This window comes from Zootoca vivipara, chromosome 14 (genome assembly GCF_965207765.1).
Source record: "Zootoca vivipara chromosome 14, rZooViv2.hap1.1, whole genome shotgun sequence".
Lineage (NCBI taxonomy): Eukaryota > Metazoa > Chordata > Lepidosauria > Squamata > Lacertidae > Zootoca > Zootoca vivipara.
In genome coordinates this window covers 42,125,427-42,372,208 of record NC_142597.1, presented here as the reverse complement: position 1 = coordinate 42,372,208, position 246,782 = coordinate 42,125,427, and the positions used below count along the sequence as shown (strand labels likewise).

Below are 246,782 nucleotides of genomic sequence, written 5' to 3'. Positions count from 1 at the left end.
TGACACCCCACTGGGAACGTATTGGGGGATCGGGGAAGACCAATCAGGGCTTCCTTTATGGGTCCATGAAAGAAGGGCTAATTCCCACCGGAGGTCATTCAATGGAACACTGGAGTGGAAGGAAGGAGCTTTGGTGGAGGAGGTAAAGACTTCCACCAACTTGTCCACCGATATTATTCTGGGGACTCATTTGTCAAAAAGGAAGCGGGCAAAAATTTTAAACGGGCACTACGTTGATGTTTTCACCCTTTTATCGCCTACTAGAATTATGGGAAATGGTGAAAAAAAGTGGAATTACGGCAGGGGTAGGTATAGGACTCCCCGTGCCGAGCGGACTTTTGAAAATTGGTTGGATGGTTACCTGGTCTTTGCGGGGGTGGTGTCTGCCGCTTACCCCCGGAGAGGAATGCATTTATTTGCATACTGGTCTCACGTGCGGAGGGCCTATGTGTTAGCAGGGGATTCTGCAGCTATAACATACGACGAACATTTCCGGAGAAATGCTGCTTTTACACCAACAACACGTTGGGACCAAAGGGATGAGTACCTCTGGAGGGAGCATGTGGTTCCTTATGTGAAGAAGAAACATCAGGAACCAGTGAAATCTGGTAGATTCGAAACAAGGAAGGGCCCACACCACAGGGTATGTTGGGACTATAACAAGGGCACATGCCAGAGGCCTAATTGTAAGTACAGGCATGAGTGCGAGAAGTGCTTGGGTTTCCATCCAGCAACCTCCTGTTTCAAAGGTATACAGTCCTTTCGGGGTGGCAGGGGGAATTCCCAACAGGGACCCAGAAATGCCCCTGGCCCCTCCCAGGGAGCAGCTGCGAATAGGTACTAAGCAGCCTTGCCAGCAGCTATCTCCTTCTGCAAGGCTGCTTATTCTATTGATCCTTGCACAGATTTTCTAGTCCAGAGAGCACTCAAGGGCTGGCACAGGCTACAGCCTCCCACCAGCGATAATAGGAGGCCCATAACATTTGAGTGATTATACCAAATTCATAAGCAGCTAAGGAATATTTGTTGGTCCAAATACGAGACACGACTATTTTCTGCGGCCTATTCTATAGCCTATTTTGGGGCACTCGGGGTCGGCGAGGTAGTATGTGAAGATCATCCCGACGCTGCCCAAGGTATCATGTTAAGCGATGTAACGTTGACCAGTTCTCACTTGCTCGTGCATATTCGCCACTCAGAAACAACAAAAGGGGGAGGGAGCCAATCTTCGCCTTCTGGCGACCGGGCAAAGGGGGCCCTGCCCGGTAAAAGACACTAGGCGATTACTTTATCTAAGGCCAGCTGGCCCGGGTCCACTACTAATTCACCAGGACGGCTCCCGTCTCACGCACCACCAGTTCACATGTGTGATGCACAAGGCTATCTCCTTCAGAATTGGCACCGCCACTACTGCCGAAAGGTTGTCTGCCGAAAGGATTAAAGACTTGGGGAGGTGGAAGTCTTAATGCCTACAAGGGGTACGTTCGGGCCTCTCAGTAATCGACCTGCGATCCTCGATCCTCCTGACCTTACGTTGTCTTTCATTTACTTTCAGATAACCAGTTATTGCATGTGTGTATATGCGCCCACCCGCCCTTTAAGTCTTATCTTTTGACCTTGCTATGGACCTCGGTTGGTCGCCGTTGAGGGGCCTGGTAGGAATTTTTTCCACTTGGCGAATTGGCACCAGCCATTTGGTTTTTCGCCTACCTCGTAGCAATTTGTCACAACCCTTGGTTTGGCGGTTAGGCATTGGATTATTTCTTGAGAAGTGAGGAGGGGAGGTAGAGGTAGCGCCATCATCTGCCCTGCAAATTGAAGGGTAATTCTGTTAAAGGATTCCGGGTGCGTGGCCCTGTCCGAAGCCTAAGGAGGTTAGGATAAGGTGACCCCAGGGGGAGTTCCTAGTCGATGTGCATCACTGGGCTCCTTGGCTGGTGGTTAACCCTTCCCGGACTCCCAGCACACGGGCTGGGGTCGGATATAGCCGGTTAGGGTCCAATGCCTAAGCCAATACCACTCAACATCTGTAACCAATAAAGTTTTGGCCTTTTCTGCCCATTAACCTTATTCAAAGTGTCACGTGTCAATTATTTCCACGGGGAGGGAGGGAGGGACATTGCCATGCAATCACAGCTCTGGGAAGAGAACCGGGTCTCCTCTAACAACAATCAGCACCCTTAAGCAGCTACATTTCCCATGATTCTTTTATTTTGGGGGGGGGAGGGAGAGGGAAGCCATGGCTGTTAAAAGTGGCATGATAGTGCTTTAAATATATAGTGAAGATGGGTCATTTGTTTCAGCTGAGATAAAGCCTGGCGTTTCTTGCAACTGCTTTGCTGCCCCAACGGAAAATGTACACAGCCAGGCTGTTCCATGCGGAGCCTGGAACCCTTTTCAAAAATAATACAATATAGGAGTGTGCACGCCTATGTATGTTTGAACAGCATTCCATGCTTCCTTTGGAAAGTTAGACTGATGTTTTCTTTTCCACTGGGTGATGGGATTGGGGGGGGGGTCTTTCCCCATCATGGAGCTATTTTTATTCAGCCTTTGTAAGTAAAACAGCAAATGCTTACAGCCAGGGAAGAAAGAGTCTTGGATTTATGGGCCTGCAAAGGGAGGTTTGAAGAGGACGGTTTTCCTTTTTTAAAAACTCATTCGCTGGGGCAGTAGCCAGCACAGACAGAGAACCATAGACCGATGAGTTAAGCGCTGATAGAGCCAGATTTTTGCTGGATCAGAGTCTCAGATGGAATGCTGGCAGGAAACTTAGCAGAATGAGATACACTGTGTGTGTGTGTGTGTGTGTGTGAGAGAGAGAGAGAGAGAGAGAGAGAGAGAGAGAGAGAGAGAGAAATACCATGCAAATCTGCTTCAATGCAGTGATAAGTTTGACCTGTTGAATTTCTGCCATCCAGGCAGCTACTCAAGCCACAGAGCCCCTACCCTAGAGGGAACTACAACAACATGTTTATTGAGCATAAATGCTAGAACTTGTGGCCATGCAGTGAAGCTGAATGCTGGACAGTTCAGGGCAGTCAAAAGGAAGTGCTTCTCCACACACACAGCACATCGCTAAAACTTTGGAACTCCCTCCCACAAGAAAAGTGATGCTCGCCAACTTGGACAACTTTAAGAGAGGATTAGTCAAATCGGTGGAGGGTAGGGCAATCAATGCCCTATGTTCTCACTGCCTCTGAATGCCAGTTGCTGGGAACTGCAAATGTGGAGAGTCGCTGTTGCACTCGAGTCTTGCTTCCCATTGGGGCACCTGGTTGGCCACTGAGAGAACAGGATGCTGGCCTAGATGGGTCCCCCTCTAGCCTCACCCAGCAGCCAGGCTCCCATGTTCCTAAGAACATTTGCCCTGCTTCATTTGCACAGAGTTTCCAGGAAGATATGACGCTGGCTGTTTATTGAGCATGTCTTTTGATTTGTTTGTGGGACATTATGCAAGGGTGTGTCAAGCCGTGGTGACGTTCCCCCACTTCCCGGGACATTTTCCTGGCACTTTTCTCACTGCAGAGAGTGTCTGATTTGTGTGTGTGTGTGTGTGCAGAGGCGTGTTGGTTGTGCCAGGGTGCCAAAAGGCGCTTTAATTGTGCAAACCTGAATTTCTGCCATTGTGTGATCAACTCCCTAGACGCGGAGTAGCAGGAACATAGGAGCTCCCTGACTTTCAAAGCCTCTTGGCCTATTTCCCGGGGGGGGGGGAGAGCAGACGGACAGACGAGAGAGTATCATTCCAGCTCTACATCCGTACTGAGATATTTCAAAGGAGGTGTGTAAAAATAAATCTCAGCAGCTGGCTAGCAGAGGAGATGTTTTGTGCCGCTTACAGCTGTGCTGTGTTGGGTGAGGAGGCGAAATTACAGTTTGACACACCTTCTGCAACAATTCCTTCTGCTCCAACAACTTCAGACTGTGTGTCTGAAAGCAGACAGGGCCCCTCTCCAGTTGTGCTCCAAAACATCAGGCCGCATTCACGCAATATGTTTAAAGCACTACGATTAAGCAGTCGGGGCTTCCCCTCACAAAAAATTATGGGTGGTTTAATTCATTAAGGATGCTGAGGGACTGCTAGGAGACCTCCATTTTCCAGGGACAGTCCTGGATTTACAGAAGCCATCCCAGTTTCTCATTTGATCCCAGAATGTCCCTCTTTTCCTTAAAGGTAAAGGGATCCCTGACTATTAGGTCCAGTCGTGGCTGACTCTGGGGTTGCGGCGCTCATCTCGCATTATTGGCCAAGGGAGACATTTACCTTCCCGCTGTAGTGGTACCTATTTATCTACTTGCACTTTGACGTGCTTTTGAACTGCTAGGTTGGCAGGAGCTGGGACCGAGCAACAGGAGCTCACCCTGTTGCAGGGATTCGAATCACTGACCTGATCAGCAAGCCCTAGGCTCAGTGGTTTAACCCACAGCACCACCTGTGTCCCACCCTCTTTTCCTTAGGACGTCCCTATTTCCACCGGAGGGTATAGAGTTCTATGACCCCTGAACTAAGGAGATAAGTAATTCAACATCTGAAAGCATCCCTGTATAGTGAATTTTTTTTATTAAAGAAAATGTTTAATGTTTTGTGTTATATGTTGGAAGCTACCTGGGGTGGCTGTGGCAACCCAGTCAGATGGGTGGGGTATAAATATTGTTATGGACTTCCCTATTTTCATCGGAGAAATGTTGTAGGGGGGGGGCGGGAACCAATGGCTAAGGCTCCCACAGTGCCAAATTATGTGCTGTTGCGAATTCAAATCCTGACCTGCTCCTCCCCTACTTCAAACTTCCAACGCCTTCTCTCTCCCCTGCCCTGAGAGCATTCTGAGCGCTTTGGGGGTCATATCCCGCCTCTGTGAGAAATATATATAATGACATCAGTGTTCAAAATCCTGGCTTGAAGGTCTGGAGCCTTTACGATGCTTCGGGGAGCAATAGTACTTTCACTCAAGTTGCATAAAGTTCGTGGAGCTCGCCTCCCCCCCCCAATGCCGAGCTGAAAGGCACTCAGTTCAGGCGGAACAGAAGAAGCCCACACAGATGGAATGATCTAGGGGGCGAGAGGGGGAACCAAAGCGGTTTGGCCGAGAGCATGGAAATGGATAATATGCTACAGAAAAGGCCTCTGGTTTCCAGGTAGGGATGTAGCTGGGGTGGCCAAGTGGCAAGGACTTGCCCCCCCCTACATTTCCCCAGGGTGCTTCATGAGCCTCCCCTGAATGTTCAGCTTTATATTTTTAAAGTATTCTAAACACTTCAGTAAGATGTCTACGTCTCATTTCTCTGGCTATACACACCCACACATCGATTGCACACATCTTCCACCAAAGGATTGTGGGAACTGTAGCTTGCTCCTCAAAGAGCTACAATTCCCAGCACCCCTAACACACTACAATTTTCGGGGAAGCCATGTGTTTTAAATGTACTTGTGCATCATAGTTTCCATTTGATCTATTGTGTCTTAAAAATCTGCCTGGAACTTTTCCACCAGTGTGACCTAGTGGCTATTAGAACGTCAGGCTAGGACTTGGGAGGCCTGGGTTCGAATCCCTGCTCAGGCATGAGACGAACTGGGTGACCCAGTTCTCTCTCTCTCTCTCTCTCTCTCTCTCTCTGCCTAACCTACCTCTCAGGGTTGTTGTGAGGCTGAAACAGGAAGGAGAGAACTTTATCAAATTTTATTAAAATCTTCCACAGTTTCCTTGAGTATGCTAATATCTCCCCCTTTTGGTTTGTTAGTGGCCCTTTCGGTTTTTGTCCCAGTCAGCACCCACCACCTGAGTTCGCTATGAGTGCATGAGAGAGACGATCAGCAACGCCGTGATTATTTGCCGCATTTCTATCGCACCTTTCCTTCAAGGACCTCAAAACAGATATTAGCATACTCAAGGAAACTGGAAGAAGATTTTGGAATGAAAAAAATGTGGGGGGTGGGACACTAGATGCTTAAGAATACACACAGATTGCATTAGGAGGGAAATAGCAAAGAAATAGCAAGTTGGGATAAAGGATGGAATGGAATATCGAGAGGCCGAGCAAGGTTGACTGGCTGGCATTCTGAACAGGAACAAGTATGTGTGTGTTTGGTTGTCAATTTCCCCCTTATCTCTTTGTCCATTATCTTAATAGCACATGTAGTCGCATAGCCTGAACATAAGCTAGCAGGCATCCGATCAGCCTCACGACATTTCTTCTGCTGTTTAAATTACGCAACTGGATATGTTGCTGCTGCTCTTGAGAGGCAACCCAACACCTTTTCTCCTCGATAACTCATAATTTCTTCAACGAACTTGCCCTTTCTTCTCCAAGCTTAATCTGGTGTGTCAATTTCGACGGTGCTACGATCGTCCAGACACTTTGTTTGACCATGAGCCGCATTTCGGTGAGCTTCACTGATTCCATTTGGGATCCACTTTTAAAGAAAAGTACACACAGGAAGTGCGCTATGAAAGTCTAGCCGTGGCTTTTAGCCCTGGCTTCCCCCAAAGAATTCTGGGAGCTGTAGTTGGTTAAGGGTACGGAGAGCTGTTACCAGGCACCCTATTCCCCTCCCAGAACTACAACCCCCAGTGCTCTCCAGGAAGAGGGATAGATTGCAAAACCACTCTGGAAATTGTAGCTGTGTGAGGGAACAGGGGTCTCTTACCAAGAGTCTCAGCACCCTTGACAAACTACAGCTCCCATAATTCTTTGGGGAAGCCATGGCTGTTTAAAGTGATATGATAGAGAGATAATAAGTCCACTAAATCCAGAGACTAAAATTACCTAACTGTTGGTGGTGCCAGCTTTTAGATAGAGCTGGGCCCTATATGGGGGGCTGGAAGGATTCCAGGCCCCAAACCTACTTCTGGAGAACACAGCTGGTTCTTGAGCAGGGGTCAGCAAACTTTTTCAGCAGGGGGCCGGTCCACTGTCCCTCAGGCCTTGTGGGGGCCGGACTATATTTTGGAAAAAAAATGGACGAATTCCTATGCCCCACAAATAACCCAGAGATGCATTTTAAATAAAAGTACACATTTTACTCTTGTAAAAACACCAGGCAGGCCCCACAAATAACCCAGAGATGCATTTAAAATAAAAGGACACATTCTACTTATGTAAAAACATGCTGATTCCCGGACCATCCGCGGGCCAATTTAGAAGGTGATTGGGCCGCATCCGGCCCCTGGGCCTTAGTTTGGGGACCCCTGTTCTTGAGAATACAAGAGTGAGCCATCCACAGTTGGTGCTTCAAGCCAAACATCACCCCATCTCTTCACACACACACCCCCTCTCCAGCCTCTTCTGTTTTCTTAAGGAACTGCTAAAATAATGTATTGATAAAAACAGCTGAACTTTGCTCCTCAGCTGAGTAAATATTAAGTTAGGAAGGAGGAAATTCGGTCCTGTCTAGTTTCTTTTGCGAGGAGCTGAGAGGTAAACAAAATATAAATTTCCTTTCAGGTAAAAAATAATATTGACTTACCTCTCTGGTCCCTCTTGGCCCTGAAAGCATCTCAAACAGTATTTGGCTTTGACTGGGCAGAAGTGGATTTTTAGGAAGGCAACTTTTTATTTGTTTTTTGCAAGGAACTATCTAGCAGAAGAAGACCACAGAAAGTCTTGGACTAACACATTTTATTCATTTATTGCATTTATATCCCACCTTTTTTCCTCCTAGGGGCTCAAGGTAGCATACATAGTTTTCCTTATTGAATCCCCACAACAACCCTGTGAGGTAGGTTAGGCTGAAAGGCGGAGACTGGCCCAAGGTCGCCCACTGAGCTTCATGGCCGAGTGGGGATTTGAACCCTGGCATTGCACATTTGGAAAAAGAGTGGATTTTGAAACTTTCAGTTTATGGATTGTTTCACAAAGTGTGAATCTGGTAGGCTCGCCTATAAAGGCAAAGGGAATCAAATTCATTCCTTGTTGGCATCTGTCTGTCATGGGACACAATGGAGGAGTGAAGCCTTTGGGGGGTGAAGTCAAGCCATTGGAGAGTTACAGTGCCTGCTGTGGCTTTAGAGACTGATGTGGACGAGGCATGTTTTGTTGCAGCCGGGGCAGAGGAAGGTGTCCGGTTGTACTGATGCAGATGCGCCATGGCGTTTCTTCTCTCTGCGCTCCTAGAGGTCATTCCTCCTCTGGTCACTGCTATGGATACACAACCTGACTGTCTGTCTGCAGGCACCGCACCGCGGTTGTCTTCAAGGGAATTCCACAGGGCAGGGTTGACGTTGCCAGCCTTCGTGTCAAGTTTGCAGACATCTTTGTATAGAATCATTGAATTACAGAGTTGGCAGGGACCCAACAGGCCTGGCGCCTGAAGCCAGCTCCCCATAGAGCACGTCCTTGGGGATCCTGTCATCTTCCATCTACCAAGCCAGCGTAGATGTCCTTGGGACCGGGACTGCAGGCATGCTGGGAATGTGGGTTAACACAACAATCTTAGCAAGGCAGGAAGTAGCTCTCAGCCTTGCTCAGAGATGCTGAGGAAGGAGACCTTTTTCATGCAAGGCAGATGTTCTATCACTGAGCTACAGCCCTTAAAAACAAAGCAGGATTCTAGTCCTCATGGGTTCTCCATGCCCATGATGGCATCGGTCTGTCTCAGAAGAAGTGGAGGACTGTGTCTTTTGGGTGGAGAGCTGGTTGAATAGGAACTCAGGAAGCTGCCTTATTTGGAGGCAAAAAAATTGTGGATTTAGCTTAGTATTGTCTACACTGACAGACAGCAGCTCTCCAGGGCTTTACGCAGGGAGATTCCCCCCACCCTACCTTCAGGCACAAGGGACTGCACCTATGACCTTTTTGCATAAAAACTATGTGTTGCACCACTAGGCTACGTAGCCCATGCAAAACATGTTTTAAAAACAAAAATCCAGCCTCTTGCCCCGTAGGTCTGAACAAAGTGAGCTATAAGCAACTTCTCCCCCCATCTCCACTTCCAGATTTAGATTCCAGGCTGCCTCTATGAAAAATGAAACTAAAGCTGATTCCTCGGCAGCCGGTGTCTGCCCTGGGAATTGAGCAGAGTTTATTTAAGGCCTTCTGGAAAAAGAAAAGAAAAAGGAAAAAAAAAACCTTAAGGCTGCCTGCACACGACTGCAATCGAGTAAATGTTTTTGCAATAATTCTCCCGGGGAACTGAAAACTCACCCTCCTGACTCAAGTTATGGAAATAGCAACATGGAAAAAGTAGCTATGGAAATAGTAATAGCATACAGACATTCATTTTGTGCCTATGTTTATGCGCAGTGCTGTGGGTGACATCCAAGGAAGTCATACATTCAGGGAGGGAACAATGGTCCAATTCAATGTATGGTAGGCGTCCGTTTTATGGTGCATTCATGGTGATTTGTGCTCATTGCATAGTGGAAAGCTCAGTTGGTTAGAGCGTGGCGCTGATAACGCCAAGATTGCAGGTTCGATTCCTGTATGGGGCAGCAGCATATTCCTGCATTGCAGGGGGATGGGCTGGATGATCTTCAGGGTCCCTCCAACTCTATGGTGGATATTTATAAGGGGGAAATCCTATGGCAAGATCTGCCAGGGCGAGCAGCTTAGGATTCGGTGGGTTTCCAGCTCAGCTGGCCTTAAGCCCCCAACCTCGGTTCTGTCAAAGATCTGTTGTTGTCATAACTTTATTTATATATTTATTGAGTTTGTATATCGCCTTTCCCCCCCACCAAGGAGCTTGAGGTGGTGTATATACTTCTCCCCCTCCTCATTTAATACTCACAACAGCCCTGTGAGGTACATTAGGCTCTGAGCTGAGGCTGATCTAGGTACCCCCAAAACGGGGATTTCCGGGGGCACGGGTACCAACTTGGATAAAATATGGGGAGGGGGCTTACACATAATTGATCACATGAAACAGTGCATGTACACCATTTGAAGGAGAATGTCCATCAACTTTGGGGGTCCTGGCCCCCTCAAATATTTTATTGGTGGGCCAAAGCCCCCTTGTTCCTAGGAGTTGGCTCCTATGTCTGGGACCAGAAGCATCTGGAGGCTGAGAAGAAGGAGGGTGTTCTGGAAAGAAAATGAATTGATGTTGATTTATATAGATGTATGTTAGCTGAATGTATGAAGCTGAGGCTACAGTACTTTGGCCACCTCATGAGAAGAGAAGACTCCCTGGAAAAGACCCCGATGTTGGGAAAGATGGAGGGCACAAGGAGAAGGGGACGACAGAGGGCGAGATGGCTGGACAGTGTTCTTGAAGCTACAAACGTGAGTTTGACCAAACTGCGGGAGGCAGTGCAAGACAGGAGTGCCTGGCGTGCTCTGGTCCATGGGGTCACGAAGAGTCGGACACCACTAAATGACTAAACAACAACAAATGTTAGCTGTACGCCAGCTCCCTCGGCCAGTAAAGCGAGATGAATGCCGCAGCCCCAGAGTCGTCCGTGACTGGACCTAATGGTCAGGGATCCCTTTACCTTTACCTAACTTTGTATTAATGTAACATTTTAATATGTAACTGTGTGTTGTCGGAATGTTTTGTTTTAAGCTGGCACTATGAACTTGCTTTGAGCTGCTTTTATAGCATCACTTGTGATATGTTTGTTGAGGACCGACATGTTTTATTGCTGTTGCTTATTTCATTTATGAATCATTTCCTATCAAGCATATCAAAGTGATTTCACAGTACTATATTGGATGCAAACTGCTATTAGCAGTAGATAGATAGATAGATGATAGATAGATAGATAGATAGATAGATAGAGTGGTATATAAATAAGTTAACTTTGACAGTGATAATATATTTGCTAATTCAACCATGGCCAATAAATGACCTTTAGACAATCCCTTCTGCAAAACATCTCCAGCCAATTCTGCCTCTTCCAGCACTGAATCTTGCAAGAGCTCAGTCATCATTCTCCCTTGGCTGCCTTCAGACCAATAAATGAAACAATGGATGAAGCGCTATATTTAAAAAAGGAAAAGAGGGGCGGGAAACCACTTAAAAGAAACAAAATCAATTTAAGGCAACCCCTCTCATGGATTCATAAATACATTTTTAAATATGATTCCCCGCTTTTTGGAAGATCAAAGAGGATGGGAAATGGAATATTTCACAGCTGGTAAGATCAAAGGAGGAAATATTTTGCTTACTTAATGTAATTATACCACAATACCGTAGGAGTCAAATATTTGTGTGCCTACTGATGACCTGCTTTCATCCTGCTTAGGATAGGGGCCTTCATATACAACCTACCTCAGCCAAGTAAAATGAGGGGGTGCAGGAAATCCCCTCAAAAACGGAGGCTCTCTTGGCAAGATAAAAATAAAAACTTCATTCATGAATCACTTCCTATGAAGCATATCAACCTGATTTCACAACAGAATTAAAAACACACGGAACAATTGCATGCACCACAATTCCCATGAAACCATTTTAACTATTTATAGGATTACTGGTAATGAAGGCAGTTAAACAATTGCACACCTAATTTTATTTATCTAATTTATACACTGCTCTTCCTCGCCACAGGGAGCCCAGGGCGGCAAAGAGATATATGATGCAAAAAAACAAAAACAAAGCAAAAACATTCTAAAACAGATTTTAACAGCCTCAAAGCAATTACAATGAAAAACGACTGAAACCAGTTAAAAAGATTATTCCACTCAGTGATCATGGGGTTGCCAGGAATAGTGTCCTTCGGCCACCAAATGTTTGCCAGCAATGTTTTAAAATTCCTCCTGAAAATTAATAATGATGCAGACAGGCACACCTCACTAGGTAGGGCATTCCACAGCTGCGGAGCCACCACTAGAAAGGCCCTGGCGTGAGTCAGCACAACCGGGGCAACCACCAACAAGACCTCTCAACTGCTGATTGTCAAGTCCCAGAGGCGCCAGCTTCTCCAGACGATTGAGGGGGGTCTGATGTGACGTCCTGATGTCATGCATGCAACGTCGCGAGGAGCTGGGGGGCAGAGCCAAATGCCCTCTGAACAATGAGGGATCCTGGCCCCTTAAAAAAAACCACATGAGGGATGGGGCAGCAAAGTGCCTTGGCTTCCAGGAGCCTATGTCCAAAGTGGTTAGCACTGGGGAAGGCGCACTTTGGAAAACTATTTCAAATCCAATACAGATACTAAATGGGATTTGTTGTTGTTTTTATCTCCACTTTGAATATTTGTTGGAAGAGGAAAGTCCAACAGGTGATGGCAGGTAGTGAATTCTATAAAGTAATAATATAACAGTCCTAGTAAAGGTAAAGGGACCCCTGACCATTAGGTCATCTCGCATTGTTGGCCGAGGGAGCCTGCGTACAGCTTCCAGGTCATGTGGCCAGCATGACAAAACCAGAGCAGCACACGGAAATGCCATCTACCTTCCCGCCAGGTTTAGCTACTTGCACTTTGTGCTTTCGTACTGCTAGGTTGGCAGGAGCAGGAACCGAGCAACGGGAGCTCACCCCATCGCAGGGATTTGAACCGCCGACCTTCCGATCGGCAAGCCCTAGGCTCTATGGTTTAACCCACAGCGCCACCCGCATCCCAGAACAGTCCTAGTAAAAACAGTCAAATGATTCCAGTGGAAAGCCATCAAACCAGTCGCCATAGCCTCTGCTACTCCTTCTCTCTACAGAGCAGGTGTGGGGTAGCTTTAACCCTCCAGATATTGCTGAACTGCAACTCCCATGCTCTGCTTTTGGTCACACTTGCAACATCCTGGAGACCAAAGGATCCCAACCAACACATACTATAGGCAGGTAGTGAGTGAGGTGTAGTTCAGTGGCAGATCGCGTGTTTTGGGTGCAGAAGGCCTCATGCTACAGTGTCAGGGTTGGACCGGGGAGATCTGGGTTCCAATCCCCCACTCAGCTATGCAGCTCTCACTAGGCCAGTGATGGCCAAACGTAGCCCTCCAGCTGTTTTGGGACTACAGTTCCCATCATCCCTGACCACTGGTCCTGTTAGCTAGGGATGGTGGGAGTTGTAGTCCCCAAACAGCTGGAGGGCCAGGTTTGGCCATCATTGCACTAGGTGTTTGTGAGCCAGATGTTCTCTCTCAGCCTAGCCTACCTCACAGGGTCATTGTGAGAAGATGGGAGGAGGGGAAGAAGTCACATCAGCACCATACATTTAAAGCAAACCCCCCTCCCCTGAATTATGGGAACTAGTTTGTTAGGAGTACATTGTAAGTACACTAGGGGGAAACTACAATTCCCATGAATTTTGTGGGGGCAGGGGAGCAAGGTAGTTTAAACGTGCGGATGTGACCTGAGTCATGTCTGCTACCTTGAGCTCCTAGGGTGAGATATAAATAAAATAAAATGGATATATTTGGCCTCTTAACAGCAGCTGGCTTGGGAACAAATAACAAGCAAACCTCTCCGTTCCCTTCTCTCTCCCGACTTTTGATTTAAATGCTTTTAACAGGGTTTTCTAAAGCAGGAACAAAAAGCAAAGGTTAATATTTAATTAGGTGGCTTTTTGATACATATATATATCCTGCCTGCTTTCTTTGCCTGAGAGAAAACCTGACAAGGAGGTTGTTCTAAAAGCAGATCAGAGAGAGAGAGAGATGTTTATACATCCCGGCGTGTCGAGTTAGGGAGGCTTCACCTTTTTGTAGTTGTTGTGACAGATGAACAAAGAGAGAGTGTTGTAAGTGTGTCAATCCTTCACACACAGCCTGTCAGAAAAGGGGCATCGCTCACTGACAGAACATCTGCTCTGGGTTCAATTACCTGGTAGGCCTGGCAAAGGCCCGGTGAAGGTCAGAGACTCTCAGGACCAGGGGCCAGATTTACATCTTTGTCCGGCCCTTGGGACTTTCTCCTTGCCATAGCCTTCCTCTCCCCAAATCACACCCCTCACCTGTCCTGCTCAGTACCCTACATGTTGGAACATAGCATTAAACTCTTGCTTCCCAGGGTGCAGGATTGACAGGGTGTGTGAAGGCAGCCCAGTATGGGGACATTTTAAATGCTTGATGTTTTACTGTGGTTTTATCCATTGTTGGAAGCGGTCCAAAGTGGCTGGGGCAACTCAGGAAGATGGACAGCATATTATTATTATTATTATTATTATTATTATTATTATTATTATTATTATTATTCCTGCTGCACAAAGGTGACATTTACTTCTGTTGCCCTGGCATGTTTGGCCCTGGAAGGGAATGTGACCCCCCCCTCCGGCTACAAAAGGTCTCCCTTCCTAGGCAGGGTTCCCAGACCTGCAGGTGATCTCTGAAATCTTGCCTGGCCCCCTCCTGGTGGCAGGTATGGGCCTGAGTCTGCAGCCAGGTGAGAGTGCCTTGAATAATAAAAATTAAAAAAATTAAGACTGTATATGCTGCTGGCAAGCTTTAGCCCAGCAGGAGCTAGCTGGAAATTACAGCACAAGACATTCTGCAGGGTCTGTCCTCCTGTGCTCTCCTCTCCCAATTAACCTCCGTCTCCAGGGCTCAGCCATCCCCACGGCATCACCAGAGGCAGCCCCTAGGTCTCAGCTTTGGACGCTGAAATCGCAGGCTGTGGAGTCTGGCAACACTATCCCCAAATGTAGACAACACTAAGTTGCATGGGCTGAGAATCTGACTCGGATCAAGGCAACCTCCCATGGACCATATTAGGGGAGGGGCTGTAGTTCATTGGTAGAGCACCCACTTTACATGCAGAAGGTCCCCAGCATCTCATAAGTGGGGCTGGAGAAGATTTCCTCTCCCCGAAACCCTGAAGAGTCACTGCCAGTCAGCGTAGAAGACTATACTGAGCTAGGTGAGCCAATAGCCTGACTGCTGTAAGGCAACTTCTTGTGTTTCTATTAAAACCAGCCCTTAATTCAAAGCTAGCATCTTGCTTTGCTTGTAGGGGAAGGGCCATTGCTCAGCAGCAGAGCACCTGGTTTGCATGCAGATGTCCCAGGCTCAATCCCTGGTATTCCCAGGTAGGGCTGCAATGGGCCGTCTGAAACACAGGGCAGTCTCTGCCGGTCAGTGTAGACAGTGTTGAGTTAGTGTAAGAAGTCAGCTTCTGAAGTATTCTAATTCTATGTTTGCTGCTGACACAGGACCTCGGAGGACTTGCCCCTCGCAAATTCAGGGTGTGCCTTCAGGAGAAGCAAGAGTTTAGTAGGTGTTGTAGGACATACAGCTCCAGGTCTCGGCCTCCCGCCCCCTTGCTCCCTTTTGAAACAAGCCCTCTGTCCAGATGCTGTGGGGTTGCCGACCAGGATTTCATGAGTTTGAAAGCAAAGACAGGAACAGCTGTGAATGGAAGATGGGAATGACTTCGAGCCAACTTCTCAGACGGGTTCCCCACTCTCCTGGGCCCCAGCGCGGTATTTTGATTAAACGCTTAATGTGCACGGTAATTAAGAAAATCCATTAGAGTTAAGGAAAGTCATTTGGAAATTGTTAATTGAACTTGTTGGTTGGGAGGGTTTGGATCTGCCGGCGAGCAAAACGAGAACGACTGTGTCAGCTGCTTCTAAATTGTGGTTAGTTGGTTTTTTTTGTTCTTAGCAGATCCTTGATCAGAGAGTTGGAAGGGGCACCTCAGAGGCCATCCATCTAGTGCAACCCGCTGCTTGATGCAGGAAGAGGGGTGGCCAGTGGGTAGAGCTGCCCATGAGAGCACCTGGCCTCCTGTCAGCCATGTTCCTATGCTTACTGGGAGGTGGAGAGGTGGGGCGCAGTGCTGGCATTGGCGCAGTGCAGACAGTGATGGGAGCGTCACTGCGCTGGCATCCTCACTGCCTCACCCCTCCCTCTCTTGGAGAGAACATAGAATGGCCGGCTGGGTCAGTATCCTGTTCTCACAGCGGCCAGCCAGATGCCCCAATAGGAAAGCCCTCAAGCACAACAACTCTCCCCACTTGTGATTTCCAGCAATTGGGATTCGGAGGCATTTACTGCCTATGACAGTGGAGGGAGAACACAGTCACTGTGGTTGGTAGCCTGGTCCTCTGTGAATGTGTCTAATCCTCTTTTAAAGCCATTAAAAGTTGGTGTCTACTGCTGCCTCTTGTAGGAGCGCATTTTGTTGTTTAACCATGTGCTGTCAGGAATGTCCAGAGGGAGCAATCAACTATTTAAGTACACTTAAAGTTAGGGGAAAGACATGTCCATCAGTCCTACATCTCTCAGCTACCTCGATGAGGCAGTTACCGCAACAGAGCCCCTAAACTCGGCTTATGTATCTCCCCCACCCGAGCTGCATGCAAGCAGACGAAGACTACGCCTGTGTGTAACCTGCTTCTGCTCCTCCCTCTTCGGTCCTCTTCTGGTCCTGCGAGACAGTGGAGCAGGAGAGGTGGGGGCAGGAGAAGAAGGAGGAGGAGGTGTGGAAGCCCTTGACACTACCAGCCTGACCCATCTCTCTCCCTCTTCCTGCCCCTGTTCTTCCCTCTCCAATCCTGTACCTTCTCCTGACTCTCATCTCCCAGCTATTACAAGCTTCCCCAGACTACAAGTCAGTCTCCAACCCTCTTTCTTCTGGTGCCCCCTCATCTGTATCCAGACAGTCCCTGACCTCTGCATAGCTAGCTGTAAACCTGGAGCAGCCAACATGGCTCCCTCCAGATGACATGGACTACAACTTCCATTGGCTATGATGGCTGGAGCTGATGGGAATTGTAGTCCAAAACATCTAGAAGGCATTGTGTTAGAAATCCCTGCTGTAAGCAGAGGGCCAAAAACACCATGAAATGAACAGCAGATTCCTTTGCATGACTTCCCATCCCGTTCTCATGAACTCATTTATAAGAATGGCAGCCGAAATGACCAAGGAACCGTTCATGTAGGTCAGCCTAAAATACAACCCATTGTTTACTCTAAAGTAAGTGCTCTTTGAGTAAATGAGATCATAACATTTGACTTCTTTATAATATATATTATTTGCTTTCTGAGTCTGAGCAACGATGCCTAGTGGCATGTTTTCTGTTCCTCGACAGAAACTGAGCTTTCCCCATTTTTATTCAAAATACCCAGGGATGATGCAGAATGAGTCACAGGAGGACAGAAGGCCACCCAGTTTGTTCTGATTTGTAAGAGTGAGGTACCGAAGAGAGGCAATTGCTCATTTCACCACTTCGAATCTCCTCCATCTCTTTGACTAGCCCACATATTATCGAACGCCGGAATGATTCATGAGCACATCGCACACGCCTTGCAAACATGTTTGTGAACCTCCTGTTACTTCCACCTATTTCTCTTTGACGTTAAAGTTGGAAGGCAAACACAACCGACAGCAAAAAGTCTTATAGCACCTTAAAGACTAAGACCCCCATCCGTACTGTATGTTTAAAGCAGTATGATAACACTTTTACTGCTACAGTTTCTCCCAAAGGATCCTGGGAGCTGTTCCTTGTTAGCGGCTGAGAGCGGTTAGAATATCCCTATTCCCTTCCCTGAGCTACAATTCTCAGTGGGGTTAACAATCAATACTTCTTTCCAGGGAACTCTGGGAAATGTAGTTCTGGGAGGGGAACAGGGGCCTCTCTTCTAACAACTCCCAGCAAACCCAGACTCTCAGCTCCCCAGAATCTTTGAAGGAATCCCAGTGCATTAAATGTTTGGTGCTGATGCAGCCTAATACATTTATCACGGGAAAATTTAGTAAACTAACGAGCCTGCTTCATCAGATGCATTAAGTCTCTCGGATACCGCAGCCTAGTGGTTAGAGCACACATATGCAAAACACCCCAGGCTCGACCCCCAACATCTCCAAGCAGGGCTGGGATACAAGCCTGTCTGAAACCTTGGAGAGCCACTGGAAGTCAATGTTAAACAGGAATAGTCAAGGCGGTGGACTCATCCTGCTGCTCCAACTCCCATCATTAGGCCATCAGGCAGCTCACCTAAAATCAGTATTACAGAAAATGCCTGCATTCACCTTTCAGAGCTGCAATTATTATTATTATTTCAGGTGCCAGCCAGCATGAGTTTTCTGGGCTTCGATCCCTGGTGTGTGTGGTTTTTTTTAGCAAGATAAAAGCCCCACATAGCCATGCTGAATGGCAGCCTTGATGCAAAGAATAGTTTATTTTCATGTGATAATTAAACTCCCACAGCAGATGCTCCCGTTCAGGCTTCAGGTTATTTCTCCAGTGTGTTTGTGCCACCTTAAAATATGCATGATTTGATGAATCTGGGCATTAAACAATTTCATCTAATTAATGAGAGAATCAGACGTGCAGCTGTTTCCAAGTGCAAAAGGAACCAGGTGCAAACTGCGAAGGGGAAGGTTGCTGGGTTGCAATGTGGACTCAGCTTTTTCCTGCATCTGCCCGCACCTCTCTCCCTTCTGCTAAAACTGCAGAAATCTAGTGGGAAGTTCTGGTGATTTGATACAGATGATTAAACACACACCCCCATACACATGTCACAGAGGTGGAGTTTGAAACCCAAGAGCCTGCTGGAACTGGCCAATGGCCCATCTAGTCCAGCAACCTGTTCTCACAGGGACCAACCAGTTGTTGCAGAATCCATTTGCCAAAAAGTCTCTGGAAGGGCCCTAGTTGTCAAATGCCATGCAGACATTGACACTAGGGTTTTTTTCCTACCTGCCTGGGCCTGTAACCACAGCAAGCACCCAGAGATTTTAGCAGGCTACACTACTGCAGATCCTGATGTTGTGCAGCCTTGAGATGAGTTTACCAATTCAGTGAGGACTAGAGACCTGGATCTTCTTGCTAAAACCCAGTCCTATGATCTCAGGCAGAGATGTTATGTATTCCCAACTGCCCACATTTACTAAGGACCCTGGGTTAGAATACACACACACACACACACACACACAGTGTGAGAGCCAGTGTGGTGCAATGGTTAATGTGTTGGTCTAGGACCTGGGAGACCAGGGTTCAAATCCCCTCTCAGCTACAAAGCTCGCTGGGTGACCTTGGGCCAGTCACTGCATCTCAGCCAAACCTACCTTGCAGGGTTGTTGTGAGGATAAAATGGGAAGGAGGAAAACCATGTTTGACACTCTGAGTTCCTTAGTGAAAAATGTGAGTGTGTGTGGCTTATGTTATTCTGCAAAAGACCCCATATGCTGACAGAGCTTTGAACAACCCCTTCTTTTCCCTGCCACCGAAGCCACTGCATTTCCTGGCATGCCATCCTCTGATTCCTAAACTGGTTTGACAGCTCAGATTGTGCTGATGTTAACAGACCCTCTGTCAACTTCATGCTTCCCTGCTCGGGGCTCTCTGTGTTGTGTATTGAGTCAAAGGATTTTATATCTGTATTATTATTGTCTGTATTTGCATTAGGATAAAGTAACTGCCTTTTGGTTCCAGAGGGTACAGCTACTATTGGTTCATTTAAGCTGCTGTATTTGGATCCTCTGTCTTATTGGTTTCCTCCAAAAGGCAGCACTGTGATTGCTTGATATTGTTCCCTCCAAAATGTATCCCTTCCTAGCTAGTCCCCTGTTCCTATAAATGTAGCTTTCCTCTCCTCAGTCTTCAGTCTTGTTCACTTTAATAAAGAGCTGTTACTAGAGAACTGTCTCCAGCATGTTTTGTCAAGAGAGCTGAAATCACAAACCCCACGTCACAACAACTGGCGACGAGGATGGGATCCGGAATGCTGAGGAGCGGTTAAACACAACCCTGCCTCAGAGTCCGGATTGCAGCTGAGAACAAGACTCACTGGCCAGCTGAGAAGACGACCCTGCCCGCTAGGACAATGGAGAGTCCAAGGGTATTGGAGCCCTTCCAGCCATCAGAGCCCCACACCTGGGAAGACTACGTCGAACGCTTCGAGTTCTTTGCAGTGGCTCAAGGGATCACCGATGCCAGCAAAAGAAGGGCCACATTCCTGAGCTACTGTGGGCCCGAGACCTTCAAGCTGGCCAAGGCATTACTTGCTCCAGCGAAGCTGAGTGAGACATCTCTCAAAGATATTCTTGCCTGCCTAACAAGCCACTTGGCGCCTACTGAGACCAAGATGGCCCGGCGGATGGAGTTCCATAAGAGGCAGCAGCATGCTGGGGAGTCTGTATCCACATTTCTGGCTGAACTCCGGAAGCTCGCTCAGCACTGCGGCTTCCAAAATCTGGAAGAGACTCTCCTGGATCGGTTTATTGGTGGTCTGAGCAGCAAGAAAGCCAGAAGACGCATCGTGGCTAAAGAAGAGGTTACCCTTGCTTCAGCCTTGAAAGAGGCCACCGCCACGGAGAATTATGAAAGAGAGGAGCTTGATGCCAGTCGCAAGGCCACTAAGCCACAGATAGAAGTTGCGCATGCCATGGACGAGCTAGAGGCTACTCCGAGCCAGAGCCCAGTCCGTGGGGTCGAGTCGGTGCGTCAGGCCTGCACAGTGCACAGAGATTGCCGAGGCAGTTGCCCAGGTTGTGGCGGAAACCATGAAAGGAAGAGTTGTCGTTTCAGGGATGCTATCTGCCGGACGTGCGGAAAGACGGGTCACATCGCCAGGGTCTGTAGATCGGCGGCGTCGGGAGCGACAGGAGCACCTAGACTGGAGCATCGCAGACCGCCCACAGCAACTCGTTTTCTAAAGGACTGCCACTACGTAACGGAGATCAACGGGAGGGCCGTGCAGTTTCCAGCGCAAGGCAAGGCACACGTCAAGGTGAAGATTGAGGGTCAGCAGTGCGACATGGAGGTGGACTCCGGATCCGCATTCACCATCGTGTCGGACCAGACCGCGAAGACATTCTTCCCCAGGGGTAAGTTGCCCCCTCTGGAGCCCTTTCCGGCAACCTTGCAGTCGTACTCAGCAGGCCGCATCCATGTTATGGGAATGTGTGCCGTGAGAGTACAGTTCCGGGACAAACAGGCTGTACTCAAACTGGTGATTGTGAAGGGCAGTCGCCCCAGTCTCCTGGGCACTGACTGGTTCCCTGCCCTGGGACTGAGTATCTCAGGGCTTAATTCAATCCAAACCTGCCCTGAGATGAGTGAGGTATTATGCAAGGAATTTGCTGGTCTCTTTAATGGAAAACTGGGTTGTTATAAAGGGCCCCCAGTTGACTTCGAGTTGGACCCCGGGGTGGCTCCAATCCGACTCAAACCAAGGCGAGTGCCATTTGCACTGCAACCCAAGATCGAGGCAGAGCTGGATAAATTGGTCAAGCAGGGAGTTCTCTCACCCGTGGACTCTGCTAAGTGGGAGACTCCAATCGTCACGCCCCTTAAAGCAAATGGGGAAGTCAGGATATGTGCAGATTACAAATGTACTATCAATAAGGCACTCAGGGGAAACTCATACCCCATTCCAGTCGTATCACATCTGTTGGCTAAACTGGCTGGGGGCAAGGTGTTCGCCAAAATTGACCTGGCACAAGCTTACCAACAGCTGCCAGTAACCCCACAATCAGCGGAAGCACAGACTATTGTCACACATAAAGGGGCGTTCAGAGTTAACAGATTACAGTTCGGAGTTTGTGTGGCCCCAGGGATTTTTCAAGGGCTCATGGAACGCCTGTTAAGAGGTCTGCCGGGGGTCTTGCCATTTTTTGATGATGTTTTGATTGCTGGAAAAGACCCACAGGAACTGGTTGCGCGTGTCCGTGCAGTGTTGCTCAAGTTCAAGGAGGTGGGGTTGCAACTGAAAAAAGAAAAATGCAGTTTTGGGGTGCCAACTGTGGATTTCTTGGGGTTTAAAATTGATGCATCAGGCATCCACCCCACAGATGCTAAGATTAAGGCCATCATCGAGGCACCACGACCACAGAACAAGACGGAGTTGCAGTCATTCCTGGGACGATAATCCCAGCACCACTGAGAAACAGGGTTCTTGAGACGCTTCACATGGGACACCCGGGAATGGTCAGGATGAAGTCGCTAGCCCGATGTTATGTGTGGTGGCCTGGAATGGACCAGAACATAGAACAATGGGTACGAACATGCAAGGCATGCCAAGAGGTGCGGCCAGAAGTGGCCAGAGCACCAGTCCACTGGTGGGAGCAGTCCAGGACTCCCTGGAGCCGGCTGCACATAGATTTTGCTGGGCCATTCCAAGGGAAGGTCTTTTTGGTTATCGTTGATGCATATTCCAAATGGTTAGAAGTGGCGATGGTCCCTAGCATGGCATCAGCTGCCGTAATCAAGGTGTTGAGGCAGCTGTTTGCTACCCACGGGTTACCTGAGACCATTGTATCAGATAATGGGGCAGCTTTTGTATCCCAAGAATTCAGGGCATTCTTGGCTGATAACTTTATAAGAGGGGTCACATCCGCGCCCTTTCACCCATCCTCCAATGGGCAGGCTGAGCGCATGGTAAGAACAGCCAAAGAATCCATTGCGCGCTTAATGGAGGGTAACTGGTCGGCTCGCATTGCGCGAATGTTATTTTTGCAGCATGCGACGCCGTGTACTGCGACGGGCAAGTCGCCAGCCGAGCTGCTCTTAGGTAGAAGACTGGTAACGGTGCTGGATTATGTCCACCCAGATAAAATGCCAAACCGTAATTCAAGAGCAACCCCCCAGGCTGAGACTGACACAACAAGGTATCTCGCCCCTGAAGATCTGGTCTGGGTGAGGAACTATTCACGAGGTCCGCGGTGGGTGGCCGGTGTGATCACCCGGGCTAGTGGACCTGTGTCCTATTATGTGACCTTGGAAAATGGGCAAGTTTGGAAGAGACATATAGATCAGCTGAGGCGCCGGGCGCTCAGCAGGGAGGAGTCAGATAATTCATCCCTGGCTAATGACGCACAGCTGCAAGACCAGAGTGAAAATGGTCCAGAGGTACAGTCACCAGGGGCTTCAGCAAATGAACCAGGGTCTGCTAGTCCTCATGATGACGAGGTACAGGTCGGGGACCCTGAGATGTCTGGGACTCCATCTGTTCCTGATGAAACCCCTATAGCAGCCCCTCCACCACAGGTAACACCCAATCCAGAACCTGCAACACCTGTTGTCAGGAGATCAGGTAGAAGTTGTAGGACCCCACAGTACCTGAGGGATTACGTCTGCTGTGCTCACTAGGGGGGGAGGGGTGTTGTGTATTGAGTCAAAGGATTTTATATCTGTATTATTATTGTCTGTATTTGCATTAGGATAAAGTAACTGCCTTTTGGTTCCAGAGGGTACAGCTACTATTGGTTCATTTAAGCTGCTGTATTTGGATCCTCTGTCTTATTGGTTTCCTCCAAAAGGCAGCACTGTGATTGCTTGATATTGTTCCCTCCAAAATGTATCCCTTCCTAGCTAGTCCCCTGTCCCTATAAATGTAGCTTTCCTCTCCTCAGTCTTCAGTCTTGTTCACTTTAATAAAGAGCTGTTACTAGAGAACTGTCTCCAGCATGTTTTGTCAAGAGAGCTGAAATCACAAACCCCACGTCACAACACTCTGTATTTTATTGAGACAGAAAACATCCCTCTCCTTTAGGCCTTCTCAAAATAGCAGCAGCAGTCTAGGGAGGCAATGATTTGTTAAGCAAAGTGCTCTCTTTTTCTTTCTTTTTGCAGGGCGGGGTGTTATGTTGTTTTTGTTCTCTCCGAGTTGAGTTGAAAGCCACCCCTCCTTCAATCTAGTCCTCCAAGGTATGACCCACTGATCTCCTGTGCCTTTAAGATCAGCTTGATAAACATAAATCTGCAGGTGGAGGGTAAACGAGGAGCTGCTACTGCTAACATCTGCATGCCAAGGGCGCCTCCAGAATGTCTGCACTCTGCAGGAGTGATTAAGCCGCAGACCTGAATGTCAGCTTTGCCTGCTTAAAGTGCATTAAGGCCTAGGGTGCCCTTAGACACCCACCTTGGCACACTCCAAGGCCTGCTGCCCCTACTAGTTTTTTTATTTTAAATTGTCATACAACCATAGAATTGTACAATTGGAAGGAATCACGAGGGTCATCTAGTCCAACCCCCTGTAATGCAGGAATCTTTTGCCCAACCCGGGTTTTGAACCCATGACCCTGAGATTAAGAGTCCCACGCTTCACCAACTGAGCTATCCCATCAATATCTGAGCTTCGCCCGTTTTCCTCCTGTGTGATGGGCAAACAATACTTTCTTAAATTTCCCAAATATGCCCCTGGGCCCAAAAAGGTTGGAATTCCCTGATCTAATCCAATGTTTTTGCTCAACGCAGGATAGAAAGTAAGTACAGTCTCCTTGATAGGTGGCTCTCCAGCTTCTAGGAACATTGGAAGCTGCCTTAAACTGAGTCACACCATTGGTCCATCTAACTCAGTATTCTCTACACTGATTGGCAGCAACAGCTCTGCAGGGTTTAAAGCAGGGTTCTCTCCCAGCGGCTGGGGATTAAACCTGGGACCTTCTGCATGCAAAGCAGGTGCTCTATTGCTGAGCTATGGCTGTTCCCCTAAGAATAAAGCAAGATTCCAGTCCTCATGGTTTGGATTTAAATGAGAACAGAAGATGCACTTTCTTCTTTCGTTCTAACAGACCTGCAGCCTGCCCAGTCCTGACCTAAAGGTGTGAGATCTGTTAGGGGCAGGGATGGCTGGCGGGGAGGGGCCTCACTGCGCACCTGAGGATCTCCGGGGGGGGGCGCACTGCTTAACAGCGTGCATAGTTAAACTACGGAACTCATCCCCACAGGAGGTAATGATGGCTACCAAGTTAGCAGGCTTTAAAAGAGGATTAGACAAATTCGTGGAGTTGCTGGGAATTGCAATTGGGGAGAGTGCTGTTTTGGGCTTCCCATTGGGGTACCTGGTGGGCTATTGTGGGGAGAGGACGCTGTGCTAATTGGGTCACCGGCCTAATCCAGCGGCAGGTCTCTTGGGATGCTCTGTCCTGTCCCGTCCCCGCTCTGTGTTTCCTATTGTTAGTCTGCCACCTTCAGGTAATCCCTGGAATCGCTGAACAGCAATAACTGCAAGGCAATCTCCTACCAGCAGATGCTGGGATTGATCCCAGGACCTTCTACATACAAAAGGCTGCACACTTCATCTCCCTTAGAAATAAAAGAGGGTTCCAGTCTTCATAGGATCATAGTATTGTACAGTTGGAAGGGACCACGAGGGTCGTCTAGTGCAACCCCCTTCAATGCAGGAATCTTTTGCCCAACGGTGGGGCACGAACCCACGACCCTGAAATTGAGAGTCTCATGCGGTTCTGCATTAAAAGCTGATTTAAACAGGAACACAGGAAGCTACTTTAAACCGAGTTACATCATCATTACATCCATCTAGCTCAATATTGTCTACACTAGCTGGCAGCACCTCTCTCCAGGGAGCCCCAGATTAAGGCAGTTTGGAGACCTTGGGAGGACCAAATTTAATCGCATCATGATAAGTAAGACCTCGTTCTCATCTTTACCTATTCAACGGTAGTAGAACCTCGCTGAAATGTTAGCATTGATGAAAATATTGTTGATAAATTTATAAGTTTTAGCAAGTTTACAGAAGTAAACAGAACATTCAGAAGAGAATAATAGCTATGTAAAATAGTCTGTTTTCTAAAAAAAAATAATTTGGCAAGAGATTATGAGGCCCTGGGATGCAGCCCACTCGGCCCGTATGTAAATCCGGCACAGTCTCCAGACTGGGGGCATCCCCACCCCAGCCTGATTCAAAGCAGATCCTAGTAAGGGCCGAATATAGTCAAAATCCCAATATCATTCTTGCAAAGCGTCCCCCTCGCCCCCCCCCAAAAGGTGCAATTGCCGAGCACGCAAGAAGCCGCGGCATCGCTAACGTCCCGGCAGCAAGATTCAAGAAGATGAAGCGGTGGGCGTGGCTTGTGCAGGGAGGACGGCAACGTCATAGGCGCGCGCCGCTTCCCTGTTGCTTTTGAGTTGGGAGAGGAAAAACAAGGAGGTGGAAGAGTCGCCTCCAGCCGGGCCACGTGGTTTTCTACCTGCAGAGCAGAAGGTGTGTGTGTGCTCAGGGAGGGAGAAAGGTGTGGGGGTGGTGGCTCTTGTTTCTCTCCCTCCCCTCAATGAAATGGGAAGGGGCACTGGAGATGTTCTATATTTAGGAGCAACCTTTTGTGATTTAAAACTGTTGTCAATTATTGTGTAATCCGCCCTGGGACCTTAAAGTGAAGGGCGGGTTATTGCAATTATTAAAAGTCCCAGGTTCAATATCTGCCCCCTTTTTTAAAAAACGGATCAGGTCGGACGTGACTGGGACAGACTTCTCGATCTGAGACTCTTAAGGCAGCCGCTGCCAGTCAGAACAGGCGTGAGGCAGCTGCAGCGCTCCAGATGTTGCTGGACTCCAGCTCCCATCAGCCTAAGCCAGCATGGTCAGTGGCCGAGGGGAAAAGGAATTGTAGCCCAGTAAGTTCTGGAGGGTTGTCAGTTCCTCATTGCCTCCTGGTGAACTATTTGTGTCAGGCCACTTCCTGCTAGAGGTTGTGTGTAGGGCTGCCTCCCTCTTTTCTTTTTTACTGAGCTGATTCTGAGCTTGTTGACAAACACATCTAACAGGTGCCACTTCCCCACTCAGCATGCTTTAGCTCTGGGGGAAAGGTGGGATATAAATGTAATAAACAAACAAACAAACAAACAAACAGCTCTCAGTACTCCTGTGCTCAGTGGGACTTACTCCCAAATAAGTCTATTTAGAATTATGGCCTTCAGGTGACATCTGGAACTGCATCGTTGATCATGACGTGTTTATATCTCTCCTTTTAGCCCTGTTGTGTTGTACAGATGAAACGAAAATCCAAATTGCACCAAGGAGAAAGGAGAGATGATCTGGGCTTTGCCTCTCTGCCAATCTGCAGATACAGGAAGAAATTAGTTGAGGCCGTTCGAGATAACTCATTTATTGTAGTGACGGGCGAAACAGGCAGTGGTAAAACCACCCAGCTTCCAAAATACTTATTTGAAGAAGGTAACCATATATTTTTTTCTATATGGTAAAAGCAGTGACTATATTTATTTTCCTTTAACAACCCCAAATAAAATCATGAATTGCTGCTTTTTCCTTTTAAAAGGGTTGTCAATCCAGTCAGTCTCTTTCCTTTTCCTGTGCAACTTCACAAGTCCTGCTCCCTTTCGTAGGTTTCGCCAAGCATGGGGCGATTGGTGTGACACAACCGCGGCGAGTGGCTGCCACGTCTGTGGCTCAGAGGGTGGCGGAGGAGATGGACTGCCCTTTAGGGAGCATTGTGGGATATCAGGTTCGCTTTGATGAATGTGTTTCAGAGGTACGAGTTGGAATCAGCCTTATCAAACTTTATCTTGTATCCCTCGCCGCCTCTGAGTCAAAGGGGGAGGGGAGCTCAAGACAGAGGGATCAGGAAGCTGTTGTGAAGCTGTTGCAGCGCCTGTTCCCTCCTTCAGATTCTGAGCTCCAAGTGTGTCCCTCTGCACCCAGTCTTGTCCTTGGAGGGCTCCCTGTGTCTGGCTCTTCTTCAGGCCTCCTGTGTCTTCCACCTCCCAGTTTTCTCCCTCTTCTGATCTTTCTTCTGTGTCCCACCACCACTCCTCTGGGTCTGAGCCTTCTTCCTCTGTGGGTTCGCTAGGGGGTCCCTTAGCTGGAGCCTCCCACCATGCTTTGGCATCCAGCCAGGCCCTGACAACCGTGTACATTTGTTGCTCTGCCCCTTTTGCCTCTGACCCCGCCCTCCACTGGCATGCGGCGCCCCCAGAAGGGATGCCGCCCTTGGGCTGAGAAAGGTTCTCCACATGTGCTCTAACCAAATGCCTGATCTTGAAACCGCACAGGATACTTCCATCCGATACATGACAGACGGCTGCTTCTTACGGCAGATACTGGCAGATCCACATCTCACCAAATACAGCATTGTCATTCTTGACGAAGCTCATGAGCGGAGTCTGAGCACGGTGGGTAACGAAGCCAGAATGGGCTTATAAAGAGATGCTCACTTGGTCGACTAGAAATGGCCTTCAGGAGACTAGGCAGGGGAAGCAAGTGTACAGGTGAAACTCGGAAAATATCATCGAAAAGTGCATTTATTTCAGTAATGCAACTTTTTATTTTTTATTTTTCTTTTAATTTTTACAAATGCTTTCTTTTGGAAATTCCACAGTAATAAAACAAATAGTTACAATAATACAAAAATAAACAAAAATAAACATCGCTATTACATTTCATGAATTACATTTCATTTATAATTGACCCGCCTAACGACAAATAATTACAATTACAACAAATAAAGGCTTGACATATCTTGCTTTGCATGTCATGCATCTATCTCATATATTGGTTTCACCTTTTAAGTTGCATTACTGAAATAAATGCACTTTTCGACGATATTCTTAATATTCCGAGTTTCACCTGTACAGTTTGGGACACTGTGTACAGTTCTGGATGCCTCACCTCCAAAAAAAGGACATTGTAGAGTTGGGAAAGGGTCAGAAAATGGCACCCAAAATGATCCAAGGGAGGGAGAAACTCCCCTGGGGAGAAAGCTGAAAGTGTTTGGGGCTTTTTAGGTTGGGGAAAAGGCGAGCATGATAGGCGTTTGTAAAATTATGCATGGAGTTTGGCTAGAGAAACGTTTTTCTCCCCAACAGTAGAAGACATCCACTGCAGATGAAAGATTCAGGATAGAGGAAATAAATGGCTTCTTCACATAGTGGCCAGTTAAACTATGGAACTTGCTTCTCTGGGAGACAGTGAGGTCCACCAACTTGTACGGTTTTAAAAGACGACTCAACAAATTCACAGGGGCAAAAGCTATCGGTGGCTACTTGCCACAATAGCTACGTTCTGCCTCTACAGCTGGAGGCAGTAATGCTTCCAAATGCCACTTACTGGAGCCCACAGGAGGGGAGAGAGTGCTGTTGTGCTCGGATCCTGCTTGAGGGTTGCCTGTGGGCAACTGGTTCGCCACTGTGAGAACAGGATGCTGGACTAGATGGGCCACTGGAGGGAAGACCCTCTTATTTCATCCCTGGGAATTTAATGATGACTAGATGCTTGGCTTCCTTCCCGTTTCCAGGATATCCTGTTTGGCCTGCTGAAGCAAATATTTCAAGGGAAGAAGCCGCCGGAGAGAAAAAGGCCCTTGAAAGTGGTGGTGATGTCGGCCACTCTGGACACGGACAAGTTCTCTGAATTCTTTAATCACTGCCCGGTGGTGGACATTCCTGGAAGGAACTATCCAGTGGAGGAGAGGTTCTGTGGCCTCGTGGGCCCGAGGGATGCTGACGGCTCTGCGTATGTTACAGAGGTACTTGCTGGTAGCACTGGGGAGGGCTGTGGCTCAGCTGTAAGCAGCGCCGGCCTCGCTTGCAGAAAGGTCCCAAGTTCAACCCCCAGCATCTCCAGGTAGGGGCCGGGAACGTCCTGCTGTCTGAAATCCTGTAGGGCCGCTGGCAGGCAGTGTAGACAACCTTGAGCAAAATGGAGCAGTTTTCTGTCTTGGTACGGCTGTTTCCTCTGTTCAGTTCTGTAAACTTTAAAGTGAGAAAAACACCTTTCCAACGCCTTAACACTCTCTGGCGGCTCCCACCTAGCCTGTTAATCTTTTCTGGAAGTGGATTAAAATCACATCTAATCATTGTTTCTTCATTCTGGACTTCCAGCCACGGTGGTGTCGAGAAAGGTCGTTCTTGGCTGAGCTCCGCAGGCCCTTTTAATGGTTTAACTGGGGTTTGTTTGTTTTTCTTTCTATGTGATAGTGGTGGTGCTGGTTCAGCAGCTATCTAATTTGGGGGGGGGGGAGGGCCCTTTTTAGTGTTGTTTTATTCTCTGGGGATCCAAGAATTGTAAATCAGTTTCAAAGGGAACTCAACAGCCGTTCTCAGTGTTTACCTATACAGATTTTAATCTTTATTCTAAGGGTTTTTAAAACCTTTTTTTAACCTTTTAACTGTTTTATCACTGCATTATGGTCCTCCACAGGGTCACCAAGGAAAATGGCTAGACCTACAAAGGCTTATCGCCATTTCCTGCACTGACTTGGTATATCTAAAAAACTATGATACCGCTTTAAAGAGTCATGGCTTCTCCTAAAGAATTCTGGGAGCTGTAGTTTGCTAAGGGTGCTGAGAGTTGTTAGGAGGCTCTTTAAGCCCCCCCACAGAGCTACAATTCCCAGAGTTCTCTGTGAAGAGGGATTGGTTGTTAAACCACCCTGGGAACTTTAATAAATAATGATAATAAATAAAATTGTAGCTCTGTGCTGGGAATAAGGGCTTCCTAACAACTCTCAGCATCCTTAACAAATTACAGCTCCCAAAATTATTTGGGGAAAGCTATAGGGCTTGCTGATCAGAAGGTTGGCGGTTCGAATCCCCGCGACGGGGTGAGCTCCAGTTGCTCGGTCCCAGCTCCTGCCAACCTAGCAGTTCGAAAGCACGTCAAAGTGCAAGTAGATAAATAGGTACCACTCCGGCGGGAAGGTAAACGGCGTTTCCGTGTGCTGCTCTGGTTCGCCAGAAGCGGCTTTGTCATGCTGGCCGCATGACCTGTAAGCTGTACGCCGGATCCCTCGGCCAATAAAGTGAGATGAGTGCCGCAACCCCAGAGTCATCCGCAAATGGACCTAACGGTCAGGGGTCCCTTTACCTTTACCTTTATGACTCTTTTAAAGTGATACTATAGAGCTGTAGATGTGTGAATGTGGCCTTGGTGAATGCAGGATACACCCCAGGACTTCTGAAGCGTCAATGAATGCATTATTTCTCCTTCTCTTCTAAGTTATGATGGGGTGGGGCTGAAAAATAGAACTTGGGGGTGGGGCTATGCAGATCAAGGGGTGTGGCTTACACGGTTAGGAACAGGTTCTGCATTCTCAGCAGCTCCTGTCGGGTCTGTGGGCTCCCCCAGGATGCTGGAGAGCATTTCTGAGCCTGTGAAGGAAGCGTGGGTTGCCCACAACCCCAAGCCTCAGGTGGTTTTTACAGCATGTGTGTGTGAAGGGAAACGGCTTCCAACGCTTTGCATGAAAAGGGGGATCTATTTTCAGCTGGTCCTAATCTTATTAATGTTGCTTGTTTCAGACTGTAAAAGTCACCTTGGATATCCACTTGAGCGGCTCAGCCGGAGACATCCTGGTTTTTCTAACAGGTGAGCATTTCCCATGCAGAATAACCACTTTTGATGGTGAAATTACGATATTAATAAAATAGCAGACTCCTTGCTCTCGTCAGATGATGAGTGCGTTAGATTCTCTTGAGTGACCTGGGTTTACCACTCTGCAGCAGAGTATTATAATTTTATTATTTATATTATTGTGTTGTAGCCGACTAAGTTTTTCTCCGAGTAGACTCATGGAAGCAGGTTTTCTTCCACTAGTCAATCAATTTCAATGGGTCTCCTCTTGAGATTGATTAGTGTGGAATACAGTCCATTATTTATTAATATGCACAGCTTAATGCAAAAAAGACTAAAAATAAGCAGCTTGCAACATACAAAAACAAACCCCATTACACAGGCATTCAGATATAAAAATCCACATTTAAAATCCACAATGAAATTATCCTGTTAAAAACAACACAGCAATTAAAACAGGTGACTCCAGGTTGGGGGAATCAAGGGAGTGTCTGCTTAAGCAAGTGCATCTTCATAAGACGGCGGGATGCCAATGCAGATGGAGCCCCTTGCATTTCACTGGTGAGTGTATTCCTTAACACTGGCGCTATCAGGGGGAAAGCCCGCCTCTGCACCACCGCAAGCCAGTAATAATCAGGCTGTGACACAACTCACTGGTTCCATTTTTGTTTGTGGACAAGTGTATACGGCTTCTTGTGAGGCTGGGTGACTGCTTTAATAAGCTGATTGATTGACTTGACAGTCTTGTCATCTGGGACTGCAGGACGTAGCTGATTTGTAGATGTAGTTCAAGGTTTTCATGAAATCCGTTAACTGCTGATCTATATGCCCCACCCCAAATAAGAAACAATAGCCAGGGATTGTTTTCATGCTGCAATTGGGGTGTGCAGAGAAAAGTTCAGTGTGTAGTACCAGATGCAGAGTTCTGCTTTGTGAGAATCTCTGCTTTCATGTTTTTTTAATAAATAAGTTGCTAGTCCTTATCACTTGAAAGCTAGGCCTGGAATAAGACTTCCAGTAGCTGTAAAAGGCAAGTACAGTTCCATAACTTCTTTCTCTTCCCTATGTTTGAAGTAGGGAGGGAGAGAAAGAGAATGTAAGTTACTCCTTTAGTAAAATGTGAAGCTTTTATTGCCCTAATGCAAAACTTTTGCTTTGTTTGCTCCAAATGCAGAGCACAATCTGGCCAAAGCTAGACAATTTAAAAAAACAAACAAACAAACAGGCTTGCAGTTTTGGAGCCTTCCCTCTGCCCCCCCCCAAGACCTCCTTGTTTCTCTTTTTGTTTTTAGGCCAGTCCGAGATTGAGAAAACCTGCGAGTTGCTTTTCCAAAAGGCAGAGTCTATCGATTACCAATTCGATGTAAGGGATGGCTCTGTTGAAGGCTTGCTCATACTGCCATTATATGGCTCCATGCCAACAGGTGAGTCTGAGTTCTGCTTTGTGAGAATCTCAACTTTCATTACAAACCGCCCAGCCAACCAACCAACCAAGTTGCTAGTCCTTAGGACTTGGAGCTGTCCAGGCAGTGCCTTGCTGAAACTCAGGTTGAGTGGGCAAAATGGCAAATCCCCTGGCCCAGCCTCATTTCTCCTCCCCATGACCCCATTTGAAGAACTAATGACATACGTCTGTTTCAAGGTCTCTACAACTCTTCCCCCCCCCCCCGGCAGATCAACAAAGGAGAATATTCTTCCCTCCTCCTCCAGGAATCAGAAAGTGTGTGGTGGCCACAAATATTGCTGCAACTTCTCTGACAATTGATGGAATCAGGTTAGCTGTTCAGGGTATTTTTTGACCAGAAGAATGAGGCAGAGGCCTGAGAACAGAGCGACGGGTGACTCGGATATGTATGGCAGGCCAAAATTAATACCGCCCCCCTTACGAGCTTCACCATTTTATTCACATAACAACCCTGTGAGGTAGGTTATGCTGAGAGACCATAATAATAATAATAATAATAATAATAATAATAATAATAATTTGTTATTTGTACCCCGCCCACCCGGCTGGGTTTCCCCAGCCACTCTGGGCGGCTACCAACAAAGATCAAAATACATTAAAATGTCACACATTAAAAACTTCCCTAAACAGGGCTGGCCCAAGTTCTCTCAGTGAAGTTCATGGCTAAGTGGGGATTCAGACCCCCTAGCCCAGCACTCTTAACAACTATACCACACTGGCTGCCATATTTTACGCAAGCATGGATTATAAATTTGCAAGTAAATAAATAAAGAGAGTTCCCAGGGAAGAGGGATTGATGGTTAAACCACTCTGGGAATGGTAGCTCGGTGATGGGGTCTCCTAACATCTCTCAGCACCCTTTACAAACTACAGCTCCCAGGGTTCTTTGGGGGAAGAAGCCATGGCAGTTTACAGTGGCAGAGTACCGCTTTAGATGTATATGGTACAGATGGGTCCCTACCGCACAGAATTAAGAGTCGCTTCTGTTTCTCCACTCACCTCTTGACTCCACCCACTAGTGACATGTGGCTCCACCCCCCCAAAAGCATGCCCACGAGGGAATGTGGTCTTCAGGCTGCAAAAGGTTCCCCACTGCTGGTTTAAGGGGCCAATGTGAAGTTAGGCCTGCTGTGATGGTTGAATGCATGAATCACATTTGAGCTTTTCTTTAAGGTACGTGGTGGACAGCGGGTTTGTGAAGCAGTTAAACCACAACCCGAGAGTGGGCTTGGATACGTTGGAGGTTGTCCCCATATCCAAGTAAGTTTGTCGTCCCCACCCCCACCCCCATTTTAGAGGAAATAGCCTTTCTTATAAAACCTGTCATTTCTCCACAGGCTGCTACAACTAATAATCATTTATTTATTATATTCTGCTCTTCAGCCCAAAAGGAAGGCTCCTAGAGCCATCGTTTTTTTACAATCTAAAAAGTCACAACACAAAATGAAAATGGGTTGGGAGGGCAGAGGAAATAAGCAAATTCAGGTTCAGGTTTTTGGTTGGTAGTAACTATTGCACGGGACCCAGGTGGCGCTGTGGGTTAAACCACAGAGCCTAGGGCTTGCTGATCAGAAGGTCGGTGGTTCGAATCCCTGTGACGGGGTGAGCTCCCGTTGCTCGGTCCCAGCTCCTGCCAACCTAGCAGTTCGAAAGCACATCAAAGTGCAAGTAGATAAATAGGTACCACTCCGGCGGGAAGGTAAACGGCGTTTCTGTGTGCTGCTCTGGTTCGCCAGAAGTGGCTTTGTCATGCTAGCCACATGACCTGGAAGCTGTACGCTGGCTCCCTCGGCCAATAATGCGAGATGAGCGCGCAACCCCAGAGTCGGTCACGACTGGACCTAATGGTCAGGGGTCCCTTTACCTTTACCTTTTAAACTATTATTAGCCTTCCTATTATTATATATTTGTATCTATTATATATTTTGGAAAGTTGTGGTTCTGCTAACTATGCATTAAGACACACCTCTTAAGGTACCATGATCCAAATTTTCATGCAGCGGTAAAACTGCCAGCACGTTTGCAAAGCTAAGCAGGGGGTGCGGTGGTTTCAAATTGGATGGGGAGCCGCATGTTGAGATTCCTGCATTGCAGGGGGTTAGACCAAAGGACCCTCAGGGCTCCTTCCAACTCTACAATTCTGTGATGTTTCCTGAAATCATGCAGTTGGTTTTTGTCTTCATTCGGGTACCATTTTGAATCACGATGGCAGACTAAACCTTTCGAAACCGAGCTGGTCTTAACCACAGATTTTACAACTGCCTCAGTTTTTCAAAATGAGTTTCTTAGACTTCTCGAGCAATGCTGGACACATGGCTGCTAGTTAGTAATATAGCACCACCCCTACAACTCTGTTCATTTGACCTGCATTCCATTTGATCCTGGCTTTGTAGAATTTCGGAAGGGATCTCAGAGGTCATGCAATCCAACCCTCTGGTCAGTGGCAGGAATCTTGCAACTGCTGTGCCCCTGTCAGACACCCGCCCACCCTTTGCTTAAAACCCTCGGCCAAGGAGGGGACCCTGTTGTTTTCAGCAGGGGGCCAGGTCCACTGTCCCTCAGACCTTGTGGGGGGCCGGACTATATTTTTTTGGGGGAAATGAACAAATTCCTATGCCCCACAAATAACCCAGAGATGCATTTTAAATAAAATGACACATTCTACTCATGTAAAAACACACTGATTCCTGGACCGTCCGCGGGCCAGGTTTAAAAGGATCCGGCCCCCGGGCCTTAGTTTGCCTACCCATGTTTTACATGGAAAGGGAACCCTGTTGTTTTCTCCCTTTCCAAATTCTGTTCTTTAAAGTAGTGATGTACGTTATCTGCAGTTAAAACAACAATTTTTTGTTGCTTCCAAGAGGGCCCCCTCTGCTGAGCTTCACGCTTGAGAGGGCCTGTGGGGAAGGAGGCTGTCTTTCACGTATTTGAAGCCTAAGTTGTTTAGTTAGCTGCCAATATATTGATAATCATTGGTTAATGATCCTCTTTTCAGGAGTGAAGCATTGCAGCGAGCTGGCCGAGCCGGACGGACATCTTCTGGGAAGTGCTACCGGGTGTACAGCAAGGAATTCTGGGAGCAGTGTATGCCCGACCACATGGTTCCAGAGATCAGGCGAACCAGCTTGACGTCTGTCGTCCTGACCTTGAAGTGCCTTGCTATCCATGATGTCATCAGGTAGCCCATCCATGCCCAACAAGCTGAATGGGGAGTCGCGGGGGTGGGGGAAAGGAAAGAGGGTTGGCGATCTTGTTGTTTCACTTCTTTTTAAGGAATCCCACAACCTTTGGTGACTCGATTCCCCCCCGCCCCATTTTCTGTTTAGGTTTCCTTATTTGGATCGCCCAGAAGAGAGACGTATTCTGGAAGCTCTCAAGGAGCTTTATCAATGCAGTGCTATTGACCGGTAAGTTTAAGCACCTATGTACATACATTTGTTTCCCCTGTAATTTGCTTAAATTATGTTTTGTTGTTGTTGTTTAGTCATTTAGTCATGTCCGACTCTTCGTGACCCCATGGACCATAACACGCCAGGCACTCCTGTCTTGCACTGCCTCCCGCAGTTTGGTCAAACTCATGTTCGTAGCTATTATGTTTACCTGCCAAAAAACAACAACAACAACAACAACCTCGCACCCACCTTACAAATCAGGGAAAAAAACAAGTGATTGCCGGTTTTCACTCTCCATTGACACATGGGACTTTACTGGAACATCTAATATTACAGCCATCAGCCGATATTTTCCTCTTCTTTCTGAAAAACTGCTAAGCTCTGTATTCCCTGTGTTGCTTGAAATTAAACATCAATAAAAAATATTTATCTGTTGGGAGCCGCCCAGAGTGACTGAGGAAACCCAGGAGATGAGTGGGGTATAAATAAATAATAATTGTTATTATTTACAGTATTATTAAAACAATGGCAGATTAAAACAGAGCATATTTTGTACAGGGGCCACCTGGATGGTGCAATAGCACCCATGATGTTTTCCTCTGCCACCCAGGAAGCCTTCGGGCACCCTCACCCTGCTCATGTGTCCCTTTAGTTGTGGGGTGGTGAGTGTGATTACTTTTTTCCTCTTTTGAATAGTTCATAGAGCTGAAGGAGGACGTTGGAAGAGTGACTCTCTTTCCCACACCCTTTTCCAGCTCCAATGCACTTTTCACAGCTGAATCTGACCTTTTGCTGAATCTGACTGTTACCCAGATCTCTTGGTGCAGTGAATGGTGTGTGTTGGGATGCGGGTGGGCTGATCTGGAGAAGTTGGATGAGAAATGACCTGAGGGAGTGGTGCACTTGCTCAAAAATACAAATGTGCTCTCAGGCCTGAAAAGGTAGGAGGCCCCGATATATGGGTCTGCTTCCAGACTTAAAAGTTATTTCTGCTACTAATTTCTTCCGCTCCCAAGAATATGGTGGGAGGGGGTTGCAACTCAGTAGTAGAGTACAGTGGTGCCTCGCTGGACGAATTTAATTCGTTCCACGGGTCTTTTCTTATAACAAAAAATTAGTCTAGCGAATCCCATAGGAATGCATTGAATTTTTTTTTTGCCCATAGGAACGCATTAATTGAATTTCAATGCATTCCTATGGGAAACCGCGATTCGCTAGACGAATTTTTCGTAAAACGAATTCGTCTAGCGAGGCAACCTCCACTAGAAAAAAACTTTCGTTAAGCGGAAATTTCGTTAAGCAGGGCATTCGTTAAGCGAGACACCACTGTAAATAAATAAAATTACATTTGGGGCAGAAGTGGGCGGAGCCTTGACTTCTCTGATGTCATTTTGCTACTTTATGCATTGGGTCACGTGACGCCTCTGGTGTCACTTTGTGGCATGGGATCACATGCCTAGGGCTTAATGTTTGGCTAACAGAAGGATAACCAGATTTCCAGATTAACCCTCATTCCTTATTCCCCGCCACCCATCTTCTCTCTCTCCACAAAATTTAGGAGAGGCTACGTGACCCAACTGGGCGAGTTCATGGTACGGTTCCCCCTTCCTCCGAACCTGACTTGTGCTGTCATAAAGGCTGCCTCTCTGGGTTGCGAAGACTTGATGCTTCCAATCGCAGCCATGCTGTCAGTGGAAAAAGTGTTCATTCGACCAGGTAGGACGGGAGAAGGGGTGGCCGCTGTTGGCAGCTGTGGAGCCAGAGAACACCCATTTCCCCCCCTGAAGACTGTCCTTTTAGGGTAGGATCATTCCTTTCGGAGGCCTTAGCCGAGGTTGTTGTACTCTGGATCGTGATGATGAGGATAAGCTTGTGCATCTAGGTGACCCACATTATTTTGCATCAAGAGAGGGAGCTGGGCATGTTTAGCCTGGAGAAGAGAAGGTTAAGGGGTGATATGATAGCCATGTTCAAATATATAAAAGGATGTCATATAGAAGAGGGTGAAAGGTTGTTTTCTGCTGCTCCAGAGAAGTGGACACAGAGCAATGGATTCAAGCTACAAAAAAAAAGATTCCACCTAAACATTAGGAAGAACTTCCTGACAGTAAGAGCTGTTCGACAGTGGAACTTGCTGCCAAGGAGTGTGGTGGAGTCTCCTTCTTTGGAGGTCTTTAAGCGGAGGCTTGACAGCCATCTGTCAGGAATGCTTTCATGGTGTTTCCTGCTTGGCAGGGAGTTGGACTGGATGGCCCTTGTGGTCTCTTCCAACTCTATGATTCTATGATTCCAAGAAAACGTGACTTCTATCTAGCCCTGCAAATTAAAACTTTAAAAAGGCACCTTCCTAATAGTGAACTTGTGTGTTGAGTGCCAACAGCAGTTGAGAACAAGAGGGTTTCTGAAGAGAACATATTGCACCCGTCCTGAAAGGCCTACATTGGCTCCCAGTACGTTTCCAAACACAATTCAAAGTGTTGGTGCTGAGCTCTAAAGCCCTAAATGGCCTCGGCCCAGTATACCTGAAGGAGCGTCTCCACCCCTGTCACTCAGCCCGGACACTGAGGTCCAGCTCCAAGGAGGGCCTTCTGGTGGTTCCCTCACTGCAAGAAGTGAAGCTACAGGGAACCAGGCAGAGGGCCTTCTCGGTGGTGGTGCCTGCCCTGTGGGATTCCCTCCCACCAGATGTCAAGGAAATAAACAACTATCTGACATTTAGAAGAAGGCAGCCCTGTTTACGGAAGTTTTTAATGTTTGATTGCATTATTATTATTATTATTATTATTATTATTATTATTATTATTATTATTATTTTGTTGGGAGCAGCCCAGAGTGGCTGGGGAAACCCAGCCAGATGGGCGGGGTATAATTAATCAATTATTAAATAGGAGGGGGGTATTGGTGGTGCTCAGGGAAATTCTTGGGATTTTGGAAGTCCAAAAGGCTGTTATAAAAACAAAAGACAAGGAGCCCCCACCCCCACCCCCCCAAATCCTAGCCCAATCTGAGCATGTTTGGTAGGCAGGGAATGTTAAGTATCAGATGGAGAAAGGAAACAGAAAAGGGGTGTGTCTGTGTGTGTGAGAGAGAGGGAAGGTCCTGCTTGAGTCAACAACACCTGATGGCTCAAGGTGGCACCCGTGTTTCCCTCCTCATTTAGTCCTCACAACAACCCTGCGAGGTAGGTTAGACTGAGAAGCACTGAGGGAAATGGCTGTTTTCTGTGCCAAGGCAGCGGCCTGCAATGGCTGTGGAAACAAAACAAAACAAAAAAAAGGCAAAGGGCTGGGGTGGGGAGTGATGCTTGAATAGGAATGATTGTTGTCAGAGGACAAAGGTCCTTTGATGGTCCTCCCCACATTCGGTGGTGGTGCTGGGTAATCTCTGTAACACATTAACTTTGGGTTTCTTTGGCTCAGCAGTAAAAGGCAGTGCATGCTAGCGGTGCCTTTGAAAGGGAGCTGCTGCGGATGGGGGGGGCTACTTAATCATTTATCAGTGCCCACTTTAAAAAACCAAACTTGAAAACCTGCCCTGTGCCTTCAAAGCTAAGCACCTTTCCCTAGCCACAAGCTGGCCTGTAGCAACCGAACAGTGACTGGGAAATCACTCTGCCTATGCCCAGAGGCACTGTTTCCCCCACTGCTAATTCTTGTGACTGCAGCTAAGCTTTTGTCTAAGACCTTTTCCGGATGTCTAATAATAATAATAATAATAATAATAATAATAATAATAATAATAATAATATAAAAAAAACCACTTCCTGGGTTACTCAACCATTGTTTCCTGTTGCACCTGACCCCCAGGAAATGATGATAGAAACCTGAAAGTACCCAAAAAGCATTAGATTGCACTTGAAAATTTGGAATAAAAGGAATTGATGCCCAACTTCATCCAATTTCAAGTTCTCAAAGCTTTATTGGCATATAAACAAGATTACAATAAGGTTCTGCACAATGAAATCGTAACACTCACGAATCCTCATTGCGTGCTGAAGAAACCTGGCTACTATCTCCATCTTATTCCCATCCTGGATAAGCATAAGAAAGACTACCTTACATTCGTCACCATATTTCCTTAGGCGATCCTGAAGCTCAGAAAGAAGCTGACCTCCGACACCAAGAGCTGTCTTTGCAAGCGGGAGGATGCAACGACTTTGCGACTCTCCTGAATGTCTTCGAACAGTGCAAAGCAAGGTACCCAAAATGGGGGTTGGCTGCAAAATGGGCAGAATTTAAGATTGGTAGGAAGCAGGGATGTTTAACCCCATTTTCCAGGTCACCTTCTCCAAGCTGGTGCCTTCCAGGTGTTGTCAGACTACAACTCCCATCAGCCCGTCAGTGCAACTATTGGGTACAGGACAATGGGCGTTGTAGTACAGCAATAACTGGAAGAATTTTCCTCTTGTGCTTCAGTGCCAGAATAGCAGGTGGCCAGAGGGTTGTAAGTAGGGTTGAGTTAAAGGTTTTTTTGGGGTAGATTTTAGGGGTGTGGGGCCTTTGCCCAACCTGGGGGGGGCACATTCCCTTCTGGGCAACATTGCAGGGGCCAGACGTCAGCAGTGGGCAGGGCCAGAAGGAAAAGAGGGTGCAGGAACACATGTTAATTTCATCGCACCTGTTACTACATCTTCTATCCAGGAAAACATATTGGCATCTCCAGGTAGGGAAGAGACCCCTGCCTGAAACCCCTGCCAGTCAGTGTAGACAGTACTGAGCTAGATAAACTTTGTATAAGGTGGCTTCCTTTCTTATTAAACCAGCCTTTAATTCAGAACCTTGAGGACTGGAATCTTGCTTTGCAGAAAGCAGCTTCCCATGTTCCATTTAAAACAGCAGCTTTTGTTGACCTTGCTTATTTCCCTCTTGATCTGGCTTAGCAAGTCCCCTTCTGTTTGGTGCCGGGATAACTGGGTGCACTGGAGAGCTCTGAAGCTGGCGTTCAGTGTGGAAGCGCAGCTCCGGGAGATCACCAGCAAGCTGAAGCAGGTGGGCCTACCTTCGGCAGTGGGGGGTATTGGGATTGGGGGGGGTGTCACGCAGGGGTCCTTGGGAGGTTTCCCCAAGGAGCTGTGCATAGTTAGCGCTGTGGAACTCACTCCCACAAGAAGCAGCAATGCCCCCCAACTTGGATGGCTTTAAGAGGGTTAGACAAATTCATGGAGGCTCTCAGCGGCTGCGGTCAGATCCTGCTGGTATCTGGTTGTGCACAGTGAGAAGAGTGTGTTGGACCAGATGGGCGTTTGGCCTGATCCTGCATGAGAGCCAGTGTGGTGTAGTGGTTAAGAGCGGTAGACTCGTAATCTGGTGAACCGGGTTCGCTTCCCTGCTCCTCCACATGCAGCTGCTGGGTGATCTTGGGCTAGTCACACTTCTTTGAAGTCTCTCAGCCTCACTCACTTCACAGAGTGTTTGTTGTGGGGGAGGAAGGGAAAGGAGAATGTTAGCTGCTTTGAGACTCCTTAGGGTAGTGATAAAGCGGGATATCAAATCCAAACTCCTCTTCTTCTGCTTCCTCTTCCTCTTCTTCTTCTTCCGTTCTTAAAGCTCATGCTTGGCACCCTTCCCTGTCATAATAAACTCCTGATTGTATTTGGTTTTGCCTGCTAAAACAGTCATTCCAAAACGCAAATTTAGTGTTTCACACACCAGAGATTTCACAGCCGTTGTTTAGGTTCCCCACTCCTGACTTTTAAGAGCTGCTAATGCAAGCATCATTGAACTTGGACCTTTTAAATTTTTTACTATGTCTTGTACTCTTTACTTATTGTCAAAATTGGCCCATGGAGGGTGGACTGAGGAATCTGGCTGCCACTAGCTTGCAGTTACCTGGTTTCGGTATACCAAGCCCTGCACAGCTTGAGTCAGGATACCTGCAAGATTGTCTTGTCCCCTTATATGCCCAGTCGATGACTGCACTCTGCAGGTGAGGGCCTCCTGAAAATACCATCTCATCAGGAGATTCACTCTGCACAAAATATGAAGCAGGCCTTTGGGGTTTTGGAGTTTCCTCCCCTTTAAATATTAGACAGACACCATCTCTGTTACAGGTAGGTAGCCGTGTTGGTCTGACGCAGTCAAAATAAAAATAAAAAATCCTTCCAGTAGCACCTTAGAGACCAACTAAGTTTGTCATAGGTATGAGCTTTCGTGTGCATGCACACTTCTTCAGATATCTCTGTTGTCTCTTTGGTGCGAGCCGAAGACTTTCCTCTTCCAACACAGCTTTTGATCAGAGATCTTTCCCAGTCTGCATGTGCCTTGGAATTGTTTGGGGGATGTTTTAAAGGTGGCTTAGCATTCTAATAGAGGATTGACCTGGAACAAGCGTAGCAAACATGGCACCCTCCAGCTGCTGATGGACTACAGCTCCCATGATGCCTGGCGGTTGGCCAGACTGGCTGGGGCTGATGGGAGTTGGAGGACTCATGTTGGCTCACTGTGGAGTAGAAAGACCTTCCATCGGATTGAGTAAGGCAGTTTTTGGTTCTCTCTCTCTCTCTCTCTGGGTTTCCTTTTAACAAACAATGTATTTTTATCTATGGATTCTCTCTCTCTCTCTCTCTCTCTCTCTCTCTCTCTCTCTCTCTCTCTAGCTGACAGACTTTCCAAGAGAGCATTTTGACGGCTCCAGGAATGAGATCCTGAGAAGATGTCTCTGTGCAGGTTATTTTGCCAATATTGCCAGGAGGTAAGGAGTTCAACAATCCACCTACTTATTATGGTCAATTACCAATATCCAGAAATCAATTATGTACAATTACAGAAAATAATAGCAAGCAGAACTATAGCCATAAAATTACTGATAACTATATAGTACTATATAGGTTGCCAGGCATGGAAAACAATATTTTAAGTTTGCTGAAATTGGTCCCTGTTGAATTTTGCACGCAGCTGCGCAATGTTTTGCTCTCCCTGGGTACGTTCTTATCCGAAAGGAGCAAAAAAGTAGAAAATGCACATGATCATCCCGGGAATTTCTGTAAAAGAGGGTTTCAGTAAAAATCTTACCTATATCATGATAAAAAGAACGACACACAAGGACACGAGTTAACATTTCTGCCTCTCTAGATTCACAAGGACATTTACCGTACATTAATGGGGAAAAGGAGTGGCGCTGTGGTCTAAACCAGTGCTCCCCAACCTTTTTATCGCCGCGGACCAGTCGACGTTTGATAATTTTACCGCGGCCTGCTGAGGGGGGGGGCGTTGATTGTTTATATTTTATTTAGATTGTTTTGATTTAATAATTTTAATTTAATTGTATTTAAATGTTCCTTGGGCGGCCCGGTACCAATTGATCCACGGACCGGGACCGGTCCGTGGCCCGGGGGTTGAAGACCACTGGTCTAAACCACTGAGCCTCTTGGGCTTGCCGATCAGAAGGTCGGCGTTTTGAATCTGTGTGATGGGGTGAGCTCCTGTTTTGTCCCAGCTCCTGAAGTTCGAAAGCATACCAGCATAAGTAGATAAATAGGTGTCGCTGCGGCGGGAAGGTAAATGGCATTTCTGTGTGTTCTGGCACTCGTCACAGTGATCCCTGTGCCAGAAGTGGTTCTTTCATGCTGGCCACACGACCCAGAAAAGCTGTCTGTGGCTCCCTCGGCCTGAAAGTGGAGATGAGCGCTGCACCTCATAGTCAAATTTGACTGGACTTTAACCGTACAGGGGTCCTTTACTTTTACCTTTACCTTTTGTTAATGACAGGGAATTTCTTGGGGAACCTCCCCTCCAGAACTGCTGATGGAAGGACATTTAAACATACCAGAGTAAAGGCTCTGTGATGTTTTTGGGTGGAGACAGTGTAAAAGGGAGTTCACTGGTTTACAGGGCTGCAGTGCTCTGTCAATAAGCATGTTATTGGAGGTTAAGACTATAAGCTCATAGAACCGTCGAATTATAGAGTTGGAAGGGACCCTGAGGATCATCCAGTCCAGCCCCCTGCAAAAATGCAGGAATATACAGCTGTCCCATATGGGGATCGAACTGGCCACCTTGGCATGATCAGGACCACGCTCTAACCAGCTGAGCATTGCAGGGGGTTGGATTAGATGATCCTCAGGGTCCCTTCCAACTCTGTGATTCATTTTGTAATGTAAATAAAACTGATAGGACAGTTATAACAGCAGATGAAAATCAAAAGGGGGGTGGAAGCAAAGCTATATAAAACATGTAGAATGAGTACAGTTGTGCAGGGGTTAAAATGACAAAAGTCACAAGTCAACTATCGGCGTTTTCGGATTATCAAATAGTCGAGGAAACATGGTCGTCCCTTTCAGTGTGTGGTGCGGTACGGGCTGGTTTTTTCCCCTGAAAGGGTGTTGCTTATCTGCGTCAACCTCTTCTTGCGTTTTTGCTCCTAGATCCATAGGCAAGTCATTCTGTACCATGGACGGCCATGGGAGCACCGTCTACATTCACCCTTCGTCCGCCGTAAGATCCCTCTCTCTGTTAATAATTGTTGGGGAGGGGGGGGGGAATTGAACGGTTGAACCTTTCTTTAGATAAAGAAGAAAGCCCAGCCAAGCAGATTCTCTGCATTCCTGGCTTTATTTGATGGTACAGGTAAATAGTCTTTTTAAGAGAGAGGTCTCGGGTTCAATCCCCAATTGCATCCCTGGGTAGGGCTGGGAATGTTTTCCTACATGGAGAGCTACTGCCAGTCAGGGGAGACAATACTGAACCAGGTAGACCAGTGCTCTGACTCGGCACGAAGCAACTTACACCTTATTTAGCTTTTCACTGAGTCAGACCTGACCGCCAGCAAACTCTCCAGGATTTTAGACAAGGGGTCTCTTGCCCACCTGGCTTGGGGGCACCAGAGATTGAACCTGGGACCTTCTGCAGGCAAAGCAGGAGTTCTACCACTGAGCTATGGCAGTGTCGTTCGTCATACAGGCAGGGGCCTTGTGGCTGGACGCACAGGGGATACTTGACAGCTAGGTGGATATAACAAGGATTTCCCTTAAGACAGGAAGTTGGGAAGCTGCCAGTGCAGTACATGCTTAACTCTGCAGTTTGTACCGTAGCGTACCTTTCTTTAAGAACATGAGATGAGCCTGCAGGATCAGGCCAGTGGCCCATCTGTGCCAGCATCCTGTTCTCACAGTGGCCAACCAGATGCCTCTGGGAAGGCCACAGGCAGGATCCAAGCAAAAGAGCAACTCTCCCCTCCTGCGCTTTTCAGCAGCTGGCATTCAGAAACCTTACCAACTCCAACCATGGAGCGGAGCAGAGCCATTGTGGTTAGTAGACATTGATAGCCTTGTCCTCGATGAATTTGTACAATCCTCTTCTAAAGCCATCCAAATCGGTGCTATCTCTGCCCTTCTGCCGGAGCAACACTGAGCTTCAGGAGGAAGAGGAAGGTGTCCAGAAGGTGCCCTGTGAACTGGTTGCAAAGCAGACAGAGCCAGTGTGGTGCAGTGGTTAAGAGCGGTAGACTCATAATCTGGGGAACCGGGTTCGCGTCTCTGCTCCTCCACATGCAGCTGCTGGGTGACCTTGGGCTAGTCACACTTCTCTGAAGTCTCTAAGCCTCACTCACTTTACAGAGTGTTTGTTGTCCCCCACAAAGGGAAAGGAGAATGTTAGCTGCATTGAGACTCCTTCAGGTACTGATAAAGTGGGATATCAAATTCAAACTCCTCCTCTTCTTCAATAATAATAATAATAATAATAATAATAATAATAATATAATTTTTTATTTATACCCCGTCCATCTGGTTGGGTTTCCCCAGCCACTCTGGGTGGCTTCCAAAAAAATATTAAAATACAGTAGTCCATCAAATATTAAAAGCTTCCCTAAACAGGGCTGCCTTCAGATGTCTTCCAAAAGTCTGGTAGTAGTTGTTCTCTTTGACATCTGATGGGAGGGCATTCTACAGGGCAGGTGCCACTACCGAGAAGGCCCTCTGCCTGGTTCCCTGCAACTTGGTTTCTTGCAGTGAGGGAACCTCCAGAAGGCTCTCGGCGCTGGATCTCAGTGTCCGGGTAGAACAGTGGGGGTGGAGATTCCTTCAGCTATGCGAAGAACTACTTCCTTTTGCCTTCCTGAAACTTCAGGCATTCAGATGTTTGGGTTCTGTTATTTTGAGAGAGAGAGAAAGGCTTCCTTCAGAACTTGCTGCATTCCAGCTCCCAGCAGCCCCAGCCAGCTGCGTCTAGGATCAGGAATGATGGGCAATGTAGCTCAGGAATAACTGGAGGTCACTGTGGAGGCAGAGCAGAGCCATCATAGCTAGTGGCCATTGATAGCCGTCTCCTTCCTGAAAGGAAGCTCCTCTTGTACGAAGCATTTCTGATAACTTGCAAAGCACACGTCTCCCACAGCTCCGTGATCAGGAAGCCCAGCTGGAATGGATCCTCTTCCATGATGTCCTCGTGACCTCCAAGGTTTACGTCAGGATGGTGTGTCCGGTCCGCTACGAGTGGGTTCAGGACCTGCTGCCCCGGCTGCACAAGATCGACGCTTACGAGCTGAGCAGCATGGCCCGGGAGGAGGTGACGGAGGAGGAGATGGCCAAATGGAGGAACAAGGAGGACCTCAAGAAGCAGAATGGTAAGCTCGAACAAGGCCTCCTCTGTGGTGGCCCCAGGTGGTAGAGTGGAATGGCATCCTCTCCAAAGTTGCCTCTTGTGCAATCGGTATCAGAGTATCTGGCTTGCAAGCAAAAGGCATGAGGTGGGGCCAGGAAGAGGATTGAAACTGTAGAGAGCAACTGCTAGTCGGTGTAGATCAGCTGGAGGGACCAGGGGTCTGACTCTGTATAAGTTCGCTTCTTGTTTTCCTGTGCCTCTCGATGATTGGTTACAATGCACCCCTTTAGCTAGATGTTTGGTTGAGTGGCTCTTCTCTCCCCCGTTGCAATGATGCTCTGTGCTGCTGTTTTGTTTAAAGCTTATTGGCTACTTCATGTATTTATTAGATAGATATCCCTTCCTTCATTCCTTCCAAAGGAGCCCAGGGCTGGCATTTTGGATATTGAAACTGGACTGGATAAACAATCTTTTATCTGCTGTGCCTGTAGTTTGTTGCATGGTTCACAGTAACCAAAGCTGGAGAGAAAGTTGTCCCCAGGGACATTTTTAGTTGGTAGTTTTATTTTATGATTTTAATTTGGGAAGGGCTGAAGTGCATGGACAGAGCATCTGCCCAAAAGGGAACGTGACCCTCGGGCTGAGAAATGTACTCCATCCCTGTTAGTTTTGCCTTGGCCTGATGATTATCAGCTTGTAGTAACAGAGAGGCATTCCCTGCCCCCCACTGGTGTTGTGGAGTGCCCTCCCTGCTGGAATATGAGTGACCCTATCATTATTGGCATTCCGCCGGATCCTCAAAACGCACCTGTTTAAGTGAGCTGGTGATTTTGTTGTTTTAATTGTTACTTTTTTGAACATACACAGTGAAAAGAATCACTTTGTAAATTTAGGATGTTTTAATGTTATTGTGCAGTTTAATTATGGATTGATTTTATACACAGAAGCCATATTGGCACATAATCAGTATATAAATTTATAAATGATAGTAGTAGTAGTAATAATAATAGAAATCCTGCATTTTGCAATATTGATTTCTAGTGTGTGGTTTCCCCCTTTCTCCTTTAGAAAAAGCGACAGACAAGTCTGCAAAGAAAATGGAGAAGAGGAATGATAACCAATCCATAAGTGATGCTCGGGCCCGGTTCTTAGAAAGGAAGCAGCAGAGAATGCAGGAATTAAATGCCTCTTCCAAGGAAACGAGCTAACCTAGAAACTGTGGCTTACTTGCACCAGCAGCACTCCTCCATCCCTGCCACCCACAATGTACACTTGTTTTACCTGAATTTGCACAGCTAGAGCTGGGGGAATGGAGACGGCGGGAAGGTAGGACCCAGGGGAGCCCAAGCTGTCACCTGATACCTTGAGTGGGTGGAGCTACATCACTGTGTATATAAGGACCGGCTGCAAAGGGACAGCTCTAGTTAGAGAGTCCCAGCGGGTTGCCTTGGTGGCTGAGAGGATGCCATGTCTGCTTGTAGCTCAGAAACGCTTGCAAATGCCTGCAAGCATGCTGTGGTGGTTGCCGTGTCATGGGCGAGGCCCCTCTGAAGGTGTTGAGGCCAAATCAGTTACCTTTTAAGGAGGCAACTAAACTACAAACGACAACAAGCCCCGGACTTCTTTTGTCTCTCTTACACCACACACAAACCTTCCTCTCTCATACAGAGACTTCCACACTTCCCTCTCTCATCTGCCCTCCTCCTCTTCGCCTCTTTTGCAAGGACTTCCCCCCTGCAAAAGCCAATTTACAGTTTTCCATGTCAAAATTGATCAAACTGTTGGCATTGTTCTGCGATCAGAAGAGAAGGCCACTTGACAAAACCCTGGCGGGGAGCCACCTTTTAAAAATGAGTGCATTGAAAATATTTATGGTTCTTACCTATGCTGCTTCTAAGCACTGTTCATCTGTTGGTATTTGGCTTGGAAAGTTGCCTATGACATTGCAACCTTTTTCTAAAAATGCACACTCACATTGGGTGAACTGTTCAAGCAAGAAGTTATAAAGCTTTTATTAAGCCCTTTAAAGAATATATTCATTGCAATATTGTATATACTGGGGTGTGTGTGTGTGTGTGTGTGTGTGTGTGTGTGTGTGTGTATTCTTGGTTGTAAAATATCCACCCCCTTTTGTTGAGTAAGAAACGTATTTTGTACCTTTTTTTATAAAGATTTGACAGCTTAAATTGAGCTCTTTGAGTGTATGTGTGTGTGCAATGAATCTTCAGAGTTGATATCAATCTTGGATGGATCTGCTATTCCTCTTCAAGTTGAGTTAAAGATACTGGTCCCCATTGTCTTCCCTTTTTCTGCAGGGTTACCTATAGCAAGGGTGTGTGTTTGTGAGCCCACCATTGTGGTTAGTCTGTGCCATTCCTTTGTGTGGCCTTTTTAAGAACATAAGGAGAGCCTCTGCTGGATGAGCCCAGCATCCTTGGGGAAGAGCCGCAGCAAAATGACGGGCTGTATTCCTCGCTGCACAATCTTCCAAGGGCCAGATGCCAGGGTTCTGCAGGGCCAGAAGCAAAAGTGGGTGGAGCAACAAATACAGACTTTTGTGTACAATAGCAGGCCAGTTTCTTCAACCCTCCAGGCAAGGAAGAGCCATTGTCACTGTTCAGACATATTCTAGCTAGCCAAGAACACTCAAGGAGGATGAAAAGCAGGGACTGGTCAGGAGTGTGGCTTGGGGAGAGGCCCAAGGGCCAGAAAGAGAGATGTGGAGGACCACATTTGGCCCCCAGGTCCATGGTTCTTCATCCCTGCTGCTCTGTACCATATACTATGCACTAGGCTCCTGCAGGGGGTGGGGTGTATGTGCACTGCATTGAATAAGAGGGGTTTGCAGAAATCAAATGTGACCCCCTTTGTGCATGCAGAGCAGCTTCGATTAGCCCAAAGCTACCATTGGACCCAATCCTAACAAACACACCTGTTATTTGATGGAGGAGACTCTGGTTCGTAAAGCTTCTGCCTGAATAAATTTATTTTTAAAAAATTCAGGCTGTAATGTTATTTCTTTACTTAATTTGTACCTGCTGCCTAGCTTTGGCATGTTCTCATTGGGTGGGAAACATCAGATGGGGGAGCCGTGAACCAAAGCGCTCCACACTGCAGCAGTTTGTTACAGTACAGGTCCACACTTGTAATGCTTAAACATTTGCAGCTTTGTAGTCATGGTTCAATGTATCTATTTAATTAAAGGGACCCCTGACCACTAGGTCCAGTCGTGACCGACTCTGGGGTTGCGCGCTCATCTCGCATTATTGGCCGAGGGAGCCGGCGTATAGCTTCCAGGTCATGTGGCCAGCATGACAAAGCCGCTTCTGGCAAACCAGAGCAGCACATGGAAACGCCGTTTACCTTCCCGCTGTAGCGGTTCCTATTTATCTACTTGCATTTTGACGTGCTTTCGAACTGCTAGGTTGGCAGGAGCTGGGACCAAGCAACGGGAGCTCACCCCATCACAGAGATTCGAACTGCCGACCTTCTGATCAGCAAGCCCTAGGCTTAGTGGTTTAACCACAGCGCCACCTGGGTCCCTATTTAATTACCTATTTAATCACACACACACCCCCCAAAAAAATCCTGGTAAGTTCTTTGAAGGGGTTCATACAGTTCAGGAGATCTATGCTGGCTTTGTGTGTGGGGGGGACAGCGCAATTCCACCTCCCAGTTAATCTATTTTCATCCACAGTTTTCTATTTTTACAATGCATGCCATTGGATTAAAGTAGATAATGCTATCATGGAAGTCTTTTAAGAAATGGCTCCCCTCTCACACTGCTTGTTTAGGAGCTATGCCTTGGAAGATAACAGGAAGCCTCAAAAACATCCCAAAAACATTTTGGGTGGGCAAAACCTTGGGGATTGCAATAGTCATTTCCTGATTGCCTGATTGTTAAGGAGTATCATCTCTTCCAGCTAATTGGGTGGCTGACATTTACAAAATGGGCCAAATCTTAGGGATGGGAGAAATTTGTTTGCTTTACATTGTAACACCTACCCAACTGATTCCATTCCCTTAACCAAACACTTGTTGCTATTCATTTTTCCCCAAATCATACATATATTAGGGGGAAAGTGCACCCTCAAATGCTTCGTGTTAGTGAAGAAAAACCCCAAAATGCATTATATTAGGGAAAATTCATTGCAAAATAATGTAGGTTTTTTCCTGCAAGTTTAAAAAGAATACAGCCCAAAATCGGATAGCAATTGGGTGAATTCACAGTTGGAAAAAATTGAAAATCAGAGAGAGAGTAAAATTGGTAGAACTACAAGGTGCAGGTAGGTCAGAGCTTGTATAGGATGCATTTACAAAAAGGTCAATTTGCATTTGTTGCTCCACCCAGTAGTGCCATGTGGCCCCCACAAAAAATGTGGCCCTTGGGCTGAACATTCTCCCTTTGTTTCATACATGGTATATTTACTTATATTGTTCATTTTTTAAGATTTAATTTTCATTTACATTTTTTCAATGTAGACTGCCCAGAGACACTTATTCTGATAACAGCTGATAATTAATTTTATTAAGTATTTATTTGCACAGCCTCAAGTCTCTTTCTCCCCTCTCTATGCATTAAGCTGTGGAACAAGGTTACCAGTCCAAGGTCATCTCACTCTGCGTGCCAAGGCCGGGATTCGAACCGGCAGAAAACCGTAAGCAGGTCTTTTCCGCGCAGGCGCCGTAACCACCTACGCCATGGAGAGTTCTGAGCATCCCCTCTCACCAGGGACTATTTTAATACCCGAGAAAGAGAACGCGGAGGGGAACAAGGTGAACTTCCTCCTCTGCCTAGAAAGTCCACCAAGAGAGAGAGAGAAGCACCTTCCTCCCCCCCATCATGTGATCACGGGGCAAGAATCCCAGGTGGTACCGGTAATGACTATGGGGCGCGAGAACGGAAGTGACGTCACCCCTCCGCCCAGGTCGCATGATGTGGCAAAAAAAGGGGGGGGAGACGTAGCGCCGAAGTAGGCGGAGCTCAGGAGAGCGAGAGGGAGGGGGCGAACGCTTGGCTCGAGAAAGACAGATCGAGAGAGAGAGAGGAAGAAAAAAGTCCCTTCCGGTTTCGCGTATCCTTCCGCGCTTCTCATTGATTCCTTTGCGTGGGCGGCGTTCTGATCCTTCCGCCGCTGTGCTAATTGGCGGCAGGTGAGGAGGAGGATAAGGCGGAGGGAGCCGCCGCCGCCGCCGAAGACTGTTCCTGCGCCGCCCGGTCGTTGCTCTCCCTTCCCTTGAGGAGGAAAGTGGTGTGTCCTTCCGCCGAGCGAGCGGCGGCTGTTTCCGGATCGTGAGCGGCGGCCTCCCACCGTCTTCTCCCTCTCTGCTTCCCCCGCCATTGAGAGCCGCCCTTTCCCCCTTCCCGGGTCCTTGGCTCGCCTCTCCGTCGGCTGCTTCTTTTCCTCCCCTCCCCCTCCTCCTCCTCCCGGGTTTCTTTTTTCTGTTTCCCTGTGGAAAGACTAGGTCCCCCGCCCAAACGCCGGGCTGGAGCCCCAAAACCCCAACAACGCTTCGGGCGCCATGGCTCAAATCCTGCCCATCCGCTTCCAGGAGCACCTGCAGGTGAGTCTTAAGAAACCCTCGGCGGGGTGCGGAAGGGGGTCGTGTCTGTGGGGAATGGCTGACGGTCAGGAAGGCCTGGGGTTGGAAGCGGGGCCGAGAGGAAGAGAGAGGAGGGGGCTCTCTGTGTGTGACAGATTTAGGCCTTGGGGGACAGAGGAGGAGGGGGGCAGGGGAAAGGGGGCAGCAGGAGGAATGGGGACGAAGGGAGGGGCGTCCTGGGTTAGGAGCTGGAGCTGGGGCAGGTGGAAAAGGGGTCAGGTGGAGGACTTGGGGAAAGGGAGGGAGCTCCTGGGTTTGAGGAGAAGGGCGGGGGAGAAGAGAGGTTTGTGCGTTTGATTATTTAATTTCTATACAGCTTAACATGTTAAAGACTCCTCTTAAGTAGTGCGCAGAAACTGGAAGCAACAGGCAACTTGAACAAAATATTACAAAAATGCACAGTTGCATTTTTTAAAAAATGTTAAATTAGTTCAAAGTTAACTGATATGTGTAAAACAGCATGCTTCCAAATATCAGTTGAGAGCGAGAGCGAGAGCGCTGCTGGGAGGTGAGTGTGAGGGAATTTAGGATTAAAGGACGTTTCTGGAAGGGGTGGCGAGATAATTTTATATGTAATTCAGCATATATATATGCATATGGGGCAGGCGTCTGTGATAGTGGAAGGGGGGTGAAGCTAGGGTTAAAGGGGGTTCCTTGGAGCCACGGGGAGGGGGGAGGCAAGAGTCGTTTGTGTGTTTGTATGATATGAATGAAGGTTGGTCTTTGGTATAAGGGTAGGGAGAGGTAGCTGAGGAAATAGGTCAAAAGGAAGTACATTGAAGGCATTTGGGGTGGGTGTAAAGCAGGAGTTGTATTGGCAAGGTGTACTTATGTATGAAGGAGGGAGGGGACAACTGTGTGATAGCTGAGAGGGAGGACTGGTAGGAGGAGGCAGGAGAAGCTATTGGTTAAACTGGGTTCCCTGAAGTAATGGCTGGGTGGAAGGGCAGAGGCCAGAGCTGCCTGATTGTATGGGATAAATATGATGGGGGGAGTCATCTGTGATGGTTGAGAGAGGGCTGGTAGAAGTAGGCAGGGGAAACTATGGTTAAAGGGGTTCCTTGGGGGAGAGGAGGCATGTGTGTACATAATACATGTATGAAGGAAGGTTTTAACTCTTTCCTCTCTAGAGTACCCATCTCTGTGTTAGCTGAGATGAGTGGAATCCCCTGACTGAGATTAACAGGGGTTATTTGAAGAATTTAAGGGAAAGCCAGTGAGGTGGGTGGGTGTTACACTGAAGGTCAGGCTCATCAGTGGGGGAAATTGTGTGTGAAAGGGCTGCTGGAAGTGGGGAGGGGCTGAGATTAAAGGGGGGCATTTGGAAGAGTGGAGGGAATATGTGTGAGTTTGTGTAATGTATGCACACATGTGTGTTTTAGGGTCTTAGGCAGGCATCCCCAAACTTTGCCCCTCCAGGTGTTTTGGACTACAATTCCCATCTTCCCCGACCACTGGTCCTATTAGCTAGGGATCATGGGAGTTGTAGGCCAAAACATCTGGAGGGCTGCAGTTTGGGGATGCCTGGTCTTAGGTCTTGGGTGCTCTGAGGCTAGGAAGCCACCTGGCAGGCATAGTAAAGCTGCTGGGAGTGGGGAGATGAGAAGACAGGTGATGGGGATTAAAGGGGAGCATTAGAGGAGGGGTGGAAGCAAGAGGGATGTGTGCCTAATTTTGCACAGGGAAGGAAGGTCATGGGGTTAGCTGGAAGTGTGTGTAGGAAGCAATTTGTGTGGTAGTACCGGTATTGTCCTGTAAAGAGGGGATGCTGTGTGAGGCAGTGGTAAAATGGCTCTGATTAAAAGGATGGGGTGCTCCAGAGAAGGTTAGGGGGAAACAAGTGTCAATATGTAGAGAGTAAGGAAAAGAGGAGGCGGTTCTGTGACCTTCCAGGAGGAGGAGGAGGAGGAGGGAATGATGCTATCTGTATGACAGTGTAGAGAGGGAAGTGTTGGGAGTGATTCCTTTGGGAGAGGAGGAAAGCAAGTTCTGCTGAATGAATCAAGGGAGTGAGTGAGGAGTTGAGGTGGTGAATGAAACTGAGATGGGGGCAGGAGCTTTAGGGGAGCTGGGAGGCAGGATGGGGGCCTGAGGCATTTAGGTGGAGAACTGAAAGTGACTGGGAGTTTAGAGGCTTGCAGGTAGGGAGGAGAGAAGGTGGTCCTCAGATAATGTAGTAGGAGAGAGGTGGCTGGGGCTGTTTGGGCAGCATTTGGAGGAATTGTGGGGTGGGACAAAACCTTTTGGAGTAACAGGTGTTTCTGTATGGCATGGCAGGAAGGAAGATGATCCTGGAGTAACTTTGAAAGGGAGGGGAGGCCTGACTGTGAGTGGGATTATAAAGCCATTCTAGGTAATGTGGAGGAGATGGGGCTCCAGAGTAGCAACAGTAAGGTTTAAAATAAATAATGGAGGAGAGAAGAAATAAAGGCGATTGGGATTAAAGTATTTGTGTATGGAGAGGGGCAGTCCTGTTTGGAGACTAAGAGGGTGGGGTGGGTGAAATTTAGGGAGGTTCTTCAAAGTGGCTGGCATTAATGTTTGGGCATATACGGTAGTGTGGGTGGAAGTAGCCCTGGACTAATTTGAAGGGGTAGATCTGTGTGAGAGGGAGGTGGCTGTTCCTCCATGTGATGGATATGGCAGGGTTAGGGAAAAGCCAAGAGGAATTATTCTGATGCTTAATTGGGTGTGGTATATTTGCCTTAATGTAGTTTAACTTGTTAGGCTAATGCAGGGGCTTGATGGGAGCAAGAACCTGACCTGTAGTTAGTGGTCAGGGAGTCGATTGGTTTCTGGTTAATGATTTGTGTGACTGCTGAGTGCAGAGTTTTTCTGGAAGAATTATGTGACTAGAACCAGGCAGAAGATGATGTGAGTGATTGATGATGTAGATTTCATGGGAGAGAGATTTGTATAGCGGGTTAAGATTTGGTAATGTTGCAAATAACTCTGCAGGGGAAGCCCAAAAGGTATGTTGGGTATGCATGGACAGTTGAAGTGAGAGTGAGCCGATAATTCAACTGGCACATGTTTCTTATGTTTTTCAAGCTCTATCCAGTGTTTCCCTTAGGGATCATGTCCCAGCTGATGATGAGAAACTGTAAGGAGTTTGAAACAGGAGGTAGCGAGAAGAAATTATGTGATGTTCTAGGGAGGTCAAATAGCATCAGTGCTAGGGCAGCTGGGTTTGGTTGACTTCAGGGGCTGGGCGTTAAGTTAGGCTGAACTTAATAAAAAAGTATTTGGAACTAAAGGAATTCTGTGGTATAATGTGATGTGTAATCCAAGGTCAGAGGTCATAGTGGGACCAGGTGCGCAATATCCAGTCACTTTGAGGTGTGCATAAAAGGTAGAGACTAATGTTGGTGCTGTGCAGCTTGTGGCAGGTAAATAGAAGTGCAGGAGTAGAATCCAGGTGATTGGAGCTGGATCAAAGTCAGATGCATTTGAGGATTCCTTCTCTTTGTGATGAAGGTTGAGAAAGGCAATACTCGTCTTCCTGTGGGTGGAGCTGGAGGTTGTAGTAGTGACTGTGCAGGTACCTGCCTACAAAGTGCACCCCAATCACTCTAGGGAATGGCCCTTTGAGTTCCTGAAGTGGAAGGAACAAACACACTGCTACTCTTGAATCATAGCTTAACTGTTGAAATAGCATTCCCTGTTAGGGGAAAGGTTATCTATCACAGCAACATTTCCCAGCTTTACTCAAGGAATCTGCTGCCTTCAGTGTCTGTAGAGAAGTTGGGTGTGTGTGAGCAAGTAAGAGTTGCATTCCCTTGATGTGTAGATGCTGTCGTCCTAGGTGTGCAAAGATGGCTCAGTGATGGTGAATTTTCTCCTGTACCTTGATTGTTCACTTCCCTCCAAGCAGGCACTTCAAGTTGCTTGTGCTCAATGATCTTAAAATCAGAACTTCCTGTATTTACATTATTGCTTCATTGAGCTGCTTTCCCTCTGCCCCTTCTTGCCCGCCATTCAGATGTCAGCCTGACCTAAGATCTGACACATGCAAACTTTGCATTGTAAAGGGGGAGCTTAGCTAAGTAGTTTCTACTGCAATTCCTACTGTTGCCACTTCACAAGAATAATATAATCCTTATTGTGTGGGTGGCACTGGATCGCTGCCTCCAGTAGTGCCTACTGGGAAGTTTGTGTGAGAGGGAGGGAGGTGTTTCTGCCATGCTTTGTTCCTTGTTTGCCTGCAAATACTTTGATTGAGCAAAATGGGGTGGGGGGATCACCTTAGAAAAAAAAGAAAAAAAGGAAAGAAAATTGACAGGTGCTACTCATAGTACAGCGGTACCTTGGTTCTTAAACTTAATCCGTTCTGGAAGTCTGTTCCAAAACAAAAGCGTTCCTAAACCAAGGCACATAGAAAGTACTGTAATGCAGAACGGATTAATCCGTTCCAGACTTTTAAAAACCTCTAAAATAGCAATTTAAAAAGAATTTTACTATCTAACGAGACCATTGTTCCATAAAATGAAAGCAATAATCAATGTACTGTACTATAAAATAAATTAAACAGTATTGTAGATGATAAAAATAAATATTATTTTTTCTTACCTGCACTGATGATAGTAATTGTTTGGATGGGGGACTTTTATCCTTCTCCGCAGTCGCACAATCAATCAATCAATCAATCAGTAGCTGAACTGGGATCCACACAGTCACAAAAACAAATGAACTGAAAAAGCCTCGAAACAAAAAAACTGAAAATTAACTGAAAAAGCCTCGAAACAAAATAAATAGAAAAAACAAAAGCACCAAATATAAGCTCCAAATTTCACCTTAGAACACTGTAATAGGAAACGAAAGGCTTATATTACAATGGGGACGCAAATTAGCAGCACAACAGGGGACACAGGGACTCAAAATGGAGCACATTCGGCTTCCGAAAAAAAAGTTCAAAAACCGGAACACCTACTTCCAGTTTTGCAGCATTTGGGTTCCAAGTTGTTCGTGAACTAAGCTGTTCGAAAACCAAGGTACCACTGTACTTGCAGCTGGTTTTCAGATGTTTGTCTATTGTGAACATGTCTCTGAACTTAGTGGCAGCAAGAACAGATCTCTGATGTGAGTAGCTGTACTGTAAAAAGAAAAATTCCTGATCTGGCTTCCTGTTGAGCATTGGCTTCTAGCCTCTTGTGTCAGGAAGAACCAGGCAAAGAAGCAGTCGCAAGTCACGCTCCTGCAGGCTTCCTTGCTGCACAGACCTTTGGCAGCACAACCTGGGAGAGAGCCTTTGCATTGTTCCTCCTTGGTATTTTTGTCGAAAATGCACACCCTGCAGATTTCTGTGACTCTTGCTTATATTGTACAGATAGATTGCTTGATTTGCAATTTGGCATCGTTTGAAAATCAGCACTTGCAGCATAGGGCAGAATAGACTATTGGGCAGTCTCCCAAGAATATTCATCCTGCCTCTATGCAAGTTTCCCAGTATTTTCTGTCTGGGATCCTGAAACATGAGCTGCTATGCAGCAGAGAATGATTCTTAATGGGTGGCACAACACCAGGGGAAACCTTCGCCTCACCTCTTTACTGTTCTCCTGTACATAAATGGTTACCATCCACTCCTTTGGGGAAAAGAGAGAAGCATGACACTTAAAGAGAATGTTGCAGCAAGGGCAAAACCTGTCTTCCTGCATCATTTTTGATCATGCTAGTCCTTGCTGATGGGGTTCCTGCCAAGCTCCTTGTCATTTACTTTGCAGGCATTCCTTCTGTCATAACGAGGGGCTCTTGGTAGTCTTGGGGGCTAGACCACCCTGGTCCCTGATAAATTTTGGAGACCTGGATGAAAACTCCCTTGGTTTGACCTGGAGTTTGTACATAAAAGTTTTGCCTGAAATTTCACTTTGTTGATGGGCTTTAAGCTGCAGTGCTTTGATGTCATTATGGCTGTGGGAGAAATTCAGGGCTGCCTCCTTTTGAACCCGGCCGGTCCTGGTTAATGTATGCAAGCAACTGTTTCTGGAAAATGCTTTTTGTGTGGTGCCAAAGTTCTTGCCAAGGAGACTGCATAGGATGATAAGGCAAAATGTAGATGAAGTTGGCGAGAGGCAGTACTCTTGCTCTGCTCAAAGTTATCGCAGCTGCTTTCTTTTGTTTGGAGGCCCCTTCAGAAACCTGAGGTGGGGTTCCCCTTCATGGGGATTTCCCTGAAATAGGGTGTAACTCTGCTTGAATCCTTTGAATGCTAAAAAGATGATAGAGAAGGAAGCTTGGTATATGCACGTCTTCGTTTTTCTAAGACAGCTGACTTCAACTTGTAGTAATTTAATTTGTTTGCCATTGACAAAAAAGTGGAGGGGGGAATTTTTGCAACCATTTCTTTAGGAGTGGTCAGAAGGGTGCAAAATGTTTGGGCACCACATACTGTGGAGCCTCCTTTGCTTATCCTGCATGCCTCTTGCTTTGCTGAGATTGATGCAGCACAACAAACTGGTGTGGTTTTATTACTCCATTTTCACCCCACTTTTCTTCCAAGGAACTCCTAGGTGGGGTGCATGGTGTTTTAGGGTGCCTGGTCTTCCCATCCAGCTATTACTAGACTGGACTTGGTTGGCTAAAACAATGCTGCCTTGTCTTCCATCAACCATGCTGTGCAGAAGTGTTCTTCTCCCTCACCTGTTCAGAGTGGGGAGGGGGGCAAAGTGGTTGGCTATGCATGCTGTGATGTCACAGCCACTATGTGGTCTCTGATAGGCTGGGATCACTCACAGGGAGCTAAAACAGAAAGTGACACTGAAACAGCAGCAAAGCGGGGAACAGTGGCTGCAGAGATGGGATTCAGGGCCTTTGTGTTGCTTTGCCCGTTTGGAAAGCATTTCTGATTAAACTTTATGGCACAGAATTTAGGCTTAGTTCCTAGTATGTGGAAATGCTAACCTGGAAGCATGATGGGGTTCGAGGAAAAGGAATAGAAATGAAACATTTAGTGTCCTCAGGTGGGTGGGAATTTGCATTAATGGTTTGGTTTTTAAAAAAAATACATTGCATGGCAACTCGGTGCAAGTTCATTAGTTGAACCTCAAGAAAAACAATGAAGGCTCTGAATTCTTAACATGCTAAGACTTCAGTTCTGTTCACACTTATCTGGAAGTAGATCTCAAGTAGGTTGAGCTTCATTTTGAATAGATTTCCATAGGAGTGCACTATAATTTTCACATGCCCAAAGCTCTGTGCATTAGATACATAGGCATTGGCTAAGTTTAATAATATTTTTTTTGGGGGGGGGAGAGGGATTGTGAACTTTTATTACCTTAGTGTTTGCTGGAAATATAAATGCTGCTTCATGTGGGAGAGCAGAGTTGAGCAGTCTGTAAACCCCCCTGTATTTAAATTCTGCCCTCTATTATTTTGAATTAAATGTTTTTGGATTCCCACAGACCGAGATGCCAGCATTGGTATCTGGGTTATTTCAAGCAAGGTATTGTCAGGTGCTGCAGGTAGGGTCTCCTCCGTTTGCTGGATATCTCGGCCTCCGTTAGCTGACGGGTGATGCATTATTCAAGAAGCAGGCTATGCGTGTCTGCCTCCTTTGAGCCTCAAAGTGACAAATGAAACCTGCATCCCTGCTCACTTTCAGCATGGGCAGTTGGCTTTGGTAACGGTCTGTTGCTCTGGCAATGAAACGGTCTGTGTAAAAGAAAACTGGCCTCCTTTCCGTGGTGTACCTCCTGTGGAAAAATTTCTCCATCTGCACGTATATTTGGTACCTTCCTGTACTTCTGCCTCCTGGTGTGGAGGAATATGTTGTTCATGTTTTGCAGAACAGTTGAAGTGGTTTGGAGATTATCGTGTTTAACTTTAAGCTGTTTTCACTTTGCAACTAGAAATCTGATAAGGCAAGCCATTTACAGTGGTACCTCTACTTACGAATTTAATGCGTTACGAATGCACATTCGTAAGTCGAAAAAAATTGTAAGTCGAATCCCATAGGAATGCATTGGGAGAAAAAATTCGTAAGTTGAAGCAACCCTATCTAAAAATTTGTAAGTAGAAAAAAATCCTATCTAAACAGCATCCAAGATGGCGGACGGAGCTCCATTCGTAAGTAGAAACATTTGTAAGTCGAGTCATTCGTAAGTAGAGGTACCACTGTATCTGGTTGCCTCTGACAAATTACCCCCAAAAATCTACCTGCAGATGGATCAGGCAGGAAGCTCTTTTAATCTGTCTCCAGAGGATCCAATAAAATATTATAATGTTCCATCCAAGTCTCAGTCCAGTAGCCTCTTTTTAGCCATTATTTCTCACACATCTAGTTATGAGGCAGAAATTTGTCCGCAAATGGGAAGAGGGTTTTGCACTCTCAGACTTTCTGTGTGCCACAAATGATTGACACTGACATGCAAGCAGGTAAAATAGATAAAAATTTAGTAGTTCAGTAGGTGACTGAATACTGTAACCTTAATGGAGTTGGTTTATGCAGCAGGGAGCTTTAGGCTTATGTTAATACACTGGAGAGTTATTAATGACTCTTGAAACATAAGCAGTTATGGATTAAAGATGTAAAAAAGTAGGCTTCTAGAATGTATTTTTGTTTTCAGCATATGCAAACAACTCTGCACATCAACAGAACAAAGCATAACATAGCAAGGAAAACAATATCCAGGGATGAGTTAATATTTGAACTTCTATTCTTTGACAGTCTTGCAAGGCTGTTATGAGTAAATAGAAAAATCATGACAATGTCTAAATGTCCAATCTAATATAAAACACATTACCGCTCTTCCCAGGTCTTGAAGTTCTTTTCTTTGGTGTGTGTCTTTGCCCTCTCCCCAAGCCTTTGAAAGACGGGTGCAAGTACCATGTCCAAGCATTGTTGCTTGGTGAAAATCTAGGCTCTTTGAAGCCATGGGAGGGGAAAACTAAAATACCTGCAGTACTTCATTAAACTGTGTTGTTTTAAATTGTTTAAATATTTTATATTGTCCTTTGGTAAACACTCTGAGGGGACCTTATATGTATTTCATGCTTCAAGAACATGAAATACAACTGTTTATTATATTTAAAGGTAAAGGTAAAGGACCCCTGACCGTTAGCAGACGACTCTGGGGTTGCACCGCTCATGTGGCTTTACTGGCCAAGGGAACCAGTGTTTTTCCACAGACAGCTTACGAGTCATGTGGCCAGCTTCTGGCGAAACCAGAGCAGCGCACAGAAACACTGTTTACCTTCCTGCCGGAGCGGTACATATTTATCTACTTGCACTTTGACGTGCTTTCGAACTGCTAGGTTGGCAGGAGCAGGGACCAAACAACGGGAACTCACCCCATCAAGAGGATTTGAACCGCCAACCTTCTGATCGGCAAGCCCAAGGCTCTGTGCCACCTGCATCCCTTCATATTTATTTTTATGCAAACCATATGTCAAACGAAATACACCGAGTACTGGAAGGAAAGCTACCAGTTCCTGCCCCCTTTGGATTCCAAATTATAGCCACTTAGAATTTTGTTTACTATTGTAATATTTATATACTGGCATTAAGCAGTATGTAAATAACTAATAATGGGTTTGCAGTAGTGTGAATTTATTGTAAAAATATTTTTAAAACAATACTTCTGAAACATAACTGTGGTTATTCTAAAACCTCGTGAGTTTTTGTCTGTTTTACAAGCCCTTACCCTTTCCCCATTCATCCCTCAGTAAAAACCAGGGTTCGAAATTTGCGGTCACCAGTCGCATTTTGTGACTGGCAACCAGCCTTTTGCAACTGGATGGTGATGTCCAGGCACCACCTGCTTGGCCGGGTCATTCATGGGGTCTTCAGGCTAGTGCAACAGCAAAAGACCCAGGTCCCAGGAACCACATGACTCCTGGCGTTCCCATCCCAGTTTCTGACACTGGTAAAAACCTCCTACCCCGTGGATTTTTCCAGTTTTTCTCCCCATATTTCTTAAAATATGGCCTTATGTGCAGCAGATTGCAACCTAGCTGTTCCAGAACCTTTCTTTAAAATGTGGATGAAGTCTTGTCTGTGGAACTATTTGGGGTCAAAGGCTTTATGGGTCGCAGCCTTTATATTGCAAAGGAGGATGGTTGGATAGCCTTACCCTAGGTAGCCAAGGCCATTCTTGACAATATAGAGACAAATCTCTGTTCGGTCACTTGGCACAGAAAAGTTCACATTTTATTCATTTGAGCTCGTTGTTCATCCCCTGAGTAATTCACGATGGCAAATGTCTTATGAGATTTTTTATTCAAAAAGGCGCTCGCAAGAAGAGCTATGGAAAGTGAAAGGTACCAGCAGCAGGATCATCTGCCATCTAAGATTGCTGGCTGTGCTCTTCATGCCACCCACTTGTTGTATGGTGGAACACATACAGGCATGCTCAGCGCCTCTTTTCTGGAAATCATCTAAACCAGACATCCCCAAACTGTGGCCCTCCAGATGTTTTGGCCTACAATTCCCATGATCCCTAGCTAACAGGACCAGTGGTCAGGGATGATGGGAATTGTAGTTCAAAACACCTGGAGGGGCGTAGTTTGGGGGTGCCTGATCTAAACACTTTCTGCCTATTCTCTTACCTTCATATTACGACTCCCTATTAATGACAGTCTTGTGGCACCTTAAATGACCAGCAGATATTGTAGTATAAGCCTCCCTGGTCCACTTCATCAGATGCATCACTTAACATCCTCTGTTGGTGGGAATAAAAACATATGCTTATGGGCATAAAGTGCAGAGATGTCATGCATCTGAAGTGAGTTTCAGTACAGGAAAGCTTATTTTACAGAAAGTGTGTCCTCTAGAGCCATATTTCTTAACCTGGGATGGCCTTTAGATGCTGTTAGACTACAGCAGCCTTTTCCAACCTGCTGTCACCAAGATATTTTGGACTCTGACTCTCATCAGCCGCAGCCAGCATGCTGTAGTGGGTGAGGCAGATGGGAGTTGGGAGTAAAAAATATCTGGCGGGTAGCAGGTAAAAAAATCACGATTTAAATCACTAGTCAGTAAGACTTGATTTAAATCATTTCATTTTTTTACAGAAAGGCATTCCTGCTGGTATAATCTTAATATTTACAATCAGGTGAAGGTTTCATTTTTGGAATAATAAATTTTCAGAGTAGTTTTTACAGTTATATAAAAATTACTGACTTGGTTATACTATTAGAAATACATAGATAATTATGAAATTATTGTGAGGTTTAATAAGTTAACTGTTTATATTTGGACAACTTTTCTGCTATACTTTATTGGAAGGAGAAAAGCAATCATTTCCTTAATAACAATTTCCTTAAAAACCAACTTAAAAGACTGTGTTTCAGCACACATGAAAAACTTAAAACAAATTCTTATTTTTTGAAGAATAGCCTTTGGACTATAATGCAACTTAAATAGAAAACTATCTTTAGAATGATTTTTTCTCTCCAAAAGCATTTTATTTTAAAAATCCAATTTAAATTTTAAAAAATCTGGGTTTGGTTTTTTAAATAAAAAAAATCATTGATTTTTATCCACCCTGAAATAAACCTTGTTAGCTTCGAAATTGCTGCAACACTCTTTGCATCTGCTCTTCCAATAGCTATCTCTGCAGAAGCTATCAACTTTATTAATGGTGCTGCAAGTTGTTCACTGGGTCCAGCAATACTTCTGAAGGCAAGTTGCTGGAAGCTACAGGAGAGGAGTGTGCTCTTGCGCTTCGGTCCTGCTTGCTGGTTGTAAGCTGGTGGCCCCTGTGAGAACAGGATCCTGGACTGGATGGGCCATTGGCCTGATTCAGCAAGCGCTTCTGATGTTCTTACGGAAGCCACAGAAGTTAACAGGTACACGAAGCCAAAACGCATGTTGAACCTTCCTAACAAAACAGAAGGTGAAGAGGAAGTGTGAAGTCAGGTGAGACCTGAACGCAGGCCAAAGTAGGGGCATGAGAATGGAATGAGAATGGGCAAAGAGAGAGGTTTGGAAAGAGTCTCTTTGCAAAGGCAAGGAAGGTAGGAGCCCTTGTATGGTTTGGAAATCTATACCTTTGCCTGCAGAAGGTGAATTAAGTATTAATAGAATTACGTTGTCAAAAAAAAGATGCCACCCTCCTCCTGGAGGGAGTTAAAATGCATTTGTTGCAGCGTACAGACAGACAGGAATACAGGAATGGTTACACAATATATCTTATATGGCGCAGTGTCAAACAAAAAAAAAATCCCTGCTCCACCTCTCTGACAGAGGCCAAGAGGAGGGTGGGGCATTGACTGGGCCTGTCTGCAGTCAGGAGGTTCTTGCTTGTTCTGAGAATGAAATTTTAAAAATCTGGATTTTAACTGCCTTGTTCTCATCCAGGAAGAAAGTGCTCCAGGTTCCAAAAGTATGGAACCTAGTAGGTTAGGGGAAACTTTCAGCGTGCAAAAATGTGTCTACTGTGCAGTCTTTGGAAGATAAACGTGTTGCGGGAGGACGGGGCCCAGTTTTCTCTCCAGTAAAAGAACAATGGCCTGCATCCGGTTGTGTGCTATGAAATCTGGCGAAAAATGCTGAGAATGCAGCCTGGTCACTTCCTCCTGGAAAGTGACAGCTCAGAGGCTTTTCTAGCAAAATACGCCAACTTTTCTACTGGAAGACACCCAGTGGCTTTGCTGTTGTCAGCATCTTTTGTTCTTTAATTGTCATCTGCGGGGGTTAATTGTTAGAAAGTTTAAAATGCCTTCCTTACACATTGGTCTTCCTCATTCCCTGTTGCCGCAGTACTTCTAATGATGTTTGAGGGAAATGGTCCTGTGCTCTTCAGCTTATATTATAGCAGGTATAAAGCTTGGTGCTCCCAGGCTGCTTAGTGTTAAGCAAGGTGTTGCTCAAGAGTAAAGGTAAATGGAATGTAATTATCCAAATAGCAGAGTAGGTACAAAATGGCCTCCTGGGAGATTAGGTAAACCTTTCTGGCTTTTAATGCATACTTACAGCAAAACAAGTGTGTGTGTATCACACACACTTGTACAGAACTTGTATCCTTCACTTTCTATAAAATATATATCCACAAGCATTAAAAACAAAAACCTTGATGCATCACTAGAATGAAGAACCATAAAATCTCTTTTGTTACATAAAGGTAAAGGGACCCCTGACCATTAGGTCCAGTCGTGACCGACTGAGGTTGCAGCGCTCATCTCGCGTTATTGGCCGAGGGAGCCGGCATACAGCTTCCAGGTCATGTGGCCAGCATGACAAAGCCGCTTCTGACAAACCAGAGCAGCGCACGGAAATGCCGTTTACCTTCCCGCTGTAGCGGTACCTATTTATCTACTTGCACTTTGACGTGCTTTCGAACTGCTAGGTGGGCAGGAGCAGGGACCGAGCAATGGGAGCTCACCCGTCGCGGGGATTCGAACCACCGACCTTCTGATTGGCAAGCCCTAGGCTCTGTGGTTTAACCCACAGTGCCACCTGCATCCCCTTTTGTTACATAGTGAACACTAAACACATTTTGGCCATGCTGCCTGGCATAATAGAACTATGGGACAGATCCACACCATCAATTTAGACCACAGGGCTTTCCCCTAAATAATCCTGGGAACTGTAGTTTGTTCAGGGTGCTGGGAATTATAGCTCTGTAAGGAGAAAATGTAATTTCCAGAATTCTTTGGGAGGGGGAGGCATGTGGTTTAAATGTACATGTATGGTATAGACCTGTCCATACATGTGGTGTCTGGCAATGGGAGCTCACTACCCTCGAGTGGTAGTGGAATGCTGTCTTTGTTGTTATCTTCTAGCATGGGACTGTCGTCATACAAATACTTCTATTTTTGCCCTCTATATGGATATGGGTAATACCTTAAGTGCTGACAGCCACTGATTCACCCGGCGAAGTAGACTTATTCTTATTCTACTTCTGTGGGAAATAGCAATTGTGATAAAGGTAAAGGACCCCTGACAGTTAAGTCCATTCGCAGATTAGTCTGGGATTGTGGCGTTATCTCTCTTTAAAGGCCGAGGGAGCCGACGTTTGTCCGCAGACAGCTTCCGGGTCATGTGGCCAGCATGACTGAGCCGCTTCTGGTGAAACCAGAGCAGTGCACAGAAACGCCGTTTACCTTCCCGTCGGAGCGGTACCTATTTATCTACTTGCACTTTTTGGCGTGCTTTCGAACTGCTAGGTTGGCAGGAGCTGGCAATGGGAGCTCACCCCATTGCGGGGATTCGAACCGTCAACCTGATCAGCAAGCCCAAGAGGCTCAGTGGTTTAGACCACAGCTAAAGACCAATTTATCGTCACAACCTGTTTGGTGTATGTTAATGTGCAAAATACCATTTTTAATTTTTTTTAAAGTATATTAAGGAACAAGGTATCCAGATTAGTATTGCCTGCAGTTTGTAATTATGTGTGCAGTTGATAGCATTTTTCAAAAACCCTTTATGGTTAAAAGAAATAAATGGTTTGAGATTTTCAGGGAGCTGAAGAGACAGATGAGTAAAATGCTTCGGTGCTGTAGTAATAGCAGCTGCCCTTCAGTCCCCCTTTGTTTTGGGATGTGTGGATCATATAAAATAGGTTTGGAGTAATTTTGGTGGCCTTCCAGATACTGTTGGACTTGTACTGGCCAGCAAGGCTAATGGTGAGGGATGGAATGACAGGAACTGGAGTATATCAGCATCCGGAGGGCCACAGATTCCTCATCCCTTTTGTGTGTGTGTGTGTGAGAGGGGGGGGGACAGTACAGTACAGTGTTACCTTGGCTCCCGAACAAATCGGCTCCCGAACGCTGCAAACCCAGAAGTGAGTGCTCCAGTTTGTGAAAGTTTTTCGGAAGCTGTATGTCCGACATGGCTTCCGCAGCTTCCGATTGAGTGCAGGAAGCTTCTGCAGCCAATCCGAAGCTGCACTTTGGTTTTTGAACTGTTTCAGGAGTTGAATGGATTAAGTTCAAGTACCAAGGTACCCCTGTACTGAGCTAGGTGGACCAGCGTGATTTGGTATAAAGCAGTATCCTGTGTTCCTAAAAGGACAAAAAGAGAACCAGGGAGCATTTGGGACATAGTCTCTTAAGATGGTGAGGAGATCAGTAGCTGCTCTTGATATACTGCTGTGACCAAATGAGAAATCCATTAGGCATATAGTCAGTTATCCTGATCACCAAGGATATTCTTTCCCTGGCTTAGGTGCCATGATCCTTAAGATATGTTTGTGGAGAGCTTGCGGGCATTTTGATAGAATCCTGAGCTTTCTTTGTTTCTCACCCTTAATTTGGAAAAAAAGAAGTAGTGTTTTTATTGATGGAACTTCTGCTTGCTCACCTGCGTGATGGATTGCAGTCACTGCCTGCAGCTGTTTGTCCCGACACCATCGACCAACTAGGGTGTCTCCTGACATTGGTTCTGCAAAAATTTGACAGGATTGCTTATTCTAGCAGATGGCTATAATTAAGGTAAATCTGCCTTGCTTTGTTGCTTAAGTGCTGTGGCTAAGCTATGTCTTTGCTCAGATAACTGTTACCATCTGCCACACTTTGGCCCTGTTATACGCAGTCAATGAAATTAATAAAACATGGATTTCCATAAATTTGTGTAGCCAACTGGGTGTTAAAGGCCATTTCAGCCTTTAAAAGGTAGTGAGCTGGAAAAGAGAATAGAAGAAATGGGGGACAGGTGCAGATAAGATCTCTTTAATAATGTGATTTGTATTCCACACTTGCACCAACCCCAGATAAAGTGACTTGTGTGAAGCTAACAAAGTGTATACACAAAACTTTTTAAAAAAAGTTGATCCAGGAATCATTACACTCTTTTTGTTTAGAACAAGTGCAGGGAACATTTATCCTTCTAGATAGAATCATAGAGTTGGAAGAGACCACAAGGGCCATCCAGTCCAACCCCCTGCCAAGCAGGAAACACCATCAAAGCATTCTTGACATATGGCTGTCAAGCCTCTGCTTAAAGACCTCCAAAGAAGGAGACTCCACCACACTCCTTGGTAGCAAATTCCACTGCCGAACAGCTCTTACTGTCAGGAAGTTCTTCCTAATGTTTAGGTGGAATCTTCTTTCTTGAAGTTTGAATCCATTGCTCCGTGTCCGCTTCTCTGGAGCAGCAGAAAACAATCTTTCTCCCTCCTCCATATGACATCCTTTCATATATTTGAACATGGCTATCATATCACCCCTTAACCTTCTCTTCTCCAGGCTAAACATACCCAGCTCACTATGCCGTTCCTCATAAGGCATCGTTTCCAGGCCTTTGAGCATTTTGGTTGCCCTCTTCTGGACACGTTCCAGCTTGTCAGTATCCTTCTTGAACTGTGGTGCCCAGAACTGGACACAGTACTCCAGGTGAGGTCTGACCAGAGCAGAATTCCTTCCCATTGATTGTGCCCTGCTAGGGCTGATGGGAGTTAAAGTTAGCAACATCTGGAAAGACCAAATGCTCCCCACACACCTGTTTCAGCTTATAAAACCATTGTGTGTGTCTATAGTAAGAAGTACTGTACTTCTGGAAGATATTGTACCCCGCCCTGTGAGCCAAAACGACTCTTAGAGCAACTTACAGAAAAACAAAACAGTTCTGAGATTGTCCCTGTCCTAAGGTCTCGGGCACACAAGGAAAAAGGAACAGGAGGGAGAAGGGAAAAGGGAAAAGCAAGTTCAGGCAACAGTTGTTCAAGTTACACTCACATCCTGTGTGAGTGGCAGTTTTGGCTGCTTTGCCCTTGCTAAAGAGCAGCTCTGCCCCAGAAGCACTTCTGCCACCACACCAGATTCAGCAGCAGTTCTAATGAATCGTGTCCAGGACAGGGCAGTTTCTGCAACACAGTACTTTCCTCAGACAAGTCCTTGGCCAAGTGGAGCCAGAGTCAGTCAGTCAGTCAGTCAATGAAGCACTCTGAATGTATGAGCGAGAATATTAAAAAGCGAAAGACGGTTAAGAGAGTGTTGCATTTCAAGGCAGCATGTTTCATTTGAGCAATGCTGGTTTGGCACAGTAGATTTAGTGAAGGGAGTGGTGCATTACTAATAGCTTGTGAATGGTTACTCGCAGAGGTGTGGCTTTACAACAGAACTTGACGGCGCAGTTGTAGACAAGGCGCTTGTGGGGAGCTGAAATGGAAGATAAGGCATAGTAGTGCATGAAGGCAGATGGAGTGCCAGGAGTGCCTGGCGTGCTATGGTCCATGGGGTCACGAAGAGTCGGACACGACTAAACGACTAAACAACAACTGTGCATGAATTAGTTGCCCTTCTCTCTGTGTTATATCAAAGTTGGCAGCCTACCCTGCTGCTCCCGAGGCATGATCTTTGAGGCTGCTCTGATTCTTAAGAAGCCTTGCTTTAAAAAATAAATCAACATGCTTCTAGTTGGTGTTGTGACTCATATTGGCTCCGCTTAGGTCTGGTAGACCCATGTTTGAGCTGGTGCAAGGCTACCTGAAGCTCACTGATGCGGCCTCTTAGAGGGACTTGCCCACTTCCCAGGCTGGCAAGGATAAAACTACCATAATTCTCAGTGGAATACAAAGTATAATTATTTACCATTTTAGCTGCTGTAGTGTCTGGCCATGTGGTGGTGTGTATTAAACAGGGTTTATATACCACTTAATCTTTAAGTTGGTTTTATTATTGTTGCTTTGCAGTCAGCTTTTGTTTGTTTGTGAACCCACCTCAGTATATATATTCTTGAAGTGAAAGGCGGTGTATAAATTGCTCTAATATTACATAAAGACATGAAATGAGCAATCTGAATGAAACTGTTTAAAATGTTACAGCAGTCTTAAACGGGGGGCTGACAAGAATTGCTGTGTGAACTGAGGAAAAGGTGGTGTAGAGTTAGAAGCTGGGAAGGAATCTACTGGTCAGGCATTGGACTGGGGACACGGAAAACCTGGGATCTTCACCTGGCTGTGAGGCTCACTGGATGGCTTGGTGTCTTCTGTCCGTCAGCCTCGCCTACCTTACAGGTTGTGCGAATTGACTAGAGGGAGATACACCATGTGTGTTGCCTTGACCATGGAAGATGGACACAATATCAGTGCAGTAAATCTGCCCTTCATCTTTCAACCTGGCAGATTCAAAACCACCTTCTTCTTTGGCGATCACTTGTAGCCGAGTAAGATTGTTTTCCATAAACACAGTTTTAACAATGGGTCCGAAGTGACTGTGGAGGCCAATTCTGGATCCACACATCCTTCCACAGTGGGGACATTGGTTTCCAGGCGGGAGTTGATCATGGTGTGGATTTGCCAAGCGTGCCTTCCTCTTAGCACTGAGATCGAGTTTCTTCAAAGCTCATGACACCTTTCGTAAAGGCTGTTCTCTAACTGGAGCGCTCCCGGGCCAGTGTTTCCCAGTTGTCAGTGTTTATACTACATTTTTAAAGATTTGCCTTGGGACAGTCTTTAAACCTCCCTTGTTGACCACTAGCATTACACTTTCCATTTTTAAGTTCGGAATAGAGAAGTTGCTTTGGAAGACGATCATCCAAAACTACAGCAAATGTGGCATGTAAGTCACATTCTCTTTGACCTTCCCTCTCACTCAGATGTGTTTTCTGATGCAGCTTTTAGTGCCTGCCCCTGTTTGTAGGTGACCTGCTTCAGAGATATGGTGCTCCTGCACCGGAAACACCCCGACTATTAAAAGGCTGATAATGGGCTTGATATCCTTGAAGCACAGCAGATGATTATCCCTGTGATGCAGATCTGAGATGGGTTTGTCTTGTCATTGCCATATAGTCACCCCCCCCCCCCGGACGATAGTCCTTGTTCTATATAAAAACCATACTTCCACGCCAGAGGCAATGAATGTTCTTGAATTTCTCCCCCAGATAGCAGAACAAATACAGCTCTTGTTTTGTTAAACAGCTATTTGTACTGCAGTATAAACCGATCAGAGTTTTATGTGGTGTAGCTTTGAATAGAACAGTCACCATTGGACAGAATTGAGCTATTGCCATTTCTGTGCTAGGGCCTACCCAAACTTACATCTAGGGAGAAATTTCAACACAGTAAAATGTGTGCATTGTGGTAGAAAAGAGGTTGGGGGACATTTTACAGTCTGAGGCCCCCAATTCCCTTCAGACAATCTTCTAATCTAAAGGATAGAAGTGAATGGGGCTAGAAGCAATTGGGGCTCTTACCTTTGCACATAAAGAAGGCTGATCGCCGAAGAATTGATGCTTTTGAATTGTGGTGCTGGAGGAGACTCTTGAGAGTCCCATGGACTGCAAGAAGATCAAACCTATCCATTCTTAAGGAAATCAGCCCTGGGTGCTCCCTGGAAGGACAGATTGTGAAGCTGAGGCTCCAATACTTTGGCCACCTCATGAGAAGAGAAGAATCCTTGGAAAAGACCTTGATGTTGGGAAAGATTGAGGGCACTAGGAGAAGGGGACGTCAGAGGACAAGATGGTTGGACAGTGTTCTCGAAGCTACGAACATGAGTTTGACCAAACTGCGGGAGGCAGTGCAAGACAGGAGTGCCTGGCGTGCTCTGGTCCATGGGGTCACGAAGAGTCGGACACGACTAAACGACTAAACAACAACAACAACCTTTGAACAGTGGGTAACATGCCAGCTAAGCAAAAGCCAGGGATGTTGACGCCCCCCTACACACAAGGACACACCGCTCTCTGTCCTCCATACAGGCAAGCAGGAAGCATGGCCACAGTTCAAGGGCACATTCAAGCCAAAGAACTAGTCATCCTGGAGGATGCAGTACGACTGGGGTGGTGTTGGCCTGATGAGGGGCTGTGACCTAGGGAGAGTCCTGAGGGCCACATAGAGAAGCGTAGAGGGCCAAATTCAGCCCCCTGACCCTGAGGTTCCCTGTATCTGTTGTAAGGAGGAAAGTAACAGGATGGCTTTGTGGGGCGTGAGGGTCTTTGGTACGTAGCCTCGCATGGGACTCCTACGGCTCCACAACATAACTCTGCAGCCGTTACAGAAGTGAAGCACAGGAGTGCCACACCCTGTCTTTATCGGAGGCCAAAAGGAAGGACACAGCTGAATTGGGAAGGTGGAGCCTTTATTGTGCCGGATGAAATGTCACTGATAATAAGGCAGGGTGGCACACAAGGAATTCACACCCTTCTTGATGTTCACAGGAACAATTGTGAAAAGCATCTGCTTCCCCCCACCAAAAGAGCTAACCTTAAGGAGCAGAATAGAGAACTTTTTTTAACTTCTGAAAGGATGTGTGAAAATGGCTGGCTCTTGCAAAACTCTTGCTTCCAGCCTTTGCCCCCCTTATCTGGCTGTTGTGAATGAATCATTCTTTCTTGGTAGTTTACTATACACTGTTGCACAAGTGAGGAACTGAAAGTGCACAGAGTCCTTGGGAAGAGCTCTGCAGAAGAGCTGTGCTTTCAAAAAAAGAGGAGCTAACCGTTCTAGGCTCTCTTGCAGGCTAAACATGGCTGTCTCTCATTTCCTCCCAAGGAGCTCAGAAATGGTCTTCATTCGCTTTCCCCATACCCAGCTGCACTCCAGCTGCTGTATGGCTCCTCCAGCTCCCGTCACCCCTGATCATAGGCCATGTTCGCTGGAGCTTATGAGAGTTGAAGTCCAACAGCACCTAGAGGACATCAGGCTGGGGCAGTCTGATCCACTGCTCAGAGCTGGCCTGCTGTAGGGACTAAGACTGAAGTACAAATCTGGTTTGAATCATAGAGTTGGAAGAGACCACAAGGGCCGTCCAGTCCAACCCCCTGCCAAACAGGAAACACCATCAAAGCCTTCCCGCCTCTACCATGGCGTAGGTACCTAGGCAGAAACTGAGATATGCTAGGAGCTAAGTGGCACCTTAAACCTAGGTTATGGGTGCAACAAGAATGCATAGCTGAAAATGAACGAACTGCAGCTAAAATATTATGTTCATTTTTCACATGGTCTTGTCCTAGCCCACCCCCCTAATATTCTTAAGAGGGCATCTTCTCCAGTCTTCAGAGAGTAGCTGGAAGTGGGAAGGCAGAAAAAGGTCCTCCTTTCCTTCCACTCTGCAGTTTTAATCTGAAATCTTAGGTGCAGTACTGCGCCCAGAGCTCAGAAACTGTTCATGCTAATGAAATCTCCTGTCGCAAAATGCACCTAGAACAATGGGAGTTTCAAACACTGTATAGTCATACCTCGGTTTAAGTATGCTTCGGTTTGAGTACTTTCAGTTTAAGTAGAGTGGGACCTCGACTTACGAATTTAATCCGTTCCGAATGCACACTCATAGGAAACCACATCTAGCCGCGAACGGGTTTTCCTTCGGATGTCCGCTCGTAAGTCGAAAATGTTGGATGTTGAGTAGCTCGTAAGTCAAGATCCCACTGTACTCCGCGGACCGTTTGAAACGGATTAATTCACTTTCCATTACTTTCAGTGGGAAAGTTCGCTTCAGGTTAAGTACAGACTTCTGGAACCAATTGTGTACTTAAACCGAGGTACCACTGTACCTAGGTGGCCTTAGCACAGGTGTGTGGAACCTTTGGCCCATCAGAAGTTGCTGGGCTGCCAGCTCTCATCATTCCTGGCCACTGGCCGTGCTTGTGAGGGCTGATGGGAGTAGAAGTTCAGCAACATCTGGAGGACCAAGAGTTCCCCATTCCTGCCTTCAGGGGACTGAGGCCAAGAGTATGGCTTCCCATCAAAGAACGTAAGAGCCTGCTGGATCAGGCCAAAAAACCACATCTCATCCACCATCCCAGTCTCACAGTGGTCAGATAGGTGCCCTAATGAGACGTGCACAAGCTTGTGTTTCCCAGCAGCTGGCATTCAGAGGGGTACCACATCTGTATCATGGGGATGATACTAACTTACCTTGCAGGGCTCTTGAAGCATTTTTAATGCCTTGGATCCTTGTGAGTGCTATACAAATGTTAAGTATATATGCATCCTCTCTAGAACTCCTGAGGTAGAGAGGGCAGAGGGCAGAGAGTGACTTGCTCAGGGTTACCCATGAGCTTCCCAGCTGGTTAAACAGGGATTTGACTCAGTCCCTCCGTTATAAGGCATAACAGTCCGTGTTGCTTTTGAAAACGAAGCGTAGTTGTGTGTGACACACACACCCTCCTTAAATTTCCCTGTAACACTCTGCAGAAGTGAAAATCAAGTCGAAACAGGAAAATGCGGTTTGCTTAGTAATTGCTGCTTAAATGGCTTTGCTTGAGCTCTGCCCATCCCTTGTGTGATGCTGTTCGTGTTCACTTGGTCTCTTCAGCTTGGAGTAGTGGTTAGAGTGCTGGACCAGGACTTCGGAAACCAGGGTTCAAATCCCTATTCAGCCATAGAACTGAGTGGGTGGCCATGGGCCATTCACTCCCTCTCAACTAACGTACCTCAAAGAATTGTTGTGAGGATTAAATGAGGAGGAGAACCATGTATGCCACTTTGAACTCCTTGGAGAAAAAGTTGGGGTATAAATGCATTCTTACTTTCAGGGGACCGTTTCCGCATGGACTTACCTGTTGGGGAAACAGTCCATGTTAGAGGGTGTGTGTTTGTGTTAGGTTACACATTCATTGTATTCAGTGGGAAAACTTTCTGTTATTGTCCAGAGTTTAAGGGTGGCATTCAACTAAGTTTTGCCCATTGAAATTAATGCACTTGACCAAGAGTCAGTGTGGCATAGTGGATATAGTGTTTGATTAGCAGGGGTCCCCAAATTTATCTGGCTTTGGGCCGGTGCCCGCAGTGCTGATTGTGTGGCGGGCCGGAGGGCGGGTGAGCGCACGCCCATACGCTATTTCCAGCACACTTCCAGGTTGGAGGAGTGCCGGAAATAGCTTGTGTGCATGCGCACGGGCCTCCTCCAACTGGAAGTGCGCTGGAAATGATGCCTGTACATGTGTACAAGCTATTTCCGACGCCTTTCCGATCTAGAAGTGGCCAGCTGCACCGCGCCAGTGAGAGCGGGCGGGGGTTGCTGGGGGCCGCATAAATGAGCCTCGTGGGCCGGATGCGGCCTTAGTTTGGGGAAGCCTGGATTAGGACCTAGGAGCCCAGGGTTTAAATCCCTGCTCCGCCATAAAACTCACTGGGTGACCTTGGGCCAATCACAGCCTCTCAGCCTAACCCACATCTCAAAATTGTTGTGAGAAGAAAATGGGGAGGAAGAGAACCATGTATGCCCTCTTAAGCTCCTCGAAGGAAAGGTGAGATAAATGTAAAAAGTAATATGCAAGTCAGTTCCATTGATTTTAGTGGGTCTGCTCCCAAGTACAACTTAACACGACCCAAAACCTTTGTGCTTAGTTCCAGTTGTTGCAGGGGTGATTTAATTAGGTGTGAATAACATTGTGTGAGTACTGCCACTTTTTACACCCTGGAGCAGAAGGCCTTTTGGGACTCACCATTTACTTTCCCAGGTACCTTGGGCTCGCAACACTCTGCAAGCAGGACCAGCAATTATATATTTCCTGTCCTGGTTTTGTTCCACAGCATCCATGCTTCACTGAATGATTGTGTCCCACCCCCCAATTCCAAAACCATGCAGGAGAAACATTTACCCGCAGGAATAAAAAATTAGGAAGGAAGCTTCTGTAGAACTTTCTTTTACAATCTTGCTGGCTTTGAACTACATTACATTTATTGGCCTTCGAGACTTTTTTAAAAAAAAATTAAGATTCCTACCGTTCAGTGCTGACCTTGAAACTCATTTGCATGCATAATGCTGTTTCTCTTTTTATCTAATTGGAGACCCTGCATTATTTGTAGATGGGACCTGGACAAATAAAAAGCAACAAACTAATTAGCTAGGGTGGTTGCCCGGTTTGCATTAGGCACATGAGGCTTCTGTTGAGCAATCCTTTTTAGCTCTCCCTGCAAATCCCACTTGCCATAGGGCCAATTGCTGGTGCAACACACTAGTGCAAACATCATGGCCAAACACATCCCTCAAAGAATCAGTTAGTAGCCGCTGAAGAAGAGGGCCTCAGTGTCGTAACCCCTGCAGCGTTTCCTCTGGCTGTTCAACAAGTGTTGCTGCAATGCCCACTTCTGCATCCAGCCTTCCCTTAAAACCCTTCCATGTTGGCCTAGCTTTCTAGGCACTAATTTGCATGCTTTGTTCATGCCTTTGAAGGAAAACTGGCTTGCTGTCATCTTGAGACCTTGGGACCTGGCAGCTGTTTAGAATAGAAACTGAATAGAAATGGCTGTTTGGTCATAATCTGGTGTGTGGAAGTGAAGCACTGTAGACCATGGGTAGGCAAACTAAGGCCCGGGGCCCGAATCCGGCCCAAGCGCCTTCTAAATCAGGCCCGCAGACGGTCCGGGAATGAGCATGTTTTTACTCTGCTCTGGGTTATTTGTGGGGCCTCCCTGGTGATATTACATGAGTGGAATGTGCCCTTTTATTCAAAACACATCTCTGGGTTATTTGTGGGGCCTGCCTGGTGTTTTTACATGAGTGGAGTGTGCCCTTTTATTTAAAATGCATCTCTGGGTTATTTGTGGGGCCTAGGAATTCGTTCATTCCCCCCCCCCAAAATAGTCTGGCCCACCACATGGTCTGAGGGACGGTGGACCAGCCCATGGCTGAAAAAGGTTTCTGATCCCTGGTCTAGACCAGCCTTCTCCAACGTGGTGCCTGTTGGGCTCCAGCAACTCCTATCAGCCCCAGCCAGCATGGCCCATTGTCAGGGACTATGAGAGTTTGAAGTTCAAAACATCTGGGCAGCACTATAAAACGCTCTTAATAATCCAATCCATTTTGGTGTTTATTGGAGGTCGCTCCTGACCAGGTGTGCACTGGATTATGGGTTTACCTGCACAGTACATAAGGGATGCAATTTGAATTGGGGAATGTGCCCTGGAGCACACCAAAGCCTCTTTTGTGGTTGTGTATTTAGAAGGGGAGATAGGATTATTTTTATTTTTAGTGTTGCTTATTAAATTTGTATCCAGCCCTACCTCCAAAGGGGCCATGGGCAGATTAGAATTGTATTCTGCCTAGTGATGTAGACTTTCTGGGAATCCCCCCTCCATCCTCAGTGTCCTAGATATGGGGTGTGACATTCACTACAACAAACAAACATCACAGTTATTTTGGTGTTGGTTAAATGCTATATTCAGCACTTTACCTGGAAATTGTTTAGTTTAGTTTATTGTTACGGTTCTCGACCAGCATACACATATATACATAAAACAATCCAAAATACAATCTAAAATATAAGCAATAAATATAAACCATTTCAACCATTATAAAAAAATTTAGATAAAAGAAGATATCACTACTTGGGAGGGTACAACAAATGGTAGCAATGGATCATCTTTGGCTCTGTCCTGAAATTTTTGAGTACTACTAACTAGGTCGGCTCAGATTTTCATGGCTCTAGCACAGAACTTGGCTACCTTTGCTGTCACATTAGATTTAGCATCTGAAAGAAGCCACTCTATATAGAAATTGTCCGAGCGTCCAGGAAGCTCAGCCAGTATTGTGTGGATGAGCTCGCCTCGCACCTCCTCGTAGTAGCTGCATTGCAGGAGTATGTGGCCCATAGTTCTGGAAATTGTTTTTATTGGAATACTTGTTAGGAGATTACAGTAGCATAGGCTTACATTGTACAGAACTTAAATAAATGAAGAAACGGTTAACTGATGGTTTTTAGCATGTCTGAAGAGCTGTGTGCATTAATGCACTTCCTAGGGAAAGTTGGAATTTGGGGGGGGGGGAGTGAGGCTTACCTTCAGGTCAATATGGTAAGAGTTTTATCTCCAGGTTCCCTAGGCCTGTTCAGATACTCTTTACAAGCAGCTCCAGGTAGCCAATATGGTGCCCTCCAGATGCTGCTGCTTATACTGTAACTCCCATGAGCCCCTGTCAGAGGGGGTCACTGGTCAGGGGGAATTACTACTACTGTATTATCATTGATTAATTTATAGGCTTCTATGCAACCGCCTTAAGGTGATGCACATTAAAAACACAAAAAAGCAGCAGATACATTTAAAACAAAACTAAAGCAATACAAAATACACTCTCATGGCAAAGACCCTTTTATCCAGCTGGGAAAGCCTGCTGGAACAAAAATGTCTTTCACCTGTTTCCGGAAAGTGCAGCAGTGGGCACCTTGGATCTTGAATGGAATGCTATTCTGCATAACAGGAGCAGGCAGGCTCCTGAGATTTTTGGAAGACTACAGGTAACTTGCATCTTACATGGGAATTAGGTTCTTGGCTATCACACACTGCAAGCAAATTTGTGTAAAGCCAGGAACTCCCTGGAACTGCCCCCTCCAAAGATGGAGGGCTGTCTGTCCAGCTTCAGGAAGGAGGCGCAAGGGCTCTGACAGGGTCCTAGAGTCCTCCTGCCTCTTTCCCAAAGCCAGGTAAGCATATAGTGGTGGAGGAGAATAAATGGAGAGTGGGTTTCCTCTGCTCACCATTTATTTATCCCACCCCCACCCCCGGTGCAAAGCTGCAATCAAAGAAGATAAATGCGCTTAAGTTTTGAGTTGCCTGTACAGAAATCTCCTGGGTGCATAAGCAATAAGGCAGTCTCTCAAGTAGCTTGGTGTTCTGCTGTAAAATAGGGACTTACATGTTTGTATCCCTGAGCTGAGATAGGGACTTATATGTTAGTACCAATACAGCTGAACTTGCAGATTGGCACCCAGTGGAAGTTAAGCAGGGTGTTTGTTATATGCTGGTGGTAGTCAGCCCCTGCAAGCGACCTAGCCTCTTCATTCTGTGGGTGATGTGGGTGGGTGATGCGGGTACCGTACTGGCTACCCCTGCAGTAGCTTGTGCTTGTTCTGACCAAAGCTCCTTTTGATGAAAGCAAGTGTATGGTGTAGTATGCAAAAGACTTGGGGAGCGGTACCCATGATTTTAACTTAAATTGTGAGTTCCATTGATGGCTTTAGGTTTTATAGTGTTGAGGCATTTCTGTGCCTACACACTGGGATGAGTGGCAGTTGATTAACAATGGAAGACTCTCTGAAAGAGCCCTGCGTATTGCTATGGACTATTCATTGTCATAGGTGGCTTTGTGGTACATTCCATAAATGTCTTCTCGCCAACATCTGAAGGGAATACAGGATGGTGCTCTTAGTGGCTGCCTGTAATGGGCCAAATGGAAGTGCTTGGAATTTAATCCCAGAGCATTATAAACCCTATTGAGTTTTTATGAGATGTTGGCTGTTGTAAAGGGACTATGAATAATTGAATGACTTTGAACTCTCTTATGTGTTTGTCTTCCAGCTCCAGAACCTGGGCATTAACCCGGCCAACATTGGCTTCAGTACTCTGACCATGGAGTCTGACAAGTTCATCTGCATACGAGAGAAAGTTGGAGAGCAGGCCCAGGTGGTCATCATTGACATGAATGACCCCAGCAATCCCATTCGCCGGCCGATTTCAGCTGACAGTGCAATCATGAACCCCGCCAGCAAGGTCATTGCCCTGAAAGGTACAGGAAATCTTCTCAACATATTTCTGAATTCGAGTTGAGCTTTTTAGAAACATGTTTTAAGTTTCAAAAGGTGTACTGGTTTTTGTTGCCGCTACGATTTTGTCAATACTACTTTTTCTCCTTTTACAACTATGAGAAGCTCTGGGTTACCAAACATATGCAGTATTTATTGAAAACTAGCAGGGTTGATGAGCTGGTGAAATCCTTGATGGCTTTTTCCACTACAAGGCTGGTTTGTAGTATGACTTCCATCAAAAGCTCTGTTTAAACTAAACAAGCCTTGTTACTAAGCCCCCAAAATTTCTAGCCAGTAAAAAATAAATAAAAATAGTTGCATGCTTCTTAGTTTACTTACAGGGCTTTTTTTTTGCTTTTTTGCTTTTTAACCAAAAAAGGGCTCCCAGAACAACTTTGAGAGATAAGTAATAGAACAGCCCTGGAACTCGTTTATGATTTAAGCAAGAGTGGCTGTACCCAGCTCCCTGAATTTTTTTTTTTGCTTGATTCAAGAGCCCTCCAGTTTGTCATTAAAAATAAGAAGGTTAAATTTACTGGCACTTCTGCGGGTCCCCTGCTAAACTGCCATTGTTCCAAAAGGGCTTTAAGCCCCCCTTAAACTTTTTTTTTAAAAAAATGCTGAGTTGAATAATGAACTAACAAGATTTAAAATTATGTAGAATAGCTAGTGGGTAGTCTTTTGGAAGGCAGCCTTGAGAGCTGCATTTCTTACCGCACCTTTGACCGCACCTAATTGGAGGTATGGCTGCCAGAAGGTTGACCCTTGGGTCAGTGTGGGGGAAAGGGGCTTCACCTACTCCACAGCCAGAGTAGACACTGGGAAGGCTAACAAAAGGGAGGAACAGAGCCTGCTCATTCTCCTGGAAAGGAATCTCATGCGCTCACCTGTCTGGAATTCCTGATCTCCCATGGTGCCTATGCTAGTGGTTATGTGGAAGAGCGGTGTGATCGGTGCTTGTGTTCGTCCAGAGTTTTGAAGAGAGCTTACCATAATTAGCAACTGGGAAATAAGAGAGAAGAGAATAGCATAGTTAAGCTGCATCCCACCTTATTATTGGTGGTGATTACCCCTGTGATTTTATTCTGGGTCCAGTTGTTACCATCAGTGACCTGGCTTGCATGACATGGTAAGCCAGACTATGTCTTACTAAGAATGTGCAAATGTGGGCTCCTGGAGAGGAGCTCACAGCTGATTTGCACTTCCTTGGCCCATTTGCTCTTGTGATGTGCAGATCTAAGCCAAGGTTTAGCTTAGTGTGCCTTTCAAACCAGGAGTCACTATCACTATTTTTTTTAATATAAAACCTTACTATCATTAAAAAAAATCAGAGTAAGAATATTAGCAATATCATAATTGGCAAAGGGACCCCATTTGTTCTCTTATGCAAGTTAATAAGGAACATCGGAAGCTACCTTCTGTCAAGTCAGACCATTGGTCTGCCTAGGTCAGTATTCTCAATGTTGACTTACTGCCGGCTTTCCAAGGTTTCAGGCAAGGGAGCCTTTTCCAGCCCAGCTGTAGATGCTGGGAATCAAGCCTGGGACCTTCTGCATGCAAAGCTGATGATCTACCACTCAGCTGTGGCCCTTCACCACCTCCTTCTAACGGGGTGCACCAATTTCCCCGCCCTCTTTCCACGTTCCATCTCTCCTGAGGCATAGTTTTCAAAGGCAGGGCAAACGGTGTTATAGTATCCTCCTTGTTACACAAGAAATTGGTAAATATAACTTACCTAGGTTTACAAGTCCCAACTTGAGCAAGTCTTTGTGCTGGATGCGAACTGCCTAGTCACCTTTGCTCAAAACGTTCAAAGTTTTTTAATTTTATTTTATAAAAAGCACTGCTCATCTGCCCTCCCCAAAAGACAGCATATTGCCTCATTTCTTTTATTTGCTGGAGAAACGTAAGCTCTCAACTGTCTCATTACAATAGCTTCCTCTTTCTTTCTTCTGATGGCTTTAATGTTGTATCACTATTTTTGTCACACTTTCTAATGCTTTCTTGTGTGTGCAGATGGTGAGTTACCTCCGTTTCAGATTGTATTTGTGTTTGTCCTGTTTTATGAAAAGAGAATGCAAAAGGCTTACCAGCTTAAAGGCTTAACGGGGGCACATCTCGGAATAATTAAGGTGGAGGAGTAGACAAGGACCTATATATTCTGTCTGCTGTGGAGTCTTGTTCTCAAAGCTCCTTTCTTTTTTCTTTTTTGAAAAAACCCCCACAAACAAACCCTATTCCCGAAATAGCTTGTACCTCTGCAGCATCTTTCCTTGGAGCTGTAGAGATGCGCTTGGTTGGAAGCAGTAAACTTGGATATGCATAAAGCTTTTTATAAACAGGACTGAGACTCTTACAATTCCATATCTGGCTGTATTATTTTTTGCTTTTCATGTGCTCCGTGGGGGGCGAAACTGAAGCCGTAGCCTGGCTGTCAAATAGATGTTATCTTGGATTACCAACCCCAACCTCTAAATCCAAGTTTGCATAGTGAAAGGAATACTGACTGAACTAGTCCTAGTTCTGTCCCCCCCACCCATCCTTGCCACTTTTTTTTTTTACCCCGAGGAAACAAGCCTAACCTGTTGTCTTGAAGACTAACCATCAAGCCAAGCCCAGCTCAGAGCAGATGGGTGACCCTCGGTGGATGGTTGACGCATATCCTTCAGCTCCGAAACTTAGTTCTTTAATGGCTTTGAAAGTTCTGGCCTGCATAGCTTCTGTGCTTTTGTGTTCCTCTGGATTGTATATAAAAAAAAACCCACCCACCCATCCACACACATGACCTTAGGAGGGAAATACACACAGCTTTCTCTCCTAGCTGTTTAAAATGAATTAAACCAATGTCTTTGCTTCTAATGACCTCATGCCAGCTACACCCATGAATCTTTTCTGCCTGGTGCAATTCTAGTTCTCAGAGCGGGAGGTATGAAACAATTGCGGCGTTGTCATGGCTGGGCTGGGAGATCATGCTACACTAGCTTCTCCTCTCCGGTTCCCAACCTTGGTCAACGTCTTGATAGTAAGCTGTACTCCTGACAGTGGTTAGTACCAAAAGGAAAAAAGGTCTTGGCTTCCTTCCACAGTGTCCCACAGGCCTCTTTCTTTGGCCATTTCTAGAGCTTGCTCTGTGGCTCTTTGCCTACTCCCCCGCCCTTTCCTGTCAACATTAGGGACATAGGAAGCTGCTTCCTACCAAGGCAGCCCATTGGTCAGTTTTTTGTCTAACACTAACTGGCAGTGGCTCTCCAGGGTTTCAGGCAGGAGCCTCTCCCAGCCCTACCTAGAGATGTCAAGGGCTGAACCTGAGACCTTTGGCATGCAATTTGGGTGTTCTATCACTAAGCTGTTGGACATGCCACTTGGGTGGGGTATAAATAATAAAATTATCAATATTTTATTATTAACCAGTAAAACCGCTTGTTGTAAATAACTGCAACCGATAACCCAAAGGGCACAGTTAAGAATTAATATTAAAACACCAGGAAGGCTTGGTTGCCCAGGTATGTCAAGTGTGCCAAAAGCATCATGGGCACTGGGCGCTTTCCAGAGCTCTTAGGGGAGGCAATTCCATAGGAAAGGTGCCACCACAGAGAAGGCCCTTCCCCCTTGGTTACCACTACCTGAGGTTGCAGCTAAGCGTGTTGCTGGGAACTGGAGGCATTGCTACTTCATTCCCATCTGCCCCAACGAGCTCAGGGCAGCGTCCATATTGTAGTTCCCCGTGTTGCCCTCCCAACAGCCCTGTGAGGAGGGTGTGGGAAAGACCGCCCAGAGACCTTAGTGGCCAAGCAGGGGTCGAAACCCAAGCCTCCCTGCTCCAGATTCCCAGCACTTGTCAGCTGTGCCGCACTGATTCCTTACTCATGGTAAGAATGCCGGAGGTGGTGGCATGATCCAGTGTTGACATGTGAACATTCACACCCCCCCCTTTTCCACTCCTCCTGAGACTTGAAGCACCCCCTCCGCCAAAGCCTGCCTGGTTGTCATTGTGTGAGCTCATCTTCTCCCACCCACCCCTGTGTGTAGTGCACGTATCTTTCCCCCATACCCAAATAATCTGCAGTACACAACAGTAAAGAAACTTTGTTAAGGGTTTTGGTTCGATTAAAACCAAACTTGCAGCTGACCTAACAAAGTGTCCGCTTTGTGACTGCCTATTCACGTGGAAAACTTGTCTTGTGTTCCTCCTGTACTTGTCCTCGATGCGGACATCAATGTGTGTGTAGCACTGCCCGTTGTATGCCGTGGTGTACTTTTATCTCTCAAGTGAGAAGTCTTATTTTAAAAATCCGCCTCTTTGCGTTAAGGATGAGTTTAACCTAGCATGAGAATCAAAACATCTCGACTGCAGTATGAATGAGACTCGTGTTTGCAATACCCGGCTGTGAAGCCATAACCAATTAATTCAACAATTGGTTCTGTAATAATAACTTTTGTGTAAGAGTTGTGGCTTTAGAAATGTTGGTGTCTGTTTTTTTATTTTAAAAAAGCAGCAGCCCACTGATCACTGAGAATTATGATTATTTTTCACAACTAACTGTAGTGCACAAAACTTTCTGAGGGTCAGGTGGTGTGTGCAGACGTTTTAAGCCCTCACCTTGGCCCTTCAGCTCTGCTTCTGCTTCAGCTAATTTCCCTGTAAATCGTGTCCCTAGCTGGGAAGACCCTCCAGATCTTTAATATTGAAATGAAAAGCAAAATGAAAGCTCACACCATGACGGACGACGTCACCTTTTGGAAGTGGATTTCTCTGAACACGGTTGCGCTGGTCACCGACAGCGCTGTGTACCACTGGAGCATGGAAGGGGAGTCTCAGCCGGTCAAGATGTTCGATCGCCATTCTAGCCTCGCCGGCTGCCAGATCATCAACTACCGTACGGATGCGAAGCAGAAATGGTTGCTTTTGACTGGTATATCTGCACAGGTAATGCATCGGTATAAGTGGATGTATGTGTATCCAAATACGTGGAAATTGTGGCTTTTAACTAGAATCTGTGCTAAACTGCATGGGCGGAGTGGTTCCCGCACTCTAGGGAACATCAGAAGAGTCTTGCTGGATCAGGCCAAAGGCCCATCTAGTCCTGTGCTCTGTTCTCACAGTGGCCATCCAGATGTTCATGGGAAAGCCCGCAAGTACGACCTGAGCGCAACAGCAGCATTCTCCCTACCTGCGATACCCAACAGCTGGTATTCAGAGGCATATTGCATCAACCTCTCCATTTTACTAATGGGCAAGCACACAACCTTTGAATTTTGTCGTGGCTAAACAGGGAATGTATGTGTCTGCATTCTGTGGAGAGCTGGCACCCTTCCCCCCCCCCACCCCTAGTGCATACCATGTTGATGTTCTGGTCATTGTCCCAGCATAAAGTCACAGTATTTAATCTACCCTGATGAAATAGTCTGACTAGATGCCACTCTGCAAAGACGTCTTGATAAAATGTGACAAAATCCAGACCGCAAGCCTGAACCTGACCAGGGCCAATGAGATGGGGGGAGTATTCCTGCATTCTCATTAAAAATAACCTTGGTCTTCCTGGGTTTTGCTTTTTGTAAGCTATTGTCCCTTTCAATGGTGCCTGTAGAGTTTGTTAAATAGAAACTCGTTATAATGTAGTTCAGCTGAAGTCTGTTATCCTGTGGCAAATTCTTGCCTCCATAGCCTGGTGAAAAGGAGGCTGTGGGTGACAGTGACTTGTAGGAGTGTAATGGTGGGAGATTCATCACTGCTGCTCAAGTATTGGGCCTGCCAGGCTAACCTTTTGGCCTGCTGTTTTGACCAGGCCACACTCACCTGCTCTGCATCTGACTTCATATGATGTCAGGTGTAAGGCAAGTAAAGATGCCACAGGGCTAAAAGGGGGCTTGTAGACACTGTTGAGCAGCTGATAGATGACACCTGCCGAATCCCTTGCACAGTGCTCTCCCCAGGGATCAGCAAAGGGCAGTCCTTTTATCTTCAAATTGTGTGTGCAGAAATAGGTCACCTGATGTCAGGTAATTGACAGGTTGGCACTCCTCCCACCTGCCAAATATTGCCATTGGGAGGTGGAGGAAATCGAAGTCCAGCCCTCCAGCCAGATCCAGTTCCTCATCCCCACGCTACAGGAGGAAACTAGAGGAGCCAAATGCAAGTTTCCGTTTTGTTTAACTACATTTTTACATGCCCCCTTTCTACCAAAGCAACCCGGGCAATTTGCAGTTTAGAATAATGCCTTAGATCAGGCATAGGCAACCTTGGCTCTCCAGATGTTTTGGAACTACAACTCCCATGATCCCTAGCTAACGGAGCCAGTGGTCAGGGATCATGGGAGTTGTAGTTCCAAAACATCTGGAGAGCCAAGGTTGCCTATGCCTGCCTTAGATAGAAAGCATTTTACAAAAAGAGTAGGTGGGGGGACAAGCAAATCTAGGTCCTGCATACCAGCTCTTCTCATACTGTTGAGTAGTGGGCAGATAGAATGATCACTGCAGGAAACAGTTCTGGGAGAAAAGGGTTTAACTGCAGTTCATTCCATTCAGACCAACGACCTCACTTTCTCCTCTCAAGTTGGTCAGGTGGAGTGGGAGTTCTGTGAAGTCACCAGTGGGCAACCTGTAGCCCTCCTGATGTTGCTGGCCTGCAACTCCTGTCATCCCTGACAGTTTGTCCTGGGTGTTGCAAGTGCAGCAAAATCCAAGGGACTACCACTACCCCTGCAGTAGATTATACCGTTAACCAAGTATTTTAACCAGACTTTCTGCCCCTCTACAAATGCACAAGTCAAAAAAACTTCCTGTGTCTATAAAGGCTATGCCCAGGCTTGCATGAATATGCCTAGCTGGCGTGTTAAGCCAGTTAATTAGGGTTTATGGTTATCATAATGTTACAGAGTTGAATATTCATGCGTGTGCTCTTTTCTTTTCTTTTCTTTTTGATAAAGCAAAACCGTGTCGTAGGAGCCATGCAGCTTTACTCTGTAGATAGGAAAGTGTCACAGCCCATTGAGGGCCATGCGGCTAGCTTTGCGCAGTTCAAGATGGAAGGCAATGCGGAAGAATCCACCCTTTTCTGTTTTGCAGTGAGAGGACAAGCAGGAGGCAAGGTAAAAGGGAGGGGGGACACAAATACAGGGTTCTGGGTATGGCGTGTAATAAGCCTAGTTGGCAAATATGAGAGAAGGGAAGCAATAGTGGAACAGTGGGGAACCTCAGACCTTGAGGCTGTGGCCCTCCAGACTTCCCTATCTGGCCCTTAGGTCTCTTTCTAGGTTACAGCTCATGCTCAGTCCAGCCCTAAACCCCTCTTGATTGTATTTCTCTGGCTGAAATGTGTCTTTCAACTGTGATGATGCCTCTTGCTTTCTTGCATGAAGCATAGAAGGGTTTTTTTGTGGGGGGGGGGTAGTGTAGAAACCTCTTGACATTTGCACAACTGGAGTGTAGCTACCATGTATCGTTAAGAGTTGCATTCATTTCCATTCCTACTTTTGCCTCTGGACCTGGTATGCGGCCCCTGCAAGATTGCTCACAAGAGAAAATGTGGCCTTTGGACTGAAAAAACCATTCCCTTCCCCTGCTATAGTCATTTTCAGAAGGACACTTCCAGAGAACATTGGATGGATGCTGGAGCAAGGAGACTTCCAGCAAAGACGCACACCATGTTGGCCTTGCTGTAACAAGCATCTCTTGGCTGATCTTTCGCACGGTTCAGTGGCCTCAGTCTAGTGTCAACAGGGCTATAGCCGGGACCCTCTTTAATTAGAGTGTTCTCCCTTTATTTGATAAAGGAACAGAGTATTGAAAAGTATTTGCACCCACTGTGGCTGCTGCCGTGTAAAATAGCGGGCCTGAATGATGAAAATGCTTCAGGAACTTCCCAAGGAAACTTAGAGATGCAATTCAGTCCTCTTTCTCTCCCATGCAGTTACATATCATTGAAGTTGGCACCCCTCCCACAGGAAACCAGCCTTTCCCCAAGAAAGCTGTGGATGTCTTCTTCCCACCTGAAGCACAGAATGACTTCCCAGTAGCAATGCAGGTATTACCAAGGGACAATTTTTGCTTTCTTAACTCCTCATACCTTTTTTTTTGGGGGGGGGGAGAGTGGTGGTGGTGGGCATCATCTGTAAATCAGTCATTTCAAAATGCTGATGGATGGCGAAGCTTAATACCGCCAACTTCCAAGCCTTGGATTTAACTGTGTAAGCTGCCTTTAATTGCTGCTTAGCCTTCCCTTTTATAGAACAAAAGTTCAGGTATTTTTGGCTTTTGTAAGTGCTTGTTAGGCAGCTCGTTACTTAGCGAAGCTTGCTCTGCTCTTTGGCACTTGGACAATTCATACTTGATGTATTCAACTTATTTCGTAGCCAGTACTAAACTACAGCCAGGTCTGTGTGTGTACCATGGATATGTGGGAGAACAATATGGGTGAATATGGCTGCAGAGTTCAGTATCCCAAGAATCTCAGCTTTCAGGAAAAAGTAAGGAGTAGACCCATTGAAATTAATTGACATGACTAACTTGGACTTAACCTTGACATATAACTTAGTTGAATACAACCCTAATCTTAGTCTATATTGCTGCAAAGAAGGCAATTCCTGCTAAAATCTGGGAAACCAGAGGATGGGTGAATATATCTAGTTGTTGGATTACAGGACATTGTGTATCTGGTCTCAGCACGACTAGTGGAAGGCTTTGAATTTTATGCAGAATGGGTCAGCTTGCAAACTTGCTCAATTTGCATTATGTATACAGTCAAACCTCTGTTTACGCCTACCTCTGTTTGCGACCGCTTCAGCGAGCAACCGCCGCAGACCCGGAAGTGTTTACATCCGAGTTCCGCTCCGTCAGATGCACAGACTCGATCTGCGCAGCGCTCGCGTGTGCAGAAGTGCTCTATCGGTGCTTCATGCACGTGCAGAAGCGTGCCTTCAGGGAGTGACCGCCTCCGCGGAACGGATTGCGGTCACAAACTGAGGTACTACTGTATCTTCAAATTCCCTTAGCACTCAGCTTTAATTTCGCTTCCTACTGAAATTCTGTGCCTTGGTGGAGAGTGTATAGAATTGATCACAACACATGGTGGAGCACCTTAAAAGGACTGTCTCTTTTTGCCCCCCCCCCCGTAGATAAGCGAAAAGCACGATGTGGTTTTCTTGATCACAAAATACGGCTACATCCATTTGTATGACCTTGAAACGGGCACCTGCATCTACATGAACAGAATCAGTGGGGAGACCATCTTTGTCACCGCGCCCCATGAAGCTACGGCTGGAATCATTGGCGTCAACAGAAAAGGACAAGTAATGAAATCTTAATTCTCTTTATTTATTTGTGTTGTGTTCATATCCTGCCCTTCCTCTAAAAAGGAGCTCAGGTCAGAATCGGGTTGCCAGACAGGGATGGGGAGAACCTGCAGCCCTTCAGATGCTGTTGGATTTCAGCTACCAACCAACCAGGGATGATGGGCATCGTAGTCCATCAACATCTGGATGACCATGATTTTCATTAAGCCCATTGCATAGACTTTGAAGCTGGCATTACTATGAGGTTAAGGCCAGGTGGGTAAATGTAATGTGGATGCTGTGCTTGCTTCTCTCTCTCTCTCTCTCCAACCTTCATATGCTCTTCAATGTCTGAGTCTTGGTGTGGTATTCTGAATGTTTGCAGGCATTCAAAACTCCCACCTGCCATCCCATAAAGCAGGTCAAAGTGTTGCATTTGAGCGTTAGTAGGTGAAAGTTCAGAGTTTGCCGCCTGAGCAGTCTCTTGGCAATGTTTAACGCTGCTGACCTTAAAGATCTTTGCCATACCGCTGATACTTGATTTGAGTTCCCTACATGCTGTCTGCAGCGGGATGTCACTTTTCAGCCAGCAATCGTGATTTTCCCAGTCAGTCCTATATCAGGTGCTTGAGGATCTAGCGCAGGAAGAATTGAGCCCCCAGGTCAAGCATGGGTGAACCAGTGGCCCTCCAGACGTTATTGGACCACATCTCCCATCATCCCTGACCATTGACCATGCTGGCTGGGACTGATGGGAGTCTGGAGGTCCACAGATTTCCCACCTCTGGCCCTGACTTAAAAGGGTCTTATCCCACTAAAGACCTGCTGAAATGAATGGGACCAAGTCAGTTACGCCCATTATTTTGAATGGCTCTTCTCTGAGTAGGACTAGCATTTGCTACGAACCAAAGAAGTGTAGCCTGGGGCTCCACAACCCCCTGATCCAGAAGCCACACCTTTTCCTCTGGTTGTCCTTCTGGAAGTGTGCACGCACACACCCTGGCATTCTCTTTGTTGTGTTAATCTGTTGCCACTCTGTGATTGTGATGGCCGAGGCAGGCTACCCTACCCTAGCATTCCTCGGCTTCATTTCAATGGCAAACCTTGTGAGAAGGGGACAGGCCCCATTTTTAAGCAGCCAGGAGTAATAAAAGCATGGGGAAGCAAGAGATCTGGGCATCCTTTGGGAACTCCATGATTGTACTCCTGCAAGGGGTCTGGGAGGACTTCAAAGCGCTAAAATGTGAAAGGTACTATCTTACGTATCCTCTCATCCCTGTGCTTCTCTGCCTTTTAATTTTGCTTCTTAACCCAAGAGGGTTGCGGTCTTTAATTGCCCTAGACAGATTAGCCTACCCAAGTTTTAATTGGGCTTTGAACAAATGGGACACTGTAGGAACCGCATGACTTCTGGGGTGTTCATGTAGTAGTCATCCATCTCCACTTTCATTCCCTTACAATGAGTGGTAGACCTTCTTTGCTGAAAAGCCGTGGTTTCTCTGAAGATAATCCTACACGCAACTATTTGGCACCGTGCAAATTCTAAATGGATTGGAAAGCCACATCGCAATCCTCTACCTAATTGGACAGCTCTGTCAAAAGCTCTATAAAGTGTGGCCACCCTGCTAGCTCTTGGCCCACCAACACAGTATGGAGAGCAAAAGGAACATAGGAAGCTGCCTTGTGCTGAGTCAGACCATTGGCCCATCTGGTTCAGTATTGTCTACACTGACTGGCAGTGGCTCTCCAGGATTTCAGGCAGGGGAACCTTCCCATCCCTACCTGGAGATGCCATTGAGGATTGAACCTGGGACCTGCAAGGCAGGTGCTCTATTACTGCGCTTTATTTAAAACTTAATTCCTTTTATGTCAAGAGCCTCTGCTGGTTTTTTGGTTTCTCTCTCCCTGTCTACCCCTCCTCCCCTCTCTCTTCTCCTCCCCCCCTCCCTGGAAATTAAACTGCTTGCCTCTTGGCCTAGGTAGCAGTGAGCTGTCCTTCAGTCCCCCCCCCCCCTTTTTCTTTAATGGTCAATCAAGTTTCTCTGGCTTGAATCATTTCTTGCAATTGGGGAAGGTTGCGGCTAGTGGGGAGCCGGGGTGTGGGGTAGTAGCAATTAATAAATGCAAGTAGTTTTAACTCTTTCTTGAAAAAAAAGAACACCCCTCAATATATGCGCAGAATGACAGTGTTAAGGTGAAACTCTTAAGTTCCTTCTTTGGTATGGTTCCGAAGGGCAAAGGCTACTTGGACTGGTTTGCTGTTAGGGTCGCTTTAATCTTGGAATTCCAGCAGCTTTCTCAAAGAGCTAGCATCCCCCTTCTCCTCGGATTGCGTTAATCTGCCACTAAGCTGCTATGGCCCTGAAAAAGCCTTTCCCTGGCAGCTGGGAAGCAGCAGCTTTGCCATTTCCTGTGTATTGGAGCCCGAGTTGCATTGGAATCTGCCTTACACTGGGCTACGTGTCTGTCCCCCTCAGTATTCCCCACACTGACTGGCAGTGGCTCTCTAGGGCAGAGTCCTACCTGTCACTAACCACTGATTGTCCTGGTGCCAGGAATTCAAACTGGGGGGATCTGCCTGCAGCACAGGTCTTCTGTTGTTGAACTATGGGCCCTGTTAAGTTGATTCAGGTATGTTAAGTTTCCCAGCGTCTTAACTGCACTCACACACACATACACAAAACCTAGACCAGGATGCAAAGGACCACCCAGCTAGTTCAGCACATGTAACGAAAACAGCTGTTTGCCATGCCAAGCTGCTGCTTTGAAGCAGAAGAGACTTGTCCAAAGCAGCCTGATGGGGTTCTGCTGTCTAGCCACCCCACTTGGGTGTTCTTGAGCTGTTGTATTAAGGGTCTTCACAAATTGTGCCTTGGTGGTTAAAAACTCGTGAACAAAGTCTAGGGGCCCCTCTCTCGCTTGGGGGATGTTGGTTCCAGCTCCCCTCGGGGGGGGGGGGGGTAGAGTAAGTAGATGGTGAGGAACCGTGGCTCTCACCAACTTCTCCTTTTCTCCCAGCTGGGCTGGGCCCTTTCTCCGCCTTACAGGGAATTTTTGGAATCCAGCTGGCACGTGAGGAAGAGGAACTGGGCAACTTTCTCTGGTGCTGATGGTTTTGGCTTGGCTCCTGTGAGCCTCCCTGCCAAGGCAGGAGGGGACAGGAAGCTGTCAGGTTCCAACTAGGCCCTACCTTGTAAGGTCAACTGATTCTGGTTGCATTGCAGCCACTTTGGGAAGGTTGGGTTGCCAGGCTATCACTAAGGGGCCACCGCTTCCTGTTTTTCTAACTGAATAGCCTTTTTTTTCATCCAAATGGGTTGTTGTAAGAAGTTAGTAACATTGATATTTTAGTTCCTAGTTTAGTTCTAGTTTGCTCCCTACCCCCACTTCCTCCCCAACCCCCTTTTCCTTTTGTAGTGCTTCTTTGTAAGCCATAGGGCAGGGACTGGCTTCATTATAAAATAAAGCTGTAAGCTGCTCTGGAAGTCTTTTGGGCTGAAAAGGAGGGTATAAATGTTGCAGGCAAATTACGACATCTAGTCTGAGGATGTGTCTGGTACACTGTCCCTTGGAAGCAGGTTCTGAAAGATCAGTGGTTTTTTTTCAGTGGTGGCACTTTTCTATCTTAACTTCAGTGAACAGGGGTAGTGAGCAAGGATGCATCCCCATATCTTTTCTTTTTTAAAAAAGAAGCTTGCAGGGAGATGCCAGACCTAGGCTCTAGGAGCTATGCGCTCCTCTGAGTCTTTCTGCTTGTGTTTCTCCGTGAGGGTGGGGTGGGGGGAAATGACCCTTAGGAAGCTTGTCGGAATTCAAATACTAAAATACAAGGTTTCCCAAGTTGGTTGAAATTAAAGGTTGATCCAACCCAGCACTCAGTCCAGCAGCGGAGCAAGCCGATTGGGCGCCTGGGGAGGTGCGCATGCCCTGCGCCCAGGGGCGGGGCCAGCCGCCCGCAGGGCAGGATGCTTCACGGGGCCTCCAAGAAGTCTGCCTGCCTCCTCCTACTCGGTCACCCTACAGCTGAGGGGGAGGGGGCAGGTGGACCGTTTGGGTAGCGCGGAGGCTGGGAGAGATGCAGTGGCTTGAGTGCATGCTGCAGGCCCTGTGGTGAGTGCCATCCGGCATTTTGTCACCCCCCCCCAGTGGTGACACCCAGGGCAGACCATCCCCATTGCAACCCCCCCCCTGGCTCAGTCTCCCTGTATCATCTCTTCGGTGGGATACTAAATGCAATCTCCATATTTGGCTGTTGTAGCTAAGTAGCTATTGATGGAGAAATTTGGAAACAATCAGTATTTTTTAAATTGCAATCCCCATACCAGCTTGCATAACATTAGCAAACTGTGCTGCCTGTGCGCTGGCTCTGGGGGCAGCCGGGAGTGCTGAGTTACAGCCCTGACCAGCTGTCACATTGTGAATGCTCTAGTCTGCAGAGTGTGTTTTTTTGCATGCTTAACTGAGGTTTGGAATGCTATGCAAATCTGACCTGACCCGGATGTCAGGCATCCATCTGGGATACAAATGCCCCTTGGTAAACCATGTAAATAAATGTATGTATATATATATAAATATGGCGTCCAGATTTGTGGCATGATGTCCTTCTGAGCTGACTGGGAGTATATGATTCATTGCTGTTGGCAGAAGAGTCTTTGCTCTTCTCTTCTTCCCTTTGGGCCTCGAAAGCCTAAAAGGCCAGTGACTCATTCCCTTGACACAGAGGAAGAAGGAGCCCTTCCCCAACTCAGAGCAGCTCTATATATACACACAGAAGAAGCAGTGCAATTCTGAACTGCACCATTTCAGACAGCAAGTGAAGAAGGCATGGGTTTGAATGCTTAGCCTGTATGAAGTGAAATACCTATCAGGGAGAGGGATTCTTTTCCCTACCCTTGCCTCTCCTTTCTGCTAGCTTTCTGGGCTTGCCAGTCAGAAGGTCGGTGGTTCGAATCCACGTGACGGGGTGAGCTCCCATTGCTCTGTCCCAGCTTTTGCCAACCTAGCAGTTTGAAAGCATAGCAGTGCAAGTAAATAAATAGGTACCCCTGTGACAGTGTTTCCATGCACTCTGGCTTCGTTCTCGGTGTCCCGTTGCGGCAGAAGTGGTTTGGTCATGCTGGCCACATGACCTGGAAAGCTGTCTGCGGACAAACGCCGGCTCCCTTGGCCTGAAGCGAGATGAGCGCCGTTACCCCATTGTCCCCTTTGACTGGACTTAACTGTCCAGGGGTCCTTTACCTTTTACCATGTTAAAGGGTCTGGAAATCAAGTAGTTGAGGGAGCTGGGAATGTTTAGCCTAGAGAAGAGGGGACTCAGAGGGGATAAGAGAGCCATCTTCAAATACCTTAAATGCTGTCATATGGAAGATGGAGCAAGGGTGTTTTTTCCTGCTCTGGAGGGTAGGACCTGAACCAGTGACTTCAAGTTCCAAGAAAGGTGATCGTGGAATAACTTCCAGACTGTAAGAGCTTTTAGATAGTGGAACAGATTTCCTTGGAAGATGGTGGAATCTTCTTCATAGGAGGTTTTTAAGCATGTGTTGGATGGCCATCTGTCAGGGATTCTTTAGCTGCAATTCTTGCATTGCTTGTCAATATCCTACTTAAAATTGGTACCCGGAACCGGACACAGTAACCCCAGATATGCTCTAACCAAGGCAGAATGGAGTGGTACTATTACTTCCCTTGGTCCGGACACTATGCTTCTGTTGATGCAGCCAAGAATAGCATTAGCTTTATTTGCTGCTGCATCACACTTTTGACTTGTGCTAAGCTTGTGGCCTGTTAAGACCCCCATATTGCACAGCACATGTAGCTGTCAATCCTGGTGTCCCATATCTTTATGCAGCTGGTTATTCTTGCCTATGTGTAGGACCTTACATTTGCCCGTATTGAAATTAATTTCATTAGTTTGCCCAGTTCTCCAAATCTGCAATATTAGCTACCCTTTCCATTCTGGTGTCATCTGCAAATTTGATAAGCATCCCCCCCAATTCCTTCATCAAAGTCATTTTCAAAGATGTTTAATAACAATGGGTCCAGGACAGAACCCTGTGGCACCCCACCTGTCACTCCCCACCACCCCCAGGATAAGGAACCATTAACGAGCACTCTTTGAGTTTGGTCAGTCAACCAGCTACAAATTCACCTAGCGGTAACATCCAGCCTGTATTTTACCAGCTTCTGTGCGAAATTGTCACGGCGACTTTGTCGAAAGCCTTGCTGAAATCTCTCTACCTTATATTTCCAACGCAGGTTCTGTCTGTGTGTGTGGAAGAAGAGAACATCATCCCATACATCACCAATGTGCTGCAGAACCCTGACCTGGCTCTCCGAATGGCCGTTCGTAACAACCTTGCTGGTGCCGAAGAGCTCTTTGCCCGGAAATTCAATGCGCTTTTTGCCCAGGGGAGCTACTCGGAAGCGGCAAAGGTGGCGGCAAACGCCCCAAAGGTATAGAAAAATGGCTCTTAAGCCATCCAGGCTTTGGTGCCCCTTGAGCGCAGGATCACTCACACAGGGTGTGATGCTGCGGTTACTGCTGGCTGCATGCTTGCTTCACATTGGCTTGTCTCCCAACCCCTGGGGGTGCTCTATTAGCTTTCAGCTTGAGTTATCCCGGGCTGTCGCTTGGGAATTTAGGATGACAGACTACACCCTTTCTATTATACACTGGCAGGTAGGAGTCACGCTCCTCTAGCAATTGGGGCTAAATGTGTGCAGCTGAATGAAGTTGCAGAGGAACATGGGTAGCCCATCTTAAACAGAATCACAATAGTCCAGATGTCTTCGGTTTACAACTCCCATCATACATCTCTGTTGGCAGGGGCTGATGGGAGTTGAGGTTCAGCAAAATCCAAACAAAAGCTGCCTTCAACCCTGGGCTACTGAGTCCACCTGCATGAATGCCATCTCTTCCTTTGCTCTTGAAAGCCCACCTTTCCTGTGAATCCTTTGGCAAAACTCTCCCGTTCACTTGCTGTACTGTAACCTGAAGCAAACACACACAGCATTCCTGTTCCCCCTGTCTCCACACCCTTCCCCCGTCCTCTTGTTTCCCTAGTGGATGCTCTTCGGGGCAGAGATCTGTGCTGTGCAAATAGTAACTTTTAAAAACACCTTATGTACTCTGCCTATTTTTCAGAAGACATTAAAGGTGGGTAACAATCAAAAACAGTATTTTTTAAAAGCAAACAACAACCACAATTCATCTGAACCATAAATGTTAAGTTACTATAAACAGATGCGTGTTGTTTTTGTTTTTTTGGTTCTAACCGGAGGAAGTTATAAGCGTGGGGGCTGCTCCATCTGTAAAGAGCTAGCTATATAACCACCTTTGTGTTCATAATCTAAATGCCCAGTTGGGGGAACTGGGACTGTGAGGTAGTATGAATCTGTGTGGCAATAACTCATTATTTCTGGGATTTTATGAGCAGCACATTTCCTGGCAACAATTCCTATTCACCATTGCAAAAACCCAAAGTGAAAAGTCAGCTGGAATAGCAAGTTCCACTAACTGGATTGTGCCTGGTTCACTAGAGCAGTTCCTGTGTCTGCTGATAGGTTGACAAATGAGGGCACATGTGCATAACTTTAATCTTAAGGTCGGGTAAAATAGTGAAAAATTACGCCCCCTAAAGGACAGGCGATGCATTTTATTTACCCCTCTCTCTTCCAAAGGGGATCTTGCGTACCCCAGACACCATCCGCCGCTTCCAGAGTGTCCCGGCACAGGCAGGCCAGACCTCTCCCCTGCTCCAGTATTTTGGTATCCTGCTAGACCAAGGCCAGCTGAACAAGTACGAGTCGCTCGAACTCTGCCGGCCGGTGCTCCAGCAAGGACGCAAGCAGCTCCTCGAGAAATGGCTGAAAGAAGACAAGGTAAAGCACATCTTTTTGAAGGGGGGGAGGAGTGTGGCTTTAGGAGGTTGCCAGTCACCAAATCCACCCTTTCTGCAGACTGAATTCAGTGGCTCTGTTGTGCATTGAGCCCAAATAGCAGCTGTCCATAAATGAGGGCGTTGAGGTTGCTCTTTAGGGGCTGGTGAGCTACAGATCCGTGCTGTGGCAAATATCAAAATTAAAAGTGCCACCTTGCATATAAAGCAACCTTGTCTTCAGATTGCTGGTTACAGAAAACAGCGTTCATTTGCCAGGACCTTCCCAGATAAACTCAGGGCACTGGATTCTCTACCCCCTTCATTTTCCCAATGCCTTCTGGATCTGTGCCCTATAGAACTGTTTGACCTCTACCAGCTCTTTTGTCTCCAGTTATAATCTGTACATTTTGGTTTGCCTCCTTTAGAAGTAGGTGGGGAGCCTCCTTCGCTCGTTGTTTTAAGTACTTAGAAACTGCTTAATTGTTTTTTTAAAAAAATCCTGTTAATATGTAGTTGTTTTATTACCCGCCCTCCACCCCAAGTTCCCCAGGCCAGGCCACAACAATTTAAAATGTGACATCCTTTTCTCACAATTGTAATTTGTTGTAAACCGTTTGGAGTCTGGAACCGCAATTGGTCTCACTCTACCCTTTACGCACCCCTGCTTGGTATGACTCATAGGGCCCAAGGTGGCTGGCAGGCAAGTGGTGTGTGTGTGTGTGTGTGTGTGTGTGTGTGTGTGTGTGTGTGTGTGTGTGTTGTCATAGGTGCGCAAGAGACCCCCTGAGTTTCTTCTCCAGCCATTCCCTCTTGCACATTTCACAGCTCTGCCTGTGTCAATTTGCTTCTCTTTTCTAATCTGTTTAATTTTTTTTGTTTCTGCGGGGGAAACAGCTGGAATGCTCTGAAGAACTGGGGGACCTGGTGAAATCTGTGGACCCGACACTGGCTCTGAGCGTCTACCTAAGGGCTAACGTTCCCAGCAAAGTGATCCAGTGTTTTGCCGAAACGGGACAAGTTCAGAAGATTGTGCTGTATGCAAAGAAGGTGATTTGCTGTTGGGCTGGAACAAGGAGGCACTGGAGTTCGTGTTGGGGCGCTCACTTTGCCAACCCTGTTTGGGCCCTGCTGACTGGCAGCAGCGACCAAAGGGACGAGGTTCCTTGGTGATGCCCTTTGGCCATTCCCAAAACCCTCAGAGCTTATTTAGATTTCCACCTTGGGTAGGGCTACTTCAGTGTCGCCCCAGTGATATGATGCTCTCCTCAGGGTGGCCTATCTAGCAGAGAGATTATCCTTGCCCCAGACAGTTTAGTCTTGTGAGCCTTTTATTTCACACCTCTTTATTTTATGGCATGGCACTGCTGGGTAATTTTGTATTTCAACTACCGTAAGTTGTTTTGAAGTGTCTGTGTCCAATTTTTTTATAGCTAAAAACTGAATAACTTGGAAAGAGAGAAGGGGTGGGTTCTGACACAGCATGCACAAGAGATCAGAAGCTAGCTATGGAAGTCAGAAGCACAGGATGAACCGGCAGCACCTGTAGAGCTTGCCTGTTTGGGTGGCTGTAGTGATTTAATAGAGGAAGCTACCTTATACGAAATCAGGTTACCGGTCCAGCTAACTCAGTATTGTCTATGCTGACTTGGCAGTGGCTCTCCAGGGTTTCAGGCAGAGTACCGGCATAGGCCACAGGGGTTTGAGCCAGAGCACCCCTGAGCTATGGACCTTCCCCATGGTACTTGGTTGAAGCCCTTTCCAGGAGGTGCGCCAGAGGAGACGAGCCCTTCTGATGTAGAAGCTTAGGCTGAGTGGCTTGCTTTCTAGTTTATGTGTGTCAAATATTTTAGGCCATTTCCTTTCTTTTGAAAAAAAGAGCACAAAGCACATCTTGCCAAAAAAAGAAAAGAAAAAGCGAACAGTAATGAGCAAAGCAGTTTGCAGAATCAATAAACAATACATTTAAAGTCTAAAATGGGATTGGTGAGATTCATATAAAAGACAAGGAATAGTCCTTGGCAAATCAGAAAATAGTAGCAGTAGGAGGCTGGTCCAGAGAGTCTTCCCTGCACCTCTGAGGCTCAGTTTTGGGGTAGCATTTCAGGGGTATGTAATAGAACTTGAGCTTCCAGCAACAGATCTGAAGAACTGGTTGGAAGTTGCCAGGGTAGCTGGTTCTTTAAAAAGTTCACAAAATACCTTTCTGTACATGTGTTTGTGTGTGTAGGTTGGCTACACTCCTGACTGGATCTTCCTCCTGAGGAATGTGATGCGCATTAGTCCAGACCAAGGACAGCAGTTTGCCCAAATGCTGGTTCAGGATGAGGAACCTCTTGCAGATATCACCCAAGTAAGTAAAACTTGAACATGAAGAAAAAAGAAGGTACCTTTTTGGCTTCTGGAGACCTGAAAATACTGATTGGCCCTCCGGAAAGGCGTTTGTGTCAATTTTTAGATGAAAGGTATTGGAGTAGGAAATTCAAGGAATAACTTGGTTTGTCATTTTAAGAAGTGATTCTATGGCCAAAGCTTGTTTTCCACAAGCATAATTCTAGATAAATCAAGGCTGTTGTGAAGATACCAAAGGCTGCATCTACAAATGAACACTGGAAACCGGGTGGTTCTCCAGGACTGATTGCAGCAATAGTTTATTTGCTCTTGTGGGAAAGTGGTCTTTAAACATGCAAACGGTAAAAATAAAATAAAAAATGGAATAAGTTACTCAGTCCCTCCGGAACTTTTTTTTTTTTTTTGCAATGCATGGAGTCTTTGAAAGGTGGAATTTGTGGTTTCTAGGATCAGGTTAGAGACCCTGCCACAGCCTATGTGGCTCTCCCAATGCTGCTGGCCTTCAAATCCCATCATGCCCAGCCAGCATGGCTGATGGTCAGGGATGATGGGAATTGTAGTCCCAACAGCTGGAGAACCACTCATTCCAACCCATCCTTTGCAAGACCCTTGAGTAGTGAGTAAGAGCAGATTTGTGCTACGTCAGTGTTAATGACTGGAAGCAGCTCCTTGAGAGCCTTGGGATATGGACGGTTTCTTCTGATTTAGATAACTTGTATAGTTAGCCAGGATTTTGGGGGGAACAAATTGTACGGTGCTTTATTCCCTACCTCAGGACAGTTTTAAGTAGTGTGAACTCTACATCGAACCTTCTCTTTCCCCCTCCAGATAGTGGATGTGTTCATGGAGTACAACCTGATTCAGCAGTGCACAGCCTTTTTATTGGATGCCCTGAAAAACAACCGCCCATCCGAGGGACCTTTGCAAACCCGCTTGCTTGAAATGAACCTCATGCACGCCCCTCAGGTAGGTACTTTTTTTGGGGGGGGTATGGAAACTTTGCAACCAGGTGGGTGTTATGGACTAAAGCTCAGTAGCTCTGGGGCCGGCACCCTTGATTCCGTGATTATATCCCCCCTGTTGCTGTTCTGAAAGGCTGCAGGAACAACCCAAATGGGGATTGAACTTTACCCAGTAGTTGGTGGGTTGCTTCAAAGCAACCACACTGTCTAGATCAGGTGTGGGGAATCGTTGGGCCTCTGGGTGTTCCTGAACTACAACTCCCATCAGCCACAGCAAACATACCGGTAGTCAGTGGCATGGGATGAAGAGAGTTAAGGCTCCAGAAATATACTCATCCCTTTCTTGATTTGTGGAATGAGTATTTCTGCACCATGTATACCATTCTTGAGCCTCAACATGTGTTAACAATAGAAACTCAAAAGAGTTATTCAGTCCGGCGCTCTGATTTGTAAACAAAACATTAAGAAATATCAGAGGTGGCTGCATCAGTCTGGTAAGACACAAAACAAACCAAGAGTCCTCTGAAAATGAGGGCTGTGGTTCTGGTGTTGTTCTAAAGCTGTGAATGAGCAGCCCTGGTGAGCCTCCTTAAGTAAGAAATTCAGAGCAGGTGCCACATAGAAATGCCTGGAATATCCCTACTTCTCCAAGCAGGCTGCTTTTACCCCTGATGATGGATTCTCCGAGCGCATGGGAGGAAATATATTTGAGGTTTGCCGTGCCACGTTACTGGCTTTCCTTATAGCCTCTTAAAAGCTTACACCTGGTGGCAAAGCCGTAAGCGTAGAATGAAGCCTCCCTTTTGACTGCCAAATCTCCCTTTCCTTCCAGGTTGCTGATGCCATCCTAGGAAACCAGATGTTCACCCACTACGACCGAGCCCACATTGCCCAGCTGTGCGAGAAAGCTGGCCTCCTCCAGAGAGCCCTGGAACACTTCACCGACTTGTATGACATCAAGCGCGCCGTCGTCCACACTCACCTTCTCAACCCCGAGGTACAGGGTCCCAAACCAGCTGTATTTTGAAATGAGTCTTTCCATCACTGATGGTAGATTCCTCCCATTCCAGTCCTCTGCTTTGGGTGCTTGCTGTGTGCAAATTGGACTTAGAACATCACCATGGGTTAGATTTTTTTTTTGACTGCCTGCTTTTAACCTGCAGTGGTTGGTGAACTACTTTGGCTCCCTCTCGGTGGAAGACTCCCTCGAATGTCTCCGGGCGATGCTCTCGGCCAACATCCGCCAGAACTTGCAGATATGCGTCCAGGTTGCTTCAAAGTACCATGAGCAGCTTTCGACCCAGTCCCTCATTGAACTCTTCGAATCTTTCAAGAGCTTTGAAGGTAAGGCAACTGGGCCACCTCAGCTCTTCGCCACAGGGATGAGGAACCTATTTCAGCCTGGGGGGGCCGTATCCCCTCCTGGGGGGCCACTTGCTTAGTGGTGTCCAGGGCCAGGGGCAAAAGCGCACGGAGCAATGAATGTAAAGGTTTCCTTTTGTACAGTAAGGTGAGCCAATGTGGTGCTGTGATCGGGGTCTCTGACTAGGACCTGGGAGACCAGGCTTCGTATCCCTGCTCAGCCATGAAACTCACCAGGCGATGGGCAAGTCACTCCATCTCAGCCTAACTAACTTCCCTCACAGGGTTGTTATGAGGATAAAATTGGGAGGAAGAGAATCGGGTGCACCACCTTGAGCTGCTTGGAGGAGAAGTTGGGGTGTGAATGTAATAAAATAAACAACAAATACACACACCTCTCTATCCTCCAACCAACTGAATAAGAGGCACTATCAGTGTTCAAGGGCACATTTCCAGCCAGCCTAAGTTCACTTGGGGACCCAGGTGGCGCTGTGGGTTAAACCACTGAGCCTAGGGCTTGCCGATCAGAAGGTCAGCGGTTCGAATCCCTGTGACGGGGTGAGCTCCCGTTGCTCGGTCCCAGCTCCTGCCAACCTAGCAGTTCAAAAGCACGTCAAAGTGCAAGTAAATAGGTACCACTACAGCGGAAAGGTAAACGGCGTTTCCATGCGCTGCTCTGGTTCACCAGGAGCGGCTTTGTCATGCTGGCCACATGACCTGGAAGCTGTATGCCGGCTCCCTCGGTTAATAACACAAGATGAGCGCCTCAACTCCAGAGTCGGTCACAACTGGACCTAATGGTCAGGGGTCCCTTTGCCTTTACTTTGAGTTAACTTGAGGAGGGTGCAAAGCAGAGCTGGTGAAGAATGTGAGGGAGTGTGGCTGGGATGAGATAGGGCTTGCACCACGAGGACAGACGGGGCATGTGAGTCTGCAGAAATGAGCCTTGTGCACAAAGGTTGATGTGCTCACCCCTGGCATGTGGCCCAGATGAGAATGTGGTGCTCAGTCTGAAAGGTTCCTCTTCCCGCAGTCCTACAGGAACTTGTATTGCACAAACTTGGTCTCACAGTCGTACAATTGCTCCACTTGATTCCCAAGGTACTGGCATTTAATTTTAAAGTCTCTTCTTCACTTCCCCCACTTAGGTCTCTTCTATTTCCTGGGCTCCATCGTCAACTTCAGTCAGGACCCAGATGTGCACTTCAAATACATCCAGGCTGCTTGCAAGACAGGCCAGATTAAAGAGGTGGAAAGAATTTGCAGAGAAAGTAACTGCTATGACCCAGAGCGGGTGAAGAACTTCCTCAAGGTAAAAAAAGGAGAGGAGAATCCTCCGCGCTCCCACCTCAGCTCCCCATAGCGAGGCCAGCTTATCCTTGGCTTGTGGTTTTTAATTCTTATTTTGGTGGTGGAGGCCATTGGAAATAACAGCACAGCTCAGGCCATTGATAAATCTATTGGAATATAAGAGGCCTTTGATTCCTAAAAGAGCATGGGCATTTTGTTAAAAACATTCCTGCATTTCAGGGGGTTGGACTGGGTGACCCTGGGGGGTCCCTTCCAACCACAATTCTGCGATTCTACGAAAATGCCACCACCTGAAAGTACAGCTAAGTATTGATTTTGGCAATTTGGCAGAGCAAAGGGCTAAATCACAGGCGAAGGAGCTGTTTGACAGTGGAATGGTCTCGGGAGCTTATGGGCTCTTTCCTTGGAGGTTTTTAAGCAGAGCTTGGCTGGCTATCTGTCACAGATACTTGAGTTCATTGCAGGGGGTTGGACTAGATGACCTGTGGGGTCCCTTCCAGCTCTACAGTTCTATGGTTCCATGACCTGTGGCCCTCCAGTTGTTGCTGGTGTTGAACTCCCATCAGCCCCTGCCAGTAGGGTCATTGATCCAGGATGATGGGAGTTGGAAGTCCAATAACACCTGGAGGGCCAGAGGTTCCCCACTCCTGGCCCCGAACCAAAGTTGCTCAACACTTGTGGCAGCTCTGGTTAGCCATATCCACCCACTTCAATAGGTCTACATGGGGGACAACCCATAGGGAGGAATAGATCTTGTTAGTGGGGATGGTGTGGGGAGCTAGAGCAAAGGAAGAGGCTTTGGGACCCTTGTAAAGTAATCTAGCAATTGTCTTTGAAGCCAGCTTTTAAGCAGCGGTTTCGAGTTGTGTGTGTGTGTTTGTGAGTCAACCATTTCCTGATCAGTCTGTTGTCTTTTGTGCTTATCCTTGTGTCTGTGGGATGTTCAGGACATGTACCAGGTAAACCTTCCAGTATAGAAGTCTCCCCGATCTGTTAACTCCTTCAGTGTCCACTTTTCGTGTAGAGGCTTGTATCCTGGGATTAGCAGTCTTGAAAAACTGTGTGTGTGGTGGCTTACTTTTCCTCTTAGAACACAATCCTTTCTTGTGCCTGCGTGTGTGACCTAGACACCTTGCTTTCAAATGTCATTCACAGGGAAGAGCACTACCTATTATTTCATTACTAGGAGTCCTAGAGTTGGATTCAACGAAGTCCTGCTCAGGGTGGACCATTGAAATTAATGAACCAAGCTAGTCATGCCTATTAACGTCAGTGGGTCTACTCACAGGGGGGCAATTTGATTTTTAAGGGGGGCAATTTGGAAGCTTTAGACCAAGTTGTGGTTAAACCACTGAGCCTAGGGCTTGCTGATCAGAAGGTCGGCGGTTCGAATCCCTGTGACGGGGTGAGCTCCTGTTGCTTGGTCCCAGCTCCTGCCAACCTAGCAGTTCAAAAGCACGTCAAAATCCAAGTAGATAAATAGGAACCGCTACACCGGCAAGGTAAACGGCGTTTCCATGTGCTGCTCTGGTTTGCCAGAAGCGGCTTTGTCATGCTGGCCACATGACCTGGAAGCTATACGCTGGCTCCCTCGGCCAATAATGCGAGATGAGCGCGCAACCCCAGAGTCGGTCACGACTGGACCTAATGGTCAGGGGTCCCTTTACCTTTACCTTTAATGGCCTTTTAGGCTTCCTCCACATGAATAGAAGTTCACTTTTTGAATAATAAGAATTATATATCATGGGGGGGGGGCAATCAGGATTTTAGAGATGCTTAGGTGGGACATGGCCAAAAAACGGTTGGGAACCACCTGTCTATTCTGGGGCGCTGTGTGTTTGGGTAGCATCTTGTCCTTGGGTTGCTTCCCTCATCCTCAGCTGGGGAAGAGTTGCTAAGGCCCCCACAATGGGTCTGGTTCAAGAGGATTGTTGCCCTTGTAGAACTTGGCAAGGAGGTGGATGGGGACATACCTAGAATGAGGTGGCTGGTGTTGGCTCTTCCCACCAGTCCCAGCGTGCACCACCCAGCTCTGTAAGCAGATCCCGTTTTAAGAGACTGGATTAGAAGACACTGCATTCAGATCAAGGTGCTCTTGGCCCAAGCAGGAGGATGGAGGCAAGCAAGAATCCACTCTCTCTCCAGTTTGCAAGAGCTTCCTCCATTTGGCTACCTGGAAATTGTTCACTTGCCTGAGGGGATCAGGCAGGCATGACTGGGAAGTGCAAGGTGAAAGGGCTCAAGTACTCTAGACACGCCACCCTTCGGTATTAACGCAAGCCTTAATCTGTATTAGCCTCCACAATCCCAGGGTGGATCCTGCGCACTGTGTAACTTGTAGCAGTTGGCAAATGCTGAGGCCTAGTCTAGGCTTGTAATCCTTTTGTCTCCTGTGCTTTCTGTAAAACTGTCTGCAAAGCGTGAAGCTATGGCGGTAAACTCGATGGCTGATTTTTTTTAAAAAAAAAACCACCACCACCCAAAAAAATAATAAATCGGGAGTTTGGGGCAGGATAAGGCCTTGGGACATGCATGGTTGTAAAGAAGAATAAAGTCTGTAAATAAGCTCATTACATTAAATTTGGATAGAAACCTGTCTGTCCCTAGGGTGTATAAACGCCTTCATCTTGCCAAACTTGCTTTTCACAGCACAGTTACAGCCTTCTTCAGGAAAGCAGTGGGGGAAGGAGTTCATTCAAACCTTGATTCCCCCCCCCCCGGTTTTTTTTGCAGGAGGCAAAACTGACAGACCAGCTCCCACTGATCATCGTTTGCGACCGCTTTGACTTTGTGCACGATCTGGTGCTGTACTTGTACAGGAACAACCTCCAAAAATACATTGAGATCTACGTGCAGAAGGTAAGAAGCAAGTGGTCCTAACTCCTGAAAAGGGGAACCCCCAGCCCTTCCCTGATAAGCCACCTTGGCTCACGGGCTGCTCTTTGTCACAAACTGACAAGAGTCAAGAAAAGGTGGTGCTCACTTAAACTTCAGCTCAGTCCCTGAGATCATCTACCTCACCGGTCGCTCCCCGAGTGGATGAGGCTCATCTGATTAAGAACAAGCCCAGTTCTATGAAATACTGTGCCAATAGAAATTCCAACAGGCTCATTCTCTGCTTCTGATTTTTTCAGCTTCTAAGCACCTGCTGAAAACTTTCCCATCCTGCCATGCCTATGCAGACAATTAAGAGTATTATTTATTTCATTCATTACGTTGATATCCCACTTTTCCTCCAAAGAGTTCACGGTAGCATGCGTAGTTCTCCCCCGCCCCATTTATCCCCCCGCCAACCAGGCCATAGTCCAGCACCATAGTCCTGGCCAAGGCATGCATCTTTCCACAATAGTTAATTGAAGTCTTAATATGGCTTTTATTGTATTTTATATATATATATCATTGTCGTAGGTCGCTTTAATGAAATAACAGTATGTTATATATATTTCTTTAAATAAACAGCGCTCTGGCTTTAATCTCATTGGGCTGCTGTCTTGGATTTCTAGTCTGTACAGAATCTACCTTGTAGTCAACTGGCTTCAAACCTCTCTTATATAGCGACCTGCATTGTCAAAAGTGTGTCTAATGAAATAGTCAAACGGAATCCGTTCCGGAAGTCTCTTCGACTTCCAAAACATTAGGGAACCTAAGTGCGGCTTCTGATTGGCTGCAGGAAGCTCCTGCAGCCATGTGGAAGCCTCATTGGACATCCAGGTTCCAAAGGACGTTCGCAAACCAGAACACTCACTCCCAGGTTTGCGGCGTTCAGGAGCCAAAACTGCCGAGTACCAAGGCGTTTGGAATACAAGTTACGACTGTATAGTCAAATGTTGGGGATGGTCTCCCTGTTAGCTTCCTATGCTGATAGAGCCAAACCAACCCAGATCAAGGGAGCACCTTCTGGCAGGGTCTGTCTGAGAGGATGGTTGCTTAACTGCCCCCCCCCCAAGTTGCATCCTTCACTGTCCCGCTCTGAGAGCTGGAGCTTGTTTTGTAAGTGGGCAGTAACTTGAGGTTGGAGTGTGAGGTTTGGAGCCTTTTTGTGTCTAATTGTGGTTTCGCTGCTTTAATGCCATCTTGGGGTTGCTGCAGGTGAACCCGAGTCGCCTCCCTGTGGTCATCGGGGGCTTGCTTGACGTGGACTGCTCCGAAGACGTCATAAAGAGCCTGATCTTGGTTGTGAGAGGGCAGTTCTCCACAGATGAGCTTGTTGCTGAAGTAGAAAAAAGAAATAGGTAAACCTCACGTGGGTTGTGGGAACAGTGTTCTGTTTTGTGGGGGCACCAACATTCTCCAATATTGCTAACCAGGAATGTTGAACCTCTTTTTTTGAGTTGTGGCGCCATTCTGTTGTGATTAATCACCTTCTAAACCACCACCTCAAGGCGGTTTACACATAATTGTTGGAAAGAGAATATCAGTTGGTAATTGATCAAGGCTAATACTGAAAAAAGCTATTTGGCCATTACAGAAATAAACAATAGCCCCATAAAGCTAATATTCCAGGGAAGCTTTTTGAGCCGGAGGGCCACATTCCCTCCTGGGCAACCACCTAAGGGCCACATGCTAGTGGGGGGGGGGCAGGGCAAGAGGCAAAAGTGGGCAGGAGAGCCACGAATGTTAAATTTATCTTTGAAGTTAAACTAGGTTAGCTTGTACACATACTCCCAGACCCCTCCCTCCAAGCAAGTTAGTTCTAGGATACACATTACTTCCAAGTAGAAGCACTTGAGAAGAATAGAAAGCAGGGTTGGCGAGGGAGGTGGCCCAAGGAGAGTTTTGAGGGCCAGCTAGAAAGCCTTGAGGGCCATGTTTGGCTCCTAGGCCTAAGGTCTCCCCACCCCCCAGTGAATTCCAAGTAACGGATGGGAGAGTAGATCCTTTCCTTAAATCCCCTAGTGAGTTTATGGCTGTGTAGCGCTCTGAAGCAGGGATTTGAGGAGCCATTTGGCAATATTATCCTTGCATGTTCAGCATGCATTTTCCCTGCTCTCTTCATTTCATTGATTGCTTATTTTTTTCCTCGTTACTTTTAAAGAAAACTTCTTGGATTCAATGTGAGCCGGCTTTTTTTTTAATAAAAAAGAATTCATTATTTCACTACCCTCCAAGGGGCTCAGGGTGGTGGTGTGTGTACATGGTGGTTCTTCCCTTCCCCATTTTATTCCCACAACAACCTTGTGAGGTAACTTAGGCGGGGAGACCAGGACCTGGCCCAAAGTGTGAGCTTCATAGCTAAGTGCAGATCTGAGCCCTGATCTCTCAGGTCCTGGTCTGACGCTCTGACCGCTGCATCATCGCCACTCGCTCTCTTATCAGCTGCTTTCGAGAGCATGGCGCACTGTTACTTCATCCTTTGCCATCAGCCCTCCAGATGTTTAGGACTACAACTCCCAGCTGATTTGGTTGGCCCTTTGGTCGGCCCTCACGGCCCTTCCCTTCATCAAATCTGGCCCTCTTTGAAAAAAGTTTGGACACCACTGCACTACTTGAATGCTGCCCTCTAGAGGATGTGTGTGTGTGTGTGCGCACACGCGCTGGGTCATAGAAAGACATTCATTTGTCCAAACATGCCCTTTTGGGATCTACCCAACCAATTGACTATTATTATTATTTTCCTTTTTAAAGGTTGAAACTCCTCCTGCCCTGGCTGGAAGCCCGAATTCATGAGGGCTGCGAGGAACCAGCCACCCACAACGCACTGGCTAAAATCTACATTGACAGTAACAACAACCCCGAGAGGTTCCTTCGCGAGAACCCCTACTATGACAGCCGGGTGGTGGGGAAGTATTGCGAGAAGAGAGACCCACATCTGGCCTGCGTCGCTTACGAGCGTGGGCAGTGCGACCAGGAGCTAATTAATGTGAGTATCCGACACCCTGCGTCTCTCTTAGCTAGAAAGATGCTCTTGTAGTGTCTTTCGGAGTCAGGAAATGATGCTGGATACAATGTTAATGAAAAAGTAGGTTGCTTGGCTCAATTCTGAGCAGTTCTGAAGATTGTGTGTACTCAGAAGCAGCAGAACTTAAGTTGGTTGGAAGAATGGAAGGCTTGATTTGAAGAGACTGGTAAAACAGCAGGTTGCAAGTTTCAGTGTATTCCTCAACTAGCATTGCTGTCTGTATTTGAAAATCAAAACGCCCTCCTACATCAAAGTGCTCTGCCCTCCGACATCAAAGTGCTTAGTTGTATTCTCTATGGCAGCGGCTGGTGAGGAAACACTGGAAAACTGTTCTAGGATTAACATGGAGGTGGTAAGCAAACATTTGGCAGATTGCTTTAGTTGAAAAGTTAACAGGGGATTTGAAGGCTATGAAAGGTAAGCAGAGATGACTTTGACACAGTTTGGTTTGGTTTTATTTCATACTAGTCTAGTTTTTTGCTGCTCCAGAGGGTAGGACCCAAACCAATGACTTCATGTTACACGAAAGGAGATTCCAACTAAACATCAGGAAGAACTTGCTGATAGTAAGAGCGGTTGGGCAATGGAATGGACTCCCTCAGAAGGTGGTGGGCTCTCCTTTATTGGAGATTTCTAAGCAGAGTTTCAGTGACCATCTGTCAGAGGTGCTTTAGTTGTAATTCCTACATCCCAGGGGGTTTGTCTAGATGACCCTTGGAGACCCTTTCACCTCTACAACTCTCTGATTCTATCATTCTTCCATCCACCCATGGAGACCTATGGAGAGACTGCTTAAGTTAATCTACCAAACTTCGCAGTGAACACTATTGCAGCAGATAAATCTGTTTTACATTGATGCTAGTTGTTTGTATGTTCAGAAACCCATTCAATAAAAACACGTGAACAAAAAGCGAGAGCAAAGAGTGGCAGCCAGAAACCGACGTCCCCGGGCAGGACTGGCCTGTTCCAGCCCATGTTCTACTCCAAACCCTCCCAAATGACCAAATGCTGTGCACTGACTGAACTTTTTGCTTCTGTAAAATCCAGGCTCGGAACTCTTGACGCTTTCTCTCTCTCTCCCTCTACCTCCCCCTCACAAAAGAACACCTCTGTTTCCCGGCCTGAATATATTCTCTCGCATTCCAGGTTTGCAATGAGAACTCCCTCTTCAAGAGCCTTTCGCGTTACTTGGTGCGCCGCAAAGACCCTGAGCTATGGGCCAGTGTACTGCTGGAGAGCAACCCTTACCGGAGACCCCTGATTGACCAGGTACTTTGCGCTCCCCTCGAATCCCCTTTGCTTGTGCTGTGTGTACACTTAAGAAAGTGAGCAATAGGCAAACAAGTTGGCAGCTGTAGGTACCCATTGCTCACCTTCCCCCCCCCTTCTCTCATCAGGTCGTGCAGACAGCTCTCTCTGAAACTCAGGACCCCGAGGAAGTATCTGTCACCGTCAAGGCTTTCATGACCGCCGACCTCCCCAATGAACTCATTGAGTTGCTGGAGAAAATTGTTCTTGACAATTCGGTGTTCAGTGAACACAGGTCAGTACTCTTGTGTTTGTCAGTCTTATATCTCACCCTTACGCCTCAAATAATACTTGGAGATGCTTGGAAATTTGTGAGTAAAACCTCAAAAGCGCAGGCAGCTTGCTGGATAGGATTTTTAGCACTGTAAGGGCTTTTTTTTTTTAAGCAGGTGCCAAAATAGAAGACGTTGAAGACATCTGCCTAATCTCAATGGACAGGGAGTTCCAGAGTGGAAGACTTGATTCCTTACAATTGCTGAACGAATATTAAGTGGCAGTTCATTATTATGTCAAGTCACACTATTTGTCTATGTAGCCCAGGCTTGGAAGCCTTTGTGCCCCCAGATGAGGCAGAACTGCAGCTCCCACCAGCCCTAGCAAGCATGACCAGAGATTATGGGAGTTGTAGTTCAGCAACCTCTGGAGGCACAAAGGCTCCTCACACCTCATCGAGCTGCTTACAGTTAGCAACTGCCACGGACTCTTCTAAGGTCCTCGACAGAGGGCCAAAAACCCTTCTCAGCTACAGAGATCTGGGACTGAACCTGTGAACTCACTAAACCTTTATTATGCGGTTTGAATGATGGCTGCTGATGCCTTAATTCCTTGCTTTACTATTCCTTGCTTTTTCCTGTAAAGGAATCTGCAGAACCTCCTCATACTGACAGCTATCAAGGCCGACCGGACCCGAGTCATGGAATACATCAACCGCCTGGACAACTATGATGCTCCTGATATTGCCAACATCGCGATCAGCAACGAACTCTTTGAAGAGGCCTTCTCCATCTTCAGGAAGTTTGATGTGAACACCTCCGCAGTGCAGGTAATGCTGGGCGTCCATGTCTCTGAATTCTGGGTATGGTTCTCTTCACGGAGCTGAGCATTGGTTTGTATCCCCAAACTGCTCTGTGTATTTGTGCTGAAGGTGCCGATTCCATGTTAAGGGAATCCAGCCCAAGTTTTAAGTGTTCCAGTTCACCAGAATCTGCAGGGGTTCTAGCCCAGGTTTTACATACAGCTCAGGAGCCCTAGATACTAACTAGACCCTTGGGGGGAAGCTGCAAAGATTTATAGCGGGCTTTTCTCATGCCTCGTGTTAAGAGTTCCTGATAAAGTGGCTTGGTCATCCTTTGTGTGAAGGCTTTGAGAGGCCTAACTAGGCACATGCTAGGCTCAATTCTGGCCAAACTGCTCTTGCACTGGCAAATTCTTACCACAAGCACGCTATTAGTTTTCATTTTTTAAATGGCAGCCGTCTCCCCACCTTCTAGGTTTTGATCGAACACATTGGCAACTTGGACCGTGCATACGAGTTCGCTGAGCGCTGCAACGAGCCAGCCGTGTGGAGCCAGCTTGCCAAAGCTCAGCTTCAGAAAGGGATGGTTAAGGAAGCGATAGACTCCTACATCAAAGCGGACGATCCTTCTTCATACATGGAAGTGGTTCAGGCCGCGAACGCCAGCGGTAAGGCTTGGGAACCCCCCATATAAAGCTTTGTTTTCAGTATAGCCTTTCTTCTGGGAGCTTTCAGAACAGGCAGCACCCAGGTGGGATTGTAGTAACTTAAGCACTTCTGCCAATGTAGAAAGTTTGACGCATCCCGGAAGTCATAATTCAAATGCATTGGGTGACCTTCCTTTCTTTCAAGAATTCATTCATTCCTTCTGCTTCTCATCTCACATTCTCAGTCCAGCATTGCTCTTAATGTGGTTTGCAGTAAACACAGTTATAATTATGGCAGCTGGATGAAAACAGAGAAGGACGGCAGTGCCATTATGGGAAACCTGTGACTGAACTGTGGCTCCCATCACCGCTTTGGCCTGCTGCTGGGACTAAAGGGAACTGGAACCCAACACTTAGAGGGCGGCCAGTTCCTCGTCCTTGTTGCTAAATGTTGCCAAGGTTTGATTCCCCCTTCCCTTTCCAATCAACTCTCCACTTCTCATGCTCCAACACAGGGTGAGGAGCCTCTGACCTGTGGGCCTAATTAAGCCCGCCATACCATTTTGGCCTAGTCAAGCCCTTTTGCCCTCTATCCAGTACTATTTTTTCTAGAAAAAGAGATGCCGGAACTCACCATGAACACCTTCCTTGTTCTCTCATAATGACAATGGCGCCCGCCTGAGAGGTGCCGGAACTGAGTTCCGGCTAGAAAAGAAAGCCCTGCCCATACCTCACCTCACAATGTCAGATGAGGGGGTGGGTCCCAAAGGAGTCTGGCAGGCACATCCAGTCAGCTGACTGTCGGCGGCTGCAAGGTGCTTTGAAAGCCCCATTCAGCTGATTGTCAGGACTTCAAAGCGCAGGGCAGGTCTCTGCATGCACAGTCCTTAAAGAGAGCCCTGCATTGCCAAAGTCCCACTACTCGGCTGGTATTGACTGCCTTAGGGAGTTCCACTTTGGAAATTCCCTCGAGTAGCTCAGTGGGCTGGAGGAAGCCACTTGGATTCAATGCACTTTGAATACAAACTGCTTGCTCGGGGCAGGGGGGAGCACTTCCTTAACTGAAGCATTTCCCCCCTCTTTCCAGAGGAAGCAGCTTATCTCTAACCAAGTTTTACTGAAGAGTTGAAATAAATGGACCAAACTTAGTCATGTCCATTATTTTCATTGGTACTATTCTGAGTAGCATTGGCTACAACACTTTGCATTCAAAGCACTGAAAGAAGTGCTTTAAATGCAATCAGTTTTCTGGATGGAGGGGAAACGCTCTTTTCTTCTTCTTCTTTAAAAAGGAGCGCTTCTCCCTCCAGAGTTGAAAGGGGCTCCCTGTGACCAATTCTCAGCTGGTTGTTCCAGGGAGCCTCTTTCAAGGGGCACTTCCAGCCTTCAGAGGAGGCTGCTGATCCTCTGGTGGTTACCAAAATGTCCTTTGGACTTTGGCAGGTTTCAGTCACCTTCCACTGTTATGATGTTGGGTGAGTGGTCCTTCCCACATGCGGAGTCGCCCTGTGGGGTGGTTGGAAGATCAAGACCTTTCCTGGCAGCTATATCCGGTTCCACACCCCCAGCTCCACCATGACAACCCAGAAACGCAAGAGAGTGATTAAAGAGCTGGCTATTGCACATGGGAGTCTGACCTGACTGTTGCACTTTGTTCCACAGCGTAGGGCTCTTGAGAGAGGGGTCTGTTTTCGCTTTCCTTCAAGTTTCTCTAGAATGGCTGGATCAAGCAGGGTTTGCATTGCAGCCAGTCACACGTGAAACTTTCCCCCTCAGCCCTCCTCTTCCTTTCTGAAAACATTTTAAGCAGAACTTTATTGGATGAGGAATTCCTAGTTCTGAGACAGTGGCCTGGCTCATACATCATGTTACACCAGCTTCTTTGTCTTTTTTTAATTTTTTTGAGTTTCAAAGATTTTTGACAATTTAACTTCAAATTTAAAATAATTTTTATAAGTTGCCTTTTCACCCTTCCTCCTGCCCCCTCTTGCTACATTAAGCCTCCCTCTTCCTGGTTGCAGGAAGCATAGTCGTCCTGCAACATTGGCTTTCTATTTGTTAAAGGAGCCTGTTTGCTTTCTTCTCCCTGTTCCCCAGTTTTTGTCACCTTCCTTCAGGGTGACCAGGCCGAGGGGTAGAAGAGTCCCTATCCAGGATTCTAACAATCACAGGAGGACTGTACCAACATAACAATTGGTTGTCCCTCGTTTAACTCCCCTCCCATAACTGCAACTGGGAGAAGGGTCTCTTCCCCCACCCTTCCGGGTCCCACTTTTTGGATCCCACAGTAGAGGAAAAGATGAGAATCTGCCCCCCCTCCCTAATGGCAAGATACCCAAGTGGTTGGCAAAGTACATTTATCCTCTACCAGATGCGTTGAACAGACTTGCTCAGTATAAGGGGCGGATGACAAAGAAGTGGATTGTTTGGCTGACCCGATTTTTTTTTCCTCCCCTCTTCCCTAGTTTTGGGAAGCTTGTGTTCTGTCCAGCAAGAATGAGCGACTGTGTTTTGCTCTAATAGCTCAGCACGCAGCTCAAGTCTAAGTACGAATTAATCAGTGTTCTGGGGGGCTCATCCTGTTTTTGCTTTTTGCCAGTGTCGCACATGCCGTGATGTTGTCCACCCCTCCCTTTCCTAAAAAGTGACGTTCCTCGTTGAGTGAGACTGTGCGGTCGAGTAATAAGTACGAAGTGAAGGATCTCCGTCTTTCAGCCTCACTGGGCAACGCTGCCGATTTTCAGCATGATGTGACCTTGAACTTTCCCCCCCTTTTTTTTCTCTCCTCTCCTCTCCCTCTTCCCCCCAACCTAGGAAACTGGGAGGAGCTGGTGAAATACTTGCAGATGGCCCGCAGGAAGGCCCGGGAATCCTATGTGGAGACGGAACTCATTTTCGCACTTGCTAAAACAAACCGTTTGGCCGAGCTGGAAGAATTCATCAATGGGCCCAACAATGCCCACATTCAACAAGTGAGTCCTTCCGTCAGCCTTTTAAATGCGAATTTCAAGTGTGTTTTGTTTTGTTTGTTTAGTGTGGTTAGTTCAGCTCCTCTTGTCTCTTTGCAAGGTTTGGATGGGCCTATTGGAGGTTTATTTTCTTTCTTTTTTTGCACCCCCAAAAAAAATTCTTTACAGCTTTAGATACAAAGATTTTTTTTGGGGGGGGGGAGGGGATCTCGAGTATCAAAATGATTTTTATATGGGATTTGAGAAGTTTTCTTTGGAGTGGTTAGCGTGTTGAGGGCTGGGAGGACCTGGTTTGAATCCCCACTCAGCCATGAAACTGCCCTGGGGTGGCCTTAAGACAGTCACCACCTCTCAGCCCATCCTACTTCAAAGGGCTGTTGTGGGGATAAAGTGTGTAGGAGCCATGTAAACTTCTCTGAGCCCCTTTGGAGAAAGAATGGAACGAAAACAGAACGGATGGGCTTCTGAAATAACGGATCTAAACTTGTGCATGTGCTTTTGTAAAAAGAAAGCCAGGCTTTTTGGTTAAACTGGTCCAGTAGTGTTTTTTTGTTTTTTGTTTTGTTTCGTTTCTATACAGTTTTATTGGTCTTATGTCACAAATGAACAAAAGTATACAGTGACCTATGTGTGGAGCAGTGAAAGCCTATACAGGCAGCCACGAGTTGCCAAATTCGCACAACTTGTGAAATGTAATTCAAACTGTGTTACATGTGAGGGCATATCACGGAGATCAAGCTAGTGAGACTGTAGCCGTGCTATACCATTGTGTGGGTCAAATCTCTATTCCCATTCACAAAACTGGCAAATTGGAGCCACACTTTGCGAAATTGATCGGTCCAGCATTCATATTTCATTGGAACTGTTCATCCCACTCCAAAAGCTTAGATAAATGCTTTTGTTATGGTCAAATGGTTCAGATAGTTTAGCCTTGTTTTGTCATTGCTTTTGGGGGTGGGGGGTGGGAAGGACAGACGGTGCCTAAATAATGAGAAGTTGAAAATAAACAGAGAAAAAGAAGTCATTTCATTAGATGTGCTTACTTGCATAATTGCTTTCCCAGTCCTTTTAGAAGTTATGTTAATATAAGCAAATACAAGAGATAGACAGGGGGAGAATTGAAAATTAGTAGAAAGGATTTCATAGAAATGAAACTAGTAATAATGATAGAGAGAGGACACCATAGACGATACAGAAGGGGAAGAAAAGGAAAGAGAAAGAGAAGGGTATAAAAAATAAAAAGGTAAGGGAGAAAAATTGGGTGTGGGTGTAATGCAGAGAAAAGGTATTCAGATAGAGAACAGGTAGTAAGGAGAGATGTGACCTCAATTTCAAGAGCGGACGCTTAAGTATGAAATGAGCATTTGGATGGATAGATGAAATCAAGCACTTTTCCTTTTCACCGTCTTCCTCTCTAGGTTGGCGACCGTTGCTATGATGAGAAGATGTACGACGCAGCCAAGCTTCTCTACAACAATGTCTCCAACTTTGGGCGCTTGGCTTCCACATTGGTCCACCTCGGCGAATATCAGGCAGCCGTGGACGGGGCCCGGAAAGCAAACAGCACTCGGACTTGGAAGGAGGTGAGCCCTTTGCTTCATGCAATACACAGAGCTTGTTCTCGCTGGCTTTGATAGGTAGCTTTAAAAAAAGAGGGTGGTGGAGAGATTCATGGAAGAGGAGAGGCCTGGTCAGACGTGATAGTGTCAGGGAAGAGACCCCAGCTCCAATCCCTGGCATCTCCAAGTAGGGCTGGGAATGTCCTCTGTCTGAAACACTGGAAAGCCGCTGCCGGTCAGTGTAGACAGTACTGAACTAGATAGACCAATGGTCCGGTTCTGTATAAAGCAGCTTCCTCTGTTCCTGTTTAAATCAGCCTTCGATGCGGAACCACGAGGACTGGAACCTTGCTTTGGTTTTAAAGGAAGAGCTGTAGCTCAGTAGTAGGCCACCTGCTTTTCATACCAAAAGGTTCAAGCCTTGGCATCTCCAGGTAGGACTGGGAAGGCCTGAAACCCTGGAGAGCTGCTGCCAGTCAGTACAGTCAGTACTGAGCTAGATGGACTCATCATCATTGGCTTCACCAGCTTGAACTAATGGGAATCCGAGTCTAGCATCACTGGAGAACGATGCTGGCTCAGTGCAACAGTGGAGATTTTCTAGAGGAGGACTTTGCTGCTCCCCCCAGTTCCTCTGAGAGAGAAGGTAAACTGAAGCTCGTGTTTCCCCCCTCCAGGTCTGCTTTGCGTGCGTGGATGGGAAAGAGTTCCGCCTGGCCCAGATGTGCGGCCTTCACATTGTTGTGCATGCAGATGAACTGGAGGAGCTCATCAACTATTACCAGGTAACCGGGGGGGGGGGGAGAAAAAGCATGGGTGTGCCAGTGCTGATCGTAGGCCATAGCTTTGCCTCCGTAAAGGGGTGCTCAAAGAGGCGGCTGTTGCTGAGCATTAACTCGTTTACTCTTTCTCCCCCGCCACCCCCAGGACCGTGGCTACTTTGAGGAGCTGATCACCATGTTGGAATCTGCACTGGGGCTGGAGCGGGCCCATATGGGAATGTTCACAGAGCTGGCCATCCTCTACTCCAAATTCAAGCCACAGAAAATGAGGGAACACTTGGAGCTCTTTTGGTCGCGAGTCAACATTCCTAAGGTAACTCTGCCCCCAAGATTGCAAACTATACGAGGAATAGAAAACGTGTGTGTGTGTGTGTGGCCGTGTAAGAGGAAGATCAGTGCAGTAATAAGAACACTGGTTAAAAAGCAAAAACCCAGAACCTTGCAGAGTGATTGCGGCTGAGCATTTTGGTGAGTTGCAGTGTTAAAACTCGGACCAGGGAGGCTCTGGCTCCAATTAGGGGAGGGGGGGGCCCTCCTTGCTTAGAGCCCATGGGGAGTGGCTACAAATCGAACAATAGATCTTGTCTGAACGGGTGGTAGTGCAGCTTCATAACATGTCCCCATTCAGCCGCACAGTTGCCTTGGGCCAGTGGCTGCCTGTTAGCCTAACCTACCTCACAGGCATCAAGGTGGAGGAGAATCCGCTCATGCGCTTCCTCTTTCTCAAGGAGGATCAAGAGGCCATTGGGGTGGCGCTGCAGCATGTGGTCAAGAAGCAAAGGCTGCCCCCATTGTGGCTCAGAAAATGAAGTTCAGTAGCACCAGAGGCAACCGTGGCTCCAACAATGCGCACTTGTGGAAGGACAGCTCTCTCCCTGGGTCTGCCAGACAAACTGAATGGGCGGCAGACCTATGGATGGCTATTAGACATGATTATGGCTAAGTGGCTCTGGGCATTGGGAGGCGGGGTTTGCTTTCCTGTGAATTCCAATTGGTCAGGACCAACAGGCATGCTGCCATTGGAGCTTCCCAGAGGCATCTGATTGGTTATTGTTGAACACGGAGGCTGTGCTTGTGTAAGCTAGGAAGGCTCTCAGCCTGTTCTAGACTGGTTCTGATACTCAAAGCCAGTGGTTCACCCTCCATGGACCTCTTGAAAATGGTTCAGGGTCTTGGTGGACCCACTTAAAGATTTTTCTGCCTTTTGTAGCAATTGTAATGCACTGCTCTAGATGCTGTGTGATTTCTATATTGTATTACAATTTGAATTCCAGACAATTCAAGGCTGCGAGTGTTCTTCACAGACACGCTGTGGGTGACCTGAGAGACTCCTGCAGACCATAGTTTGCGAGCACCTATTCTAAACCATTTTCATTTCTTGAAGGTGTTGAGGGCAGCTGAACAAGCCCACCTTTGGGCCGAGTTAGTCTTCCTGTACGACAAGTACGAAGAATACGATAACGCCATCATTACCATGATGAACCACCCGACAGATGCTTGGAAGGAAGGGCAATTCAAAGACATCATCACTAAGGTAACTGTCCTGTTTCTCAGTGAATTCCCCTTGGTAGGTTTTATATCTGTGTGGGTATTTTGATTTGGCTGTTGGAACAGGAAGCACCTGCCTGATCCTGTGCCACTGATATGGTGGATGAGCAAGTGGCTTTCTGGTGGGAACTGTGCCAAAGCGAGGGAGGGGCTGTGCCGGGGACAGCCAGAATTGCGCCTTTGTGACCTTAAGCTCTCCCTGCCACCCTTGCAAATGTTTGGGAGCCAGTTAATCCGTCTTTGCTTCCCTCAGGTGGCCAACGTGGAGCTGTATTACAAAGCGATCCAATTTTACTTGGAGTTCAAACCTCTCCTGCTCAACGACTTGCTGATGGTGCTGTCTCCCCGACTGGACCACACACGTGCGGTCAACTTCTTCAGCAAGGTAGGATCATCCCTCTCTGGAGGAAACTTCCCTCTGCACCCCCTCCTTAATTTGGAACCGGCCTTGACACAGATCAAAGCACAGCCACATGTATTGGCCAAGATGCCCCCCCCCACAACTTTAAGGCAGTTTTTAAAATGATTACATAGCCCCTGGCTGCTTGTATGGGTCGTGCAGTAATCTCCTATCCCTGTTCACAGGTTAAACAGCTTCCACTGGTGAAGCCCTACTTGCGCTCCGTTCAGAACCACAATAACAAATCGGTGAACGAATCTCTGAACAACCTCTTCATTATAGAAGAAGACTACCAGGTAGGAATAGTTTCAGGGTGTCACATGTTCTCAGGATGCCAAAACTCGTCTTCAATTCTGCCTTTGTTCATCAGAAACTTCCATACTATCTTTGCTTAGAAACTACATCCTCTGTTTCTCTGGGATATTATTATATTTATACCTTTACCCTGCCTTCGCTGGCCCGAAAGTGCCATTTTAAAACCACCTCTCCCCCATCCAGGCTCTCAGGACCTCAATAGATGCCTATGACAACTTTGACAACATCTCCCTCGCTCAGCGCCTGGAGAAGCACGAGCTGATTGAGTTCAGGAGAATCGCTGCATATCTCTTCAAAGGCAACAACCGCTGGAAGCAGAGTGTGGAGCTCTGCAAGAAAGACAGGCTATATAAGGTAACAGGGCTGGTGGGGTGAGCGCTGCCTGTCTGTATTGGGAGGGTGGCCAGCATGGTACCCAGGAGGCAGCGATGAGGGCAAAGCAGCTTTGCTTGCAGAAGAATTTCGGAGGCCCTTCGATCTGGGCTCGCAGCCCTCCATGCCATGGTGCTTGTCGTCCTCTTCTTGCCTTTAAGATTGTATGGTGATTCACGTAATTGGATCTACTCACCCAGCCTTTGGAAAACAAGTGTTCTTAACGAAGCAGAATACACATCCATGTGAAATACGTCTATTCGAGCGCTTTGTACACTAACCTTCAACAATAAGGCTCCAGAGCAGCTTCACGTCACTAAACATCTAAATCGGACACAACAGAATAAAGTTATGATAGGTTCCACAACTGCAATGCACAAAGAAAGGGGGCATCATCAAACAACTCATCAGTCCCACATTCATGTAAAAGTAGCTCAAGTTTGGAATACATAAAAACGGCATGTAACATGAAACAAACTTAGGCTTCAGAACCTCTCTGGGAAATCACAGCATTCTACTTTGGGGGGGGGGAGCACTTCCTGTCCTTAACATTTAAAAAGGCATTTTTCATAAACGTAAGTATATTTAAAGAGCCCAAGTAAAATAAAAGTGTGAAGAACATTCTGAAGATCCCTAGTAACATCATTCCTTTTGAAAATGTTGCCCTAGTAGCAGCTACTGCAGATGGAAAACACACAGTGGAGAGGCCAGCCTTTCCCCCACTCTGATATTTTGGATTACAGCTCCCATCAGATGTAGCCAACGCAGCTGATGGGATTTGTAGTCCCAAACATGAAGTTGGGGTAACAGCTAGGCCACTCTTGAGCAGTAGGGTGGTTACACATCTTTGCTTGACACATTCTTCTCTTTTCCTCTATTTTTTTGGCATATTTTCTGATTTTTTCCCCACTTGCTTCCCCTCCCAGGATGCCATGCAGTACGCTTCGGAGTCCAAAGACACTGAGCTGGCGGAAGAGTTGTTGCAGTGGTTCCTGCAGGAAGGCAAGAGGGAGTGTTTCGGGGCCTGCCTCTTCACCTGCTATGACCTCCTCCGGCCAGATGTTGTCCTGGAGACGGCCTGGAGGCACAATATCATGGATTTTGCTATGCCTTACTTCATCCAGGTCATGAAGGAGTATTTGAACAAGGTAAGGAGGGCCTCAGATCCCACCCACCCCAATAAATCAGAGGCCTCCCTGCTGGTTGCTTGCCGTGCTGTTTCCCCATGAACACAATCAGTTGTGTGTTATGTGTGCAACTAACCCCTGCGTTGTCTCTGTCCTCGTTGGCACTCCTTGTTCTTCTTGAGACTTTTACCCCGATCAGTAAGACATGACACAGGAGGAAAAGGGAATGGGAGGGAGGAGGGGAAAGCAAGTTCGAGCGAAAGTTTTTTAAGTCACCCTTTTCATAACATAGTTAAATAGGTTCTGGCTGTCTTGATAAAGAGCAGTCCCTCCCAGGAAGCAGCCCCAGATCAGGTCCAGGACCAGAGCAGGTGACACCGTGTAATCAGCTACAACTTCTACCATTGCTGAGCTTGGAGGTCTGGAATTGGAGCCCGCTGATCAGTCTAGCATTGGTCTCGCAAGACCAATTCCTGCAGGTTGGAAGCCACTTTTTGGGTAATCGAGTGGTTCATCTGTAAGACTTAAATCCACGAAGGAGTGAACGCTGTGTTTCCTGCCTATCCTGGCATTCGCAATTACTGTGATGTAACCCAGATCGTTGCAATTCCTCCTTACATGAGCTGACATCTCGGTGCAGAAGTATGTGCCAAGCCAGAAATAGTTTCTATCATCCATTGTGAACCTTCTTCAGGGGTGGTTGGAAACTTTTCCCACTAAGGAACAATCTGTCCAGCAACGAGTGCTGCAGTCCCCGCTAGCTGATCTGCTCTTTGCCAGATTGACAATCTCCTCTGTCGATCAAGCTATGAAAATGGGTTTCTTGGTCTCCTCGACTGAGCCCAAGTGATGCTTTCAAAGAGGTATCTCTTAAGCAGCTGGCTTTCCACTTGCTTGTTGCAGTACCAGCTTAAAACTTGAGTGTTTCAGGGGTTCCAAAACGTTTTGGGCAATCTCAGCAATGCTCAGCAATCCTTTCGCTGAAAGAATGGGGCCTCGATGACCCCAGCCAGCTCATGCTCCCAGCCATTGCCCTTCCTAGTTCTAGGCAGTCTGAATTCTCTCTCCATCCCCCAACCCCCAAGCAGCACTCCTGTGTTTGTGGAAAGGTGCGTTTGAGTGATCACTCTGCACAAAAGATTTATCCAGAAGCTTGTGGTGCTCACCCCAAATAGCTCTCGATAAAAACAGTGAAAGTTGCCTTGTAGCCATATAATCGTTTAAACAGGAGTATTTTATTTTAGTTTTTGAATTTATATCCCACACTTTCCTCCAAAGGAGTCCAGGGTGGCAAATTTATCAATACTAAAACAATAAACCTCTTTTAAAAACGGTTTAGAATAACCTTCCAAAAACAGTTAACACTCCTAAAAGCATACTCCTCCTGCTCCTGAAAGTGTGAGAAAACTGGGTAACCAAGGCTGAGATTAGGTGGTTCTGTGTGTGCTAGGATGTGAACTGTTTAGACTGGACACCAACCCTACCCCACAAGGCTCTGTTCCTTTCAGAAACACAGGCTCACAGGTCAAAAAAAGGACTTGAACCCAGCATGCATGAGTTAAGGAAGAAATAATTTTGGCGGTGGCAGCAGTAGCCTTGTTCTTTTAACCTGGGGGCAGCGATGTCAGCATAGCAACATTCCTAGTCCAGAAGGCCTGTGTATAACCTGGCCTGATCTTGGAATCGGAAGCCCGACTTAGCTTTCAGCAGCAGATAACTTCCAATATGCTTCTTTTTTTTAAGGTTTTAACTCCCTACCCCACCCCTTTGCTCTTTGCTGATTCTACCTTTAAAAGAAAAAGAAATGTTCAATGATGGAGTGAGTTTTTTTTCCTCTAAGCTGCACCTTCTGAATTCCTTTGCAGGTTGATACAATAAAGGAAAAGGTGAAAGTTGATTCTTTTCCATCTTTAAGTCTGAAGGCCTAAGTCTAAGGATATATATATCTGCATGAGTTTTCCCCCCTCTTCCCCTCCTTCCTACCTTTACTACACTGCTGCTACTGCTTTCTGCCCGCCAGCCCCTTGAACAGAAATCTCACTAAAGCCTCTGCAAATTAAAACCATAGCCATTAGCTGTAGGACCAACCAGTAGACACTAATTGGCTAATAGACTCTCCCAGGAAGGTTGGATGCAATCAGTTGGATCACAGTTTGAAGAGAGGCCACAAGTCCCTGGGAACCTGGTCCCCAAGAAATATTTCAAAATAAATTGCCCTGCAGGTGGCTGCAAACCATTTTAATGGTGCCATCCTCTCAACCCCCCCCCTTCCCGAGAGTATTAGGGTGGCAATCTGGGTTCCTCTCCCTCATTTAAATGCAATATCTTTTTTGCCTGCTTGGAAAGGACTGTGATCCAACATCTGATCCTCGAGTCTTACTAATGTGTCTCGCTGAAAGTAGGCAAAACCAAAGAATGCTCCAGCTAGCTGCTTAAAGACTGGTTCTCTCCCCCCCCCCACTTCCAACTCAGCATCCAGTTTTCCCACTTTCAGCCAGCGCTCCTCCCAGCCCAAGGCTCGTTCCCTGAGCCCAAAGCCCTCATGGTTTAAACCCTTCTCACCTTTACAAAAAACCAAACAACAACAACCCTCCCAGACGTTCTCAGCATTTCCTTTAAACCAGAATCGATGCTCAAAGAACTTCCTTTCCCAGAAGTTAAACCCATTTGGCTGGTGGGTTCTAGGGGATGCTAAAAAGCCATCTTCCAAAAAGTCTGCAAATCAGATGCGATTTAAAGCTGCCTCTTCATCCTTTTTTGAGCACCCCTCTGCAGCAGCTTCTGAAACCTGTTGCAGATCTGTGTCTTCAAAACGCTCTCCCTAAAAGTCCTTCAGCAGCTAGCAAGTCGAGTCGGTTGAAAAAACAAAAAAAGTGTGGTGTGAAAAAAGGTTAATGAACTGCAGTGTTTTGCTTTCTTGAACTGAGCATGTTCAACAGTCATTGTGATGTTACATCTCACTTCCCCCTGAAGCTGCAAAGCGCATTGCTGTGGGTGATCGGGAGGGGTGGGGTGCTGCGTGCCGTGAACTTTTTTGGGGAGGTGGGGGTGGGAAAGGGAGCCTTGTCTGGCCGCCATCTTTCCAACCTCACTCCCCTGCTTCAGTTCTTTTGCCTTTTTTCCATGATCACACACATGGCACCAAAAATATATAGATAAATATATATATACATATATAACATTGACCGCATGTGATTTCTTTTTTTATTTTATTTTTTACTCTTTCTCCCCCCTCTGCAGCTTTATCGCAGTCTCCGTGGAAAAGCCTTTCTTAAAAAAATGCAGTTCTGTGCACTTAACGAAATCTATCGGCAGGGAGTGTCCAATAGTTTGATTTTTGTGTAAAGAAAAGCTTGTCTCCCCCCTTTTTTTTAACAAGCTTGCAGAGTATATTCTAAACACTTGTGTTTAGTAAGAGCCACCTGAGTAGAGTTTACAATTTATTTTTAATGAACAGGTTTTTTTGTGTTTTTTTAATGGTCTGGTCCAGAAACTCGCCTGGGCCCTGTGGAGAGTCTGCCTCTTCTGCTTAGCTTGCATATCTCTGTCTGGATCTTTGCTTCAGCAACCTCACACAATCCCAGCTTATTCTGGTTCTTCCTCATCATCGCAGGCTTCCCAGCAGGAGCAGTGTTGAATTTTGTAGGGGTAACACAATCTGCCCAGAGAGCAGGCTATGAAGCTTGAGAAAGGTTGACTGGATGCTCTCGTTTGCTCCCCCCCTTCTCCATATTTGTTTCCCCCACCCCCTGTGTGTTCTCCTAACCTCCCTTGTGTTTCGTCAGGAAGCCAACCAGGGGGGGGGGGACTGCATTCCTGACCCTATTACTCTAGAGGTGGATTCCAGCCCAGCGATAGTGGCTGTGCCCTGCCTTGAGGTAGCCATGCTTCTGAATACAGTGGTGCCTCGCTAGACGAATTTAATTCGTTCCACGGGTCTTTTCTTATAATGAAAAATTCGTCTAGCGAATCCCATAGGAATGCATTGAATTTTTTTTGCCCATAGGAACGTATTAATTGAATTTCAATGCATTCCTATGGGAAACCGCGATTCGCTAGACGAATTTTTCTTAAAGCGAATTCGTCTAGCGAGGCAACCTCCGCTCGAAAAAACCTTTCGTTAAGCGGAAATTTAGTTAAGCAGGGCATTCATCTAGCGAGGCACCACTGTAGCACTTTCTGGGAACTGCAGGAAGGGAGAGGGCTCTTGTGCTTGAATCCTGCTTGCGGGTTTCCCACTGGCACCTGGTCAGCCGCAATGAGAACAAGATGCTGGACTAGGTGGGCCATTGGCTTGACCCAGTGGGGCTTTTCTTAAGTTCTTGGCAGTCCTGCTAAATGGTAAGGAGAGGGCTGCAGCTCAGTAGCAAATCGCTTGCTTGGCATGTAGAATCTGTTCCTGGCATTCCCCGTTAAAAGGGGAGACCAAAAAGGATCAGGTAGCAACAGGTGAGAATAAGATCTCTCCGGCTAAGGCCTTCAAAAGCATCTGCCAGTCAGAGGAGGCAATATGCGCTGAAATGGACATTCGGTTTGACATCTTCCCCAGGTCCAAGAGTAACTTCCAGATCATAGAAGTTAGTCTTGTAATTTGTGGCATTGGAGTTAGGATCCACCCATTATAATCCTTCTGCAATCCACCTACAACACACCCATTTGTGGGAGGTTCTGCTGTGATCCTTTAGATGCTGAACAAAAAATGTCTCCATCCCGGGCACCTCATTCAGGTTGGGGTGAGGTGGGAGGGCACTGAGCCTTCCTCCAACCTGGCACAGTTCCACTGCTCTGCTGTGTCTCCCCACACACTTCTGAAGAGTATAAAGGATGTTTTCTCCTGTATATGACCAGCCTCTGCCAACCTGAGTGCCCACCAGGTGTTTTGAACTCCAACTCACATCCTGCTGGCCGGGGCTGGAAGGAGTTGTAGTCCCTTAGAACCTGAGGAGCACCAGGTTGTCAAAGGCAGCCATAGGCTATGGAGAAGCAAGAAGCTTGGATGGCAGATGGACGTCCTCCAGTCTTGCTTTCTAACAAATGGTTGCAACCCTGTTGTTTTTAAAGCCTGTGCTCCTCAGGTCATCCAAACCTGCGTCACAGCAGTAGAGTCCAGGTGGGGCCTACAGAGGCTCAACAGACAGGTATCGCAGGTTACGTTGCAAGCTGGGGATGTGGCAAATCGGTTGGATGGCAGTGTGACAAATTGCCTAGAAACCTATTCTTGGATGTGGTCATTTGATTCCCCCGAGTGCGGCCTCTAGACTAGAGACAATGAGCCTGACAGGTCTAGGCTAGGCTTGGGGAATGAAAAACTGGAAAAAACCACTTGGCGGTAGGTGTCAGACTTTCCCATCTGTTCTGAAGGTTTATCGGCAGAACCTCCTTGATGTCTTTTCTCCAAACGGCTATCCAATGTAACAGTCCCAACGTTAACTCCACTCCCCGAAACCTCATTTTGGGAGTGACCTCGTTTCTTTGACTGCGTTCCACGCCCCTTGAAGGCTTTTCCACTTCTCTGCCAGAAAACAAAACGGGAGTTGAGATTCTGCGGCTCAGCCTTGCCTGATTTCTTTGGGGTTATTCTGTCTTCCTAGGTGGACAAACTGGATGCTTCAGAGTCTCTGAGGAAAGAGGAAGAGCAGGCAACAGAAACGCAGCCCATTGTTTATGGTAACAACCTGTGGCTTGATGTGCAGTTGGGGGGAATGAAACGGGCACGCTTTGCAGCAGATAGTTCTAAAACGGGACTTAATGAAGTTCGGCAGCCAGAGGCCATATTCTTTTGGCCCCTGGGCCTGAGGTTCCCTGCCCTGGTACAGTGTGTTTCCGGAAGAGACCTAGAGCTGCCATGTTGAGTTTGTTCTAATCAAATAAACTTATTTGTAGGGTACTGAGCAGATTTAAATTAAAAACTTTGCTATTAATGAAGCAGTCTTACAAGATTTCAGGAAAGAGGGGTAATTTTCAGGAGAGGCATCCCCACTCTGAAAGTGCTAGGGCTGGGCGATAATTGGTTTCCAACATTGTGATACATCAGCAGCTAAATGCCGGTACAGTGGTACCTCGGTTTTTAAATGTAATCCGTTCCAGAAGACTGTTCGACTTCTGAAACGTTCGAAAACGGTCTGCCAATTCAGTAGAGAATATTGTGAAAAACAACAGGTACATACAGTGGAAGCTGTTCCAACTTCCGAGGTGTGTTTGAAAATTGAAGCATTTACTTCTGGGTTTCCGGCGTTCAGAAACCGAAACGTTCAGCAACGGAGACACCGAAAGCCGAGGTTCCACTGTATATGCTGATAATTCACGATGGCTGGAATTGATCTCAGCTTCTTCTTGAGCAAGTCCCAATGCCTCTCAGGCTCACATGGGAGCTGAGCTTCATGGGGGCTTCACTGAACTGCTCACCTGGGGGGTGAAAGAGGCCTTCTGCCCCCAAGTGGGGGCAGTTTCCTTGAAGGGCTGCCTTGCCCCAAATGTGCCCACTCAGCCCTTTCACAAGCACCACTTTGAGTGCTTTCCACACTTGTGAGAGAAACCCCCTTTCAGCCTGGTAGCATCTATGTTGTGGAACTCCTTGCCCGTCTACATTAGGCAAGGCGCCCTCACTAGGCATAATACACTATACTGCATATAAGCCTTTTATTTCAGCAAGCCTACACAGATATATAACTTAGAAGCCAGGAATGCTGCTTCTTCAGAACAGTGCTTGCTTGCTTTTTGTAAACTGTTTTGAGTTGGTAGTTCTTATTAAACAAATGAAATAAAAATTAATTGTAGGGGTTCTCAAGCTGTCCCCTTTTATGAACATGGATTGAATTGAGCACTGTCTCTCTCACTAACCGTTCTTTCTCTTCCTGCCTGCTTCCTTTCCCCCCTAGGTCAGCCCCAGCTGATGTTGACGGCTGGGCCCAGCGTCGCAGTCCCCCCACAAGCACCTTTTGGCTACGGCTACACTGCCCCTCCCTATGGGCAGCCTCAGCCCGGTTTTGGATACACCATGTAAGAAAAGCAAGTCTGTTTGGAGCTAGCATCGATTTGCTGTTGAAACTCCACCGTCCCACTTCAGCTCGACAGGGAAAAAGCTTTGTGCCCCTTATAACCTTTACTTTATGAAGGACTTATTTTTGTTTCTCTCCCCATCCCCAGCGCAAACCTTTTCAATCCCACTTAAACATAATCCTTCTTTTTTCCACATTCCATGTCACTTAGAAAGGACTCTTGTTTTTTTCCACTTTCCAAATGGGAATATTTGAGTGGGCTTTCCCCCCCGTCTTTGGTCCCCCCCCCCTCAAGACTTGCTTCTTGACATTAAACCCCAGTCTCTTTGTGACTCTTCCAATTTGCACTCTGTAAACGTTTAAACTCTTACTATCGAATCTAAAGTTCAATGTATGTGAGCAGCTTTACAAATATGTACCGTCTTATCTAAGAAAAAAAATGCATTTAAAAGTCTCGTCGTATATTCTGAAGAAGGGGGGTGGCAGCAGAAAAGCTTAAACCAAGAGGATTTGTATTTGGGAGTTGGAACACTAAACCAGCATCTCCTACCCCGCTTGGATTGCTTAGCTCTTTAAAAATAAAAGACATGCGTACAGACAACCTTTCCTGAATTTAAAAAACAGCGGCAAACCTAGTAGAGTCCCCCCCCTTTAACCTATGCAGGTTTCCAGTTTAGTCTTAAAAATGCTAGTGTGTTCACTCCATACGTAAACGGATGATGACCCTTCTGTCGTGCTACTGTATACCCTGTGCTTTTCTTGTGGGGACCATTTTTTATTTTCCATTGAGGAACAAGGAGGGAGCACCATGAATCCAAGTGTGTGTGTACTTGACCTAGCCCTGCCCTGCGGTTCGTGTATGTTGGATATTGTGGTGTTCAAGATCAATATTTTTTCCCCTGAGTGTACAGAAGAGAGAGAAGGGGGGAAAATAGAGAGAGAGAGAATTCAAACAGAAGTGCAGGAGGGGGGGGGAGAAAACCAATTGCTGTTCACATTTTTTGTTTGTGCAATTTAAAAATGACTCAAATTGGAAAAATAATAAATTACTGGACTGTGGACATGCTCTATGGTAGTTTTTCAGTATGCATCTCTCTTCAAGCTCCTTTTTACGATGTATGTGCTCGGCTGAAAAGCAAAACACGGAAAGGTTGGTGCTTTTTAAGGTCAGAGGGGAGAGGGGACCAGCAACTTAGCAAAAATACCAAATTGTTACTATGGAGACCAGACTATATTGGCAGGTGACTTTGCACTGAAGAGATTATGTGTGTGAGAGAGACAGAGATGTGTGTGAGGCAGATGCTTGGGGACTATATACTGGAATAAGGGGAGAGATGATAGCACTTTTCAACAGGTGGCTGCAGCTGGGCCAATGACAGCGTCTTTTAACCAGGTGATGAAAACCTCTTTAGGGTTGTAGTTTTTGAGTGTTTCCAGTTAAATCTGACAAAAAATTAAAAAAATAAAAAGATCATGTTATAGGTATGTTAAGTTGCCTTAATATATTTAGCTTCAAAATAAAATTGACTTCAATGTTCAAACACTCTTTGAATTACTGTCATGTTTGCATGTACAAAATGATGAACCCAGCCGCTGGAGGAAGACCAAACTTGCTTGGCAAGCCTGGCGTGGAAGAGTCCCATTTGTACCTGCCCATGGTGGGGTGGTGCATTGTGACCAAACCACCTAGCAACTCGCTGGGCTGTCCTGGATTGGGTCTTCTCCAGGTCCTGGAGCCTGGGGCAGACTTTTAGGAAGAGTGGGTGCAACGAGAATCAAAGCAACACATATCTGGTTTACTGCAATATAGGTAGCGATCTGGCTTTTGCCATTTTAAAGGCGACAGGAGTAAACTAAGCCTGATATAGCCACTTGCAAAATGCCTGCAGGGTTCTCAGTGCAACGGCTACGAGAACAGACTACGAAAAACAAGCTGCCTGCATCACATATTTTCCCTGCAACAAATCCATTTTGGTGGTCTTAAACCAGTATCAGTCCACCCAAACGCCTCCTGTCTGTAACCAGAGCTGCAAGCCTGCCTTTTTGTTGTAAGGGCCACTTGAATGTGCCTTGATTAATCTTAAAAAACACCACCTTGCCATAGGTATGTTTTCAGCTAAGTTCTCAGAGCAAACCTATTGAAGTTAACAGGCATGGCTAACTTCCCTCCATTACAGTCGTACCTCAGGTTACGAACTGCGCAAACCTGGAACTATTTTCGCCGCGCGTGTGTGCGCAGAAGCAGCGTGTGCGGTTTGCGCATGCGCAAAGTGCAAAAATAGCGAAAATAGCGCTTTGCGCATGCGCAAAATGGCGGTTCGGGTTACGAACTGCGACCCGGAACGGATCGTGTTCGTAACCCGAGGTACCACTGTACTTTCAGTGGCTCTACTCAGCAGAACTTAAGGCAGATACAACTGGTCAGATCCAGGTCCTCACCCCTGCTCTACTCAAAAGTAGACATATCTTAAGATTATTTGCTGGCTGGCACCTGTTCTACACAACAACCATGTTGATGATGTCATGTTAATGCAGCTTCCCTCCAAGAAGTGGCTGAAGTAGACAATCCTTTGCACACACACACTGCAATTCTCAGGTTCTCCAGCAAGCAAAGATTAAGCCAGTCTCTGTGTTCTGTATGAATAGAACCATACATAATTTTTGGAAGCATGTTTTGCTGAGCGTCTCCTATATTAAATTGTACAAAGCAGCAACGTCCCTCCTTAAAAGAACTGCCCACCACCTTGAACTCCACCATAAACAATACAAATCCATCATATCCTTAATAGATTTTATGCTTAAAATAAGACACTTCTCCCATACTGTGCCATAAGAGTGGTGTCTGAGCTTCCCCCAGAGCCTCACTTGAAGCTTGAGTGTGCCTTGGCTGATTTAAGTATTAAGACTAGCAGTTTTTGGACTCTAGGTCCCATTAACCCAAACTAGAGTGACCAATGGTTAGAAAAAGTGGGAGTTGAGAATCCAACATCTGGTGAACCACAAGTTCTCCACCTCTGCTAGACCAGTGATGGTAGGAATCGACCATCTTTGTCTATCTTTGCTTTATTTAAGCAACCCACATAAAATATGCGTCAGATAGCACTAAAAACAGGCATAATAAAATTAAGAAAATATATTTGACATCTCAGAGGTTTTAAAAAGTTGCACATAATTATGCAACTTAAACTGTTCTGCAAATAAAGTATGCTGGGGGATTTTTAACAAGGAATGAAATTAAAATTCTGCAACACACAAAACTTGTTTTGGGCTGTTGGATGAAATGCCCACCAGAGGGCAGCACCTGCTCAGGTTTCTCCCATCATTTTATACGGGCATTGATCACAGGCTGCCAAGGTGCAATCACAACATGCCACTTACATGCTGTTGCATCAGTTGCGCTCTTGCATAGCTATTTCAAGGAGCAGCAGTTGCTAACCGAACAGCTTTGTTTTTGAAGTGGATCTGCTTATTCCCCCATGTGCACCTGAAAGGCTGCAACCTAGATGCATTTAAATGCAGGTACGTCTATATCACAGACCTGCAGCCTTTCCCTTAGAAACAAAGCAAGATTCTAGTCCTCATGGTTCCATATAAAAAGGCTTGAAATCGGAACCTGAGTCAGACCATTGGCCCTCTAACCATGGATGTACACAACAGAGCAGGGGTGGAGCAGGCCGTGTCCGCTCCCCATGCATAGACCACAATCCCAAGATTCCCAGCTTTTTCTTTTCTTAAAAAAGTAAGTTTATAGCATTTGTGGAACCTGAGATATGAGGCAAAATGTACAGAGTCCAGGCATAGGCAACCTGGCCCTCCAGATGTTTTGGGACTAAAATTCCCATCATCCTGGACCACTGGTCATGTTAGCTAGGGATCATGGGAGTTGTAGTCCCAAAACATCTGGAGGGCCGAGGTTGCCTATGTGTACAGACACTATTCTCATTTGGGAATGGAGAAGGGTTAGGGTTAGAAGCTAACCTCCCCATCCTTCCAGGGCTCTACTTTATATATATACACACACACATACAGGGGGAAAGTTCTGGGACTGCCCCCCCCCAAGACAGTATTGTCTAGTATGCTGACATGTATTGACTCTCCATGATTTCAAACTGATTGATGGTGAAACTGTCTACCCCCAAGCTGCTGCCATCCAATGGAAGTGGCAAGATGGAATAATTAAGAGTTTGGGTTTTGTGAGTACTTTTTAGATTAAAGGCTAACAAACTTATTTTGGCACAAATTTCATCATGGACTAAACCCAATTTTGTCAGATGCATGAAGTGAAATCTCGGTTAGAAGGTATTATAAAAGGGGGCAATCGTAAGGTGGGAGTTGAGTGGCAATGAAACACAAAAATTGCAGTGGACGTGGTAAGTGTACGTGAAATTGGTGCAGCATTCTTACAGCAGCACATTGCTGATCATGTACTCAGCACTGCTGAGATGGTATTTTTTTAAAAAAAGGAGAACTTTAATTGATTTCCAAAAATACAATGAGGCAGTCAGTTGCAAGAAACTATCATAGCAAAGTTATCATGGCATTTGTGGCTAATTAACTCATTAGGGTGTCCCTGGAGGTAACAAAGATACAGTTTTGGATTCATAGTCACAGTATTAGTGACTAGTATTTTCCCAAATAACAGCTGTACAGTACATTTAACTGCAAAAAAGGAGGGGGGGAGTTGTATTGCTACATCCAACCCATTGCCAGTTCAAAGGCTAACTCCACCCTGCATTTAGCTCTTTGCCTACATGGTTGAATAAATCCTCTTTCATGCCAAAAAGCAACTTGCCTTTCTGGCTTGAGCACAATAAGCTGGGCAAGTACAGTGACTTAATGTGCTTTATGTGTTAACTCTTAATGTTCCTCTTCTGGGCATAGACCAGCAGAGATGTGTCTGACAAGGCCTTTTCTAGAATGGCACCCCATATCTGAAACAGCCTTTCCCACTAATTCCAGCTGACACTATATTAGCCAGTGAAAACCCGCCTGTTTGTCCAGATGTCTGAATGTTCCTGCTTGATCTCTGTATTTTTTATATATATAAATTTTGGTTTTAGGTTAAGATGGTTTTTACTGTACTGCATACCAGATAGTTCTTTCTCTGACACCCAAGCTATCACTAAGCTGAAATCCCCTTGTAGGAAAGCATGTGGCCCCTCGAAGCCTCCCTGAGAGAAAATGTGGCCCTTAGGCTGGAAAAGCCCCCACCACCATTGCCTTAGGGCTGCCAGTTCCCAAATCATGCCACAAAGGGATCAGCCAGGCCTTGAAAACTTATTCTACTGTATTGTTTGGGTCTACTGCTCTAGCATAGTACACACCATGGATTTAAAGTACACAACTTCCTCCAAAGAATCTTGGGAACTGTAGCTTATCCCCCTCAGAGCTACAATTCCCAGCATCATTAACAGTCCCCAGGATTTGGAGGTAGGCCCAGTTGGGCATCAATGAGGTTTCTTCCATGAAAATATGCAAAGGTTTGCTCTGTTACTATATGAAGCGCCCACAGCTGTGGAGGAGGAAGTGTCCTTCATTTCTTCTAGGAGCAGATAAAGACAAGTGTTACCTCCTTGACTGTAGAAATGTGCCTCCGGTTTACTTCCAGGGAAGTTAGGGCCCTCCTAGCAGTCGGGGAACAACGGTCCTGGCCTATGTCTCTGGTTGCTCTCCAGGCTCTGTTGCTAAAGATCCACTCACACGTCACTTAACACAACATCGCTGCAAAAGCCCCCAAAGGTTAAGAACCTGCAGTTTTTCCTTGCCTGCATTTTACTAATTCAAAGGGCTGTTCTAATGGGTGAAAAAAGGCAAGTTAAAAAGATTGTCCGGCTACAAGCAGCAGTGGTGCTGCTACTGCTTCATTGCTGCCCTAGTCATTGAAATAGAAGACTGAGCTAAAAGATTTTTGTTGATATGCTGCTGCAAATATCAGGATGCCGCTGCTAGACAGCAACAATAAATGCAGTCCTTCAGGCCTCTCCATCTGGCCTTGGAACTCTCACCAGGCCACCCACCAAAAGTTTTTGCTTGACTGGAATACCCTTGAACTCTCTTCAGATCATACTTAGGCATATGTGAATGACAACTAAAGAACCCTGTAGGATGCTCACCTTCTACATTCCTCTCCTCAGATTTGAGTCTTTAAAACAATGATGGGCTGGCTACCTGTGGTTGACCAGAGGTTCCTACGCTACAACTCCCATCATCCCAAACCACTGGTTGTGCTGGCTGAGGCAGATGGGAGTCCGAGTCCAGCAACACCTAAGGAGTGACAAGTTCCTCATCCCAGGAAAAATGTCCATATTCCTAAGAACTGTCCCTTCAGACCGACCATTTTCAAAGAGGCAATTCTCTATTTAAAAAGAAAAAATCCACAAAGACTGCCCCAGAGAACCAGGTTTCACCCTGTACTTACTATACATGCCCTTAATTCCCCCCCCCCCCCGCCTATCAACAATTTCCTAGGAGAGTAAGTTCAAGGATCATGTTTAACCAGCTGACAATAAAAAAGTAGAGCATGGACAGGTAACCTGTTGCATTTTATGTATTCCAAATACTGAAAGGCAATGAAAAATAAACCATGATCCTGCTCAATCATCATTGTTTTTAAGGGGTTCTTTGCTTTAAATCTATACAGTTGATACCATTATCTCTGGGCTAGATGCTCCGTATTCAGTAAAGTTTTAAATGGCCAGAGACTTTGTCCACAACCTCCGCTGGTCCTGGTCCGATGCCGAGGACAGTCCGGGAACCTGGGGCTATCTGTGTACGGCCCGCATCTTGGATTAAACTCACTGTCAGGCCCAGCGTTTTGGCCTCGCCCAGGAGCTGAAGCAGTGTTTCCTCGTCGGGAGCTTTTAGGACCACCTTGGGCTGTCCACAATACTCCCACTGCTTCAGGAGTTCAGGGTTTCGGCGCTGGATTTGTTTGTAGGCTGAGACAGCCGCATGGGAGCACTGGGCTGCCACTTTGCCCTTCTGCATCTTCAGGTCATTCCGGACGATGATCACCATCTTGAATTCGCCACTTTCGCCCATGGTAGTGGCTTCATTGCCCAGTTCATTGGCAAGCTGGGTTATTCTGGCTTTGGATGGTCGCAAGAACCGGGCTCGAATGCTCCAGCCCAGGCATACCCCGCAGGCAACACCAGCAATTATACTGAAGAGACCAGGCTTGGAAAGGTAATCCATAGTATATCTAGCGATCAAAGACAAGAGGAATGTTAGGAGGATCTAAGGAGTGCTCAGGAAAATAGAAATTGCAGCCTTCACGACAACAAAGCCATGCAGAAGGTACAAAGTTCAAAGCTGGGCAACTGCCAGCTGCATCTGGGAAAGACTGAAAGCTTAGAGAGTGTCGGTGTAAACCAGCATTCACCTACCTGGTACCTTATAGATGACGCAGGCTCCCACTCTGGCCATGGGTCATGTGGGGTGCTGGGAGTTGTAATCCAAAGCATCTGGAGCACAGGATATTTTCAGGCGGGGGGGGGGGGGGGCGGGGAAGGATGGGTTTGTAGGCCAATGGTCCTCAACTCATAGGTCAACTCTTGTATACAGTTCTAGTTACAGGTAGGTAGCCGTGTTGGTCTGAGTCAGAGCAAGATAAAAAAATTCCTTCAGTAGCACCTTAAAGACCAACTAAGTTTTTATTTTGGTATGAGCTTTCACGAAAGCTCATACCAAAATAAAAACTTAGTTGGTCTCTAAGGTGCTACTGAAGGATTTTTTTAAATCTTGTATACAGTATTGAAATTGTGACAAGTGGTACTTAATTCTGTATTTTTATGGTGTTGTTACCTACCCTAGCGCCTTATAGGGGACAAAGGGGAGGAAGAAATCCAATGGGTTGTACCCACTACGAGGCTAAAGCCCACTGAAATGAATGGATTCAAGTTAGTCATTTCCATTCCTTTTCAATGGGTCTCTGTTTTCATTTGTTACTATGGTCTGCATTTTTATGTTGTAAACCGCCCTTTTGTCTTTGGGTGAAGGGCGATACAGAAAATTAATTAAAAATAGTAAAAAAATACTACTAATAAATATACCATCGGCCCCAGTCTTCATTTAAGGACCCCATCTTTCTCGGTCAGCATCAAAGTAAATTTGCATATGCAAATGAGGTTTCCTTTTTTTTTCTTTTAAGTCGGAGAGGCCTAACCGTCCGAGCTGACTTCTCTGGCCTCCCCACTACATTTGCATAAAGCTGCATATCTTCACCTGATTCACAGGCACGCTCCTTAGGACCCTCCCCACCCGTCCTCTCCCCCTACCCGCCGCCGTTTCTCCTCACCAGCCACTCGCCGCCACCTCGCGTTGCCGACCAGCCTCAGAGCAGGAGCCACGATGTGAGGCAGCAGTCGGCGTCACAAACACGACTAACCAATCGCAACACCGCGCGTGCCTTTCTCGAAACCTGCCCCGCCCCGTCTTCCCAACGGCTTATGGGCAACGTCAAACCACGACCGGCCAATCGCATCGCCCCTCCGAGGAGCCTTTGCGTGACGCCACACGCAAACCGACCAATCGGAAAGCGCGCTTGCTAACTGAAATAGATGTATATTTTCTCTCTCTTCCCAGCCCCCTCCCTCCTTTTTTATTTTTTAAACCTTTCCTTTTCCTTCTCTTTCCTGTAATAAAGCTGAGAAGAGAAAGATGAGATGCGGAAAAGGAGGGCACGTGGGGAGACGACACCGTCACCAACCACCGCCGCGCAGGAACTGACGTCACCGCGTCCGGAAGCGACGGGGGGACAGACCGGCTTTCCGGTCGGTGGGCGGGGCCGAGCGGAGAGCCCTCCCCCGACTTCCGGGTTGGCCCGAAGCCCAGAGGTAACATCAAGAGCGGCAGGGGGAGGAGGCGGAGACGGAGGAGGAGAGGAAGACGCCGGACGGAGCCGGGGCTGCCGCGCGCCTGTGTGAAGAGAGCGAGCGAAGTAAGTGGCGGGGGCCGGAGAGGGGGGCGGCCTCCGCTGCCTACGGGTCCCCCGGAGGGACACGGGGCAGGCAAGGCGAGCGCGGAGTCCCCCCCTCCATTCCTGCGCTTTTATTATCCTGTCAGGTGGTGGTCTTGGGGTGGGGAGGCTGCCCCTTTTAAACGGCTCTCCCTCCTTCAGTTTCAGAGCTGTGCCTAACCAAGTTCTCCTCAGAGTAGACCCATTGGAACCAACGGGGTCTCTCAGCCTGCCCTCTCCCATTGATTCAAATGGGTCTACCCTGAGAAAGGTCAGCGCTGGTTATAACCCAATGGACCTGAGTTAGTGATGGAATTGTAGAGCTGGAAGGGACCACCAGGGTCATCTAATCCAGCCCCCTGCAAGGCAGGAATCTTTCGCCCAATGCGAGGCTTGAACCCACGACCCTGAGATTAAGAGCCTCATGCTCAACCGACTGACCTAGTGGTGGCCTTTGATTTCAGCGGGTCTTCTCTGAAGGTAGGCGGGAGCTGGGCAGCTTCTGTTGTTTGTGGTGTGGGGGTGGGCTTCTCTTTCTTCATCTAGCTCTCTTCTTCAGTTTGAGGCAAGGACCCTGTTCTTGTAGCTCCAGTGTGGAGGGCAGTGGTTGTGTGAGAGAAAGAAATAAAGAGCCGGGTTCAAATTCTGCCTTGAAACCCAACTAGCTCTGTCTGTTCGTTCTGCTCAGAGTAGACACAGTGAAATGAATGGATGCATGTTAGGCATGTCCATTGATCTCAATGTGCTTGATCCAAGCATGGCTAAGATTGGATGGAGTCTTCTTAAAAAATAAAAATAAAGACCAGTTTTCTATTAACTTGTCTTGAAATCTCAGTAACTACTTAGGCTTGTATCTGACTTAAGTCTGCAATCTTATACACACTTGGCAGTAAGTCTCATTGAGGTCAGTGGAACTTCTTAGTAGACAGGCATAGATTTGTACTGCAAGTCATCTCCTTGAAAACAAATGGATTTGCCCTGAGTATGATTTGTAGTATTGTACAAACTTATGCCTGCTTACTCAGAAGTACAGTATGCCCCATAGAGTTGAGTGGGACTTACTCCCTGGTAGCCGAGTCTCTACTCCGTTACTGCATCAGTTTTTTTTTTAATTTTGTTTATTTCATATACATTTGATTATCTTCTCAATATCCATCGGCTCCTCATGGAAGCTCTCATTTATTTAATCTGTATTTTGCAGTATGCAAAAATATTTTAAAGAGGACGGGTCTTTGCCCCAAGGAGCTTACAGACTAAACATTGAGAGTGTTAGAGACACATTAACAGCAGGGATTGAAATATTGGCATATACTGAGACATAGTTTCTGTTTGGTATGAAGAATTGAGTGTGGAGCGGGAAGGATTTCAATTATTGATTATTTAACGGAAATGAGTGCTTTTGACTTGGAGTGTTAGTAGGGCAGCCAAACCCAGTTGCAGTTGTAATTTAACAGTTGGAAAGAGGAGCTTTTCGTTGGTGCAACTTGTGTCATAGAGGGTGTCATCAAGGAGAGAACAGCCTTTCCGATTATTAAAGATTTGAAAATTTGGACAACTGGTTTTCTTGTATGCTGAAAGTATGATTGCACTAATTTTCCCATCACACAGTGGGGAAAGCCATAAGGCCACGGGGTGCTAGTGGGGCAATCCCCCTTATGAAGCAGGCTCACTGCTTTCATTTATATCCCCAGGCCTCACCACTTTCTTTCTCTTTCTTTTTTTTTAAAGAAAAGCGTAAGCTTCTGGCATTTCTAGAACCTGAGATGCAAGGCAAAATATACAGACACCATGTTTAAGGGAGACTAGCCCGCTCCCTGGGTTTCGGTGTTTTACTCCCCCCAACCTTGAAAAATTCCTGCAGACACTCGTACATAGGCTGTGGGTCATGAGGCACAGGGAGAGAGCAGTTGGATAGCTGCTGTGTTGTTATTTTTAAGTAAGTATTTCTGCTGCCATGGCTTGTCATGCCACAATACTATAAGGATGAGAAAATGTGCACCTGCTAAAATTCCCTTTTTTGGTCACCTGAGATCTCTTGTGAAGTTGAAACATGATAATGCCAATCTCCTCTTAGGAGTCTTACAAAGGTGAATCATAGAATTGTAGAGTTGGAAGGGACCCCTAGGGTCATTTGGCTAAACCCCTGAAATGCAGGAATCCCTCTCACAGCCTTCCCTGGGTGGGCTCGAACCACCAACCTTCTGGTTAACAGCCAGATGGAATAGTGATGATGCTACTACCCTCTCCTTCCTTTATCTTCTTCTTTGTCCCCAGTTTACTGAACAAAATATTCAACTTGTTTCTGGGTGTGTCACACACATGCTCGCACGCACACATTCCCATTCCCACAACATTCCCACAGGAATGTTGATTTCCTCACTTCCCTGAGGTGGCAACAGCTTATTGCCCTGTTAAGAGCAGCCAGGCTAATGCCCATTCTACCCACTCACCTTAGATGACACAGAAAACATTCTGACTTGCTTGCAGGGAGGCTAGACAACATTGTTTCAAAGCAAGCATTACCCCCACACTTTCCCATCACTTTCCTTATTGCAAAAAGCCCCCTATTTTTGGGAAGCGGATTTGTTGCTCAAGACCTCCCGGTCAGCTTCAGTTGTGCAACCGGGACTTGCCTGTTGAACCCCAACCAAAAATAGCCACAGGCTAGAAGTGCCCTTCAGACTCAGTTTCTGGTAGTAATAAAAGAGATCAGCTTTCTTTCTGGCTTTCCCCTGATCACAGCCCTGGCTGACAGTGTTTGGGTAAGCGTCTCGCAAGCTAGAAGTGAAACTTTAGAAGAAGGAAATCGGTGGTTAGACTATTTTTTTTTATTGTTGTTTTCAAATTGAGGCTCGACTGCAGCCCTCTCTTTTTTTCAAAAGGTCAGTTTGAGGTAGAATCCCTCTTTAAGACCTTCACACCAGAACAGTCCCTCTCCTCGGTTCCGTTGCTCCCTCTGGTGTCTGAATCTAGCATTGTTCTCATCAAGCCTCTTGATTTAGCCTGCTTTCGAAGAAAGGAGTCCACAGGACTTAACACAATTAAGATCAGGCTGTAAGGCTGATTTATGGAAGATGTTTTTGATGGGTATTGTAGAGGCAGGAAGCTGGCACACTTTCACAGAAAACCGGCGAGGTTTTTGGCGTTGATGATTGAGCAACTTAGCATTCGTGTATAGGTTCAGTGAAGATGCCAGCTGGGCTCATCCTATATCAGCCATCCTGGTCCCTACCAGATGCTTTGGACTACAACTCCCATCAGCCCCATGCTTTGGACTACAACTCCCATCAGCCCCAGGCAGCACATGGAGTTTTGGTCCAAAACATCTTGAGGGCACCAGTATATTTTTAGGTATAATATATCAGTATATATATATATATATATATATATATATATATATATATATCAGTATATTTTTAGGTATAATATATCCACGGCAGAGGAACCAGAGACCAAATAGCAAACATGCGCTGGATTATGGAGAAAGCTAGAGAGTTCCAGAAAAACGTCTACTTCTGCTTCATTGACTATGCAAAAGCCTTTGACTGTGTCGACCACAGCAAACTTTGGCAAGTTCTTAAAGAAATGGGAGTGCCTGATCACCTCATCTGTCTCCTGAGAAATCTCTATATGGGACAAGAAGCTACAGTTAGAACTGGATATGGAACAACTGATTGGTTCAAAATTGGGAAAGGAGTACGACAAGGTTGTATATTGTCTCCCTGCTTATTTAACTTATATGCAGAATTCATCATGCGAAAGGCTGGACTAGATGAATCCCAAGCCGGAATTAAGATTGCCGGAAGAAATATCAACAACCTCAGATATGCAGATGACACAACCTTGATGGCAGAAAGCGAGGAGGAATTAAAGAACCTTTTAATGAGGGTGAAAGAGGAGAGCGCAAAATATGGTCTGAAGCTCAACATCAAAAAAACCAAGATCATGGCCACTGGTCCCATCACCTCCTGGCAAATAGAAGGGGAAGAAATGGAGGCAGTGAGAGATTTTACTTTCTTGGGCTCCTTGATCACTGCAGATGGTGACAGCAGTCACGAAATTAAAAGACGCCTGCTTCTTGGGAGAAAAGCAATGACAAACCTAGACAGCATCTTAAAAAGCAGAGACATCACCTTGCCGACAAAGGTCCGTATAGTTAAAGCTATGGTTTTCCCAGTAGTGATGTATGGAAGTGAGAGCTGGACCATAAAGAAGGCTGATCGCCGAAGAATTGATGCTTTTGAATTATGGTGCTGGAGGAGACTCTTGAGAGTCCCATGGACTGCAAGAAGATCAAACCTATCCATTCTTAAGGAAATCAGCCCTGAGTGCTCCCTGGAAGGACAGATCGTGAAGCTGAGGCTCCAATACTTTGGCCACCTCATGAGAAGAGAAGAATCCTTGGAAAAGACCCTGATGTTGGGAAAGATTGAGGGCACTAGGAGAAGGGGACGACAGAGGACAAGATGGTTGGACAGTGTTCTCGAAGCTACGAACATGAGTTTGACCAAACTGCGGGAGGCAGTGCAAGACAGGAGTGCCTGGCGTGCTATGGTCCATGGGGTCACGAAGAGTCGGAAACGACTAAACGACTAAACAACAACATCCACGTTTATCTCAGTACATTGTCTACACTTGGGAAACTGAGATGAATTCTCTGTTTTTGATTGTCAGGCTCCAACCCTGAAGTCACAGAAAATATAGCCAAGTTCCTCACTTTAGCCATCAAAACAGGGTCAAAATTATTAAAAGGAAGATCAGTTCAAAGTCAAAATTGCCTGTATTTTTAAACTGTTTCCGGCTGTTTATTTTATTTCACCAGATTTATATGCAGCTTAATTGTAATAAAATCTCAAAGCGGTTTACAAAATGAAGAAAACAATAAAATTATCAGTATAAAGCAGTTAAAACCTACATTATTTAAATTATTTTAAAAGTAATTAAAACAAACTGTAACCTGATTAAAACATATGCCAACATTCCATATGTCTGGAGAGGCTTGCCTGAACAAAAATGTTTTTGTAGACACCCGAAAAAGTACAGTGAAGTCTGCCTGTTTCAAGAGGCAAGGGATTCCAAGATCACTTTCTGTGTATGAGTTTTGTTGTCTTCTTATTTTAAAAGGTACAATTTGTGGGTGCATACCGTGTTTCCAAACCCCCTGCTGCAGTTGTCTCAATATCCCTATAGTGCCATTATTTCAGTCTTTGATCAGTTTGTAAAATCTAAAAAGCAGCCCTGAAAGCTAGTTAGTTTTCTTCTTCACAGTATGTGGATGAAGAACTGGAGCTGAGAGTGTTCTGCTAGTTACCTGGCAAAGGCAAGATTTGAATGCGGCAGACCTCTGCTTTTGTGGGTACGTGCTTCTGTCCACAAGATTGACCTCTTACTGCTTTGCACAGTATTCTTCTGTGTGTGTGTATAAGTGGAAAGACACTTTGGGAGTTTTGCCAGGAAGTGGCATTTAAAAATGTGAGAAATCGACTGTAAGCCACTGCTTACATTTGTGTATGCTGTGGATCTCTCTCGTTGATCTTGTTATCTTCGTTAATTGACAGGCTGGTTTTGCCTATCTGAAATACACTGCCGCCAGTGAGAGGATATAGTTGTAAAAAGCAATTGCTCAAAGTTGGTGCAAAGTCTCTTTCAAGACACAGTCCAAAAGGCTTAATATTGGATCTTTGTGCGGTTTTGCACAAAGGACAAGGTTCACTTTGAATCCTTTAAGACTCAAAGGTTTCAAAGATAACCTGGTTCTGTCTGTTCTTTCTCGATAACTAGACCTTTGGCTGAGTGAACATTCTGTGGCCTTTTAAATGTGTTTGTGGGTAGGGGGTTATTGTTGTTGTTGTTGTTATTATTATTAATAATAATAATTTTGTGTTCTCATTTGGTATTTTTATGCTGTGATCTTCAGATGAAATGTGGTATGCAAATTTAATTAATAGCACTACTGCTAATGAAGTATCTTGCTATCTGTTAACTTCTTCATCCTTGCTATTTTCCTCTTGCATGCTTTCTGTGTTTATTAAAAATATTGTGGTGACGGGTGTGTGCTAAGAGCCGGTTCAGATCTCTCCTCAGGTAGGAACTTGCCAAAGTCACCAAGTGCCAATTCACACTGTATAGTCAAAGCACATTCAACACACAGTTAAAGCATGTGACTTCCCCAAAAGTATACTGGGAGCTGTAGTAGGTGAAGGGTGCTGGGAATTGTAGCTTTGTGAGGTGGAACTGCAGTTCCCACGATTCTTTGGGGGAAGTAACGTGCTTTAAACATGAGTTGGGTGTGCTTTAAATATATGATGTGGATCTGTTCTGGGTGTTTTTGGGCAAGGGAGCCTCTATCTTCCTCAGGTTCAGCCCCATCTGCATTATTGGGGAGTATTAGTATAATTTATATCCTGCACCTTCACTATAAGTGTGTGTTATCCGGGCAGCGAACAGATCACTTACAATAATCCTGATCCAGAAGGTCTCTTATGTTCTTTTCCCTGCTTTTTGTAAGATTTGGAAATGGTGTCCCAAACTTTGTCATTTATATTCTTTTTAATAATTGTTGTTGTTTAGTCGTGTCCAACTCTTTGTGACCCCATGGACCAGAACATGCCAGGCACTCCTGTCTTGCACTGCCTCCCGCAGTTTGGTCAAACTCATGTTAGTAGCTTTGAGAACACTGTCCAACCATCTCGTCCTCTGTTGTCCCCTTCTCCTTGTGCCCTCAATCTTTCCCAACATCAGGGTCTTTTCCAGGGAGTCTTCTCTTCTCATGAGGTGGCCAAAGTTTTGGAGCCTCAGCTTCACGATCTGTCCTTCCAGTGAGCACTCAGGGCTGATTTCCTTCAGAATGGATAGGTTTGATCTTCGTCACGGGGATTCGAACCGCCAACCTTTTAATCGGCAAGCCCAAGGCTCAGTGGTTTAGACCAGTGCTCCCCAACCTTTTTATCGCTGCAAACCAGTCAACGTTTGATAATTTTACCGTGGCCTGCTGAGGGGGGGACATTGATTGTTTATATTTTATTTAGATTGTTTTGATTTAATAATTTTAATTTAATTGTATTTAAATGTTCCTTGGGTGGCCCGGTACCAATTGATCCACGGACCGGTACCGGTCCGTGGCCCGGGGGTTGAAGACCACTGGTTTAGACCACAGCGCCACCCGCGTCCCACCTTAGCCAACCTACTCGGAGTTAAATACAATCTATGAATCATTTTCAAATAGTTCTCTTTCAAAGAATAACATGCTGTAAATTTCAAGTCGCTTTTCCAAACTTCCTCTCAGAGGTTAAGATCTATATTGTGTCCTATATCTATTGCCCCGTGCTTCACTGAAGCTTTAACTAGGTTGTCTTTTGTTTCCCATTCTAATAATATCTTTGTCATTTATACTCTTATTTCAGTTCCTCCCCCCCCCCACAAAAAACCCAATCCATTGATAATAAGGGGAAAGGTTATTCAGTCAGTCTTTAAAGTTGACTGATGTACAGTAGTGAGGATTTCTACACTTCATTTCAATCTCATTTATGAGAGTGAGAATCAAAGCTGGAGGAGGCATTGCGTTTCCTAACACCGGTTGGGCTGTGTGTGTGTTTTCTTTCTCCCTTTGCTGAGGCACCATGTTCATTCATGAGCAGCTGTGTTGCCATAGGATTGGTGGGTAGAATTGCTGGGGGTTGAAGAACGGGAAAGTGTGATGGATTTTAAAGCTTCTGACTTGCGAGGAGCAGAATTCGTGAGCTAAATATAGCCTCCTCTGAGTTGGAGGGTTAGAGATGAAGTGAGAGACTAGCCCCGTGGTTTTTGAAGCTGGGTTTCACTGGCTTTCGATCGCTGAGGCCTGCATTTTTCCTTCTGTGGTTTAAAACTGGGGGCTGCGTTTAGAGTATTGATTGGAAAGAGCCAAGCACAAAACAGTGAGATCTTGGGTGCATTTGAACGTGCTGATCAATTCTACACCGTTTCCCCCTCCTCCCCTTACAACATGGGAGCAGCAAACCAAAATCCTTGGCCTCACATTGGGTCCAAACCGTGAGTTGCGGTTTTTTTTACAAACCACCATTGGTAAGCCATGACTTTTCATCCTGGTTTGGAGCAAAGCAAATCAGATTTGACATCGTGCTGGGGTTTGTTGCTCTGACTCGCTAGCAGCGAGGAGCAGAACAGAAGCAATCTGCATGTTCCCAGTAATTCATTAACCATAGCTTTCATAACCCACAAATGTAGCCGGTAGGGATAACAGCAGGCATTCTCTTCAGGGTTGACTATATTTCCCTATCAGAAGTGATTGATTGATTGATTGTTCTCATCACAGCCAGTGCAGGGACAGAATGGAATTGCGCAACACCCTCACCCCGTTGAGTCCAATTGCTCATGCCTTGCCTCCTTCCAGTGACTCATGCAGAGAAGCAACGGACAGCCTCCTGCTCACGGCTGGCAGTTCTGCAGCCCTTCTGCATTGAGAGCAGTTGTCGAATCCAGTTGATGTAAAGGTGGGGCAGAATTTTCCACTCTGAATGGAAGGAGGTAAGGCCCAGGGCAGAAAGTCATTGGGAGATTAGCGATATCTTGGTACGTACTTGTGAGTCCTGGGACATGATTTAAGTGTGACTCATGTGGACCATAGCCCCATCAGGTGGACATCTCAGCATGGAAAAGAGCCGTTCTTACCGGTAGATCATCTGCTTGCATATAGTAGGTCTCGGGTGCAATTTCTGGCATTTCCAAAGAGGGGGCTGGGAAAATATTTTTGCCTGAAACCCTGCCTGCCAACCAGTCATACCTAGAAATAGAGGAAGTTGCCTTTTAGACACATTTGTCCATCTAGCCCAGTATTGTCCACACGGGCTGGCAGTCTCTCTCAGCCTTACGTGGAGCTGCCCAAAGACCTAGGAGTGTAGAACAATGCTGCTTCATGACCTCAGAAGGTGTCCGTGATTGTTCCTCTTGCTTGCCTGGAAGGGGACAGGTGTGAAAGGGGTGTGTGTGTGTGCTGAAACTAGCCTACCGTACAGGACAAAAGGTAAAGCTTACGCTTCTGGCATGTGGCCCCGAGGAGGTTCCCCAGAAAGGAATGTGGCCCTTGGCCTGAAGAAGATTATCTACCCCCCCCCCGGGGTAGACAGTGTTGAGCTAGGTGGAACAATGGTCAGACTACAAATGAAGCATCACTGCCTGTTGAATGAAACATTTGCTGCTGTGTAATCTTCTAACAGCCTCTGGAATAGACACGGAGGAATTTCACCACTACTGAGTCTGGAAGGGAAAATAAATCTATGAAAGAGAGTGTCTCCGCTTTAGCAGTCACTTATAATGATACAGCAGGCCTTTTTTTTTTTCACCCCTTGTTAGTTTTCCAGGTCATTCTTGTTCAGCCAAATAAGGACAGTGTATAATAGTCAGGCCGGCAGTGTCCCTGGTTTAATATTCTATTTTTTGACAGCAGCTGGTTCCAAACTGGGATTTCCCAAAGCTTGGGAGTGGAGGCGGGGAAAGAAGGGGAGGGGGGAACAGGTTGGGAGGATTGATGGGACACTTTGGCAACACCCCAAGCCCGGGGGGGGGGGAGAGACGTATCTGTTGACCCTTTGCTAAGTCATAGGAGGCTTGTCAATGGGCAGCTGGAAAGGGGCATCGTAGCTGTGCTATGCTATGCATGCAGAAGAGCTAAAAAGAGCTCAGGAGGAAGTGGAACCTGGAAACAAGTTCTTCCTGAGACCTTAAGGAGAATCTGCCACAAAGAATAGACGGACTCTCCCCCGCCATGCTTTGGACTATGTCAGCTTTGGCTAGCATCATGCCCAGCAGCTATGGATGATGGGAGTTGTATTCCCAGCAACGCGTATGGAGGGCATCAGATTGGGTGGGAAAGACTGGACGACGTGAACTTTCGGTCTGATCTAGCTGGGCTTTTCAACACAATCCTGAAAGCTGAGCTGAGAGCCAACATTAAAAAAAAAAAAGGAATTAGACCAGGTGTGGGCAGAAATCCGCCCTTGACACCCTTTCTCCGTTGTCATCATCTCCAGCCTGATGCCATGGGCAGTGTCTGACGGGGGGCATGTAAGTTGTTCCTTTGCAAGCAGGGCTTGCTGATTGGCGCACAAGACGGGCCCTTCTTAGATCACTGTTAGCATGGACCAGCTGATCAGCGTCATCGTCCCTTTTGAAGGTGCGCGAGCCCTGCTTTGCCCACTCTCAGGTCCACTCTGAAGCCAAACGGCACCTGCAAACAAACATCCAAGGAGCTGACTGCTTGGTGGTTTCAGCAAACCACTTTGGAATTGTCACCTGGTGTCGTAATGATGTCCAATTTGGCCCACAAGAAGTTGGCAGAGGGTAGGATCTGGTCTGCCTTGTGGATCTGGGTCATGATGCTTGGGGGGTTATGTCCATCAACAGGTGTGTTACATGACAGCTCAATGGACTTGCCATAAGCATCTCTCTGGCCCCTGTAGGAACTACAAGGCCCTTTGGCCGAATCTGGAAAGATCTTCTCAAGGTCTTAAACACAGTGTCTTGAGAGAACCGGGGAAATGAGTTGGAGATGAGCTGAAGAGAACCATCTATGATACCAACTACCTGAAGAATAATGTGAGGTCAAAGGGTCCGTCAAATCTAACATGTTTTTCCTGTGCCAGGCTAAAAGTTGTATTCCCGTGTGGTCCTCCAGTTGACCATTGACTATAACTCCCCTCATTCCTGATGGTTGGCCATGTGGGGAATGGAATGGAGTTTCTTGGGAAAGGGTGTGGCTGGCTTGCTGGATGGCCGAACAGGAGCGCTCCATGGCACAGTGTTTTGTTTGGGTTCATCTTCAAAGTCCATTTAAAGTTTCCTAGCCTGCCAATCCCCGTAACGTTGGTCACAGCAACAGGCCTAAAGTGGGAAGGAAGCAGCCCTCTTTAGTTTTACAAAAGCTTGCTTACCTGGTCACCTGGGGTGAACTTTATTTCCATCCCAGGCGAATAGCTTTTGCCGAATCCCTTTTGAAACAAACCAACCTTTCCTTCTCTTTCTGAACTCCTTGTCTCCTACCAGAGCTGGATCCCATTCTCTCAGCCCCACCCATTAAACCGCCAGCTTCAGACCTGGTAAAAAAAAAAAGTAGGACACCCCATTTGGCCCAGATTAAGCAGGCGCCGCCCAGGGAATGTGTCCTGTTGTGCAATCAGTGCTTATACAATGAGCTAATGTTTCTGGGTCCCCCAGAATGTAATGTTTAAACTATGTTGCCGTGTCTCTTGGTTGTGTTACAGTGCTGAAGACTTTGGAGAATGGGTGGGGGAAATGAACAAAGCAGGACATGAGCCCATCAGTTGCTAAACATCTCTGCCAGTTGATCTTGGGCCCAGACGGCCACCTGTTCTCTCTCCCAAAGGTCCCCTAAGGACATCTGACTTCCCTGAGGCCCTTTCAAAGTGCTACTTAGCTTCAGCCGTAGTTCAGTCTCCACCAGTTTCTGCACTCCTCTGGGTGAAACTCCCATCAGAGTGCATGAGCTGGGGAATTTGAAGTTTAGACCAGGGGTCAGCAATCTTTCTCAGCCGTGGGTTGGTTCACCATCCCTCAGACCATGTGGTGGGCCGGACTATATGGGGGGGGGGTTGAACAAATTCCTATGCCCCACAAATAACCCAGAGATGCATTTTAAATAAAAGGACACAGTCTACTCATGTAAAAACACACTGATTCCCGGACTGTCCGCAATTTCTTAGCTGGTGGTGGAGTATGCTCGCCGTTAAATTTCGGCATAACCCCTATTTACCGTGCTCCGTCCTATTTAACATCGCTTACGGCCGCGTCTCACCGATGTGCCTTCATTAAAGCTAGGTTTAATGTTTTTCCAACAAGCGTGCTGAGACATAGATTTACTAAGGGCCAAGTCTCTTCAATGTGTGCTTGTGAAATTAAAACATCTGAATCTTTACATCATGTTATGTTTATCTGCCCTATGTACAGTTCGGCTCGTGCTAGTATACTAAATTCCATAATCCAGCCTATGGCTGACAAACCAGTTGACCTACAGCTTGCCTGGGTTCTTCAAGATGTGGATCCTTATATTACTCTACAGGTTGCTAAATTCCTAACAGCCGTCCTCTCGTACAAGAGACGGAATGGAATGTTAGCAGATTATTTATAGTTATAAGAATTTTCTATAATGACATCAGATATTGATTTTAGCGTAGTGCCTAAATTTTTAATCATAATCTTAAACTTTTCTTTTTTAAATGTTAATATTTGTCCTTGTGAGCTGTGAATTGTGTTATATTATTTGTGGCTTGAACGAGTCCGCTGTTTTATTTGATTTATTTTGTTGTGTTGTGTTTTATGATGGGCGTAAAGCCGAATAAACATCCTGATTGATTTATGGGACTGTCCCGGGCCGGATTTAGAAGGCGATTGGGCTGCATCTGGCCCCCGGGCCTTAGGCTGCCTACCCCTGGTTTAGACACTGCATGAGTTGGGAAAACATAGTGAACTTTGGCCCTATGTTTACTTCTCCAGGTGGCCTTGTGCAGTCATGAGGACTAGTGTATCTCACCTTTACGCTGACCCTTTTTAGATGAGACTTGGGATATTAAATCATACGGTACTGTACAGTATATGGATAAGGGCTCCCTCTAGTGGTTACCATGTATAACATGTAGCCCAATTACCCTGTTTCCCCTTTTTTAAGTCGTAGTCATAAAGTAAGCCAGGGCAGCAATTTTAAGCATTTGAGAAATATAAGACATACCCTGAAAATAAGACATACCTCCATGTCTGCCAGCTCAGGGCCTGAAACTGGCTGCTGCAGCGTGGAGCGCTCAGAGCACCCAGGCGCGGGCAAAGCAAGAACATGGAGGTGCTGATCAGCTGGAGCGCGGGAATTCGTTGTTCCTGGCTCAGCTAGAGCGCACGCGTAGGAGGAACGCAGCAAAGTCAGCTCTGAGGAGGGAAAATGGCATTTAAAAACGCCGTTTGAAGCGCCCACCTCGCGAAGGAAAAGCGCCCCGCCGGCCACCGCCCTGCCCAAACCAGGGCTCTCTCCCCTCAGTCACCCCCAGCTGCCCCGCCGCCGCTCTCCCCTCCCTCAACTGCCCCTTCTTTCCCAGCCGGCTGCCCGCGTTCCTCCAGCCGGGGCACGCAGCGGGGAAAGGGTGTGCGACGGCTGAGGCAAACAGAGGTGGCCGGTTGCCCGGGGGTGGGACGGTCAAAAAGGTGGGCGAGAAGGGAAGGAAGCTCCTTGCTCGCCGCCTCTTCTCTCCCTCTCTCCCGCTGGGCGCCTTGGCCCCGGGGAGGTGCAAGGAGCCGCAGCAAACGCGGAGGAACAGGCGGCCAGGGGTGGGTCGCTTTCTCCGCCTCCTTGGAGTTTGGGCTCCGTATACAGGAAGGAGCGAGCACGGAACTACCTCCCAGCCAGCAGCCCCTGAGGAGCCGCCGCCGCCGCCCTCGAGCTTCTTTTCCCTCAGGCGGCTGCAGCATGGAGCGCGCCGAGCGCTCCGCAGCGCCGAGCGCTTGGAGCGCCCTCCTGGGCCAGCCAGAAAGCCTGAGCCAGTGGCCTCCACCTGGCCTGGCCGAGGAGGCTTGCCTCCCCGCCACCCGGAACTGGCGGCTGCAGCGTGGAGCATTGGAAAAGACTCCTGGATGAATCCCTCTCTCCAGGCAGAAGAGAAGCTGGGGGTTTGTGAGTTGACCCCAGGGCAATAGTGGGCAGTGTGGAGGGATGCAGAATGAAGTCGGGGAGATCATACCGTAATAAAAACCGTACCGGTAATAAAAAATTACAGATAATACACCCCACCGAAAATAAGACACCCTGTGGTTTTGGGGGGTGGAAAAGTTATAAGACGGTGTCTTAAAAAAGGGGAAACACGGTAAACATGCAGAAGATGCTGGTCCTCATGGATCTGAATCGAGGACTGATTTAAATCAGAACATAGGAAGTCATCTTATATAGGCCACTGATCCACCGACCCCAGTATTGTCTACACTGACTGGCAGTGTCTCTCCTGGGGAAAGTCCCAGTCCTGTGTGGAGATCTTGGATATTGAATTAGAGACCTTTTGAACGCAGAGCAAATGCTCCCTCTCTGAGCTGCATTCCTTGCTCTGGAGAGGGTGTCAAGTGGAAATGTGGACTCCTGGCTGAATCATCTCACACTACTAGAGTCTTGTTTTTGCTGTCGGGCAACTTTTGGCTTAACAGCTTTGTGAGTTTTGCATCTTGTCTCTTTTGAAGGTAGGTCCCCATAAGTGACTGATCTATGAAATGGCAGAGAATGGAACAGAGCTGAGGCGCATGGCGATGGGCAAAGAGCAGCACAATGGAAACTTCACAGGTGAGACAGTAACTGGGATAATGCCTCTTGCTTGGGGAAGTGTGTATTGAGGGAGGGGGTACAGAAACCATGGTTTGTTTGTTTTGTTTTTTTGCATGGTTGGATTGTAGCCTACTGTGCAAATATAAGAGTCTCATCTGCTGCTCTGCCCAGGGTTTTTTTGTTTTTGTTTTGCTTCTGTCCCCACCCACCATGGGCACGACACTAAAGGAAATTGGGATGGGGCAGGAGGAGGAAATTTCTCAGATCTTAAACTTCAGTAAATATCTGTATTGGCTTCGATACTTTTAGTTGAGAGGGTCTGTACACTATTGAGGTGACAGCTGAGTTACTTCCTTCTGATTGCTTGTGTTAGAGCTACTTTATTTAGATAATTTATATACTGCTTAACTACAAAGATGCAATACAAGAAATCAGTTAAAACTATAAAATCAAACTTCAGGTGGGTTCCCCACCATAGCTGCCAAGTTATCCCTTTTTTACAGGGATTTTCCCTTATGCTGAATAGGCTTCCTTGCGAGAAAAGGGAAAACTTGGCAGCTCTGTTCCCCACACCTGATTTATCTCAGTACTGTCCTGCTGTCCTTGATAGTGGTTCTCGGGGTCGTTGATGCTATCTCATCCTCTGATGTGAGCTGGAGTCCAGCAACATGGGAAACTGACTGACACAGAGTCAGGCCATTGGTTTGATCTAGCTCAGTTCTGTCTACACTGGCTGGCAGTGGCTCTCCCAAGATGTCAGGCAGAGGTCTTTCCAGCCCTACCTGGAGATGCCAGCAGTTAAACCTGCACGCAAAGCAGATGCTCCTCTGCTGAGCTAGAGCCCCCCCCCCCGGTTGAAAAGGTTTTCAGGACCAGGCTGTGTCTACTCAGTGCTACAGGCTATGAAGTCATATAACACTTTGTGCCCAAAAAAGCTGAACACTGCAACCTGTTTTTGTTATGTAAGCTAAAGGAAGTGCTGCTTAACTAGTCTTATTTTGTACAATGCATTCTCTTCTTGCAAATATCAGGCTTTTCTATATCCACCCGCTCCCACAAACACCTCTCCCTGTGGCCCATCCAGGCAGGCAAGAAGCATGATCAGAGTTCAAGGGCACATTCCAGCCAGGCAAAAACATTCAAGGAGGGCTGAGAGCAAGGCCATTTGGGGTGTGCTTTTGGGAGAGTTCCAAGGGGCCAGGCAGAATGATCTGGAGGTTAGCATTTGACCCCCTAGACCTGCATTTCTCCACCCCTGTATTAGCCCTTTTGCTTTTTGGAACAAGTACCCAGCTGAGCAACAATCTGGTGGGTGATGAAGCCTCCAGGGCTGTCGATGGACTTACAGGGGCTCATACACAGAAGGGAATTTCCTCATCTGAGCAAATATCTGCTGTTTCACTCGGAGGGTGAAATCTTTCACAGGGCTGGCGATGCTTGCCTGTTTCTCATAGCTCTTCTCTCCCAATTCTCCCCTTTCCCTCCACCCCCCTTCCTCTTTGCAGAGCCTTCTCCGTCAAGCGAACAGAAGAAGAGAGAACGAGAAGAGCGCCTGGATATCGTCCTCTGGAAGAAGCCACTCATTACCTTGCAGTATTTTTTCCTGGAAACATTATTAAACTTGAAAGAATTGACCATAAAGTAAAGGCCTACTTCTCCTTGACTTTTTACTCTTGAACCACGGGGTCCCAAAATGGGGTATCTCCTCCCCTCCCAAATGAGGTTGGGTCCAGTTGCAGTTGAAAGGCACTCACTAGCCACCACCCCCAGCTCCCCTCCCCTCCCCTCTGCCTCCACATCCTTTATCAATGCCTAGATTTTACTGTGTCCTGATTTAGTCCAAGAGGTGGGAGATTTTCTCTCTCCCTTCCCCTGACTCTAGAATGTGGTGCACCTAATGGAATGGGGCAGGATCCAACCCATGGCAAAGGAACTGCACCTTTGCGACGGACGGAACATAATTTTGGGGGGGGGTCCTCTCCTAAAAATTCCAAAGATCTCAGGAGCCTGTTCTGGAATCTTGTGTTCTAATTCTTAGGAAGAGTTTGTCTGGATCAATATAAGGCAGCTTCCTATATTCCTTTGGGCTCGCTAGAGCAGGGGGGTTATCAGGTTCAGCCGCCCAGAGTGGCTGGGGCAACCCGATCAGATGTGTGGAGTACTAATAATAATAAAAATAATTGTTGTTGTTGTTGTTATGGCTGAAATATGAATATGAATGGGGCAGGGAGGGAGGTACCGTACCAGTGCGTGTCAGTGTGGTCTCCTTCTCTGGATTATTTATTCTAACAACACTATTTATTTCCCCTCTCCCAAGATTGTGGCATCGCCGAAGGATCGTAGTGTCTCTCTTACTGCTGCTGTCACTGCTTACAACTGTGTATTATATCGAAGGCGCACATCAACAGGTAACGCTACATATCAAACGGGGCCTAGCGCTTTCAGGATGTGTTTGCATGCGTTCTCTCGGTCGGTAAGCCAGCAGGTTAAAAAAAGAAAGAAAAAATGCCCGGAATTGGACAACGGGCATCAGTAGAAGAGACGGTCGCTTCGTATCCTCCAAATATGGAATTTCTCCTCTAAGTGATAGTGCTCACAGTTAAAGCTATGCAATTTGCTCCCACCAAATTCACAGAGGAGGAGGCTCTCGGCGGCTACTAGCCACAATGGCTGTATTCTGCTTCTCCCGAAGGCCACTTTCTGGGAATCACGAGTAGGGAGAGGGTTGTTGTGCTCAAGTCCGGTTTGAGGGTTTCCCTTAGGCATGGCAGGCCACTGTGAGAACAGGATTCTGGACTAGGTAGGTGACTGGCCTGATCCAGCAACCAGGCTCCTGAGAATAACAATAATTTTGTTATTCATACCCTGCTCATCTGACTTGGTTTCCCCAGCCATTCTGGGCGGCTTCCAACACATATGAAAACATAACAAAACGTCAAACTTTGAAAAACGTTCCTTTAGGGTCTTAGATAAGTAACAGCTGCATTCTGATGATATGTACTGTATGCTGAAATGGAAACCTGTTGAGCAATTGTAATTTTATATATAGAAATAAGGTAAAAGAATCGCTTTTTCTAGCACCCATGTGAGGTTCACCTCTCTGTGTGCTGGTCTTTGGCTTTTGGGTTCTTCCTCCAGATCTGGCTTTCTTGGAGCAGATGTCAGCACCTGAAGTGCGGGGTAGGGGACCTGTGGCTCTCCAGATATTGCCAGCCTGCAATCTCTATCGTCCCTGACCTTTCACCCCGTTGGGAGTGATGGGAATTGGAGTCCAGCAATGTCTGGAGGGACCCACAGCTTCCCCACCCCTGCCTTAAGAGGTTCTCAGCCCAGGACTCAAATTCTGCATCAGCACCAAATGGTAAAACATTGTGCATTGCAGGTTTTTTTATTTTGCCACTGCCCTCCTTTTCTCTGAACTACCCAGAATCCTGTTACATTTTGATGGGTGCTACTGTCTCACAATAACAGTTCCCCATCCCCTTTAAGGTATGCTCTCCCCAGGGAGACCCACCTGGCACCAACCTTTTGGGTACATGGTTGTCTTTTCTCAGGTGTTCAGGCAGCACCAGGGATATGACACATCCTTCAAACTGGTTTTATGGCAATTTTCCGAAATGTCTGTGTTTTTACTTGCTTTTCAGTGGCATGCTGTAGAAGGATTTAATAAGCATTACAGCTTCTTGTGAAAGTGTAATCTTTTATTCTCTCTCCCCCATCCTCTTTTCTCTTAGTATGTGCATTATTTGGAGAAGAAGCTCTTATGGTGTGCCTACTGGGTAGGCTTAGGCATTCTGTCCTCAGTGGGACTTGGAACGGGTCTTCACACCTTTCTGCTCTACTTGGTAAGCAAGGGTGGGTGTGCGAGGGTGGGTGGGTGGGTGGGTGTGCGAGGGTGGGTGGGTGGGTGTACACACATGTGACTCCATGGGAGGGTGTACTCTGAGGTTTGTTTTTATCTCACTATGTCTGTGGTTTCCAACCAGTATGCTGTGGCACCCTGGGGTGCCTTGAATGATGGCCAGGGGGGCCACAGGCAACACTGGCCTCTGTCCCTCTTTCCTTCTTCCCTCCCTCCTCTGATGCCCTCTCACATCTCTGCCTCCCCAGGGCTTGTGAAGCTGTTTGCCTCACGTTCACCTTTGGCCAGTCTCCATTGGGCCACCAAGGCTGGGGGGCATCCTCTTCCCAGGCTCCTGTGGGGTGACCTGAGGAGGCAGCTCTCTTTGGGGCAGGGGGAAAAGGCTCAGAAACCAGGGTCAGCAGCAGCCCCCCCCCCCCCCGAAAACTCCCAAGGAGAGGGGAGAGGAGAGGAGGCTTGAGGGAGCACTCCACAAAGGAGGGTGTTTGAAAAAGGGTGAGATTTAGAAGGCGATTGGGCTGCATCTGGCCCCCGGGCCTTAGGTTGCCTACCCCTGGTTTAGACACTGCATGAGTTGGGAAAACATAGTGAACTTTGGCCCTATGTTTACTTCTCCAGGTGGCCTTGTGCAGTCATGAGGACTAGTGTATCTCACCTTTACGCTGACCCTTTTTAGATGGGACTTGGGATATTTGATCATACGGTACTGTACAGTATATGGATAAGGGCTCCCTCTGGTGGTTATCATGTATAACATGTAGCCCAATTAAACATGCAGAAGATGCTGGTCCTCATGGATCTGAATCAAGGACTGATTTAAATCAGAACATAGGAAGTCATCTTATACAGGCCACTGATCCACCGACCCCAGTATTGTCTACACTGTGTCTCTCCTGGGGAAAGTGTTTGAAAAAGGGTGAGGGGCTGCCAGCTCTGCAGGCAGGCAAGGGGGGGGACATATCTGGGCTCCTGAGCCCCACAGGGGTGCCGCAGAAAGAATGTAGTTGGTCAAGGGAGCCGTGGACTCAAGAGGGTTGAAAACCTCTGCTGCATGTAATAAAAATATAATGAGAGCTCTGCACCTCTCTCACATGAGGCAGCCGAGGAATGGAAAAGTAAGAGTATCATGAGAAGGGGGAGACACTGAAGGGGGAAAGTTTGAGTAAAACAGGAATGGAGAGAGGGTGAGAGGGGAAAGGTGGCTGTTTGAAACAACAGCAGAGGTTTGAATAAAGCAGGGATGGAGAAACTAGCTGAGATCAGACAGGCGTCCACCTCTGTGTTGAACTTTGTTTTCTCCCCCACAACAGGCATATTAAGTCATATTGTGCCTATTTTGCTTTTTTTTAAGTGGGTTTTTATTGTTTTATTTATCATGTTATTGGAGTGATGGGATGGTTTTGTTGACAGTTCTGTCAACAGCTTTGTGGCCCATTTATGTTGAACAGTGGTCTTAGGAATATATGAAATAAATAAATTCTGCAACTGCAGTTAGGCTCATTGAAATCAACAGACCTGTTATCCATGCCTGGTTGGTCTGGCTTTCAACATCGTGATACAGTCATACCTCGACATCCCAACGACTCCACTTCCGAAGGTTTCGACTTCCAAAGGCAACAACCCCGGATGTCTTTTCGCTACATGCGCCCTGCGCCTGCGCTAAATGCACAGAACGGGCGCTTCGACTTACAAAGACGGCCGCAGAACGGATTGTCTTCGTAAGTCGAGGTGCCACTGTAAAGTCGAGGTACCACTGTATATCACCAGCTAAATCTCGTGATATACCAATATATAACAATGTCTGAAATAAGGCTGGAACTATGTAGAGGCAAACAGCTTAATGTCCTGGCAACTGCTACTGCTTAGGGGTCTAAAACTTATTTTATTTACCTTTAACATACTCTTACAACTGTTATTTTATAGTACAGAGCAACAGGGGTGGCAGGAATCATGAAGGAAGCAACCACTGGCTTCACAGTTTCCCCCACAAATTTCTATTTTTTTTACATAGCACACACACAAACACATTGTGATTTGCGATATATTGCCATGTCAAATATTATAAAACCATTAGCACAATGTGGACTTCAAAGCGATTTTGGATTATGTCTTGATACATTGTCCCACCCTAATGCCGAGTGATTACAATCCATTGGTCTACGTCAGGGGTCCCCAGACTTACCGCGCAGTGGGCCGGAGGGCGGGGGAGTGCGCGCCTGTGCGCATGCGCACACGCGCACGGTCGGGGGGAAATCGCCGGAAATCGCTTGTGCGCATGCGTATGGGCCTCCCCCGACCCGGAAGTGCATCGGAAATGACCTCTTCTGGGTCGGGAGAAGCCCATACGCATGCACACAAAGGATTTTCGGCGATTTTTTGCCGATTTTTAAGATCGTCGCCGCGCTGTGCGCCGTAAGAGCGGGCGGCGGCAGCAGGCGGCGGGGGTTGTCGCGGGCCGGATTGGGAGGCCAATTGGGCCGCATCCGGCCCGGGGGCCGTAGTTTGGGTACCCCTGGTCTACGTAGTACATTATTGTCTGCACTGACTAGCAGTAGCTCTCCAGTGTCCCAGCCCTACTTGGAAATGCTGAGGATTATACTAGGGACCTTCTGCCTGCAGAGCATGTGGCCTGCCCCTAAGCTACAGAATCCTTATTTCATAATAGTTGCTAGATACTACATGTGGAAGAAAATCCAGCATTCACATTGTGATTAAAGTAAAGGCACTGGAAAAGACCCCATTAACCAGAATCTCTTCTGAACTGATCAATATTGGTGTTCCAATTACACATGGCGCTAACAGCTTTTTATTGCGATTGGGAAGTTGTTGCAACCCGGTTAATAAGAAACCACAAGGAAGTAACTGTGCAGGATTAAACACGGTAAAAGCAACATTGCTGAAATCAAAACCTCCAACATTCCATGCTCCCTTAATTCTTCCACCTTCCTACTAGCTTTCTTATTATGCTCTAAGAGAGACGTGTTCTTGTGAATAAACTCCAGCCTATTGTAGGCTGAGGTCCTTGCAGGTCCCAAATTCTGCTTCCATGTACAGGAGACAAATAAAGTGGCTTTGTGGGCTGCTAGCTGTTCATCCCCCACCCTAAAGTTTCACGTCGCCTTTAATTCTTGCTGTTCCACTTAACAGAGATGGTTTTCTAGGATAGCTCAGTCGGTAAAGCATGAGACTCTTAATCTCAGAGTTGTGGGTTCAAGCCCTACATTGAGGGGGAAAGATTCCTGCATTGCAGGGGGTTGAACTAGCTGACCCTCGTGGTCCCTTCCAACTCTGTGACTTTCAAATACAGGGAAGTCTCCGAAACTATTTCCCCCCAGTTTGCAATCAAATTTCCTGCGTTTTTTTCTGAACATCATTTATTTATTTTGTATTCCACCCTTCATCCGTAGATCTCAGGGCACTACACAACATAAAAAATACAAGTCCTTATCTACTCCCAGGAACTGAATTATCAAAATGAGGTGAAACAATAACCTCCTCTGGGGCTTCTCTTTTGGGTGGAAGTGGACTGCCAGCTTCAGACATGTAGTGGGGGTAATGGTTGGAAATGAAGAGTTCTGTGTTGGGCAAAAAAAACCCCAAACCAGCTGCTTACTGATTGTGGTTCAGTAAAACCGCTCCTCTTTGCCTGTTTGTTGCTCTCGTGGCTTTTGGTTCTGCATGGAAGAGTTCTGCCCAAACCCACCACTTGGGGGCTCTGTGAACACACCAAGATTTGAAAAAGTCATGCTTTAAAAAGAAAAAAGAACCCATATGAAGTTGGATTACAATTTCCCAAAAAATCTTTGTTCTTGCTGTGTTGTTTAAAGCAGACACTAGATGGCACCGTTGTCCTGGTCATTGGTGACAAAAAAAACATGCTTGCTCTCTTGTAGTTTTGCTTTTGATTTGCTTCTTAGCAAATGAACTCTGCAAGCCACATGTTGAATCATAGAATCATGGAAGTTGATTTTCCCTAAAACGGACAACTCATGGCCTGCAAACTAGGAAGGCGAGACTTGCCTCTTTTCCCTGGTACGTGGGGTGCACTCTTCACACTTAACGGTGCTGGAAGTGCACTCTGCATGTGCTCAGGGGCACTTTCACCTTCTCTTGCTTCATGTGTTCTAGAGAGGAAGAACAAAGGCAGCTGCCTTATACTGAACCAGACCACTGGTCCATCTAGCTCAATATTGTCCATGCAGACTTGCAGCGAATTTCCAGGTATTCAGACAGGGGCTTCCTCAGTCCTACCTGGTGATACAGGGGATTGAACCTGGGGCCTTTTGCATGCAAAGCAGGCGCTCTGTGACTGGGGCAGGTCTCTTGCTCAGCCTTGGTCCATTCACCCACATTTCGGGTTTAATATTTCTGTGCCTTAACATGACTGGGCTAGTGTAAGGAATTACTGAGATGAACTATGAGAAATATTCCAAGTCAATAGTACTGTACTGAACTGCTGGATGGGATTTTATGCATCATTATAATATATAGCAAGCGCTCTTGCATTTCCCTTTGCAGCCTGCTTTTGTCGGCTTGGAGTGAGAGGCTACAGCAGTCACGAAAAACCCTCCAGCTTTATGCCAGGCTCCTTTCGCATCACATTCCCTGACTGAAACATGCAGGGGAGCCCTCCATTTCCTGTCTGTTCTGGGTGGCGTCCGGCATATCGAAAACAAAACAAAAAAGCAGCTTTCTGGAGAGCATGCTTTTTAAGATGCACATCTGCAACTGGCTGTGACAACCAACAGCACAGATTGTGCCTGCCCTAATAGGCAGGCGGTTGGACTGGATGGCCCTTGTGGTCTCTTCCAACTCTATGATTCTATGATTCTAATATCATGCTGGTAAATCCCCACATCTTAGCAGCTGCAGCCCAGTGGAATCAGACCAAATTCGTGACACCCGGGCGCCATCCTCGAGTGATCACCAGCTCCACCCCTTGGCTGCCCAAACTCCCCAGCCTTGCCCAGAAGCCTCTTGCGAGAGATTCTGCTGGCATTGCAACCATTTGAAATCAGATTGCCTGTCTGAATTAAGCTGTGGCTTTGCTACTTTTCCTAGAGTTCGGTCTTCTTGATGTGTTTATTTTTAGTTTTTGCTCATGGTGTGCAGCATCACTGGCCGAGGGAGATAATGCTCCGGAGCCAGTGCTAATTCACAGCTGAGATGACCGCAGAACCTCCTTGTGGTACCGAGATGATTTCCATGCCACCTGAAGGGGTCATGCCCAAAAAAAGGGCAAGGAAGAGACAAAACGCCCACTGGAGCAGAGGACCCTGTCTCTCATGCCAGGTTGCAAGCAGAGTTGCCACTGCCTTGTTTTTAGAAATCAAAGTACTTCAGAGCTAAGGACCTCTGAACATGTGCAGGGAGACATTCTCTAGGAGTAACAAGGGGGAAGAAGATAGTATGATTAAAAAAGAAAAAAAATTGTGGCAGGAAAAGAGGAAAGGTCTGTGCGCAAAGTGCTTTTCTCATCTTGGAGTCAAACGTAGAGGCAATGAGTTTCTGATGGGGACAGGAATGTAGCTCAGTGGTATAGAGCATCTGCCTTGCAGGCCAAAGGTCCCAGGTTCAATCCCCAGCATCTCCAAGTAGGGCTGGGATTGTTCCCTGCCTGAAAGCCTGGAGAGACACTGCCAGTTAGTGTAGACAATACTGAGCTAGATGGACCAATAGCCTGACTCGGTGGAAGGCAGGTTCTTGTGTGCTGCATTGGATGGATAGGGTCCCCCGTCAAAGCGCACCGGCCTGTTTCATGCTCTGTATTCTGATAAATTCCTTTCAGGGTTTGTGCCAATCGAGTTGCGCAATTGTTTTGCGGGCCGTTTCCTCTTTTCTCGGGAATCGGTTTTGCTTTCCTAATTCTTTGGAAGAGGAGTCAGGAGGGGCGGCAGAAAGCCCCGGAGGACACGGTGACCTTGGAAGTTGTGGGCGAGAGTGCTGCTCTTGGTTTCGTGAAATGGTGTGCTTCTCTCTTCCAAGTGTCCCATTGCACTTTACTGAACCCCACCCAGTCCCAACTGTAAAAAAATAAAAACAAAGCAGGTGCAATCTATGGCATTTTTGTTGGCGTTTAAAAAAATGGATGTGGCTTGCACCCATTAACAATAAAATAAAATAAAATAAAGTGTAACAAAATGTAATTCTAAAAGCTGTGGTTGTGTGTTTACCAGACATCTGCATTGAGTTGCTGTGCCTCCATCGTGGGTGTTGCCTGCACCTCCTTAAGCATTCCTCCTGTTGTTAAGGGCTAGGAGAAGGGCCAGGGCAGAGCCCCGAAATTTCATGTGGAAGAGCACAGCTGTGAAGGTGTAGCACCAAGCCCTCCCCTCTTAAAAATAAAAATATAATAAACCCCATAGTGTTTTGTCAGCTGAGTGGGAAATCAAGAGGAGTTGGATTGAATTATTTTGCTAACCCACTTAACGAAAAGCTTAGGAAGAGAACAATCACTGGTGAATTGTAGATTCAATAGGCCCTGGACAGCCGTCTTAAGCACCTCTGGCGCCGTGGTGCGACGGATCCTTCCGGCGCCCCCTGCTGCCCCGTTTTCCGACGCGGCGGGCGGGCGGGCTCAGTGTGCAGCGCGGCTGCCGAGGGCACTGCTACATGGCGGGCGGGCAGGCTTAGCACACAGCGCTGCTGCCGAGGGTGCGGCTGAGCGGCCGGCACCCCGCGCCACCCAGCCTGGCCGTAGGGCCGGCCCTGGCCCTGGATCAGTACCACTGAGCTACTCCAGTGAATGGTGGGGAATTCATGGCAAAATAAGAAGCACCCTTACACACAAGCAGAGATTGGATGGCCCTCTGTCACAGATGCTTTAGCTGAAATTCCTGCATTGTAGGGGGCTGGACTAGATGATTCTCATAGTCCCTTCCAACACTACAATTCTACGATTTTAAGCTTTAGCCCGTATTAAGCATTAGGGACACATCTTCCATTCTTGCTGTCTCTGTGTATATGTGTGTGCTTTTCCTCTCTTTCCTCAAGCAAGTTCTGCAGTGACTTAGAGTTACTGTCCCGCACGCCGGATCTTGTTCTTAACTTCGCACATCTGTCTTGCAAAACTGGCTTTTGCTGATCGCTGGCGTTGTCCGTTGCCGAAGTCAGGTTACTGGCGAGAGGGGTTGGAGAGAGAATGGCTTGGACTGAGAGAGAAGATCCGGAACATGATTTAAGAGTCTTGAAACCTAGCCTGTCCCCCCCCCCTCTCTCTTGGTATGTGAATTGTTTTTGCGACTTCCATCTGTCTCGTGGGCTTCCTCCGTGATTTTTCAGCCGCTTCCTCTCGCTAGTTGTTGCACTGCTCACAATAGGCTGAGGCTTCCTGGAGCGCTCCACGCCGGCATGGAAAGCTCGGAAATCACTTCCGCCCCGTCTGTGATAGTGACCTAGTGCCCGCGGGGTCTCTTGTTCCCAGAAGTGCTGGTGGTGCTTAGACGGAACCTGGGGGGGGGGGGTTGTGCAAACAGAAACTCCGGGGAGGCACCGATTTAAGCCATATTTTTTACTCCAGGGAGATCTCTGCAGAAGCCGAATGATTTTGCTTATTATTATTATTATTATTATGCATGTTTGCTTTCGTCCCATAAGTCATTCCAACTTTTTACCCAAGCAATCATGCAATCTGCTTCCCATGCATAATTTTAAATAGGATAAATGATCCAAAGGTATCAAACATGCCTAATATCGAGGGGGAAGTAATTCCAGGGGAGAAAGATGGTGCCAACTATCATTAATATCACAGTTATAATTATAATTACAATTGCAAGTTGTTAATAACTAGCAATAACGATCGTCAAGAGTCCCCACACCCTCAGGAGCTCTTCCAGTGGCAGCCTGAGAGAGGGAACTCTGGGGCAGCCCCTAAGTTGTGGAATTTCCTCCCGAGGTCCCCCTGGCCACCTTCATTGGGAAGTTTCCATCGTACGATGGCAGAAGCACCTCTTTCCCCTGGTCTCTGACACCTGAGAGAGATATTTTTAAGACCCACCCTAGCCTCTCCGCTGTCATTTCTTTTAAACAGAGTTTCATGCTGTGTATTTAAACAGCTGCAACCTGCCCCCAAGCAGCTAAGGACATCAGAAGAGGCCGTCTTGGACCAGTGGCCCACCTAGTTCAGCATCCTGTTCTCACTATAGCCAACCAGGTGCCCCTAGGCTAGGGGAAGCCCGCAAGCAGCATGAGCAACTCTCCCCACTTGGGGTTTCTAGCAACTGGCATTCAGAGTCTCACTTCCACCAGGTGGAACATAGCCGCTTGGGCTAGTAGCCATGGGCAGCTTGGTCCTCTAACCCTGCTAAATTGGACACCACTGAGGTTACATTTGTTCGGTGAGGCCCGCCTCTGAGAAATTTCGGCTTAGGCCTGCAGGGAGTGGGTGGGCAGTGTGACAGGGTCCGACCCCCCCCTTCCTAGATCACGTAGCAACAGTTCCCTGTGTGTGTCGACTCTTTGCCCATCGTACAGTGGTACCTCGGGTTAAGAACTTAATTCATTCCAGAGGTCTGTTCTTAACCTGAGGTACCGCTTTAGCTCATGGGGCCTCCCGCTGCCGCCATCGCTCGATTTCTGTTCTCATCCTGAGGTAAAGTTCTTAACCCGAGGTACTACTTCTGGGTTAGCAGAGTCTGTAACCTGAAGCATTTGTAACCTCTGAAGCATTTGTTACCCAAGGTACCACTGTATATTTAAAATGCTTGCTTGGCTTTTGAGTAAGGATGGCGATGAGCAAGGGGGACGGGATGAGTCGCTGTTTGTGGTGAGGCAAGCAGGCCGATTTTCCCATGAGAAAATAGCTCTTGTTTCTCTTCATCAAAATGGAATGAGACATTCTCTCCCCCCAGCCAGCCCCTGCCCCGAGAACTTGTACTGAAAGTTTTAAAATCCCACATTGCTGAAAGGAAACACCATATTTCAAGAATGCTTGATGGCAAGCAGAGAGGAGGGATCTTCTTTCTCCCATCGCCACCATCGCACTCGTCTCCAGCTGCTTCGCTTTTCCATCCTCTTGGAATTTGAAATCTTTTTAAGAAACTGCATGAACATTTTTGAATCCCCTGTTACCGTAACTCGTCAGAATGGGGGGGGGGGGGCTTAACAAGCAAATGCATGCTGCCCTTCAATTAACACCTCACAGGCCAGAAATGCCCCTCCCCACCCAGATTAAATTCTGGGTTAAATTAACTCATTCTTTAGCCAATTCTTTAGAGGATTGATCTTGTGGTTGAATCGATTAAAACTTGCAACCTTAAAAGAGACCATTTCAGTCTTGGGCACCTTTTATTTTATTTTTCTGTCTGCCTCTTAGGAAACTAATATTCAAATCTTTTAATGTTGTTAGTCAGCCCTTTTGAGAGATCGCTCCCACTAACTCTGTCCAAGGGATGCAGACTCACAATCAAGTTGGAAAGAGTGACGTGGGGGTCCTTCTCCCCCACCTTTTTGAAAGGAAAAAAAGCTTTGCAGAAGTCTTTGAATGAACCTTGTTCGAAAGCTTTAACCCATCAAAGTTTTGATTTTTTTTTTAAAGAAAGCATGTTCATTTAAGTTTAAGAATACACTAAAAAAACCACAACAGGTCTTCCGTAGAGGGGCTACCATATTACCTCTTAAAAATGGCTGAGGGGAAATTGGGATGTGGGGTGAACAGGGGGGCAAGAAACTTCATCTTCTGATGACCAGTCTCTCATGTCATTTTGATTTATGGTTCGCCCTCCGATTCCCAACAACTTGAATTCCAGTCTCTAACCACAGGCTCCTGAGGGTCCCTCTGTCAAAATTGTGTGGCAGCCAAATATTTTGCACCCAAGTCATCAAAGGAGATTCCTAATAGGGTTTTTCTCCCCTCTCCCTCTCTTGTCAGAACTCGCCCTGGCAATTAATAACACACACACACCACAGGATAGCTGAGGCGGGGAGAAAAATGAATGATTAGGTTGTGGCTCATCTCTTAAGCACCTTTTCAACCCTCCTCATACAATTCCCTTCTTGCTGTTTGTCTTCCCTGAACATACAAAGGAATTATCTGTACAAAGGAATTGACTGTGAATTCAGGGCAGCGTCCAAATTCTTATCTTTCATCTTAATCCTTAAACTTTTTTTTTAAAGTTCTTACTCCTTATGGTCACATCTCGTTTATCTGTTTTTGTTGTTTAAACTCTGCCAATGGCAATAAATGATCAGGGCCACTTCCACAGTTTAGAACACCGTTAGTAGTTAGGGTGTGTGACTTGAAAGTTTGAGAGGCAGAAGCTGGACGAAATTTCCAGTGCAGGATTTTAGTGTCATACTCTGCTCCCTCCTCCCGCCTCCCCACCTCCCAAAATAAATGGCAAAATCAAAATCATTGCAAATATTCTGATTATTAGTAGTGATAGTTCTATGGTGTTCCCACTTACAGAGGTAGGATTGACCATTTCCCCACCCCCCCTGGACACTCAGTTTGTGATGCTTAGCTGCATATCTATGAGCTCAGGGTGAACCCAAAGGGGTTTTTGGGGGGAGGGGGAAGTAATAACATTTAAAAAGAAGAAACCGATATGTTCTGTTGAAGGGGCCGCCAGCCTTTTTTGAACCCGTGGCACCTTTGAATTTTTAGAGTGTACTGGGGGCAGGGTGCCCTTCGCAAAACAGCTGAGGAGGTGGGACATAGCACAGAATGGCTGTCATGGAGAGCAAGGCCTAGCACATAAGCCACCCCCAACAAACTAGAGTCATAGAATGGCACGGTGGGAAGGGACCTGCAAAGGTCATTTGATTCAACCCCCCGCAATGCAGGAATCACAGTTAAAGAATACCTGACGAAGGAGAGTTCTTATGCTTGCCCTGTGAAGGCAGCCATGTCCTGCTGCTCCTGATTGTGGGGGGTCAGACAATACTGATTTTATACACATGCACAGGGAATGAGGGAGAGATGCTGTGACAGCCTAATAGCACCAGGCAGCTGTTCCTCAGGACCAGGAAAAATGTGCAGGATGGCCACACCACATTCATTCTCATTTCACAGAAGTTGCTCAGTTACTCGCACATTTTGTCCCGTAACTTTCTAGGAGGACTAAGTGACTTTTCCCTTCTAGGGTTGCCATGTGCCCTCTTTTTCCAGGACATGTCCTCTCAGGGGTAAAATTTCTGTCTGGGTGGATGTGCCAGAATGTATCACACTATGCTTTCTGGAAGAAAATTCCTTCAGTAGCACCTTAAAGACCAACTAAGTTTTTATTTTGGTATGAGCTTTCGTGTGCATGCACACTTCTTCAGATACACTAGAAACAGAAGTGTCAGACCCTTATATATATACAGACCCTTATATATATACACCCTCTGTATATATATAAGGGTCTGACACTTCTGTTTCTAGTGTATTTGAAGAAGTGTGCATGCACACGAAAGCTCATACCAAAATAAAAACTTAGTTGGTCTTTAAGGTGCTACTGAAGGATTTTTTTTCTATTTTGCTTCGACTCAGACCAACACGGCTACCTACCTGTAACTTTCTGGAAGAGATGTAGAAATAACTGGCAGCTGAAGACTTGCTTTCCTCTTCTTTTCTCCTGCCCCCCTCAGCGATATATCACAGCTTCCATAACCGACATATAGTAGAGGTGTTTAAAATGAGAGTCATCAAAGCGCTCTCTCTTTTTTTGCTCTTCAAAATATGGTAACCCTAAAAAAGCTCAGAGCACCTGCCCAGAGGCACCAGTGAAGACTTTGCAGCCATCAGGCTGGTCCTCCCTGCTCTATGGGGTTTTTAACCATGGAGATACAACTAGCCCTGAGTTGTCCCATTTAGGGAGTCTTACCTGTGCATTCTAGTTCTGCATACTTCAATGTGCATGCAGTTGCCCACAGTGGAATATTTTTGGACACCTGGATAATTGTTAAACTTCTTTGCTTCAGAGCACATGAGCCCCAAGGTTTGGTCATGTTAACACCGAGCCCATTGTTTTGGGGCTGCGTCTGAAGCAAAAAGCATATTTATACTTTTTGAACCACTGGAATATCAAAGAGGAGACTGTCTACTAGGTACCATGGAAATAGTCACAGCAGCCTAATTTCCCATTCCCTGTGCATTTAACGTGGACGTCATGAATTTGAGCTCACAGAGGAATCTTGTGCGCTTGGGCCAGACCATGATCCAGGGCCCAGTTGTCTTTGGAAGAGACCGATCCATAAGAGAGAAGGATACAGACCCCAGATTCCTTCCCTCTGAGCACTCCACACTCAATTATTTTTATAAATGCCCTTTTTACATCTTACTTTTCATTCCCATCGCCGTGTGGTTTCTGTGGGTTCCCGAACGCCAGCCTTCCCCCAATCTCCCATTATAAAATTGTATTTCAGGCAAACAGTGTTCCTAAATAGGTCCAGTCTTCAGGTGTGTTGACGGATATTTATAGCAACTCAGTGCATTGCGACCTTGTTTCCTCCCTCCTGGTTAGAAGGTTCAGAGGGAATAGCGGTGGGACAACAATGAGTTGTCAGAGGGAGAAGAGGGAGCAGGCTGGGAGGAAGAAGTGTCGGAAGCTGAAGAGGGCTAGTGAGCAGGAAGAGGCTGTGGCAGAGAGAAGCCCAGAATCAGAGGCAGAAGTGGAGGGTGGAGAGGAGGGGGCCAAGAGGAGAGTGGAGGACCTGAAGAAGGCAGGGGGGTCTCCCCCTCCTGCTGTGACCAGCTCCCCTGCCCCCCTGGTCTCCCAGGACCAGAAGAGGGAGGAAGAGGGAGGCACAACGAGAGGCGAGAAGGCAAATGAGCGTTAAGCTGCTGGGAAGGAACTGGGAAAAGAGCCTTAGAGAGTGGTGGGAAGGCGGGGACCTTCAGTCCCCTCAACTGCATCATTGGGGCAAGAGTTGCTGGGATCATTAGGCCTGCGCTGTTTCAGTTCCTTTGAATAACAAGTTAACTTTGGTGACACCGGGTGGCCTGACTCCGGCTGCTAACACCCACCGACAGCCCATCCTCTCAGAAGCTGGGCACCCAGTCTGGATCAGAATCTTGAAGGCACCCTTGCCCACCCTCTAACAAGAGTCCATATGGCCAACAAATTCTGAAACAGGGTCCTTTTAAGAACAGTTGGAGGAGGAGGAGGAGGAGGATGCAGGAGCCTGCTCTCTGGAAGAGGAAGTCGTTACTTGGAGCTGCGCTTCCTTGGCTTGAATATTTTCACTGGCTCTAACGGGGACAATCCATGAGCAGTTCTGTTTTCTGTTTGATGTGCTAATCAATTCCACATACAGCCCTGTCTTTGGCACTTGGTTTTGTCTGCGTTCTCCTGCGTGCGCGCCAACAAATAGATCCGGTGTGGAGGGGCTGTGGCTTGCTGGATATTGCCGCCAGCATGGCCCAGGGGTGTTGGGTGCTGGGGCCCAGCATCCCCACGCTTGAGAGCTGTGGAATTCCCTGCCCACAGAGTCAGCCTTAGACACCAACCTGGGTGGTTTTAGAAGAAGACTTGGCAAATTCATGGAGGGTATATGGCTGCCAGTGTCTACTAGCAATGAGGGTGATGCTCTGCTCCCGCGGTCGGAGGCAGCTATACTTCTGAAAGCCGGTTGCTTGGGATCACGAGTGGGATAAGCTGCTTGGGTCCTGCTTGCAGGCTTAGCGAAGTTGGCTGCTGTGAGAACAAGATGCTGGGCAAGATGGGCCTCTGGCCTGATCCAGCATAGGCACTTCTTACATTCCAATGTATATTTTTCATCATATGCTGACCACACGCTCCCTTTGGACACCTGAAATGTATTTTTTTGGTCTCACCCTTGGGGGAGGGTGTGGCCCCCAGCACATTACTCTTGTGGCTATTTGGCCCTTGGTGAAAAGAAGGCTTTCTCACCATTGGTCTCCCTAGCGTGGCACCGTCTACCCCAGTCGTCTGGCTTGCTGTAAGGCAAACTTCCTGCGCCCCTTCCTTGCCCAGAACACTGGAGGTGTGAGTCACTCAGCTCCGTTATCTTCCGAGCCTTTCTCCATACAGAAGGCCTTGGCTTTGGCCATTTGCCAGGACCCCCTGCTGACCATGAATCATTCTCAAGGGAGACTGGGGAGTTGCGGGTGAAAATTTGTTCTGCAGAGGTAATGACCGAATTGCACATTGATAACTGAGGGGCGGAGCGGCAAAGTCTGTCATTCTGTGCTGTGGTCGGGATCCAGCAAATTCTGCCTTTGCATGTGGCTTTGGTTTCTTAGCTAGTTGCTCCCCACACCGCACCACTGCTCTTGAAACCGAAAATGCTCTTAGAAGCAGTCTCTGTGTGAGCAACTTTCCTTTGAAGGGTAAAAATTCCAGAGAAAATAGTGATAGGTGTGTTTGAGCCCACAGCCCCCCCCCCCAATTTTTTACAATTGCTGTATTACACCACACTGGCCAGATTCATTCGTAGACTCAAAGAATTAGACTTGGAGTTAGAAGGGACTGTGGGAGTCATTTGGTCCAACCCCATGCGATTCAGGAATCTTTTGCCCAATGTGGGGCTCAAACTCACGACCCTGAGATTAAGGGTCTCATGCTCTACTGTTTGAGCTATTCAGACACACTGTTAGCTGGATTACGGCCGTTTCATGTGTACACGCTGCCAGTCAGTGCAGACAGCACTGAGCTAGATGGACTGACGGCCTGGCTTGGCATGGCAGCTTACTGTGTCCTTCCCCCTACTCTTGCTACACTCCTGGTTAGCTTCTCCCAGCTTCTTCTCCTTGCAGAGGTTCTTTTCTTGCCTCTTCAGTTAACTATAATGGGGGCTGACATGGGTCAACAAAAGGGACTCCCTTCCTGGTTATAGAGCGCCTGCGTCCAGAATTCTTGAGGGGCCAAAAGGTAAATACTGGAATATAAAATAAGCCAACAAATGTTGTACGGTCATACATTGGATCCCAAACACCTTGCAAGTCGAACGTTTTGGCTCCCAAACGCCGCAAACAGCCAATCGGAAGCCGCACCTTGGTTTCCAAACGTTTTGGAAGTCGAACAGACTTCTGGAACGGATTCCGTTCAACTTCCAGGGTATGACTGTATTAGAATCACAACCCTGTTTTGTTTTGGAAGCATCATCACATGCTGATTATTCACTGCACTCCTTTCATATTTGCCGCCGCCACCACCAACCTGCTTCTCTTTCCCTCTCTCCAGGGTCCACACATAGCATCGGTGACGCTTGCTGCTTACGAATGTAACTCCGTCAATTTCCCTGAACCGCCCTATCCCGACCAAATTACCTGCCCTGATGTAGAAGGGGTTGAAGGATCAATTACTTTATGGACCATCATCTCGAAAGTCAGGCTGGAGGCCTGCATGTGGGTAAGAAACTAATCAAGCCTAGCAATATATGTTTTTTCCAAATTTTGTAGATTAGAGAGCAGCCTTGTAAATAAAGCTCAAAACAGATACTGATCACAAGTTTTTAGCAGCTCACCCAAGACAAAAGTAGGCAGGACACCCCCTTTTCTCTCTTTCTGCCACCCCCTGTCTCTCTCTCCCTCCCTTTCTTTTGCTTGCAGTGATTCACACCCCCTCTAGAAATTTTGATTTTATTTGCAAGTGTATGCAGATTAAGATGATAAAAAAATCAATTAAGGTCTCCTTTGTATCAGCGCACTGATGTCCTGCTGACTTGCATTATTTACATTTTCAAAGTGTATTCCTTGTTGTTTTATTCTTCTTTATATAGATAATCCACTTGCGTTACAAATAACAGGTTTGACAGTTCCCTGCCCCAATGTGCTTGCTTGCAGTTCTAAAATAGGCACAGGGAAAGAAAAGAAAACGGGAAATAGTGAAATTATTTCCCCTACATCTAGCATTGACTTAGTGACAATAAGGCAGCCTTCCCCAGGCAGGTACTCTCCAGAGGCTGACGGCCTCTCAGCTCCCCTCGGCCCCAGGCAGGATGGCCAGTGGTCGGGTTCATGAGGGGAGCTGAGAAGGCTGCAGTAAGGTAGAGATGAGTGTGTGTGTTTATATGTGTGTGTAGCATGACAATGAACAGGAATTAGATGAGAGGGTGAGTGTGTGGCACGATGTTTGAAACAGGAGTCTTGGGCAGAACCAAGAGCCCACACACGTTGCTAATTCAATTTCCTTTATGAATCACTTTCTACGTTGCATCTTGAAGGAATCTAACAACAGAAACATCAGCTGAAAAAACGCATGTAGAACAACCAGTTAAAAGGATTCCTTCCCCCTCTATATATATATTTATACAGTTTCCACTGGCAGATAAATAACTGGACATCAGAAAGAAAGAAAGAGAATAACCCAGCGCAGATACAGACTGGGGTAAAAAACCTCCACTTGTTGAGAATGGGAAGTCTTCAGTAGGTCTTCATTAGAGACGGGGACCTGTTTTGATACATAGAATCATAGAATCATAGAGTTGGAAGAGACCACAAGGGCCATCCAGTCCAACCCCCTGCCAAGCAGGAAACACCATCAAAGCATTATTGACATATGGCTGTCAAGCCTCTGCTTAAAGACCCCCAAAGAAGGAGACTCCACCACACTTCTTGGCATCAAATTCCACTGCCGAACAGCTCTTACTGTCAGGAAGTACTTCCTAATGTTCAGGTGGAATCTTCTTTCTTATAGTTTGAATCCATTCAATGGGAGGGAGGTCCACAGGGCGAATACTGCCACACTCAAGGCCCAATTCATCACATGGAACACTGTTCCATTGGAACAGATCTAATAAGAGATGGCATACGCAGGAGGCCCTTTCCTGCAAAGCACAGTGATCACGTTGGGTAGATAAGGGGTGAGCCAGTCGTCTCACAGCAGCAGGAAGAGCCACAGATACATTAAGTCAGAGACAGGGCACTGCTTTACTGATGGGGAGCCACTGCCAAGATGCCCGTAACAGCTGACATGCTTTGCAGCACCCCCTGCCTTGCCTGCATCCTCTTCCAAGGCCTCCTGGCTAAAGGATGCTCCCGGCTGCAGGGTGTCCTGGCAGTTCTTGCTGCTGCCAATGGCGCAGGGTGTTGTGCGAATTTTTGTCTTCCCCTAGAGGGGAGGCTTGCTGTTAGCTGATTTCACAACATGTTTCCCCTTCCCCTTGCCCTCGCTTGCGTGAGTGTACAGGCGCTGCCTCTTGATTTCCTGTAAACTAAACGATGTTGGCAGCTGGATGTGTGTATGGGCATCTCAAAATGCACACACACACCCTTTGTCCCAATTGGAAGGAGGACCGGAGCAGAGGCCAGCAAGCACGTGCTCACAGAGTGCAGCGGCTTCCGTTTCTTTCCAGTCGCTAAGTCAGGCCGTACCTGCTCTTCCCATAACACATTGCTGGTTAACGCTTCCACATGTTTTTATAACAAGGGGGGTGGGAATCGGGGAAGGTCTGAACTCTCACGGTCACCTAACACCGCCCCGCCCACCTGTCCCCCATCTCTCACTGTTAAGAACCTCTTCCTTAAAAACAGTCAGTTCCCCCAATCCTGCCTGAATAAAACAGCTTTCACCTACCAAAGGAAAGGCAACAAGGAGGGAGGGAGTCTAGCCGCTCCAGGAAGGAAACCTGTGCCCTGCATCCCTGCCAAACGTGACTTTGAGGGTGGCGGGGCTGAGAGAAGGGCCTCCCCTCAAGATCTCAAGATCTGGACAGGTTCATATGGGAGAATACAGTGCTACAGATAGATAGCCTGGGCCTACGCCCTATAAATCCCTATCAATCATGCCCAGAAACAGACCAGTAGCCAGTGAACTGTTGTAAGAAGGGTGTTATATGCTCCTTAGAACCAGCCCCGGTCAACAGTGAAGAAACCAGCACAGCTGAGGCGCAGCCCCAAAGGAGACTTGGGATTGTGATGAGGGAGGGCCCTGCTTCAGGTTGTGGGTTTGGGGGGGAAGAGAGTTACAAAGAGCCCCTCGTGTGGGTTGAGGGGCACTCCTTGGTGAGACGAAGGCGCGCCGGGGTGGGAGACAGCAATCCCAATTGCAGTCGGTAACTGCGCATCCGTGTGATTGATGGGTAACTATTCGTTCTGGTGTTTTTACGCGGTTCTGTCAGCGAATGGCCCGCTTCTTTTGTCGCAGAGGGGAGGGAGTGATGGCTGACAGGTGTTTGGTGATGGAGAGGGGATATATTAGAGTTGCTGAGGGGATAATATGTGTGCCTTTGTGGATGTGTGAGAGGTGTGGGAGTAGAATGGGATGGGCGATATTGGATGAGTAGTAGAAAGCACATGATTTATGTACATGTAAGACAGAATTTTGGTGCGATGCATATGTGTTAGTGGGACAAAGGTTGTCTATTGCATGTCAGACTCTGCCTTGGCAAGAGGGAAGAGGGAAGGAGCTCCTGACTCTAGATCTGTTTTCAAAATATGCTCCTGCATGTTTGATTTTGTGTGGTGGGAGGATTTTATTGTTTTGTATTTTATTTTACTTTTTCAGTTTCACTGTATTTATTTTGTAAATCACTTATTATTATTATTATTTGCATTTATATCCCTCCTTTTCCTCCAAGGAGCTCAAAGTGGTGTATATATTTCTCCCCCTCTTTTTATCCCTCCTGTGAGGTAGGTTAGGCCGAGAGGCAGTGACTGGTCACCCAGTGAGAGCTTCATGACTGAGTGAGGACTGGAACCCTGGTCTCCTGGGCCAGCACCACTTAGAGAATGTCCCAGTATTAAGCAGTATAGAAATAGATAAAAGAATGAAATAAAGAAATGAACTATAATGAAAAATAAAGCGATAATGCTTTAGGGGGGTGGACACCGTCTTCTTTTCTTCCATTGAGAAACACAACTCAAGGCTGCAATCCTATCCCCGCTTTCCTTGGGAGCAACTCCCATTGAATTCTCAGTAGAGACTGTTAGGATTGCACCATAAGGCCGGTGCTATTTTGCTTTTGTGCAATTCCTGGGATTCTTTTTTAAAGGTGCGCATGCACAGAAATATTTGCCCACATGCCCAGAATGGAAAGAGATAGCAGAGGGCAGAAAAAGAGTGATGGGGACAGACAGAAACATCCCTGAGATCCATCCCATCAGTCTCTGCCCAGTGGCGTGGACATCAAGGGACAGGACAGCATTGAGCACCCATGTCTGGAAAAAATAAAATAAGGGAAGGTGTAGAAGCCAGTGTGCCAGACCTGCACAATCTGGTCTTTATGATCTGTTTGCGATATACAACCCCTTTCTGGAAGCACTCTATGCATGAGTTTCTTAGAAAGTTTCTCATGAAACTCTTGGGATTGAGGCCAGGTCTAAAAATGTAGCGGAAGTAAGTAAAAAAAAAAAAATCCCCTTGCAAGCAGAATATTAGCACATTATATCCCCCATAGAGCTGAAGGAGGAAGTGGGAAAGAGTGTCACTCTTCCAGCTTCCTCCATCGTCTTTTTGAAGGAGAAGAAGGGAAGTCACTTTTGCCACCTTGTGGTGATGACGGCAGTGAGTGACAGATTCACGGTTCCTGGATACCCAGTTGGCATCCCCTCGATTAGGGTTTCAGGGTGGCAGTTTTAAAAAAATGGTTTGATCTTACAGATCTTTTTGTCTGCCGCTTTGGAGGCAGTGAAACCCAAAAGACAAGTTAGCAATCTTTTAACTAGAATAATAAAAAAATAATTGACATTGGGGAGGCATAACACTATGCACCCCTCAGTCCTTCTACTTCATTCTGCTGCTGCTCTTTGCAGAAACAGATGTAATTTCCAAGTAAACTGGCTTTCGGTCAGGATGCTTGGGGTATGAGGAGGAAGCTGGCATGGGAAATAGATATACAAGGGCAGCCATTCCCGTGGACCATGGAGGAGGCTGCCCACTGCATCTCTGCGTGAGTCCATGCCGCATCCCAATCAGCCTCTGGGAACAAGCCATTTGCTGCTGTGTTTCTTCCCCGGGGAGTGACTGGACTGCACAGATTGCAGAGATGCAACAGAGATGCCTATCCTCCAGGGGCCAGGTGGGTTCCGGGGGGGGGGGTGGTCACTCTTTAAAAGTAAGAGTGAGAAGGGTTTTCAGTTTAAGGTGGGGAGAAGTTCAGTAAGCGCTCAGAAGTTTTGGGAACTGCTGTAATAGGGGGATCTGTTCTATGCGCTCATATGATCCCTGTGCTCCTCTGAGTTGTTTTGCAACTCTCGGCATGTGACCCAGCTAATTCAGGGAAAGTTCACTTCCAGTACGTGCAAGGCAATCTCTTCCCCCCCTTCAGTTAGCAACACAAAGCCCAAAGTGGCATGCTTGCTTTTTTTTCCCCAGCAGAGCAACATGGTTTTTATTTTTTATTTTTTTTGCCGTTTGCATCATCACCCCGAGAGAACTGAAAAACTTTCCCCCAAAACGGATTGTTTGGATGGGGAGGGAGTGGAAATAGCTGCCACTTGTTTTCAGGCTCATGCTTTGAATCGGCAGCAGCGAACTGGAAGATTACAGCATTGTCCACAGCGAACCCGTTTAACGGCTCCTTTTGTTCTCCCTTCAGGGCGGAATGAAAAGTTATTCTTCCCACTCGGGAACAGCTCTTTCCTCTCTCTGTGGGCACACACACTTCCCCGGGGTGTGGGGATGCGATGAGTCGGAAGGTGTGCAAGGGGGGGTTGTGGGGCGCAGGGCTGCAGGTTTTGATAGTAGCCCTCTGTAATTCGCATTGTCCAGATCTGTACTTAGAGAGAGGAGTTAAATAGAGGAAGCTGTCAGGGTGGTTTTTATCATTTGCTTTGCGCAGTTAAAGCTGCATGCCTGTCTGCTCAGTTGGAGTTTTCACGAGGGCTCACCCCACCCTGGCAACAGAGTATTATTCCATCTGCATCGGTTACTGATTTACAAACATTGGAAGCTGCCTCTATGTCTGTTCTAGGATTGGGAAACCTCAGGCCCTCCAAACCTCTCTCTTTGGCCCTCAGAACTCTCCCCAAGCCACAAGCCTCACTGGTTCCGCTTGACACCCCCAATGGTTAACCCCCCCCTAAATTTACATTAGTTGTCCCACCCACCTTTGATTCTGGTCCACCCACTCATGGCATGTGGCCCTCAGAAGGTTGAGCAGAAGGAAATGTGGCCCTCGGGCTGGAAAAAGGTTCCCTTCTCCTGATCTAGTGAAGAGTACACACATGCCTAGGCTAGTGTTGTTTACTCTGACTGGCAGAGGATGGCCATTTTTATTTTGGCGGAACAGGTCCAAACTACCATCATTTAGGCGCCTCTGAAGATATTGTTGCCCCATTGAGAAGGACGTTGCCCAATTTGGCACAATGGATCCAACCAGCGCCATTTTAGATGCCTCTCAAAATACGGTCCCCAAACCTGGCACGAGGTTTCCTGAGGCAGAAGGCAGCAGTCTTCGTCTACATTTGGACACCGGTCACTAATTAAACATTAGCTGCCCCCTCATAAAAACTGATTTGGGTTGTGTGTGTGTGTGTGTGTGTGCAGCCCCAAAACTCACGGATTACACTGCCCATTCAAACATCACAAATTTGGGGTGTTTCTTTGAATTTCCAGGCATTCCTAGGCACTTCATTATATATATAGGAGTAGTTTACTGCAGTTATATGGGCGGAATAATCCCCCCTTGTCAAAGTGGTGGGCCATTGTGTGTGTGTGTGTGTGTGTGTGTGTGTGTGTGTGTGTGTGTGTGTGTGTTTTCTCTTTTGTCACCTCCCTGGTGTGTAACCTGGCTGGCTGGTTTTGAGTCATTCTCAGCCAGCTTTCTCTAAGGTGGGGAGGTGGGGGCTTTCTGTGGTTCATCTGCTCCCTGCCTGTGGGTTGTGCGGCTGAACCTGAGAAGGTCTCCTTGAACAAATAGTGTTGCGTTTGGAGGCAGGTGGTGTTTTGCCCCTCCCTTGATCTCTTGATTCATTTAGATTGCGGGTATGTAATCTGCACTTCCCATAAGCATTTCTTGTGCAGAGCTTTCTTTAGAAATTCATTTAGGGCTGGTTCACACGTTGCCCAGTGATCGGGAAGGCACGTCAACACCTCTCGCTTCCTCATACAAAGGACGATAATGATGTTTGGCCTAAGGTCCAAATCCGGCCCTCCGGAACTTTCTATCTGGCCCTTGAAGCTCTCTTCAGCCGCCTGGCCCAGCCCCGCTTTGCAACCTGAGTTCTTTTTTGGCTGACCGGACTGTGCCTTTGAACTCTGGTAACGCCTCATGCTGGTCTGGATATAGCATAGGAAGGGATCTGTAAGAAACTTAACCAACTGAAATCCACATTCATTGCTCTGGATTCATTGCTCATTGCATACCCTCCAACACTTTGAAACCAGTATCCAAGACACCATCTTCCTAAATGCCATATTCTCATTGTTTTATTGCGAGAGGATGGTGGCCATTTTGGTTACCGTGATCTTGTGCGGTTTCATGCTGCAGTTTCCTCTCCACAAAAGCAGTTCCCCCCCCCCCGGCTGCAGGGCCAAAATGGACGCCATTTTCTAGCGGTAAAAAATGGGGTGTCCCAGTTTTGGGGGGACACTTGTGGGGTATGTCATTTCTCTTTTGCTTCTTGCTCCACCCACTTTTAGCATGTGGCCCTTGGAAGATTGCCATGAATAGAAGGTGACTCTCCGGTTGAAACAAAATTCCCGTTTATGATATTCATCCCATATATATATATATGTAGAGAGAGAGAGAGACGAATAAATGAATCAAGGATTATATGGCTCAAGAGTGTACATGTTGACCACATTGCTTGCTATGTATATATTCTGATGAGGGGCCTACCTGTGCCCCCCTCACCCCCAAGAAACCCATTGCAGGATCATCAGCTACGGTAGTAGGCAATCTAGAACCATTCTCCTCGGCACGTATAGTGTCCAAAATCAACCCCCAACCCCTGTCCTGCAGGCCTGAGAGACAGATTGGAATATTGGACGTCCCACAAAACCTGCTCCCTTCCCTTCTGCCTGCAATGCAAATTATCTGCATCTGGATAATAATGGGAAAATTTAAAAAACAAACCACGAGAGCCTTGTGGGTGGGTGGGTGCTGTAATGTTTTCTGTGTGTTTTCCTTCCTTAACAGGACACAGGCCTTAGACTTAACTGCTAAGGTTTTAAAAAATTGAATTCTTTTTTGAAAATGTTTTTCTTTCAAACCAACCTGATGATATTTTGCTAAGAGTACACAAAGCAGCTGCGACTCTCTCTGTGTCCCCACCACCACCACCACCACCAGCAGCTGCCTGTGGGAGGGGAACAAAGGAGGCCAAACAACTATAGAGTTTTGCTTGAAAAGGAGCTCTATAAAAGCGTTTGTCACTCAGCAGCAGCTCCGAGCAGAGACATCTGCCTCTGTGGCCGAGGTGGACCCCTCCTCCCGCCAGCTGTCCGATTATTCTCCTCCCTACCTTCCCTGCCTTTCTGAGCCACTGCTTGAATCGGATCCAAGCTTCCTCTTCCGTTAACCTTTGATTAGCCAGATGGCCCGTTGCGGGGCTCTTGCGTGTGTGGAAACCCACCTCTCTCTCCCCCACACACACACACAAAGAGAGGGAGGGAGAGGGAGAGAGAGAGAGAGAGGTGTGTGCTTTTTAACTGCCAGGGTGAAGCAAGCAATCTGTTTGCTCTTGGGTGCTTTTGTCCCGAGAAAACAAAATACCTGCTTCTCCTTTGTGGCAGAACTTCTAAAAAGTCAGCCGTGGTTATTTCCTGTTAATGGCTGTGAGGACATAAAAGGTGGGGGGATGTAAAGTCTTGAGGGATTCTCCAGTTCATTGGATGGTGTGCTTCTGGTCTTCCTGTTGTTGTTGTTGTAATTGTTGTTGGACTACAACTCCCATCAGCCCCTGCCAGTTTGGCCAATGGTCAGAATGATGGGAGTTGTAGTTATAGGATCATGGAATTGTAGAGTTGGGAGGTGACCTCAACTAGCCTCCCATCCACACATCCCGCCAAACGGAGTGCTTGTCCTGTGTGCTTTTGTGCATGGAGAAAGTGGACAGAGATAAGTTTTCCTCCCTTCTGTCGTAACACTGGAACTCACGGGTCTCCAGTGAAGCTGAATGTTGGACCGGGAAAGGAAAAAGTCCACCACCCAGGGCATAGTTAACCTATGGAACTCAGTCCCGCAGGAGGCAGGGATGGCCACGAACTTGCACGGGTTTAAAAGACAACTGGACGAATTCATGGAGGATGAGGCTCTCAGTGGTTGCTAGCCGTGGTGGCTCTTGCTCTGCCTCCACGGTCAGGAAGACCAGCTGCTGGAAACCACAGGAGGGGAGAGGGCTCTTGCGCTCAGGTGCTGCTTGCAGGTTTGCCACAGTCACCTGGGGGGCCGATGTGAGAACAGGATGCTGGACTAGATGAACCATCAGGCTCATCTTTCGTTCTTATACTATTTTTTGTGTGTTGTATTTGATGGTGGAATAGAGAATGTGCAATGGCCCCGTCGTTTTGGGACTTTGGGGCAGAAGCCTAGGGTACCACTTAGCAGAATTCACAAGCCACCACCCCCCTTAAGACCATAGCTGCCAAGTTTTCCCTTTTCTCGCGAGGAAGCCTATTCAGCATAAGGGAAAATCCCTTAAAAAAGGGATAACTTGGCAGCTATGCTTAAGACAAGTATTGTTGTTGTTGTTGTTGTTAATATCCTGCCCATCTAAAGAGGGCCCCCCCATAAATCCATTAAGGCCAGAATCTAAAATGACTTAACTGCACCACTGAGGATGTGCTGGTATAGGAAGATACAGGGTTGGGTTCCCCATGAAATCTGCTGGATGGCATTGTACAAATTATGCCACCTTCCAGCATGAGAGGTGAATGAGAGAAATGCTCATTCCTTTGTCGCTGTTGTTTTCTCCCCCTCCTCCATTCCCCCCCGTCCAGGGTGCCGGCACAGCCATTGGGGAGCTGCCTCCATACTTCATGGCCAGAGCGGCCCGACTCTCTGGAGAGGAGCCTGACGATGAGGAGTATCAGGAATTTGAGGAGATGCTGGAACATGCTCAGACCGCACAGGTAGGGTCAGTGGCGGAGAGAAAGACAACCCAGGTTGCGTTTAAAGGTGAACCTGCCTAATTCACATGCGCCTGTAAACTTCTCTGACCTTTTCAGGGAAGCTGTCCAGCCAAGTGATGTTTGCAAGAATGCATATACTGGAGTAAAGGGTACATTTAAAAGGCATATGTTGGTAAAAATAACATACAAAACTGCATTGGGTTGGGGGAAATTGCTTTGCAAAAAGTTGCATTTTATTGGGCAGAATCGCAGACAAACGTGTCTGTTAGGATCAGTTTGTACTGAAGTGCTGGTGCATGTTCACGAGGGCTTTTTTAAAAAATTGAATAAATAAATAAATCACCAACTGATGTGTAAAACTTGATATTGGAAAAATGAGAAACCATGAAAGACCAAAGCAGGCAGTACACAAACAGGTAAAGGCACCCAAGAGCATCATTTTGCCACAGGCAAGGTGTTGCAACTGACTTAAGTCCTACTCGCAGTAGACCCACTGAAGTCATCGCTAACTAAAGCTGGATGCTGACTGTTAACTTCTTTGTATAAGGTGAGAAGAAGCATGGGGCCTGCACTCAAGCGTACAGTCTAGAAATGGCTGTCCTTAGGGAAGCTACTGTGGAACAAAGGTAGGCCAAGGCTGAGCAACTTGTGGCCCTCCAGGGGTTGTTGGACTCCCATCAGTCACAGCCAGCATGACCAATGGTCAGGGGATGAGGGGAGCAGGAGTCTAGCGACGTCTAGAAAGCCATAGGTTTCCCCCACCCCTGATCTTAGCGCCAGCATTTCCTGCCTCTTGCATGCGAGAGATGGAAGAATGCCTCTGTTTAGAAGACACATCCCCCCCTGAGAGAGGGAAACGCTGCTCCTTAGATCAGTGGTGAGGAACGAGATGCTGCTAGGCTCCAGTTCTCAGCAGCCCCAGCATAGCAAGCAGTCAGGGATGATGGGAGTTGTAGTCCAGCAACACCCAATCCCTGAGGTAGAGGAATGGAGGAAGAGTCATAGAATTGTAGAGTTGGAAGAGGAGGTGTTGCCATTGATTTAGCACAGGCACCCCCAAACCGGCCCTCCAGATGTTTTGGACTACAATTCCCATCATCCCTGACCACTGGTCCTCTTAGCTAGGGATCATGGGAGTTGTAGGCCAAAACATCTGGAGGGCCGCAGTTTGGGGATGCCTGATTTAGCAGGATGGGTCGAGATGGGACTGGAGTGAGGAGAGAGAGAGAGAAGGGTAATTTAATTTGCTTGTCTGGGTTGCTAGTGTAGAAATGTGTTCACAAGGTAACTTTGGAACAGACCAGGCCAATGTGCTTTTTAGGCCCGAATCACTGAAAAATGGTTACTCTCTCCCCTCCCACCTCCTTTGTTTACAATGGTGCATTAGTGGAATCAGAATGAGGCACAATGGGGCAGGAGAAAGAGCCTAGGAAGATTCATGCTGGCTGCAGGCAGCTGGGCCCAAACACAGGTTGGAAGGCCCCACCAGACCTTCACGGTCCTTAACTCTAAACCCTGTCCATCCTCGGGAAGTTCATGTTCTGCATACAGAAGGTCCTGATCTCAATCCCTCACATGTCCATTTAAAACAATCAAGTGCTTGGTGATGTGAAAAGGTCCTTATCTCCTTGGTAGTCAGGGAGAGCCGCTGCCATTCAGAGTAGACAACACAGGGCTGGGTGGACAAAATAGTCCAATGTGATATGAAGTCAGCCTGTTTTTCATGTGCCCCCCATGTCCCTGTGACTTTATAGCAGAAGTAGTTGCTGGATTCCCCTCATTCCTGACTGATGCCGGATGAGATCAGCCTTGAGTCTAATCCACTTTAAAAGGTAAAGGGACTCCTGACCATTAGGTCCAGTCGTGACCGACTCTGGGGTTGCGGCACTCATCTCGCGTTATTGGCCGAGGGAGCCGGTGTACAGCTTCCAGGTCATGTGGCCAGCATGACAAAGCCGCTTCTGGCGAACCAGAGCAGCACACAGAAACGCCGTTTACTTTCCCGCTTGGAGCAGTACCTATTTATCTACTTGCACTTTGACGTGCTTACGAACTGCTAGGTTGGCAGGAGCTGGGACCGAGCAACGGGAGCTCACCCCGTCGCAGGGATTTGAACCGCTGACCTTCTGATCGGCAAGCCCTAGGCTCTGTGGTTTAACCCACAGCGCCACCCGCGTCCCCTAATCCACTTAGGGCAGCAGTAAGTTACACACACAGTATCACAAGACATCGTAAGAACAGCAGAAGGGGGCCTGCTGGATCAGGCCAAAGGGGGCCTGTCTAGCCCATCATTCTCTTCTCACAGTGGCAGCAGCACTCCTCTCCCTGCTTGGCATTCAGAGACATGCTGTCTCTAACAATGGAGGGAAGATCACAGCCATCATGGTTGGTAGCCATACCGTAGATAGCCTTATCCTACGGGAATTTGTCTTTTAAGGCCATCCAGATTATTTGTACCCAACCAAGTTTTACCCAGAGTCAACCCTTTGAAATGGACAGATCTGAGTTAGCCACGTCCATCTCTGAGTAAGACTAATGTTGGATACAAACCATGCATTTATTTATTTGCTGAAAAGGATTGTTCCTTTGGCACCTCTGAGCAATGCTGCACCTACCTGGCTGCCTCGAGGGGCCTTGTGAACGAAAATGATCTTGGCACCCGCCTTGCGCTTGACGGGTCTGTTAGGCAACCAGCCCACATGCCTTAAGTCACCCATTCACTGAATAAGCTTTTGCTTATCTGCTCCGTTTTTTTATGCATACAAAAAGCTTGCAGCTCTTTCCTCGAGGCTGCAAAACGTAGCACGAAAAGCCACCCCAGAGTGACCGAGTAGCTTTTGGGCTTGCCAGTTACGCACGCAGCCGTTCCAGCTCTTCCTCCTGTTCCATTCGCCGCCCTCCCATCCCGTAAAATTAAAAAATATTTGGCAGTTGCCTTGTGCTACTATCAGTGGCCTGCTGTTTTGTTTACTTTCCCCAACCCTTTCTTTTTTCCCTCTCTCTCTCTCTCCCTTTAAAGAAATAACAAACTTAAGAGAGGGGTTAAGGCAACATAAACCTCAGAGAGCTTAAGGCAGGGCTGAGTGGTTAGGAATTATGGAGTGTCAGTTGTTACTAGGACCCAGGGCTGAGTTTTTCTTTTTCTTTTCTTTTCTTCCTTTGACTCCTCTGAACCTTTTGCTGGTTGTGGTTTGTCTGGCCCATCACATGATTTCTCAGCAAATTCCCCCTCCCCTCCATTTCCAGTAAACTGTTTGAGCAGGGATGAGTCAGGGTGAAACCAGTTTCCCTGTAACCACAGGACTTGTTTAAAGAATTTGTCAACGTGGACTCCAGAGGGCTGGGGTGGAGGGTGGGTGGGGGTGCATCTCTTTCATTTTATTTTTCGTGCTTAGGTTTGTCACTCTTGGGGTTAATGTTGCGTCACGAGTCTCCCACCCCGGGGCGGGCGACTTCCTGTCCAGGAGAGAACGAGATGATGGACTGAGCCTTTGCAAGGAGTTAAAAACGATGAACTCAGGAGTTCAATAGGACCATCATGGAGCACCCCCCCCCCCAGCTCTCTAAGCATTTCTTAGAGCTCTTGTGGGAATTGGCTTCCCCCTCCATCTTTCCGCGGGGAGTTCCCCTTCTCCTCTTTGTTTCCTGCAACAGAAGGTACAAAGTGCGCTTGCCTCGCCCTTGCACCTTCGCTTTTGAGAACTTGGAAGGGTGCAGTAGGTGAACAGGCACAAAGGTATTTTATAATTGCCTATCAGCAGGTGTAGCTGAAGCAGACTTAGTTTTCTGGCTACCTTGTATTTTAATGAATTTGCTTTAAAAGAAAAAAGTTCCATTCATTAGATTTTTAGCAGTGTCAATAGCAAACCCCCGACATAGCTTATGATTTGTTAATTCATTGCATTCATGTCCAGCCTTTTTCCTCCAGGGAGCTCAGAGGCTGTCTGTACATGGTTTTCTCCTTCCTCATTTCGTCTCCCATAACTTCTGACGTCCCTAGAAGGCACTCGCTTCCTCTGAGACTGGGACCAAGGAGCTAGTTAGAATAGTCTTTTGCATATACTCAGTGAGATTTCCCCTTTCAAACTTCTGTTTTCTTTGCAGAGTTAAGGTTCCCATCCTGCGCTGCTTCGCAAACTGCCTTGGAAACTCCCTTGTGTTTCCAGAGTGGTTTGCTGTAGCTTTGTGTGTGTGTATCTGTATGCTGTTCAACAAAATACACATTCAGAGCCCACGAACCTAGTAACATGATTTTTTTCATCTTGGCTTGAGAACTTCCTTGTCTCTTACCCCCCCCCCCCCAATCCTGGCCGTTTCTCTTGCTCTACGTAATTCCTCCCTGTAGCCAAGCTTCTGTTTATTAGCTAGCATACGAGTCTGCTCCAGTTGGCTTCTAAATTCTGTTCTCTCCCTCTTTTCTTAAAAGGATCCTCCAGTTGCCAGACAAGGATGACTGTCGCTGCGACTTCTTTATTATCTCCCAGCAAATGGGCATGCTTAAAAATAGTTCATGAGCTGGTTTCACAAAAGAGAGAATTTGGGAAGACGATGGGAGGCTACCATGTTTGAGACAGAGGAAATGTTGATATTTTTCCCCCTTCTGTGCCTCCCCACCCTGAAAGGCAGGGGTTTGGATCCAACTCCAAAAGCCAGCCCTTGTCTGCCTCTTGGATCTTTCCCATCAGCCCTCTTTCCCACCCTCCTCCTCAAATCAGCTTCCTTCTTTTATTAATTGTTCTTTTGCATCTGGCCTGTATTTCCTCAATGGGTGGCCACCGCGAGATCTGTCTGTGTGTTGTACATTCCAGGACCTTGAGGCATTCGTTTTGCTAAGGCACGCAGGAGTGGATCTGTCTTAACCCTTTTCGCCCTTTGGGCCAAAGCTCTGCACGAGACAAGCAGGCCTAGCTCTTGCTCAGCGCCCCAGATTCAAAGCCCACTTGCCCTTTTTGACATGTTCAATCTTATTGGGGTGGGGTCTCATGCGCCTGCTTTTCATGTATCTAGTACCAACAACTCGAGGAGTTTTTGGTGTCTACTCCAGGGGTCAGCAAACTTTATCAGCAGGGGGCTGGTCCACTGTCCCTCGGACCTTGTTGGGGGCCAGACTATTTGATGAACGAATTTATATTACTCACAAATAACCCAGAGATGCATTTTAAATAAAAGCACACATTCTACTCATGTAAAAACACACTGACCATCCGCAGGCCGGGCCTTAGTTTGCCTACCCATGGTCTACTTCCAGTTTCCAAAACACCTTGCAGTTGGCCTTCTGAGTATCACCATCACCTTCCAGAAACGAGGCAAAACGATTTTTATTTCTGCAGGAGCATAGGGTCTAAGGATATACAGTGGTAGCTTGACTTATGAAGACGATCCGTTCTTAGGCCGTCTTCGTAAGTCAAAGTCTTCGGTTGCCAAAGCGCTGCTTCTGCGCATGCGTCGACCGCACAGAACGCACAGAATGCGCACGGCAAAAAGACTTCCGGGGTTGTCGACTTCGGAAGTCAAAACCTTCGGAAGTCAAATCGTTCGGTTGTCAAGGTACCACTGTATAATGTTGCTTTTGCTAGGGAAGAGTTTTGGCTTGCTGGTTCTTCCACCCCCTACATATTTGCCTCCTCCACCCCCTCACTGGTTAACTTAACACACTTCACTTTGAACCCACCTTGAGCTACTTGCTCTGTGAATCACTAGTATTGGAAAGTTGGCATAAAACACATCTTAAAGTCATTGTTTTAATAATTGACTCCTTCCCTCAAACTGAAGGATAGGATGTTGCGGGAGGTGACCTCCTAGGGGGCGGCTGACAAGGGAGGGGGGCTTGAAGACTTTGGGGAGTAGGAAGGTCAGTGCAGTGGCAGAATATAATGAATACAAGGCAGGGAAGAAAGAAGGTCCTGATTGAAATGTCTGGACTGTTGGCCACATCCACACCATACATTTAAAGCACTGTGATGCCACTTTAAACAGTTGTGGTTTCTCCCTGAAGAATCCCGGGAGCCGTAGTTTACAAAGGTTGCTGACTGGAGACCAGGCCAAGGGCCTTCTTGGTGGTGGCACCCACCCTGTGGAACACCCTCCCATCAAATGCCAGGGAGATAAGTAACTATGCAACCCTTAGAAGACATCTGAAGGCAGCCCTGTATAGGGAAGTTTTAATGTTTTATTATGTTTTTGTGTATGTTAGAAGCCGCCCAGAGTGGCTGGGGAAACCCAGTCAGATGGACAGGGTATAATAATAATAATAATAATAATAATAATAATAATAATAATAGCAGCTTTAAATGTATAGTGCAGAGGGGGCCTAAGTCAGAACAGGCCTGAAGTTGGAGAGCCATAGCCATGTGCTCAAGGTCTTAGGTTGGGGGGGGGGGGAGAGAGAGAAAGAGAGAAATGCAGATGGCAATTAAAAGTTAAGAAAACCCATCATGTGCTCAGCAAGGATTTTCCACGTCATTCTTTTTTTTATGAATATAAAAAAAAAACACCAGCCCAACAAAGGTAACCTTACACCAGCCGGCCGTTTTATCTTTCCTTTCTCTTGCTCAAGACTGGTCAACAGGTGTGCGAGAGTTAACTGAACACGACCAGCTCGGGAACACTCCGTTCTTTTGCAGATTAGCCAAAGGAGTCTAGGAAGGAAGGGGGGAAGGGGGGGTTACACACTCATTACTCAGCAGTTCTGCCGACAGCCGTCTCGCCTGTTAACTCGTCACTTGCCTGTTTAAACTTGGGAGAGTTGGGTGGGGGAAACAGCTGCTAGGATCTAAATGCGACTCATCCCCAAAAAATAATAAATCAAGGTCACAGCCTCGCACCTCCTAAAATGGCCCTTTCAAAACGGAAAAAAAGGAGTGAAAATGTGAGTGGGGGTTGCTTCAAGAGCAAAATGAGAACTAGTTTAGGGTAGTGGCAACAGAGAGTTTTGAGTAGTTGAGCCTTGAAGTCCATGCTAGGAATCTCATGCTTCCCACTACTCTGGCCACTGCCCATGCCAACATTCAATAAGGCAATGGTGGTCCGATAAGGTTAGGAAAAGAGGAAGCTGCCTTAGACCTAGACTCAGATCAATAAGTCCACCTCACTCGGTATTTTTTAAACCTGTGTTTCTCAAACTTTTTAAACCAATGCCCCTTTTTAGCTAACACGGAAATCACACGCATCCCTTCCAAACCCTAATTATGTTTTTCGAATTTTCAAACGGATTGAAATTTTGTGACATTGAATTATATTGCACATATTTTTTGGAAACACTCAATCCCAGCCCCACCCAGTCAGTTGAGAAACACTGATTGGCCACAGCTCTCCAGGTTTGTAGACAGTGGTTATCTCCCAGCCCTGCCTGGGTCCTTCTGTCTGCAAAACAAGCTTCCTATCATAGCAGAGGTAGGGTTTAAATATTCAGATCTAATGGGACCTTTGTTGCCACATTGCACCAGATCTCGCCAGCTGCCTGTTACCTGGTGACGTTGCCTGCGTACTGACTGGGCGATGTGTTAAATGCAGTGGCGAGGATCTTAAAGAACCAGGTGGCCAACTCCTTCCACCCAGGGTGGCCTGAAGGTTGTACTTTCCAACCAGCAGCCTCTATTTGATACTGGGCGAGTAGAGCTCCCAAGAGCAATTCTTAGCAAGGAGGTGGTGGGATAGCCTCCTATCTCATTTCCAAGAATGAGAGCAGGAGTCTGTCCACATATGCCAGTCCTTGGGCATAGCCAAAGCCATGCAGGTTTTAAGCAGGGAGGGTGCACAGGACCTGAACCAGGGGGTGGCGGAGAGCTGGAAAATGTGGGGTGGGATAGTCACACCCACAGATGCAGCCCCGATAAAAAGGCTGGGTCCAGAAAACCCTTTTCCTCTCTCCTTTGCCCCATGCTTCCTTTCATTGTCTCTCGGTTTGGTCTGCGTGATTCATCATTTTTGTCAATCAAACTCTCTTTTTTTGACTCGCCTCGAGTGCCAGGCCTTGTGGCCCTGGGCGGGACGAGGCACCAGACATCAGTTGAGGGGGGAATAGGCATTGCTTGTTGGTTCCATCGTTTTTTGAGGAGTTGAGGGGAAGCTCCTTTTTGACTCTGGCCATCACTGCTGCAGTTGCTGCCATAGAAACATAGGAATCTGCCTAACTCATCTTTGGTCAGACTGTTCGCCCCTTTAGCTCAGTATTTGCCCGCACTGACTGGCAGCTGCTCTCCTGGGTTTCAAGCAGGGCTCTCTCCTTACTTGGTGATGCTGGGGATTGAACTTGGGACCTTCTGCACTCAAAGCAGGTGCTCTGCCATTGAGCCACAGTCCCTCCCCATCAGACACTCCCATCGGCTGCCTTTTTCTCCATCTCTAGTGCTTCCCTGGAAAGCCCCACCCCGCCTCACCCCACCCCAACATGCAGAGTTGAAATGATATTTCCACAGCCTTTCTTTCTTTCATACTCCCTACTTCTATTCTTGAATCTGTTTTGGTGGAACCGTTTCCAAAATAAAAAAGATCCAATGAGGGAGGAATCGTGCTTGGAAAATTTAATCAGACTTTTATTGCACCGCTTTATTCATACGTTGGGAATTGACATTTCTGTTTGAAATACTGTAACCCATTCATTATAATCCTCATTGCAATCTGAGAGCCAGTTTATACAATGGGGGCACAATGACACCCATAGCAGGGGATGGGAGCTGAGAACTATATTGGGTTGTTTCCCTGCCCTTAAAGGAAAGGGAACGAGATTGCAATCCTCTGTGGCCTTACTTGGGAGTAAGCCTCACTGAAATCTCCTACTTCTGGAGAAGGCGTGTATGTGACACAGCACACATACACATGAAACAGCCATAACCCAGCGTGTTGAAATAGCTCAGTCGGTAAAGCATTAGACCCCTAATCTCAGGGTCGTGAGTTCGAGCCCCGCGTGGGGCAAAAGATTCCTGCATCGCAGGGGGTTGGACTGGACGACCCTCTTAAATTCTATGATTCGAGACGATACCCAACTGCATTTCTCGCCATATGGATGGAGAGATTTAGATGGCTTTGAGTGGACAAATTCAGGGAGGAGAAGGCTATCCGCGGCCGCCAGCCTGCATTCTCCCTCCACTGCCTCTAAATGGCAGCTGCTGGGAATTGCAGGTGGGGAGAGCACTGTTGCGCTCAAGTCCTGCTTGCAGGCTTCTGACAAGCATCCAGGTGTCTATTGTGAGGACAGGATGCTGGACTGGATGGGCCACTGGCTCGATCCAGCGGGCTCTTCTTACATTCCTGTCCTAGAGCCATGTGATCCAGGTATTCGTGGGTAAAACCAGAAGATGCTTCTTCGGCTGGGTCAATCATGGAGCATCCTTTTATTATTTTCATTATTGCAATCATCACCATGCAGAGGGGTTCTTCTTGTTCTTTTAATGAAGCAACATGTTCTGTTTATAGACTTGGGCTGGGTGTGTTAACTCTGTGGGCAAAACATTTGCCAGCAGCTGCTGCCTTAGCTTCCCAATCTAGGCCCACATGAATGGGCTTGCCTTGAATGACAGGCCTGTTTGCACCCGGTCCAGGCGATATAGCTGGGGGGTGCGAAGGCAGACAGGAAGTCAAAAGCAAACCTTTAAAATGCTGCCACTGGAAAGTTGGGTGTTGTGCAGAGCATGTTGCATAAGGTATCAGGATCCAGTCCCTAGTATGGCTGCCGTGGAACTCCTGTCCGTACGGTTGGTTCACATCAGCTGGATTGGCTCGTCTTCCGTGAGCTGTGTGTGCCCCATATTGTCCCCCACCCACCTCAAGTTCCACTGCCGATTTCAAGAAAAGCACAGGTTGCAGGAGGGCAAAGCTCTCTCTTTGGCAGAAAGGGGGCATTGTTCAGTGGGAGACCTTCAGCTTTTTGTTCAGACGGTCCCCTGATTGATCACGGGCTTCCCCGGTTTAAAAGGACCAGAAAAACAAGGTCCTTCTTTATCTGCACAATAATGGGCTAAGTTGGATAAATAACTTCCTATGCTCCTAGTTTTTGTTGAGCGGGGGTCTTTATAAGTTCCTCCAAAGGAACTCCAGGTTATGTGCAACAAACATCCGAACATTCTAACAAACACCATAGCTCAGACAGGGGTTGGCAAGGTTTACCTCGCCTGGGCCGGTTCACTCCAGCGGAGATCCCTCCGTGGGCCAGATCGCCCGCAATTTCCGGCGTCTGTGCAGACGCGATTTCTGGTGTCTGCGCAGGTGTGATTTTTGGCGTCTGCACATGCGCAGACGCCATTTCCAACACCAGAGAAGCAAGTCCCCACGCTGCACCGGTTTAGCACAGCGTGCAGGCACTCACCGAGCAGGCGGCTCGATTCAGGAGCAGCTTGTGGGTCAGTTAAACGACCCCCATGGGCCGCTTGTGGCCCATGGGCCTTAGGTTGCCGACCCCTGGAGTAGAGCATGTGCTTTGTGTGTAGAAGGTCCCAGGTTTAATTCCTAATGGCATCTCCAGGCGGGGCTGGGAATGTCCTTTCTGAATCCCTGGGGAGCTGCTGCCAGGGGTGGACCAATGGTGTAACTTGTTATAAAGGCAACTTCGTATGTCGTCTTATTGAGAAATCCCCTGATAAGGTTCTGAGGAGCACCAGTTTTTTCATAGAACACCATTCAAAGATCCCCAACTCAGCTCTTTGCAAGGTGGGCAAGCTGGTATGTTTAGCAGCACACACACACCCTTTTCCTTACTTGTTCAAAGCACCTTAACAGGTGTGGGTTTTTTTAAGGCTTCAAATACTCACTAGATAAATGGAAACACAACATAATAACTTCACGTTGATTTTTGTTTTTTTAAGACCACATTTGGAGAACCACGATGCGGAGGAGAAAATGCATCACTGTGGTTCTGCGAAGTCTTGCTCAAGAGCTAGCTGAGGAGCTCTTGTTGGCTATGCAGGAACAAAAAGTGGTGAATAAGAAAAAATAAAGGCTGTGGCGTATAAATTCCACTCGGCCATGCGAAGGTCTTAAGGGGGGCGGGGAGGGAGCTTGTGGGAATGGAAGAACCTTCTCTGGCTGGCAGGGTGGGGTGTCGTTTTTCTTGCATGGCGCTCTTCTCAGTCGGCAGCACCCAGACCTGCGAAAAAATAGCTTCTAGCACAGCAGCACTGCTGACTCTGACCCCATAGTACACAGTGCCCAGGTAGAAGTAAGAACTGGGACTCCTGAAATCCAGACTCTGTAACACCTTCTCCTGCATATCCGCTTCCACTTATTCTTCCCTCCAACTGCCACTCTTTTACTCATACCCAGCTTTTTCCTCTACTGTCTGGGATGGGGAGCCTATAGCCCTCCAGATGTTGTTGGACTACAACTCCCATTATCCCCGAGCATTGTCCGTGCTGGCTAGAGCTGATGGAATTGGGAGTCCCTATGTCGTATGGCCAGCATAGTGTTGTGATTAAGAGCGGTGGACTCGTAATCTGGTGAACCGGGTTCGCTTCCCCGATCCTCCACATGCAGCTGCTGGGTGACCTTGGGCTAGTCACACTCTGAAGTCTCTCAGCCTCACTCACCTCATAGAGTGTTTGTTGTGGTGGAGCAAGGGAAAGGAGAATGTTAGCCACTTTGAGACTCCTTAAGGGGAGTGAAAGGCGGGATATCAAATCCAAACTCTTCTTGTTCTTCTTCTTCTTCCACTTCTTTTTTCGCCTTTTGAGATAGATCAGGCATCCCCAAACTCGTCCCTCCAGATGTTTTTGGACTACAGTTCCCATCATCCCTGACCACTGGTCCTGTTAGCTAGGGATGGTGGAAGTTGTAGGCCCAAAACATCTGAAGGGCCGCAGTCTGGGGATGCCTGGACTAGATGGTCTGGGGATGCCTGAGGTAGATAGATAGATAGAAGATAGATAGATAGATAGATAGATAGATAGATAGATAGATAGATAGATAGATAATCGTGACCCACTGGTTGAAGACCAGTGCCTCATCAGGAGATGCCCTCCATATTTTCACAAGGCTCCTTTTCCAATACCTAAGCTTTATCTCCTCCTTTAGGGAAGGCCCATAGTTCAGTGGCAGAGCATCTGCTTTGCATGCAGAAGGCACCAGGTTAAATCCCCGGCATATTCAAATAGGACTGGGAGAGACTAAAACCCTGGGGAGCAGCTACCAGTCAGTGTAGGCAGTGTTGAGCTCGGTAGACCCGATGGTCTGACTCAATTTAAGCCAGCATCCTTTATTCTTACCGAGGGGTCCTTCCTTCTCTCCAAAGACAGCACTTTTAGGAACTACATTTTGTGAAGGAATCAATGTGATTGTTCCTCCACGGTCCCCGATTTTTGAGCACTCGATGATTTAGTTTTGATCCCGTTAAATCAAGGCCTTGGTGTGGGAAACAGCTAGACTAGTGAAGAAGAAAAGCTTTCATACATCGTAAATGTGAGCTTGTGAATCGGTCCTTACTTCAACATCCTATTTTTATTTATTTATTTTGAGGGTGCCTATTCCCAGCACAGCTCTTGTGACCTGATGATTAATCCAATGAAGTAATAACTAATCATTTAACTATTCCCGGCCGGTTCATGCTTAGTGGCAGGAAGCCCTTTTCTAAGCCGACGAACAGTCATCCTTTTGCTAGGAATAAGGCTGAGCAAATAACTTTATTTTTTTTAAAAAAATCATTACAATAGAGAAAATTTATCGCAGTAATCAGGAGGAAAGGAGAAGAAAGTCTAAATTCTTTAAAATGGGGGAAATAATGTTTTGCCTGTAAGTAACTTTAAAATCTCATATATAGATATAGATATAGAAATGTTTCTTAAAATCTGTCAGGGATTACTAAAGTGTTACTAGGTTGCTGCTTTCTTTTTTAAAAAAAACCTTTCCCAAAGTGAATCTTCTTTTAACCTCTTTGCCTTTTTTATTTTTTTGAAAATGGGATAAAAGTTGTGAAACTGACAGTTTATAGCATCTGAGAAATGAAACTGTGAAAGGTCTTTTTTATTACTGCAGGTGGGTTTTGGCTTGTGTCTTTAAGCCAACTAAAATTTTCTCGTTAAGGAAATCAAAGCTAGAAAATCCAAAAAAATCAATGTTCCAAATAATTTCAAAATGTCTTTACTTCTGAAGCTCTATTTATTCACATCATATTAAGTCTATTACTAATTAGACTCTCTGAATCTTCAGACCTTAACATATTAGTAGTACCTGTTCACATTCTCCCCCTCGTATGCTGTGATTATATATATATATATATATATATATATATATATATATATATATATATATGTTTAAAGTTCATAAACAAAAAAATGCAGAATGAAATATAGACAAACTCTGAGTGTTTGATAAAAGAAATAATTAGTATTTATATTAATGCATAATCATTATTTGATTTATTTGATTTTAGCCGACTTGTTCACAAACTTTAAAAACTCTTAGCTGTTGTTTAGAATTTGATATAGGTTGTGTACTCTTCCTAGAATATTTGAGAACTTTAAAGAAGTAATACTAATCAAAACAAAACATAGAAAACAGTTTAAATTTTGCTAAGAACTGGTGCTCGGATTCACTAGGGCAAACTTGATTTTCATTTTACCTAAGCGTTTTTGATCCCTTTTATAAATAAGGGACTTGGAAATAAAAATCATGTGCCCCTTTAATTCATTCTTTGATGTGTAGAGATGGCTGTCCATTACCTTTATCTTGAACATGTTTCCATGGGACTATTTCACCTTAAAATCCATGGTTCTTAACACCTTAGAAAATGCTTTCAGGATTGAGGTAGCCTTTATCATGGGCTTTTCTCCAAATGTGGAAAACTTAGAAGTGCAATTCTTCCTCTTTTTGAAACAATCTCATTTCTTTTGCACATCCTCAGACTATTTTTTGTAAGGTCTTTACCAGTGTAGTTCTCCAAATAGCTTTTGTCCCCTTTGCCAAGAAGGCTATAACATGAGTTGTGTGGAAGTCAAACCGAAATCCAGCCTGATTTTTGCTGTACTGTACCTCATACCTGTTTGGGTTTAATATCCAATAAATGTGGCGTTTTACTGTACAACCAAACCGGGGGGGGGGGAGAGAGACTCTTCAGAACCCCCCCCCCAAAAAAAATATTATTTTGCAAATGTTTCAGTAACGCAATGTGCTTTGTGCAATCGTTGGGGCAAAATGGGAACTGAAAACTTAATGCTCAGGTCTACCATAGTAGCAAGAAACAAAATAGGGAGACTTCTTATGAAATCACAGTGCAGATGGACATATTCTTCTTAGTTCACTTCTCCTTTCCTTTCTTTTTCTCCTTCCCCCACCCCACCTCCCCTTCCTTTATATATATATATAAAAGATGTGCTTCCAAGTCAGCAGAGGGGTAATAATAATAGAAGCCCCACTCTCCCTAGTTGCGCATAATCTGTGTGTGAAAAGAAAGACAAACTGCAGTTTCCCACATCTAGCAGCTATGGTGGTGGCCCCAATCCAGAAGATTCAGATCTCCTAAATGCAGAAATCTTCCACCTCCTTGCTAGGAAGGGGCTTTCCCTGTCTTAGTTCCCAGCGATTTGATAACGGGGGTGGGGTGGGGGTCTGTGTCTGCTGCTTTGTGCCCTAATTATAAACTGGGATTTAAAACAGGTTTTTTTAAGAGGGCACCAAATAGAGTATCTATCTCCCTTTGAATAATGAATCTCTACCCGTCCCCGAAACTGGCATTTTGGGGGCAATTAGAAGTGGCTTTCCCCCTCCCAAGACACACTCTGGATATTTGCTCCCCCAGCTAATTTATATATTATCAATTAACCACTCTCCGAACTGGCTCTTTGAGTGGTCCCTTCTAAATGGTACCAAGACTTTGCCAAAAGGAGTTTCATATTCTCCTCTTTCTGTGACACGTAAACACTCACACACCTTATAATTTTTAGGCAGAAGGGCAGAACACGTAATTAAACTTTGTTGTTGCTGCTGCTCAAAATAATTCATAACTTCTAGCTAAATTTGGTTGACAGCTAATTATTTTAAAGCACGCAATTAATTCCCCCCTTCTTTAGCTTGTTTTCACAATGTGTTATGAAATCAACAAATCATCTCTCCCCCTCCCCTTGAAAATTTCTTGCCAGCAAAATCTAGCCGTTGAAAACCATTAATATAAATGCACAACTTGGGGGATGAATACACCATTCATACACCAAATGCTAAAAGTCTTTGTCCTCAGATTGCACCAATGCAAGTATATTCCATATAGACATCTGTAGATAATAGACACTGAAAATGCCTTCCTGGAACAAACCAGAATTTTATCAGCACCCAGGTCTTTTCTGTTAAAAAAATTAATTAAAATGCACTGTGTAATAAAACTGTTAATTCCTGAAAGTTTTCCAGCTGTTTTGGGGGAAGAGTGATTTGCTGACAAGGCTATCTTTCAAACCTAATAAACGCATTTTATTTTATTTTATTTTAATACTGGCCCTTATCTATATCTTTATATCTAGGACCCACAATTTTTTTGTGAATTTAAGTTGTTTTACACAGTTTTCATATTGGGTTTTAATTGTTGTAACCATGGGATCTTAGGATGAAGGGCAGATAATATATTATAATCATTATCTATCTGTTTATCATCTTAAACCAAGCACTCACGAAGACTAGGTAAATTGAAGCAAGATTTACATCTATGGTTCATTTAATAAGAAATTCCCATTTTTTAGAGTCAACTTACAAGGAATGTATGACAGCTGGTTTATCTTCAATATAAAGCTGATTGAAATGGTACTATGAATGTGTAGCATATTCCCTTCTGTTCTAGTGAGCTGTAAATAAGCTTTGAATGGGCAGAAATGTTTGAGCTTTCTGCAAAAACTTCATTTTCTTTTTATTAGAAGGACCTATTTTTGCTTTTGAATTTTTATGTTCAAAAATCCAGGCATTTGAACTGCACTGAATTATATATGAATCAGGGGAAATGCTGTTGTTTTCTGTATATATTATTTGTATTCATTTACATACTTTATTTGCAACTCATATTTTTTATGTTCAGTATAATCATTAAATAATAATTCATAAAATAGATCTCAGTATGGGTGAATAATATATTTTAAAAGGAGTTAAGTGTGTTCTCATAATTACCTTCCCTATAAAGTTTGCCTTATCAGGCCTTTAAAAAAAAAACACCTCTTGAAATTAGCAGGCAAAACCTTTTTTTAATCAGCAGTTTCAGCCAAAGCCAATCAGTTTCCCTACAGACATACCTACTTAGGGATAGAAAAGTTGAGGAAATTTGAACTAGGATCCTCTGATTTTCTTCTATGATTTCACAAGAAATAAGTCTGTGTTCTGGAAAGAAGAGAAAAGTTTGTACCTCAAACCTATCCAAAGGGGCACATAAAAAATGAAGTGTGTTAGAGAATGCATTTTAAATGTCGCCTAAAAGTAATAATTTAAACTGCTATTTAATTAGCTCAAAAACCTGCTATCTAGTATTTTTTATGTTGCATTTTTCAAACCAAGGTGAAACTTTGAAACTGGTTTTTGTTCAACAGACTTTCTCTCAGAGTCAAATGATGTGTATATTTTCTAGGATGACGGCATTCTGTAAAAGCAGTTTTGCCACCCTAGTGTGTAACATCTGTGGAAAATCTTTATTACCAGATTTATTTAAATGAAGACTCACTCATAATTTTTATATTTGCACCAGCCTTTAACATAAAATATTATAACTATCTTTGTTCGAAACTAACATGATCCATTCAGACTCGTTTTCATTCTTTGTCATATTTCTGTGTCTCTTTATAAAATTCATATGTTTGGGAATATCTATCTATCTATCTATCTATCTATCTATCTATCTATGTATCTACTTGTATATGCATTGAGTACCTGAGAGAAAATTTGTAGGGCATTCTATAGAAATCATATATATTTGCTTGAAAGTTCATACTTTTAACGTAAGGTGGTTTGGAAAATTTTGCCACAGGACATTTTCATGAACATGCTCCTTTCTTTTGCATTGTATACAATATATTATTGCATTGCAATACTAGATATTTGTAAGAATATAGTTGGGAACTTGGGGTGGGAGTGTAGGTTAAAAAAGAAATTAATTAAAACTGTAACTGTTAGTTGCTTCAGAAGTTCCCCAAAGCTGAGCTTCTATAATGGAAAATGAAGACTCTCGTAGCACCTTGAAGACTGTCAGGTTTTTCTAGTGGTAGATCTTATGGGCAAGAGACCACTTTGTCCAAAGCTTAAAGAAAAAGGTAAAGGACCTCTGACAATTAGGTCCAGTCGCAAATGACTCTGGGGTTGCAGTGCTCATCTCGCTTTACTGGCCGAGGGAGCCAATGTTTGTCCGCAGACAGTTTTTCCGGGTCTTGTGGCCAGCATGACTAAGCCGCTTCTGGCGAAACCAGAGCAGCGCACGGAAACGCCGTTTACCTTCCCACCCGAGTGATACCTATTTATCTACTTGCACTTTGATGTGCTTTCGAACTGCTAGGTGGGCAGGAGCTGGGACCGAGCAACGGGAGCTCACCCCATCGCGGGGATTTGAACTGCTGACCTTCTGATCGGCAAGCCCTAGGCTCAGTGGTTTAGACCACAGCGCCACCCGCATCCCTTGTCCAAAGCTTGTGCAACAATAAATCTATTAAGTTTTTAGGGCGATGTAAGTGGAGAGGAGAGAATGGATACAGGCAGGTAGTTAAAATATCAACAGCACACGTACAAATAATATATGAGATGTAGGACTGCTGAGTGGCATGCCTATTGTAACTCGGATAGAATGTTTTTAAGGGTTGCTGCCTTATTTAATTGGTCAGCAGATAGACAAATCTCCCCACAACCTGAATTTGAAGTCTTACTCTTGGGATTATTGTTCTCCATCAGTTGGGCTACTTTAGGTTTCCATTTACCAGATGCCACCAACCTCCCTGAACCAATGGGCGCATCAGGAATTTTGAGAGGATGCTGTGGTCTCCGGTCACAAAATGGCTGCTTTGGGTTGTGTGGCATATCACAAAACGGCCGCTGTCAGAGCATGGCCTGACACAGGATGGCTCCCACACTAGAAAGAGCAGAGAAAGAGGCAGGATCACAAAACGATCAGCCAACCCAATCAATGGAAGAAACAGCACTTCCATTTGTGACTGCCATATTGGCTTTACAGAGAGACCCCTTTTGTACCCCTCCTCTGTTCAGCATGGATGGGGTAAGGTGTCCAGTCTTGGCCCCCATTGAAAAGCAAGCATGAGGGTGGGTTCAGTGTTAAAGAGGCTGAATCCTGTGCAAACAGGAACTGAGCAGGAATGCCAGTCATTGGGGCATGGTAGATTTTGAGGAGGTGGTCGCTGAGAGCTTTTTCAGGCTCCATAGGCATTGTATTGGCAACCCGTGCCATATATATACCTTAGAAGCTGCCCCTTGTTTGATGTCACTCTCCTCAGAGGTTCCCTCATTGCGAGAAGTGAGGTTATAGGGAACCAGACAGAGGGCCTTCTTGGTAGTGGCACCCGCCCTGTGGAACGCCCTTCCAACAGATGTCAAGGAAATAAGCAGCTATCCTATTTTTAAAAGACATCTGAAGGCAGCCCTGTTTAGGGAAGTTTTTAATATTTAATGCTGTATTGTTTTAATACTCGATTGGGAGCCGCCCGGAGTGGCTGGGGAGACTCAGCCAGATGGGCAAGGTACAAATAATAAAATTATTATTATTATTATTTATGTCCCAACACCCACTTGAGGATATTTCCCTCCTCATGCTATCACTGTTCCATCTCTGAACAGCAAGGGTGTTCTTGGTACAGGTTTTGCTACTCTGAAATGCTCAGCCTTTTGGGGTAAGGTCTCCCCATCATGGATAATGTCCATCGCTTAGGAGGGCTGCTGGTTCCAGCATCACACTTGGATGCCCTGGTGACATCCGGTGGCTAAACGTGCCTTTCACTAGCTTAGATTGCCTTAACAAATGGTGGTTCCATGGCCATCCTGAGGCCGGGGCTGCCCTTGGGTCTGGCTCCGAAGCTTCATTGGGTGGGGGCGTCATCCAGCTACATGTGGCGCCATTGTTTAAACATCTGCCCTGGCTCCCCACCCGTGACTGAGTCAGACTCTAAAAGGGCTTGTACATAAATCTACAAAGCCCCTGAACAACTTGGGCCCAGCGTACCTCAGGGACCAGCTGAGAGCCTTTATATCTCAGCTTGATCACGGAGATCCTCTGCAGGCATGTCATTGGCTGTCCCCAGAGCTGACGTGTAGCTCATTTGACATCAGCATGAAAAAGAGATTTCAATATCATCGACCCAGGCCTGCCAACTAACACACACACACACACACACACACACACACACACACCACTCCTTGGTATAACCTCCAGGCTAGACTACTGCATCTCTCTATGTGGGGCTTTCTTTTGGAGACTGGAATCTTCAGTTAGTTAAAAATGTGAGTCAAAAGGAGCGTAGTTCACCAGAGTTAAGACATCCACACTGGCTCCCAGCTTCTTTCTGGTCACATTTCCAAAAGCCAGTATTAACAGCTTCTACTTCCCCACCCAACGCATACAAGCAGAGCTGCACCACTCTGAAATCCTTCTTTCCCAAAGTTCAGATACCAGTGGTGATAGCTATTTATTTTATTTTATTTAAATATTTATAAACCACACTTTTATTTTATAAAAAAGTACAGTAAAGGAGTGTGCATTAACAGGGCTTTCTTGGCTGTGCTCCCTCTTCTAAGGAATTACCTCCCCGGTGAAGCCCCCCAGGCTGGCTCTTTCCTCATTGTTAAATGAATTTTAACCTTCTTCTGTATCACCAGTCGTTTGTTACCCTTCTGCTGCTGTGTTCCTGGCTGGTTGTAGTTTTTAGCGGGTTTTATTTGCTTGTTTAAACATGAAGTTGTTATATCCGAATTTATGACCGTTCTAATTGCTTTTAAGTGACTTGATGATGATCTTATTGCGCTCTTGTCAGCTGTCCTTTCATTGGATATAAATACAATAACATAAGTTACGTATTTGCATCTTCCAGAGGCCACGTTTTAAAAAAGATTCTGTTTGGGATTAATAAGGGTTTCTTTTCATCCCACATTTGTTAAAAACTCGTGTGTGTGTGTGTGTGTGTGTGTGTGTGTGTGTGTGTGTGTGTGTGTGTTACATATTTATTTAATATCTTGGCAAAAATACAGCTTACATAAGTTCTTTTTTATTGTCATATTCTTTGCGGTAATGTGATGTCTTCAGCCCATATTTTGAGCCCTTTTATTTGGATCAGGTGGCGTTTCTTTCTTGCTCTGTTAAATCTGCCAACATGAGTCCACGTTCCACGTTTGTAAGAAATCAGTCTTTTAGTGTGGCATCCCAACACTGTGGAACTCACTGCCTATTGGCATCAGGCAGGATCTCATCATCACCTGCTAAAAACACTTTTGTTTCCGTAACCTATTCAGTCTCGTGGTTTGCTTATCGTTGATTTACATTATTTTAGTTACAGGTAGGTAGCCGTGTAGGTCTGCCGTAGTAAAAAAAAATCCTTCCAGTAGCAAGAGACCAACTAAGTTTGTTATTGGTATGAGCTTTAACAAACTTAGTTGGTCTCTAAGGTGCTACTGGAAGGATTTTTTTTTTCATTTTGTTTAAATTATTTTGTGTGTGTTTTAAATAGCTGTGTTTAACTTTTTTCCTGATTGTTGCATTGTTTTATTCTTTCTGTAAACTGCTTCAATGTTTTGTTTACAATTAAATGGTATATACATTTTATTTTTTTAAGGGGGGACCCAGCTCATTGCTATTTTCTCTGAGAATGGCTCCCCCATATTTTGGGCAGGTCCAGTTTTTCCTGTCCTTGGTACTTAACATTCCTTTAACCAGAAAGTGCCAAGGGATAATAAAGGCTGGTCCTTTCTGCGTGCCAAGCAGACGTCCTGCCACCGAACCACAGCCAGGAGTTATTATTAGTGTTTTGAGTGGAGCTCAATGACGGCACTCCCTACCGGTGGGGCTGTGGAGGGCTTTTTAATGAAAAAATCCTGGCTTGTAACCCTTCCTTTCCGGAAAAGAAAGCTATGTTCACACCTTTGCTAATTGCAGTTAATTGTGTTTTTATTATTCTCTAAAGACTTAATGGCAGTGATGCCAACTCCAGCTCAGGTGGAGTGATGCTTGAGTGATGAACTTTACCTGTGTCACAAAAGTTCGAAAGGGTCGCTCTAGCAGGAAGAGCTGCAAATGAGCATCTGGGATTGTTCAGCGTTTTCAATCTGAATCAGCCTGCCGGATGTCTGGTTCACCAGTGTGTCAGTTTTATGTCCTCTTTCTCGCTTAATAAAGGCTTCTTCTTTTTTTAATTAAACACACTTGCACAATGGAGGGTGGGAAGGGAGATGTGAGAAAGGCTGTGCAATCCTGTGGGGTTGGAAAAATAAACTCCTCAGCCCTGGTTGATTATTTCCTCCCCCTTTCCCCATCTCTAGTTACTTAATTTGTTGTTTTCCTTGTTCGCAGGACTTTCCCTCCCGTGCTAAGCTGACAGTCCAGAAGCTTGTGCAGAAAGTTGGTTTTTTTGGAATCCTGGCCTGTGCTTCAGTAAGTCCTTATTCCTTCTCTCCAATAAATGTATGGATGGGTTGAAATTGTCCCGTTCCACCTTCCACGCCCAGCTTTTACTTCCCATTCCACCTTTTCCAGCAAGGAACTCACAGCTGTCTATGTGCTTTTCTTTATTATTCATATCGTCATATTCTAATCCTTCCTTTCAGACAAAGATTGGCCTTCAAAGTGGGTCTTATCAATTTAAAAAAATAAAAATAGAGAGATGAAGGGCAGACTCTGAGGTTTTAAAAGTTAATAAAAAGAGAACACACACAGACACACATGACGAGGAGTGAAGGAACAAGGTAGAGAAGGGTAGTTGATTTGATGATGCCCAAGCAATAGGTCATGCTGAAAACAAGCATTTGATATTAAACCCCTGGGGTGCATATGGATGTGCAGGCAGTGAATAAAGACCTAGGGCTTGAAAGGGGGTCGAAAAGGACTTGCGGATGGAAAATGTGCTTACAGGGTGGGGGGAAAATAATTAGGAAATATGAGCCTCGGCAATAAAGAGCATGTACAGAGTGCACCTCCCTTGCCAGTGAGGAACCACTGTATTTAATGAGCTGTTATTTTTACATTTTATACTTCCTAGTCGTGGTGAATAAATTTTGGTTATATATTGATATTTTTTGACTCTTGTTTCATTTACGTTCCAAAGAGTTTGGGTTGATGGCAACTCATGGAGGGACCAATGAACTCAGGAGTTTGGGGAACCCTGAGTTAGGGCCATTGCTAGTAGGTCTTAGACAGAGGTGTTGCAATGCGCCCTGAAGCCCTTCTCCCTCCGGCATGCATCAAAGGGTAGATTGTGCCTCCCTTCCTTTCCAGAGCCTGGTAGCAATTGGTAGTTGGAATCAGAGTGTCTTTTCAACAACTCTTCCCTTTTTTCATAGGCTATCATTGGCTGCTTACCACAATGGCTATATTTTGCCTCTTCAGTTGGAAGCAACCTATTGCTGAGAGTCACAAATGGGAATAAATGTTGCAGCCTGCAAGCTTCCCCAAAGAAGCATTTGGTTGGCCACCGTGAGAACAGGATGCGAGACTAGATGGGCCAGCTGACCTGATCCAGCAGCCAGAACACCTTCTGATGTTCTTACCTTTTTCATGCTCTAGCACAGGCATCCCCAAACTGCGGCCCTCCAGATGTTTTGGCCTACAACTCCCATGATCCCTAGCTAACAGGACCAGTGGTCGGGGAAGATGGGAATTGTAGTCCAAAACATCTGGAGGGCCAAAGTTTGGGGATGCCTGCTCTAGCGGGTAGTTCCTGGGTGCCAATCTGGCCTTGTTGAGCCAAGGCTTCCCTTCCCCACTTTGTTGGGTGGGGTACCGTACTCCAGTGTGATTTGTTTAGTTGAGAGTTTTGGTCCAAGTCCGAACAGACGTGTTGCATTGTCGGACCCGGCTGTGTACAGCCAGTAGATGTTGTGGTGGTCTGGGCTGACAATTTGGAGAAAGTTATGAAAGTCCTGGTGAGACGTCACGTCCTGTCTAGGAGTCCAGATGAAAAAGAGGTGTTAACGGTGTTGTCTCAGATAAAAAGAGAAGCTTTTGTGGGGGGTTGTAGTTGAGAAAGCTTCATTCTAAGTGAGCCGTGATGATGTTGGCATAATTTGCAGCCCATAACAGTACACTGATCTGAAGGTCCGTGCTCTTCCCCAAAGCTAAAGCAATTGTGGGTAGTTTTGAGGTTCCTATATTAATTTACTAGGTGCTGAAGTCCAGCTTGAGTCCAGGATAACTTAAGGATTGCTTATATCCCTGCCCAGTCACTGGGATCTTCAGGGAAGTCACTGTCAGAGGTCCCTTGTGGCTCAGAAAGCACATATTTGTTGTTGTTGTTACTCAGACACACATTTCTGTTTATTTATTTATATTAAATGTGCCCAGCTGAGATCGGACCTTAAGTAGTTTTCTCAGAACTTCTGCGGTGTCCTGTAGGTAACTTGGTTTGGGAAATGGAGTCTATATAGCCTAATGTGTTAAAAACAATACCTCATACGTTCACAAAGCAAACAATACAATTAAATTAGCATTAAAATGATACCACCCATACTTAGTATTCTGTCGAAAGAACCAGTTATTTGTCCGTTAATTGCTCTATTCCCAAGATGGTCTTTAGAGTGGTTTACAGCTTTCTTGGTTATGGATGTATACGGTATCATGTTAACCAAATCAGTTGCAAAGTTTGTGTTCTGGGCTATAAAAGAGACATAAGCAGCTTTAACAGAATTGTTAAAAGTGTACTGGTTTTGATTTTGTCCTAACCTTGTTTAAATTCTTAACAATTAAGCCTGTACTGTTGGTGAACTGCCTTGTATTTCTGAGTTTCTTTCCCCATCATTGTTTGGAATTACATATTTCTTTATTTTTATTTTTAATTTGGGCTGCCTGTGGATTGTCAATAAGCAAGGACTTAATCTCAGTCCTGGTCCAGAAATCATTGCCAAAGGGCACAGTCTTGCAGGTCCGGATTGCAATGGCTAGCTGTGTGTATAACTTCTACCCAACCAGAAGGGTTTTTTTGTGTGACAGCCTTATATTACACAAATGCATGAAACGACCAGTGGTGAGGAACTTGTGTCTCTCTTGATCAGTGTTGGCGAACCTATGACACGCGTGTCAGATGTGACACACAGAGCCCTCACTGCTGGCACGCGCCCCATCGGCCCATTCACGCTGTTGTTGTTGTTGTTGTTGTCGTCCCCCCCTATTTGTTCTCCCACTCCTCCTACAGCTTGTCTCTGCTAGAGCTTGTCTCCACTGTTAAAACCCGGATCCCTTTTTGTTGTTGCTGCTGGTAGCCAGAGATTGGATTTTTAACCCTTTCTGTGCTGTTTTTTCTGGCGCTTTGGCAGACTATGATTGGGTGTAACAGCATTCTTTTTTTAACCCGTTCTGTGCCGGGTTTTTTGTCGCTTTGGCAGACTATGTCGGTGCTGTGTGTTAGTTCCAGCGAAGGTATTATTCATCATTTATTTCAGTTCTCTTTCCCCCCCAAAACGCAGCAGCTTTGGGGCACCCCCCAAAAAAAGCAAAGCAACTTTTGCATCCCCCCAAAAAACCTCCAAAACTTTGGTCAGCAGCTCCCCCCAAAAAGCTCAACAACTCTGCGCACTTTGTGATAAATAAGGGGTTTTTGGTTTGGTTTGGTTAAATAATTAGTTTTTGGTTTATTAAATACAGTTATATATTACAATTATACATTTTTGTTATTTAAACTATAAATATCGCGAAATTATGGTTTTTTTCTCGAAGTGACACACCACCCGAGTTATGCTGGCGAATTTTGACACACCAAGCTCAAAAGGTTGCCCATCACTGCTCTAGATATTACTAAACTAAAACTCACAGCATCCCTGCCCATGGGCCGTTTTTGCTGGGTGTGGGGGGAGTTGCAGTTCGGTAACCCTCTAAAGGGCCAAAGCCCCCCCCCCAAAAAACCCTGATTTAAATAAACTTGTCCCAAGACATTGAGGACTTTGTATATCATTAGTAGCACCTTTAATCAGTACACACCAAGCATAAATTCTTGATTCCCTTATAAAACAGCAGTACGAGGAAGTCGATTCATTTGTAAATTAACCTTAGACTTTTTATAACATTGGGTTGTGATAAAATAATCTCTGTTCAGGGTTATGGTAGAAATAGTTGGAGGGCAAAAAAAATAGAAACCTCTCGTTCTTGTTTTGGTCTTTCAGCTGGCTAAACCCGTTTTATTTTGATTTTACTTATTTTATGTTTCTGTGTTTTCTGTTTCATTTTAAAATCTCTTTGTTTTATTTTTTGGGAACCGTGCCATTCAGATTCCCAGGATGACACCGACTTAACAGCATTTTGGAGCAGATTTAAAAGCATACACATTAAAGCCTACAGAAATGTACTTTAGAAAGCTTTTCGGCCTGATCCATGTCTAGCAGCCCATTTGAGACACTCAGTTCAACCCAAGCCTTCATTGCATTAGAGATGCTGGATCTGACTCACCAGCTTTCAGTCACCCTCACATGAGGCATCTTTGAATAAGCTGACTTGAGCTGAAGTAAGCTCAATATAACTGGAAATCATGGGGTGGGAAGGAGAGAAAGAGATTTAAACTGCCATCGTCTGCCTCCATTTTTATTTTTATTTTTCTGTGTGCTTGTTAAATGATCTGCTAACTCATTGCCTGCTTTGGTAAAAAAAAAAATTCCCCCTTTATTATGACATTATGTTGCCCCTGTTGGCTTTTAAAAGTTTAATGTGTCATAAGATGTTTTATAGGAAGCGATTAATAGATGGAACAAAATAAATAAATGTAGTAATTAAGAAGCAGCCATTTTCTCCCTCTCTTTTGTAAGATGCCTTTTGTGCAGCTCAATTCTATTGTTTTGATTTTTTATGAAGTGAGTCAGACTTTGCTTCCCATTTTCAAAATATTATTTCTAATTATTGTTATTGCTGCATTAGTTTCTATCCCCTTCTTCCTCTGAGGGCCTCAGCGGTAGCCTTCTCTCTCTCCTGGTCATCTAACGACAACCCTGTGAGGTAGGTTAGTCTGAAAGATGGCGGTGGGCATAAGTTCACCCAGAGAGACAAGAGTAGGGATCTATTTAATTGTGCATTTGAAATAAACATACATTCTGCATCTGTTTTGAAGCAAATGCAGCGTAAAACACTGGTTCTAGCAAAATTTAGTTCATTTCCATTGAGACGACTTATACGGGGTTTTCTGGCCTGGATCCCATTAAAACTCTGGGCATACCTCAGTTTCATCAAGCAAGCTCACTAGAAGTGCCCTCAGACCAGAAAATATCAAAAAACGTTACGATTTAGGGCAAAACTATATTAACATTTTTAAAATGCATGCTTTCTCATACTCTTGTCCTCATTGTAAGCAATCACACTGTTGTGACGTGGGGTTTGTGATTTCAGCTCTCTTGACATAACATGCTGGAGACAGTTCTCTAGTAACAGCTCTTTATTAAAGTGAACAAGACTGAAGACTGAGGAGAGGAAAGCTACATTTATAGGGACAGGGGACTAGCTAGGAAGGGATACATTTTGGAGGGAACAATATCAAGCAATCACAGTGCTGCCTTTTGGAGGAAACCAATAAGACAGAGGATCCAAATACAGCAGCTTAAATGAACCAATAGTAGCTGTACCCTCTGGAACCAAAAGGCAGTTACTTTATCCTAATGCAAATACAGACAATAATAATACAGATATAAAATCCTTTGACTCAATACACAACACCCCTCCCCCCCTAGTGAGCACAGCAGACGTAATCCCTCAGGTACTGTGGGGTCCTATAACTTCTACCTGATCTCCTGACAACAGGTGTTGCAGGTTCTGGATTGGGTGTTACCTGTGGTGGAGGGGCTGCTATAGGGGTTTCATCAGGAACAGATGGAGTCCCAGACATCTCAGGGTCCCCGACCTGTACCTCGTCATCCTGAGGACTAGCAGACCCTGGTTCATTTGCTGAAGCCCCTGGTGACTGTACCTCTGGACCATTTTCACTCTGGTCTTGCAGCTGTGCGTCATTAGCCAGGGATGAATTATCTGACTCCTCCCTGCTGAGCGCCCGGCGCCTCAGCTGATCTATATGTCTCTTCCAAACTTGCCCATTTTCCAAGGTCACATACCGTGTTTCTCATATTATAAGACACGTCTTATATTTATTTTTTCCTCAAAAAAACACACTATGGCTTATTTTCAAGGGGTGTCTTATTTTTTTCCTCCTCCTCCTGCCGCGGCCGGAATTGCTGCTGCGCCTATCACTATGTCTTATTTTCGGGGTATGGCTTATATTCCTTGAATGCTTAAAAATCCTGCTATGGCTTATTTTATGGGTATGTCTTAAAATATGAGAAACAGGGTAATAGGACACAGGTCCACTAGCCCGGGTGATCACACCGGCCACCCACCGCGGACCTCGTGAATAGTTCCTCACCCAGACCAGATCTTCAGGGGCGAGATACCTTGTTGTGTCAGTCTCAGCCTGGGGGGTTGCTCTTGAATTACGGTTTGGCATTTTATCTGGGTGGACATAATCCAGCACCGTTACCAGTCTTCTACCTAAGAGCAGCTCGGCTGGCGACTTGCCCGTCGCAGTACACGGCGTCGCATGCTGCAAAAATAACATTCGCGCAATGCGAGCCGACCAGTTACCCTCCATTAAGCGCGCAATGGATTCTTTGGCTGTTCTTACCATGCGCTCAGCCTGCCCATTGGAGGATGGGTGAAAGGGCGCGGATGTGACCCCTCTTATAAAATTATCAGCCAAGAATGCCCTGAATTCTTGGGATACAAAAGCTGCCCCATTATCTGATACAATGGTCTCAGGTAACCCGTGGGTAGCAAACAGCTGCCTCAACACCTTGATTACGGCAGCTGATGCCATGCTAGGGACCATCGCCACTTCTAACCATTTGGAATATGCATCAACGATAACCAAAAAGACCTTCCCTTGGAATGGCCCAGCAAAATCTATGTGCAGCCGGCTCCAGGGAGTCCTGGACTGCTCCCACCAGTGGACTGGTGCTCTGGCCACTTCTGGCCGCACCTCTTGGCATGCCTTGCATGTTCGTACCCATTGTTCTATGTTCTGGTCCATTCCAGGCCACCACACATAACATCGGGCTAGCGACTTCATCCTGACCATTCCCGGGTGTCCCATGTGAAGCGTCTCAAGAACCCTGTTTCTCAGTGGTGCTGGGATTATCACCCTATCTCCCCATAGGAGACAACCCTTATGCATGGACAATTCGTGATGCCTTGTCGCATAAGGCCTGAATTTTTCTTCATGCGGACCACCTGGCCACCCCCTCCCCACCCAAGTGAGCACACGGGAGAGAACAGCATCTTTCCTAGTTTTCTCAGCTATATCCGTAGCTGTTACAGGAGCCCCCGGAAGTGTTTCTAGCATCATAATGTGCTCCGCCGGAGCAGGATCCTCATTGCTCCCGCCAGGAAGGGGCAATCGACTCAGCGCATCAGCATGGCACAACTGTTTCCCCGGCACATGGGTCAAGGTGTACTGGAACCCATTCAGGAATATTGACCAACGCAACATTCTGGGGGAGAGAATTTGCGGCGTTTGTTTGTTTGGGTTGAACAACCCTAACAGTGGTTTGTGGTCCGTTTCAATGGAGAAATGGCGACCATACAAATAATCATAGAACCTTTTGATTCCGGACACAATAGCCAGTGCCTCTTTATCAATTTGAGCATAGTTGCGCTCTGTGGGCGACAACGTACGGGAATAGAAAGAGATGGGCTTTTCCGACCCATCCGGTTCCCTATGACTCAGCACAGCCCCCAGACCGTATTGAGAGGCATCACATGCCAGGACCAGCGGCTTTGACTCATCATAATGAGCAAGGACGCTCCTGCTACTCAGCATTCCTCGCAAGGAGTCAAAAGCCTTCTGCTGCTCCCGCCCCCATCGCCACACATTCTTTTTCTGCAATAGTCTATGTAATGGTTCAGCTACCGAAGCTTTCTGGGGTAAGAACGAATGATAAAAGTTAATAAGTCCCAGGAATGACTGCAACTCCGTCTTGTTCTGTGGTCGTGGTGCCTCGATGATGGCCTTAATCTTAGCATCTGTGGGGTGGATGCCTGATGCATCAATTTTAAACCCCAAGAAATCCACAGTTGGCACCCCAAAACTGCATTTTTCTTTTTTCAGTTGCAACCCCACCTCCTTGAACTTGAGCAACACTGCACGGACACGCGCAACCAGTTCCTGTGGGTCTTTTCCAGCAATTAAAACATCATCAAAAAATGGCAAGACCCCCGGCAGACCTCTTAACAGGCGTTCCATGAGCCCTTGAAAAATCCCTGGGGCCACACAAACTCCGAACTGTAATCTGTTAACTCTGAACGCCCCTTTATGTGTGACAATAGTCTGTGCTTCCGCTGATTGTGGGGTTACTGGCAGCTGTTGGTAAGCTTGTGCCAGGTCAATTTTGGCGAACACCTTGCCCCCAGCCAGTTTAGCCAACAGATGTGATACGACTGGAATGGGGTATGAGTTTCCCCTGAGTGCCTTATTGATAGTACATTTGTAATCTGCACATATCCTGACTTCCCCATTTGCTTTAAGGGGTGTGACGATTGGAGTCTCCCACTTAGCAGAGTCCACGGGTGAGAGAACTCCCTGCTTGACCAATTTATCCAGCTCTGCCTCGATCTTGGGTTGCAGTGCAAATGGCACTCGCCTTGGTTTGAGTCGGATTGGAGCCACCCCGGGGTCCAACTCGAAGTCAACTGGGGGCCCTTTATAACAACCCAGTTTTCCATTAAAGAGACCAGCAAATTCCTTGCATAATACCTCACTCATCTCAGGGCAGGTTTGGATTGAATTAAGCCCTGAGATACTCAGTCCCAGGGCAGGGAACCAGTCAGTGCCCAGGAGACTGGGGCGACTGCCCTTCGCAATCACCAGTTTGAGTACAGCCTGTTTGTCCCGGAACTGTACTCTCACGGCACACATTCCCATAACATGGATGCGGCCTGCTGAGTACGACTGCAAGGTTGCCGGAAAGGGCTCCAGAGGGGGCAACTTACCCCTGGGGAAGAATGTCTTCGCGGTCTGGTCCGACACGATGGTGAATGCGGATCCGGAGTCCACCTCCATGTCGCACTGCTGACCCTCAATCTTCACCTTGACGTGTGCCTTGCCTTGCGCTGGAAACTGCACGGCCCTCCCGTTGATCTCCGTTACGTAGTGGCAGTCCTTTAGAAAACGAGTTGCTGTGGGCGGTCTGCGATGCTCCAGTCTAGGTGCTCCTGTCGCTCCCGACGCCGCCGATCTACAGACCCTGGCGATGTGACCCGTCTTTCCGCACGTCCGGCAGATAGCATCCCTGAAACGACAACTCTTCCTTTCATGGTTTCCGCCACAACCTGGGCAACTGCCTCGGCGATCTCTGTGCACTGTGCAGGCCTGACGCACCGACTCGACCCCACGGACTGGGCTCTGGCTCGGAGTAGCCTCTAGCTCGTCCATGGCATGCGCAACTTCTATCTGTGGCTTAGTGGCCTTGCGACTGGCATCAAGCTCCTCTCTTTCATAATTCTCCGTGGCGGTGGCCTCTTTCAAGGCTGAAGCAAGGGTAACCTCTTCTTTAGCCACGATGCGTCTTCTGGCTTTCTTGCTGCTCAGACCACCAATAAACCGATCCAGGAGAGTCTCTTCCAGATTTTGGAAGCCGCAGTGCTGAGCGAGCTTCCGGAGTTCAGCCAGAAATGTGGATACAGACTCCCCAGCATGCTGCTGCCTCTTATGGAACTCCATCCGCCGGGCCATCTTGGTCTCAGTAGGCGCCAAGTGGCTTGTTAGGCAGGCAAGAATATCTTTGAGAGATGTCTCACTCAGCTTCGCTGGAGCAAGTAATGCCTTGGCCAGCTTGAAGGTCTCGGGCCCACAGTAGCTCAGGAATGTGGCCCTTCTTTTGCTGGCATCGGTGATCCCTTGAGCCACTGCAAAGAACTCGAAGCGTTCGACGTAGTCTTCCCAGGTGTGGGGCTCTGATGGCTGGAAGGGCTCCAATACCCTTGGACTCTCCATTGTCCTAGCGGGCAGGGTCGTCTTCTCAGCTGGCCAGTGAGTCTTGTTCTCAGCTGCAATCCGGACTCTGAGGCAGGGTTGTGTTTAACCGCTCCTCAGCATTCCGGATCCCACCTTCGTCGCCAGTTGTTGTGACGTGGGGTTTGTGATTTCAGCTCTCTTGACATAACATGCTGGAGACAGTTCTCTAGTAACAGCTCTTTATTAAAGTGAACAAGACTGAAGACTGAGGAGAGGAAAGCTACATTTATAGGGACAGGGGACTAGCTAGGAAGGGATACATTTTGGAGGGAACAATATCAAGCAATCACAGTGCTGCCTTTTGGAGGAAACCAATAAGACAGAGGATCCAAATACAGCAGCTTAAATGAACCAATAGTAGCTGTACCCTCTGGAACCAAAAGGCAGTTACTTTATCCTAATGCAAATACAGACAATAATAATACAGATATAAAATCCTTTGACTCAATACACAACACACACATTAATAAACTTGAACTGAACAAGGAACAAAATTCAAACAGATGTACATAGGTGAGGGGGAAACTGTGCCGTCCCCCATCACACATAGGCCCAGACCACATCCACATTGTACAGTTAAAGCATGCTTATTTCACTTTTAAAATCATGGCTCCCCAATGCCAGAGGAATCCTGGGAACTGCCGTTTGTTAAGGGTCTCCTGGTGCCTCTTAGCCCTTTTAACAAACTACAGTTCCCAGCATGCTTTGGGTGGAATCCATGACACTAAAAGTGGGGAAAGAGTGCTTTAAATGTACTGCCTGCTCAGAGCTTTAACCAGCTCATCCGAAATTTGGCAGTCAGGTAAAGTTGAGCCCAGGTTAGCTCTAGACTGCCTCTCACCCCACGCCAGCTATAGAGTGAAGTTTTCTGTTCATTGACGACTGACCTGCAGGGCGGGACCGAGGTTTACCTGGAAAAGGATGCACAACCATTCCATTTCTGGTGAATGTGATGGGGTTTCCCCCCCCCTCGTCCTTGTAGGTTGTGCAATGTTGGTGCACGTTTTAATTTGGAAAAATGTCATTTGCCTTTTGAATCCGCCTTCCTCCTTACCCTGTACATTACGACATCCCGGGCTTAATCTCCAGAACATTTTGTCCTCCTTTTTCTTACCGAGACAAGTAAACACATCTCCTCTGGGTTCTGCTCGTAGTAGCAGTGAATCAGTCACTAGATTCTTTCCTGCCAGTGGCCCCAGCGCCATTGCGTTAATCGCACAGATAAATAGAAGGAAATCGGATATTTAAAGGGTTCTGAAAGGGACGATGTCTTTCCAAGGTCTCAAGAGTTTTAATTGGTTTACTCTGCAACACTCTTCTATAGTTGATCTTAACTCTGCCTTTGGTAACAAGTTTATATGACCAACCCACAAACACACCCACTGTCCTGAAGACCGCAGGAGGGTTGGAAACAGAACTCCAGCAAAACGACTGCAGAAACATTTGTTCTTATAACTCTATATGGGGATAGCCAACATGGTTTCCCCGCCCCCCCCCATCGTTTTGGACTACAAATCCCATCATTCCCAGCCAATGATCAGGGATAATGGGAGTTGTAGTCCAAATCATCTGTGGGGTGCCACGCTGGCTAACCTTGGCCTAGACTGCCTGACTGGGGATTGTATTGGCTGTTTTCATTTTATTCTCATTTTAACACATACAGCACCTTTATTGATTTTGAAATACAAGTATAACATAACCCAAGTGAAAAGTTGCAACCCACCCACCCTGTTTCTCTGTCCAGTTTGCAAGACAAAAGTAGAAATATACATTTGCCAACTTTGAAAAAAAACTGCATTATTGTTATTATTATTATTGAAAGTATATCTGTTGTGATCTCACTGGGAGTGCAGTAATTGCAGAAACGAAGGATAAATTAACCAGACTCGATTTCTCATATTTGCTCATAACCCTCTCTCCTTTTTAAAAAGGGAGTGGGAGGGAGGAAGCCCCGTTTAGCCAGAGTAGGCACTGTCAGGACTCTGGATGAATTTATCTTCTTCAAGGAGAGCTGTGTTAATCTGGGCCAAATCCAGGCTGTTGCATTTCTCTTGCATACCTTGTCTAGACTGGGGATAAAGAGTCACATTTTAGATGTGCTGTATAATGCGTCTGAACTCTCAGCGCATCAGCGTGGCAGGTCGGATATTTTTACGATCCTTTTAAGCAAAGGTTGACCATTTAGCTGGGGCAACAACAGCAATAATACTTAGAATGATCATTTTAGATGGCTCAGAGCTGTCACAGGTACATTCTCTCTCAGTAGGCCTTACGCTACAACAACCTAGTAAGGTAGTCCATTGCTGGGGTGGGGTGGGGACATTTGGGCCTCCAGGTACACTTGCTGGGCTATTTTTATTCATTAAACTTATTGAACTAAGCTCCTGTACTTCTTGATTGTAGTAAGTAAAACTTCTAAGTGGTTGCCAAATATTAAAGCTACCAATAAAAGCCAGCTAGTTGGGGGTTTTTTTAATAATTGAAATTAACAGTAAAAAAAAAGATTAAAACACAGCAGCAGCCCAAAATTGCCTAAATAAGCAGTTGCCTAAATAAGTACTGCCTGGTGTCAATAAGCAGGGAGTTCCAAAGTGCAGATGCTGCCACATCCATAAGATTGATTTCTTACAACTGTGGAGCAGGTATTCTGTGGAACCTGTAACAGTGCCAGTGGTTGGACTACAGCTCCCATCATCCCTTGCCCTTGGCCATGCTGATTGGGGCTGACGAGAGTTGGGAGTCCCGCAACATCTGGAGAGCCACAGGTTCGTCAGCCCTCCCACTCCAGCAACACCAATTGGACAAGGCCCTGTTCTGTGTTTAGACTATGTGTGACTATGGACTATTATGGGCTGCCTCAGCAATCGTCCCAAAGCTGTGGAATGTCCGCCCTTCCCCAATACACAGTACCCCTCCACAGGGACGATTGCAAAGAGACAAGATCGGAGCAATAGATCTGCCAGAGACTAGCAGGAAGCCTGCGATGTAGATTTTGGTACGTTGGGTTTCTTTACTCACTTACTCCGCAGAATCAGTGAGCCGTGGCCAGGAACCATGCATGGTGGGGGTTTTGTGCACCCGAGGGGTTTGTGGGGTTTTCCTGAAGGAACGTTTCCACCCCCATCATTCACTGAGGTCCAGCGCTAAGGGCCTTCTGGCAGTTCCCTCCCTGCGAGAAGTGAGGCTATAGGGAACCAGGCAGAGGGCCTTCTCGGTAGTGGCGCCCACCCTGTGGAACACCCTCCCATCAGATGTCAAGGAAATAAACAACTACTGTATCTGACTTTTAGAAGACATCTGGAGGCAGCCCTGTTTAGGGAAGTTTTTAATGTCTGGTGTTTTGTTGTGCTTTTAATTCTGTTGGGAGCCGCCTGGAGTGGCTGGGGAAACCGAGTCAGATGGTCAGGGTATAAATAATATCTCCTCCTCCTCCTTCCTTATCAGATAGCAGCCCTCCCTCACCCCCAGACCAACACTGCAAGCTGCTTTTTGAATTGGGAGGAAGTTTTCAAAAGCAGCGCTTGACAGGGAATGAGAGTCTGCTTTCTGTGAAAGGGAGTGGATCGGGGTCCAAGATGCACGCAAACTCTGGGAGGTGGCTAGGAGCTGTTTGGGTCTTGGTATCTCAGTCCAGCACTGGGAAGGGCTTTACTTCAGTGGCCGAGCATATCTACCTTGCATGCATAAGGTTCCTGGTATCTCCAGGTAGGACTGGGAATATTGCCTGCCTGAAGCGTGGCTGCTAGTCAGTGTAGACAGTGCCAAGCTAAATGGACCAATAGGTCTAACTCCATATCAGCCTGCATCCCTGACACCCCAAAATAGAAATTAACAAAAAATCTCAAGAGGGCGGTGTGCACCCAAATGTTACAATCGTTTACAGTTGCATGATAGGCTTCCTAACCTACCACACAGGGTTGTTGTGGGGATAAAGTGGAGAAACAGAAACCTTGAGCTCTGTGGAGGAGAGATGGCGTGTACATGCAATAATAATATACCCCACAAGCGTCCCGAGGAAAAATGAAACATCCTGTTTTCTGGCGCCAAGAGCACAGCGGCCATTTTGGGCGCCATAATTTCCCCCCAAATCTCACCCCAAAAAAGCACTTTTGGGGGGCACGATCTCACGCAGCACCCCAAAAAGCGTGTGCACGTATGGTCCCCAAAAGAACATGTCTTTGGGGCTCCGTGATCTCATGCAGGTCACGTGACTCATGTAGGTGCAGGGCGAAAAGACGCACATCCCGGTTTTGGTGGAACAAACCTTTTTTTGGCTTCATCTTTCTCTCAGCAGCACACACCCAGCAATAAATACCAAGGTTGATTTTATTTTGTCCCCCCCCCTTTCTGTCTTTTGTTTCAGATGCAATTCATGCAGGATCAGTCTCAGAGACTGACTCACCGGGCCAAATACACTTGTTTGGGGGTGGGGGTGGGGGAGCCTTCTTTTTAATGTATGGCTTTAAAATGGCTGGCTGTGGTTTTGTGCATTTCTTACGAAAGACGTCTGCGAGCTGTTTCTAATCTGGGGCTAGCAAGAGAGAATCGGGGCAGGGTCTGTTGTTTGTCTGGGACATTGTCTAGCTGAGGTCTCCCCAGTTTTTGGAAATTTATGTGCTGTAACACTAACATTCTTGGGCACAAGCCTTTTTTAAATTAGGAGAAAATGAGAGCTCACATACTTTGTGTTGTTTTTCCAAAGGATTAAGGACTTCATAAGGAGACGTGAGGCTCATCTACTGCAGTAGTCTTCAAGCTTTCCAGACCCTGGACCCACCATTAACCCAAACATGCATTTGAAGGCTTGTAGGGTGGTAGTGCTGTGTTTGAGACCCACCTTGGTCTCCTAGAGGGTCCTAACCAACCACTGGAAGATGAAGGATCCAGTTCAGCCTTCCTCACATGGTATCTTCCAGATATTGTTGGACTGTAGCTCTCCTCATCCTCAGCCATTGGTCAAGCTGGCTGGGGGTTGATGGGATTTGGAGTCCAAAACATCTGGAGGGCCCCAGGTAACAGAAGGCTGATCTATAACCCAACACCCCTCTTTTCCACAGTGGCTATCCACATGCCACTGGGAACATAGGAGCCTGCTGGATCAGGCCACTGGCCTGTCTAGCCCAGAGTCTTGTTCTTCTCATGGTGGACTCTCAGAAGCCCACAGCATCACAGCAAGAGCCCTCTTCCATTATCCCCACACACACCTTCAGCAACTAAACTTCCTAATACTGTTTGCTGTATTTTGTTGTCTTCCTTTGTTGCTTGGTTTTTAATTGATCTTCGGCTGTTTTGTAGTTTGAATAGTTTAAGTTGCTTTGAGGCACTTTTTGTAGAACAGGATGAATAAATGCCAAAGTTAATGATGATGAAAGATGTCTAGACTGCCCCAAAACATGGAGGTTCTGTTTACGGCTGCGAACTGTTGCTAGGCCTGTGATTCTCCATGGACTTGCCCAGTTTCCCAGTGGCTGTTTGGCATTAATCAAGTTATGGGGAAATTTCCCATGTTATCTTATTCCTTTTTCTCTCTCTTAACCTTACAGATTCCAAACCCCCTTTTCGACCTGGCCGGGATAACATGTGGACATTTCCTCGTTCCCTTTTGGACCTTCTTTGGCGCCACCCTGATTGGAAAAGCAATAATCAAGATGCACATTCAGGTAATGGCGCTGGGCTCTTTTGCAGAAACACTGTGCTTCCATCTGGGCCTTTCCACGCACTTCCACTCTCAATCGAAATTGCTGTTTCCAGGCAGTCTCTGACACTGGCTGTGTTATTGTTGAGCACTGATTGGAATGTGCCAGTCACTATCAGACCTACCGTTATTCTCTTCCCACCCACCACCCACCCCGCCTCCTGGGGCAGCCTAACGGCTAAAAGCACAAAATGTGTGAACCTGCTTTGAATTTTGCCTCTGCCATGAAACCATGAAGTGGCTCAACCTTCTTCTCACCACCCCACTTCCCCATCTGCAATAAAGGAAACAATAATATTAGTCATAGTCAGTTTATTTATATGCCACATTTTCCACAAATACCTTGTGCCCGAATGGTTTGCAGAAAACGAACAATTGAAAGTCTAATAATTAGCATGGCACCCATAGCTTTTAATAAAAATTATAATGTCTTGTAGGGAGACAATCCTCTCTTTACTACGTGCAGTATGTATAAATATTGATTGTAATAGGAGTAAAACCTGAGTTCCCTAATTTGTAGTACTAGTTGGCCAAAGTTTGGGATATAGCCTATTGGGTTAAACTGACGTAATATAATCCAGGTCAGAGAGGCTAGGCAAAATGATAACCTTTGAAAAATAACCTCTTGAAAATCATGTTCTGGTGTAACAAGTTACAAGAAAATTTGAATGCCTATGCTCTATTGCAGGCATGTCAAACCTGCGGCCCTCCAGATGTTTTGGCCTACAACTCCCATGATCCCTAGCTAGCAGGACCAGTGGTTGGGGAAGATGGGAATTGTAGTCCAAAACATCTGGAGGGCCGCAGGTTTGACATGCCTGCTCTATTGAGATTAATTTAAGTCCTTTAATTATGTACTCCATTAATTTTACGTCCTGTTTTTTTCGCTTAATTAAAAGAAACATGATTTGATAACATTTAGCTATCATATGCATGCTGCATCCTGTTAAAGAAAAAGGTGGCATGGGGGGGGGGGAGGTTATAATACCTCTACAATGATAGTTCAACCCTTTCGTAACATCAAATGTGTGAAAATGACAGAGGTGGCCAACATCTTGGCTTCCAGATGTTAGGCTACATGTGCCATCAGTCCCGGCCCACACTGCCCAGACAATCGGGGAGAATGAGTTCACTCTTAGTCAGTAGGATAACGAAACATCTATAGGCTTCCCTGAGGATAAATAGTCGGGGGGGACGGACCTTGCTCTGGTGAGATAAGTTTTAGAGGACGTGCTGTTCCATAGTTGTTGTTTCAGAATGTCATTTATAATGATCTACACCCACATGTGGTTTTGGGGTGATGGTGTGAGTGGATTTCCCAGACTATTCAACGTTGGGTAAATCCTGCATCTGTCAAAAAAAATGTGTGTGTGCTCCCCCTCCTTACTCCCGGCTTTCAGCCAGAGTGGAACTATTATCTTGTGTCTGTTTATCCACACGCATTGTGGTACACAGCCCTAAACTTTTCTCGCGTGTGTGTTTATTTTTTTTTCTGATGTAGCTGAGGATTTTAGGAAATGTAGCTGTCACAGAAGATTTACGGTGCAGTCCCCTGCCCTCCATGCCAAACAGGAAGCTTCTGGGCTCAGCCCAGCAGCTCGTTTTACTGTTGCGTTTAATTGGCCTTTAAATCCGCACCGCAAAATCGAGTCCCGTGTACTAATGGCAAGCTGATTCTCAGAGTGCGGGTCCAAATTGGATCTCCCACCCCCAGGCGCATGACACAGGTGGCTCAGGGATGCCGAAAGGATTGCAGAGCCAGCGGCCTTTGCGGTTTTGATGGGCTCCCATCAGCCCTATCTAGCGAGGACGATGGACAGGAGTAACAAAATAATGTGGAGAGGGCCACATTTAATGGATGCTCTGCACTTGAACGGGCTTTGAACTTAAACTTGTGACTTGTGAGATCCTCTTAAGTTCTTGACTTTTAGCCTCACCCCTCTCCTTATGGGGCGTGCACTGCCCCCAAGTATGTGTGCATGCAAGTATGTGCATGCAAGTATGTGTGCATGTAGTAGACAGAGCCACTCACCCCCAATTTAGTGAAAGGGAGGCAGGGGTGGGGAGATCTGGAGGTGGCCCAAACCACAGAAGGCTCCCTTCATCCTTGATTTATGGAGTCTAGTGCCCTTGCGGTTGTATCTGTCACTGACACACAATTTCCCCATTATTTTGTTTTATTTTTAAAGTTGTTTTTCTCTGAATTCCTTGAGCAAACAATCCGTTTAGAAACAAAACAAAACCTGGATACCTATTTTAAGAGGACAGATACATCGTCAAGTGATAAGCTTGCTTCTGGATGGCACCAGTCCTGTCTGCTAGTTGGGTTAAAGTATTTTAAATTCTCCATTTTTTAAAAAAAGGTACTCTGCACTTTAAAAGAAACGCACGCACAAATTCCTTGTCTTTATGGATTTGTTTTTGATATGTAGGGATAATTTCCCCTCAATCGCTTTCCCATGGTCTGAAATGGTACAGTCCAAGCATACTTGTACCACATAATGAGCTTTTAGTGCAAATAGCATCTTATTTTCCTGACCATGGCAGATTTTGATCCATCCAATGGCCAATAAATTAACGGCTTTAAAGCATGAATGCAATCTGTGACCCTGCAGGCATGTGTTTTGACGCAGCTCCATTCCGGACAAGCCAGCATGATGATCCGGTCAGGAATGATGAGAGTTGTGGTCCTGACATGTGAAGTATTACAGGTTCCTTGTCCGTGCTTTAAAAAGCTGCTTACATTTCATTTGCACAGTCTTGAATTTTGCTTCTATATTTTGCAAAACAGTGGTTTTTGCACCCCTTGCCATTGGCCATGCTGGCTGAAGCTGATAGTAGTTCATCAACATTTTCGGGGGGGGGTGTCATAGGTTAGCAACTCCTTGTACAAGAGGGGGCAGCGCGTTCACAGTCTCCCAGTGGCCCATTTCACACACTACGCAGGCCTGAGGAGTACTCACAGTAAAAGTCACAGCCATTTCGCTCCTCCCTTGGTCATCCTGCTGCTGCACTAACCATGGGCTAATCCATGGTTTGGCTTAGCACTGAGTTCATGGTTTGTCTCAAGCCAGACAAAGCACAAAGGGGAGCCACGGTTTGTTCTTAGATTACTGCTTGGGGTTTGTCTGGAGGTAAGGCAAACCTTGTACTCCCAGGTTCGGATGTAATGCTAGACCAAACCATTGTTTTGCTCCAGGTATTTAGCTCCATCGTGTAGTGGCCTTGACTTTTACTCTGTGTACCAGCCCACTTGCTCCTCTGTGCTTGGCTGCAGTTTGGCTTAGCATTGCCTGTCCACCAGACCATTATGTAATGAATGTATCTGTTCCCCACTTTAAAGTGATGAGGCCATTGAGACACAATGGGTAAAACATTGTGGGATCAGGGGAGAAGAGAGACACAAAGCTGCCTTTTCCAGCAAAAGTTGTGTGCATAGTTTAATGCCTAGATGCATGGGTGTACCCAGCATGGGGCAGGGGGGTGCAGCTGCCCCTCCCTAGAGAAGCAAAAAAAGGGGGGGAGCTCCCACGCAGCAAAAAAAACAAAAACAGCCGGCAGCGGAGAGCGGAGTTGCAGTGTTCATCCTCAGTGTGGATCATTCCCTGGGACAGGGAAGGATTGCTGGATCACCTCTGTTGGTTTTTGCATCGTAAAGGTTCCCTCTAAGTCCCTTTCTAGCCAGCAGCTAAATCACTAATCCTAGTTCCTTTGTTTCCCTGATCGCAGTGCAGTCCTGTGTTGGGCTGAACTGCTGCTTAAGGGCTTGGCAGTTTGTAGCCAGCAGCTAAATTACCCTAATCCTACCCTACCCTACCCCCTCTTTGTGCATAGCCTCGGGCCCCTTTTATCATATTTGTTTTGGCAATTGCTCTTTCACCATATGAGAAAGCTGCATATTATTGCGGTACAGGGGGTTGGACTAGATGACCCCCAGGGTCCCATCCAAACTTTGAGGTACTATTCCTGGGTTGACAGGATAATAGTGCTGATAACCCCTATGATGCAGGTTCAATCCCCGTTTGGGCAAGCTGCATATTATTGGTTGGCAGGATAGTAGTGCTGATAAAGCCAAATTTTTGCAGGCCCAATCCCCATATGGGATAGGTGCATGTTCTTGCATTACAGGGGGCGGGACTAGATGACCACCAGGAGGAGATGTATCTTGGGGGTCGCTTAACACCATAATCTTCCCACCACCCTTCTGAGTGATACCCCCTCCCCTCCCCACCCCACCCCCTCCCCACCCCTTCTCCACATAAGCGCCTGGGGACTCCTATTTCAGTGTATCTGAAGAAGTGTGCATGCACACGAAAGCTCATGCCAAAATAAAAACTTTGTTGGTCTTTAAGGTGCTACTGAAGGAATTTTTTTATTTTACCATAATCTTCAACATTTTCTGAGGGAAAGAGGGGCACCCTACCATACTCTCTTCCAGTGAGAGTACTCCTTAATTTTCCTACATCTTTAAAAGATGTGGTTATTGAATTCAGTTTTGTTCCCGGTGAAGAGTTTGTGTAGCACAGTAGTCTGCTTTAACCAGTGTACATGGTGGCAGGACTGTATATGCATTACTATACCACACAACTGCCGGTTTGTTTAGTCCAGGTACGTAAAAAGGCTGCACCAAACAAACCTCAACATTTTCTTCAAACCCAAGAAAAATGATATTAGTATAAGACATGTAACTAGAATAGAAATTTTAAAAAATCAAGCAAATAATTGTAATAAAAAACTGCTATAATTATATATAATAAAATTTTGGTTTCATTCGTGCTGAAATGTCACAACCTGGACGGCCATGGCTTGGCCCCCCCCCCCTAGATTTGTTCCTGGGTACGCCCATGCCTAGATGACCTTCACACTGGAAGAAATCTCAAGGCAAAGCGGTAACAAAATAACAGGAGAGGATGATTAATTGAATTGGAAGACTGGCTGTAATCTTGAATTGTTTTGGCTTCCCCTTCAGTTGAATATGCCTCTGACGGATGTTTTCCCTCTTTCAGAAACTTTTTGTCATTATCACATTCAGCAAACATATAGTGGAACAGATGGTGGCCTTAATTGGGTGAGTAACTTTATAGCTGCCTACTGCTTCACCTTGTTGGGAAGTATTGCTGTTTTGAACCCTTTGCAGCCTTGGGGGCAGACATCAGGTTGCCCTCTCGGATGAGGTTTGGCTGTGCCATTGCCCATGCTGGCTGCAAGGGCTGATGGGAGTTGGAGTCTGACAACAGGTGGAGGGCAGCTTATGGACTTAACCCCTGCTTTGCTGCCTAAGAAGGAGCAGCGGAGAGAGCATGAGCAGAGAACGGAATTACTGCTGTTGGTTTGTTAACATTATATCCTGGGCTTTTTTTGTCTTAATTTCAAAAGCGGCTCACACTTTTAAAAAAAGAAAAACCCAACCACAATGAAACACCTATCAAAATGATGCATACAGCAATTAAAATTGCAGCGAGAGGCAGAACAGAAGCCAACATTTATATCAGGGCCAGTACTATTTCAGTGGGTTGTCTCGAGTAAAACTTGAATAGTTTCACTCAAGGCAGTGTGTAGACCCACTGAAACTAATGAACCTAAGTTAGTTGTGTTCGTTAATTTCCATAGGTCTTCTCTAAGCAGGAAAAGCACTGGAGACAGCCCAGTAGAATTTACAGCCCAGTTTCGGACTGTAGCCATAGTCTGCTAGTTTCGTTGTCCAGTTATGGCGCCCTCCAGATGTTGCTGGACTACAACTCCCATCACCCCTGATAATTGGCTACGTTGTGTGGGGCTCATTGGAGTTGGAGTCCTGCCATGCCTGGTCCAGCTCAACAAGATGCTTTTCATGTGTCCTGGGTACTTTAGCAGCCTAAATGCCTGGCAGTGTGCTGGGTTGCATTGAGATACTGTATATATATGCTAAATGCTAAATACACACACACACACACACACACAGCACTTAACACCTTAGTTTCTGAGTGGTGTACGGTAAGGTTAAAAATGATACAATAAAGATAGAACCGACCATAAAATCAGTGTTTGTGAAAATGAAGATCTTCAGCGACCTTCAATGTGAACAGTATATTTCTGAAGTACAAAGTTCCTCTTCAGAAGTGCCTTGCTACTAGAATGTAGAGTATGTTTGGAAATGTCAAAGGAGAAAACTATGATTCTGGGGTTATTAGCAGCATTTTGTTTCATTAGAAAAGCCTGCTCACTTTTCATAGACAAGCTATTCCTATTTTTTAAAAAGACATGAATTCCCTATGTTTCCACACACCCCTTCCCAAATGAGTGGCCATCTGTGTTAGGAAGTGATTCAGACTTGTTTTAAAACGAAGAATTTATTGACTCTTATGGGCAGGAAATAGAGCAAGGCTGTAGATAACAAGCATGCAATTATTTTATATTTTTAAATATCTATTGGCTTGTATCCTGTCTGCCCTGTCCCTGTGTTAAAAGGGACAATAGCAGAGCTTTTAAAAGGAAAAAAGGGAAAAAATGAATGCCCATTTATATAGGCATTGATGAATTGATGTTGTGCCCATTCCCTTCCACATGACCAGCAATTGCTGAATTAATTTGGTATTGCACACATTTTTAATATAGATTCCACAAATATATGCAAAGGTATTGAAATCTTCACTCCCCATGAATGCAATTTGCAGGAATCTCTTGAAAGTCACACAGAATTTGGGTTAACCCTGGTACAGAATCCTGATGTCTTGTTTTACTATGTATATATATGTAAAAAAGGTAAAGGCCCCCTAGACGATTATAGTCTGTTTCCCATCCCCCCCAATTTTATCAGCTTTGGCCAGAATGGCCAATTGTCAGGGCACAGTTGTAGTTCAGAATATCTGGTGGGCATGAGGCTGAGGAAGGCTTATATCCTTGGTCTTCAGCCTTTTCATTTTGGGGCCCAGCATTAAACCACCACCACTCGCTATGTGGGACCCACTTTTGTTTTGTACTGTGTTTTCTTTCTTTCTTTCTTTCTTTCTTTCTTTCTTTCTTTCTTTCTTTCTTTCTTTCTTTCTTTCTTTCTTTCTTTCTTTCTTTCTTTCGTCTTTTTCCCCTTTCTCTCCCTCCTCACATTTCCTCCTGATTTCATGATATCTCTACCCCTTCCTCATCCTAGGTTGAGATTTGAGCTCTGTGTGTGTTCTTTTTTTGTGTGTGTACAGTTGATAGAGCTAATATCCATGATCCTTAGTATTTTCTTGCATGTATTTTGCTGGGTGTATGTGGATTTGTCTTGAAGATACTTTTCAGAATCGCAGTGTCTTGAAGTAATCACTCTGGAAGTATGTAAACTAGACATGGGTAGCATTATGCAGAGGAGCTGGAACATCCAAAGTTACATTCTTGAATACTTCAGTGCTGGAACAAATCTGTTTTTTATAACTTCCGGAGCTTCCAAATGCATTGTCGTTGTTTACAAAATAAAAGTCTATTAGTGCACATTTATCATTGTAATGACCATTCTCAAAGGCAATCTGAAAGGTGGTGCGGTACAGATTTTCGCTGTGAATTAGGATCCCCCCCCCCATCTCCTAAACTGCTGGAACACTTAATCATACAAAATAGAAGAGATTCAGGGAAGATCTGTATGCTAGTTCAGCTATTATTGTAAGCCACTTTGTGAAAGCTTTTTAAAGAAACCTGCTCTGCATGCAAACAGATCCAGGTGTTTATTATTATTTATTACATTTACTGTATTTTTCCATGTATAAGACGCGCCCTTGTATAAGACGCCCCCTACTTTTGGGGACCCCAAATTTAGAAAACGGGCATATGCGCTATCCATGTATAAGATGCCCCCGGATTTTTAACCTTATTTTAAAGTAAAGAAACCTAGTCTTATACATGGAAAAGTATGGTATATACCACCAATTCTTCCAGGACGCTCAAGGTGCTCTCCTCCCCCCCGCTTCATACTCACAGCAGCCCCGTGCAGTTGGTTAGGCTAAGACAGGCACGTCCAACAGGTAGATCACTGGACATCTGTGGTAGATCACCGGTAGATCATTGGCTCCCCCCAAATAAGCTGAACAACTGTGGCTCCCCTAAAAAAAGCTCAACTTTTTTACCTCCTCCCTGAAAAAACTCAACAACTTTGACTCGAATCCCCCAAACATGGGCCTTCCTCCTTCCTAAAAAAAAAGCTCCAACAACTTTGACCTGAACTTTGATCACTGCCAGTTTTTAACTCGGTGAGTAGATCACAGTCTCTTGGGAATTGGCCACCCCTGGGCTAAGAGATGGTGACTGGCTCAAGGTCACCCAGTGAGCTTCGTGGCTGAGTGAGGATTCAAACTTCTGTCTCCCAGGACATAGTCCATCACTCTATCCATCATTATATCACACTGATACATTCTCCAGCTGGGGTTAGGAATGTCCCTGCTGCGAGCCACTGTGCACCAGAGATGGGGAGGGAACCTGTGGCCATTCAGAAGTTGTTGGACTCCAGCAAGCTAATGGTCATGGAATATGGTTATTGCAGTCTGCAACCAGATTCAGAGGGCCACAGGTTTCGTATCCCTGGTGTAGACAAGGTTAGATAAGGTATTATTATTATTATGAATTATTATTATTATTATTATTATTATTATTATTATTATTATTATTTATACCCTGCCCATCTGGCTGGGTTTCCTCAGCCACTCTGGGCGGCTCCCAACAGAATATTAAAAACATGATAAAACATCAGACATTAAAACTTCCCTAAACAGGGCTGCCTTCAGATGTCTTCTAAAAGTATTAAGGTAGCTTATACCTGTCTTAAGGTAGCTTTCTGTGTTTCTAAATAAATAAATAAATTCTCAGTGGTGGTTGGTTGGCTTCTTCTTCCTCCCATTAAAGAAAGCTGTGCAGAGGAGGGCAACCAGGATGATAAAGGTCCAGAAATGAAGCCTTTTGAGGAGCAGTGAGGGAGTTGGGTATGTTTAGTATGGAGAAGAGAAGGCTGAGAGATGGTATGATAGCCACCTCCAACAGTCTGAAGGGCTGTCACATGGAAGGTGGAGCAAGCTTGTTCCAGAGGGTAGGACCTGAACCAATGCAAAAACGGGAGATTCCAGCAAAACATTAGTACAGTGGAACCTCGGTTTATGAACACCTCGGTTTATGAATTTTCGGTTTATGAACGCCGCGGGCCCATCTGGAACGGATTAATTCACTTTCCATTACTTTCAATGGGAAAGTTTGCTTCAGTTTATGAACGCTTCAGTTTATGAACAGACTTCCGGAAGCAATTACACCCATGCTTCAGTTTATGAACGCTTCAGTTTAAGTACTCCGCGGACCCGTCTGGAACGGATTAATCCACTTTCCATTACTTTCAATGGGAAAGTTTGCTTCAGTTTATGAACGCTTACTCCACGGACCGTCTGGAACGGATTAATTCACTTTCCATTACTTTCAATGGGAAAGTTCGCTTCAGTTTATGAACGCTTCAGTTTATGAACAGACTTCCGGAACCAATTGTGTTCATAAACCGAGGTACCACTGTAAGAACTTTCTGATGGTAAAAGCCATTCAACAGTGGAACCAGGCTACTTTGCAAGGGGGCGGCCTCTCCTTCATTGGAGGTTTTTAAACAGATGTTGGATGGCCATCTGTCAGGGATTCTTTAGCTTTGATTCCTGCATTGCAGGGGGTTGGACTAGATGACCCTTGGGGGTCTCTTCCAACTCTACAATTCTATGCAAACTGGTGTTTTCCGAGTGAGGTCTCTTCGAAAACACCTCTAAATCTTCAGACCAAAACTAGTAGCATTTTTCCTCCTCGCTCATCAACTTTCAAGAGAGTTTCTAACTCTTCCCTCCCTTACGTTGCTTAGCATTTTTGCAAAAAAAAACTTCTTTCAGATTCAGAACTTGGTTGGGTGGTTCACCTCAGGCTTCAAAAATGTTCTCGGGAGATGGGAAGGCTTCTGGAATGTCCTGATATCGTTTGGCTTTTATTATTATTTCTATCTCTCAAACATGACCTCATCTGCGTCTCCCCAGAGTAGCATATATAAAACCATGTGTAAAAACCACAGCAGGAACCAGAATTTCTTAATCATTATCGGACACAAAGTGTAGCTCACCCTTTTGCGGTGCACAATGTAAACTTGCTAGGCATGTTCTTCCTCCCGGGTGGATTTAATTGAAGACAGCCAAAGCCAATCTAGGCTGCAGGGGTTTTTTTTTTTTTGCACCATTACCTGGGAGCAAATCCCATCTTGAACCAGTGAGGTTTGCTTTCTATCTAAACAGACCTCATTGGGCTTCTTGAATATCCCCGCCCAGTTCCAGGCATGGGCCGCAAAATTTTCCTATTATCGCCAGACATTGTGCTTGTGGCAACCTATATTTGTAAAATCAAATGCGTCCATACAATATTTTACTATACATTTTGCGCAAGGGGGTGTGCAGTGAGAGATTTCCATAGCCGTTCTGTGCTGAATATATTCTTTGAAAGATACACAGTCAAGTGTATTTATTTCCAGCCACTTAAAAACTAAATGTTGCAACCTTCCTTGTTTTCTGGCTGCCTTCCCTACCCCACCCACTAGAAGCAATGAGAACTCTGTCACACGATTATGACGTATAGCATATTTATTTATTTATCTATTTGCTCTGTGGTGTTTTGCTTTTATCCAAGCAGATTTAATTAATTTCACTGCAAGGAATATTTTTGGTGGAGTTTTTTTTTTTTGTATCTTTTTCTTTTTTTCTTTTTGAGACCGTCAGCTAAATGACTATGTATGAAATCATAAAGACCTTTTCAATGTGGGTTGAGGGGTTCGCAGCCATTTATTTCTTTTAAGAGCTGTTTCTTCAGACTGAACATGGGACTAAGGTTTGGCAGACCCTACCCCTGTCAAAGGAAGCCAGCCCCCCCCCCGCCTCCCCTTTTCACTCCCTCCGCCCTCCTGAGATTTAATAAATTGCTTTGCTATCAAGAGGGAGATCATTCCCCTCTTTGCAACCGTTTTTTAAGCTGCCCGATGGGGAATTTCCAAGCCGTTCCCAACTTCTGCAAAGTGTTACGTGACGTTAGGCAGGAGAGCGGGGTAGTGCCACAGAAAGTAGCTCTACACTGGAACTTTAAAAAATAAAAATAAATTACGACAATGCTTTGCGGTGCATTTCTGTGCAGTTGTCATGGATTCAGGCAAACATGACCCACCTGTCCCCAAAGCCGACCGCAAAAGTACTGAGCTCCTCAAGAACAGCAGTAAACTAGAAATACATCAATAAAACCATTTGGTAAAGCTGCAGGTACGAAACCTGAAACCGGGCTGCCAGATGGTTCTGTAGCTACCTTTATATATTTCCCTACCGAACATGATGCCGTTTAATCCGAGCATCCAATGTGCTTCAGCTTAAACAGCATTGCACCAGTGGGTTAAAATTGGGGGGGGGGAGAGCATGTGGCCCTCCAAATGTCGCTGGACTCCAACTCCCACCATCCCCACCCCAGCCATGGGCTGATGGGAGCTGGAGTCCTGCAACAAGCCTTTCAAGTTCAGAACTTTCCCCATCTGCTTGTGTATTGGAATCAACCTTTCCATATGTTTTCAATCGTTTGCCGTTTGCTGCCCTGGGCTCCTTCTGGGATGTAAATTGAATAAATGAAAAGCAAATAAACACCTAGAGGGCCACAGGCTCCCCACCACCACCACCACCACCTCTGCTGCGGCTTTTCTGAAGCTTTTGTGGCAACCAACTGGACACAGAGCATCCAAACCGCCACCACCTCCATCCTCCAGGTGGGAAGAAGAGCCCAAGCTCAGTATCTGATAGGGAACAAGCCGGAGTTCCAAAGCTCTTCGAAGCAAAGAAATCGAAGGGTTGCACTGGCTTTGCCTTAATGCTTGGTTAGGAAAAGACGCTGAAGCCAAGCAGATGTGTAACCGTCTCGGAAGTTTCTCGGGACCTCCCTTTCTCTCTGTGTGTGCTGTAAGCAACTTCTTCCCACCAAATATATCCGAAACCAGTGGGTGGGTTGAAAACATTGTTTACTCAGCCCAGTACGCAAGTTGGACAACTCTGAAACAGAAGGGGGGGAGGGAGAAAGTTCCATTTATTATTTTGAAAAGGAGGCGCAGATGTGAAGGAAATTCTAGACACGTCAGGTCTTTAAACCCTTTTTAAATGGATCACAGCAGCAGCACAGTAATTGTAGGGTTGGGAGGAGGGGTGTGGGTGTGAAAAAAGAGCTACAGTACAGGGATTTAACCCAGCAGCCAAAAGCCAGTAAGTGAGTGAGTGAGTGAGTGTGTGATCAGGAGCTGTGGCCGGTAGGATTGTATTCGAATCTGCAAAGGTCATTGGCCGCAGCCAGTCAGGATTTTTCCTGCAGTGAAATGAATGCAGCGCCTACTGAGAAAAGGCTCTCATCCGCATCTGTTAATCAAATTATATGCCCAGCAGATATGCACAAAACCACATGCCCTCACACACGTTTTCAGGAGCCAGTGTGGTGTAGTGGATCACATTAAGACCTGGGAGGGCAGGGTTCAAATCCACGCTTGGTCATGAAGCTCACTCGGTGAGTGATTTGGCCTGAGCCTATCTCCACCTCGCAGGGTTGTTGTGAGAATAAAATGGGGCTAGGGAAGAAGCACATAAATCACCTCAAGCTCCTTGGAGGAAAATGTGTCGTTCTGGTGGTGCTTAATGGAGTAACAATAAGCAACAGGCCCCTGGCCCAAAGAGATTACTGTCTATGATTTATGAGAGCCTAGGGAGAGAGGCAGAGCAAATTGTACTATCTGGTCCTGGGTTTTCTTTCAGTCCAGGGCAATGAATGCAAGAGTATTATTCAAAAACAGTGACTTGGACCTCCGGGTATACCATACTAAAACCTGGAACTATTGGGGAAGGAAGATATTAAGGTGATATATGAATGTTCACCATGAACGGAAAGAGGAAGAGTAGGTTTCAGCCCTTAACATCTCCTGAAACAGCTCTATGAGAAAGTAACAATCCTCTTCCCGTTCACCCAGAGGGAAGGTCCACTGTGGGACTTATCCCTGAATAAGTGTGTGTAGGATTGCAGCCTTAAAACTATTATAAAGCCAACAAGATCTGCTTGAACTGAACATCAGAAATCTCATCACTTTCTTTTGCTGGTACTGTTGGCAACTATATATAGCAAGTATTTTTTTAAACACACACACTTTTTAAAATCCCAAAATGAAAGCATATCTCCATAAAGCAGGTCTGCTTGTAAGCGACCTTGGTTTGGAGTGGAAAGCTCCCTTCTGGAGCTGATCCAGAGTTTCTGCTGCAGTGTGATCTTTTACAACTGAGTCAAGCTCATCGAAGTTCTGGGTTTGTTCTGAATCGCCTTGCATCCTGCCTTGGTATTGGCTGAGCGTGGGAGAAACGGACGGCTTTTTTTTTAAAAAAAGGCTGCGAGAACCTTTTATCATTACAGGAAATGACAACTCATTTTTTTTAAAAAATCTAACCGTTAAAAGCCGTTTATATCACCGTCTGGAGGTGGGGGAGTGTCTGTGTGTGGAATTAAATGAGCCATTTCAAGGTTCAGATAAACCAGGTGGAAGGAGTCTGGGTGTGGCTGGGAGGGGGGAATGAGATGCAGGTCTTGGAGAATGTATTAGCAACCCCTGAAACAGAGAATGCTTTACCAGGTTCTCCTATTCCCCCCCTTCCAAACCCACCACCACCACCTCTTTTGCTTCTCTGCATTTACATAAGCGTCTTCTCCCGAGACTTGTCCCAGATTAGTTTTCTTCTTTAAAACGGGAACGTAGGAAGGTTCCTTACAGATCCTTGCCCCCCCCCCCAGTTCAGTACTGTCTGCACTGACAGGCAGCAGCTCTTCAAGATTGCAGGAGGGGGAGGTTCTTCTCATAGCCCTGCCTGAAGATGCCGAAGGAGGGGTTGAACTAGAACCCTTCTGCATGAAAAGTTGGTGCTCTAAAACTGGAACTACAGCCTTCCGCTTCATATTAAGAGTTGGGAACATACCGGTAGGAAGCTGCCTTAGGCGGCATCAAACAGCTCAATATTGCTTGCACCGACTAGACGCTTCAGTTGAGCATTGCATTGCAGCATCCTGCATTGCAGGGGGTTGGACTAGATGACCCTGGGATCCCTTCCGACTGTGAGTCTATGACTAGCAGCAGCTCTCTAGGGATTCAGGCTGGGGTCTCTCCTAAAAGATGATCTTCTACTGAGCAACGGCCCCTCTCTGAAAAACGAATGCCAAAGGTTTAAGAGTGTTGGGCTCGGACATGAGAGACCAGGGTTCGAATCCCGACTCAGGACTCAGCCATGAAGCCCACTGGGTGACCTTGGGCCAGTTGCTACCTCTCAGCCTGGCCTACCTCACAGGGGTTGTCATGAGGAGAAGATGTGGAGGGGCAGGAAACCCTGTACACTACTTTGAGCTTCTGGGTGGAAAGTTGAGCTATATAACTGCAACACATAATAAGCAAAACAGCTCCTCTTTTTCAAAAATAAAAACTCCAGCCACCACTCCCCCCAAGAAAGTACAAAGCCACAAAGAGATGTTGTTCAGTGGTTCGGCCTTGAACAGCTGTTTTTATTCCGGATACTCCTCTTTTTTCTCTTTTTTTAATAGAGTCTGGTGCAGAGTTATTAAAACAGTACCCGTATAGTAAGGTTACCAGATTTTTTTTTCAATGAATCCGGCGACACTTTTCAACTTCAGCCGGAATGATAGTGGAAATGATAGGGGACTGATTTGTAAATCCGGGGGCTGTCCCCGGGAAACGGGGACGTCTGGTAACCATACCATATAGTCATTTGGAACAACTTTGGCCCCAAACATAGAGACCCTGGAAACTTTTAAGCAAAACGTTAGGCTCTGTTTCCTATGATGCAAGATGGGCTGGAAGCAGAAGTTATGGCAGGCGTGAGGTTGCCGCTCCAAAATCACCCGTGTGTGTGTCCCTCCCTCTCTCCATCGCCATGTCCGAGGAACGCTCAGGGTAACTGCATTGAGCATGGGCAGTGGGAGGCAGGGCCATTTGGGCAAATGGGGCACTGCCCCATCAGCCTCAACCAACCCCTTCTGCATGCTTTCCTACTTGGGTGGGGTATGGATGGTCCCTGCTTCCCCTATTGCAGGGGGGTGAGCAGCAGAAAATGTCAGTTTTGGGATCACCACCCTAAGTCATTCTGTAGGATGCTGCTCCCCAAGCATAATTTCTCCAGGCGAGCGAAGTGATCTTACAGATCTATACAGAGCCAGGCCATGCGGCCCCATGAGGAGGTAGAAGGCTTTCCAATCACCTCCTTAGTTTTTAACTGGAGGTGCCGGGGATTGAACCGGGGTCCTTCTGCGTTGCATAGCAGGTGCTCTGCACCAAGCTGCGTTCCTCCCTCTAAAAAATAAAGTGTGGTTCTAGTCCTCATGGTTTTAAAGGAAAAGTTGGAACATGAACAGAGGATGCTGACTTTGGCTGAGTCAGCTCATTGGTCCTTCCAGCTCCTTTATCATTTACAGTGGGTGGGGAAACCTGTGAGCCTGGTGCAGACAATGGGTCCCCCCCCCAACAGCCCCACTTACAGGCAACAACTTTCTGTGATCAGTCAGGGAGTCTTTCCTACTCTTACCTGGAGATACTAGATCAGGGGTCAGCAAACTTTTTCAGCAGGGGGCCGGTCCACTGTCCCTCAGACCTTGTGGGGGGGCGGACTATTTTTTTGGGGGGGATGAACAAATTCCTATGCCCCACAAATAACCCAGAGATGCATTTTAAATAAAAGGACACATTCTACTCATGTAAAAACACACAGATTCCCGGACCATCCACGGGCCGCATTTAGAAGGCGATTGGGCCGAATCCAGCCCCTGGGCCTTAGTTTGCCTACCCATGTACTATTAGATCTTCTGCTTTGCAAAGCAGGCTTGCCGTTTTCAGTGAGAATGTCCGCTCTGGCATTCCCATCATGGCAAATCTTTAAGCGAAGCCCGTGTACACACCATATGCTTAAAACCCATGGCTTCTCCCACCACCACCACCAAAAATGAAAATAAAACCCTGAGAACTGTAGTGTAAGGGTGCTGGGAATCGTAGCTCTGTAAGCCACAGTTCCCAGGAGGAGAGAGTGCTCTTGCGCTCGAATCCTGCTTGCTGATTTCCCACAGGCATCTGACTGACTAATGTGAGAAGAAGATGCTGGACTAGATGCCTTAAATGTAGATGTAAATGTACACAGCCAAGAGCATCACTGGGGCATTTAGCAAGCCTGCGCAGACACCCCTTCTTACTCCTCACTTCTTTGTTTCGCCTTCCAGAGCAGGGTTGTGAGATGAGGTGAGATGTGACTCATTATTAAGTCACCCATCAATGTGCATCTCGCTGCGTATAGTTTGCATGATGTACATCACCTTACGGCGCCTTCCTTCCTTCGAGGTAACATGTTTCAACGATCTGCTTCTGCGATACAATTTCAAAGGGAGCAGAGTCAGTTGGCCACATCTGACGCCTGCAGTCCTGACTCACTCAGGTTGTCAAAGGGAGAGCCAGGAAGAAGCCTCAGGGTTGCGAAGTCAAATTCCCTGGCATCACCATGGCAAAAACTAATAGGCCCGGGGGTGGGGGGATATGATACCTGCTTTCTGCTGCCCACTAGCATTCAGGTTTCTAGTCCTCATGGATTTGCAGAATTAAGTGGGGAACAACTGCTGGCTAAAAGAGGCATTGGGAGGAATGGCAGAGCTGGGTGTAGACTACATACTTTGTACGTTCAGGCAATCTCGTTGAATGAGACCAAGGTCTGTGGAGGTCTGAGCCCAGGGTCTTTTGCAGTGTGACCCCCAATCATCTTCCTCTCTTTATTTTAAAAATAGCTTGCAGGCACCTTTTTCCTTTGGTTCCCTAAATTTGCATTGATGCACATGCAAACCATATGCAAATGTGTGTCTTGAAAGACCCTGCCTGGGAATAAAAAACACTGCCAAGTAGAGCCGGCCGTTCAGTGCCCGATGGGACAACGGTCTGCTTAAGAGTGAGGTAGTTCCTTTTGTATCAGAAACAAAGAGGCAAGCAAAGAGCCAAGATGCCAGTCTAGCTCGCTTTCACACACACACCTCCCTTCTCTATGGTTGTATGGGAGGAGGGTGACAATCCATTTGTGGCTGATGTGCTACTAGATTTCATGCTTCCGCCCATGAGCCTACCCATCTCCAGCCTCGCCACTGCCCTGACCTGTCCAGGTAAGCTGGTTTCAGGAGTGTGGCTCTGCAGCTCTGCCTTATCACACCAGCCACTACTGGAAAGGAGACCCTTTCATTCATCATCTCCAGCCCCTGCCATTCTGTTCACTTCCAAATCTGTCCTGTGTGAACAGAGGGGAAAGCAGGCACTAATCACCTACTTAACTCCCTTAGCTGAAATCTTCTAGCACCTCTTTCCCAATGGGTATGGAGACACAGGCTCAATATTTGCGTGCTGTAGGTTTGTTACCTTCTTTTAAAATTTTCAGAATTGGTGGATGAGCTGTTGTTTGAACAGAATGCTTTTCAATGCACACGTTTCTCAGTAGTTTTAGGAATTGTGAACCATGGCTGATGGAGAAAGAGAGGAGACTAGAAAGTGTTACCGGTAGGTTGATGGATAGAGGCAGCCAAGGTGAGGGAGAGGGGAGGATGGAACAGAGAGGAGAAAATGAAGGAGAGAAATTGTCAGAAAAGGAAAAGAAACAATAGACAGAAGAAGAGAGAGGGAGAGAGTCAGTCCTATGCTGCTGCGTGGAGTTTTAAAAACTGATCCAGGGTCTGCAAAGGTTGACAACCACTGCTTTAGAGCATGAGAATTTTCTGAAGTAGGAGCGCAAGGGCTTGTGGTGGCAGAGACAGAATGCCACAGAAAAATCCCACCCAATTACTGGAATGGCAAACCAACCACTGCTTTTTACTCTGAGGCTTTCAAAGACACCATCACCATCTCCTTAAGCTTTCCTTCTTCAAGAGGGCTAGTTACTTCCCCTCTTTTTTTTTAAACAACAGCAACCTGCAGCTCTCAGAAATGCATTTGGCCAGACTGCTTGAAGGATGTTCAGCATCCCTAAATGCAACATGTGCTTCCTTGTCTGTGAAAGCTGGCAAGAAATGTCCAGAAGCGTTAGTCCGGAGTACAATGAATTCTGGACAGGACAGGCCATCTGGCTTGTAAAAGAAAAGACTATATTTAGCACTTAGGACAGCCCTATTAAACAATTTGGAACCGGTTTCTGTCTGTTGCTTATTAAGAAAAGGGACATCGGGCAATGTAAGATCGTTGACCCATTTGGCTGTTAGAATAAAGAACAGGGTCCAGTTTCTAGCCAAACAGTGACCAGTTCCAAATTCTTAATAGAGAAGTGTTCGTTGTTCCCGAAGAATAGCAGAGATTTGTAATACACATAACTGGCTGTTTAAAAGTTACCTTGTGCACTTTTGCAGTTGAAATTTTGATTATATATATATATATATATATATTCCTGCAATACCAAGTACTATGCAAACTTCGGAACTTGGGGTACAGGGTTCTCCGATGCAGATGGGATTTTGATTTTATTAAGTGCAAGGGGAGAAATGGTCAGAGGGGATTGCCTCAGGACTTTGTCAAAATGTAGAATATCGAGGCAGCAAGCAAAGGGGTGGTGATCCTACTAGGGTGGGGTGTCAGTTGTAATAGTGCTTCATTTGTTCAGAGGAGGGTTTAATGCAGGCATCCCCAAACTGCAGCCCTCCAGATGTTTTGGCCTACCACTCCCATGATCCCTAGCTAACAGGACCAGTGGATGGGGAAGATGGGAATTGTAGTCCAAAACATCTGGAGGGCCAAAGTTTGGGGATGCCTGGTTTAATGGAAGGGCACATTTCACTGCACAATGTGTGGCTAGAAACCTGGGCTGTGGGATATCTAGATTTGGACCTCTGCTCAGCCATGAAGTTTCTGTGCCACTGCCAGACTGACTCTCTCAGCCTAACCCAGTTACAGGTAGGTAGCCGTGTTGGTCTGGATCGAAGTAAAATAAAAAAAATTCCTTCAGTAGCACCTTAAAGACCAACTAAGTTTTTATTGTGGTATGAGCTTTCGTGTGCATGCACACTTCTTCAGATACCTATCTGAAGTGTGCATGCACACGAAAGCTCATACCAAAATAAAAACTTAGTTGGTCTTTAAGGTGCTACTGAAGGAATTTTTTTTATTTTAGCCTAACCCAGTGTTTCTCAACCTTTTTTGGGCCACGGCACACTTGTTCCGTCAAAAAAATCACGCGGCACACCACCATTAAAAGACGGGGCAAATCCTGGGGGTTGGGAATGGGTGGGGGACTGAGGAATAGGGAGGATGAGGTTGGTGTACTTGCTGAGAGAGCCCTCGAGCACCGCCTCCGTTGTCCTGCCTGCCGCCAGCCCCCCGCTCCCTCCTGGGCTGGCCGCGGCTGAGCTGGAGCTGCTGCTGCTGCCACCACCGCCGCCTCCCTCCGGCCTCCCCGCTGGTGTAGCCGCCGCCGCCGCTGGCGGAGGAGGACGGCGAGGAGCCCGCCAAGGTGGGGCGGCTGCTGCTGCTGTTACTGCCGCCACTGGACGGGGCTGCTGCTGCTCCAGAGTCCCCGCCGCCCTGTGCCGCTGCCTTCTCCATTGAGCGCGCGGGGAGAGCGCGAGGAGGCGGCCTCGGCCATGAAGCGCTGCCTCGCTCAGGGAGCGAGCGCGAGGAGATGACGAAGAAACACCCTTCACGCCCTCGCGCCCTCCAGACTGACCCGGCCGGCTTCCTTTCCGGCGGGTCAGCGCTGCCTATTGGCGGCCGCAAATCGCCCTTCTCGTTGCCTCACGTTGCGGCACAGCAGCCACCGTCTCGCGGCACAGTAGTGTGCCGCGGAACAGTGGTTGAGAAACGCTGGCCTAACCTACCTTGCAGGGTTATTGTGAGATTAATGAAGAGATGCTTTCTTGAGCTCCTTGGGAGAAGAGTGGATATAAATGTAATAAAGACAATAATGATTATGGCATGATTCTGCAGAGTTTAAATCCTACTGATTTTAATGGAATAAAGCATGTTTTTTAACCGTAACACTGAAATCCACACATCATGCAAAATCTTTATCTTTCAGCATAGTGGCTTTTTAGTTTTGACAGCTGTGAAGGTGATATTAACAAATCGTCTTCGAAGACTGGAGACTGTAAATAATATTTTTTCCATTTCTGATCTGCCCAGCTATTTATGAAACTGTTTTAATTGCATGCAAAATTGGATACTTAAGTGTCAAAAGGCAGTACTGTATAAGAAATTCCAAATAAAATTTGTTGTGATGATGGACAAAACAGTTTATAGATACTAAATACACTACCAACGTTTTCAGCCTTTTTGATAGAAGTGTGTCCTTTTGTTCAGATGACAGTAATCAGAACAGATTTCCACCCCTCAAAGGGCACATTTTGGGTGATGATAGCTATCCTGAATACAGATTATAATTTAAAATCATAACCACCATCACTGACACATTGTTACGTTTCACAATATGAAATGTTCTGTAAGCCAAAATGTACATTTCCCATTTTTTTATTTGGTCATTTAACTGTTTTTAGTACTTGTAGTAGCCTTGAAACACAAACACAAAAAAGTACAAGAAATTAAACTGCAAAATGTATTTTATTTATATTCCCATCTGTCTTCATAAAATCAGGGTTACTAAAGGTATTTTTAAAATCTAGGTTTTATTAAGCTTTTAGCAAACAGTGGCCACGATCCAATACATTCAGACATGCCAGTTGATTTCAGAGGTTTCGGCACTGAGTGTAACAGAAATAAATTAAGCTGAGGCACAATCCAGTTTAGTTCCATCAAATTGAAGGGCAAAATTAAACAATGGTTAAAGGGTTGCCCACTCTGTTCCATGGGATCAGAAGTGCTTATACTTAGCTTAATCACACACTCTTGGTTTTCTTAGAAAAAGGAAATTGAGGCTGTAATCCTTGATTTCCTTTTTCTAAGAAAGTGCTGCATGTAGAGTTAGTCCCATTGGCCTCAATTTACGTACAGGATTGCATTGTAAAACAGTAACAGTCTTTGTAGTACTTCATTTAATTGCATAAATTTTATTCCAATTCATCATTCAAAATATAAAAAAATGTCCTGTGAGGATCATACTTTACAAACACTTATTGTAGTAAAGAAGAATACTTATTTTAAAATCTACTATAGGAATACCTTACACATCTATAGCCAGTTGTCACTCAATTTCTTCTAAAGGGAAATTCAAGGTGAGTTTAGAACACCCTTCTCAAGGAGCACCGTAATTTTTACTTACTTTTTTTTTTAAGATATAAATTTGCCTTTGTTGTTAGTGGCTGACCTGGGTCATTCTTTATACTGTATATAAATCCAGTAACTGACTCCTATCTCATTTATTCATAATTCTAGGGATGTTAAAAAATTTGATCATAATAATTTCTCAGGGCTTGTGGCTTTTCATATCCACCATCAGGGCTGCTCTGACAGTCTGATCCTACTACTCAGAAATAAGCCCCATTAAATTAAATGAGGCTCACTCCCAGGGAAGTAGGTATAGAATTGGCACCTATATGGACCTATATAGACAACCCCCCCCCCTATTTTTATTTTGCTTTTAAGATAAGCTACTATTTAAAAAGTAAAATCCGTAGAAGTTGAGATGATTTTATTTATTTTTACACTCCATGGATAGTAGCCCCTGGCTGTATAAATTTTTTGCATCTAGAAAGCCAGAACTATGTTACTACTCTGCAGTTTTGCCTAACGAAAGGCGCAGGCTGGTGATGTAACATATTGACGCCGCTGCGGTCATTGTCTGCGCTGGGCAAAGGCAGTTTTCTTGAAATAATACCTGAAATATCTGTCACTGGCTGAAGCAAGGAGCTCTGTTCTTCTGCTCTATGAAGCGTAATTCACATGGATGGTGGAATAATGGCAATAATAGTAAGAGCATCCCTTTGGTATATATATATATTGGTCAAATGCACATTTTGGACGAATCATCTTTCAGATCCTCTGTTGACTGACTTTAATAAAAACCCATGCATGGTAATCTAGAACGTTTTTACTCAAATTCCATAATGTGTTTTCTTTCCCCCCTTTTAATTGGATAATGGGAAAATCATTTCAGCTGTTCTCAGTTTCGGTTCCTAACCCTTTTGGCATTCTGAAAGAGTCTTACATAAATGAAGAATAAGTATGCAAAATGATAATTAATAAACCAAACTTAATTGCAGAGTTTTTTTAAAAAAAAAATCAAACTGAGTGAGCAGAAGCTACAGCCTTTTAACATTTAAAATAAATAAAAATTCTCCTCTGTATTAACAACGCATGGTGTACATTTCCTGAACAAGCTGTAAATTTTCAGTAGATAACACTCAGTTGTGTAATTTCATAAACAGCTCCCGAAAGACCACAGAATAACTTAATAAAATTTATACTGTGCAATGGATTTACAAGGTTGTCATCCTGCACCGTTTTCTGTTACGGGAAAGGGGGTATAAAAAAGAGAGAGAATAAAACTGAGCATCAGGAAGAAAATGTACCCACCCAATCCTGAACAATGTGAACTTTGTTCAGCAATTAACTTTTGATGGCAAATGGATTTCGGCTCTTGCAATTAAAAAGATCTGAATAATTTCTTTTGCCAGTCATTCAACTCTCACCATCTAAGTATTTCCTACCTAATACAGGTTTGTTCAAGCAAAAGCGTTACCTTTTCAAAAGCTCTTTTCTCTGTTGGACTTCTGTGTCATCTGAAATCTTAACCCGAGTGTGATTTTTGAGAATACGGTGACTCGTTTTTGCTGGACGAGTCATTCTGCACAATCATAGTGGGGCGATGAGTCTTCACTTTGGTTTTGCAAACTTTCCTAAGCTGACATAATTTTTACCTTAATCACATTACCTTGGGGGGGAATATTTTTTAATTATAAAGGAAAATATACCACTTCCAAACCTGGTTCCCAATTTGAACTGTGTTTACTGTCCAATCCTTGAAAATATACAGTATATATATATATATTTAAACCAAGTATTTTACTGTATGCTAAAATTTAAAAATCATGGGTTGCATCCAGTTTACTTTGAATGTGATTAACATGGACATAGCTAGATTTTCAAGGGCCAGTGAAGAATGCAGTATAAATTCAGGGGAACAGCAGCTTTGGCAAGGATAATTTTTATTTAAAACAGATTTAAACCCTAAAGGAAAATACATGTATGTGCATTAAGGTAAGAGTTCGTTGAAACTTTCCAAAAGGATCAGTAGATCCAAACTGGAGAAATGCACATAAATTATATAGGTGATATCAAATTAAGTCAGAATACATCAGATGAAATTAGTGGAACTGTTAGATCTACCGAGTATGGCTAGCATTGGCTATCGCTTTTCATATTTCCCATGAAAAGAGCAGTGAAAAAAAATATTAAATTTTAAGCTGACTTTAAAAAAAAATCTTTTGTCTCCAAGAAAAACAAAGAAGGGCTAGGTCCCACTTTTGGGGCACATTTTATTGACTGCATTATGTGGCACCTCTTAGCTAAAAGTTGTTAAAGGAATGTTTTGGGGGCTTTTTCCTTTGATTTCTTTTTTGTTTCACTTTTCAAGGGAGGCGGGGAGATCGCTTTAGCATGGCCTGTGAGACACAGTGAGGGGACTTCCCCCAAAATGTGGGAGGGGGCAGCTGTGCCCGGTTTCTGTGCCCCTACAACTAGACTTCTGCCCTCAGCTGTGATGGAGCATGCTATCCTGTGGCCAGTGTTGAAGAAAGTTTTAACTACTAGCCCAGCTGGCTTTTGTATGTGGAGTTAGGGTGGTTTTACCTAATGGCAGAGCCGGCCCTCTTAAAGCCCTGTGTTGCCTTTCGTGTCTTAATTGCACACAAAAGAGCAAAGCAACAGAGCTTCTCGTTTCATTTCCTGATTACATTTTTACATCCTGCCACTTTTCCAGGAGGCTCGGTTAGTTGCCTGGGTGAAGGGGCTCCTGCCTTCTGCTCCCTCCTCGGTTTCATCCTCCTCCACAGCCCTATGAAGTAGGATAAGCTTGAGAGACGAATGCCTGGCTGAAGGTCACTCACTGAGCATTGCGGCCGTGAGGATTTGAACCTGCCTCCCCCACCCCTGCCCAAACCCACCTGCTCTCAACTGGGAGCTTAACATCCCTAATCCTAAACAACACATGCAAGCCCTTCTGATTCCAGTGGCACATCCTTGCAGGGAGGGGAGAGACTGGAGCATTTATCTAATCATATGGAACTTATCACCCTCTGAGGGCATCTCCTTGTTCTGGCAAAACTGTCCTTGGCTGACTTGCTTTCTCTCTCTCTCCACCCTTCAAGCTTTCCTTTGTACATCATTCCTAGTGTGGGTGGGTGGGGGCTTTTATTTCTAACAGTATCTTAACCAGCAGAGTTGCAGTCCTCTCTTCATCACTCTACTCAGGTGATGAAAGGATACCTTTCGCCTCCATACCTATAATCCCTGTAAACATATTGCATCAGTTGCCACTTTCAGAAGCAATTAGTCATTTCTGCACTGAGAGCTAACCTTTCCACCACCCCGTACCTTGTTGGGAAACCAGAGATATCTGGGAAAGCAATTTTTAAATCAGTTTTCCTTATTCCTCCCAAGGTGTTCCGTAACTATCATTTGCCTGCAGAGTCATTGGCCATAAAGTATGAAATGATTCAGAAGGAGGAAAAGTTCACAGCTTTTCCTTTGTTCCTTGTTAATCAGCCACTCCCCCCCCTTTTATTGCCTGGCTTCTCCCCCCCCCCTTTTGGTAGGAGGTGCCTTTTGGAATTGGCAAATGCAGTTTTATTTTTTTGGACCAGGGAGTGTGTGAAGGGGGGTGGAGTAAGTGGTGGCAGAGAATGGATGGATAGATGGATGGATGACGCAGGAATTGTCCTAATAAGGACTTGGTTGGAGCAAAGGCCCGCCTCCTTTTGAGCCGATGGGGGCAAGTCACAGAGGTGGGGGCGGGCAGTTTCTTTTTTAAACTGAGGCGAATGACACAAGCCCAAGTCATTTCCTTGCTAATCGGTTCAAACCAGTTCTTACAGGAACCCTTGGTGATAAATGGCTGGGACTTCTCAGAAGTCACTCCATTTGAACTCCTGGCACTGAGCTTGCTCTCAGTCTTGGCTTTCAGGAAGAACAGTTAGCAACATAACCTCAGACCTCCTGCTTCTCTCTCTGCTGCTGCTGCTGCTGCCTCCGATCTAGCTAACCGGCATTTGGCTGCCAAAAAGACATTTGCTATTTGGGCTTTTTTCCCCTTCCCCTTTCCTTTCTTTCTCTGTCTCTTTCTCCCTTCCTCTCTTTCTCTACTATCTTTTCTCTCTCTTTCGAGTGGAGTTTTCTGTACTGTACTTCCAAACCATCAGGAAAGCCGATAACCACGTGTTATTTCTTTTTTTAAAAAAACCCCCAAAGACCCGTGGTTCTTCCACGTGCCTCCGGTTTGATTGCCCCCACTTCCTTAAGCTGTGATTTTGAATTTTGGCGGTAAGTTTTTCCCCACCCCACCTAAATAATATATTTTTCTCCTTCTTGTGCTCTTTGCTTCCATCCTCTCTTTCCCACCCCCAAACCTGGCTTTACCCTTTTCGAATGTTCTGCCTGAATTGCTCTTTTTGGGGGGACCCGACCTAGCGCCGTCCCCAGCGTAGGCCCATCTCTCCAAAAGCCCTTTCAGCAATATTTGGAAACTCAGCGGCTGAAGCTTCACCACAAAGCGGATGGGGGACCCCAGGTAAGAAATCTCCAGCCTTGTTTCCCTTATTTCTGTTTTCCTGACTTCCCCACCACCACCATCTCCTCCCCCCCCCCCCCCCGCCTCCTGTTTTCTAGGATAAGCTTCATGGTTTGAATTTACAGATCCTCTTAGGGACAGCAGCCTACTCTGTCACATTGTAGCTTTTAAAAAATATATATATCGCCTGAATGATGGTTCTTAGCCACAGTGGTTAAGTTCTGCCTATGAATACCAGTTGCACACTGGTGAGAAGAGTTGCTGTTCCACTCAGGTCCTGCTTGGGGGGGGGGCGGTTTCCCACTGGACGGCCTGGGTGTCCACTGTGATGACCAAATCCAGTTCTTTTGATGTTCTTACAATTGGCTTTTTTTATTTAAAAAAGTGTGGTGTGGAGAGCTGCTCAGCATTCCTTAAAACTGAACCTTTTAAAACGATGGTTAGAATGACTGTCCCAGAGGTCATTTTAGGAAGCAAGCCAACCCCGGGGAGGGAGGGGGCACTATTATATGACCCTAAAGCAGGCATCCCCAAACTTCGGCCCTCCAGTTTCTAGCCACACATTGCACAGTGAAATGTGCCCTTCCATTAAACCAGGCATCCCCAAACTTCGGCCCTCCAGATGTTTTGGACTACAATTCCCATCTTCCCTGACCACTTGCTTCCATCCTCCATCCATTAGCTAGGGATCATGGGAATTGTAAGCCAAAACATCTGGAGGGCCGCAGTTTGGGGATGCCTGCCCTAAAGCCTTAGAGTTGTAGCCAACTCATTTTGACTCCAGGTAGACCCATTAAAGCGAATGGGCCTGTTTGTCATGTGCATGGTTTTCAGTGGGTCTCCTCTTGAGCCAGGACTACCACGGGTTAAATTTAATTGGTGCCCTTCCGTGTTGGGATATTCCCAACAGGAATACCCTGATGATTAGTATTTTCTCTGCTGGAACCTAAAATAAGCATGGGGGCTGCAACTCCCCATCAGCCCCAGGTAGCGCTGCCCAATGGTCGGAGGTGATGGGAGCAGCGGCCCAACAACGCTGGTCTGGCAGGGGGGAGGTTGCCAACAAGCTCTCCATCCCTCCCCTAACCCTAAACCGAGTATGTCACAGAGCATCCAGCACTCACGGGCATCCGGAGTCTTGTCCCACCTGGGAAAATTTAGGCAGCCTTCAGGTACCAGGAAGCCGACATCGGGCCTCCCAGAGCTAGCGGGGAATTATGTGAATGACCCATTCTGAAAATGCTGCTGCTCACTGCTGCCCTCTCTTGACCCCGATGGGGAACGCCCAGGCTTGCCGCCCGTTCTCTTCTCTCCAGCCCTCTTTACGGCAAATGTTTTAATAGCAGTTCTTTTCTGCTGCGTCAGTCGCGGGTTGCACAACCCCGGTGCCAACCGGAACAGGCTGCGAACAAAACAAAAGCGAGTCCTGAAGGAGGGGGGTGGCCTTTCGCGGAACTCCGCTGCCAGCCAATGGCTGCACTGCGCACGGGGCGCGGTGGATTCTTTCTACAGTATTTCTTTATTGTCCCGAGTGTGAACTCTTTGAATCGAGGCAGGGAGAGGGGCGGGGGACGGGCCAGCAGGGCAGATCGCCCTTAGTTAACCCCTTAGTTCCTCCCCCCCAAAAAAAAACAGGGGGAAAGAGCAGCCGGGGAGGTCTGTAGCTCCAAGTACCACTCCCAAAACTCTAGAGAGCTGCTGCCAGTCAGTGTAGCCAATCCTGAGCTTATATGGGCCATTAGTCTGTCTTGATAGAAGGTTGCCCTGGGTGGTTTCGCATTAGTTTCTGTCACAGCAAGTTTCTCATTCATTGTGCCAGTAGCTTTAAAGCAGAGGCTTGGCATTTGCATACAGTAAAGTCCAGGGTCCCCACCCCCTGGGGGGCATCTCCAGTTCAAAGCATGGAGTGATGGGCAATGCCATTGCCTCCCCCCTGCAGACAATGCTCAGATAGATAGATAAAAATAGTCTGAACCAGCATATGACTGCTTTAAGCCAGAGTTTAAACCAGACACCCCCAAACTGCGGCCCTCCAGATGTTTTGGCCTACAACTCCCATGATCCCTAGCTAACAAGACCAGTGGTCAGGGATGATGGGAATTGTAGTACAAAACATCTGGAGGGCCGAAGTTTGGGGATGCCTGGTTTAAACCATGTTGGCTCTTTGTTCCACCTAGCTCAGTAGTATCTCACTGGCCAACAACAGCGACTAGAGGCTTTCAGGTAGGAGTGTTTCTGAGCCTTACCTGGAGGCATCCAGGAATTGAATCTGGGTCCTTCTGTGTGCAGATTCCCTGCCGTCTTACCTGGAGCCCGTCTTCAGAAGCTCTTAGGGCCTTCTTCAGTTAGCTTCCCCTGAAGGACTCACCGACTCACTACTTTTGCTGATCTACCCCTGCAGTGTGGGACTCGAGTCTTGTAGGGAATTTAGGAAGCAGCCTTAGACCAGACTTTTTAACTACCCTGCTTGGCAGTGACCTGCCCTCCTTCCCTGAGCCCTTTTGACTGGAGATGCAGGGGGTTTGAAACTTCCACTTGCAAAACAGGTCATCCGCCCCGGAGCTATATAGGGCCAATTCTGGATTCCCCCCCCCCCCGGGGCAACAGAGAAGACCCAGCAAATTTGGCCTGTGTCTGCATGTAGTATCCCCCAGAACTCTTCTCGGGCTCTATGGCAGATAGGTCAGAATCTTGAAAGCCCTTAAGTGAGCTAGGTGGGCATTTTTGGAAGTGGGGGAGAAATTAACCATTCCCTGTCAGTCCAAGGGATTTTTTTTATCTGTGCATTCTAACCTGGATTCTCTCCCACCTCTCTCTCTCTCTCTCTGCTTTTTTCTTCATCTGCAGAGTGAAAACTGGCTGTCGTGGATGTTTGAAAAGTTGGTTATCGTCATGGTGTGCTATTTCATCCTGTCCATTATAAACTCCATGGCTCAGAGCTATGCTAAGCGTCTCCAGCAGATGTCCTCTGAGGAGAAAACCAAATGAGCTTCGGGGAAGGGGGAGACGGACCCCAAATTTAATTGGGACGACCAGCCTCATATTAAAAAACGAAAAACAAGATCGGCATTATTTGAAATTGGAGGGTGGGTGAGAGGGTTGTGGGGTGTTTTTTATTATTTTTCAAAGTAACTCTGCCGATTAGTAAACATTTCTCATTGATTGCCATTTGTAAAGGTAATGTACATGCTTCTGTTTATTTCATCCAATATTAGGGGAGAACATTGCCTCCTATTTTAAATTTATATTTCCAGTGGATTATATCCAACGTTCATCCTCAGAGTAGACCCACTGGGTGGTATTCCATGCTAGTCCTACTCGGACTCAGTGAAACTAATGACCAGGACTTTGGACTTGGTTGAATACAGCCCATTAACTTCAATGGACCTAACTCGTAAAACTTACTTGAATACAGCCCAATATCACAGATTATTCTTTTTTTAACAGGCAACACAACTCCGGACTTTTAATTTATAGACCCAGCTTGCCACTAAGTTTTTTCTTAAAAAAATAATAATTAAAAAGTCCAAAGTTGGTTGCTCCATCTTCTCCCCTGAGATGGTCACATGTCCATCCCAGTCTTAACATTGAAGAAATAGTCTTAGATTGGCTAGCAGACTTGCATGACCCTCGTGCTAACATTTGGGTTCTTCAAAGCTTCTCCATTACATGTTGGGTGGGATGGCCGGAATCTCAGATTTTTTTAAACTTCATAATGGTTCTGAGCAGAGACACTGGTGCCATCTGCTGCTGGAGTTCTCTTTTCTTTTTTCCATTAAAAAGAAAAAAAATCTGTATATTTAGAATGACGTTAAGATGATAACAGAAGAAATATATATAAAATCACCTTGGATCATTCCAGACCTCCTTGTCTTGGTCTTTAAAGCTCTTCCTCCTCCTCTTCCTCTTCTTCACCCTTTTGTATTCCTGTTTTTGCCTTCGTTTTATTTTGCAGTTTTATCTCCCTCCGGTGTGTGTCTGATCCTCCGGAGCTCTTTGTTCTTTTATTTCTCCCCTCCCGCAAGAACTACTCACTCAAGGAAATAGAAAAGTGTTGGGACCTTGACACGGTTTGGTTAATTTTATTTATTTAACTGACAAGTAGCCCGTTGTTTTGGGTTTGTTTGTCTTTCTTTCTTTTAAAACGGTTAACTTGCGATGTTTTGCATAGCATCGTTAGGAAATGCACAGGAAGGTGTCTTGCAAAGTGCAAGAAGGGTGACTGGAATAAACAACCATTCAAATATCTTTTTAAATGCCTTTTTCTTAAACAGCGGTTACAAGTGTATATATTGTGTTTTTCTTTTGCTTTAATGCCTGCAGAAAATTCAACACTCTTTGCCCCCACCCAGTAAATCGCCTCTGCTCCCTTTCCATAAGTAGGCACTGTAGCTTAGAGGTTGAGCACATCATCTCCAGGTAGCACTTGGGAAAAGCCCTTGCCTGAATATCCTGGGGAGCTTCTGCCCAATCTGCATAGACGAGGGAACTTGTGACTCTCCATAAGTTATGGGACTCCAGCTCCCATTGTCCTCAGCCAACATGGTCCAAGGGTCAGGAATGATGGGAGTTGGAGTTTAGCAGAATCTGGAGGGCCACAGGTCTCCTGTCCCCGTTTTAGACAGTCCTGAGCTAGGTGGGCCGAGGGTCTTGGGCAATATAAGGCAGCTTCCTCAGTTTCCTATAAAGCAGAAGACATTGATAGTTCCCCTAAATATCAGGTGGGGCCCCTTAAAGAGGTATCCCTCTCCTAGATGACTGCCTGCCCTATTTTGGCTTGCATGCAGAGGTAGCACTGCGCCTCCCCTATCCCAACATTGCAAGGCAGAGACAGGCCTCTGCTTGTTCCGTGTGCCTTCAGTTTCATTTCTCAAGCTTCCCCAGGGCCCTTAATTCATACATTTTCCTCTGCTGTCTT

The 246,782-nt window shown here is 46.3% G+C and overlaps 4 protein-coding genes and 1 long non-coding RNA gene across 9 annotated transcripts; 3 read left to right on the top strand and 2 right to left on the bottom strand.

The window, feature by feature from the left end:
* Window positions 1-25,676: 25,676 nt before the first annotated feature.
* DHX40 (DEAH-box helicase 40) lies at window positions 25,677-48,449 on the top strand. The gene is made up of 18 exons (XM_088657607.1): window positions 25,677-25,761; window positions 26,529-26,730; window positions 26,901-27,046; window positions 27,567-27,686; window positions 28,808-29,038; window positions 30,813-30,879; window positions 32,157-32,288; window positions 32,539-32,638; window positions 33,503-33,589; window positions 35,325-35,507; window positions 35,656-35,736; window positions 37,280-37,437; window positions 39,803-39,917; window positions 40,601-40,709; window positions 42,317-42,411; window positions 44,084-44,153; window positions 46,053-46,281; window positions 47,328-48,449. The coding sequence occupies exons 2-18, from the start codon at window positions 26,547-26,549 to the stop codon at window positions 47,465-47,467; spliced, it is 2,247 nt and encodes a 748-aa protein (XP_088513733.1). The 5' UTR covers window positions 25,677-25,761; window positions 26,529-26,546; the 3' UTR covers window positions 47,468-48,449.
* A 2,748-nt stretch (window positions 48,450-51,197) lies between these two features.
* On the top strand, window positions 51,198-128,824 carry CLTC (clathrin heavy chain). Its single transcript, XM_035140282.3, has 32 exons — window positions 51,198-51,824; window positions 78,983-79,190; window positions 83,868-84,136; window positions 86,136-86,297; window positions 87,119-87,232; window positions 88,323-88,496; window positions 94,734-94,931; window positions 96,159-96,359; window positions 97,253-97,405; window positions 98,586-98,708; window positions 99,536-99,673; window positions 100,502-100,666; window positions 100,833-101,013; window positions 102,180-102,343; window positions 105,076-105,201; window positions 106,432-106,574; window positions 107,968-108,202; window positions 109,388-109,510; window positions 109,639-109,784; window positions 110,408-110,591; window positions 111,040-111,232; window positions 114,026-114,183; window positions 115,599-115,763; window positions 116,417-116,524; window positions 116,667-116,834; window positions 117,906-118,055; window positions 118,323-118,454; window positions 118,655-118,765; window positions 118,968-119,138; window positions 120,083-120,304; window positions 125,875-125,950; window positions 127,162-128,824. Exons 1-32 carry the CDS (start codon window positions 51,783-51,785, stop codon window positions 127,284-127,286), a joined length of 5,028 nt encoding a protein of 1,675 aa, XP_034996173.1. The 5' UTR covers window positions 51,198-51,782; the 3' UTR covers window positions 127,287-128,824.
* A 4,980-nt stretch (window positions 128,825-133,804) lies between these two features.
* On the bottom strand, window positions 133,805-136,012 carry PTRH2 (peptidyl-tRNA hydrolase 2). Of its 3 annotated transcripts, none has more exons than XM_035140120.3 (2): window positions 135,578-136,012; window positions 133,805-134,482 (listed from the first exon to the last, which is right to left on the bottom strand). In XM_035140120.3, the coding sequence occupies exon 2, from the start codon at window positions 134,473-134,475 to the stop codon at window positions 133,957-133,959; it is 519 nt and encodes a 172-aa protein (XP_034996011.1). In that variant the 5' UTR covers window positions 134,476-134,482; window positions 135,578-136,012; the 3' UTR covers window positions 133,805-133,956. The 3 variants fall into 3 exon arrangements, with proteins under 3 accessions (XP_034996011.1, XP_088513655.1, XP_034996012.1); XM_088657529.1 differs by having other exon boundaries at window positions 135,333-135,649; XM_035140121.3 differs by having other exon boundaries at window positions 134,667-135,639.
* Window positions 136,013-136,145: 133 nt separating this feature from the next.
* On the top strand, window positions 136,146-246,112 carry VMP1 (vacuole membrane protein 1). Of its 3 annotated transcripts, none has more exons than XM_035140115.3 (12): window positions 136,146-136,219; window positions 150,461-150,560; window positions 152,048-152,183; window positions 152,860-152,950; window positions 154,277-154,387; window positions 169,530-169,697; window positions 179,172-179,303; window positions 200,746-200,826; window positions 215,965-216,081; window positions 221,123-221,184; window positions 241,765-241,864; window positions 244,712-246,112. In XM_035140115.3, the coding sequence occupies exons 2-12, from the start codon at window positions 150,491-150,493 to the stop codon at window positions 244,850-244,852; spliced, it is 1,209 nt and encodes a 402-aa protein (XP_034996006.1). In that variant the 5' UTR covers window positions 136,146-136,219; window positions 150,461-150,490; the 3' UTR covers window positions 244,853-246,112. The 3 variants fall into 3 exon arrangements, with proteins under 3 accessions (XP_034996006.1, XP_034996007.1, XP_034996008.1); XM_035140116.3 differs by having other exon boundaries at window positions 136,146-136,717; XM_035140117.3 differs by lacking the exon at window positions 136,146-136,219 and adding an exon at window positions 144,552-144,763.
* Window positions 228,098-243,123, bottom strand: LOC148683588 (uncharacterized). Its single transcript, XR_015946951.1, has 2 exons — window positions 242,989-243,123; window positions 228,098-228,145 (listed from the first exon to the last, which is right to left on the bottom strand). It is a non-coding gene; the product is annotated as an uncharacterized LOC148683588 (long non-coding RNA).
* Window positions 246,113-246,782: the final 670 nt, after the last annotated feature.

Excerpts from the sequence above, each read along its gene's own strand:
- VMP1 (XM_035140115.3), top strand. The coding sequence starts at position 150,491 with ATGGCAGAGAATGGAACAGAGCTGAGGCGCATGGCGATGGGCAAAGAG. Across the intron at positions 179,304-200,745 it reads AACATGCTCAGACCGCACAG|GACTTTCCCTCCCGTGCTAA; the intron begins GTAGGGTCAGTG and ends CCTTGTTCGCAG. Across the intron at positions 241,865-244,711 it reads AAGCGGATGGGGGACCCCAG|AGTGAAAACTGGCTGTCGTG; the intron begins GTAAGAAATCTC and ends CTTCATCTGCAG.
- PTRH2 (XM_035140120.3), bottom strand. The coding sequence starts at position 134,475 with ATGGATTACCTTTCCAAGCCTGGTCTCTTCAGTATAATTGCTGGTGTT.
- CLTC (XM_035140282.3), top strand. The coding sequence starts at position 51,783 with ATGGCTCAAATCCTGCCCATCCGCTTCCAGGAGCACCTGCAG. Across the intron at positions 111,233-114,025 it reads TCAGGCCGCGAACGCCAGCG|GAAACTGGGAGGAGCTGGTG; the intron begins GTAAGGCTTGGG and ends CCCCCAACCTAG. Across the intron at positions 125,951-127,161 it reads AACGCAGCCCATTGTTTATG|GTCAGCCCCAGCTGATGTTG; the intron begins GTAACAACCTGT and ends TTTCCCCCCTAG.
- DHX40 (XM_088657607.1), top strand. The coding sequence starts at position 26,547 with ATGAAACGAAAATCCAAATTGCACCAAGGAGAAAGGAGAGATGATCTG. Across the intron at positions 32,639-33,502 it reads CTGACAATTGATGGAATCAG|GTACGTGGTGGACAGCGGGT; the intron begins GTTAGCTGTTCA and ends CTTTTCTTTAAG. Across the intron at positions 42,412-44,083 it reads TTTGCCAATATTGCCAGGAG|ATCCATAGGCAAGTCATTCT; the intron begins GTAAGGAGTTCA and ends TTTTGCTCCTAG.